At 39.0% G+C, this 286,871-nt stretch overlaps 2 protein-coding genes across 3 annotated transcripts; both read left to right on the forward strand.

Annotated features, from left to right (window-relative positions):
- The first annotated feature begins 43,381 nt into the window (after positions 1-43,381).
- On the forward strand, positions 43,382-161,507 carry LOC137298937 (homeobox protein HOX3-like). Of its 2 annotated transcripts, none has more exons than XM_067831323.1 (4): positions 43,382-43,563; positions 117,329-117,495; positions 151,492-151,988; positions 158,047-161,507. In XM_067831323.1, exons 3-4 carry the CDS (start codon positions 151,595-151,597, stop codon positions 158,796-158,798), a joined length of 1,146 nt encoding a protein of 381 aa, XP_067687424.1. In that variant the 5' UTR covers positions 43,382-43,563; positions 117,329-117,495; positions 151,492-151,594; the 3' UTR covers positions 158,799-161,507. The 2 variants fall into 2 exon arrangements, with proteins under 2 accessions (XP_067687424.1, XP_067687423.1); XM_067831322.1 differs by lacking the exon at positions 43,382-43,563 and adding an exon at positions 81,753-81,886.
- A 77,429-nt stretch (positions 161,508-238,936) lies between these two features.
- Positions 238,937-257,127, forward strand: LOC137298295 (homeotic protein proboscipedia-like). Its single transcript, XM_067830488.1, has 2 exons — positions 238,937-239,274; positions 254,168-257,127. The coding sequence occupies exons 1-2, from the start codon at positions 238,983-238,985 to the stop codon at positions 255,955-255,957; spliced, it is 2,082 nt and encodes a 693-aa protein (XP_067686589.1). The 5' UTR covers positions 238,937-238,982; the 3' UTR covers positions 255,958-257,127.
- The last annotated feature ends 29,744 nt before the right edge of the window (positions 257,128-286,871 follow it).

Below are 286,871 nucleotides of genomic sequence, written 5' to 3' on the forward strand. Positions count from 1 at the left end.
GATCGAATGGAAACCGTCAACTGAAAAATCAGTCACGGTTAATTAGATTCCATTGAAATATCGAAACTCGAAATGTCGGCAACATTATGACTGATCACCCTCAGCTGGGATGGCACAATGTGTTTGCACAACGGATTACACGTTCAGCAGCTGCCTATCCAGTACCACCTGTCAGTCAGACTTATAAAAAGTAAATGTATATAGCGTGATAACGGATTCGTTCTTGCTGTTGGTGTCGTTGTTTGTTGTCGCAGTCAGTAGTAATCCAGCTATATGGGGGCGAGTTTGGGCCCCAGAATCAAGTGATCAACATCATGAGCATCGATCTACACAATTGTGATGAGATGAAATGTGTCAACCAAGTCAGCGAGCCTGATCCTGTTAGTCGCCCCTTACAAGCAAGGGTTGCAGTCAAAGACCAATTCTAGCCCGGATCTTCTTGGAAAAGGGAAACTGACACCATGTGATACAACAAACGTTTTCTATCAGTTAGCTCAAGGATATCGGACTATTATAATCATCCAGATAGAGTGACACATACCACAAATGTCATGTATTCAGAAACGGTGAATATCACTCAGAAACTGGCGATAATGCCGATCGCTTTGGGAGCTGGCTGCATAATTTTGGATCCAATTGTTTCAGTCAGTATTTTTTTCCATACACACGAGAGACGAAACATTTTGGTTTTATGGACAATTATTCCTATTGGTGCCAGCAGCTTCCATGCATGATATGTTGTTTAATTCATGACTTGAAATCAGCTGTGAAATATACAACACATCAAAGGAAATGATGGAAGAAAGAACAAGATCGAACGGAATTATATTATCCATAAGGGTTGAGAGGCCGTTATTTGCGAAAGAACGTGTTCCAACGTTTCCCAAAATGTTTCGGTCGTTTAAAGTAATTTTGCGACGTCGTGGCGTTGTGGAGAACGCCATGTAGGGTCAGGCATAGTTCATGACGTCACGATCATATTACGTCATCGGAGCAAAAAACTAATGTAAGTGAAAAGTTTTACATTTATGAGTAATAACACTTTCTTATTTATTCCCGACAGAATCTTTTGATGGCATACATTGTGTATATAACACACTATGAATTCAGGTTTACTTGTCTCTTATCTGAATTTTGTCTTTGGCTCGGGATGCCCATTAATTCATAACATACAAATCGCACGTGGATGAACAACTATGATAACAACACTGATAACAGTTATCACAATAACATAATATTCAGGGCCTTCATCTTGCTAACACTCCTACAGAATACCGTTTACAATGTTAACTCCCTTGAGCGTATTCAGAAAGTCTGCATTCACATGACAAATGTCGCCTAACATCACCATGCAATTACACTCCGCCGCCAGCGTTTTAGACACTGATCGAAGATACCCGGTTAGGAAGAGAGCCCTGTGATACAACCGTCAGGAAACATACACCTATGTGTCTTACAATCCGAACGGGGTCGTCCAATCGACAAATTTTATTATAATGAAACTTTTGTATCTATTTAACCATATATATTTGGAAAACTGTTTTTTGGAAGTCTCACTGACGTCAATTTTCATGTTCTCTTTCTGTGATTCTAGACTTCGATTGTTTGACAGTTTGATTTGATTTCAAAGATTGGGTCCACAATGTAGCACACGCGCAATGGTCTTCAAACAATAGTTCGATTGTGCACATGACTCCTTTGGGTATAATTTAGTTCCTACAGCCTATCTTTAAGATAACGTGGATATCACTAATTGCTGAGGCAAGTTCATTGTAAATATCATAATTCGATCAAACGCATGTCCGTATGTTACCATGTTATTTGGCTATTCCTGATATAATTTCTTTTCTTGCATCGACAATGTTAGTATTTACCTCTCCAACAAGAAATGTATTTTACCCTAGTTAATTGTGAAAAGAACAAAGGATGCTTAACCACCTCAGATGTGTGACGTTCTCGGGTCAAAACACTGAAATATTGGCAATATGTATAATAACATGAACTGATTTATTATCAAACCAAAGCACAGAGACGTGTCATTGCAACACCAATCCTCAAGAGCATTTATTCGAAGTTGCCATGACAACGAATTCTTTTTTCCGGAGAATTGTCTAACACATTTTATGGTTTTATTGATCTTGCAGTATACACCTGCTGTTGTCAAATATCCGGGTTATAATTAATCTAAGTTAATTGTACACCAACAATATAGCCACAAGCCGATGTTCAACGGTCGACCTAGCGTCGAGCTGCCTTGCTAATTAAATCTCGATATCGACTGATTTCCCAGGATTTATAGCTTTGAAACATATCATGAATTACCTTCGACTCGAAATAGGTGAAAAGAAGATTATGTTATTGAATGAATGCTGCCCTCTGATGTTGATAGTTTGATAACAAAGACAAGAATAATTATCGAAGTGTCTATAGATGTATATATACTGTTTGTCTACACAAACAATCATTAGATTGTGGGGGACATCATTGTGAACCGTTAATCTCAAACAGTGTCCTCTTTACCACGAAATATGGATGTATCGTCATTTAACATGAACACTAATAGGAAATAATTTCATAAAACGAAACAATTCGATTTTGACAACGAATAGCTTTTTCTCCACGATATAACAATTATTTCTACGTAATTTAATTTGAAAAGCTAAAAAAGATAATGCTGCATTTGCCATGGATAAAATAAATATTTCGTTAAAAGATACAATCAGCCTTATGTAGATGGAAGAGTGTAACGTTAGGCTGTGTCAGTTAGGACTGACACCGTTTTTCGATTTTAACACGTTTACAATTCCGCGAAACATGACATTTCGCTAAATTAAAACATAATCTATACATGCCACGATCGCAGACTAAATTGTCCTCCCATGTTTATTTAGGGTGTGTGTCAAATATTCATTTCAAACAAAGAGTAAGCATGTATACATGTCAGAACGTCACCTTGTTTAGAGACGGGTAGTGGCATGCTCAACGATAAGACTCGTACGGATGCAACGTAAGTAGGGCTGTCACGAACACATTAACGATTTAACCACCGACAAGACTTGCACAGGTCTCTAAGACAATAACTATCAGTTAAATAAACTTTCGAGATTACAAGAAATAATAAAAACAAATTGTTTTAAACGGAATTGTTATCCTGTTATGTTCGCCCACGTAGACGCGCCTATATAAGCATAGAATTTTACTACTTATGCACAGGCGTGTCTTGCAGTGGGGAAAGGCTAGGTAGAGACGTCGAGAGTGTCTCTGTAGACAGATCTAAACAAAATTGAAATAACTGGTGAAGGAAAGTATTTGAAATAGCTGACATGTTTCATTTCTTTTTTTTATTCGCGTTGAGTCGTGTCGAACGCCAAACAGTCGTGTACCCCTGTCAACTGATAAGGTTCATTACTAATATGATAGAATGCGATCGATCCTTTTCCTCAAATTATATACGTTGTATTTTCATTTTTCGCCCCCGAGGCGTCAAATTGTTTTTGTCAAAAGTTCTAGCTGTAGATAACTTTGTTGCATTAGGGGTTTAATTATTGTGTTTGAAATCTCTGAATGTGATAGTACGAGATGGTACATTTCAGATAACGAACACGCTGGACTGATGTATCTTACGAACGGACTGACATTTACTGCATTTTGCAGTCGACATGTTTATCCCGAACCACTGTTCTAACGAACAAATAATATTAATGTCTTCGAGTTCCTCGCACCGTATACGCAGTCACTCTAGTGTCTAACTCTATTGTCTAAACGATGTTAAACCTATTCTTTTACGACGTAGTGCTCACGGAATGACATTTTACAGTGTTTCGTTTTACACGTTTTCAACATAAGTTGAGAAATCGCAAACAGAACGGATGAAATCTAGCTTTGTCACTACAATTCTTTGAATGTCATTTAGAAGTGAAAATACATAAGAATGAAGATTTTTATGGATATCAACTTCTTTATGTGAGAACACAACGTTTCGGAGTTAATGCTTACTCCGTCATCAGGTGACAAAAGTTGTAAATGACAAATGCATCCACCTCAAAAGACCAATTCAATAACAATTGTCTCAACAATTCCTTCAAAAGAAACAACGTGTTCCCTGCTTCTTTATCTGTACAATTCAATATATCAGAAAAGAATCCCTTTGGCAAGTACGTTTCATAATGAGAACCTATTAGCTGCAGGGAAAAGAGAGGAAAACGTGAACCAGTAGTAAGAGAGTTACAATTACATTTGTTCCAAACAAAATGAACGTCTCCGCAAATCGTTCATTGCAACAGACACAATCTGCAACCCAGTATTGATGTGAGCCAAATTAAAAGAAAGAATACAAACACTTTAGATATGATCCAGACAAAGGTCAAATTCAAGCTGTTTACTATATCTCATTGTTTTACATACAAAGTCGGACCGACGGTCATTGTCCACTTAAATATGTGACACCGCCAAATAGTCAGAGCTAGAAATATTATTTAGAGTACTGCTCGTAGCATCCTCGAGGTTTTTACTACCAAATTCTCGAGAAAATGAACTTCACAATAGCTAATTACCACTGACCAAATGAGAATATGATAAATGTCACTTAGGAAGAACAATTGTATATACAACATATTTCATAAACAAATAATTACATTTTATACAAACACCACCAGTATGATAACGTGAAAAATGGTCCGTAAGGAAATAGAGGAGGCCATGACTTTATTGATTCCTCTGTCCAAATCAATGTCCACTTTGTACGTTGACACATTTGTATAAAATGATTAATAGAGGAAAGTGTAGTCAATGAGATCTAAACACAATTAATTAAAAAATGTAACTTTTCCTCCACGCCGATCCACGTTAACGAGAAAACAATACGCGGAAATAAAACGGAGACAAATATGAGAGAAATTAATCAAGAGTCTGGTCAAGCCACGAGACAGGTGATTTATCTCACCTGAGTTCAAAGAAACGCAGGTGGACTGGATCGGCCCGGAGGGTAGTACGGCTTGGGGGAAGGGGATCAAACGTTAAACGCTTTAGAGCTGTTGTATCGACACAAAGAGCAATATTCGGTAAAGACCCACCGTCAATTTGTGTAAAGAGAAAACAAGATCATTTTCGATAGCAGCAAGTCATCCCTGTCCTTTGAACTACAGTCCATTGTCCATCGCCAACGCCCAATAAATTACACTGTCATTAAAGCCCAATACAGATGTTAAGAAATGCTGACAGTGTTCGATAACCCCGTAAAAATTCGTCGAGGATCCTGAGACGAATTTCGATGCACCTGGCTATGTGGACAGCTCGCGAGGGACTGGGATTACAAACAGAGGAAATATTTTCAAGGCTTCCTCCTCAACCCCCTTGTTCAGCCATATGATTTATGACTTTCTACTTCCCCATATGCGCCGAGTGTCAGGCCGCTAGTAAGCGTGGCTAACCTCTGACAATATCACTCCGACCACGGCCATCGTAAAGATTTATGTTCCCGCTGTCCGGGATTCAAGTCGTGGTCAAATCCTTTCAGTGTCTACAACTCGCGTCAAAGCTTATTTTGAAAGCTGCATTTCCCAACAATGAAATCCTGACTGACTTTACCAATGTCAGATGGCTGACCTACATTGAGTGTTAGAGTCTTTGCCGTGAATCAATGTTACACAGTTGGCTCGGACAAAGGTCGAGGAAACACGAATGGTCCTGATCAAGAGTGTCTGGTCATCTCTAGGTCATTGAAACATTCAAATCGTGTGTGAATATGACCTTTGGTTTAATTAATGATAGGTTTCATTCGAAAGGTCATTGGAATCAATTAATATAGTTTGCATATTATTAAAACCGCTGTGGCAAATGACAATCGTAATTTAGCTTCATTAATGGGAAAGGTTAACATTAAGTGCATGAGTGAGTATAGTTTAACTTAAGCTTGGACAGGGCTTCGGTAAAATTAACACACGATCAGCCAGCACTCAAGGGCCCCACTTAGGGTTACCGAGGGATGGACATAGGTCCTAGCATGGGTGACCATCAGGGATAACGTTCTGAGTTTTAATGTAGTCCTAAGAGGGATTACATGTACAAGTCTGTATAATGGTACCCCGATGGAATGAATAAAGGATCATTTGCAGTGCTGGATTATTTTTTCATATATTTACATGTACTTAGATAACGTATTTATTCTATATTTAATATTTTCTCATAGAAACAGATATGTGAACGCACGGACGTATAAGTGTTCCTTTATGTATTTGCAGAAACTCACGTGCAATGCTGACCTCGTAAAGAGACGTGGAGAAGAACATAGAAGGAACATATGTACTTTCAAGTGTTCCCGTATTTGTTTCCATGAGTATATTTACTTTGTTGAAACCATTCAGTGAAAACCTAGATGTTCACTTTCCAAATACATGTAATTCCAAATATAAACTCGAGAATATGTTAAGGTTAATAGGTTAAACATTACCCAAAATGTGTATTGCATCAAAATGACCTAGTTTATAAGATGAACAATATTGTTGTGCATAAGATCAAAAAGTAACCTTTGCGGTACAATAAAAATTAGTTGATTTAAAAAGTAATACTTCGGTGCAAATAATGACAGAGACACTTCATTATTTTGCTTTCATTCGTGTATGTAAAGCTGTTGTATCAACAGCTGTTGTATCAGACAACTGTTTCCATTGTTTGTTTTTTCATTATTTCTTTCATGAACAGCATTCGTGCACATGCTGACCCTTTTTTTCACTGTCTGATATCTTAACCCAATTCTTTGTCCATAATGTTGGACGTGAGCAGGTATGAGTTGATTACGAAAGCAATTCTTATGTTGGAAAAAAATCCCCATAAAGAAAAACAGACAGACAGATGAACGTACACATGCAGTCACACAAACAAGATCAATACATACAAAAAATACACAATACATTATTATCATAGTCAAATAATCACGAATAATCGGTACGAAATTTGGGGCCTAGATAATGCGTTTTGCAGGTGAAGAAGACTTTATGAAAGGACTGTGAGTGTATCAGTTCCTACACCTGTGATTATAGATCCTATTTCAAAGTTTACTTAATTTAGTGGGACACTGTTTCTGATGAAGTCGTTTGTGCTCATTACTTGTGCTCAGAATGCATCCGAAATAGAAATCTCGTATGGTACTGCATTCATTGCTCGTTCTGTATGACTGCATTGTGGCGAAATCTGGTTATATTAGTACATACATGAAGACAAAATTATAAATAAAGGTATGACAAGCTGACTGGAAAAGAAAATCAGAACAAGTGACCGGCTGAACAAGCTTAGGTACTTATCAAATTTGAGTAGCTTCCCTTTGACAAAGGGCAATAACTCTAATCTGCAGTCCTACTGAGTATGTGTCCATCTTCTTTCTTGGATTTTACCAATGACAGTACTAACTTTGGACAGTGATTTGGTGATACCCACGCTAGGTTCTACCTGCACACTTGTAGATCTGTTTTTGGACAGGCAGCGACGGTTTTAAGCAAATGGACATGTCATCAGGTTTTTCTGTATTTTCTAAAATCGAATGTACTGATGCGTGCCTTGGTTTAAAGTAAATTCAAAACGTCAGCATCTGAAAATATACAGAATAATCTTTCGAAATTATTGAATGATTAAATGATTAAATGATTACATTTAACGCAAAAACAAACAAGTAATGAAGATTACATGAATGGAATTGAAATTGAATATGTACACTCTAACACACACCCACCACTAGCAAAATGTACTTTAAAAAGTAGGGGTTTTTATTTTTGCCAACGTTGCATCTAGGAAGCTTCGCCCTGTATACAATCGAGTCTGGACCAGACAAAATAGGTCACTTAAAGTACAATCTATTGAACTCAGATTGCAAGTACTCTGAAACAGACATTCTTTGAATATTGTAACACAAACCCATTCACTGTGCGTATAATCACAGAATAACAAATCTCGAAATAACCAACACACAGACTGCAGATCTCTTTAAACAATAACTGTATCACCATTCAAGCTGGGAGAAACGTAGCCCGTATAACTAAATTAGGTAGTTTTTATTTCCACATTTTTCAACATTTTCCTTCCCCAGTTGTAAACTGTCTTGCTGACATTCAACAACCCTAGACAAAAGGGGTGGTATTTATCTTTGAGTATTCATGTAATCATTTCGTCGCCTTGTCGACCAACCATCCTTTCAACAGCAAAGCGAGACTATCGCTTTCAGCTGAAATAGATCCTCGTGGCTGCCAAGCAATGGACGTCAATGACTTCATTGAGGCACAGATGCTGAAGCTATAGATACATTTTGAAGCCGTCATCGGTCATTTAAGCCCCATACACTGGTATAGATAGAGAGGCTCTCATCTCACAGTGCTTTCTAAACAGACCGAGAATTGAACAGCTTTAGCTGAGGGTATATTTACAGCAACACGCAACAAAATATATCCCTTTTCAACACTTCAACAAAAACAGATAAAGTATACGCTTGCCGACAAGATGAGTGTCAGGGATAAAAAGTGATGAAATTGGACGAAATCGTTGATTTGGAAAAAAAGGAAAGGAAAATTATCACGCGAAAATGGATTCAAAACGAGCTCGGGTTTCAAGATTGATGTGTTGTAGCGGTTAGGAAGCTCACTTCGCCTAGACCAGTGTGGGCCATTTCTTGTGGAATCCACCAGAGCTTCTCCAAGAGAAATTGTCCATGTTGGTCGAGGCACTTTAAAGTCGCTCAGAGGAAAGCTATCCCCACCGTGAAATTGCTTGTTTGTGTAATGATATTAAGTGGTAATGTGACTCTACCGAGTGGAAAACTCATGGTGGAGAGGCTTAAGAAGGACCATTTCAGAGGCGGTGACGGAAGGGATAAGCTGTCAATTTGCGGAAATGCAATTAGCTGGTAACATAGGTCCACGAGCTTGAAATTGTCGTTTTTTGGTTGATGTAGATATCCCTTTCACGGCTTTATCCTTTGGTGGTATGTGTTTTTGCCCGTTTGGGAGCTGTTTGAGCTTACTTCGTTGCTAGTCCAAGTTACATCTAGGTATTGGAAATCACATATATGCCGTAGGTTGTCCAACTGCCTCCATGCTGTACTAGGTCGACTGGTGGTTTAATCCAGACCGCATCATATTCAAAGATAGTAATTGATACCCCACCAGTCGCTCGGCGTTAGTTACAGTTAGTTTGCTCACAGACTGTCCTACTTTACTTACATGAGCCATCATATATCGCATGTCTATATGTTTATATCACCATCATACATCCCAAATTGCCCTATATATCTGTACCGATCATCATGCGTGACAAGTTGCCTTTTTATGTTTGTATGGATAACCGTACATCAAAAGTTGTCTTAGGTTTGGATGGACCACCATATGTCACATGCTGACCCACATGTTAGTATGGACCATACTTTATTACAAGTTGCCGTAAAATGTTTGTGTGGGTCATCATGTATCACAAGTTTACTTTACTGTACTTTATTACAAGTTGTCTCATGTATCATCACATGTTTGCATGGACTGTACTTTATTAAAAGTTGCCTTAAACGTCTCTGTGGATCATATGTATCACAAGTTGCAGAACATGTTTGTTTCGACCATCATGTATCAAACGTTGCCCTGTATATTTGTCTGGACCATCGTATAGCCCCATGGTCCTATATGTTTGTTTGGACCATCGGGTATCACAGTTTGGCGTTTATATCTGTATGGATCAAAATGTTTCACACGCAACTCAAAAGGTCTGTCGGAACCTTTATTTCGGCGGTCATGCATCACAAGCTGTCTCATATGTTTGTGTGGACCACAACGAGTTATCCTTTTTGTTTGTGATCATATTGTTCACACGCCTGAAAATCTCTATTTGGACCATCCCGCGACACCAGTTATGTTTTTACTAATACTCGATCCGGTGGTCAGGTCCGCTGACATGGTTGACACGTGCCATCGGTTCCCAGTTGCGCAGATCGATGTTCATGCTGTTGATCACTGGATTGTCTGGTCCAGACTCGATTATTTACAGACTTCCGCCATGTGGCTGGAATAATGCCGAGTGCGGCGCAAAAACTAATCTCACCCACGCATTCTAATAAGTGCTTGTGATGTAATTAGATATTGATAAATATCTTTGGAGAGGGGTTTTATAAGTTGCAAGAACTTGTCCCCGATCCTTTTCACTTTGTGAATAAATTATGTTTAAATTAGACGAAACACCAGTTATGACTCTATGGCTCATCACAGCGCGTCTTACAACACAGCCTAAAAACAAGTTTACGAATCTATATCACCAGTCACAGAACAATCATTAAACTCGGAAAGTCAGTTATTCCCACGCATTTTTGTTATCACTTAACAGCATGATAACGTCAAACCTAAAGGCATAGGATAACATGCACATTTCGTATACCTGAATTAAAATATGTATTGCAAACCCTTTAATGTATCCACAGCCTTTCATTCGAATGCTGATACCACACATTCCCTCATGATACGGATAGTGGTGTACCTCGCTTCACTGAGACATATATCATTCTTGTTTGTTGTGTTTGTATCCTAGGACACACGATGATGACTGAGTTATGTCATCACGACGGACAGGTATGACGCTGGATTTAAAACTGGAGACCATAAATGTCATCATGTCAAAGCAAGGCAATAACTTTTATGGGCGCTTCTCGATTTTTAACTCTTTACCACCAAATACATGCACGTTTGAGAGATATGGCTTGTAGGACGATTTCGTTTTGGTAACGACATATATGCATATGGCTATTGTCCACACTCTGTTTTATGTTAGACCACTGAGTTATCATACCGTGCAACTGACCGCATCACCACCGCGCCCAGATATCCTACCCGACCCGTCCAATTTTATCAATGACAATCACAAGGCAATAATATTTTGTTTTTGCTACCCGGCTTGTAACTCCAGGCGGGAGCAGCTTGTACAACACATGATGAAGCCAAGATGAAGATGTTTTGTTGTTTCAATGGGTATGAGTGAGGGTTGTGTATGTAGGTGGTGCTCATCCAAATTCAAGTGTCATTTATGACCTATAAGCAACAAAATATAATCATCATAATAATCAAAAGGTAACTGATTTGACGATTGGTCTCATCACGCTGATCATTCAAACAAACCCAACAAAAACTCTTTCCATATGGAAGACCTCAGGCTTTAATGTGACACCGTAAATGTTTATGTATAGACGCAGCGTGGAAGAATAGACCAGCATGAATATACGGAATTGGCATGAAGAGTAAAATTGGGTAAAAAAAGATTTGAACAATTATCTGAAAATCGGTGATGGCACCGGATGTTCACAAAAAAGTGAGTCTAATGGTGTCCAGTAGATGACAGAAAGATTTTATGTGATGAAATCGCCTTGGGAACGGCAACAGTTATCGGATGAAGTCAAACTAAAAGATGGCAGTGAAAGCGAATGACACAAGAACTGCTCGGGTAGGAGTAATTCTGCTTTCACCGAGTCGTACTTATTTCACACGGCGTCTATGGTATCCCAGCGGAGTAGCACCGGACATGGTCACAGATTCATGCACACACGTGCATGTGCATGGGGAATCCGCTGAAGACAACGTTATTGCATCTCCCTCATCTGCAAACTTATGATTCCAGATATGCATATTTTCGTGCAATAATGACCTCTGCCATGAATAAATTAAACATATTATCCTACCTTTCTGTTGGTGGGTTGATCCGCGTTATCAGAACGGTTCGTTAAATGAACTGTTGAACTTTTCGGTCAACCGTCTCAGGATGGGGTGGTTTGTCCTTTAAGTTTCTAACTCCAAGACCCGCTGTAAAGGTATTTGGTTTATGTTCCATTTGAAACCCAGTTAGCACTAATCAACAGAGTTTTTATGTCTTTTGTGGGCTAGGAAATTACATAAACGCCGTACGTGAGACTTCAATTTGCGTGTGCAATATAAATGATATACTGTTTCCGTCACAAGGAAAACAGCTGGTATGGATGTCAGAGGAAGAAAGTGTCACGAAAAAAATATCCACGTATCCGTTTTTTATCACTCTTTTGTAAAGGGGTTTGTAGTCCTATGATGATTTGGATTTTACTTCAGTTACAACCGTGATAAACAACAGGGTAATGCGAACGTTTTGTTCAACTGAATTAATACATCTTCTCAAACGTATCAACTTTATTTTCATTCAAACATACCTCTTCCAATTCCCTTCGAATAATGTAATACAAAAGTTGGGGAATTTTTCATATTTCTGTAGCTAATCTATCAAGACTTGACATATTAACTGTAATCGCAACAAGAGTCGAGAGTTCTTTACTTTCTTTCGTCCTATCTAGCACAGTACCTGTCAGCCTAAGACATGGAACTTCAACTATCAAAGATGAACGGTTTTGTACAGTAGATACGGAGGACGAACGTTAAATGTCACGTGAAACATTGAACTTGGCGGCAGTGAAAACTATCGAACAAAACCAAACCACTTTGAAATCAATTTTGAAACTGTCACAATATGTCTGTGCTGCGTGTGCACGTTGCCCGTCACTGAGTATCTTGATATTTCGAGCTTTACTGTTTTTGTTTTGTCATGTAGCGATTGTTAATAAACTAAAGTTATGGTAAACACATGGACACGTCAGTATAATACAATACAGAACAACTTTCCGTACTCGGTCTTTTCTGTAGGGATTACATTGTCAGCTTGCCAGTCTTGAAAAAGTTATCCACTTCCCAAAATATTGACTCGCTTGCGAGAACGGACACCTTTGTTTCGAGGTCGATGAAGACTCTCGTCTGGAAGAATATTCCAGTCAGGCCACAAGCAGTTCCTATGACTCGTATATTAGTAAGATGTCCCAGCTTGCAAAATGACCAGATGCTCTTTCATTTTTTACTCAGCTTTACATGTTGATTCATTCTATTCAGCAAAATCGATTGAAAAACGCCCAACACCTGGTAAAACAATTTCCAAGACACTCCGATACTTCGGAGGAAAATATACATCGTTGAGGTCTATGGTCTACCGTAACATTCCTAAAATCAGTTAATTCGGAGATATCCAATAAAGATGGGATTACACAGAGTCTTGTACATGTTAAAATATCTTTAATTAATGCGCGATGTCGTTCGTAATAATGAAAGTACATGTCGGTTTCTGTGGCAATGAAGATTGCTGCGAAGAAATTATCTGTGATCGTTGTATATATGGTAACCTTAGCGACACAGGAGAAAAGCTCGATGTCTGTTTACTACCGCGTTTGACGAACTAGACTTTCATTGAGTCTACGTTTATGAAAAAGGCATGTTGCTGTATCTTCAGTTTCCAAAGAAGAACTTTCATCACTGGAGAGAGTGAGTGAGTTTAGTTTTACGCCGCTTTTAGCAATATGCCAGCAATATCACGACGGAGGACACCAGAAAATAGGCTTCACACATTGTACCCATGTGGGGAATCGAACGCGGGTCTTCGGCGTGACGAGCGAACGCTTTAACCACTAGGCTACCCCACCGCCCCATCACAGGAAGAGGGAGAGGAAGACTTTCTTAAGGATAGACATGTTCTTTATTGCAACAGATGCGACGTTTGGACGTAGATCCTAGCACAGTTAGGATAGCTGATAGCGGTGTTAGGACCTCCACCAAAACGTCCCATCTACTGCACTAAAGACGCTGCCTATCCATAGCTTCGAAATGCCACTTAAAGAAGTTATCATCATCACCGTCCTCATTATCATCATCGTTGTCGTCAGCCGTGTTATAAAATGTTATGATAGCTGTGAAAGTCGTTGCAGTAGCATCATAGTAGTCATAGTAATAGTAGTAGTAGTAGTAGTAGTACTAAGAGTAGTAATGGTAGGAGTAGTTGAAATAGTAGTAGTAGTTGAAATAGTAGTAGCAGTAGAAGTAGTGATAGCAGTAGAAGCATCAGTAATAGTAGTAGTAGTAGTAGCAGCAATAATAGAAGTTGTAGTAGCAGTAATAATAATAGTAATGGTATAGTAGCAAACAAATAGTAGTAGTAGGAGGAGGATCAGTGGCAGTTATATTAGTAGCAGCAGCAGCAGCAGTAGTAGTAGTAGTGGTACAAGTAGCAGTAGGATCAGTAGTAGTAGGAGGAGGATCAGTGGCAGTTATATTAGTAGCAGCAGCAGTAGTAGTAGTAGTAGTAGTGGTACAAGTAGCAGTAGGATCAGTAGTAGTAGGAGGAGGATCAGTGGCAGTTATATTAGTAGCAGCAGCAGCAGTAGTAGTAGTAGTAGTAGTGGTACAAGTAGCAGTAGGATCAGTAGTAGTAGGAGGAGGATCAGTGGCAGTTATATTAGTAGCAGCAGCAGTAGTAGTAGTAGTAGTAGTAGTGGTACAAGTAGCAGTAGGATCAGTAGTAGTAGGAGGAGGATCAGTGGCAGTTATATTAGTAGCAGCAGCAGTAGTAGTAGGATCGGTAGTAGTAGGAGGAGGATCAGCAGCAGTAGTAGAAGTAGCAGTAGTAGTAGTGGTAGTTGTGGTAGCAGTAGTAGTAGTTGCAGTATCAGCAGTAGTAGTAGCAGTAGCAGTAGTAGTGGTGGTGGTAGCAGTAGTAGCAGGAGGAAGAGGATCAGTAGCAGTAGTAGTAGTAGTAACAGTAGGAGTAGTAGTAGTAGCAGCAGCAGAAGCAGCAATAGTAGTAGTAGTAGCAGTAGCAGGATTAGTAGTAGTAGTAGCAGCAGCAGTAGTAGTAGTAGAAGCGGTAGCAGTAGTAGTAGTAGTAGCAGCAGTAGTAGTAGTAGTAGCAGCAACAGTAGTAGTAGTAGCAGTAACAGTAGTGGTAGTAGCAGCAACAGTAGTAGCAGCAACAGTAGTAGCAGCAACAGTAGTAGTAGCAGCAACAGTAGTAGTAGCAGCAGCAGCAGCAGTAGTAGTAGTAGCAGCAACAGTAGTAGCAGCAACAGTAGTAGTAGTAGAAGCGGTAGCAGCAGTAGTAGTAGTAGTAGTAGCAGCAACAGTAGTAGTAGTAGCAGCAACAGTAGTAGTAGTAGCAGCAACAGTAGTAGCAGCAACAGTAGTAGTAGCAGCAACAGTAGTAGTAGCAGCAGCAGCAGCAGTAGTAGCAGTAGCAGCAGCAGTAGTAGTGGTAGCAGGAGCAGTACCAGTACCAGTGGTAGAAACCAGTCTGCATGTGGAGCCACTTTTGTGTAAGCTATTCTGCCAATCCTCTACGGAATCCACATTGAGTAGGACTATCTTTACGTTATACACATTTAATGTCCCTTTGACAGGAACAGCAATGACGTTATCAGCAGAGTAACTGGCACCACCGCTGCCATGATCAGAATGACCTCAGTACACAACACGTGACCTCGAGGGTGCCTGTGTCGTTCAACGTGGTTCAATTATAAACCAATTATTCAAGCAGAGTTTTTGTGTGATATAAATCACTTAGTTTATATAAAGGTTCGGGATGAATACACAAACTGTACTTGTCCGGTTTCCGTTGAAAGAACGTACATATTATGTTTCAGGTAATGCCGTAACTGGTTTGAGAATGCGTTGCATTAGTAGAAATTTAGTAGTTTGAAATACAGTTTTCAATTATATACTCCTAAATATAAAGAACACGCGAAAGATTCACATGACCACAGTAAAAGCCATTGTTTAAGATACAACCTTCCTATTTGGAGTGAATGAGCTTAGGTTTGCGCCACACCCAACCATATTCCACCTGTATGAAGGCGGTCTGTAAATAGTCGAGTCTGCACCAGACAATCCAGTGATCAACAGCATGAGCATCGATCTACGCAATGGGAACCGATGACGTATCAAATCAAGTCACAAGCCTGACCACCCGACCCCGTTAGTCGCCTCTTACGACAAGCATGGGTTACTGAAGATCAATTCTAAGCCGGGTCTTCACGGGTTCCTATTTGGAGTGTTCCTTAGCACGTGTTGAGTAGTATGTACTGAGTTCCTTGCGCATTCATACAGATTAAATAAACTTGTAAATAGTTTGGAACAATCATTAACAACTGAAATAAATTCATTCTGTGAAAATATAAAATGATGATAAAAAGCTTGCAATAAATACAAATGTACACACTTTCTTAAACCAAATCAGTATTGAATTTCTCAAAATATGCTTTTTTTCTTGGTCACTACCATCTTATTTAAGCCTGATGTTAATTCTGCTGTCACTTAAAAACAGACAATGAAACTTTAACACTCTTCACAACCATCCATCCAGCTTCACCATCTAATTCCATACAGCTACATCGCAGCCTCTTCTGGGCTGAAAAAATCTGAATCTGAATTCGTTTTATGCTTCCGTTTAGTTTCCAATAAATTCGTCATGACAAAAGCCAGACACCGAAAGGGAACATCCCTAGAATTTTTATTTTCCCTCGCACAGCTAGTTATAGCGACTTTAATTATGACCACGTGTGCCTAGACTCCCTAGAACATATTCCCTGGCCCGACGGGACTGTGGTTCTTTGAAAAATCGAGGAAAACGGGAGCAAGCGGGAGGCAAATCATAATTTACTACCCTACTGAGCTAGTATGTCACCGTCCTTCGGCCAGGAAGAATGGGAAGCATGCCCACAATGTTTTTGCTAAGGTTCTGTTCAGTAAAGGAACAGCTAAAAGTATGCTCGGGCCTTCGAGACAAAAACGGAAAATGCTAACAAGGCCGTGTCATTACGACAAGGAATGCTGGCGAAGACTTGCTAACGGTTGATGCTGGTCTGTTGCTGGGATTTGCGTGAGAACTTCTGTGTTGGGTTAACATTGCTAGGGTAATTGGTCGTTAAAGTGGTCCTGGGATTCTTGTTGGTTGGGTTGGATGCGGAGAGGAGTCATGGAGAACCTGTCTCAGTTGTCTGTGTCCAAATGTAACCTGTCATGATTGTTATGATGCGTCTTGTCATCTTGGGATCTGTCAGGGAAATTGGGCTAGGTGTGTGCGTGCGTGAGTGCGTGCGTGTAGGGGGTACTCGCGTCCTAAGCCGTTATTATACACATTATATCATATGTCTTATCTTAACTCACACATAAATATGTCTCTGTCTGATTGGCTCAACTCTCGTCTACTATCTACAATGCACCCCGTGTACAAGCGAGGTGCGCTGCAATACACCCCGCAACTAAAAGCAACTCATTCGGTATTTCGTGGTAGTAACATTTTTATATCGAATTAACTGACGCGTGATGCACGACAATTACCGATGTTTTACGAATGGAAATCGAGTTAATCACGTTGACAAGATGGTAGCCCACGATGTTAGGGGCTTGTGAGAAGGTGAGTAATTTATAATGAAGGTTTTCAAGAGCTCTTGAGAATCTCAGAATCACGAAAGAGAAAGTCAGAGATGGTCATCGAGACAGAGCGAGGGGAGGGGATGAGGCACTGGGAGTTGGGAGCAAATGAGATAGTATGTAACCTGTCTCCCAGACCCTTGAGTATAGATTAAACAACATTCCTACTCAACAATTAATTGAATTGGCAAATCTAGTTTACTTCATAAGTATAACAGTGAAGTCTGGGGAATTGACTTTGCTCTGCTGAGACATGTTGATACTTTTTCTCCTGAAAATCTACAAAGTTCTGCATACGTACTCTGGGTGTTTCTCCGCAAACACACAACTGGCATGCAGAGCAGACCTTGGTTTGTACCTCCTACTATTCAAAGTAATTAAATCCATTGTTCAATTTTATAGACATATTTTACAATCTCCAAATACCATTTTGAAACATGCTTTCAATGAGTCAATAAAAATTGCCAAACACAAAATTGGATGGTACTATAAACTTAGTTGCCTACTAGATAAGTTTAACAGCGAAACTAACCTAACCTCTTCCTCTGTCCTCAAGGACCTCCAACTCAAATTTACTGACATGTTCCATTCCTCTGTTCAAGATAACCCAAATTCAAGGAACAAGCTTAGGACATACAGAAAATTTAAATAAAAAATCAAATTTGAACCATATCCTGAACATTGCAAAATAATAAAAACCCACCGTGTCCACTTTACAAAGTTAAGACTGAGTGATCATAGGCTACAAATGAAATTGAACTAGGTAGGAGAACAAGACCACCAACACCTCTGGAAGACCGTCTCTGTAGTCAATGCTCAGTTCTTGAGATGAAGAGCACCACTTCATGTATTGCTCGAAATATTCGGATGTAAGGTGCCACTTTCGAATCAAAATAATAAATTTCAAAGTCTTTCTACAACAGAAAAATTTAACCTCATGTTCAGAAATGACCAACCTAATAGTATAGAAATAATTTGTTTCTATGTATATAATTTCAAACAAATATAGAACACTTCTTGATCGCCCTAGGCCATTGTTATATACACTGTATCGTATTTGTTTTTTTGTGTCTCACTATGTACCCGACATATGTAGCAATAGCATATAGCCTCTAACTGGTATGATAAGGATCATCTATGTATATTTATATAACATTGTATCTTTATGTTTATATTTGTAGTGTATAGAATATTGCCACTGATCCTTAATGGAACGTCAGGCAATAAAATATGTTATCTTATCTTATCTTATCTTATCTAAGTTTTGTTTTGATGATAAATATTTTGCCTTCATATTTTAAACAGGATACTTTATTTCAGGCACCACGGTTTTTAAGGGGTTTTGACCGGTGAGGGTGCGGGGTAGAATAGGCCTTCAGCAACCCACGCTTGCCATAAAAGGCACTTGTTGTAAGAGGGGACTAACGGGATCTGGCGGTCAGGCTCGCTGACTTGGTTTACACGTCATCGGTTCCCAGTAACAGGATTGTCTAGTCCAGACTCGACCGCCATACTGCTGGAGTATTGCTGAGTGCGGGGTAAAACTAAACTGACTCACTCCCTTTAAGGGGTATTTTTGTTTGTTTGTTTTTTGGGTTTTTTTTTTGTTTGTTTGTTTGTTTTGTTTTTCATTTTTAATTTTCTTTTTTTTTCTAGTTGTATTTATTTATTTATTTACACACATCTTGTGGCACGTAACTCGACGGTTTTAACGCACGTAACTCGACGGTTATAACGGTTTTCATACGAATTATATGTGTTAAAACTTATCAGTCAGGGAACTGTCCACCGAAAAAGATTTAACTGGATTTAATAGCGATTTGTGTTCAAAATGGATCAATATCTGGCGATGACACCAGGTGTTCGGCAATGGGGAACGCATCGTCGACGGTGTGATGAGACATCTTTCGTCACACCGAAGAGCCGAGTTCGAGTAACACAAGGGTACATACATCATAAGAAGCTCAATTCTGTATGATATTAATATTGATAACAACGGCATAAAACCATACTCACATATACACGTTTGGTAGTTTTACAAGTGCTGGTTACTTTAAAGCATAATATATTCCTGTAATTATTGAATAAGATTATTCAGTCATGCTGAAGAGCAAGAAACCTTGTGTGTTTGACATACTGCATGGCCTCGGAAAACTATATATTTTTTGTTCGGTTCCAACTTGCAGAGAAGAAAATATCTTCGGTGGCTTAAAATACACTCCGCGTCCCACAAAAATCCTATAATGATGCCACCTGTGTAATGTAATGCAGACCTCTCCTTTAGTGTTACACTGAGATGATGTGTGTCTTGTGGTGCTGGTGTGATTAGTGATTAGAAATTGGTGCATTTCTATTAAGAAAACGTGTTGTTATAATCGCGGACTCACATGTCAAGTCATTGGAATCGTAGACGAATAAACATAATGTATATTTTCTTTATGTCTCATTCCCTCCGGGTTCAGTTCCCAACATAGGCCCAATGCGTTAAGCCCATTTCTGTTGTCACCTGCCGTGATATTGCTGGAATATTGCTAACAGGGGCGTAGAAACAAACTCAGTCGTTATCCAACCCCTAACTTTCAAAATCATAGCATGAGGCGATGTGGGTGAGAGATAGCGAGAGAGAGACTGAGTGAGTGAGTTGCGTTTACCTCAACATTTAGTAATGCACCAATAATGTAACAAAATATGACCATCAGGAATGGGCATCACACACTGTACCCCTGAGAGGAATCGAACCCGGGCCTTCGGTGTGGCGAGCGAACGCATACACCACACGGGACCACCCTATCAGAGAGATTTGTTTCTTTATCTTCTCTTTAGAGCCACACTCCGCAATATCCAGCTTCATGGAGAGGGTCTGTAAATAATCGAGTCTCAACCATATAATCCAGTGATCAACATCATGAGCATCGACCAACTCAGTTGGGATACAATCACTCGTGTCAACCAAGTCATCCTGACCATCCGATCCCGTTAGTTGCCTCTTACAAGCATAGGTTACTGAAGGCCCGTTCTAAACCGGATCTTCCCAGACTGGGAGTGTGAATGCGTGGGTGAATGGAGTGAGTTAAAAAAGATGTTAGCCCGCCGACTTCAACCACATCAGTATGTGAAAGAGTGAGTTTTTCACAGAACCTTCAACATTCAAGCTGCATCACGAGGTGGCAGCTAAATGTGATGGTCATATGTCAGAATGCTGAAAACTTATCTAATGTATCCAAACTTATATACAGTCGTTGCTATCTATCCATTAATAAGGGTCGACGTGAACGCACGCATTCTCTCGCCCACTCCTAAATTAGATAGGTTCCTACACAGATGTTGTCGTGTTTCGGGAACGAAATAGAGCGTCTAGCTCGACATTTGCTTATTAACACCTACAAGTGTCAGCTTTTTAGTCGGAGTAAAGCTTCCCGAAAGTGACAGGGACGTTGTAAGCCAGAGCACAACAAATTCCTCCGCAGAAAGTGTGATAAGTTGCTGCCTGCAAAGATGGCGGTCTGACACGTGACATGAAAACCCGGATGTAGCCCACGTGCTTTTGCTGTCAAAACGGCATCAATGTCAATGCCTGGCAGAAATGTACACCATGAGTTGTCTACCCTTATCAGATCTTCCGCCAGAAACAACGTGAGCCGAAGTGGCGAGAGAATACGCGAAAGTGGCATATATAGGGTCTGTGTCTCTTTATAGCGTAATACGCAGTCTGAACTGGTTTAGATCGTTAGATGTTCGCTGTAATGTAACTATCCGTTGATTAAACTTGTTGACACGATGTCAACATACGTTTAGCCATATGTAACGTTAATTGACCTGATTTATCGAATCTACCATCGTTCTCGCTGGGTCATTAAACCCGTTTCATTTTTAATAATGATGCTGCAAGTAATTTTTATAGCATGTGTCAAAGTTTGTTGCTATGAGGTTAGAGGGACGGATTCCGACTGATCACACATTGCATTAATTACTGAAACTTTTTAAAACATTACATATACTTATTTACTGCTTAAATACGGCACATATTATCATTCTTCTGCGCTAGTTTGTTTTCTTCATTCTTCTATCATTTTTAGTTAGTTTATTTTTTATTTGACTTATATATATATGGATGGGTGGAGTGGTGTAAGCGGTGGTGTTTTTTTCATCCTTAATTATAACTATTGTGTCTTGTGTTTGTGTCTACATCTACATCAGTAATGTTGATAATTTTTTTATGGACATTTATCGCACGTAAGATTCTGCACCACAAAGAGGAATGTTGAAAGCGCCAACATGAGAAAAGAATTCGAACATCCAGGTGTAACACAGAAATAGGTTTTCATTTTCAGATTTAAAGGCTGGCGATGAAAGGGGTAAATTTGATGTATATATATATATATATATATATATATATATATATATATATATATATATATATAGATGCTAGCGTCTCTGCAGAATCAAGTCTAGACCAGACAATCCACTCACTGCCATCAGCTGAGTTCCGATCACTTGCATCAAACACATTACCGAGTCTAACCACCCGACCAACCTACCTCAGTCACAATGGTTTGAGATGTTTCATTTCTATCTAACCATTGAAGCAAGATTTCTCAAAATCAAGATGAAATTTACATGAAAAACAAAACAAGACTATATATTTAATGTGTATGGAAACACTTTTTACGGGTTAAACGTAGATTTTCGGTGTTAAAGGAAAATGCAAATATCATCAGACAGTGAAATCATTATGTTATAATGAGTATACAGTTAATTTTGTCATTAATTGTAATAGTGATAGAGAAGGCCTGTCTGAAAGTCGTGTTACAACAATAACAACAAACATAACCAAAACAATAGCAGACAGTAACTCCTACATTTTGACACGTGTTATGTTTCACAATAAGGTCAGCGATGTCTATTGCGGGGCACGGTAACACATAGCAGTGAAAGATGTACATTTCAGATACGCGTGCTCTTTTGACATTTTGGCTTTAAAATATATTCTCGTTGAAAGACCGCGCTTTATCGCGGGAAAGCATTGGATATCTGGCCCCGCACGTGCTGATTGGCCTTGTCGACGCTTCCGTAACCTGTCAGTTTCAAATATAAGAATTGATAACCCAGGATGCCTTTCTCTTCTGGGTCTTCCTGTTCACGTGATTAATGTATCTGGTCAGTCCGTGTTTCACGGGGATGGGTTGAATAGAAATGGATTGCGGACCGCTGTGCATTAAATCTACAATAACACAGCATGTGGCATGTTGAAAACGTTGAAATACATTTCAGATGTTAAATTAATGACGTGTTATGATGATGCTTTCAGCTTCAACTTTCAACTTCCCTGTTTGTGAAGATCCGGGTTAGAATTGATCTTCAGTAACCCATGCTTGTCGTAAGAGGCGACTAACGGGGTCATAGCTGGAATAGTGCTAACCAACCATATGTACGGCATTTGTTTGTTTCGTACAAAGACGTGATGCACGATTGGTCGAGACTGGGTTTAGGCCTCTTTATACGGCTGTTCAGGTATCATCGATCACGAGTCTCGCGTATAACTGGGGAAGAACTTACAGAATGATGCTTGTACCCATGGTATGTGGAACGCACAGTCATCCGTACACCTTTGTGTAATCCACCATCACAGATACACCTCGCTGAAATGTACTGGACTTGAGTACACCTAGCTGAAACATAGGAAAATGTGTACACTTAGGTCAAACCCACCAGTACTGGTATATTTTGGTGAAACACACCAGCACCGGCACATATTGGTGAAACCCAGCAGTGCTGATACATTTCAGTGAAAAACACAAGCACCGGTATATTTGGGTGAAACCCACCCGCACCGAGAGAGAGTAAGGATAACAACTTCTTTATTGCATATGATGTGACGTTTCGGTATGGACCCTTATACCGTTGTCACTCTTGCTTTATCCATAAAGAATCTTAATCTCGTATTACGCTTCAACTTCTGATAATGTCAATCAAACAAACAAACCAACAGCACCGGTACAACTGAGTGAAACCCGCCAACACCGGTACATACTCGAAGGTGAGTATTGCCTGAAGTCAAAGCTTGCAATATATAGATTGAAACTTGCATGGGCTTTCTTGGATATATTTGCTTCAGGGTGTGTAAGACAGACCAGTCAGCCACCCACATACAGCGTTATCCAGTTGATAGCGATTGTCATGTTATAACAACTGTACATACTACTCAAAATATTTTTTATTCAAGATCTCACCATACCTTCATATTGCAAACGTTAATATATCAAGAAAGAACACCAAAACAGGTCTGGCTGATTGTAAACAGGAATGTGAAAAAATATGCGATATTATGATACGTGCAGCTTTTGATAAGATGTCCGGTTTCTCATTCTTCGATCCTCGTAATTACAGAATGGCGCTAGGCACAAATCATACCAGTTTGGACTACTGTCAATAAACGCAAGGTTTGACAGCCCGAAGAAAGCGCCGAAGAAAGCGCCGAAGAAACCTGCGAAATTGCATTACTGATTCCCGGTAAAGCGATGTGAAAACCAGTACCACTCACTCGTTAAATACCCGTAAATATCCGGGTTAGAAATGGTCTTCGGTAACCAATGCTTGTCGAAGATGTTATTAACATGATCGGGCGGTCAGACTCGCTAACTTGGTTCACATAAGTCATCGTACCCCAACTGCGTAGATCGACGCTCATGCTTTTGATCACTAGATTGTCGGGTCCGGAATCGATTATTTATATCCGCCGGTATACAGCTGAAATGTTGCTGAGTGCGGCTTTAAACAGAAAAAACACCCTCTCACTAAAATCACGCCGCATGCAATGGAATACACTCCTGCAATTCATCCTCTGTTATTGCCGCTCTAAACACACATTGCTTAACTGCCAGTGTCGACTAAATGGTTGAGCAAATACTGAGACACGATAGTGTATTTCGCACGATTTATACATCAGACTCGTGTTATAAATCATATCAGCAAATCAATAGCATGGTGTCAATTTCATCAGGGAATGCAATTCCTATAACGACGAGGGCGAACACAATAGGTCAAGTTGCCTCGTATACGTCAATGATGGGATTGAAATAGACACTTGTTAATTTCATCTAGTAGATGTTGAATTGGGTGTAGTCACGTGAGCTATCATTGCTTGATATGTTCTTAAAATGTTCGCACGTATTCGACACAACGTACATTGTGTTCCTAATTACCGATCGCTGTTAGAGGCTTGTTAGTCAGTCCAATGCATAAATGAAAGATGTGATTGAAATATACATTTGTCAATTTCATCTTGTTTGCATCATCAAGTGTTTCAGTTGACAAGTAATATGCTGTAGAAACTACAGACTGAAACATACATTTGTCAGTTTTATCCTGTTTGCATCAGAAAGTGTTTGAGTCGGCAAAGTTACAGGCTTCCGTGGAAGTAGACTGAAATATACATTTGTCATTTTCATCTTGTTTCCTTCATGAAGTATTTCAGTCGGATGGCAAGGCTTCAGTTAGTCGGCAATGTGATACGCTGCCGTAGAAACTGTAGACTGAAATATAAAGTTCATTTTAAGCTTGATTGCATCAGAAAGTGTTTCGGTCGGCAGAGTAATAAGCTGTCGTGGGAACTGTAGGCTGAAATATACATTTGTCAATTTTATCTTGTTTGCTTCAGGAAGTATCAGAGTGGGTAAAGTGATATGCAGCCATGGAAACCGTCGTCTTAGTCCCAGTCCCAGGAACATATTAATTTTCATTGCTGCAATGCCAAAGCCTTATGAATGCTATATCCGCTCCTCACATATCGACAGGCATGTACACGTGAAGACATTTTCAAAGTAATGACACAACACGAATTTCCTCGTGAAAAAAAACCATCCAAACCATCCAAACCATCCAAACACCCCTCTATACGAACAACCATCATTGTGTCTAAACTGATTGATTTTTGTAATCAGTTCGAGTTACACGATAATCGACACATCTGCAAGGGCATGTGTGTGTGGACAATACTTCCAAAGATCATGTACAAACTATATTTTTTTGTATATATAACAGAGTGTGAAAAAAATCTGAACATCAGAATATGCATGCCTACATTTCGTAACAGTCAGATGGAGGTATCGTGTCTTTAAGTCAGATATTTCTTCCGGCAAACCCTCTACATGTAATAACAATATTCGTAAAACATAATACCTACACATCCATTAAAAACTTTTAAACAGGATGTACGACTCATGGACCCATAATTACATACGTCAAAGTTAACAATATTGTTAAAGAATAATGCTTCTTCCTTTCGGTCTACATTCAAAGTACAATCATTACTCTGTAAAGGATTAACAAAGCCATATCAAACATCTCAGAGGTTGGAAATAATTTTCTGCAGGAGAATTGCAGTGACAAAAACCAGAAAACATCGTTGAATCGGTGAGAGAGCGGCTATCTTTGCCTTAGCGATCTGACCCATAACCAAGAAGTCAGACTTAAGTTTCGAGCAAATCGCACTCACACCCCTGGCATGCTAATTGTGTTTGACATGACATTAATCAAGACTTGTGCCCTGAGATTTACTATATTTCCCCCAAACTCTTGCTTTGTTTCGCTCTCCTATAGAAAACAGACAGCTCGCCTTATCTTTACGCGTGCCTATATCAAGTTTCGCATTTCAACAACGATATCGTTCTTCATTAACAATGCTTGAAAATTATGATAATTTTAACTCTTTCTGAAATCGACAACGCCGAACGTATAATAGACAACATCCGCCGCACTTCAAAGGCTTCGGTGGGAACAATATGTCAGAGGGGTGTATTATTAAAACGTTTAGTAATTGAAATGAATGAATGACAAACTCTAAATGTATACGTTCTATAAAGGTAGATTACTGAGGCTTCGAGGAGCTATTTCCCACAAAAGTAAAGACCTGGGTTCAAATGAATCTTGGTGCGCACCTGTGAAATGTATTTGTGATGATGGAGAAGAGCTCAAGAGAGTCTTCGCTCCACCGCTTAAAAGCTCGGCTGCAAATGTCAGAATTGAGCGAGAAGGATTTGGGAGGTTTTAGATTTGGTGATAGAGCACCCAGCCACGTCCATGTGTTATTCGAAGTCACAAACGAATATATTCATCTGTCCAGTATGTACACATATTCAAATAAATCAAGAATGATGATACGGTCTGATTACATTCTTCGCTTCAGCAACAGAGGATACGTCTCTTCAAATAAACGCATTCGGGATCAAGATCGCAGGTACCAGGACACACGGTGTATGTATTTACATTTTCTAAATTGCTATCAACAGCAATGAAAACATCACCTGTTTTCGATGACAGATGAAGGCGCAAATTGGAAAATGTATTTCGGTCGTAAGCAAAAGCTAGTACGTACGACAAAGGTGTAGAAATATACACTTTCCGTGAAGGAATTAACGTTAAATAGGGCCCAATTGATGTACGTAAGTGAAATTTTACACCGAACATCTACAAATGTCTTGTGTGTAACCGATCGATAGGGGCACGCAGCCGGACCTCCGTACAGATAAATCAAGTAGTTGTCCACGTCCCAAGCGGTAAAGGTGTAAAAATCATCAGTAAGGATCTCTAAAACAATGACCAACTCTAAATAAATCCCATATCACAAGGAAGGACGTTCAGCGCGTACGGGTAACCGTGAGAAAGGAAAGACGTGTCTGAACACTCGCTTCGTGAAATCGAGCAATTGCCATGCAGGTGTAGCATAGATAGACGAAGATACATACAGAATTGTGTGAAACATAGTGTATTCCCAAAATAGATAATTTTTATTCGAGCTCGTGTCACAAACGCGTAAGGGGCAAAACAACATTGAGGTAAAGAAATAGCTTGATGTGAGGAATCTATTACGAACAGCATTAAAAACACTAAATTTTAAGTTCTAAACATAGAAAAAGTATATACACAGCCAAAGGCAATCAGTAATACCCGCTATTCCAACGTCATCTTAAGAACAGAGGAGATTTTGGGGAAGTATATCTCTCTGAAAGGCTTGAGCAGGGTTCTCATAAATTTAAAGCATCGCCGTGATTAAAAAAATAAATACCTGCACTGGCGCACAAACGGCAGGACCTCCGCGCGTCTCTAAGGTGCTAATCAATAGTTTTACATGTAATTTGTAAAAATCAATCATCGACATGCTTTGTTGGTATCGTACCTTATGATTTCACATTGATTTATATTGTAATCTCCACTAGAGGCAATGTCGCGTATTCTTTTATGCCCTTTCTACGTTTTTATTGGTACCGTGCAACGTAACAAATAGCAGTATTATATATTCATCAAAAATACACGTCTCCTCATAACAAAATTCACTAAAATTTGGATAATGGCTTTCAATGTTCCATATTTCGAAGTAAAAATTAAAAGATTTAAAGTTAAAAAATGTGAAAACAATCATACGTTTTTGAAAATACATGTACTCATGTGAAGATAAATAAATTGAAGGCATCTATGTTTTTAGTGTGTGACCTCCCCCCCCCCCCCCCCCCCCCCCCATCAAATATGAAAAGAACTGCATAGTTATTTCCAGCTTATATAGATCGCACAAATATTGAAATAAAAGACAAAATGTGAAATGTCTGTTTTCCTTCTTAGCAGAACATGAAAATATTGAAATCAGACATTGCTAAACACCTCTACAATTGGTATGGATGTGGCCAAGTATAAATACGGAAAAAAACTACAGACCCAGTCCCGTTTCGGGAAAAAACCCAAACAAAACAGAAACAACCATAGGCATTCGCAACTTATGCTTCGGTAACTTAATCGACGAAATCAGTCGTAGGTTGGAGAGATTCATCCCCGGAGTCCTGCATGCATACAGTCCAGTACAAACTGCTGTGACGCCTACTGCGTGATATATACCGTCTCTGTTTGATTAATGCACCTTGTCAGCAGCGCTGATAATTTACACATGTTCTATTAAACCCCTAGTCAGTCTCAAATTAGTACAAGGAATATTAGAACAATATGTTCTGCAAGACATGTAGTACAAAGTAGTTGTGTCAAGAATGCACTCGTTCAAACACTTAATTTTCTAACAATAGCACGTGTTGTGGGAGGGAGTAAGGTTTCAGACATTTGTATAGAATAACGCTTAGTCTCTGAATATAAAAACATTGAACTGTAACATATAAATCAAATTAAATTGAAAAGGGTCCCAGGGAGACAAAAACCTGAGGAAATCTACACTTGCTTCAGTTAAAGACTATTAAAAATTCTTTAATACTACTGTTTTAATTCAGCAGAATGTTTGATCAGTGTGCAATTCGTTACAACATGGCGCTCAAGGATATCATACAACCTTGACCTTTGCACTGTTACACAAGGGTACGGGAAAAACGCTTTAAGTGACGTTGGTATGGGAATATTTCAGTCGTGTTATAGTGTGGCAGATATATGTAGGAAAAATAGCTATTGTTCCCAGATACTCAACGCTTTGTGGAATACACATGTGTGAGTATGATGAGAGAGTACTTGCATATGACCTTGCTAAGGTTTAAAAGAAGAGGACATATTTCTCGTGCGTCAGAGTCACGTCACTTTAAATCATCGACGTCAGTCACTTTTACTGGCAAAACAACGTATTTTCAACGTCTCTACGTCATAGAGAGCAGACACAGTTATCCAAAAAATAGAATAACTGACAGCTGTCATTGTATTAAGGTGCTGTGTATAATTTATGCTCAGTTGTTTTCCTGTACACTACATTTGTTGTTACTAATGTAACTAGTTTTGTTAATTTCCTATTTTGAGAAACTTCTACTGCAGAAATACTTCTGTTTATTATGCAGAAGTAGTCTGTGTTAGAAACATGATACAAGAGCATTTTTGAAATGATGCAGGTTCTTACATACAGCGTATGTAAACATTGTTGTGATATATACCACTGAAAAAGCTGATATATACTCGAATCTTTGATATTACTACAGTTATTCTCTCTTGTATACGTAGTGACTCCCGTCAAGATCTGGGTTGGAATTGATCACCACTCCCCGTTTGTCGTAAGAGGAACTAGCAGGATCGGGGTGGTCAGGTTTGCTGACTTGGTTGACACGAGATCTGGGTTGGGATTGATCACTACTCCCCGTTTGTCGTAAGAGGAACTAGCAGGATCGGGGTGGTCAGGTTTGCTGACTCGGTTGACACGAGATCTGGGTTGGGATTGATCACTACTCCCCGTTTGTCGTAAGAGGATCTAACAGGATCGGGTGGTCAGGTTTGTTGACTTGGTTGACACGAGATCTGGGTTGGGATTGATCACTACTCCCCGTTTGTCGTAAGAGGAACTAACAGGATCGGGTGGTCAGGTTTGTTGACTTGGTTGACACGAGATCTGGGTTGGAATTGACCACTACTCCCCGTTTGTCGTAAGAGGAACTAACTGGATCAGGTGGTCAGGTTTGTTGACTTGGTTGACACTAGATCTGGGTTGGGATTGATCACTACTCCCCGTTTGTCGTAAGAGGAGCTAACAGGATCGGGTGGTCAGGTTTGCTGACTTGGTTGACACGTCATCGTATCCCGACTGGCTAAAGTCGATGCTCATGCTGTTGATCACAGGGTTGTCGGGTCCATACTCGATTATTTCTAGACCACCACCATATATATGGCGCTCACAAACCACCATTCACCTTCCTTGTTGAACAGGGACTCGAACACACTATCACTGAAATCCCGCACATACAATTCTTCACGTTCCCTCCGGCGCCTAAAGGCTGACGGTCAGCCCGTGTTGGCAACGTGTGTAAGAAGTTGCAATCCTTTGATCAATATTATGAGCAGCGATCAACGTTGTCGGGGTGCCATGGCGCGCTTTCAGTCAAGCCAATGAGTCTGACCGTCGATCTCGACTTTCACAACCAGCATTGGTTTTCTGGGTAAATGGACTGGGTTCGACTTAGAGAAATATTTACATTCGTTTCACGCGTGGGGTATCGAACCCGCAAAATCCGAAGCTTGACAAAACCTACATCCTTAAAACTGTACGATCACCTTGACCTTCTACGCACATGCCCCAAAATTCTTCAATTCTTCAATATCTTTCAAAGTAGCTTTAAAAATTCATAAAAATTAATTGACTTAATCTGCATTTCCTAAACTGCCCTGGGATTCATGTCTAACAGCCATATAAAAGCAAGCCACATTCCTAACTAATCCTAGCACATTATGGGATATCCAGTCAGCCCCAGCCTACGTGTATCCATGCACGTGTTCCATCCTTTCTTCTCCAACATCAAAGTCGAGAAACCGCTGTACATCATTCCGTAACCATGTCGGGAGTGCGCCGGGGTAAGTATTGGCGATACCTGCGTCTGCTCATGCTACTGTATACATCTTCATCGTCCTTTCACTTGCGGGGGGTCCCGGGGCTTATTTATTTGGTTGTCCCACACCGCCATCCCCTCAAAGATGTGCCAACAAAATATAGAAGAGGGATAAACAAATTACGATCTTGAATTCTATGAGATCCGACTCGCCGCCGTGAAGCGTTGTCGGCTACCTTTGAAAAGTCCTCCACTTGCGAATACTATTAATCATCCGAAGAGTACCTTTCGTCTTGCTGCGAGTCTTGCAGACTAAACTCTTGCTACCTACTTCAGCCTCTTACTGAAATGTTTCATTTGATGTGGAGTTTATACCAGAAGTGATTTACAACAGCTGGTAATATTCGAGTATGTGTTTATTTTGAAATTGTCAACGTAACGTAGCGCAAAGCGCTGTGTTAATGGGTGCGAATAGCATTCATCGAGTGGACAGTCTTTGAATCATGACTGCTGAGCTTTGGTTTACGCTGAATATTCCAGCAACATCACTACGGGGAACACCAGATTTAGTAAATGAAATAAACGCGAACGGTTTGGAACACAACATACTGAAAACGATCTATACGATTGAAAAAAGCAGCGGAATGTTTTGGTTTTTTTTGGTTTTTTACGATTTAATACATTTAGGAGATTAATCGGAGTCAATCAGTGTTCGTATGACAATATTGAATATTTTGAGAGTGCATCACCATTTGCACTACCTTACAACCATAGCTAATTGGAACGAAGTCGCTTTTGAAAGATGATTGGTGAGTGGCATGTAATTTGCACATGTACGATTTTCATTTAAAAACAAGCGACTAGAAACAAACACTAACAAATTCGTGATGCAAAATGATTGACAAAATTAAGATTCTAAATGTTTTATCGACCTTCTTGAAAAAACGTCAAAATCAAGAATGGGACCACATGCACGTGTATTGGGCTACTGCGTTATGCACCTGCTTATCATGCGTTGTGTTCAGGGGTGGTAATAGAGATAAGTGGTGGTGCGTGTCTGTCTGATGTCTGTCCTTGAAACGTTTATCAACGTTTAAACTTCCTATTCAAACTGAAAGTTCAAGTTCCCCCACTTTTTTAAGAGTATATTTCTCTCTGTACGTATAACGTCTATTACATGTAAACGGATTCATTCGGATTATATAAACATGAATGATGAATGATGAATGATGAATGCGAGCACGGATGCATTGGTGTATTATAATGTTAAACACGATGACACACATGCGGATCCAGGTGTTTTTCAAGAGGGAAGACCTCCCCTCGGCCCCGCACCCACCACACCCACCACACCCTAACCCGCCACGATCCGCGAACGAGGCATACCGGTATTTCTCTGATGAAATAAATCTACACTGTATCAGTTTTAAAATATGCACTGTTAAGTCACATAAATATACAAATATTTACATATATACAACAGACACATCAAGAATAAAAAGAAACAGTTTGAGCTGCTCCTAGGTCGGGTATTTATCTTTTAAAATGCATGCATATCCCAGTAAACGTTATAAATATGGCATCTTGTGACATAATATAGTGGCACAATCTGTAAGGAAATCAATAAATTTTAAATAAAAGATCACAAACAAGGGATACCGATCGCACGATGACACGTCGTCCGCCATACAGACCCTGAAGCAAATATATCCAAGAAGTCCCACTCAAGTCTATAAAATGGGTAAGTCTAGATTTTCAGTTTCATTTTCACAGAAAACGAAGAACGTCTCCACGCTCAATTTTCATTTTCTTTTAATATCTCTTTTTTCGCTATGAATTATGTTTCCAGAAATGTAATCATTTCAAAGACTAATTGTTAATCTACATGCTTCGTATTCCTAGACGATGTGAATCGGTTCAAAACGTCTTGTGACAATTCAATATTTATGTGGTTTATAACCTCAATGCCACGGTTGTGGTGGGTTGTTTACATCATTATAACGAAAAGTCACAATTTGGGGTAAACCTATCCTCCCACACCGAGTAAAGTTCAGATACTTCCTGTAGTTTGCTACCAGTTGGCACTATGAACCTGACAGCCCGCACGTACAGATTCGGCATATGAGGTTCTTTCATAACACACTCTCAAGATTATTGATAGACTGAGTCGGGTTGACTTTGGATATATGCTGATGGAGAGAAGTAACGCAACGCCTTTGTGGAGCGCTATTTTACATTGCGTCCGTAAACGATTACCAAGATTATCATACACTGTGGTAAGTACGCAAGATTCTAACATCAATTTTATCATGGATTCTTGGAGGTATTAAATTAATTCGTCGGTGTTCCCTTATTTCTTTCCGTCAGTATATGTAACAGCGACCGGTGTACACAATTAATGTACGAATGATGTTTCATAGAAGTGATGTGCAGGGTGAGTGAATGAATATCATTTTACACCCCAATCAGATTGTATGATAAGAAGAAATGTAATATAGCTGAATGTATTTCTCGTGTATTTCGACCCATCAAAAAAGTATTACGCAATTGGTAAAGGTTTTCAGACGCTGTGTTGTTTTTGTTTTTGTTTTTTGTTGTTTTTTTTTGTAAATAACACTTTATTTTAAAAGAAATGCAAAACAATGTAATACAATGTAAGGTCACTGGGTATCGGTTGTGTTTAAAACACACTATAGTTTCATGGCAATATACAAAGAATCCAGAATATGTGATTCGAGGTGGCCATCGAGTTCTCATTCCATCCACTGTTTATCTCTCACATCTATGCTTACTTTCTTGCCTTATCTAAAAGTCATAATTTGTCCAGTCTCATGTTAACACTTGAACAGTTATATCAACTCTTAGGCTCTGAATATATGTACTTTCGATAGAAATAAATGATCCGATCTCAAATAAAAAGGAGCCCCAGTGAGATGGGGAATTCAGACAGGAAATTTAGACTTGCTTCATCTGTCTCTATCGTTGTAGTAAGGGTTTGCGGCAGGGGGAACAACGCGGTTCAAGGACTGTGATAGAGACTATTGAACAGTGTGCTGAAAGGGAATTTAACTGTGAAATCATGTGTTGCGTAAACCCTTCTCTTTGGGATTCGTTCAAAGGCTACCTTTAGGATATTCGAGGACTCTACTCGGTTATGCGTTCACGTTGTTTTACAATGCTCCAAGACAAGCCACTTGTTGACTGTGCGTCAGTTTACGTAACCTCAGACGTAAATACACTAATGACAGAGATCATATTCTGTGCGGGACAACCCGAAGGATCTGGGGTTCGGGTTCGTGATCGTCATTAACGACATCCTGTCTGAGATGTCGTAAATGCCAGCTGTAGGAAATGAAAGACATCTGCCGTGCACCGATAACTTGCGGCTTTCGTGACGACTCGTGTCGTTCCGAGACTTCCCGAATGTCACGAAAAGGGACGAGTGAAAGCGAAAGAAATTCGATAATCAAAAACACACAAGTGTGAATAAAGGAAGGTATTTCGAGACAACTGATTTGATGGATTTGACTGCCTTGTATCAAGTTGGAGAATTGCAGTATTTGGTATTTATTTTGAGTGGGTTATAATGGATGGAGCTTGATTTAGTGTTTGGGGTTTGTGTACTTATTAATCATTTACCATTTTACGTCCATGGTATAGGAAAAGACTCGAATGACGCATGCGAGCCTAGGGTGCGGAGGGAATATTAATATTTAATCCTACTCTTTTAAGATCAAGGATGTGCGGAAACAATAGCGGACAATCTCCTAGGGGCACTAAATCACAAATTCTATTGTCCAAAAACATCTGGTCGGGTCTCTAAAATAGGAAGGTCGAAGAGGGATCAATATTCGATTTCTAGAGTGATTAATTGTCAGATCGATATTCGACTGGCTTATTCGATATATTATAAGGATACTTGTATTGCGCTGATGTTCACGCCGCAAAAAACGGCCATTATTAAGGCAAGACTGTGTAACGCAAAAAGGCCAACAGTCAAATGATCCACCGGGTACGCATTCACCGACTGCCGAACAGACACACTTGCCTATGGTGAGACCACCTGTGTCACGTATGCTTTGTTGTGGGAAGGGATTAAGTCATAGGAGTCAAGGTGCCAAACACGGTCACCCATTCTAGTGCTCTCAGGGATCAACGTTGCTGAACTTCACCTGATTTGTGACCTGGGCTTTACCCACAACACAAACTAACATAACAATTTACCGATTGATTGACTGATAAACAATTGAGCATGTACCACACACAACTGACCACTGACCAATATATTCGTGGCATCGGGAGTACAATGATACAGACGAATGTCGCGAACATTTAAAACAATACTTCCTTCAACCTTCTAAATAATGTTGACGACAAAGGTTGTCTGCTAGTAATTTTTCCCTACACCCATAAACCCTTTAACGGTAACCCAGCACTCAGCTATGACAAAAGGGTTTGTTTACTACATTAAAGTGTTGCCAAGCAAAGCCTCCAACACGCTAATGACCCAAATACCAGCAAATATATAAATGGAAAATGGCCAGGCAATTCCCATTTTAAGAATTTGAGTGAATGAGTTTAGTTTTACGCCGCACTCAGCAATATTCCAGCTATATGGCGGCGGTCTGTACAGACAAGACAATCCAGTGATCAACACTGAGCATCGATCTGCGCAATTGGGACCCGACGACATGTGTCAACCAAGTCAGCGAACCTGACCACCCGATCTCGTTAGTCGCCTCTTACGACAAGCATAGTCGCCTTTTATGGCAAGCATGGGTTGGTGAAGGCCTATTCTACCTTCACGGGTATTCATCATTTGAACAGGACTGTCAAATCAAACGCGAAATATCTTAATATATGGAATTTCATCCATCAGTACAATTTACGAATTGTTTCTCAAAGCTTCTCATGACGTGGTCAAGCGTACAAAGCGTTCAGTTGCCTGACGATACGTCTGATTCTCACAACGTCTCGTGTACATGTCTTCACATGATAGTTTTGAAATGTTAAAATACATTCAACGTACGCTACATCTTAAAGGTCATATATACTCTAACTGGGTACAAATGCAAAATCACTTGCTGACATCGTTATAAATGAAACCCCGTCATTAAAACTGCTAATTTCGATCTTGAATTACCTTAAATCGACCTTTTGGTCAACAGTGCACCATTCTCAGCCGCAAACGAAATGTCAACCAATCAGAGCGGCGCCTCTCCGTGACGTAATAGTAGGTATAGAAATGAGAGTCTGTGCAGTATTCATCTACATTTCAGGGGTTGAACTATTTCGTTTACAGGTTCGTACAAACCTGAAATCGCGAAAGCTGTTGAGAAAAATGAAAGCTATATGTTCTCACAATCTACCATCATTTAGGTTTGTCTCCTGCTTTGCCTAGTTTTCGAGTTACAACCCTTGTTTTCATAGACGATTCTGTCAAAATCACTTGGTGTCGCTAGGTTGTAATCCGTGTTAGGTGGTATAAACCTACACGTTATTTGTCATCATTCACTTGATGCTTAGTTAATGAATATATAACGGGTATAATTAGTGGTAACGCCACCCGACAAAGGCCCCCATTTGGCATTCTTTTGTCTGGATCGATCAAAGGATTAACCGATAACACGCTGATTAAATAATTAGTTTTATGGGGATTTAAACGGGGGATTTCTCAAAAGATAGTGTTTATGTATGTACATTCACTAATCTATACTGAATACACTCTGTCGTGTCTGTGTCTATGTAAAACAACACCCTTCTTTCAAAGGATTAACCGCCAATACATTGATTGATTGCTCATTATTGGCTAACTGAATAACTTTTTTAAAAGAATGACGCACATTATGCAATTAGTTGCCAGGTGTGCTATCTTGGGTAACCAATGAGACTATACAGCAATGTGGAAAACCTGAAACGATACATCACGTTTTCGTATATTAGACTGTTAAAAGACACATCATTTGGGAAATCTGCAGATGAATTATATATCACTTGTTTTTGTGGATATTGATGGATACATTCCGCGAAGCAGATAATAGCCTGACATTGCTCCTATAACTTTAATTTTAATATTTGCATTTTTGTTTTTAATAAGTTGTCGTAGCTTTCAACAGAATCATTGTTTTCGTCGTGAAGTGTAATGATGCAGACGACATACACTAGGGCGTGCGTGCGAATTATGATTCATATAGGCAAACTATGAAATGTCTACTTATTACATTCCTGTTATACATTCGCAGACCGCTTCTTGTTAAGTTTCAAAATGCATACAAGTATGATTAAAGTAATTAGGATTATGAGACCAAGTATACAGACGTATATTGACAAGTGTCTACATACTAGTGAGTGAACGTTACAAACCAAGTAAATTTAGCAATATTTTCACTTCGAACCCGGCCCCGCTTAGGTTATGTTACAGGTTGTGTCATGCAAACTCCTTTTGGTAATGATTCAAATACATATTTATGTAGTTTTGATTTTCTTACTTGATGAGAAGAAACCATAATCTCATTAATTCAAATGGATTTGACTTCACGATTTTCAAAAATGGCGGCGCCCTGTCTTGGGATGAATGCTGTTTAAGTTTTTCACCGGCTTACAAAAGCAAAATTACTTTCTACTGGTAGTAAAATATGTATTTTATTGATGGACAATAGGATTTTGCATGACATTGCTTATAACATAACAATTTCACTCTTGGAAGCGGTCAATATAAGGGGTCAATATAATATTACTTACGATAATATTGTCACTTCGACCACAACCTCGTTTCCGAGGAAGAAAGCGTTATATCCATGCAAAATCCTTTTGGTCAGCAGTGTGTAGTAAGCAGTCTTGATTTTATAAACTCGATGAAACTTGAACTCAATTTTCTATCCTGGAAGCGTGGTAGGGGGCGAACCATCCGATTTAGTATATACCACAGGCTTCCACAACGCTCACTTCGCACACACTAACGACCAATTTAAGCACAAACTACGGAGTCTGGTGGAAATCTGTGCATAGTGACACCATCACCCGACCCCAAGGAACAATTGACGGCAACACAACAATTCGGCATGTCTTTGGTGACGTCGAGAAATCAGCAAAATGACGAGCTTCCTACACATTTTCTATACATTTAACTCGAAATCGTTCCTTCTATGACGTCACTGCAGGGCTCTGGCGACAGAATTACGTAACCTGTCTGCGGTTTCGTTTGCGGGCGAGAGAGAAGCAGACGGCTTTTTAGCAACTTTTAAGCGCTTGGTATTAATTAACCACAAGTTTGTTTTTTGGGTTTTTTAAAAAAAAAAAAAAAAAAAAGAAATGGTGTTTCGTTTATGACTAACCAGAAGTCTTTCATATGCAGTGATAAAAAGAGTACCAAAAAATTGAGTTTAGTAGTCCTTTAAGAACAAAGAACATCACTGCTAACCTCAAACCACACTCTATGAACCAATATATATTAAAAGGTCATCTAGAAAACTCGCCTGGCAAAGACACTGCCGGACAGACAACGCTAAGAACACTTTCCACTCAAACCACGGCAGCTACTTGACCCAAATAAAGCCGTAAAATTGGCATCGTTTTGTGTTTTGTGGGCCATTCATCATCAGTGGATGAAGACACCCCAACCCTATCCCGGCCGTCGTTTATAACAGAATTACAAGAAAACAACCAGAAAATCGGTTGTAATTCCCTTGTCTGGGTCAGGCGTACCAAATCAGATTAATTCCCTAATTTACGGACAAATTATCGACGATATATGATAATTTGTGGCCAAAAGGTGTCTGGCACCCACTGATCTGGTTTGGGATGCAGGAAAGAAATGGGGGATTAGGATGCTGGTTCCAAAATCATCGACCAGCTTCCTCAGAATACGGTATATCCGAATGAATTGAGCTTTACCGCTTTGAAACAACACGTAAAAGTGGTAGGAATGCTGTTATCGAAACAGCAATTCCACATTCCAGCAAATGGAGACATAACCGTATATTTTTTCAACATTTTGAGGGTGAATATGTGTCTTTAAGCGACTTAACAATGACTTAACCAAGAGAGGTTAACATTTATATGGCTTGAAATCTCCAGTCAGACGAATACAATGTAGAACAATTTAGAATATATTTGCTGTCATAAGTGTCCATGATCCATGGCTGGGTTCGAGTCTGGAAATAATTAGTGACTGACATTATGAGCAACGATCTTTCCGTCCGGATACGATGATACGCAATTACCTAAATCCATACGATCGGTTACATCATCACCACCCGTCAAGATCCTGACTAGACCTGGTCTTCAGTAACCATGTTTGTCGTAAGAGGGCATCGGATGGACAGGTTTGCTGACTTGGTTGCAACATTCCACCGTATCCCAATATCTGGAGATCGGTGCTCATGCTGTTGATCACAGGACAGTTTGGTCCACTCTCGATTATTTACAGACATATATCTGGAATGTTGCAGCGTTAATTTTAACAATCAAATGACGTCATCTCAAATAGTAAGTCATGTCCAATTCTTATCCGGAATCCCAAGAGTTTAGATCCATATCTCGTTTATAATAATTTTCATCCATTCAGCTAGTCGGTCATACTGGCCCTGAAGCAAATATGTACGTCCAAGAACGCCCACGGAAGTCTATATTTTGTGGCAAGTCTAGATTTCCACAGCATCAGGAAATGAAGAACGTGTCATGGCTCCTTTTCATTACATTTCTTTCTTTTTTTTTTTACCACGAACTGTTTTCTACAAAATATGTTCATTTCAAACTGCTAGTTGTTCATTTCAGAGATTAGTTGTTAGTCTAATATTCAGCCATTACAAGAGGATAATTTAGTGTTGGACATGATTATAAGTCTTATATCTAAGAGTAGGGTTTCGACCGTGTGGTAAAGTGATTCGTCAAAGTCTGAATATACGGTATTTGACACAATTAATGGCGAGGGGAATATGCTTGGCTGAACAGCGAGGAGTAAGTGGAATATCACTGAATATCATTAATGACATGGAGGAGAAAAAGACAGCCCTGTCTCATCCCTGTTGCAGTAACTCAAACATCAGGACGAACATAATGAAGTGGTCACTTGATGAAGCCACAAACATCGCTTATGCCTTTGGCTCCCGTGAAGATCCCAATTTGATCTGGTCATCATCCGAGGATACTTGTGAGGGGTTACAGGACGCCACAGTCACTGGATTACCCTGCAGATATCGATGTGCGTAATGACAGTCACTATGCACTGTTTGATACAGCCTGGGATATTAATTGTCAGACACTGAGAATATGTCCGAGTGCCACAACAGATAGCAAACCAACAAACGACCCTATAATGTACAAACATGATCTTCAGTGGTGGTGATGTATGCCTTCAGACCCGTGAAGACCCAGGTAAAAATTGGTCTCCAGCAACTTATGACTGTCGTAAAAGGTGACAAACGGAATCAGGTAGTCATGCTTGCTTACATGATTAACACAAGTCATCGTATCCCAACTATGCGGATCGATGTTCGCTATGCCCACCACAAGATTATCCGGTCTAGGCAAGACTATTTACTGACCGCCACTGGAATATTGCCCTGTATGACGTTACTCAACGATCAAACAAGTCCATACTGTCAACTCATTCTACGTTTCCATATCGGATCAACTTCACATTGTTAACAACGGAATGTATTTCAAATTTAACCAGCATTTCGAAAACACAAGCATTTCCAAGCAAAACACTGAGTGGTATTGAGACGGCATATTTTTATCCTGTTGTGACATATAGGGGAATTAACAAGGACGGTTCGGCTCGGAGTGAGCAGCGTGCCAAATTAACGTCGATCCTTTGGCCCGAAGACGACTAACCACTCGGACCCACAACTTTTGCTTTCTGCAGACGCTTATTCAACCCCAATAGTTAAGAGCATTATTTCCATGTTAAAATACAGGGCCTACATGTTCTTATCAGGGCCCATAACATTTACGGTTCTGGGACCTTTGGACCTGCAGCTTTTCAGAGTTGTGGGAAACACTGCGAGTAAGCATACTGTGCTAGAGTAGGGTATACATGTTGAAGTGCGGGGTAGCACTACATTACTCCTCTCACACAAGGCAACCCCCTACCTCTACCCGAACCCAGCTCCCTGTTTGTTAATGTCGTTATGGTACGTTATGGTACCATCCTGAGTGTTGAAACCCAAGTTCCGTTAAAAAAAACAGAAACGGGTGACCAACCTTTTTATACTGCATTAAGTGAACCAATGCGTTGTTTATAACTACCACGCCAGCAGCTATTATCCGTGACAATCTTATAGCGAGCAAGCATGATTTAACCACGCCACAAACAACATGTCCAAGAGACCATAAGATCAATGTTGATGGAGAGCGGAACTCATCCTAGGTGAAACACACAAGCTGGACTATGGCTTTGTCAGACCAATGACTACAGTCCTTGAATCTTGAAAGAAAACATGACTGCCTCGAGGACAAAAGAATTCTACACTGACTATTCGTTATTCCTGAAAGTTATTAAAGAGCCCCTTTTCCTTGTGATGACACAGATTTCTCCGAGAACATTGTTGCCAGAGACTTCACAAAGAGATGTATATCGTTTTACTTCTACATTATCACTGGATGAACTTAAATCCATTCCAAAAATACTTTTAAAACACACAATGACATATTTTGGTAATCATACTAAATGTCCTTATAGTCTCTCATAGAGACCCTGAAACAAACATATATAAGGGAGCCAATGAAAGTCTAGATTATGTCGCAAGTCAAGATGACAACTGCTTCAGGGAATGAAAACGGTTTCTCGGCTCAATTTCATTGCAGTTTATGCTTATAAAATTATGAACCGTTTTGTCCGTAAATAAGTTCTGTTTGGGGATATTAGTCTGAAGATGCCGTACATTTTCGACGAGAAAGTCGGCACATCAGTATAATCATCGGGCCTCATATATACTCCTGATTCATAAAGCCCATCTTTAACCAGACTCTGTAGCGCCTTGGATGCTGAATCCCGAAAGAGTCAATCAGTTAACAGGGGAACAGTGTACACCTGAATGAGGTGAGCTACAAGTGGAATCGGGCGCTCTTGTTCGACAAAGACATCGCATCTCTGCAAAATCTGCAAGCACACTGCAGGTAATTGAATAACTTACAGAGCCATGTATCAGATTCAACCAGTATTCAATTCGTTGGCGCATATATTATTCAAATCCACCATTCCCGTGCATATATAGATCAATATAAAGTCATTTATTCGTTGCCGACTAGCCTTCAACCTTGGACAGCGATAGGATATCTGAAACAATCAAACAGCGTCTGCCTCACGAGAGACACCTGTTTTCATTGTTCCCTTTAATGCATTATCGCCAACCACTGCGTTGTGGATAAATATTTGATTTCTATAAAACAGGTTCAATGACTGATTAACAAAAGAAATATGAGATAGACATTGACGGGGCTGTGACATCCACACCTTTGTGCTCTGCGAGTGATACGTTGTGTGGATTTCGATGGAAATCGTTTTCATTTCAGCTGATGTGTTTTAGGTTCTTTTGCTTGAGGTGAACAATGAAGAACAGCTTATTCACAATGATACTGGGGCATTTCTCGACAATTTTTGAAGCTCTGATGCACAAAGGTGACGCGAAAAAACATTTTTTGAAACACATTCATTTTGTTAATTGTCGGTGTTTAACATTATTAGCTTGTAACATACAGGGTTAAATCTCTAAATGCAAATTGTATGAGTACCTGAATATTCATTTTGCTGCTATAAACTTCATAACAGAAACAGTGTAAAGAAAATATTAAGTAATAAACTGTTTGCCTACGCGCATGATTTATAGGTCAAGGGAGGTTATTCTAATAGTTGTCTGACTAAAGGGGGGTAACTCATTCGTGTCGGCAACGTTACAGCAAACAGCGCTTTATCATTTGTCAGTTCTAATGGATGAGACATTGGAGATGCTGGCAAATACCGTTATCACACATTGAATCAGCTAAATCAGTTTACACCCATTCAGTAAAAATATACACTTGATTTAACTCGCTTTCAATTAAAACTATCCTTGTAATAGAAACAAATGTTCCAATCACATATCAGACACTGACAGTTGTCTCATGTGATAGCTAAATGTACATGTGCGGATGTACACAAAAAACATTTTTACCATGCCAATGTAAGTGCGATTTACAAATGTAATTTTACAAATTAGCATCGACTTTTTGCCAGAGAGCCACAACTCGACAAAGGAATTGGCGGTCTACAAAACGGAACAAACTCAATTTGGAGCTTTAGATTAATGTGTATTTAATCTCCCTGGCAGTTGTGTTTTGATGACTTCATGGCATTTTAATGATAATTTACTGCTATACGTACCTCCTTGAAATCTCTTGAGTGTCCGTTGATCGTTTGGTATTGAAGGATCGGCCATTTGTGACTAATGACACAATAATAGGGCGATGTTTCACTAAATTTTTCAACTGTCGTCTCGGAGTTAGGAAGGTCGTAAAAGTCACAAGGAAGTGTCAGAAAAACAATTTTTCAAACAAGCTTTTGCGGTGATCGATTTAGCTACCGAAATAAATGGAAGAATGATAAACGATGGAGGAGCAAGTAAAACTGCTCACACTGTCTCGTTTACAGTGGAAAATAATTCTCGTTTTTTGAGCTCACCATGTGGTGGGGCGCATCGCTCGCAATCAACTATTAGCCATTTAAATGTGAGGGCTTTCCGCGCCATTGTAATATTGCAGGAAAGGGGACATTCGAAACCCATTAAAATAAGACGGTTAGCCTAGTGTGATTTATGTGCAATGCTTTTATTCTCACATAACGGCTATTTCCTTGCCTTACCTCCCAGCCGGCAGCCATTACAGTCTCAAAGCTGGTAAAGTGAGGCTGAGGTGGTTTTCTCCAAAAGTTGGAATGGGATACGAAAAGATAGATCAAAACTACGGAATGTACCTCATGAAGATTCGGCAATTTTTCATACACAGGTTTCCACCGTGACAAGGTTAGTGTCAAACGAATTATCACTATCTTATTTTCTTCCTCTTGGCAGGGGATAGCAGCACCCCTGGGGTACTTTGAAAGGCCTTTTCCATCAACTTGTTAAAACAGTTTGGCATCTGTAGGAACGGAGTGGCCTACCCTGTTTAACTTACCCCTGGGCCCAAGGTCTAATTACGGGCTCAAGACATACATATTCTGCGCTTGCTGGCATCTTTTATGAGCTGGTTTCTTGCTATTTCTCAAATTACTGTCCGTTTTGTTTGCTAGGGAGCAGAATGTTATACTAATCTTAGTTGTGGCACAGTCGATGTCAGTGTCGAAGTGTCATCGCCATTTCTCTTGTATGAGAGATATAATTACGAGAAGGTAAATAGCGAAGCTTGCCGTGAATAACTGGATTAGCGCCAGAGATTGTCAGGCAGCGAACCAGAAATTCAAGCTGGGTTATTAATCACAATAGCAGTCTAACTGTCATGGTTATCTTTCCAAATGCAACTTGCATTTTTTTCGGAATTTAGCTTTTTAGCCGTCATACAACTGATACTGTTTGTATCCTTTTCGAGTGTCTCAACGGCCGAGAGTATGTAAACATTCAACAACACTCAGGCTCTTCATTTATGTACAGCTGATATTTTTTAACATGGCATGTTACATGTCGAATACATCTAGTAAACTGTATCTGCTGTACTTAAATTGTTGTTCGTGTAATTTCCTTTGGTTAAAAGCACTTATGTCTGTGTTCCTTTTTGTTGTAAACATCTTTTTACATTACCAAGTAAACATTATTTTAGCTTAAAAATCTGTCTACACATACACATAACCTTGAACAAATATTATTTCACTGTCATTTATGCCGTTCTGTAAGATAAAACAAATCGATAAATGTTCTTTTTGTACAAACATTCACGTACTACAAGACACTTAATCTGTAATTAAATCTTGAGAAAAGATAATTCGGTTCCATTTGTATCGATGACCTGTGAAGGAAACAAAAAGATGGAAATCGGTTTTGTACAGAATGTGTAGTTTTTTAAAGGAAACTTGAGTATTCATATCTCGATTACTACATCTTCGTGTCACTCAAAATATTCCCTTCGCACATTCGTCAGTTTCATGTGAAACACACACCCTTGGATTGTTCGCCCTGCCCATTTTCAGAGACCAGTTACTTTTTATAAGGCACCAACTAAAATGCGGTACTATAGCAATCAAATGATCTACGTGTATTCAAGATAGCATAACGATTCTGCAAATGATTCTGAACTACAACGTTGTTATATTAGCTGATTATAGCTAATATATTCGACATCGTATTATATCCAGAACTGGCATTTGTTCCCAAGCTTAATAAGCCATATATTTATGACCCTTCGCCTACAAAATGCAAGCAGTGACTGTGTCTCATAAAACAGCTCCACAAAGTCATTCGCATACATTCACATATACAGCCCGCAACTGGCGGATACAGGTTGAGCAAGCACTGAAAGACTTTATGTCTTTCGGTTTCTAAAAAGTATTTGTGACTTCGGAAAATGTTCAAGAACCACGAGAAACCAATAATGTTTGACAAAGCGAGACCATAAGTTTATTTTCCGCTAAGTTAAATTGCCAACATTTGTCGTGCGTGTGATAGTGTGAGTTTAAAGTATTCATTCAATTATAAGTTCGAACATTGCTCATACGGGTCGGACAGATGTTTTTTCTCTCTCTCTCTCTCTCTCTCTCTCTTACTCTCTCTCTCCCTCCCTATTTATTTATTTATTTATTTATTTATTTATTTATTTGCGAACTTCCTCGTTTGATAACATGACCATCTGAACACATTTTTATATGACAGCATTGCAACCGACCCATTTTAATATTTTGACAAAAACGAAATCGAAATCCTAAGTCACGTAAAAAATCCTTTTCTCACAAGGCAATAAAAATGCTATTAATTGTACTCAAATTCTACATCGTTTCGAAATGCATATCCACCGACACAAAAGATATACCTTTTACATCGAGACAAACAAGCCCGTAAATCCGAATTCTTCCTGGATATATATGGGAAAGATACATTACTACAGGAATGTCAGATTCTGTCGTATATCTTCGTGTTATATGACTCGAGTCTGACGCAGTCACAACCCCTTTAAGCGGGTCAGTGGTTTCCAGGAGTTACCGGGGGCTTGACACAAATACTCCGTCCCTTTGGTTACAGCATCGGCTTAGTGTCTGTCATTTATAAAACTATTTCTAAATTTTTATATAAGATGCAACACATCCGGAGATTAGAAGCGGGTTTGCGGTGAAAATAAATCATTTTATATGGGCAAACGGTTCTCCTATATATGCATTTTTATGGAATATAACTGAATATTATGCAGAGAATAGATGAAAACAAACAACAAAGTTAGTCTTTTTTCATGCATCATTTTGTATCATATAACGTTCCTTGCACGGGCCACGCGTTTCATCATTTCAAAGTTTTTAACTTAATTACAGCACTGTTATGATGCATGAACACAATAGTGATGAATAATTGTGTTGGCGATATAACACACTGGCTTCTCGATTCCCCTTGGCAAAGTTAAATTGACAAAATTATGCTAAAGTACGACGGGTGTATCCGAATCGAGGCGTGCGTATTGGCACAAGAAACAATTGGCAAAATAACCAATTCATGTGTCAACTTATAAGTAAATATGTCTACTTATTATAAATAATGTGAACCAGTTCTACGTGTAATCATTTAAAACACATTTCTGAAGGATTTTACAAATAAACACCATTTGAATATTAATTTCAAAAGTTTTGGATATATTTCCTTGACAAAACAAAAACATATGAAGTATTTCTCAAATCATTTTCCACACTTAAGAACAGCAAGTATGCGTTTAACACGCTAACCGCTTCCCCATACAAATGAACCCAAGCCCTTAATCGCTCAGTTCGAACAAATATTGTCAGTATAAAGAGAACTGTCACTCATTTCACAAGACACCGCGGCTATAGAAGGAAGAGGCGCATCAACGAGTTGTCAATTGCGATGTCAGTTTCACTTCTCTTCATGCATGTAGCAAGGCGTCTTCTTTCAAATGGGCCGTGGTCAGATGAGAAATACACACGAGCTCGGGACATGTTTTATCCAGATGACCATTAATCAACGTGAAATATTACTCATTGTGAGAGTAACACATTGCTTTTAAATAAGATGTCTCTGTTTTCCTTAAGTTGGATGATGTAGTGAGATTTAGAAGGATAATTGTATCGGTAAGTATATGCTTATAAGATAAATAGACGCTCGCATTTACACATATGTATCAAGCATACACTATGTAAAAATATTTTTTGTCCATGAGCATGTTAGACAACTATTCAGTATACACGATTATTATTTTCAGTCTCACTGGACGAGAAATAGAAAAAAAAGGAAAACAGAAAAGCTAGTGATTGCACAAACGAATCGGAAAAAGCAGACAAGAAGCTGCTTGTCTGCTTTTCGAAATGTGCATGCTTTAATTCACATTTAATTGATAAGAATGTAATAAAATTGTTTGGTCCACATTTTTGTCAAATATCATTTATATGAAACGCGTATTTTGGTTCATATTCCTAAGATTTTTAGAGAAAGTGGTTGGACATGTTGGTTTATCGTAACAAAGATACATTTCTATTTTTCAACAAAACCAAATTAAATTCACACTGCCCTGTGTTTTAGATAGTAATAGTTGTTTTTTAATATGCATGATAGCTGGACAGTAGCTGTGTTCATCGAAAAATAATGTACAAATAAATAGTTGTGACAAAATCAAATTATTCAAAAGCAAACTTTTGAATAATTGCTCTTTCTATTACTGATGTTTGCTTTGACAAAAAATGATAGATGACAGTTCTTTTTTTTAAATAAAACAAAATATGAGATTATTCTGTCTGAAATATTCGTATCGCTCTCTCATTTTTGTTTCGGATCACAATTTCGTCTCCCTGGGGATATTACCGCACTCCAGTAAATATTCAATAATTCCTGTTTGAATGATTAATTTTTCTTTAAAAATCGACTGTTATCCCCAATCGTGGTTCGCAAAACCAATTATGCGTGTTTTTGACGCCACCAATTAACGCTTTCTCCAGCTTGGGGCGCTTTGAATGCGCGCGCAATTGCACGTACAAACGTTAACTGAACAATGTGAAGATGTTGGGTTAGATATTAAATATTTGATTCATATATTGTTAAATGTCATATTCAGACATGATGTACATTGAGGCGGAATTAGACCGTCCTTCAATGGAGGATAAATATTTAAGTATTAGTCACATAAAATGGGTAAACACGTGATAAAAAACTAAAACTCATCAACAAAATGAAGACGAAACAGAATGAGATTATGAAAAATAATCACTTACCTGAGAATGTTACATGAAAGTGAATGACGATTATAATCATTCGATTTGAGTGTACAAATAATAATAATGGCAATATCTACATCACTGGATTGAGCACAATCAAATCAAGTCAGCAAATGCATAATTATCCGTAATGTATGCACAAGTCATAGGTGACAGTGTGCGTGCTGTGTTGAGCAAGATATATGTGTATAATTTATTCATCAGGCATTGTAAAGAAAACATACGTTTCATAAAATGACAATATTCTACAAACTACAGAATATATGCGTGGTATATACAAATCATGTACATATATGAACCTATGTTACAGTAAATATACATAATCACTGAGGAAATCAGTAAATATACATATTTTCTGATTATATATATTTACTGTACCATATACATAAGTATATATATATGTATGAATTTTACAGGTTGGTAAATACATAAATAAATAACAGACTCTGGAGATAAATTTTCATCATAATAATACGTATACTGTGAATATTCATTATGTATGTACATATGTAAATGAAGGTACCTAAATGAACATGAACTATGTCTTTCTCATAATATGCATGACGTGTATGTAATAAACTCCATTTTAACGGTTTAAGAGGGCGGGGTTATTTAATTGAAACAAATTGTTTATATTACACTGAGAAGTGTAAAAATGTAGATACCACTTTGCAAATTCATGAAAATCAACAATTTGCTATCCGTGTTCTTATTTGCTAAAAGAAGGAATCTGAATAGTAATATATGTATGATATATATGTATGTATGATATATATGATCAACACCCACTACGACACGCCAACAGTTGATCATGATATTCAGGCAGCAATCTTGAACAAACAAATCAATATCTACCGAACGGTTCATGATTATGCACTACTGTAACACAGCAAAACCAGTGCATTCCTAGTAAAGGGCATATGAAAAGAAAATTCATGCACAGTACCTTGCAGTCGTTGAGTACAGTACTGGGTAGGTATATCCACAACGACCAAATGACTGTCTTCAAATCAAAGTTTGAAATTATGTCTCGGAAACTTGTTGTTTTTATTCAAAGAATGTGTATAAGGGGGTGTTTTTAACAGCAAAAGCCAAATGATTCATGAGCCGTATATGCGGAAAATGGATCCTAAGCTTTGTGCGGGTCATTTGTCTAAAATAGAACACAAATTTGGGCTCAAATGAAATTTCGGTCTTTGTTATTTTGCTACAAACGCTTCGAAAATCGTTTCTATTTTCGCTATATCAAGGCGATAGAACACTGGACATTTGTTTGTGTGTCACGTGGTTCTGATTGATGGACCAGTACACAAAAATTAGCATTTTTTATTTGAAACTGCGTAACTTTTAACTGTTTACTTCTCCGCCAGTATTTTCCATAGGCAAACATAGAAAATAATTCTCAAATTCTAAATTGCATTTAAACAAGAAATTATCGTGCACACTGTCAAGCTTAACCAAGATATGTATGCGGGTGCACACTTGCAAGAAAACGTTTATTGCCATGGCTTATTAAAAAAGAATTTTCTCCAATTTCTAATGTCTGATGTTTATTTGCTCAGTATTTGCACAAGTTAGCTGTGAGAATTATATTTAGGCGCGAGTCGTTTTAGAGACTTGGCTAACTTTTAACTATTGTTGTCCGACTTTGACTCTGACAACCTTTGAAAGGAGTTCCCATGTCAAATGCATTGTGACGCATGGTATTGATTTGAGGGGCGTTTGCGATTCGATTGAAACATTGTGTGAATTTGTGTGAACTAATTGTTACGCCTTTCCACGTAGCAGCAATATGAAAGCACGGCACTCCACATGCAATTTTATTGAGGCAGAACACCGTGAGGGAGGTCATTCACAACTGCATATAATTTCGAGTTATATTTATGGTTTAATCACACATTAAAAACTTATAATTTCCCAAACTGTTACAACCAATGGAAAAGATGGCTTGTGAAGAGGTAGTTACGATATTTCGGCAAAAAATGAAATAAGGCGTTCAATGCCACGGTGTTTCTGATTATTTTGATGTTATTTTTTCTAAATATGTCCACACTTTAATAATTTCTTTCAGCCCCTGTTACTTCAAGAGTTGTCTGATACAAAGTTTGTTTTAAATGTTGAAAATATAAACTCACTGTTACAGTGCAGTACTTAGCTGACCTACATTGAATATATTTCTTGTGCAATTCTCTTTGTCGGTGACACGAAAAACTCCATCGCTGAAGAAACCGACATACTTCACCCCAGCGGAGTAACAAATCTCTAATAATTACCGAGGCATTTTTATCAGATTGGCACAGCGCGATGCCGCGAATATCTTTTTCTCGTTCGTGTGATCGAGGGGTCCGAGTACATTAGTCAGTTTAGATTTCAATAAATCACAGACAATAAATTTTCACCTAAAATGTGTGGGTGTACGTTATTCTAAATTCCATATACTAGTATTATGCCATGTCCTTTAAACCTGTACAGTGATATTAGATATTTTAATGCTTCTTGCTGTGTTATGCATTCTAATATATTTAAATGCTGAATGGAAAAGTGCGGTTCTTAGACCGTAGCAAAATTCAAAGAATTCAAAAGATAAAATTACTTGCAACATACTTAATTTTATCTGGCTAAGGATGTACACTGTGTCACAGCGATAGTCCATATATTGTATCAATGATATTTTTGTGTATATGTTTTCTGTCTACAGATTTCGATATACAGAATACCCTTTCTGCCGCTATGGAAAAATTCATCTTAGTATAATGTATTCAGTCCTTTGTGTGCCCTCTTTTGAGCCATGTTAATACTGGAAGCTGGTAAAATATATTTTCGAAATCATAACGCATTTGAAAGATATCCTGTTGACAAATTAACGACTTCCCGTGAAAAAATTCTTTGATGGCTGAAGGTCATGACCCACGGTCAAATATAAACGCCCGTCGTCGGCGCTCCTGTTCAAAGACGCTGCGAGAGGCTACTTAAGAGTGATTTATGACTGACCAACAGCTAAACAAGTGACCCTTTTCTAGAATTACCAACTGTCCAGATTCTGAGGACATCTGGTCACTATTTCGGACATGTCAATTGCGTTGACCTCGGTTTCCAGACATTCAACACCGGATACCCACGTTCTCTGTGCCATGTTTACAATATGTACTGGTCTCTTCCCCTGTCAAATAGTCAGTCAGGTTTATAATGAAAACGTGAATATAAATATATGACAATTAATCATTTGATATCGACAATGAAACTAGACTTCATATGTCACCTTTTCCCGTTATGTAGATTACAACAAGTGAGATACATACATTTTGGTGGTTATGGAAAATATACGTATCGGAAGGCCAAATGAAGCACCAAGCATTATTGAGTGCGTTATACGTTGCCTAATTGTTGAACAATCCTGAAAATGTACTGCCACATCAATGCCATAAAATCACTCCCTCATCTGTATAGAATATTTTTGACGTCTTTGGAAACGTCTTTAAAGAAACAAACAACGAATGTACAGTAGAGTTTCTATCAGGCTCCACGCCTTTATTCTAATGCTATTCTTTCACAATACAAACATCCAATCTCATCTAATTGTAGACTCATTCTCCCCATCGATTTACGAACTACTCAATTCATGAGAGAGAGGGATACTCACAAAGGCGTTAAATGTTTTCATTATTAAGAAAGAAAATCTTTAAACATTGAAACTGTTTAGAACACCAGTCAGGCGTAAGGCCAATTCTTGGACACAATCTCCAATCTTGCCTCCCCGCTGAATCGATAACTATGACCAGTCATATGGGTATTTATTTTCATTTCGTGTCGCGTGTGTTCGCTTTGGTTATTGTTAATAAAGACAAATTTCCCTCCTCCTAAACCAGTGTTTGGCAATTCATTATCTCATGTCTGAGAACGGGGATTACACTAATACCTCACTGTGGCGTGTTCGCTTTGAGATTTGACAGCAGCCCAGAATAAGCCCACCCTTGATCCTGCAAGCGTGATTGTGACCACACTTATGTATGTTTTAAGTGGCATGAAAAGCACTGCGCATGCGCTGGCCATTTTTCAATGTTGTGAGTGGCAGCAATGGTGGTTCTACTTTGTAGGCCTTTATCTCCACTTCCACTGACAATACGTGGGTCTTTGAATATATTTCTTTTTCTTTTTATAGGCGTCAAGTAACGCATGCTTGGTGCCTTGAATAACCTTTTTCTTAATCACGGGAGGCTTGTGTTGTGGGATTTGTTTGACATTTACAGTTAACCGGCCAATCAGAATGTAGACGCATCAGTTTCAATCTGTTTCATAGAGAGTCAAAACATATAGAATTCTGAAGAAACACATTTGAGGGCATGTGGGACTATTCGTAGATTACCATCAGAATTCATATTTTAATAAATTCTATGTTTTTATGTAAACTTAGACATTGCTGTAACCCCTTATCGCTAGAGTGGTCGCTTTTCTATGTATTTCTTTTCCCACGGGTATGATTTTTAAGAGATATTTGAGAGAGATACTTGAGAATAGGGATGGTTGTATTTGTAAACTTAAACCCAGCGAATATTAGATTCACGATATTAATGGTCAAACATAAAGGTATATTTTATCATTCTTCTTTGGATATTCTATTCAGCGTTCAGTCACCATAAACAACAATTCCGTAGCTTGGAGTAAACATAATAGTATGTGTCTGGGGACACGCTTTAACTTAAGCAACGACGTCTTAACATTTCATACGTTTTGTGCGATTGGATTCAGCTGGACTATTCATAGGTATAGCACAGGTATAATTTAAATAATCATCACCACTGACAAATACCAAGTGTTGGCAGACCAAGTGTTTATTTCTCTACTCTTATATGTAATACAGTGAACATATTCGCGATGCATACGTAAATGAGCTTTAAAACATTCATATTTTGCTTCAATTCAACAAGTGTCATATTCTGAAACGCCGTATGGTTCAGCTGATTCAACAAATTATATTCAAATCCAAGGGCAAGTGGACTATACAGGCGCAATGGTGAGGAGCAGTGTGCCGATCAAACCTCGAAGCAAATATATCCAAGAAAACTCATGGAAAAGTCTAGAAAATGTGGCAAGTTTCGATTCCCTCAGCTCCAGGCCTCCTTTCCTCAACTATGAACTTTTTTCAGCAAAATATGTTCATTTCAGAGACTAGTTTTAGTCTATGGTGAGGCGATGCCTGCATTGATCTCGTTGGACTCTCAGAACCTTGGCCCTGTTTCACAAAGGTCTCATAAATCTAAGATCTCGTATCTTTTCTCGTAGCATTTTTACCTCCTATACTGTAACATAGGATGTACGTATGTTACGAGAAAGTTGCGAGTTACGAGGGATACGAGAACCAGGACCCTGTTTCACAAAGCGTTTGTAGCGTGTAAGTCCCATACTTCAATATGGACTCACGGCAGTCGTAGGTAGCCCTGTGAATCGGGCCCTGGATGGTTGATGGTGATGCGCAGTTTGCTCAACCTTTTACACCAGAACCAACTACATCATAAGTTTTTCTTTTTGAAAACTGAGTTAATGCTTCTTCCGTAATTTGTTTGCGTAAAGAAACAGAATCTTTGTGTGATAATCCCTTATTTTCTTAAGTAATACATAAAGCGATAGAGATTTCGTTATAATCTGAGTTTGGCTAACACGCGGTGTTTGTGTACAGCCTGTTATGCTGGTTCTTGCAGCAGCGAACGTAACAATATGACGTTGCCGATGTAGCTGTTCTTTCAATGCTAACTGGCAAAAACGGCGTAAAGCTACACTCACTCAATCAATCAATGTGGCCACAATACTCGTGCATACTGGTTTTTCACTGGGCTCCATTCTTCCTTTAGCTAGTGATATACTTACGTACTCTGTGATGTCAGTAAAATTTTGTTCAAGGGGACCCGTGAAGGTCCCGGGGTAGAATAGGCAACCATGCTTGCCATAAAAGGCTACTATGCTTGTTGTAAGAGGCGACAAACGGGATCGGATGGCCAGGCTTGCTGACTTGGTTGACACATGTCATCGGTTCCCAGTTTCGCAGATCGATGCTCATGTTGTTGATCACTGGATTGTCTGGTCCAGACTCGATTATTTGCAGACCGACATAGCTGGAATATTGCTGAGTGCTGCGTAAAACTAAACAAACTCACTCATTTTTCAAGGGACATCCAAACCCATTCGGTTGTCATTATAACATTTCTATTTTCGGAAATTACTCAACCGTCGTGACTCGATATTCGACTTCGAGGTAGCCATTGACTTTACACTTGCTGCTCGATACCGAAAACAGATTTGTCTTATTTGCTGCAGCTAACACCACTGGGTTCCTGTGATCTTGTATGCTTGTGTTTGTGGCGTAATACGGACTCCCACTTAGGTCACGTGTAACTGTAGATCGTACAACCATCTTGTAACGCTCGATGACGACCTTTTTCACATTCAGAACAGAAACGACAAAACTCTTTTAACCTTCAGAAGAAATCTCTGCTAAAAGGGTCGATTGTATTATTGTGACAAAACCATGAGTATATATTTGTTTGAGTAGCTATAGTGTTACAGCTGTTCGATGTTGTTTCCAAACAAACCGAGTCTTTGATATTCAAAACACAACCCACACGATTTATGGGAACAGCGCGCAAACACATTCGAATGCATGCATTTATTTATGTATATTGTGTACAGGATCTAGTGGTCAGGTCATATGATGGGTGAGGTATGATCTGTTAGCAGCATCTTAGTGTGAACATAAGAGAAACATTCCTTTAGGTTTTGTTTCGGGTTTCCTCACTATTTTTCAGTCTCACATGCATTTCATTTAGCTCGTCGACAGAAAAGTGGCGAGTGAGTTTAGTTTTACGCCGCAGTCAGCACTATTCCAGCTATATGGCGGCGATCTGTAAATAATCGAGTCTGGACCAGACAGTCCAGTGATTAGCAGCATGAGCATCGATCTGCTCAAGTGGGAACCGATGACATGTGTCAGCCAAGTCATCGGGCCTGACCACCCGATCCCAACAAGAATAGTCGCCTTTTATGGCCAGCATGGGTTTGCTGAAGGCCTCTTCTACCCTGGACCTTCACGGGTCGATAGGGAGGCAATATTTTGTAATTTGCAACTCTTGTAAGTTTATACAGACATTTTGCATAAATCTCAAACAAACGTATAGCTTTTATAAGGGGCCTTCCCTGTACATTAAGAGATAAAAGAGGGTTAGACGAGCATTATACTAATAAAAAGCGATTTCTAAAACATTTTAACAAACGTTGTCGAACGTGTAACTGTCGAACTGAAAAGAAATCGTAGAAGCGCTACAAAGTTAGAGCGCGTAGCTACAATTCCGGTCTCAGAAACCTCATTATTGAAAAACTATTTATGTCTATGTACATTTTAACCCACCACAGGTCACATGTGTAGCTTTTTTACTCGACAGCTAATTTTCTATTTTATGACATAGAAGATTTATGTACAAGAAAATCATATGTCGCCGACTAAAACTAACCAGATGCCTCAGTGATCAAATTCTCCTTATTAAGTCATGCGATTTAACTTTCATATCAGCTCGTGTTATCATCATTGACCTCCATGTTGTGATCTCCAGAGTTTTGCAACCACGAAACCTCCACGCGACGTTCAACATTAAACAGAGGAACACTAATCGCGACTTACAATCTTACACATCATAAAGAAAAGCGGATTAAACGGACACTAATCCAATTTAATGCTCTATTGAGAATCTAACAGCGGAGACGCTTATCTTCATCAGAAGTTGTAAATCAAGGGCAAAAAAATGGTAAAACGCTTTCCTCCAACGGCAGTAGCTTAATTTCCGACAGCCATAAATCTTGGCGTCATTAGCTGACCACTGTCGGCCATTTTGGTTGGTATCATTCGTTGCCTGTTGAGCTCGCCTCCCACAAACTCTGATGTATGTCGGATAAGCTCGGACACTGGGAATCGATTTGTACCCTATTGCGGGCTACAAATGACCAGATGATAGCCTGGATGCTGACCCCATGGATGAAGACGAGGAGAGTTTTGATCAACTGGGACGAGGAAGACCCATTGAACATAGTTTCCGGAAAAGCTGAAAAATGGGGTTAAAGAATGGCGAAATAATAAATCATTTTAATTAACAGTGCCCTATCTTTGCGTGTCCCCGAATATTCTTGAAACATTGCGCCGCTAAGAGTGAGTGAGTGTGTATGGCTTTTCCCTGCCTTCAGTAATATTTCAGCAATATCACGACGGATGACACCCGAAATGGGCTTCGCATATTGTACCCATGTGGGGAATCGAACTCAGATCCACCGCGGGACGAGAAACTCTTTAACCACAGGGCTATGCTGTTGATGAAAGATGACCAGAAATCAACTGATATTTCAGAACAGGTTCAAAATGATTCATCAAAACTTATGTAGATGTGTCAATCATTTTGTAACTGTAATTTATATCTTTGATATGACTAGGATATTAATTATGAAATGATTGCCATAGCACTGAAAAATGAATATGGGATACAGTTTGTAAGATTAATTTTAGGATTATGTATGAGAAATCATACATCAACTAATAAAGTGAACAATTTCAATCACAAACGAAGCCCTCTTTTCCTAGTACTAAGATGCCTCCATCTGTATCAGTTTGTACCTGATATCTGCTATACATTTAATGAGTCATGCATGTATATGAATATATAGAAAATCCCGCCCAGCTGCATGTCAGCTCATATCAATGAAATAAACAAGAATTGATAAAGTAAATAATAACAAAATCTTTACATCTATTAACGAGTTTTGGTGTATTGATATCAGAAGACCCGAGGGTGAGATTCTGTTGTCAACCAAAATCATCTTCCATACTATTTTTCAATTAAGAATGTACATCTCTGAACACAGTACTGCCATTAGATTTGCAGTGCAGCGATATCATAGCATTGTGACGTCGTCGAGTTTGGGACGTCATAACATTGTCAGGTCATTGTGCAAAATCCACTGTTCCATACTTCGATAGAATGCTCAAGAATCAGTGACTGTATATATAAAGAATGGGTGTTGTGTTGATCACACACAAGGGCTTACACTCGAAGTTATACTTTAGTTGTGTCATGCTTGGACCTACCTACATATCTGTCTTCGTCAAGTCTGATCTTGGTGAGTTGATATCATATTTGTGACCCATTACTTTTAGATTTGACTCATGATAATTTGCATTGTACGAGACATCTCTGTAGTGAATCGTTGTATTTTGCTATTTGTCTGTTCACTACATACTGAATATTTTAGACACGTCTGTGTTATATTTTGCTGGTTCACATGGGATTTCTTACACCTTTTGTCACCCGAAATTATTAACCGCAACAACAGCAAAAGAAACGCAAGTCTGGCTTTTTCTGAAGTTTGTTTGTTTTTGGGTTTTTTTTTAAAATAGAAAACATAAACATTTAAACGCTTACTTTATGAGATTTCATGTTTTCGAAACTTGCGTTTCTTTCGCTGATCATTATATGAATTTTTATCCGTATGCATCACGGTTTTCTAAATTTGTCATCTTTGGAAACAAAAAAAAAACAAAATAAAACGTTGAGACGTTGTATACGTAATACGCAACAAACATTACAACTTCGTGGACAATTGCAACAACATATTGTTTAAACAAACATAGAGCGACAATCGCTACTTTTTTGTAAACAAAAGTATCGTTGTTTTCGTACCTTGTAGGTCTGGTTCAAAGATGTTTGTGTTTGCCGATATAAGACTAGGTATATTTTATGGAAAATAAAACAAAACATCGAATGATGGTAAAAGGCACATTCTTAGACATAAATGGAAACATACAAGCATCCCTATTCCCAGACTGTATATAATTGCTGAGCCCATGGGTGTATAGTAATTCTACCCTTCGAAGCAGCAGGTCAGAATTTGCGGACAGGCCTAGGGCCGAGACTGTTATTATTTTTAAAAATTATTTTAAAAAATTAATTAATTCCTCTGTGCAAGACTAACATGGTGGTAACATTTAAACTTTTGCTATAAAAGTTAGCTTGTAAAACAGCGTGGACACGTGTCGCAAGGCACGTGTCATCTTGTCAGTATCACCCAGCTGAGAGTACCACCATATGATATATCATTCAGTAAATGGGTGTGTTTTCGTGAACATTGACAAATGATGCTATTTCTCTGTTTTGAAAGGCTATACGGGGAACCCGTTTGATAGTAATTGACATTGTCATTGAAATGTATTAACGTCAAGCGTTGAGAATGAAATAGGAAACGGCCCCTCGCGCATAAATCTTTCGGTATTTTGTATAATACACTTTCAGACGTCTGTGAAACATGTTTAGATGCTCAGAACCGCCTCCAAGCTAAAAACTGTGGATCTGGTTATATATAGATACACGTCAATAGCGCTTAGCGGGAATAAGCTTTACGCCTTTCAAGCGCCGTATAATTGTCTTCCAATTGCATTTGGAAACACAACACAATATTACTGAGCATTATCTGAATAGATCACTAATATTATCCCCCAAAGCGTATTGTGACTTAAGGGCAATATCCTTTTTCAAAGGTTTGTGACCTTACTGAAAAGGGCCATTACAACCGGATCATGAAGCTCGGGGTCAGTCTGGGACGATTACCTCCCCTTACTCAGACGGCATTCTACACAGGCACCAATTGTCTCCCTTTGGTGAAAATATCAATCAAATCGATTGAAGACATTGACAACCTTTATACAGTAAATTTAGTTTTACGCCGTTTTTAGCTATATTCCAAAATTATCACGCCTGGGGGACGCCAGAAGCGGGTTTCTCACATTGTACCCATGCATGTGGGAAATCGAACCTGGGTTGTCGGCTCGACGACTGTCTACCTCACTGCCCCACTGTGCTTGAAACTAAGGAATGGTGTATTCTTAAAATGCGTACCCGCTGAAGCGGCATAAAACGTTTTTCACCCCGCGAATCCCTGATTTCATTTATGACTTGCATATCTTCTTCACCAATTAGCTGAGAGGAAGATTATTTTATCGCAGATCGCTAGGAAATATCAAACGTATGTGAATGGTAACTGAATCACATCTAAGCCTTATTTTTACACCACGGTCATTGGAATCACGAAAGAAAATTACGCAGAAACGATATAAATTTTCCTAAAGGTCCGAAACGCAACGATAGTTCCTGGTTTTTACGCTTATAGCGCTACTCCATCAGTGTAGCGTCGGGAGACACCGGAAGCGGGTCTCACCTATGTAGAGAATCGAACCTGGATCTCCAGCGTGGAGGGCAAACGCTTTAACCACTAGGCTATCCCACGGACCCCGGATCACTCACAATGGCAGACACTCAAAATTAAGGCAACAGCTAAATATGACACCTGTATCAAATATGCATCACTATCAAATGAACATTTCGTCTCTGATTCAGTCTTAGCAAACTAACATAGATCTACATTTTTTTCAATACGGCAGTTTTTAAAAGATTTCTCCTAACAATTTACACATTTCCTAATAAGGATCATTCATTGGTGCTTGGCAGTATGGTCAAACAAAGGATCTACAATATAACTATTTGATTCCTAAAAGTTCAATTTGTGGGCAAAAATGCCCCATATGAGCATTCCAGGTTAGAGTGAGTGAGTGAGTTAATATTTAACGTCACATCGGCAATATCCAGGTTAGAACAGCTCACTATTTAGTCCTAAAGGCGATGTTAAGTGTTGGATTGTCCCTTTGGTTTACTAAGGTGCTTGTGTGCCACGGAACCAAAACGTGAATTGTCGATCTCAGCTAACCACTGGGTACGTATTTAAATGCTCTTCTAATATAACTGAAATAAAGCTTTGTGTTGTTGAACAAAACTATTGGGAAGCTTGATGTGTTAAAAATTTTATGATCATTTCAATACGTTCTCTAAATTCTAGTACAAGTTCATGAGTGAGTTTAGTTTTACGTGACCTATATCAGTATTCCTGTAATACCACGATGGGGACACCAGAAATGGGGTTCACACATTGTACACATATATGGAATCGAACTCAGATCCTCGGCGTGACGGGCGAACGTTTTAACCACTAGACTACGACACCGCTCTTCTAATGGAGTATAAATGTATAAAAGAGGCAATGATAGTCATGGCAACAGGAAACGAAAATTAAACCAACATAACCTCTATAGCACACGCCCTCATAAACTTGGTTGCTTGAACAGAGTTGAGAAAACACATTTATTTTATAATCATGTTCCTCGGATTAAGTAAATTCATGGATATCTTTAAAAAATCATCCCTGAAAACATGAACAAAAAACGTCTTGAGGCTGTGTATCTGATGTCATTGTGAAGTCGACAAATTATTCATGTTATTCTTATTTTTTGTCTTTTGCGACTGTCCTCTTGCCATTATCAGTGCACTGGTCCTCAAATGTTGAGCGGACACGACCTCTGCGAAAATGCCCCGCCTTTTCTCATGTCCGTGAATATCTTTAAACAGTGGTTTTATCGTACCGATGTTGTTTCTCATGCAAACTATGCTGACAGATATTATTAAACGTTGTGAATGCACCCTCGGTCATCGGAAAGGATTTAATTGTTGACTATAGAAGTATTGATAATTTTATGCTACAACAAAAGAAGTAGGTAGGCACTGTGTAGGATGTAAAAGGTATTTTCCTCACATCAAAAGTGGCCCCGTACCCTCATCGTGTATGCTACTATACTGATAATCAAAAGCAGAAGAATATCTCGGAAACGAATATTTTCAACAGGATTTCGTTCCATATTTCTCGCCCTTTTGCATACAAGAAATAAACTTGAAATATTACATTTAAAACAATTTTTTAATCTAGAGAGAATTTTTTATGCGAAACCGTTTTAGCAATACTGATAATCTCTAAAATGCATGAATTGTTTTTTAAGTAGTTTGGATGAGAATATGTTGACTGTGACAGAGAACTCAATTGTTGCATTGTTTACAAACAAACTTCATGCGGGGGAGCAGAGGCAAAACGGAGTTGCTTCCCTTAGAACAGAGATCGTTCATCATCGAATCACAGTGAACATACGCTACTGTGCCATAGAGATTACTAATGCCGTAGATCTGTTTTGAAGATTATTTTGATACAGTTATAAACATCCATAGCTACTCATTACCATATCAAAATCTAATATTAAGTCAAACATGTGTTGACGTAGATTTCGAAACCACATGTGGGGGAGTACATTGAAGCAATTTATTATTAGTCTAACACAGCCTTAATTGTGTTTTCAGAATATGTAAACATATTATTTCCTTTTCATGATTTCAGAAATATTTTCACTAGCATAGATAAGTAATATTCAATAATATGAAAACAAGATCATTCTCACATTCTTTCCGGCTCGTTTCTCATCAAAGAGGTCGTCAGCATATTCTCATCACTATCAAAGCCTTAAAGACATTCTCCTGTCTGAATATAGCCATGTATCAGAGGTTAAGCGATCTGTTCACGGTGATGGTTGTAAGTTGTGAGGGGGGCAATATCTCATATCCCCATTTTCAGACTGCGAGTCGCTTTATGAATTAACCCCCTCCGTGGATCCGGTGCCCCCTTCTGTTCTAAATTATCACTTCCCGTATATTTTGGATGAAGACATGCATCGTCGGCCGTACATGTTTTATTTTGGATTTGCATCAATGAATCCTTATGTGTTGATGAGAAACCTAGGTAGATTTTTTGTTTTGAGTTACTTCTGTTTTAAATATAGCCCATGTCCTTCAAAACGAACAGTAAACAAATTTGGTAATTCCATTGTCGTGTTCAGAATTCACCAACGGAAGAATTCCTCCTGCTGTTTAAATAATACCCACACAAAAATTATTTTTGTTTCTACACAATGAACCTATTATTTAGAAGAAACCATTTTATTTACAAGAAGATTGCATTACATTAAGAGTATATGTCTTTGCATGGTGGAGATATTGTGAACATTTGAGAGTATGCTTTTATCGAATAAGGTTCACACCTTAAACAGTAACTGTTCATGTGATTTGTTTCAATGGACGTTTCCGTGTGTTAGTTACAAACATCTTAACTGAAATGCTCGGTATGTTGAGTAGGACAATCAGTCTGTTCGGAGAGGTTTTGTGATAAATTGGTTTCGGAAAATCACACCGTTGCCTGTGTTAAAACACATGTGCACTGAGATCTGTCTGCTAGATAGCGGTTGTCTATTGCATGAAAAATGTAAGGTGATGGTCAAGTTCGTATTGTGTGACTAAAGGTCGTCTAGCAATTCATTTTGATCCGCGAAGAAACGTGAAATGCATACAAATACCAAAAATATAGAAAAATGTATGATGCGAAATATAACCACAAAAACATAAAAACACGAAGTTAAGCTCCTTAAATGTTTCGAAAATGTCAGCTCTGCATATGATGAATATTTTCATATTTCCTCGAGAGAGAACTGTGATATACGATAGTATTGTTTTCATGTTGAGACGCAAATCTGCAATGTGAGTCGAAATATCTTAATTTCGAGAAATTCAACATTAATATTGATCACCATTGTAAATTGCTTGACGTAAATGTTCAGTGGCTCAGCGGAAACCAACGGTGATAGTCCTCTAAGCTGGGAAATATACATGCGTTGTGATTGATACCGACAGGGAAACCTCGTGCAGCATACATCATAGTTAGCCACGACTCAGCAGCGCGGCTTGCAATCAACACATGTCGGAGTGAAATTGATGCGGTGTGATGCTCAAATCAAAGTAAATAGAACTCATTTCAAACGCCTGTCCGACCGTAAATTGACCGGGAGGATGCGAAATAGACAACTGTATGATATATTGTTGGGAGACAATGACAAGACTGGTTCGTAAATACGCTGTGCTCGCGTTTCAGAAAATGACAGCAGTGCAATGTACATCACAAAACACACACGTGTGCCTCAGTGTGGCTCTAAATGCTCCTGTTATTATCGCGATAGTAATTTCGTGTTCAATCTAGTGTTTGGCATGTGCGACTGTCATTGGTAAATAGATGTGTGAGGTTGTTATACATGTACTTGCTGCTTATGAGCTGATTATTACCAAAAAGAAACTGGACGAAACATGTTTTAGTTAGTTAGTTAGTTAGTTAGTTAGTTAGTACATTCGTTATTTTCTCTGATGTTTATCTCTCAAGATGTTAAGGTGTTTGCTTTACAACCACAATAGTAATCTATATTTTTTTCTCATTACAAAACTGCAGCCATGTTTGTGGTTTTGTCCTTTGTGCTTTAGAAATAGTCTTGTGTAATCGAAAATATCATTTTTATATTATGTCAATTTCTGTGTAATCATTGATGCGATTACGCTACTCGAAGCTGAAAGAAATTGCCTCGCGATGATGTCAGGTTATTTGACACCTAAATTTTGATTTCATCCGAAATTCGTCATAAAAGCGTGATTTTTGCATTGATCAAGGGAGTGTAGTCTTGGCCTTTTTTCCTCCCAAAACCATGCAAACTGATAATCTATCTTTCGCAAATGATTGATCACATTTTGAGAAATTCTGTCTGATAGGAGCAGGATGTAATTACACAGAGACTGAATAAGATCTTAAATTCGATGTTCACTTTGGAATAAAGATTAGGCCAAAGTTTAATAACAGTCGGCATTAGAAGATCAAAAATTCGATGTTCGCTCGGCGAAAATCAAAACAAAACGTCAGTCAGGATTCAACCCAATCGCAACAGGGATTTCTTTCGCTTGGTTTAGCTGTCACTGTGTCGATTTCACCGCATGCGCAGTCACGACGGGTCTGGATTAAGGAGGGACCCCATCCCTCAAGCGAAGCTGACACTAGCCACGTTACGCACGTGCAGACGTCGACTTAAACACGAAATCGATCACTGCACGCACTTGCTGATGTAGATTTCACAACTCTGAAATCAGCGACTGTTTTCGTGAAATTCACACTTGAGAGGAAGCAAGTGAAATGAACAATGATTGTTATTTTCAGGAGGGGCGTGTCCTCCACGAGTTGTCCGCGTGTCGCAGATAGGAAGAAATTGAACTACATTGAGTTAGCAGAATAGGCGAATATCAAGAATTCTTTGATTTAATATTATGACGTGAAATTTGACAAGATTTAATGAACACCTCTTTGTAATTGATGAAGGAGAATAGAGGAAAACCTGAAATTAAAAGGTTTTCAATCATAATTTTCTATTGATTAGTTGAGGGCACGTACATTGACAGTTTGAGTGAGAAATGTGCTTTTAAATCCCAAGCATTGTCGGCAAATGTTCAACAACACTTGACTCATATCTTTGTGAGATACGTTCAACGTTTTGAGTATTATAAGATATATCCTGTGATTGGACATGGAAACATTCTAAACGGTACATAAACGTTTTTTAGTTGGATTATGTTCATTTCATATCTCGAAAGTATTTTAGTAAGTTGTTCAAGTCAGTGATATTATTTGAAAGTGACGGAACGCAAAGGGCATTTTCTTACAAAGTTTTCAAGGTATCCGCGTTTTACTCATCGATTTCGCACTGATATACGTATGTGTTCCGGAACGTTTTTTCGCAATGACGAACTGTACCATATCACTTGCACTTTATCATTACCGAGTCTTTATCTTTTGTTTTTTAATAAATGCTTAGCTTGTATACTGGGAAATACCAACAGTACTTTAAATGCTTTCACGACCCAAATATGCTTACACTGTATACTTATATTTCTTTACATGAGATTTTAAATTTGTAGCTGGATGTTATGATATGTGCACCCTAAATAGAATACACAAGTGTAAAAGGGTGTCACAGATTTACTTCCAATGGCTATGATTATTGTGACACGTGAAGTAATACTGAATCTATTAATCTGCGCAATGATTCATCGTGAGGTAATGTGTTCATTCGTCTATGTAGCTGAAGCGCACCAATACACTGTTACGTCACTAACACATATTGTTAACAGGGAGACCTTTAATCATTGACGTGTTGTAATATATTTGCCTTCATATCCATTTTGTACAACTGTAATAATTCCACTCACAAATACCGTTAATACCAATATGAAAATGTACTGACTAAAATATTAGTGATCACGAGGGATGTGTTTCGCAGTGAAGATTGTGCACATAAAATATGCCCTTCAATAGTCATATTACCTTTGCTCAGCAAAGATATATCTATATATCTGGTTTTCTTTTTACATCTTTTATTGAACAATATGATCAATAGGACAGAGAATTTTCAAACGGCACTATTGACCCTTTGCATAAAGCAACATCACACCTTTGTTATTTTCCGATATCTCATATGGATCTCCCCGTTAATTGTTCGGATCGTTGTTCAAATTTTAACGTGTTCAAGCACTATGAAACGGCAGTAACACGCACGCATATTCTGCGATTGATTTTCACAGTTTATGTTCACTGGTAAGATTCAAGCAGTACATTTCACTTATCAATTTTCAAAAGTAACATTTTTATGTAAAATAAAAAAAGTAAAATAAACGTTTGTGTAGAGCGTTGTTATTTATCAAAGCAAGTCCTGTTTATTTGGAATATTAGACACGGTAGTTTTCGCACTGAAAACGCGTAGTGTGCAAGCGAACATGAACTGAAATGTAACTTGATAAATGAGATTTCTTCTAGTCTATTTCACCACTGTTACACCACACTACGTCAAGTAGAAGAGCTTTATTTTCGCCAATTAAACGTTGAAATCAACACACAACGACTGGGAATGAAATACATTAAGCTAATCAATCTTTACTTCATCACACTATTTTGGGTTTCGTTAATTAAGTCGCTTCGAGTTTTGCAATCGAATTTTTCCATGCGATCTCAAAAATGAGTATTTATGCATTGCATGATATTTATAGCACATTAACTGATTTTTAGCAATGGATATCGATAACTACGAAGTGATGACGTGGTAAAGATTGTAAGTTATAACTTAGAAAACAAGTTACAAATGTATGCTGTATTATTAGAAATGTATTGAGTGCACTTTTAAAGTTGCACGTTTCCAGGGTTATATGGCATGAATGAAATACAAACTTTAACTTTTTTCGCAACCCTTCTGTTAGTTTAGAGTAACCTATATTCCGCCTGTTGGACAATTATCACCTGAGCATTATGAATTTTTTTTTCGCGATGAACTTGTTTATGTACAAAGTTAAAACGTTTCTTTTATTTAAAAAAACCCCAAAACATTATGCATAAAGATGTTTCTAAACGCATTTTCCATGATTATTTTCTCCGGTAGACAAGAACATACTTTGTCGTTGTGAAGCGTATAAGCCAGGCCGGGGTGCTAGAATGCAGGATTTTAGGATTACAAAAAGCTTCGTAGATAAATTGTATTTCATCCTGCACCTGTGATGCACCCTTACTTTTCCAAAGCAGACCATTTTTTCTTTTTTCTTTTGGCTTGATCCTACGATTAAGAGACTTTAAATGAAAGCTTATTTACGAAATTACTGCATACACAAATGTCGCAACGCCTTTGACTGAAACTTTGATGTGAGGCCCCTCGTCAATCTTAAAACTTAGTTCCCTTCTGAGTCAGAGCATTGATTTAAATTGATCAATGTCTAAACGCAGTCACACTTAGCAAGCGATGTCATTGGGATAATTTAGACAGGTGCCGATCTTTAATACTTTCAAGCCCGTGTTTATATTATTTTGTTTGATCTCCAAGACGCCTTGTCGTCACTTTGCAAGTAAGCATAGGGACAAAACAATAACAACCATTGTCTAATGGGTCAGAAATAACTAACATGTTGTCTATTGCAACTTGTACATTTCACTTCACAGACTGTACATTTCAAGCTCGCTGATGGAAGGCCACTTTGATAAATGCGGGTTTCCTTTCATGTGAAACCGTTTTCTTTGATGTTGTCACGTAATTCTTTCAAATCGCACGTACGATAAAAAAGTCCCTTTCCTTGCAGTCGCCCGTTACGAAAACCGTCTTCAAACGCGAAAATAGTACATGCTATTCACGTGTCGGTGATCATTTGGAAATGAATGACGTTCAATTTCATTTGTTAATGTGTGTCTGTAACCGCATTATTCATCCGAGTACCTACAAGATCGCCGAAATGTCCTCAAGTCAAATGTTCTGTCAATGTTTATTTTCTCCAGTCCTCTTCGCAAAGGAACTGATGCCATTAAGCTTCCCAAGCCTTCAATATCTGGTGGAACATGATTTGTGCATTTGGGGAGGTCGCGTCTATAGCAGGCCCATCTATCATTCTGGGAGGCTTTTGTTTGAAACTTGGAAGATCCAAGATGAAACCGGCATGGGATAATTCTCCCCATCTTCTTAGTTCAAAAGAGGTCGACATTTCGGAATTCGGCAAGCTCGCTAACACGTGAACGAGATAGTGGTACTATCATTCTCGTCCGTTCGTGACTCCCCCTTGCCCCCTCCACTGTCTCATCCCGTCCCCCTCCATCTGCCGGGAACACCACCCACCTTCTGGACCTGACGTGACAACAGTAATGTTAATAAGCATCATAGCATGTCACTTGGTCTAAAACGTGGACACACTTTTGTTCATAGCACTCACATAACACACTATGAAATAGACAGTGTTATGTCTATGATAGACCCCTCTATGCGCATATTGCAACTCAATATCACGGTAGTCAACTTCAAAAGGAAATATATGATAAGATATATATTGTAGTTTACAAACAACATCATACAGATGTAACAAAATTAAAACTTACATTCGATGTAGTTGCGATTGTACAAGATGAACTCTATTTACAGAGATTGCTAATGGATGTGGAAGGGTTTTGACGCTTCTGTTTAAATACAAATGTGCCTATTTATCCATTTATCCCAGATCAGTAAAATTATCAATTGCAACATTACAACACACAGACAAAGGGGTGCCAGTTTATCTTAGTAATTCCCAAACTGAAAATTGAAGCAAGCACTATACGCTGGCTTGTTAATTACTTCATAAGCTATCAACATTTAACTCTAATTTTATTGCGTTAAGTCAAGATTTCCCCCAATCAACGTGTCAAATATGATATATATCTGAAGAAGATAACAGTATGTGTTTTCAAAATTAAAACATAGCAATATCAGCAAATATCATTATCATATTCACGGTAACATCAGTGTTATGGATGGAACCATATATGTTAAGAATGCATTTGATTTGATTAGACAACTTGAAACAAACTGCATTAAAAACATTTCCTTATCCGAAACTAAACTAACCTGTCTTAATTCGCCAACGTACAGAAACATGTTATCTAATGCAAAGTATATATCACAACACCATCGAGATTACGAATCATATCTATATGTATATTTACAAACACTGACACAAGTCCTTCATCATAATAATAAACATCACCTCTTAGAAAACAGGATTCTTTTATGTCTCTATATTCGTGCTTTGAAGTTTCAAGATTTCGGCTGCAAAAATACTCCCTAATCTTCGTCCGAAAAATCCAGCCATTTTCTCCATTTTTCACGAACGCTAATGGGTGTATTGTGAATGATTGATGACTTTGATTAAAAGGAAAATTGAGTAATCAGATTTGTTACTTGGCTCTGGAATTAATTGAGTTCCCGCCAAGGACATCATTAACTTAATTAGTCACAGGGTGCGATGTATCTCTGTATGAGGAGGACCAGAGGATTGGGGAACGAAATATGTAACTCTTTTATTATTCTGTTTTTAAAACAATGATTCCTAGGAGATTCCTCTTTCACTTTCATGTTTCAAATGACGAGAGATGTAGAAATTAAATGTATTTTTTTCAACGTTAAATTTGGATTTTATAAATGTGTTTTTTTATTTTGATTACGAGGAGGATAGTAATATATTTATGTTTGGAGGCAATATTGTTGATATATTATCTACAGGTTTCGGCAAGCGGGGTTAAGGATCAGAGCATGGTCACTGCATACAATGCTTGTCTTAAAAAGAACTTTATGGTCATGTTCGGTTGGTTGTGTAGTATCATTGTATCCCATTCAGGTTGGTGTGTGCTCATGATGTCGATCACCAGATATCCACAATCGATTGCTTAGCTTATGGCATAATGGAGCACCATCAAACACAAAGGAAATAAATAAAGATAAAAAGAACTAGGTAAATAGATAAGGCCGTGTTTTAGGAAATCAAACTGTTGGCTCTCCGGAAATTTGATTTGGATATTGCACATTGCATACAACAATATTACCAACATTATTAAACAAATGTCTGACAACAACAGCAGAAATCTTTGGAATTGTTTGCATAACCCAAATTCAGGTTAGTTGCCGTTCTGTAGAAGAGCTGTAAGATTTCAGCCTTTCCAGTTCACGAAATACCCGCCTTAAAGCAGCAGAACTGATGTCAGCATTGCAGCGCAGTTGTTAGACTATATTAACTCACATATAGACTGACAGAAGACAGATGAATCCCAGAACAGAATTATAACGTTGTCAGAATATTGCCGGATGACAATCAGTTACTAGTTTATACTGTTCAAACTCTGATATCCAGATTAATTACATTACCATCGAATGAACATTTCGTGCTTCTGTCAATACACAGGTTCAGTCGTGTGTGCTTCGTTTTTACAGTGGGTTGACTGAGTGAGTGGGTTCAGTTTTACACGCTTTTAGTAATATTTCATGAATATCTCGGCGAGGGATACCAGGAATGGGTTTCATATCTTGTAACCGTGCTGGGAGTCGAACCTGGTTCTTCGGCGACTGCTGTAAGCACCGGGCTACCCCACCGCCTCTCTGAGGTTGAGACATTCTGACTAAATATGTAACCGATTTCATAACACTCTACAAATGTGTTGGCAGACCACAGTTGACCGATGGGATGGCCCAGTGGTTACAGCATTCGATCGTTACGCCGAAGACCCGGGTTCCATTCCTCACATGGGTACAGTGTGCAAACCGCCGTAAAGCCATACTCTCTGAGACACACGAGACAATACGTTCATAACAGAATTCAATTCATTTGTCAACTTGAATGAATATAGCTTCATGTTGCTTTCAGAAATATTCCAGTAATATCGCAACGCGGGACACAAGCAATGGACTTGTGCTGGAAGGAATCGAACCGAGACATTCTGTGTAACAAGCGAATGCTAGACCATAAGACTTCCTTGCCATGCTCAAGTTTGTAGCGGACAGTGGGCTAACCTAATGGTTAAATCGTTCGATATAACCACCGGGTTCGACCCAGGTTCGATTCCCCTTATAGTTAATGTGTGAGGCCAATTTCCGGCGTCCCATGCAGTCATATTGCTGGAATATTGCTAAGATCGGCGTGAAACCCAACTCACTCACTCACACACTCAACTCAAATATTCTTAAACAAAGGAATGGACACGTCATATCAAACCATCCCAACTTTCATGCTATTTAACCCGCGTGTGTTCAGTGATCCGTGTTGAAAAGATCGATAGTCCATTGTGTAGAAGTGAAAAGAAATGTTGTTTAGTAAATGTCGTCAGTGAACCGACTCTCCGACCTCTTTACAGGCGTCACAAATTTAAATGAAAAGAGCACTTAACTGTCATTTTGCCAATGTGGATTGACGTCGTGACCAAGATTATTGAAATTCATCTATGCACGTGTTTGCGTTCTTGTGTGTGTGCGTGTGTGGCTGTGGCTGTGGCTGTTTGTATCACTCCGGACTACTACCGGGTTCATAGTCCTCATCCACTGGAAGACCCGTGAAGATCCAGATTAGAATTGACCTTCAGTAACCTATACTTGTAAGAGGCGACTAACGGGTCGGGTGGTCAGGTTCGCTGACTTGATTGACACACGTGTCATCGTATCCCAGTTACGCAGATCAATGTTCATGCTGTTGATCACTGGATTGTCTAATCCAGACTCGATTATTTACAGACCGCCACCACATATCTGGAATATTGTTGACTGCGGGGTAAACCTAAACTCACTCACTCATCCACTGCGGTGCCATGCCGTTATTTATCTAAACACAACCCCAACACGTCCCAACACCGAGTGAAACGCCCTGTTGTATACAGCTACAACCAGGATAGCGACAAGTACCATTCATTTCTATTTTTATGATGTCAGTCTCAGAGAACCAGAGAACACATAAAGAAATGGTCCAAGTCAGGTCCAGAATGTTTGGTCAAGCTAGACTACCTAGCCCGATGTTAAAATTAAGCATGTTTCTCGGTTCCACTTGCAACAGAAGTAATTTCGTTAGTTTATATTTTCAAATACGAGACATTTCCGAGTACAAAATGTCAGTATATACGGAATGGACATACCAAGAAGTGGCTCTCCGGACAGAAGCCCCATCCACTAGACAACGGAAGAAACTATATACGACTCGAAGGTCACCGGTAGCCGTTTACATTACACATTAAAGTGTAAGTCTGCACAGGAACTCGTGTAAAAAGAAAAGCTTTACTCAACTGTGAATTGCAGTCACGAATACTACCGCTTTAAAGCCAATCATTCTAGCCTTGACTTTTTCTGATAATACACAGAAGAGGAGGCTTTCGTTGTTTGGCCCAATTCATCTTCCGTAGCAAAAATGAGAAGCATGCAATCAATGTGTTTACTTTCGCTGTTAGCGTGTTTACAGATGTTAAAACAACCTTGTCAAATATGAGGCGTTCTCTAACGTTACATAATGACCGTGACTAATGGTACATCTTCAGCAGTTTTGTTAATTTTTGCAGTGCATGCTAATATGTAAATGAACAATGAATGATGCATCAATTGTCTGTTGTGTGTGTTGTGTATAATTAATTTTTCCTGATGGTACTAACGGGTATACATACTCAACATCTTTTGTATCCTGTCTCGTGTTTTATTCCAAAAGGATTTTAGCGTGAAGATATTTTGCGAATGTCATTTATACTCAATATCATATGCGATACCAGAACGTCTCATTTTTTCAATATTTTACGTTTTCACGCATTGCAAATGTTGACCTCGGTGGCCATCGTGGTAGTTGTAACCATCTGGTATTGAGAGATAATGTAACAGATGTCCATTTCAATCAATCACAGAAATCACTGTCAGAGTCACATCCTACGTGAAAGCGAAAGGATCGCATGGTTTCATCCAAAGACGTGGCATCTTCGGACAACTTCAGACAGGAAACGTTTGTTTTACACGTTTATTCCACGCAAAGGGGATGATGTTTCGTAAATCTTTATGAAAACCACAAAGTGCGCATTTCTCGTCTATTTAAATTCCGGTGTCGATTTCTTCATTTTGAAATCAACATTAACATGTGTGACAATCAGACCTCCGAGTTACTAGATTCATCGCCACGCATTCAACTATTGCGCGGCGACTGCCGTCTTTGTGCCATGGATTAAACTTTAAGAGGACGAACAAAAGCTACAAAGGATTTTAAAGTTCAATTGAGATGACCTTTTCAAGTCGTATGTTCTGAGCGTTTCCCAAGGCACCAGTAAACAACATGATGAAAATCGAACGAAATTATTCGCATCAGCCGCAAACTCCGTGAAATATGCGGTGACTGATCCGTATTAATTGAATCCAAACCCTAGGTCTCTGTTTTACAATTCTAAGTAAGAAGTCCCGTCGCCGAGCGCATGGCCTACGACGGATCACGCCGTTGGCTGTGTTCAACTGAGAAATCAAAAGATAGGTTGAAGTTGCAGATCACGAATTAATCTTATAAAATCGCTTTGACATTCAAATTAGAGCTATGGTTGGTCGATAAAAGAGGTACAGTTGAGATGAAAGGGATGGCAGTGAGTAGAGGCAGGCTGTCCAACAAAATGGGTTATGTTGCCAAAAAGAAAAAAAGAACTAAAGACTTGTAGGATTAGATTGAAACTGTAGCCTCTAGGTTGGGGGATTGGTAGGGATGCAGTTTTCTTAACAGATGTAGCACAGTAGATTCAGCGTTTTAACTGGTTCACAGATGGCCAGTGCATGTATGGAGTCAATTGCAAGCTGGGTCTTGCTAGCAGTGTTAGATTGTGGAAATTCCAAATTAAGTGGATTCAGTTTTAAATTCAATAGCATGATGGATATTGTGTGGCAAATGCTATCGGCTTGGAAAGACAGGCTAACCTTTGACATGAACACCTGGTGTCATCGCAGATTTATAGTGTTCCGGTTATCATTTTCGCTGCTTTTTGCCCCTCAACTTCGGACGAAATCTGTTAACGTTGAAGTTTATTTTGTTAAATTGTAATAGTAATAAAGTATACTGAAACTTCTCCATGTGTGCGCTTACTTTGAAATGTTGTGAAAATCAAATCCATGCATCTTCAGAGAAAACTTCTTTTCTTGAAAACAATTGGCCAGATTGTCACTCTCTGCTGTGAGACTAAATTCCAACGTTATTTACCCGTGAACAGGTTTAATAGGCTTTCTGTTTCCATGGCAACAATATGAATAATGATGCCGTACTGGCTGGTACGTCTATTTGTAATTATTCTTGCAGTTTACCTCAGGTTCATTCCCACTAATGATGGATGTAAAATAGATTAGAGGTAGATAAAATACTTAGTGCGTAAAAGCACAGTGGTTTCAACGAATCAGATATACGCTGAAACGGAGGAAAATGGCAACTTGAAAGGGTGAAGACATTCCAGTTTGATTTGCAAAGTTTGTGTGTCTCTTTGTGAATATGCATATGATATTCCCCGTCTATTTACCACATTAGAGTAACGGTTGTAACATCAGTTTAGAATTATGTTTTCGAAAGGGTAACGACGATGGAGGTATACTGAAAAGCAAAAGAAATGCAACTTTCGAAAAAATGAAATCTCATGAAAGTAAGCGTTCAGGTTTATGTTATCTGTTTAAATACTTGACAAAAATCCAGATTTGCGTTTCTTTTGATTTTCAGTATATGACACATCACTGATAGATCATCCCCTGCACAAATATCGAAGACGTTTATATCGAACCTGGTGGATATATCGAAATGTTTATTTGGTCCTGGTCACTTACTGGGTATATTTGTCGAAATCCGTACGAGTATGGACCTGTGAAGGTCCGGGATAGAATAGGCCTTCAGCAAACCCATGCTTGCCATGAAAGGTGACTATGCTTGTCGTAAGAGGCGACTAGCGGGATCGGGTGGTCAGGTTCGCTGACTTGGTTGACAGACGTCATCGGTTCCCAATTGCGCAGATCGATGCTCATGTTGTTGATCACTGGATTGTCTGGTCCAGACTCGATTATTTACAGACCGCCGCCATATAGCTGGAATATTGCTGAGTGCTGCGTAAAACTAAAGTCACTCACTCACTCCCATACGAGTATGTATGGTAACTGTGGTCACGTGTGAGTTGTTATTACTCTAGGTTACTACACGTAAACACTAAATTATAAATGTACTAGAGATGATCAAACCCGTGAACGTTTGAGTTAGAATTTGTCTTCAACAACCCAGTCTGTCGTAACAGGCGTCTAAAGGGATCGTGAGTTAAGGCAGACTTGGTTGATACATGTCATCGTATCACAATTCGCAGATAGATGCTCATGCTGTTGATCACTGGGTCCAGATCCAGACTCGATTATTTCGTGCTACCGCCATATAGCTGCAATATGAGTGCTGCATTGCACAGTAAAGACACAAACAAACAAGCAAACCCATATGAACAGAACTAAAAAACCTTTGCTTGTAGAACTGCCAGTTGTGCGAGTTATACGTGCTAAACTGAAATTTCACTGACCACGCTAGTTGATTACCTCGCCGTTCTAGTAAGTGGTATTTGGGTGTCCAAAGTTAGGAGACAGCTCACCTGAGTTGGTCTGTCGGTGTCATGTGACTGCAAAATTTAGTTTGATTGCAGTTTAATTTAGTAAGATTTCATGTTGGTGACCAATTCATCCGTCTCAGATGAAATCAAACGGTCTTGTAGCATGCACTAGTATACGGCTTGACGAATTATTGCCCATTTATATGGTATGTGCTTCTATAGCATGAGATGACTTTCAATATCAAGTGAAACTTTCAAACGTGTTTTCCCTTTTCCCTTTTTGTATTTTTGTTTTGTTTTGTTTTGGATATTTGGCATGACATGTAGGAGAAATTATCGAATCGTAAGAACACAATGTCCACTTCATTTCGCTTATTCAAATTTTATCATATTTCCCTGTTTGCCGTTGTGTCCATTCGGATAATTGATTTGCCCTTGCGTGTGTTTTTGGCGCTTGGGGCAGGTTGTCTTGACCACCTGGAATCAATCCTTTTTGACAGTGATCCATAAACGCATAGTTCTAAGACAGTCAGAATCTAACTCTTCAAATATTCTATGATATTGACTGAATTTTATGGCCTTATTTTACAATACGATATCGGATAACGGGGTGACTTTACTAAAGAGGTGTTTAGTTTGGAATGACCTGTCTCTGAAATACCAGCAGTCGCTTGAGAAACCTTCCAGATTTTTATTAAACCTGAAGAATAATAGATCATAGAAAACAAACAGGAAAACATGTTAGCAAATCCGAACGTAATAAACATCGGTGACGGTGGCGTATTTGTCCTGTAAAAGTGCCAAGTGGGTCTGAATAAATCTCAGTTTTATGTCAGTCATAAGACGCTGAAAATGAATTATCTGACATGTAAGATGTCAAGGAATCTTTTGGAGACTTCTCGAGAAATTACGTTTTTGAGAGTTTCCGCTGAAGACATAAAACGTGTGAATGATGTACTATCCCTTCGCGTATTGTATCCATTTCACATCACACCTACACAAACTCTTAAATCTATAAATATATTTCAAAACCATGTCTACAAAACAAACTTATGTGTACATAATGTGTGTTACTTTTAAACATAAAGAGGATAATATATGCCATATAGAAACTGAGCTTGACTAAAATTTCTTGTTGTTTTAAATTGTGTTTATCCTGACTTACGTTTCAACGGGTAGTTCTTTTCCACCGTATGTTTGTTCTGTGATGTTGTACTAGATTAACATTTAATCTCCAAAATAAACATATCTTAGAGAATAAATGGTTCATAAATAGTAATCATAAAGTATACCATTAAAAGGGGTAGGGGATATTGGATTTGCAAGACTGATAAAGTGCAAATGATGAAGCCAAGGATATAACATGATAAAGAGAAAATAGGGGAAAATGTGACAATTTATACCATTCCTTTGGAAATGTTTCATCTGTATGGATATGCATTTCTTTCCTTATATGCATTGGCATTGGTTTTTAGCAAAATTGAATATCCTTCACTTTCTTAATGGCAAATACGGAAAAGGTGGTCAGAGGCTTTGTTCATTTTCCGAAACTATGGAAATCTAGACTTGCCACAATTTGTAGCCTTGTCTGGGCTTTCAAGGATATATATCTGTCAGGTTCTGTATGACACGCTATCGTGTACTTCGAATTTAACACCGAGACTCTGAATATGTAATAAATGTTGACAGAAAGAAATAATTCTTATTTTTTTTAAATAAAAATGAAAAGGGGATACAGTAAGATTGGAGATTCAGAACCCAAGTAAATCTGGACTTGTTTCATTTGGAGTTTTAGCATTGCAAGGATGGCTGGGTGATTCAGTGACTGGGACAGAGACTTAGTACTTCACTTAGTATCTTCTATTTACTGTTATTCGTCAACTTTTAAGATGACACTGAAAAGATTATGTGATCCAGTTCGGTGTATAGCAACTGAATTAAAACCTTGGTCATGATTTAATCATATCTGCATATCGAATGGTTGTGTGTGAAATGTCGCCTTCGACAGCTATAAACCTATTTTCGTCTTTATATACTCATAGAGACGAAAAAGCTAACACATGAAAGTACAACCGTTCCTTTATATTGTCCAGAATTTCACTTTCAATACATACCTTGCGAAGAAACCTGAAATAACCTGAAACCTGAATAAAGATACACTTGCACTTCCATGTTTGTCGTATTCGTTTCCATGATTATAAAGAGCATTGAGGAAATATAACGGACGGGTAGAGAACGCCTGGTGTTATGTTCGGATAGAAGGGTGTCCAGACTGACGAGGTAACGGTTATAAAACACATGTTTATGTCATAGGAAGAATCAAATAACGGCCCCTGATTTTAGTAGCGATTATTTTTTATTATGGTAATGTTTCCTGTAAATGTTTGTTTTGCTGAGAACAGTTGTTTTAATTTAACTGCCTGAAAGAAAACCCTCATTGTTAAACTTTCCAAATCAGACAAAGGTGAAATTGAGAATTTGTTGGATCCGGAAATTGAAGGTAGCTCTCCGAAACCAGTTATTGTTTCAGTACCAGCCCGTACATAGTTGCTTGTTTTAAACAAGTGCCTCGCACTGGGGAAATATGTTGTTTTTTAATTCAATTTCAGAAAGCTGAAATAAAACTGAATTAAATGCAAATTGTGATGTTCGTTATGGATCGCCAAACCATTAGCTCAAATGTTTTTCGACTTTCCTTTGTGAAAATCGATAACATTATCAGTTAAGCACACACGAAGTGAACACATTGAATAACAAAATCTCATAACCCAGGATATTCTTGCTCAGATAGACCCATCGAGGGGATTGGATTTAAATTGTACATGACTTCCATTTCGTTTTCATTTCCTAACGATTCCCATTTTAGATACATTGTTTTAACGATCCTATTAGCATGTGTTGACCGATGTGTTTTTAATCGTTTGTCTGCAAGATATTTTAGGTCTTGGATATGCGTTTAATTTTTATCACTACACGTATTATTATGATATGTTTTATTATTTTCATGAATATAACATGTAATATTTCATATTTCGCCCTTCCTCAAACCACAAACACAGAAACAACCGAGACGATAAAAGCTTATTCGTTTAAATGTATTTACATTAGAATTCGCTGTTTGTATTAAGGTTCTTTCTGTTTGAACTTTAACACTTGGTTGATATTATCCAGACAAAGCTTTGGGATTGCTGTCTCCATCGAACTGCGTCCTCTAAAATCCAATACTTTTCTCGTCTTCATCGCGATTTGTGGCCGAAAATAGCTATAAATTATTTTCATGCCGCCCTAAGTGGCACCAAAATAGCAATTTTTCAATTGTTGTATCGAACACGTCTTTCACATTCACATTATGAGATGAACGAGTTTTGTGTGCCTTCTTTGATATGCGTTTTGTTCTTGCCATTATCAGGCTTGTTACTTTCGTTGACGCGGTCATATTGATTAATAGGAGATGATGTTTATGCTGTAAAAGATGCCGCAAATTTACACAATATGATGCAATCAAGAACAACAAAAGAAATAAAAAACAAACGAGCGTCGCTATACAAAGCGTTAAACATCAAACTATTATTTATCAAACCCATTTCAGAATTTATTGAATCGATTTCAGTTAATTGTATTTGCATTGTCGTAAATTGAGTGTATTGTGTTTGAAGGAATTTGTCTCTTCCATCATGAAATATGCAAGTCAAGGCAAGGAAAACTTTCGTTAGAAACATACCTAAGAGAAAGTTTCAAGACTAATATCAACTTTCAAGGACATGTGTCATATTTTTATTGTCTTTTTCTAAACGAATAATTTTTCATTATATACATAATATAAAAAATGTGTATATATGGACTGTAAATACAATGCACAATACGACATATGTACCATGTGCATGCATAACAGCATTTATCATAAATTATATACTTTGTACATGCACAACACCATATGCCTTGCACCTGAATTATACAACCCATCGTATATATAGCCTATATACAATACAACGGTACATGCCTATCATGTGTCAATTTTAGTGCTTAATAAAAACAAATGTTGACGTGCATTATTCTGTTCTAAACTTGCCCACTAATAAAAGTGTAGCACACATTTATGCCTATGTACTTCGTACATTCCTATTTACTATTTGGGTTTATTCTCGGTTTATGTAATACATTATCGTATTATAATTATGGCAGCGATTCATCAACGCAATCATGTGCTTAATAAAAACAAATGTTGTCGTGCAAATGTAAACTTGCCCACTAATAAAAGTGTAGCATACATTTATGCCTATGTACTTCGTACATTCCTATTTACTATTTTGGTTTATTCTCGGTGTTTGTAATATATTATAGTATTATAATTATTGTAGCGATTCATCAACGCAATCATGTCTATTATATGGAAATGATCTGATTCTTAATAGGTCTGATGAGTGTGATACAACGATGTATATGTATACATATTTGTTCAGTCTTAATCATAATCATTCTTTTAAACGAAATCCACGTTCGTGTTAGATATGGAAAGCAAATAACTTTCACTTTTTATAATGTTTTGTCAACATGTGGATTAAGAGAAACAAATAGACCTGTCGTACTGGATGCTGTATTGAGATGAATCTTCTTTTTCCAAGTTACTCTAAGTAAGTTGTTTATTTATAGAGAGAATAACAAACGGCACTGACCTCTGTACCATTACAAAGCGTGGTGAAATAGAACCGAGTGATAGGAATGGTACGGTTTTCGCTTAGGTTTATCTCGAATGTAGTACTATAAGATTCTGCCAGTTTGCAAAGCTGCGTTTTGGAATGTTCCAAATTTCAAACTCCTGTTGAATGCCAATTAACATTTACATCTTGAAGCTGTAAATAACGTCTGATACCAATCTCAAACATTGGCGCGTTTTTAGCAAGCCATCTTGTATTACGTCACCGCACGTGCTACAAAGCACGTGATTGATTGGTCGGTTGTAAATCTCGTCTTGACTTGAGAGCCAGTTGGTCAATGTGGTTTGTTACGTCACAGCACGCGCTGGAAACCATGGTGATTGATTGGTCGGTGGTAAATCTTTCTCCGGATTTTGGCACTTAGTGGTCAAAGGGGAAACACAAGAGGGCGAAGACAAATGCCTCTAAAACGGAAAGGACCCACTCGAAACTCGGGGGTCTGAATTAGCCGGCTCAAGTGTCAGCGATAACGTACCGATAAGAGGCCTCAGCCAATCAAAACCTAGGACACAAAAACACAGCCAGCGTCACAGACTCTGGTATTTGTTTCGCTTGACACAATCAGCGAACTGTGATGCAACAAAAGCCGGGGAAATTCAAATTGCGGATCTTATCTCAGTATCACAAAAGTCGGAATTCGTGATTCCGAACAAAGATTAAAAAGAACTCTACACCTGTTCAACTGGTGTACAAAGTTGATGACACTGAAAGATCACGTGATACTATCAGCCAATAGGGTCCACCATGTAAGGTTGAGAAGCACCGGCAGAAGTGACAATAATTTCGTATATCTGTCTTACTTTATTACATCGTTAAAAACAAAAACGAACTGGCATCTAAAAATGGCAGTTCTTGGGTTAAACTTGGTGCAAGCCAGCTCTGAACAAGCACAAACCCTCCAGCCCGCCATGACATAAGCTCACGGGGAGTCGCTGAACATATATTTGAACGCCAAATGTATTTTTGAAACCAGTAATGTCGTTTCCCCCATTAAAGTAAAAACTTTGATTTTTCCAAACTGTTTTATTGTCACATCTGTAAGGAATTCGGGAAAATATTTTCTCAAACGAACCAATTTTTAAACGATCTCGTGCAAATTTTGAAACAAGGGTCATCGTTTTCTACTCCGCACGTTAAACGCCTGCAAACTATCGCTTAACGACAATGGAAAGTTAAACATTTAAACGCAGCGTCACAGGGACAATTTGTTCACGTACCTCCCAAATGATAGGAACATACTTCCTTTGAAAAATACCAGACGCGATGAAAACAGATACATTTTTCTTTTAAAAAGTTAAAAGGAAAAACAATCAAGCTTCTCAATGTAGCTGTCAATTCTGACATTTTACACCTTTTCTCCATTTCCTTTTTTGTTCTCTCTATTTTCCTTACTCGACAATAAGCATTTGTTAAAATCGTTAAGTTTGTATGGTCCAGTTTGTGCGGACACGCGTGAGCATTTGTCAAGAACGCGGAAAATGATTAATCCTGATGTGGGATCGAAAAACTCCTTCTTTCCGTCTGAACCTCCTCTGGAGTGGAATTGTTCATTGTTTGTTGAAAGTGTCAGTCTACTTTCTTCTCTCTATCACGGATCAGTTTCATCATTGATATTCCAGGGACTTGGATGTTTTTCTTGTTATAGCCAAAGATATGGAGGAACCGGCTTGGCGGAGCATTTCTGAAATCAACAAAAGTCTTTGTTAACCGTATGTGGCAATGTCTGTGATTCCGGCAGTCCCCGGATGTATGTATATTTAGTAGATATCAATGTAGGATAAACAATCGTGCTGATCCAATTTACCAGTTTCAATATTTCGTCTAAATCGTTGTCACATTCAACTCATGTCTTTCCCTTCAACAGTTGAAAAATTGCTGATGTGACAGAACTGTTTAGCTCGTTTACATTTACACTTCTAAACTGTTAGTTTTTTATTTGATATTAATTATATTTCATTTCCCCCATGGTTCCAAGTCTGAACAAAAACTCTTTTATTGGCTGAATTACCATGACACACTGTACTGGATACATGGAAACAAATGAATATAATTTTATGCTGAGAGCATTCAAACAAAAAGAATCCATTTCCATTTAGACATTTTCACTGTCATTACAACACAAAGTGTTTCATCTTGACACAAATAATCCCGTAAATGAAACTATGAGAGCGTTTTAACCAACTGCACGTGATTTTATTAGAAATCAGCCCAATATTATCTCAAACAGATCGATTGAACAAAAAAATAGCTTTTGTAAATCCCGAATGTTTAACACGGTGATGAAATCGACACGATATGGCCATTATCTTCGGACATATTCACACATGAGTGATCTCACTCAAACAAAATTCAATATATCGCCTGTCAGAAAACCCATGCGCTCACAAACAGAAGAAGCCTGTTACTGAGCGTCACGTGACTGCATGAAATCCACAACCCACGAGTCTTTTCCCTCGTGTGTTTTATAGCATTTCGACGTATCTAGGAGAAAACGACAATCCATCTTCCTTTTAAAAGGTACAGTATTGTTGCTCTCTACATAAAATACTCGTAACTAACTGTACAAGAAGGGTGATTGATATTAATTCTAATCGGGTCGTTTATTCAAGGGCGCTGTCCTTGCTCTTAAATAGACAGTCACGGGACGTGGGTTTATGACTTGAAACATTGTTTTGATTACACTTTCGTCAAGATAAGGGGTTTTTAGTAGATGATTATTGTGGTTTAAAGGTCTTTATAGTGTGTAACGAGAAATTAAGGGCTGTAAATATTCCTAAATGGCCGCATGTCACCTTGGCCAGTTAAAAGGATAGTCAGTCTGATTTTCCTACCAGTCCCGTCACAGAGGCAGAAAGTCAACATGGTGTTAGGACTTACCTACATGTGGATATCATCGGAATATATGTGGATATATTGTACTGGATTGCGACTCCTTGTCATATTTCCCTATGTGTCTTTGGTGTCGATGTCATGGAAGGGTGTATATTACGTGTACATTTCACGGTGGGATGTTTTAACTGAAATGTACAAGCACGGAATTAGCATGAGAGGACACGTATGCTACTTTTCGCGTTCGGTTTGTTCCAAGTGCAGTTTTCTTTTACGTGTTTGTGTGAAATTTATTGAAACAGATCCTTTCTTCAAGACTTAACAGAACGTATCAGCTTTCGGCAAGGCGTTCAACAAGCATAAATCTGTTTTATATAATGCGTAAAACGCTCTTCTTTCCGCAAGAAAATAGTTCCTCCGGAGACAGAGTTACTGATTAATGTATGTTTGTATGTGGGTGTCCTGAGTTTGCATTTTCAGGAGCTGTGAATATGTACGTGATTTAAATATACAGTGTTCTCATTTTTATAATTTCAACGGGGGAAATGCCATTTTCAATTAAATATTTGACATTTATAATTCATGAAGCTGCAACAGAAGTGTGATTTTTGTATTTGTGTTCAAACGTATTGATATCGTGCATATTAATATATCTGTGTATAACAGTACACGGGCATACTGTTCTGATAAAAAAATAGCAATTTTGATGTAAATTTTTAAATCACGATATTTATGCATAACGTTCTAGTCAGAGAATAGAGAGCAAATGATTGATTTACTCATTCGCTGTACTAACCCCTAGAATTGATTTGTTAAACTTCACGTGAATCCGTCTGTGTCGTTTCGAATTTATGACTAATTCAAAATAGTTCAAATATTTACGGAATACCCGTCCTTGCTTTATGTCTGTAATCGATGTTTTGAGGTGTTACATATATAGTGATGTTTCTACATATATAGTGATATTTGAGAGTAATTAACACTGATTTACTTTACATTTATAATGCAACTGACAAAATATAACGTGCATTTATAACTGACATAAAATCATGTTACATCTAGTTTCCGAAATTCATTTATCAAACACATATACATGGAGCTGTTATTTCTGCAGAAATTGTTCATTCATATTTCATACTTTTGTCTAGAGAAAACCTCACAATGATTCCCATAAATATTTTCTGTTTATATATTTTTATTTCTCTTAAATGTATGTGAAAGACTAAACTGCGGAAACTCTCACATTTTGGAAATTGTCATATAAAACATTTTACCTCATCTAACAGGTACATAACCATATTTCTGAAACAGGGAAGGTTTTTACTAAAAGTAGGAGTAAAATATGTGTGAAAACGAAAATCAAAACATTTAAGTTGCCGCTAGCAGTGAAATGAATATTTAAGTCAATTGCTTTCGAATGACTTCGACAAAACGATATTTTGTTTCGTGAAAATGTTCCGTTTGCAATATACGATCATCAATAACGCATTTAAAACGTTGATGTTTCGATAGCTTGCTCTTTCATAAATATGTTCGGCACAATAGCTACTGTTTTAATGTCTCTCGTGGGAAAACGAAATATTCGCATACATGACTTAAATGTGTGGCATCGAATAGAAAATTATTGAATTATTTTCTCGTTTTACAAAGAGTTAACGGAATATAGGAAATTCGCGGCAACACTGAACACGGCACGAGTGATCAATTTGGAGCAATTTTCCTTCAGGAAATAAACTTTAAACGACAACTGCCCGTCATTGAACATTACAGGTGGGAACTAGAATGATATTGACATCTCCCCTCCTTTTAATATTAGAGAAATTAAACCATTTAGAATTACAAATAACATGACGTAACATTGAGATAGATTTTGTTTAATTTTGCTTGTCACAAAAATCACAAAAAGCATAAACTTTGTTAAAGAAAGAGAAGCATCCTTTATATCTATTTTTCAGTGGTACAATCATCACGAAAGTGACAGATTTCTAAATTTTGAAAGAAAATATGCAATGTACAATTCGTTTATCTCAAATATATTTCAGTGAGCTATATAGTTTCCATGTATGTTTTTATTCATTTGTATTTGTGGTGTTTTATTGTGTTCGTGGGTTATTAAGTTCTGACATGAGAGTTGCCAAGCCTCTTTTAGGATAGGCCTTTGTGCGCCTGATAAAATGTAATTTAAGACTATAACTGTATTTCCAACATCTGTTTTTCATGTGTCCCTTTTCCTATATTTTTTAGACATACAAAATTAAGACTTGTAAACAGATGTTCTGTGTCTTTGACTCCGTGAAAGAACAATCACTATGAAATTTTCATTTTAAAGTAGGGAATTAGTAAATATGTATATATGTCAGTTAAAATAAAGTGGGTAAATTACAAATACATTTTGCTAGTAAATATATAGATATGAAAACCTACACACATAGCCGTTAGTAACACTGATGCCATTAATCTATTTACCCTACAAAAACATATTATCATCCACTGTTTATGCTATTTTAATAACTAGACTAATAAATTTGCCTTTGTGAGTTGACTTACCACTAATCGATCAGTTCACGCGCAGGTGTGCTGTAAGTGTCGATCATCGAGTTTAGGATGGGTAATTCAAAGCAAATCCGTGTTTCAAACTTGTTTTGTGATCTTGACTCTGACTTTGGGTCTAAAGTAATACCAATTCTCAAAGCTGTCTTCAGTGCTCTTTGATCACTGTTATCATAGCCGTAGGTAGGGTGTTTTTGTTGTCTAAGTCATGTTGATGAATCGTAGCCTTGGCTTAGGGGTCCATGGATTTCGATATCAAAGATGGTATCGACAATAGCTCTTAATATTTCAAAAGACTCAATTTTCACAGTTAACAGGATTTGGGATTGTAAACACGTTCATCCTGAGAATACACGGCTCGAAATTACCAAAACACGTTTAGCTTCACAGCAATGCCCCATGTTGTGTCGCAAAAGCACATATGGTCTGAATCGGGCCGATTCGGCCCATTAACCTTGCCCCACACTGGCCGGTCAGGTCAGCGCAAGAACAGGTTGACATATAAAATTGTTCCATTTTAGTCCAATTCTGTGTCACTTGTTGAGATGTGTCGACAATCGACCATCCCGCTGGTCAGTGAAAGGCTTGCCACGCTTCAATCCCATCTTTGAACACCCCGTCGAGAGTAGGAATTTTGTTCTCTCGTGACAAGCTTTATGCAACATTTAGGAGTCCTTACTTTCCTGCGAGGCTCTCTATGGTAGAGACCCGTGTCTCGTGGTTTGGTGAATAATCGTCTCTTCGGACGGGGCATATATCACTTAGTCGGCCTTGGGCCTGAATGCAGGCTTGACAAGTTATACCAGAGTGTCTCTATTGAAGACGAGTCAGCCTGTCACAGAGGCAATAATTTAAAGCACTCTGTTCTATGCTGGCCGCAACACAAACTAGAAATAAAACCAGAAGCATTGTCGAGGAGTTGGACAGTTGAAATTTATGGCCATGTTCTGAGTAGAGACACAGTAGGCGAGATCCCACAGGGGTGACTACCCCCGACCCCCCCAATTCATCCACCCGGGGGTCTAGACTCTCCCCTGTACGTGGGTGGGATGGGTACGATATGTAATGGCTTATAAGGAGCTATTCCCAAAGCACAATGACTTGTGCCATAAACGGTCAATGCGTTTCAATAGTAACTCCAAACATTAAAAACTCCTATATTTTGATGGTTGCACACGCGTGAAGTAATAACGCCGTATGTTGCTTTCCGATTTATTAAGATCACATCGCTATGTCTTGAACATAGGACCTATAACCTTCTTAATAAAAGGTCCAATTTTGTTCTCCTCAACACGAGCTTTACGGATTATAAACCACACAGATGCAAACACTGTAAAAAGCTATTTTGTTGTAAAGTAATATCAAGTATACGCATTCATCAGCGTCCATTATGGTTCTTGAATTGTTAGAATTGTATTCAGTTGTTTCACTATTGTTATACTAACATATGAACCTGATATATGCATAAAATCAATTGCATCAGGACCAGTTTCAATGTATACAGGTTTTGTTTAATGTACGTACAATATCAACGGCTTGGTTGTTATCTAAAGACTTTTACTAGTTTTATACATTACTACTTAACATTGTGCAGCGAAAAAATATGTAAAGAGATACTTTTTCTACAGATTTAATGAAGCGGGCTCTTTTTTCAAGATGTCCATAAATGGGAACTGATGCAGATATCATTAATTTTCAAATCAGAAGTGAAGTTCATTTAAAATTGTTTTGAAGTAATTTTGAATAACAAGGCGGTAACGCTCTTCACGATCCCATGTAGGTGGGCTTGGATATGGAAAGAGTACCTGATGATGGTAGACGTTTGAGTTTTGGTTTATCAACAATTTTACAGCTATTTGCTGTGGGTCCTAATCTGTCATTTAGTTTCAATGTGATGAAAAATTTGTAAGCGACTTCATCTAGTGTATCAGACGTGATAACGACATTTTGAACGTGTTTCAAATAAAACAAACAAATAATTGCCAAAATAATAACGATATGCCTGTATATGCTGAGATGCATCCGATAACTACAATACAGCTGCAGCTGGTACTACACATACAAATAATAATCTCTGAGTTTTAAATGCTGCAGATATATATCAGACACAAAAGAAAGGTACTGCATACACAAATTATAATCTCTGAGTTTTAAATGCTACGGATATGTATCAGACAAAACGAAAGGTACTACACACACAAATTATAAACTCAGAGTTTTAAATGCTACGGATATGTATCAAACGAAAAGATAGGTACTACACACACAAATTATAATCTCTGAGTTTTAAATGCTACGGATATGTATTAAACGAAAAGATAGGTACTACACACACAAATTATAATCTCTGAGTTTTAAATGCTGCAGATATATATCAGACAAAAAGAAAGGTACTACACACACAAATAATAATCTCTGAGTTTTAAATACTGCAGATATATATCAGACAAAAAGAAAGGTACTACACACACAAATTATAATCTCTGAGTTTTAAATGCTACGGATATGTATCAGACAAAAAGAAAGGTACTACACACACAAATTATAATCTCTGAGTTTTAAATGTTACGGATATGTATCAAACGAAAAGAAAGGTACTACACACACAAATTATAATCTCTGAGTTTTAAATGCTGCGGATATATATCAGGGAAAAAGAAAGGTACTACACACAAAAATTATAATCTCTGAGTTTTAAATGCTGCGGATATATATCAGGGAAAAAGAAAGGTACTACACACACTTATTATAATCTCAGAGTTTTAAATGCTGTGGATATATATAAGACACAAAAGAAAGGTACTACATACACAAATTATAATCTCTGAGTTTTAAATGCTGCGGATATGTATATATCAGACACAAAGTACTACACACACAAATTCTACACATATTGATAACAATAAACACTGAGGTGCGTATGCTGAGGAAACTATGAATACCCTTTGACATAAATATCGTTAATAATTACATTTCTTCTTAACCGTGGTCATCGTCCTTGAGCCGTAAAGTAAATATATTGGCTTAATTCATAAACTCTTGCAGCCTCAATGAAACATGATCTGGACTGGGCAACAAAGGTTTAGGATGAGAGCCTGGTACTTCAAAACGGCGACAATCGTCTTCCCAGTACAATGGTGAAGAAAGTAATCAAGAACGAATTTGATTTTTCATTTTCTCGAATTTTTCCAAGCTCTCAAGAAAAGCTGGCGGGCTACTAAAGGTTCACGGCCGAGGTCCCAGAAGAGCGCTGTAGTCATCCATCTTATCCCGGGGCGCGTCGTTGTGACAAAGTCTGATAAATGGGATATTTTCTTTGACTTCTTACGCCGACTCCTTGTCCCCTTAACCCCAACCCCCACCCTCCCCCTGGACCCCACCCCTCCAAGTACCTGTCTGGCCAGAATATTGTCGCCGCTGAACAAGTCTAAGACAATGTCTGCCGTTTAATTTTATTTCGCTTGATCACTGACAATTCCGACTTGAAAACAAACTCGAGGTGATTAGACCTTGCTGGTTTTGTGGTCCCCACAGACCTCCGTCCCCATCTGGTGTGTGAGAAGCCAGGGGGGAGCGTGATGCCGAGGCACCCACAAGGGATATCGTGGCTTATGCCTGACTGACCCGGAAGTGGGGTGAGAAGGGTGGTTTGACGTCATGATGGCCCATTGAACCAGAATACCATAATTGTGCCAGTGGTTTTTAATTGAATATGAAACGAAATAACCCCCTCTGCTTCCGTATACACACTGTCATCAATCACCTAGGAGTTCAACAATCTTTTCGATCTGATTTTATCCATTTTACAAATAAATATCAAATGTCAACGACAGAGAATAATCAGTCTCCATTATCTCCAGAAACAGATTCCATTAGTGCGTAAAGGGCAAAAGTGTTTTAAAGGGCAAAAGCAATAGTGTGAACGAATCATTGAAAATCAGTGATGACACCAGGTGTTTTCGAAAATGGAAAGCAAATTCTTCTCTTCCGGTTGCACCAGAACTCATATAATTTGATAAGGAACAATTAATTCTGAATATCTGTTCATATGGTTTAAAGTTAATGAGCGCACTCTGTCGATTCCTTATCAACGTTTCTTTTGTATACATTGTTATTTACAATGCAATAATGCCAGGATTGTATACAGGATACAGTGAGCCTTAGAGGGAGTGTGTTAAGGTTTATAGTCACATCGGCAATATTTCAGCCATATCGTAACGTGAACCTTTGAAATTTTATGACATAAATGACTTGTCGTAGTATACGTTCAACCAGTTGAAGTGTGAAAGCAGTTGAAGTAGGACAAACCCACATATAACATTAAAAAACAAAGAAAATATGTGCAGATATTAAAGACACGTGTATTGTAATATCTTTCATGAAATAGCTGGACTATTAATCTATTACGTTATATAACGGTATTGTTTATTAATCCATGCTTTCGAAATCCGAAAATTCTTACATTTATTTATGCACACTTTTCACTTTATTGCTTTGCTATGGTTTTGAATATCAGGACATGTATCAGGCAGCGCTATATTTTCCAGAGTAGAAACCAAGACATTATGTAAAAAGAATCTGTTTGAACAGTCTGTTTATAGGGATCAGACAGGGCAAACTGCTTAGTCCTATTCGTTTTTCACCCGCTCACGTATATCATTTTTCATTTGTGCTATGAATCTCAAAAACATATTTGATGCCGTGACGGCCACGTCAAAATAATGACAGCGAAAATGTGCACAAATATAAAGTCTACAAAGAAACAGTTGCAGTGTCTGTCACAACGACGGTGATGTTCGAGTAGGTATTGTCGATGATGTTAATATGATGATGACGCACAGCAGAAACACTTTCCATCATAATGTTTTTCATTCGTCTCATTTGGGAAGAAAGGAAGAAATAAGGAATACGAATGGCTGGGATATGTATAACAAAAGTGTTGAATATGGGAATAATTGAACGTGATGTAGTATATAGATGGTGGTTGAAGAGTATAGATATAAAATTACGATATAGCTGCAGAAACTTAAACAGAAACTGCAAATACTTCCTTCGTTCCCGTAGGATATTCTGAGAAAAGGGTACCATTGTAGAGTTACGGATATATACAGTCAACAGACCACCGGTTACCCAGGTGGACCTCACACAATTGACCCAGGTGGACCTCACACAATTGACACGTTAGCGAATGTGGTCGGGTACCCATTTGGAGTTGACTCAACAATCATTATCACTTCTTTGCAACGGGCACCCATATACGGCAGAAATAACAGCTGGCTCCACTGACTGGCACATTATCAAACCTGACTGAAGGAATCGATAATACATGAGAGATTCGAACACTGACATAAAGTGCACAGATGATGGATACTCTACCGACTAACCACACTAGACCCCACAGCGTAAATCTTCAGAAATAACAATTGTAGATAACACAGCTGAAATGCACACTTGAAATATACACATCTGTAAAAACACATTCGTTTTATGCCTTTGAAATACACAACAGAGGATTCCGTCTTGTCAAAATATTCAAGTGCTAAACTTCTTGTCTAAAGGGCCGCTTAGTTCTGTATACGCGAAACATTAAACTGTTTAGAAACACCAAAGAGTGTTTGATGGCAGAGAGGGTATCAAGTCTCTTCACGTCTACGGGCCACCACAATTACCATCATGATTCTAATAAATAAACCGATACCTACACCTTATTATAAAACGTACATTGTCTGTCGCTGTCAGGAATGTCTTCGTTTCCCTGGTTAAGTAACACCCGGGTGTAATCGGAGACCCAGGCACCGTGGTTTTATTGTTCCGTTTTATTGCTCTTCTACTGACACGGTATCCGCTATGATTTTTTTATTTATTTTATTTTATTTTTTTTATTTTTTTATATATTTGTGTGTGTGTGTGTGTGTGTGTGTGTGTGTTATTTTAATAACATCAAATCCATACGTTGCCAAACAGAAAGTATTACTTTACTTTAGTTAGTGTCTCCACATGCATCTGACATAGACTTGTGATCATTTATAAAATAAACTTAAAAGACAAAATACACACACACCTCAACAAGACTTTCACGTAAAAACTAGAAACAGAACAGTTAAACGAACAGACCATACTTCAAAGTGAAGAAGATTTGTAATAAAAATGAATTATAAAACAACTGAAATGACCTACAGATTATCGTCACGTTGCGGTTATTAAAATTCGCAATGAGCCCTAGCCACTGCCGTTCATATAATTTGCATATACATATTTATGCATATTGCCTTATAATTATCACGTGACACAACTGTATATTCTTCAAGAGAGTTTGAAAAATGGTTCTCTCAGATGTTCAATCATCAATTATTAAAAAGAACACTTTAGTGGAACACTGGAGGAATAATCCCGTACTCGATAATCTGCAATTATCCATTTCACACAATGCCACACATTCAGAATGTAAAATGTAATTGTCTGCTAAGGGAACTATATTTTGTGCCTGACGGTAGTAGGAAACATGCATGTTCTGCGTACGCGGATGCAGTTATGTTTCATTAAGACGTAATGAAGACGCATGGAATCATGTGAAGCATTCTGCTAATGATAACCCGTGTAACAGAGAGTGACTGTTATGGTGTGGGACAATTGGTAGTTGTACATTACTGTAGTGAAAGCATACTGCTGTGCTCTCATCTAATGATGCTATATACAGATGCGTCTTTGCTAAATGCATGACTTCACGTTTGTGTGTAACGGTACGTGTTTGCTTGTACCGAGATATGCATTGCCGTGTCATTGCTGACCTTCCTGGTTGTCATTTCCGGCATAATTTTGTCTGTGCTCAAAGTATTTTTTCTGCGCTGATTTTGCTGCGGAAATCTTAGACTGACATCTTCTCTGAATGTATAATGGACAAAAATAGTTAGGGATATTTGTAAATTTTGAGTGAGTGAGTGAGTTTAGTTTTATGCCGCACACAGTAATATTCCAGCTATATTGCAGCGGTCTGTAAATAATCGAGTCTGGACCAGACAATCCAGTGATCAACAACATGAGCATCGATCTGCGCAATTGGGAATCGATGACATGTGTCAACCAAGTCAGCGAGCCTGACCACCCGATCCCGTTAGTCGCCTCTTACGACAAGCTGAGTCACCTTTCATGGCAAGCATGGGTTTGCTGAAGGCGTATTCTACCCCGGGACCTTCACGGGTCTGTACATTTTGAAATTATGAATAATGATGTATTGATACAGTTACATACTGATAAAATAACAGTCATAAAAATACCAATATCCCTTACTCATTACAATATATATAATTTTGAAAGTAACAAATCATCCTATCTAAATTTAATAAGAGGACACGTGCACTTGCCTGTGTTTGACCTTCAGCATTGCTGTCATACAGACCCTGGAGGAAATATATCCAAGAAACCCCCGCAGGTCTATATTATGTGGCAAGTGTAGATTTCCACAACCTCTGAAAATGAAGAAAATTCAGGGCGCTCGCGTTCATGATATTACGTTTGTTTTTACTTTGACCTACTTTTCTGCAAAATATGTTCATTTCAGAGGCTAGTTTTAATGGACGTTGCAGGCAGTGCTATCCTCATGGGAAAATGAGGCTCGTGGACTGTGAGACATACTTCTGAAATACATGTATGTTACAAATACTTCAAACAAATCATTACATGAGCTAATGTGTAACTTGTATCAACCGTCCAAGACTCGATTTGCTGGTTTGTTTACAGACCGCCGTCACATGACATCAGTGCTGATGTGCGGTGTCACACCACACACTTATAATTATCCATTAAAGACAACTTGTGTGAGAGGCAGGTGTTACGGTTAGGTTAGGACATACCCATCCCATTTGAGAACACCTGGTGTCATCACTAAATAGTCAATGATTAACCCATATAGTTTTCACTATTATTTTGCCTTTAACAGATTTTACGAATTTGTCTGATAATCGTGACTAGTTATTGTCAAGCTTTGACCTTTCATATCCAAATCAATTTAGCTTGTTTGGGACAACAGGTAGCCTTGCTCCAAAGCGGTACCGAATGCTAAGCCATGGATGTACTGTAATTTTATCCTTTAAAGGGGCACATCTAGATAAGCGGACAGTACCCCAGTCCGTTAGAGGAAAATTTATATTTTACAGCAGTAATAATTTCAACTATTTATCTTTACGTTAGAGATTTAGTCAAGAGTGAAGAGGCTAAAGCAAGAATCTTGCATGGTTTGAGAATCTTTTACTGGATGTCTCCTTCCAAACACAGACCGCAATTTGGATTTTCACAACCTCTAGGGGATGGCAGGTACGAATAAAGGCCCATTACAAGTTCCGGTTGTATACGGCGACCAAAGGTAAATCTTGTATAGTTGCTCATTTTATCGACCATCCGTTTGCCTGATCCTGGTGAAAAATTAATGATTAGATATCTTCACCATAACACCACCCCCTCGTCTGTAAGCTGGAATGTCTGCTGTGGACTATAGGATCGGTGATTTGAGGTCCGACTCGTCACACCAGAAAGCAGTAAAAATGGCACTTGTTTCCCCGCATTGTATCTGGCATCACGAGAATAACGCAACGTTCCCATTTCCTGCTTCATTTACCTAAGGTGAGACGTGGGGTAGCCTAGTGGTTAAAGCGTTCGGTGGTCACGCTGAATACAAGGGTTCGATTCCCCAACAAGTTCACTTTGTGTGAACCCTATTTCTAGTGTCCCCCATCGTGATATTTCTAAAAGCAACGTAAAACCCACTTACTCACGCTAGCCGGCTTTCTATATACTGTGTCTGATGGGGAAATCCGTCTAAATTAATGCATGGTATTTCGGTGGTTTAGACAAATTTAACTGACATAAGTTCAGGCCAGTACAAGCACGTAATGAACCGACTGCAAGTGAGTTACACCTAGACATGTAGACAATAATTCCCATCACGCAAGAATATAATTCCTCATTAATGTCACAGTAGAATACACAGAGCTAATAAGAGAAAACAGAATGGAAATGAACCCATTGTCACACAATTCACTGCTTGAATACTTTGTAATTAGGCCTCAAATAACAAATCGCTGTGTCAAAAAGTAAACTGTTAATTAAAGCCAGAGATTTCTTCCATCCTTGTTGATATTTGTAACAGTTGAAGTAACATCATATGAATTTTCGAAAGCCAGTCTCAGAAAAGAACTGATTTTAAAAATGATATTACAGCATTCTAAAACTTCAACATCGGACCTGACAGCCTTACGTTATTCCGACCACACACTCGAGCTCGACACGGTTGAGAACATACCTGCTTATATCAAAACGATTAGCTGAACTACACAACGACCTTACTCCACAAAAAGCTGGGAAATTGCTGTTTCCCTTGTTTGTAGATCCAATTGTGTTTACCTACAGATAGAGAACTTGGTTTGGTATTACTCGTGTTGCAGTTGTGTTTCAACACAGGCAAACTGTAGCGCAAATGGGTTGTGCAGCATAGAGAAAATGACCAGTTTTCTTGTATGAGAGCAAAGGGAGCAAAGGTTGGCAACGAACTTTCCTACCTTCGGTTCGAAAAATATTTTTCATGTCAAAATACAATATCGCCACCATCAAAGGTATACACCCATTTCTTCACTGGGTTGTACTCTCACATTTCCAAACCCATGTTGAACAATTACTCACGTGAAATATTTTTTATTCAACAGTTTATGCGCAACTCGTGGTACATCAGGCCGTTCTTCACCTCCATTCCCCCTTCCAGCTTCCTGTTCAACGGAGTGAAGGAACAGGGGGATATTATTCTAAACGGTATACTTACAGTTACCTCCCCTGCCTCATTCGCTCACTACGCCAGAAGTGTTTTTATGTAGAAGTCAAGTTACGAAAATTCTACCGATAGCGACGACAGATAAGACAAATAAACTCTAACAGGTTAATGAGAACATTAAGCAATGAGGTATTTCTTTCTAATTTCTGCTTATTCTTGATCCGTCATTCCGTTCAACCGGAAGCTTGATGGGTAATGGAGGCGAAGAACGATCAGAATACCACGGGTGACGCTTAAAATGTTGAACAAGACATATTTCATGTGAGTAATTACTAAACGTGGGGTAAGAAATGTGAAAGCACAGCCAAGTGAGGAGATGGAAGTGTACCTTTGATGGTGGCAATATTTTATTTTGACATGGAAAATAATTTTCGATCTGAAGCGAGGATAATATGTTGCCAGCCTTCGCTCGCTTCGCTCGCATATAAAAAGACATGTCATATTCTCTATGCTGCGCAACTCCATTTGCGCTACAGTTTGCCTGTGGTTTCAAAAACCATACCTAAAATGAATGTCGTTTCTTTATGGTTTGGTTGATCGAAGTAGCAGGTCCAAAACATATCTCGTAAAGTACGTCTACGGGCAATAAGTTAGTCCCCAAGTTAGGGTGTTCACTAGTCACACGGAAAACCCGGGTTCGAATCCCCGGATGGATACAAAGTATGAAGACCGTGTGAAGCCCGCCTTGATATTGTTGGAGATAATTATGTAAAAGCAGTGTAAAACTCATTCACTTAGTCGCAGACCTGTTCGTGGTAACTGTCTTGACAGTGTACTTTCCTAAGTGTAGAGGGACGGCAGGGTAGCCTAGTGGTTAATGCGCCCGTTCGTCACGCCGAAGTCCCCGGTTCGATGCCCAACATGGGTTCAATTTGTGGTTTCCGTGATACTGCTGTAATATTGCTAAAAGCGGCGTAAAAATGTAACCACTCAAGTAACTGGAAGGCATGTATCGTTGCTTTATGTCGATCCCTGAATTGCATGGCTCAGTTTCCAAACCTGAAATATTTCTCAGTTGCACGTTTAGCGCACAACCTCTCAAAGTAGTGCAAACGATAAGGTAATGACATTGTCGCACTAAACTAAGACTGATTATTACTTCAATCACGACAGTTCTCTCAGGTTGTACAACGGCAGTTAACTCAGGTTTTTGCAACTCTTACGGGAGTGTCGAATGTTTCAAAGGTTTTAAACACTGTTTATCGTAACGTCAGTGTCGACTGTTTCACTCATTTTGTGTTACGAGACTTTCCAAGTCTGTAAAAACGTCTGGGTGATCTCTAGTGATTGACATAATGAGCATCGATCAACTCAGTGGAGATCACTAAGTATAGACTCACACTTATTATTGTTACGACTTAAATTGTAATAAAAACTCCCAATATTTGGTCGTATTGCAACTTCTTTCACTTCCTGCAGCCACTGCGGATTTATAGACTGTTGCACCCACTATGCACTGACTGTCTGATTATTGCAAGAACAGCACTTTTCTGTATTGTTGCAGTTACTGTTTTTCAGCTACACGTAGGCTTATTTTTGCAACAAGTATGGTAGTACACAATGTTGCACGTTCTCTTGATTCATTCTTTGATTTTTTGTAACCACTACGGTAGAGTAAATGGTTTCTGAAAGTCATATATATTGCTTTTGTCGCGGTGTATCAACACTATGATTATTGCAGCCTTTAAAGTTGTGTAGATTTTCCACACAGTGTATATTGCATCAGTCGTTATACAATAACGGTCTAATAGTTGTAAAAACTAAGGTAGAGTTTATTGTTTTTCCTTTTGGAAACTAAACCTGATTATTACAGCCACTGCGGTAGTACATACAGTTCCACTATCTGTACACTAACCAGCGTCGCTGCGGGACTCGGTCCATGGTAGGAAATAGGTCGAAAATTAACTTAACAGTTTGATACAACACGCAAGCATCAGGTGTTTAATTAAGAAAATCACGTCTTAAATTTCTCTTGAACATTTTTGCGAGTTTGTTACAGGAACCCAAACGTTCAGTTACAGCTGCAACGGCCCAAAACAACTTGCGGTGCAACCTGCTATAGACGTGTGAGCGTCCAGCCAGAGATTTAATATTGTTGCCACGTTGAGGTCATTAGAACTCTTATATAATAGCCTGGTATGTAACAGTAATGACAGATGATCTTACTTTTTCCCCCTGCTCGTCACACACTATTCACGATTCCATAAGGATTCGTGTGACATTCACCTGTTTCAAATAGATTTTTCTGCTTACGTCAATGAGTTCTGTTACTTTGATTGTGTTCGCGACATATTATGCTGAGCTACTGCAGAATAAACTTTGAAGAGTGCAGGGCAGGGCAGGGCAGGGCAGGGCAGGGCAGGGCAGGGCAGGGCAGGGCAGGGCAGGGCAGGGCAGGGCAGGGCAGGGTACGGTCACGATCCACAAAGCGTTCGTAACTTTACGAACTGTCGTAACTGTTTTGTTTATCATTGCCTTAGAAAGACCACGCAGAATAAACCGTTAAGAATCCAGGATCCCGATCCACAAAGCCTTCTTAACGCTTCGACCTGTCGTAACTCTATACGTTTTCATGGACTTACGAATGTCGTAGCGCTACGAAGGCTTTGTGAATTAGGACGCAGACCCCGTTACACCTGACACGATCGAATATTGTCCGTGCCCTGGCTCGCTTATACAGATATATGTTCCGATGTTGTTTACTGTTGTTTAAGGCCGCACAAAGCAATATTCCAGTTATGCAATCTAGTCCTCAAAGGATTGATATAATAAGCACGTCTATTACATAGCTGAAGTACGGTAGCGAATCTACAATATATGTATATGTCCCTTGTCCTAATCTACTAAGATAACCACCAACCAACAACAAATTCAGCAACAAGACACCACAGTTATTAGAACAACTACGGTAGGACTGTTGGGTTTCTCGCTGTAGGACGCTCTTTGCCTGAGTCACTAATCATTCTTGGCAGTTTGTCATAATATACCGGTTTAAAGCCTCGATCCATGGTTCTGTTTTAGTTTTGCTTTTAACAGCGTTTGTCAGCTGAATCGCCAGAGACAATTACGACCATGTCTCTTTGGGCTTTGCTCCATGTTGTTTAGATTTAGCAAATTCCTTTGGTAGAGCTTTTCGTTTGAAGTTCTTCTCTTACACGAAGGGAAACCTTATAATCTTACCTCCACGAGCTATTTTGAAATGAATCTGTTTAATTCAATAATCACTTTCTGAGGCGATGTTGGGCAATTACCGTATAGGTTGTACAACATGTTTATCGTCAAAACTGTATCTTGTCTTTCGAGGTACTATCAAAAATGGGGAACATGTACTTAATCATTAAAAAATGTAGATTGCAAGAACATGTGCCTGACAAGTATCAGAGCTTATCCAAGATGGTAAAATACAGTTGATATTACGTCACTGCCAGGTTTACAGATCGTACATAAGTATGATCAAAAGTTTTAAAAACGTATGTCAAATAAGGCGAAAAACTTGCACAAATATCATCAATATTTATTCATATAGTTTATACGGAATAGTTTTTAAGAAGGGTGTATATAAATAGGGGAAATAACTCATTCTTTTGTTTTTCGGATGTTCCAGATTTGATTATTTCAATGCATGGACAGTTAATACGTCTTAATCTGTAATATCTCCCCCATCCCATGGACGTTTTGCGAGGATACAGACACGGGTCAAGCCAACCGTCCGTCCGTCTGTCGCGTCTCTTGGTCATTTATTATTCATAAATCGTTCAGTAGTTTTTCTTGAAACTCTCACGAGTCCCACATTGAACTGGTGTCTGTTGCTACTGAGGATTTTAAGAAAGATGTATTTGCGTGTCCATGACAACAAACTGAATTCCTCTCTACGTCACAGCCACTTAATGGTTGAACAGTTCTTCATGAAGCTGGGTACAAACATCAAGAACTGTCGCGTTTGAGGATTCAGAGAAATTCAAGTTTGTTAGTTTCCAAAGATTACAAAATTAGGTAGAAAAGACTGTAATGGTAGTTTTCAGATTTGTAAGTCATTACTTTAAAAGGTTTATATATTATACGATTTTTTATTAGATCTTGCGTGTGTCTGCAATAACAGATTGGACTTTGGTGCACATGATGGTATTTCTTGATGAACATCGGATATCAGATATCAGATATCATATATCATATATCATATATCATATATCATATATCATATATCATATATCACATATCACATATCACATATCATATATCATATATCATATATCATATATCATACAGCACTGTTCGACTTCCGGGTTTGGTCCTTTCCATCCTGTGCTTGTTCTAACAGACAGTGTATTGGATCGGTTGGACAGGTTTATTCTGCTTGTTGGTTGTATTTGTGGTTGTATACCGACAGACCGGATTTGTTGTATACATCTTGTATTGAAAAGTAAGCAAGCATGCGCCATACACGAATTCCTGGATGTTGGATTGTTTTGGGTTTTTGAAATAGCTTTTAATATACTGAGAGAACTAGTTGTGCGATACAAAGCTTTGGAAGAAACCTGGGAAAAAATAAAGGAAACTTGTGTTTTTACGTGATCCCTTATTCCGTATTCCCAGTATATTTATTACAGAAGATGTTACATGTAACGGCCGCTCACTAAAGTCTACAGTAGCAAATGTACAGGGGCACATCTACGTGCTTGGAAGGAAAAGAAATGATTTTACTGGTTTAAAGGAGTTTTAAGTGAACGAGTTTAGTTTTACGCCACTTTAAGATATATTCCAGAAACATCATCGCTTGGAACACCAGAGATGGGCATCACACACCTATGTGGGGAATCGAACCCAGGTCTTCAGCGTGTCGAGCGAATGCATTAATCACTAGGCTACCCAATTTAAATAAAACAAAACGCCACAAACACCTTTTCACATCACTAAGAAATCTTCGAGGCGATTGTACAGCTCCGGTTACTGCAATGAGCATTTTGTATTGTATCTCTAACGCCACACCCAGCAACATTAAATCTGCATGACGGTTATATGTAAATAATCGAGTTGGGACCAGACAATCCATTGACTGACATCATGAGATACGGTGACAGAGCATGTGTTTATGGCACACTGATTATACCAGGTGTTCGCGAAATGGGGAGAGTACCCTGCCCCACCCATCGGACATGATTTTGGAACCTATGCATCAGTTTTTCAACCGCCCAACATATGCACACCAAAAAGTTTTTTGAAAGCTGAGGTCATCAATGAGGTAACATTGATTGGACGTCGTACGGATGTATGACTTTGTATGACATCTTGGTAAAATAGAATTTTACCTCAAAATTGTTCACCTCTCTTCATGACAGTTATTCTCACAAGATTATGATAAAACACTTAAGTTAAATCTTTCTCATTTTGCTTCAGTTTACTTTCTTGGAAGGACTTTGTGCTTTGAGAAAGAACTCGTTTGAGGGCGGCGAGGTAGCGTTCTAGATAGATGATATGCAATGTACTTGTAACACTGGAGATCAGAATTCTAAGTGTCCTGAGCCATAGTTTTGTTCCAACACTGCAAGAGGCAATGAGGTATTCTGGTGGCCTCGCTGAAGATGCGGGTTCGATTCCCGACATGGGTACAATGCGAGAAGCCCATTTCTGGTGTCGCCCGCCGTTACATTCCTGGAATATTTGTAAAAGTGGCGTAAAACCCAACTCACTCACTCCAACAGTGCAACCAACAATAGATATTTGCTCACAGTGAAATGCTGTTTTGAATGTAGCGGCTACCTGTATGTGTGCTTTTATCTTGCTGTGTACAATGATCAACGATAGGATGACGCTATCAGAGACTTACACCCATGTAAGCACACGTACGTTCGTTCACGGTGAATCCAATTTCGGTCTGCCAGACATAGAGGAGTTGTGTCATAAAATGTTATCAAATCGAGACTGGCTCCATTCTTAATGCAAGGAATTCCGTAATCCAAACGAAGGCAAATTATACGATCCCTTTGAAATAACTTAATTTCAGCCAAATTTATTTTTGTGACGCCATATCTGAAATTATTACATTTTAATCTAGTCGGCATCGTAAATGTCTAAGAAATATGCTCAACCAAGTGAAATATTCATCCATTCGCTTTAAATGCGCTTAAATATAGCTGGGTAATTTTTTACGACCCTTTACTTTTTTAATAATCTCTTTAAGTAGAAGTGCATGACCACGAGAAAACACTTAATGTCCCGAAACTTCATAATAAAGCTCTGAGATGTTTCAAAGACTTTTTCCCGACCGAGACCGCCCAGGAGATCGAAGAAAAAGATCTTCAAAGCAGTAGCTGAGATAGACTTGGATAACGTCAAATTTCAACGTCGTAACGTCTTTTTGAGATGGTAAGTTGTTGCAACGTATGATTGCGAATTTATCTCCCTCCCAAACACACGATTAAAGTTCATGGTTAATGTTGAAAAACGAGACTTGTGGAAGTAAAACGGGGATAAAAATTAAAATTTTATGATCTTCAATCTGACAAAGTTTCGCCTCCCTGGTAGTATTTTCGCCGTACTGCTTAATTGGATGTTCTGACGCTTAGAGCCCCGGCTGGAATTATTGCTTGACGCTACTCAACGTGCTCATGAGCAGCTAGCAGCGAAGGGGTTAAAGACGAAAGATATTTGCACGCACTTGAAACTAATTGATTTATTGTTTTATGCCACTGGTTAGATTCACAGGGGGTCGCATAAACCTGCTATGGCTCAGATAGGGTTGGCGTAAAAAGATTTGCTACTTTTTTCGATTTTGTAACTACACAAAGTTGTCAGGAAATGTTGGCTACTTTAATACTTGTGTCTCCGGAAATGCTTGAAGATCACATGAATGCTTTAAAGTTGTTTAGATGATGTTTTGTTTGATCGGTTTTGTGTTTTGTCAATAAAAGCCAACTTGCTTAAGTGCACATGGAGCCGGATAACAAGGCACCGGGTTGTCATATATACTTTTTGCGAACTCTTTTGGATTTGTAGACACCGGCTGTTGTCACCTGAATAAACGTTTTCGCTTTTTAATATTTTCTTGTTTGGGGCATTTGATGATAGGTGGGTCTTCATTGATATTAAAGCATGGGGCTGTGTTAATGAGCTATGTCTTGTAGTCCTTGAAGCACATTATACGCCACTGGAACAGTCTAGTGGGTGTAATCTGTCTGGAGAGTGATTGGAGCCTTACTTTGTCTTTCCAAAACGGGGTGGTTGGGTAGTCTAGAGGTTAAAGCGTTCGCTCGTTACACCTCAGACCTGGGCTCGATTCCCTACACAAGCCCATTTCTGGTGTCCCCAGCAGTGATATTGCTGGACTATTGCTAAACGCGGCGTACAACTAAAGCCACTCACTCTTACCAAATGACTCTCAAGGTTGTACTTGTTGTTACCTTGCCTGACACCCGGCATCATCAAGGTTCAAAACAACGGTGTACTTAAAGTATAAGATGTCTGAGTACATAGTTAATATATAGTATATATAGTTAAGTTATATAGCTATATAGTTAAGTATGATGGGTTGTTATTGATTACATATGCATTTTCATGAAAAATGCTGTTCAAGAATGTGGCACCCTCACAGTAACCTTTATGTCTCTGTGAGCATATATATCCCTCTCTCATTGTTTCTAATTGTGAACATTCGTGATGCATTTTTAAAACGTGTGATTTACATTAATATCTATAAATAATACATTTGCACCGATCAATGAAGCTCTATTGAGACTCTTAAACTCCTGAGCCACAAAACCGCTTTCTCCCTCTTTCCCTAGGACCAACTGTTGCTCTAGTTTCAGTTTCTTTCCCTTAACAAACAACAGCACATGTGGTGTAAAATTACTCTCTGTTTCAACCAAACCCCATTTTGAAAACATTCGAAAGAAAAGGCTAAGCTCTGTCTTACTTCCTCGTGTTTCAATCGTTTTTGCACCAGTCGAGATATATATCGATTTGAAAGAGTATCTGAGGAATACGACGCCATGTAACGGCACCAGCATCACGCCGTCTACAGCCTCAACCAATCTCACGTCGACAGTCTCCAGCCTCCGAGGCTATTTTCGCTGGGAAAACTTGAATGATTATTCTCTGGTTACCGCCGACGTAAGCTAATAACATACGTATATTTACTTGTCAAATTCATCTCTTGAAGCGATAAAGATAAATGGAGATGATTCGTCCTCAATTTCAAAGTTACCCTTCAAACGCTTATCTGGGTCTCAAGGCTTGCCAAGAAGCGGGCTTTCACTTTTACCGATTCCATATTCCGGGTTCGGCTCACCAGCAATTACACCGTCTCAGCAATGCTTCTGAGCGGAAACTCGGAGTGGTTTGAACTTACGCGATACCGTGCTGCGAAGCGACTAGACTGGGCTTTTTCTCGTATTATGCTGATGGTTTGATTATTAGCCCATCCAAACGCGCCAGGGGCCCGGATTTTATGGTTTTGAGCCGGCAGCTTTGATTGGCTAACCAGCTGGGGGTCAAGTGCTTCCATACGCGAGCTTTCACAACAAAGATAGCATAAAAGCTTACCAGCTACCCGATCCGTGTTGCCGTGGTACTGGTGTGAAATTGTACTTCTTACCACTATGTGACATACCGCAGCTACATAAACATGTGTGGCTTCTGAATCAGTAGTGGTCAAAGTTGTTTTTTTGTATTCATGAATTCGTTGGTATAGCTGGCTCGTGAACATCCGGGGTCTTCAGCTGCCCATGTTTGCCACAAAATCGGCTAAACGTGTCGTAACAAGCGACTGTTGACAATTGCTCAGATCGATGCTCATACAGTTGACCACTGGAGTGTTTGGACTCGATTATTTACAGACCGCCGCCATATAGCCAGAATATGCTGAGTGCGTAAAACTAAACTCATTTACTCGTTGGTATAGCTATATTGGTGCACTATCTTGTGACCAACTGTTGGGTAAATATTTTATTGAATATTTGTGTGTTTTTGTTAGTTGAATGCTGTCTGGCTTTTTAGAGTGTATTGAAAGGGACCGCTCCTTGCGGCGTGTCCTCGTCTCTGGGAGTGCTACGTCCTTCGCATTCCACGACATACCACACATTTCATTAGTAAACGAGTTCCTCATGTATTTTGAATATTGTAACTTATTAATATCATGTTTTCATAAAATTAATGCGAAAATGTGGGTGAACTTTGCTCGCATTGATTAAGTGTCAAATATATATTTAAAACAAAACTATGCAACAGGTACGGATCTCTCTGGTTACCGACTACTTTCGAATTCTTCCTGAGACACTAAGTGTATGTATAGCATCTACTCAAAATATATTCTCGAAAACTTTACAATTTTTTTTTCAAACATAATATTTATAGAAATACCGTGTTGTTAATACTCAGCTATGTTATTTGTATATGTAACCGCGCTGAATTAATTGTGGAACCAAATGGTAAGGCAACTCCTTAGTTCTCCCCTTGTCCTTCAACATTAAATGGAGTTATTCTGTTGATTTCTATCATTATCTGACCAAATTGGACTGCCACACTTTGAAAGTTTAAGCTATTTGAAGCTTAAAAACATAAGCGCTTATATGACTACTTCAAAATACACACAGACAACGACACATGTTTTTTTTTTATTTTCTGTGAGTATTTGGTTGCACTGTGGCGCGGTTTCAAATGTTGTAATGATTTGATACCTCTGAATGAGCAATCGAATAATTAGTGGTGGAATTCTAGATTTACATTAGAACTTAAGCAAATCATATAGTAATGAAGTAAATAGTGATTGTCAAAAATCTGCCCCAGTCATCGTAGTTGCAGTGCTGATGCGGCCTAAAGCAACATACACTCAAACTCATACGTCAATTATCAAGCGACTTACTAGGGTACAATAAATCTGTAGATATCCTGAACTCGCCAACAGCCAGATTATCTCCAGACATCCAGACTATTGTTTCAGGGTAAAGTACCGAATCTCAATATATTCTTCTCTTGTCAGGAAGCAATGCCACACAATGGCTAACTTAAGGATAGATATGAGAAGTTTACACTCTATGTTAGACAGATACCATCGTCAACGACATACAACGATACAAGACGATATGATACTCTCATCCACCGAGACAGTTTATGGGCGTTATTTATATCTCAACACTTTCACAATACTATCTGATAATATGGCACACTACAGGACGAGTCTACGAAATCAAATATAGCGGGCTACGGTTGTAAGTAATTTAATCGGAACACTCCTTTTTGGTCGACTTATATATTCGACTTGAACATACATCGTGTGATTCGGACAGTTCGTAATATCGTTATAATCGATTCGTTGAATGTATCTGTTTACTGTAATATTAACATGTTCATATTGATAAAAGTAAGGCGTTTTAATGGTGTTTTATGGCACTGAGATGCATCAGCTTTGTTTTCAATGTCAACATTGTTTCCAAATTTAGTAGGGGTGGTGGCTTAGCCTAATGGTTAAAGCCGAAGACCTGGGTTCGATTCCCCACATGGGTACATTGTGTCAACCCCATTTCTGGTGTCCCCCGCCGATATATTTCTGAAATATTGCTAAAGCGACGTAAAACAAAGCCTCACTGTAAAATGTAATCGAATGGATCTCTTAACGAGGCAACGTGACATTATTTCCTGGTGTGGTCGATCGGTGTTCATTTCATCGACCACTAGTAATTTTTAGTTTTTTTCAGTGGCTGAAGTCTGTACAGCCGAAATCTTCTATGTGTCCCATTTAAAAACAAATCAGAATAATAACCATAGACATTTCTCATCGTGATATACACATCGACCCTCTGTTTATCAAAGTCGAACATGAGAAATATAATTTGCAAATTTGTTTATTACAAAGTGGCACAGATTTTGTTAAGTGCATACATCTGCGATGGATAGTCCTATATAAATGATAATCATAAACTGTCTCTAATTATAACATGCATGAGTAGAGACCATAATAAATGAAGTAAACATAAAATTATGAAATTAAAAATAAAGTTATGAAAAACAACACTTCCACAATAATAAGAAAGAAGGACCCGCATGAATCACTATCAAATCGTAATGACACCGGGTGGTCGAGAGGTGTGCATATGGTAAGGCATTGGCAACGGGCCCTTCTTTCTTATTACATGTATATATATTGTGGAAATGTTGTTTTCATAACTTTATTTTTAATTTCATATTTTTTGTCAACTTCATTTATTATGGACTTTACTCATACATATTATATTTACAGACAGTTGATGATATCATTTATCTAGGAAAATGGAAAATACACCTGAGACTGCTTTTGAATAAAAACAACCTTCGTTCGACACGAAATAGAAATGAATTCGTACAAACAAACCTCAAAGAAATCGTAATATATACATCTAGGTATATAAATATTTCCATATTCATAACAAATCTCTGTTTAAACCAGAATCGATTTACCATTCGGACCATGTCACGAGCAACGCTTATTAATCACGCCCAAATAGTATTTTACCAGGTGTTTGCGAAAAGCTGAGCGTATCCTGCCCCTGGCATGACTCCTGTCACAAACACAAGCACATGCAAATCAATTATTCACCAGGAAAACATGGTAACACATGGTGCAGTCGAAACAATGAATTGCATCGGAAATGATCTGTGTCACTGATGTGTCATAGTTGTAAATATCATACTTGTATTCATCACAAAATATCATACTTGTTTTCATCACAAAATATCATACTTGTTTTCATCACAAAACCTTTGAAACCTTTCTTGATGCCTCGGCTTAAACTTGATCGAAAAACGTACGAGTCGTATAAAGTTCTTTCAAATCAAGATAACCATATAACGATTATAAACTGCTGATATTCTTAACATGATATCATGTTGGTTGTATCATCGGTGTATGACGATATTACAAAGTACTGAGAACATTGGGACTGTGTAACGTGTGTAAGATATCCATGATTGAAGATGAATTTAATTTTGTTGTGATATGCCCCGCTTATGAAGCTAAAGAACTAAATCCCTACCATTTGTCTGTACATCCTGTAATATAAAAAAAACTAGTTTCATGACCTAATGACATCTAATGGCACAAAGGTTATTATTAAGCTACAGCTTTGTGCTCACTATGCACTACGGCTGAGACGTCAAAGTTTGTAGCATGCAAATTCCAACCTGATGGTTGTATACGGGCTGAACGCTACACATGCTGAATAAACAAACAATGAAACTGAATTGAAAACTGACAGAATTACTGTATCATAAAAGTGAGTCAGTGTCGTATTTTTCTCGAACTGATCACAGAACGTATTGTTGCTGATCAGATCTTTTTAGTCTACAGTTATTTAATTTGCTTATTTCAAATTGTAGCCATTTACAAGGGACACATTTTTCAAAATTGTCACCAGTATGAGTGTAACAAACTGCAGGAAGCTAAGTTTCTAGCGAAAACGTTTATAATGAATTCACTTATAACGAACTACGGTTATAGCGAATATTCGTTGTATCTGTAGTTTACGTAATCGACTGTGGCAATAGTATTTGTTGAGGTGCAACTGACTTGACTTGTGATATAGGGTGTTTCAAATATTTATCCAGAAACTTTTTTCTTATGTCTAGGTAGGCTTTACAATAAAGTAAAACATGTATTTCATCTTCAATTACATACAAATTCTTTTGATAGCAAAAGTGACAGAATCTTGAATCATAAGGGATATTGTTGTATCTGCCAGTCTCAGAACAAAGTTTATATTTGCCGCATCTAAATTTTGTTAAAGAATTTCTCAAATATGGGGCAATATCTATAGAGAGATAAGATTCGACATTCAAGGTGGACTTAAAGAGTATATAATTAGAACACTTGGTTGTATTATGTAGCGATGAGAACCAGTCTTGTGAAAGATTATCAGATAGTCTTTGTTTAAAAACAGACATGAATACATCAATATTACCAATATCCTGTGCAATCCAGACAAAGCCAAACCCAAGTCTGTATAATATATTCTTGATATGAGATGCCCAAGTCGTTCGTCCAGATTCATCTAGTGACTTTAGCATTAAATAACACTGGTGGGGCAACCTACAACTTGGGAGAGTTAAAAGTCTACACCAATATTTAACTGCCTTTGACATATAAGTAAGCTGAAGAGGGAATCTGCCACATTCACCTAGTGCCATGTTGTTGCAAGTATTTTTACCAACTTTTAAGAAATATTTACATGTTTTTATCTGTATTTGTTCGATGATTTTACAGTGGGTAACACCCCAAATTTCTGAACCGTAGCAGAGAATCGGTTTTACCATAGCATCAAATATTCTAAAAAGATCTGCACATGACAGAAAACCTACACGTTTTTGGAATCTAAAGATAGCCATAACGGCTTTATTGGCTTGTGATGCAAGAGTAGTGTGAGCTTTAGTCCACACTAACCTAGGAGTAAACACGATACCCAAATACCTGTAGTATGAAACAACTTCCAGCTTTTGCCCTAAAAGAAACCACTTTTCATACTGTCTAAGGGGCCCACTATTTCTGAACACAATAACCTTAGTCTTATCAATATTGACCTTCATACCAGTGACTCGACAAAAATTCTCAAGGCCATGAATCTTCTTCTGTAGCTGGAATGCTGTATCTGAGACTGAGGAAACATCATCCGCAAACATTAGAGCATATAGGTTATTAACGTTAGGCGAAATAAATACTCCACGGCCGCCAAATTGCTCCATACTTTGCATGAGCTGATTAATGAAGATAATAAACAGTTGGGGACTGAGGATGCAGCCCTGCCTAGTACCTATACTACAATCAAAATAGCTTGACAGACCTTTAGATGTTCTAACACAGGCTGACAACCTATCATACATTGATACCAAGATGTTATAGAATTTACCACCCACACCAACTCTTTTCAGACTTGACAGAAGAATTTTGTGATTAACTGTATCAAAGGCCTTAGAGAAATCAATAAACAGACAGTAGAACCTTCCTTTTCCTTGACTTTGCGTGTGTTTAATATGGTTGCCACAGATGTAGCAGGATGCTGTGTCACAAAAGTATCACAATTACTAGATATTGACTCACTACAGGTGTTAGGCATGTAGTATCAATCGCAGAGTGGTATCTTTAGGTGGTGATTTGTAATGATTATGGAAATGGTTTCATCGCATTTATTCATAAATAATGATTTCTGTCAAATAATTTTATATTATTTAATATTTATAGGTTTGAAGTTATTCATTTCGGTTATTGCTTTGCTTGTTTATGCCGTTTATGTTTATGTTTGTCGAATCTTACAGTTGTTTGTTCAGTCATTGTCCCAATTATTATTTTTGTTGAAATCGATTGTTATTGTTTTAAATTCCGATTATTGTTGCAGTATTGATTAGTTTTGTTGAAATCGTTACTTTTGACCACTTGTCTTGAAAAGTTGGTTTTTTTTAAAAAAAAAAAAAAAATTCTTGTGAAAGCTGTTGTAATACGTCTCATTGTGTATCTGATTATATTAACACATAATCCGCTTTTCCCCTGTCCGATCTAACCAAGGGTATATCGTCAGCAACAGATAATCCAACTGTTTATCCTTAGGTGAATCATAAACACGTTTATCGATAGCTTTGATTGCAAAAGTACATACAATGTTATGTGTACGACATCTTTCTCGTGAATTTATGAACGATGTTCTAATGGAAATTTTACAGGATATGAAAATGATTTTAAAATAAGACTAAATCTCCGTAACAAATAGCGAAATTTCATACAGACACTAAATGGATTCTAACTACGACCACGCGAACCTTGTCCACTTGCAACCTCATGGCGAAGCATGATAAATCGGGGGACATATTTCGAATGATTTATTACAAAAGAATTACCACAAAACTCCGAGACACGATGCCCTGGAAATACGATTTTTTAACATTTCTACAAATATTTGCTTATTATTTTCCTATTTTCGATTCATTTTTCACCCCACTCTTCAAGACAATGATAAATTATGGCTGACGTCACTCGATTTGCTTAAAGCAGCGATCGAGCCTGCACGTTTGTTAGAAGGGGATATTGAAGTTGTTTAACACAGACTCGACCCCTAGTGTCAACAGAACCTCTGCGTATTTTTGTGGTCTGATTGGCAAGAAGAAACCAGAGCAATATGATCTGTGGTCAGTGCAAGGAGTACTCACAACCATTAATCATTGCCTCTGTTTTGTTTAGGTACCAAGTGATCAATTAGGTTGCTCTGCGTTTCATATTATTTCGCCGTATTTGTCTTAGGTGATTTGCTAAGCCTACCCTTTTCATAATCTTTACAATCTAAACAGACGTTTCAATGAAATTGACAACCCTGCTAGCCAGGCCCCTTGCTCCCATCAATTGCAATTTCGACACGCTGGCCTAACCGTTTTGTTTCCAACCCTTCTGCGAGTGGAGCTTGAGTAGGCTCCTATTTCGGACCACATTTACTGAGGATTAGGAGCCAATATCTTTTCTGGTTCATTTACTAGACGAGGAACAAGAGACTTAAGCCATTTCCCCAGAGAAATCCACCACTATCAGGTCGATTCTTGGGCTATGATATTGACATGACACCTAACTTCACAGTTCACCCGGGTGTATGGAGATATTGGCATATTGCAGATAACATTAGTCGATTTCAAATAAGCTTCATTGTAGTATTATATATTCCACAAATAAAATAATTCGTCATGCCTCATGTGATGTTAGCATAAGAATATCGGAACCGGGATAAAATACTAACAAAGAAAATTGTGCCCGGAATATAATAAATCTGTGGATTTAGATTTGAGTAATGAAGTATAACACCGCATGCCAGACTGCATTTTTTATATAAAAAAGATCAATTCTTTATTGTTAATTCGGTAATTCCCTCGGGTGACTTTCAAACTAACCATCGCGTATTCAGATTCAGTTAAATGTTTCGTGTTCGTATTGAAGTGTAGAACCAATAAGGGTTCTGATCTATGGCCAGAAATATATAGTTTGGTTCAAACATATGTCAGCATCACACTGATTTCGTAAAACCTGAGAGTTCTGAAAATCATAATATATTGGTAGTTAGGGATCGTACGCGATGGAATAAATTGGGTGATATTACGCTTGAAGTAACTATTGTGCTTGCGCCAAAGCTGGAATCAAATGACAACGACTGGGACAGCCTCCTTAAAATCCCCGCATAACCTTCATATATTCACAAAATCACACATTATTGATTTTGAGGTAGGTTTCTGGGCATCGCTCAGAAAGCCTTCTGTTTCACTTTTCAGGCTATCGGCCTTCACCTTCATGAGTTGTTGGTTCTTTCAAAACTTTGAATATGAGCTAGTTGTTCTGGAATCCTATCCTAGAAATATCCGAGTCTGTGCTGATCCGATATGACACTTTGCTTGGCTGACAGTCATTCTGGAATACAGTAGTACACCATATAGGCAATATAACATTGGTATTTTCACCCTCTCCATCATCATCATCATCATCATCATCATTAGCAGCAGCAGCACCACCACCACCATCAGCAGCAGCAGCAGCACCACCACCACCACCATCATCATCATCATCACCTTTTTGAAACGTTGTACCATAAAGCTACAAGTATTTTGGGTTTCGTTATTTTTTGCATTATCTACCGTAACACAATTAGCATGATTTCCAGAACATCCTTCTCAGCAATCAATGTTCATGAATGCCAGAATGGGTATGGAAGGCACCCATTGAAACAATGTAGCCGATGCATATGATTGAATCAGGACTTAACAGTTCACACCTAAACAAAAGAAATCGCGCCGAAACCGAGAATCCAATAATTCAACATCGCTGACTCACATTGGGAGACGTTTTTCACAACATTTAGATTCCAGATGAAATTCACTAGAAATTGTATTTTTTCTTTCGTGCGAATCAACTCTCATGGTCCCTAAAATAGACGTATGTGATGACACATTTTGCGCTTTTGTTCCCAACTTCGAAATTTTGTTTCAAATTGCAGCTCGGCCGCAGAATTCGACAACTTTGTATTTCTGGAGATGCGATGCGAACAGTGTTTAAAGCGAATTAGTTCGCTGTGACGGAAGAGAAAGTAATTTTATTTGATTTCGCTGCCATGACGCGTTTTAAAAAGGAAAATTGGGGATTTTTGAATAATTACGAGCGAGAACAAAACAGCTGGCATAGTTACGAAAACGTGATGAATTACTAGAGATAAAAAATAGCTGTTCGAATCTGGGAACAGAATAGACCGTTAATTGCAACGAAGGATACGAAAGGCGAGAACCGTATAACTAAATTTCATCCGGAGTAATTGTTCATTCGTCGTTTGACGCTGAATCAGTATAATATTAAACTCACTCGCAACGGACCGGCCCTTTAAGAAACGCACATGCGTAGTATATACGCCAAAAATTACGGTGTATTCCTTCGTAAGCCTGGATCATTAAATGTGCGTAGCGTAAGGGGTATTTAAACCGGGCATACTGCCTCCGTTGTTGGTGGAGTCAGGCAAGGGGTTCTATTTAACAACCGACTATTGACCATGACACTAATTTTATGTGAAAGACGAATAGCTTTTGAACGGCAAGACTTGACGCGCAGTGTTTGCGCAGGTACAAATGATAGGGGGTAGTGTTGAAGGCAGCGCCTCCTCTCCGAAACCGTCGAAGTCACCTTGGACTATTGTGTATGAAGTCTCGGCCGTACTGTAACACACCGCCGACTCTCAGTTTAGTTTGAAATTTACACCTTCTAAATCCTTAATCTGTGGAAGTCCTTTGATTGCGAATGAATAGGGCCCCTCCCATATTATATGCATGTAAGATTTATCAGTCTTAGGTCATAGGGTTATGATCCCCTATCAAACAGCGAAAAAATCGAGACCCCGTACGATGAGGAGGGTACAGGGCTAAATGGGGCTGAGAGAAGGAAATCGACATAGTCTCAAAACGCAGGCTGAATAAAAAAACCCGAGGCGGAGACTGTGAATAGCGCTTTCGAGAACACCTTTATTACCACTGGCAGGTGTGAGGTTTACCCCGACGCTGTGAATACACCTTTCAAACTACTCGCTGAATATTTTAATGTGAATATTTTGAAAATTGTTGCAAATTTGAACTCGTTTTTTATGAGAAGTATCGCCGTCGAAATCAGTTGTTTAGCGTGGATTTCATTTACACTTTCATTCTCCCTCAGTGAGATATGATTCATGATAACGGATCGAATGAATTATAATTAAAATCATTCATTTTTTTAACTATAGTAATATTTGTAATACAACTTTAGCAAAACCTTTTAAATTGAAGCGAAAAATCAATTATTAATTTCATGTAACAAAAGAACACAAATACACGTCCTCAATATGTTTTATAATGTATACTTTCGCACTTCTATGGATGAACTGGTTAGGAAAGGTATCAGTTTTGCATTGACCTTATATTGAATTTAATTCAATGGGAACATAGGCACGTGTTAATATGATTATGAAAGTCTGTGCATTACCCAGTAAATACAATCTGGACGGGAGTATCAGATCATGTGGGAAACGGAGGGAAATATCACAATGGAAAAATATCCTTTACCAATTACACTGTCGACTAGTTACTACAATGCTGATTTAAATCAACCTAACCTCTATGAAAAAGGGCTTACGAATGAATTCACCCGACTATAATGTTACTTAATATAGTTTAAATTGAAACATAATAAATATTCATTGCCTGTATATCTGACATTCAAGAATAATTTGAAATGTGATCTTGTCAATTTCAGTATGGTATCCCAGTGATGTTTTATGTGTCTACCGTGTATGTACACTGCTAGACAATGTGAAAACTGCTGTAAACAGTAATCCCTGACAAAAATGTAATTATTCAATAATGAATTATATTATACATGCTTATTACCCATAATAACATAAACAGAATGTCAACGAATCAGCAATCGACACTATTAGATTTCGTGTTGTCAATTGCAGTATCACAGTGATCGTAATAAGATTGAAACATACAACAAAGTCACTGGGGACATGTCCATCCAGTAACCTGTATAGCGATCCTAATAAACAACCCTCTCGAGAACTTAGTGAATATTCAGTTTTGAGGTCCTACTAACAACTGCTAAATCTGAAACGAGGTTGTTGATTTCACAAACGCGCGGAGCACAGGGTTTATGGCCAAATTGGATCTTCGTAGCACGTGCATAGAAATCAATGATATTTTATATCGAACTAATATGATTTACCATAAACAAATAACACCCTCAAAAGAGGTTTTGTGCAGTCTCGTTCATCATTCCACGAGGGGAATATTTGTTATTGAGGTGGCATTGAGTGGGAAAGTGTGCTGCTTGCCGGACGTCCATAGTGATGCTTATTGTAATATTCAGGACCCGAAGCCTTTGTAGGTTTTATCTCAGTAACAACGCTGACGGAAAACGTGCCTAAAGCTGACTCCAACAGGTTTGGAAATAACATTAATTGTTGAATTGACCATCAACAGATGCTGCTGCATATTAACTATTAACTTACATAGGAAACAGGACTATGTAAAATCGAAAGCGTTGCATGTGATTGCGATGACGTAATGTACAAAACATTTGCTTCCATTACTTGACAATAATATTTTTAAAATGATTATATTGTAGAAGAGAATGTATTTTTATACACTCTTGAGATCGATTAAAAATAAGTCATGAACTAAATATAACCAACCCGTACATTCTGCAAAAAGTATTATTAAAATGTTCATATATGACAATAAAGGAAATTAAAAAATACACCACATAGACACAGTACATGGCAATAATGCTATTACAAGCTTGTTTAGGTAACGAAAATCTATCTTACAATTCACCATTATGACAAGATAGAAACATGACCGACGAAACGGTTAATTTCAGAGAAACCTAGGTGTGTACGCTATATACAAGGTGTTCACGACAAGTGAATATGCCAGGACTGGATATATATCTGTCTCTCAAATATTTTAGGTATGTCTGTTCTTTGTTTACAGCTATAAATGTTGACTTTTTGACAGGGAGTAAGAACGGTGTCACATAGCATCGTCTCGCTATTGTGCTTCCCCACGTGAAATCCGGACAAGCATTAATACTGTCCCGTCCCCTATTCGGATGTGTCACTTAAAAGGAATTTAGAATATAATATGAGTTACACTGTTAGATATATCACTTCACACAATACAAGCTCCTTTTTCAAATCTATTTTGATAAATATAATGTATCACGCGCAACGGACAAAACAAAATTAGAAATCTGCAACCGAAAACGAAACAAAAACAAACATCGGAGTAAACATTTTTTAAACACGTTTACATTTCCTGGATTATTGTGATACAAGATTTGTTAGGAGATTTTTTTTATTTTACAAATTTTGACAACTCTATTTCATACATTTTATGTTTTCTATCTGAAAAAAATACACAAAGTTACAAATTTAGAAAAACAGATCATCTTTATCATCATATAAATTACTGTCATTTTATCAAATTTTATCAGATGACAGTCATACACACACACATGCATGTTGAAACAGATGAATGTTTATATTAAATTTGTTTTCCGAGATCCCAGGCTCCAGATACAAACAAATCACAAGTCTTGCTTTGCATGAGTGGGCCTTGAATTTCTGGCTGGTTTTCATCTTCGTCGTCTACCGCCGTTTGCTTCTAAATATGATTCAATTGAATATACGACAGGCCTCTTGCTAAGCGGAGATAGAAAACCGTTGAATGCGACTTCACGCTTCGTGTGAAGTTAGAGTAAGGTTTTAAAACGTTTATTATTCGAAAGATCCAGTCGTTTTCACGTTACCGTCGAGCAACACAGAGAGCGTTTGATAGTTGACAGGATTATTTTGTAGTCTGTATTCTATGAATCTGGCTTATTCGTGAAATCTGCCCCGCGATGCATGCCCAGCAAGCGGCAAGCGTATATTTATAGTGCGCTCTCTTTTGAAACTGAGGGAATTGTTCAAACTATCAGCCAAAAATACACCCATGTTTATTTCAAAATGACAAAAGATTTCTAATTTTAATATAGTTTTTATATCGTGCATTTTTATATGGTTGCTGAAATGTCTCTTTATACGAAACATATATATATCATATAATGAGGCAGTTTATATATTCTTACACAAGGAAACATGAATTTCAACATCAATATAGTTTCCGAATGAAATAGACCTACACATGATAAAATGTCTAAATTCAGTTCTCGTTATAAACGTCTCGTCTTATATAAATATGTTACAGTCAGATTCTGAAATCAGTCATTTCATGAACTGACTAAAATTTCCAGCCATTTCGTGTAACAACAATCAATATATTTCAGTCATTTCATGAATTTTCAGTTAATAACATAATCTACAAAAGCGGATCACAATTTCAGCATCACGTATAGTCGCTAACTGTTAAAACTGTCGTGACACCGACTGTTGCACTTCAGCTCGGCTTTGAAGCATTTACACCGGTTTGTTTGGTGCTTGCTGAGTCCAGTGCAGCCATACCTCATAAAACCCTGCCTATCACATATATATGAAATGACATTTCATGAAAAGATTGAAGTATGTTGATTGTTTTTCCTCAAAATAGCCGATTCTCTTAACCAGTTCACGCAATGACTGCTTTCACAAACTGACTGAAACATATATATATATATATTTGTAGAGGTGTGCTGCTGCAAGTTTCAAGATAGTTTGATACGTGATTAAAATATGCTGATTATTAAAGCTGTTTTAGAATAACATTTGAAATTAGTTGTAAGCGATGTCAAACATTACACTCACCTGAAGACTACTGGTAGTTAGTTTTACAGTTGTATGGTATACAGGGTGTACCTACTTGAATACTGAGAACAGATGGGTGATACTTCTCTAAAGACAAGTCTAGTTCCCACGCATGCACGAATAAACGCGGGATTTCAAAGAGTATATCACCTACATCCATAGAAAGGAACGTATAATGTGTTATTTATCGATGCTAAAATATTCAACAATCTAAACTTGTACAATAACCAACTAATTTTCCACACCGACATTCGTTGTAACTTCAGCATCAAACACGAAAAACATATTTTGATTTGAAATTATATATTAATGGAGATAAAAAATGACTAAAAATTTAACGAATTTGGATTTGTCATGTTAATCCATGCAAGATGGTGACAAAAACACGAGTAAAGTTGTGTATGTCTTACACAAGGAACGAGAGATACACGTTTTAATTTAGGATAAAAAATTCCAATTTACGTGGAAAAGATTAATATTACCGCAATTCGTTCCGACAAGAAAAATCCTGTTACCAATCACGAAGCTTTATCGGTAAACACGGTTATCAAATGAACAAACCACAGGAGGCCAGAGAGCTCCTCGTCGGCAAATACACATAATATCGTGCTTCCTTCAGATCTGAAACACCTAATTTACCAAATACTGTGTCGAAGGCTTCCAGAAAAGATTCTTTAAACTGTAGACCCGAGAGTTTTTCTGAGGAATTCATATCAAAGAAACAATCTTGGCTTGCAGGTTCCAATGTGCACGCTGTGCGCTGAAACGGGTATTCCTTTTCCTGTATCCTTCTCCAACGTACATGGCGACCGCTAAGAGAAATTCCACACTTCTGCTTGTCGACATGATGTCGGCGAAATCTTGACTTTGAAATTTGGCAGATACCCTGCAGAATGGAACATCCTGCTAGAGCATCGTGTCCTAAATATTTCGCTTCTTGGTGGTGTTTCTGTAAAAGTTGAATATATCCTCTGTCCACAGGTCACTGAGAAGGTATTCCCGATTCGTTAGATGACGTCACGCTGAGCATAGGCAAGCTATAGGTGACTTACGTGGAAGTCTATATACAGCGGACTACATGTAGCTTTCACCCTTCCCTCGAAGCGACTGTGGCTGAGACTAAAGCACGACTGAATACCACCGGCCAGGTAATAAGAATGCCTTTTCCTTCTAGTTTAAAGCGTAATACATTCTCAGAGTAATTACCGTCCCTTGTGTGACAACGGGCAATTTATTATATTAATTCATCATATATGCCTGCTTAAAGACAGATAGTTATAGATGGGGCTTCGGGGACCTTCATTCTTCTCTGACATAAACAAAGCGTCTTTACTGGCCTAAACAATTAGACAGCATTACGGTTATTTAAACCTCCCCCTATTATTTGTCGATTTGGGAAATCGTACACTACTGAGAAATAACGTCCCGCCGAAACCAGTCAAGACTATTTATCATGCGCTTCGTTTTAAGCCAGCTGGTTTTAAAGTAGCCATTGCTCGTAAAGGCCATGTCAATTATTTTGGCAATTTGGTTATTCGTCGCGGGCGATACATGTTGTTCGGAGGATCGTCATAATTTACGATGGCTAGCCAAGACTCTAACGATTCCCATAACACAAGCGATTTGCCCATTTTGACATATGAGAACGACATAAATTTCGGCCTGGCCCCGTGAGTGTTTTATGTCCGTTTGTATCACGCCGGTCTCTCCGTACAGGCATTTAGGAGAACGTATGATAAATTATCAGTCTAGGGCCATATTACAGAATTGTAAAGGTTTAACTCGGTCATTTTATCGTTGGCTACAACCCTTCGAACTCACAGATGAGCCGGTGCTATGAGATTTGTTCCGGCTTGGTCCAAACATAGGCAGTTTTTCTCTCAAAGCCTGTTGCATTTGCGAAAAGAGGTTACGTCCAGGTCGGATTTTGAGCCCTGAACAATTGAATATCCGTCAAGATTTCTTGGATTGAGGTCAGACGAGGATATATTGTGTTTTAAAAGATTTTTGGCATCTGACGTCGGCGCAGAGTGGAATAATGTATTCTCAATGAAAGACGGGCGGTCTCACCTATTAAGACACTGCCTGGCGCGTCTCTTCTCACGGACGTTCCTATAAGCCGTATGTGAAGGACTTGTTTCAAGAAAAAATGGTTGATAAAGTCGCTGTAATGTCTGTCTGTGTCAGGACTCGCCGTATGCAGGTAGGCATTTGTATATATGCTAATTTTTAACTAAGAGGTCATTAATTGCGGAGTATTTCTTTTTTTCTCGTTTCATGAATTTTACTACAGTTTCTAGAAAATCAAACATCTCTTGACTTTAGGCCTATTCTACGTAATATATCGTTTTCCTGGGATATGTCAACCGGAAATGAATAATTCATGTAACGAAATCTTATCACCAAAAGATAAAGACCATATGATTCTCTATGTCAACAACTGGATTGAGAGGTCACAAAAGCACTTGACAACATAATTTTGTTCCCGTGAGCAGTTAAATGTTTACTTTGAAAATCGTTTCTAATTATGCAAATTTATTCATGATATGACACGCTTCCATATCTTGTCATCACAGAAGGGACATGAAAAGGTCATGAGAAGCAAAATGATATTTTGCCTATCGCCGTAGGGTCCGATCATATATTCCCCATTCATCTTCCCAAACTTTCTTCCTGTTCACCTCAATGCCCCATCCCCTCGCACCGTTCAACCCCTCCCTACACAACTTCTCACACACCGTAAAGTCAAGACAAAAGGCAAACCATGTCAAAGTTCCGAGTACACCGAAAACGTCGAATGACCCCCCGGTTCTGGGGCGGCGCCAATTCGCAGGGATCTGCCGTTTTCGTTTCAGAACCAGGTTTACTTTTCATGCCAACTCTAGCCTCGATTTCGTTGACATCCAGTCCGGTCGAGCCTGTTCACAATTTTGTAATTAGTTTACAGTTGACCTCTACATGTAGTGTATCTGGCAATTACAGAACATTTAAACTGGCAGGCTTTGTGTCCCGATGATCCACATTGTTTGAGAGGAGGGTACAAGCTGTTTGTTATTAATTTATTAATTTCCATTAACCAATAATGGTTTTTGATGATTTGATAAAAGTGATTTCGTGAGAGAAATTGGTAAGGCGAACAAATGAATGTGTTCACAATAGTCTCAGCTCATGAAGAAATTGATTTCACTTAAAAAAAAACTTAAAGAACATCCAATTTTCATGTGACTGTTTCTTTGTACTAAATTCTTCCACATTCACCGCAATGCGGTTAATAATAACTCAACAGTTATGTGACTCTTTCTTTGTACTAAATCCTTCCACATTCACCGCAATGCGGTTAATAATAACTCAACAGTTATGTGACTCTTTCTTTGTACTAAATCCTTCCACATTCACCGCAATGCGGTTAATAATAACTCAACAGTTATGTGACTGTTTCTTTGTACTAAATCCTTCCACATTCACCGCAATGCGGTTAATAATAACAGTTATTTTCTAATAGTTAATAACGTAAACAAAGGGCGCCTTTTTCCGTCGTATTTTGCATAATAAATCTGGCATTTTTACCTTTCTAAATGACGTTTTATATGTGTTATACGCGGAACTGAATTAATGAGGTTGATTTGACACGGTGTTGAAAAGTATTAGCGTTACATGGCGGTGTGCCTGTTTAATGTGGATGGAAATCCTGGAGTGATGAACGTTCAAGAGATGTCCCGCTTCTCACACGCGTCGAAACATTAGGACGAAACGGGAGTCAATCTCACTATCGTATGTATCAGCCACGACACGTAACTCCGTCATCCATACTCCAATGTGGGGAAATATTGCTCATCGCGGGGTAAAACTAAACTCACTCACTCACCTATCTGTGGACGTATTACTTGAGCACATTCTTGATAATGAAAGTAAGGCCCGAACAGAAAACGAAAGTACTCCATATATCTTTATCTGACAATAATCACCAGCAAACTATTAGCATCGTCTATACGCCGCAGCTGATCTCTGAAGATCAGGTGACATAAGTTGTTCGTTTGCGAAAAGGTTGAGTGTAATTTATCTGTTTAGACTCAGATCATCAGACGATGCTGTCAATATTAGGGTCATGAAACAAGTGGCATTCGTCTCACGAAACAAGTGTTACTCTCATGAAACAAGTGGCATTCGTCTCATGAAACAATTGTTACTCCCCATGAAACATGTGACACTCATCTAATGAAACAAGTGTTACTCCTCGTGAAAGAAGTGACACTCGTCTCATGAAACAAGTGTTACTCCTCGTGAAAGAAGTGACACTCGTCTAATGAAACATGTGTTACTCCTCGTGAAAGAAGTGACACTCGTCTCATGAAACAAGTGACATTCGTTTCATGAAACAAGTCACGCCCATCTCATGGAAAAACTTCATACTATGCATACATCATACTAGAAGTGTTGTCCAGGGGGAAAAACATGGATGAAAATTGTATAGTGCCTTACATTCTCCAGCAGAAGTGAGTAATCCATATATGGTCATACGAATGCTTCATATGAAAACTGAATGATACGTTTGGTATCCCCCTACAAGTACCCCAGGACAAGTAATTAAAAATTACATGCATAAAAATGGTACAGAGGATATCTGTTTTCTCTCAGTGTCGAGCATGGGTGACAATTCCCGTTCCTTGCGTTTCTTTCCCTTTCTCATCCAATCATTCTGGGAGCAATTTCAAGGAAACACATATTTATCACCAGCTACGATAACACACATCAGCGTTTAATTACAGAAGCCTAGCTGGTCAATCTTCACGAAGGCCAGATCAGGAACTTTCTTATTATGTAACTGTTATTCATCTGTCAGTGAAAATTTAAGTTTCAGCTGATGTTCATTTCAAGGCCGCGGATGAGTTTATTTACTTTCAGTGTTCTTCCTGCAGTGCGTGATATGTGTTAGTTGCATGGCCCATGCTCCTGGTTTCTTTGCATATATGAGTGTTACAAGAAAACAAACAATATACCATGGTATATTCAATGACACCACTATGGCAGATAGTTCATTGTTTGTTTATGTCTCATTCCATTACAATGTGTAAAAAGCATGCAGGCACAACATTGTTTTCATTTTGTAAACTACCTATTACATATTTACATATACTGATACAAACAAAAAGAATGATTCACCTGAAAGTACAAGTGTTTTATTGTTTTCCAAACTTTCACACACAGAGCAGTGAAAAGCGTTTGAAGAAACATGGAAAATAATCAGGTGTTGCACTCACTGTCTGTAAGTAACTTTCACACCCACTAAAAGTTACTGACAGACAGTGAGTGCAAAAATGATGAAGTGAGCAGATATAGAGGGATACTAACACGTACATATGGAGACAGTGTTCGAAAATATAACACAAGATGGACACATTGCGTGTCCCAAAAGTTCTAGAAAACAGACAATGACTGGATTGGACACTTACGTAGGGACAGACAGTGGTTGAATGGACATTTCCTGGGGAAAGACAGTGGGTGAATTTTACATTTTTGGACAGGCAATATATGAAATGGACAGTTGCTTAGGGCACAGAGTGAATGACATGGACACTTACTCAAGGGCAGACGATGGTTGAAATGGACCGTTAGTGACACACAGTAGATAAAATGAACATGCACTTAAGAACAGACAGTGGATGGAAATGACATTTACACAGAGACAGACAGTGAATGAAATATACATGCACTCAGGAACACGGAGGGTGAATTGTACATTTACACAGAGACATGCACTCAGGAACACAGAGGGTGAATTGTATATTTACACAGGGACAGACAGTTGGTGAAATATGCATGCACTCAGGAACACATAGGGTGAATTGTACATTTACACAGGGACAGACAGTGGAAGAAATATACATGCACTCAGGAACACAGAGGGTGAATTGTACATTTACACAGGGACAGACAGTGGAAGAAACATACATGCACTCAGGAACACAGAGGGTGAATTGTACATTTACAGAGAGAAAGTGAGTGAGATTAAGATGAATAGAGAGACAGTGGTTTGGTTACAGATAAACAGAGAGACAGCGAGTCAGGTACAGATGAAAAGATAGACAATGGGTTTGAGAAAGATGAACAGAAAGGCAGTGGGTGATGTTAAGATGAATAGACAATGAGTTTAGGAAAGATGAACAGAGCGACAGTGAGTAAATGTAAAATGAATAGATAGACAATGGATTAGTAAAGATAAAGACAGTGGGTAAGAAATATAACAACACGTAGACAGCCAGTGGTCGAAATGTAAAGAAAATAAATAAAATACTAACAGCTTTACTGTAAACGAATGAGAAAGACACTGAGACACATACTGACATATATCTAGACAATGACCGAGAAAGTTACTGAAAATGAGACAGTGAACGAGAAGGATATCTTCTCAATGGGTTTAGGAAAGATAAACAGTTCGACAGTGAGTAAATGTAAGAGAAATAAATAGACAGTGGATTAGGTAAAGGTGAACAGAGGGACAGTGGGTGAGGTAAAAATAGACAACGTGTTGGTTAAGATGAATTGAATGACTGTGAGTGAAGATAAGATGAACAGATAGACAATAGGGTTGGTAAAGATGAGCAGAGAGACAGTAACTGAGGTTAAGATGAGTAGATAGAAAATGTGTTGGGTAAAGATGAACAGAGAGACGGTGAGTGCGGTAAATATGAAAACTCAGACAATGGATTAGGTAAAGATGAAGAGATGGACAGTGCGTGAGGTAAGGGTGAATAGATAGACAACTGTTTGGTAACGAGAGACACTGATCTGATGCTGAGATGTATTGATAAACAAAGGGAAACGTTGTGATAACCAGATAGAGAGACAATGGGTGTGATAGGAATGAATAGATGGGCACTTGATGGGGTCACGATGAGGTGGAGATGATCAGATTGGCAAACACTTGTTGAATCAGCAGAATAGATGGTGAGTTCATACCGAATAGATAAACCTAGATTTGGGTAAAGATGAATGGGCAGGCAAACGTCCAATCGATGAGATAAGATGTAACAGATAGACAGATAGTATTCGAGGCGAAGGTAATAGATGGTTGGGTGAGGAAGTGATGATCAGAAAGGTAGACAGTGACTATGATTAGAAGGAACAGCGAGACATAGAGGATGTGGGGTGAAGGTGATGGACAAATGGTTGGGTGAGAAAGTGATGGTCAAATGGATAGGCAGACAGTTGGTGATATAACAAGAAATAGATAAACAGAGAAGGGGTGAGGTGTAGGTGATAGACAAATGGTTGGTTAGGACGTGATGATCAGATAGGTAGACAGTAGGTGAGATAACAAATAATAGATAGACAGAGAGGAGGTGAGGTGTAAGTGATAGACAAATGGTTGGGTGAGAAAGTGATGGTCAATCATATACAGTTGATGATATAACAAGAAATATATAGACAGAGAATGTGTGAGGTGCAGGTGATAGACAAACGGTTGGTAAGGAAGTGATGATCAGATAGACAGACAGTAGGTGAGATAAGAACGAATAGACAGAGAGGAGGTGAGGTGAAGGTAATAAACAGAGGCAGATAGTGGGTAAGGTCGTTAGTATGAAATTGATGACTAGACAGACGGAGGATTATGATATTAGGACACGCACAACTAGGGATGCAGAGATACACAGATGGACAGGACAGTTATGGAAGAAGAGATTAACAGACAGACACTGTATGCATGCTACTAAAAGTAGTCATACTTTCAGTAAAGTGGTGATGAAGAGATGGAAAGCTGCGACGAATATATGAGAAAAAATACTGAGGTGAAATAACGAACAATTAAGGATTATGAAGTGAACCGTTAGATTAACAACGTAGGATTAATACATGAACGTCGATAAAAAGGGGAATTAGTATCTGAATAGATAGATGTATTGGGAGATTATAAGATTAACAGATAGACGAAAGGGATTATTAGATTATCAGATAGAGGGACGATGTTCGGTTAATAGATCAACAGAAGGATTAAGGATTATTAGATTAACAGGCAGATAAACAAGGGGCTTGTTAGATTAACAGATATAGGAACTACAAGAGATTAATAGATCAACACAGAGATGAAGAATGAAGGATGAATAGATTGACAGACAGATGAACAGGGAGGATGAATAGATCAACACAGAGATGAAGGGGGATTAAGAAATGAACGGATAGATGAACAAGTACGGAATAATAAATAAACATGCATGGACAAGGACGAATTCATAGATTAACGGATAGATACACGATGACATACAAACAATGGACATACAGAATTGCATGGTGGAACGAGTGTTAAAGATAAGCAAATAGCTTGCGAAGGAGAAGATGTAAAGAAAGAGAAGAAAGAAAGAAGAGATAAGTATGGATGGTCAAGAAGGGCAACGTAAAAGTAGGATAGTATGACAGAAATGGATGGACATATAGACTGATAGTGACGTGCATCGCAGTTTGAACTCAGATCTAGTCGCAAGTAGTTCCCAGGATCAGTCAAGTCCATTTTCGTATCAGTTTCGTAAATTATACCTAAGTGTGACGTGAGGCCACTAAACCGCGCTCAAATCATCAAAGAACAGTCGATTGGCCGCAAGTGACATTTCCAGGATATTATTATGCCAAATCCGATACTCGAAAACTAACGTCATCTGTAGGCCCGCTGTTTTGTTTTAACTCTGTCTCGTTCATAGAACACATTTAACACCCAACTGAACAGTTTGCGGGCTTCATCAAAATCATTTGTATTAATTTTGTGATTAATTTGATTTCTATCTTTCGTGTTTAGATGTACCCGTTCGGTTAATTAATTATTTCCGAGCAATGTAACAACGGGGCTTGACCACCTTACACCCTTTGACGAAATAAGTCGTAAATCAAAATTTTCAGTCTCAAATTGGTTTCATTCGGTTATATAATAATTAATTTTAATCACGCTAATGGACGTCTGACGTTCCATCTCCTGGTGTGATTATGTAACGTTTGGGAGGGTCTGTCTTTGTCGTCCAAGGAGGGGAGACGGTTGGGGTGAAACCTGTTAAAGTTTATTTGATTCTAAAACTTTTATCAGTCAGGAAACTTTCAATTTTCTGTTCCAGTGACAATGATGAGAACTTTGTTCGTCAACAGAGCGGTTATAACAGAAAACTTTGAAACCTTGCTAATACTTCCCTTACGAAGGGGATCTTCTTCCTCTCCATCTTTTAAGGAGCGGTTGAGGTAGCCCAAGAGTTAAAATGTCAGCCTGTCATGCCGAAGTCCTGGGCTCGAGTCCCAACATGGGTACAATGGGAGAAGCCTTTTTCTGGTGTCTCCCCGCTTTGATATTGCTGGAATATTTCTAAAAGCGGCGTAAACCTAAAGTCACTGACCTTTGAATGTCTGAATTGTTCACATTACTACTGAACAGTCTTTCAATATGTTCCTTTCAACCCCAAGGGCAGCATATCGGCTAACATCACTGTGTTCAAATGGCGGGTGGCCCTACCAATAGGGCGGGAATTCTACACTTACGCAAACACCTGGTGTCATCACTGATTGTCACCATTTGTTGGTTGATTGGGTGGCTATTTAACGCCACATTCAATAAATGTATTATTCCAGCTATATGTTGGCGGTCTGTAAATAATCAAATCTGTACCAGACAATCCAGTGGTCAACAGCATGACCATCGACCAACGCAACTGTGATACGATGACGTGTGTCAGCGAGCCTGACCACCCGATCCCCCTAATCCCATCTTACAACATGCATGGGTTGCTGGAAACCAGTTCTAACCCATGGGTTGGGATCCATTGATATCATGATATCATGTCTGTCCTTCTGGCCAATGCTTTCTTCCTCCGACTGGATAATAAAATTTTAGCTCTTCCTCCTGCATTGTATGTTCTTATATTTCTTCCTCCAACATCAGTTATCATTTAATCGCTTTCTCCTGGTATGTTTCTTCTCATATCTCTTCCTCCTGGGCCCCGATTCACAAAGCTTTTTCACGCCTGAGACAGGAAGTATGAATGCTACGAGAAACGTTAAGACATCCTAGACTAACGAGGGCTTTGTTCAACCGGGCTCAACAATATATGTTCTTTCATTTCATGTTCTAACATAGTTATCATTTCGTCTCTTCTTTCTGCATTCTATGTTCTTTCTTTTCTTCTCCAACATAAAGTATCATTTAATCTATTCCCTGATCTGTGTGTTCTTTTATTCCTCCCTCCAAGACTGTGTCTTTTCACGTCTCTTTAAAAGATTGTGTGTTCTTTCACACCTTCCTCCGAGAACCTACGTATTTTCAAACTCCTCCTTCGACACTGCATGTCCATCCATCTCTTCCTCCAACACTGCATATATGTCCGTTTATTCCTCTAATTCTCGAACACGTGTCTTAGTCTTCCTCTGCACCTCTTCCCCTGTACGTGCGTTATTCTAAATTTCCACCAACACCACCTATGTTCACCTCTATGACACTCAACATACACGGGTGGTGAAGTACCCTAATAGACAAAGCTCATATCGAAGGACCGGGTTCGAATCCCAACACGGGAGTAACGTTGGCAAACCATTCCTGGTAACACTGCACTCTCCTTCTTCCATAATCTCATCAAAATACCAATGAGTGGTCCTCGGCAACCCTTGAAGATCCTGGTTATAGTTAATTTTCAGTAAATAATACTGGATCTACCCCCAACTAGACCTGTTTTCCCAATGAAGTGACAAGGCCTTGTCTTCTGCAACCCACGTTTGTCTTCTCAATAAGGATCCAGGTGAGGATTGGTTTTATACACCCATGCCTCTAATCCCATGTCCGTCATACCTAGAATTCACCCGAATCATAAGAGACAGCTGACGGGATCTGACGGTCGGGTTTGGATGATTTCTGCCATGTCATCCTATCCCAAATACGTAAATAAATGCTCATGATATTAATCATTGGATTTCTGCTCCAGATCCGACCGTTGACCAACCGTCGGTATATAGGTGGAATATTATTAGTAACAGAATACCACGTTATTTTAAAAACGTTATATTGGTCCACAGTGTACTTGCCACAGCTCAGAGGAATGTCCGTGGGTTTTCACTCCTTTAGTATCCACATTAATGAGTGAGTGAGTTTGGTTTTACGCCGCTTTTAGCAATATTCCAGCGACATCACGGCGGGGGACACCAGAAAATGGGCCTCACACATTGTACCCATGTGGGGAATCGAACCCGGGTCTTCGGCGTGACGAGCGAACAACATTAGTCCCTATGTTGTATCAGCCACGGAAAAAGGCAAAATATGAATGAACTGAGGTCCTGCAATCTCCACAAAATGGAAACGTGGGCAGACAATTTATTTCCAATATATTCTTATTAATTGTGTGGTTGGTGCAATTGATCTAAAAGAACATACTTACCAATTTCGCGAACACCTGGTATCATCGCTGTTTAATAGTGATTCATAGACATATATTCATAATATAGCCTCAAGTCTATATGAATAAGAAAGGGTTTTGTCCTCTTGTACGTTTCTTATGGTCATTGATATCTATTCTGATAACCTTGTCTGTGGATCTTTAGAACATACTGAAGTTTTCCCTATTATCCAAAATGTATACAGGTGATAACATTAAATATGTATTTACACCGAATGTCTAAGTCTTTGACCAGATAGGAAACTCAAATGGTATGATATTTTTGTATGGACGCATTGAATTTATAGATATATCGAATCATAAATACATGCCGGTGGATATATTCTCAATCTCACAATAAATTCTGCCTGCTGGGATTTCTAACAGAAATGGTACAGTTGATTTTATGTACATCGGTAGTTCCAGTGTTAACTATCATATGGATACACATATCAATAATTCTTTGAATTTGAATGAATTTGAGTTGTACCCTTATCATTCAGGCGGTGCGTACATAAAGGTCGCTTTTAAGTAGCGCACAATTGCATTTGTGTGACGTAATGACTCATGCACAGTGGTTAGATCAAATGCATGGGTGAAGTGTAAGAATACATGAATCAGTGGTTTGCAAAGATATTTACATGTCCTGTCCTTAAAAAGTGTTTCCAAAAATACTGTGTGGTGTTAGTACTTATTCATCATTTTTTTCTTTTGCGACCAATCGAATTTGTGTTAGACACTGTTTATTCTCTGGTATTGATCTAATTACATTTGATCAGTAAAATGCATGAATGCATTTTGCGATTGTGTGATAGTTATGTCATGCATAACGTCTACAAATACGTTTTTTGGTATACAGAAAATGTTAATATCGTTGTTATATCATTGACTTCATTTATATTCGTTCATATTCTTTTATATGGTTTAATATGTCAAGGATACCATCCGCATGTCTAGTGTATCTGGACTAGACAAGACATACCCCTCAAGGCAAACATCCTAACACAAACACATACACACACACACACACACATACACACACACACACACACACACACACACACACACACCATTCTCTCTCTCTCTCACACACACACACACACACATACACACACACATACACACACACACACACACACATACACTCACACACACACACACACAAAAACACATACACACACACACACATACACACACACACACTCACACACACACACACAAACACATACACACACACACACACACACACACACACACACACACACACACATACAAATACCGACAATAATCAAATAACAAATGCAATATAATACATCATTAACTAAACAGTCAGTTATAACCCGTATTAATATGTCACCCTGGAAGAAAAAAACGGCGTTTCCCTTTTGACATAGTTCTCTAATATCATGCTGTTTCGGGAGCCTGAAAGATCTCTTTCGTTTGGCTGGCTGTGAAACCTGAAAGCATTATACCGAAAATGGGCAAGATGGTTCCATTTTGTCCACATGTAACTATAGTTTTAGTCATGTAGATTTCTAAGGTGATGGCACTTGCTTTCTTCCAACCCCTTTAGCACTCCTATGTGGTACTAATTCATACAAGAATGCAAAATGTTCGTTAACATCAATATTACACCAAACGTACCTGAAAAAACACATCCGGAAGAATTTTAATTTCTTTTGCAAAGGGGAGTTAAATTCACACATGCGTGATTTTTTTGTTTTCTCCTCTATACATTCTAACTCTTGCGTGGAAGTTAAAAATCTATTTTGGTCATAAAAAATCTACAAAAAGTTATAATACCGTATGTTACTTTCAAGCTGCCTGCTTTCAATGCGTTATGGATATTTTGCCCAGCGTCGAAAAGTACACATACAATAGACATACAAAATTGTTCAAAGGCAATTAAATAAATCCGTGGACAGGTTTGACGTTTACAATAACTTATTGCCTTGTTGCGATCGTTCAAGACATCTGCTAATGCGATAACTGTAAAAGCAGCACGAGACTCTAGACTGAACACTGAATGAGCTTTCAGGAGAGAACAATTTAGACACCTTGAGCAAATCGTAATATTTGGTATCCCTTTGATGCTGTCAGTAACACCTGTTTTCAAGAAAAATCGTGTACATTTCACACTTGTATGCCTCCGCCTGATTTGAAGAGATTTAAATCAAAATGGGTATAAATATGAGAGAATGGTCAGATTGATTCATAGCATTGTAGTCTCACCACATCAAGGGACTTGGCATTAGGGAAGAAATCAATTGACCTGTCGCAGAGTCCTTCAATCCCGCTTGTAGCAGGTTAGTACTACCTTCAGTTTGTACAAATTAGATTAGATTTGTTGCCTCGTGTTATTTTCGAGGGAGTCAGTGACTATTTTGGCAATATATAGCGGCAGGGGACACCAGAAACATTCTTTTCATGGGTGAGTGAGTTTAGTTTTACGCCGCACTCAGCAAAATTCCAGCTATATGGCGGTGGCCTGTAAATAATCGAGTCTGAACCAGGCAATCCAGTGGTCAACGGCATGAGCATTTGGGAACCAATGACGTGTATCATTTCCGTTAGTCTCCTCTTACGACAAGCATAGTCGCCTCATGTGGCAAGCAGGGGTTGCTGAATGCCTTTTCTACCCCACACCTTCATGGGTCTATTCTTTTCAGTTTATACCCATAAGAGGAATCGAACCCGGGTCTTTGTTTGACGAGTCTTGCTGTAACCACGTCACTTCACCCACTATACCGTACCGAACTGGAAAAGTTTAACCCGTCATATATGACATTTGGTAATGGGTCTGCAGTGAATATGAAAGGCTGTTCGCTTGTTCGCTTGTTTGTTTGTTTGTTTGTTTGTTTGTTTTACATAGCACTCGACTGTATTTTAACTGTATAACGGGTCAGTAAGTTATCGAGTCTGGCGAGTCGAACCAGAGGTTGATATTGTGACAACGATCCACGCCGTCGTGTACTTGACAAAGGTTGCCAGAGCAAATACTGAGTTGAGGTTCCAAAACAGACATTCTGCTGAGGAACGACAGGTCATAGTCTGAGACAGAAACCTACATCTCTGGTTGTCAGCTAGTATGGTCCTATGTCACTCAGAAATACTCCAACAATACTGCCGCGGGGGACACCACACAAGGGCTTTGACCATTCTACTCATTTACGGAATCGAACCAGGGTGTGTAAATGTTGTTTTACTAAATAATCTATCAAATAATGTCTGATTAGTTTCGCATCAATTATCATTAAAAATGAGTATTCACAAGTGGTACTGGTGTATTGGAGGTTGTCCAGTACGACAGTAAACTATTTTTTGGTAATTCACAAACACGTGATCATTTTATAGTCGGAATTATAAAGTAATCGTGGAAAACGGCTTTGTTACTTACTTTTGTTACTTACTTTTGTTACTAACTTTTGTTACTAACTTTTGTTACTAACTTTTGTTACTTACTTTTGTTACTAACTTTTGTTACTAACTTTTGTTACTTGTTGCTATTCCATGTAAAGAGATTGGTTTAATAGCCAACAGGCTACAATTATACCTGAAGGGATGCAACTTACAATTCAAGATTCGCTGGCCCTAAGTACAAAAATAATCCGGTAACGTGCCAGTCTGGATTAACAAGGTGACATAGTATTTCCACCAGAGGGGCTTTTCCTTGTATGCAACAGTTTATTCTGTATGTAATTGATTTCCCAATCTCATATTTATGGCAAAATTTATAGATTCTTTAACGATGCCATTCACATTCCGCATTAACAAACTATAGGTTTCCTGACTCATGTACCAGTTTTAATGTTGACCTAAGTCGTATATTATACAATAGTTCATCCTTACTCCTATCACAGATGCATCGATCGGAAAGAATTTACTCCAATAGACCATCGATAATTAGAACCTTAGCACAAGGGACACTGCCAAGTTCATTGCATTCGCACGTCTACAAGACATCGCGTAGGATGAAATGTAAGCCTGAATTAGATTCTTTCCAACGCCAAGGTTCCCAAACAGGGTATTCTTTGAATACAACTACGCCGACTGCGCGCACCGGTGTATAAGGCCACGTTCCCGCTTTGTGGAAGCCTCCGAGCTCTGCTGAAAGTCGGTCTCGCACTTGCCATTGATTCCGCTTCCCTGCTTTTCATCGTCTTCTCTTGGTAACATTCTTACACGTAGGGTACCGATGAAAGGCAGCTTTATTCGTTTAGACATGTGCACACGAGCGATTTTTTCTTCAAGACTTATTCGCCTCTTGATGAGAACATCAGCTGTGTCTAGTACACAAGCATAGAAACAGACAACCGTTTGGACTGCAGCATTTTGACTCCTTAAAGTAATGGAAGCTACTCGCCATTCTGTCCAATAAATACGCTTTAACAGTCCCTTGAAAACGGTTTCAATGATGCAGTTAAGTCTTTATTTCTGTTCATATAAATTACGACGTGGGTTGAGGCTTTTAAAACTTACTTGAATCGTGTTCTGTGGCTGCAACAACGTGTCTATTCACTCCGTTAATGTACTTTGAAATGTGATGAACAGAGGGTACAAGTGATGCGTTATTGGCCGGTGCTTTGATTTATATTTCGTTTTGATTTTTTGCTGAACGATACGTGAGGCATTTCGTGTAATATTGGTTGATCGTGTAATATCGGTTGATCCGTGGCTTGGACGAAGCCAAAGCGTACCCATTCCCCCCGCGTGGGAAGTCTTCCTAAAGTGTCTACATGTGATAATGAACATGCATATGCATACCTGAGTGCATGAGATAAAAGTGAAACACATTATTTGAAATATGCTTTTTGTTTTGAACTGATAAGTGTTCTCATTTACACTTATCGCTTCTACAAACTCATGAGCGTATTTTTTAAAATGTTACCTAAGTGGAAATTTGAAAGTAAACTTATAATTGTTTACTTGGATTTTATACAAACTTTTAATGCCATTACGAGCCAAATAGCCAGTCTAAGTATTTTGCCACGTTTAGAGTTCTATATCCTGTGCAGCTAACATGTTTCTAAAAAATGTTTGAAGGATGCACACATGCATTCAGGAGTTATGAGTTTTACTCTCTGTGCAATCGCCCTACTCAACAGAGCGATTTGAATGGCTCGAATTAGCACCAGTAGTTTCATGCTAAAATTATTCACGGTATATTTTATGGAAAATAAACATGTGCCTTGTCCTATCTCAGGGGTTTTGTTTCGTAAATCTCATGCTGTGCCCATGTGCGAATCCGATTTCGGCGTTGCGATGTAAGGAGTTTCACATGTAACTATGAAACTGCTTATTTTATATACCATGAAATATCGCGCTCTTCCAAGAGGTATTCTCCTTAAGCGAACCCTATGTTTACTTGTGTCAATTGGCATATGTTAGGGTTGAATACAAAGAGTTATTGGATGTTAGTGATGGTCTTTCGGGCTGTCGTGGAGGCCATTTTGACTGCGGGACTGTCGCTGAAGGTCAGGGGTCAAGGGAGTAATCATTTAGCACATCTGAGAGTGTTTTGTGTTCTTCAAGACTCTAATGGAAGAGCGTGCCGTGCATGCATGCAAGGAACAAAGTGGGTTGGAATGGTTACATTGGCTTTGCAGATCATGGTCCAATTAAGTCTTTATAGATTCAGTATGAGCTTACAAAACAAGGTACCGAAGTCACGAGGATTTGAACCAGGGATGTGAAATGTTCCCTTCAGCGATGGTAGTCGCATCTATACCACGATGGGGTAGCTTGGAATTCCTACCAACGTGGAGATGTGATGTATTATGCGTAGCAGAGTTTAGAATGGGTATACGATTTATGTGAGGAACATAATGATTTACTGCAAGGCTGGATGCAATTATGAGTTTTTGACATTTTGCCATTAAAAGGTTCATTCATATGGCATTTCATTTTTTACCGTTAGACCTTGTCAATTTCACATGAAGACGCCAAATTAGGCGCAAAAGTACAGGACCGACACGAATGATGAGTCTCCTTTGAGTAAAGAAGCGGTAAGGGGAGCATTTACATCCCTCAATTGCGTTCTGTTACCATGGCAAGGAATGAAACCATGAAACCATGAGACTATAAAGCCATGAAAATTAAGTGAGATCGATTTCTCAGATCACGTATTTCCCGGAGACGAAAGTAAATGTGAATGCGGTGCATCCGAACAGTACGACGGTGTCTTGCAAAATATCAGTACACCTTTGCCCATTTTGACAAGGTTGACGTACACTACCGGACAAAGGACAGTGTACATCCATGTTAGATGTTAGCAACGCACGTGTAGCATACGAGTGTCTTAGTTGCATGCAGGACCTTATGGTTAGGTGTTTCGTAGACTGCACAACTTTTGATTTCTTGTAATATGTTTTTGTCAGATGTTTTTTTTTATGTTTTTCCTTGGTTAGTAGTTCATGTTAATTTCAACAAGTTGCCATTGACAGACAGATGTATTTTGCTGATTTTTTTAAACTTTTGAGGCACAGTGCAATATGTAGAATAGGATATACGTGACATACTATACAAAGCGACGTCAACACCCAACTCCCTCACCCTTCTGTATTTGACTCCGAGACCAACTACCTCCACAGGATAAAGACTTAACCGCATGAAGGTCCGTTAGTCGTTGGTGTATCGATTATTTAGTCCTTTAAGTACCCTCTTTGTGTTAGAATTCTAGCAATTACCCAATCACGCTATTGCAGCTATAAGCCGAGATCGATACCATACCGTTCTCGAACCATCACAATGAAACGAATTCAACAAAACAGGTTTAAAATTTAAGAAACGAATTCTGTAACGCGAAAGATAAATTTACGCGCAAAATGATTTCTTTGAATTGTGTCATCGGGTTAAGTTCCATTTAAAATTAAATCCGACCCTTTCCATATAAATTAAAATGTTTGGCGAGTAACACAGTTAGCTTGAAAGCCGTTATGTTTGGCGCCTGTGTGTTATATATGAAACCAAATCCGTCTCAACTCCGTATCCCGCGTCGACCAGGGAAAGAATCGCACATTGTTTTACATATATTCAGTTTCTAGATCGTTTTATCAGACGCTATGCATTACAGGAGCTATGGACGCTTGCATATTTCACTAGAAGATAACAACAGTTTTAAACAGCATCAGATTTGCCCTTGTGTCAAAGGCTGTATTTGTCTGAGGTAGCGTACAAGAGACGTATCTCCTATCTGATTGTAGCGTAAGCAATATACTGATAAAATTATTCTCCCCGACACCAACAGTTTGGCTCTAGTCTACGGGGCCCGAATCAAGTCGCCGCGATGCTGTTCTGCCCGTTGGTAATAGTGTGCCGTGGAAGTTAGACGGACAGTATCACTCGTTAATCTGGTTCATCTTTTCCGAATGATGAGGCTGCTTTTTACTGGCGCTGGTTCCGACAGTTCACGAGCTTTAAGGTCTGTGTATCATTTCGTCTGTATATTAACCGGGAGAGAAAATGCATGATGTTTGCGTATTTTCTGAATGCAGAAATACATTACTGAACATTGGACCGTTGTAACACGGAGCTAATGGAATGAATGTTTTGGAGGAAGGAGAACCATTTGTTTGGAGATTGATCAAATTACGAGGTGATTTCAGGGATATTTGTTTTCAAGGCTACAACGTTTTTGTCTTTGACGTGAACATCGAGAACAGTCGGGGTCACCATCCGTTGCTTCTTTTTGATCGTTTTATTTGCTAAAACGTTTGACACCAATACATGAATTTATCATCCAATGTATGGCCCACAGGAGATCGCTTGTGTGAGACCATACGTATGATATATCCTAAGAAGTATCGTTTTAACAACAGATCTTGTACTATGACCTGACAACGTTTTGACGTCATGAACCTGATGACGTCACAAAGTTATGGCACTGCACTGCAATTCTAATGACAGTACAGTGTTGAGATATGTACATGTTTCACAGAAAACTGATGAAGAATGACTTTTGATGATAAATAGAACCTCAGCCTCGTGTCTACTGAAATTAATAATATCAACACATGTTGATAAACGTTTAAATGTCCTAAAGCGTTGGATGTTTGTATCTTTATCAACTGATAATATAGCTGATGTGAGTAGACACTTGGATGAGATACTCTGTACATAATTCCGGAACTGCACAATTTGAGAAGTAACTGTATCTTGCATTAGGTGCAGTATTGCTGATGCGGTTTAAAACAACATCAACCTACTCACTTCTGTGTGATAAAGGTAGTATGCAGAGGTACATGAACAGGGACCGTGGGGTAGCCTAGTGGTTAAAGTGTTCGCTCGTCACGACTAAGGCCTGGTTTGGTTCCCCACATGGTTAGAGTGTTTGAAGCCCATTTCTGGTGTCCCCCGTCGCGATAATGGTGGACTATTCCTAAAAGCGACATGAAGCTAACGTTACTCACCCACTCGTGGATAGCAACATCAATTTTCGTGAGTGTTATGAAGTGAGTCCAACTTCAAAAATGCCACTAAAAGAAATGTAGGAGGTTGTGTTATTTCACATCGATTCAGTACGACGTGAGGAGTATAAGGAAGGGTCGTGATTTTAAGGGCCGTTCCAAACTTAGTTCCACAATCTTCTTGATCTGTCCACCGCACGGTGATTTGTAAGTGACATTTTCAATGACATATTTGTCTGTTCCTTTTAACGATCTATATAGTAATATCCTGCTAGATTGCAAAGCCGGGAAATAATCTCGCCTGCAGCAAATAAACCATTCTCCTGTATTTGGAGCCCCAATCGGGTACCATGGCACACAGGCAACAACGTCATCGGCCCTGTCCATCCAATCCTCCTACCGACCTTAACGACCAGCATAATTTCCACGTGACCTTGACCTGTCACTTTGACCTTTGACCCCAAGCCTCCACGTTGTCGTATAGCAATGATACTATTATAAGCACTGAACAAACTCACTCCCCATTCTGACGAAAAATAGTTGCTTTTGTACAAAATTCACATTCTCCTTTCCAGATAGAGAAATGAAACCGGCCATAGTCTGTTGTATTTTAGTTTGTTTGTTTGCTTGTTTCCGTTTCTTTACATCTTATGATGAGGCCACGAAGTTCCAATGACGGCGAGGAATGAATATATATTGTTCTTTCGCTGATCCTTCAACGAGTATGGATAGTGTCTCTGACTAATACAAAGGTAAACTCATTGACACGTTTTGAAAAAATACAAGATCTGAGAGTAAGGAACCCTGTGACCTCAGTGACCCCTGCTGGACATATAAGAGGAGAATTGGATGGTCTTGGCTAAGTTGATTGTGTGTCAGTGCCTCAGCATGCATCGTTGCTCATCATGTCTATCAATAGATTATGTGGTCCAGATTCTATTATTACTTGCCTTCGTGGTGTTCCTGGAGCATTACTGAATAGACAATATCAGACTATAGAACTAACGGACAGATCGAGAGGGGACGGTGGGGTAGCCCAGTGGTCAACGGTCCTCGTCACGTCGAAGGTCCAAGGGTACAATGTGTGAGGTCCATTTCGGGTGTCTCCCACTTTGATATTGCGGCGTAAAACTAAAATCATTTGCAGATCGGAAACGAAGAAAACACCAAATGAATTATGATGATATTTGTAAAGCTTCGTAGTGTATATATGTTAACAATGTATTCTTTTAACTTGAAGGATAATTATGTTATGGACGCAAGGTGTTTTTGGCCTTCGTGAAGAGACTGATGAAGGAACAGCACGTCCATGTCCGCGCCAAACTGAGCGCTACAGCATAACGTTACACATCAAAGCCAGAAAAAATAGACTCATTAATCCAACAAAGCGAATCCCATTGAGCAGAAAAGACAAATTAGGACCGAAAATTAAGTGAAAGGATCACTGAACATCAAGATGACACCAGGTATTCAGATGCTGTCAAAGTTTAGTATTGTTCTTCATCTTCTACTTCGTTTTGGTAGCAGCTGTTCCGGATTCGTACTCTCAGGATACAGTTATGAAATGTGAAACCGATAAACAAAACACAAGGCTCCGGTACTAAGGTCTTAATGGTCTTAATATGAAGATTCCGTTTGAAGAACTGTCTATACAGAATCGGTATATTGTTCGTGGAACTGGTAAATGAGAACCTATTTCGAACAACTTTAACACATCTAAAGGTTTGGTGAGCCAGGCATAAATTGAAACTTGTTTAAACAGTACAATGCTATTGCAATAGTTAAATGCTCCAAATAGTCACCTCTGTCGACAATGTCGGTGTCATCGTGTCGAACAGGTCGTATTATCATTTCTCAGTAGCAGTATAATTAGCGAATAATGGTCGCTACCACCTCGGAACCTATTTCGTGACCCCAGACTCCTCTAAGCCAGTCGAACAACTGCCCTGTCGCATGGAGGACAAACAATTGATGAGGTGACGGCAAAAAGGTGTCAAACCCACTTTAGGGTGTGTCGTAAGTGGAAAATAATGACAGTCCTACGATGAACGGAACAGGAAATCCGACATAAAGAAATCTACTTTCATGTTGACGGGTCAGATATAAGAAAGGATAGCGATCGATGTTGGGCCATGCTTGAAGGCATGGCTGCGAGCGTTTTACCTATATAACTGCAAATTTAAAGCGTTTGCAGGAGATCGATGTTTCGTCGTAATCATACTTTCATACGGCATATTTATTGTTCATGACCATGTCCTTGTATCAAACACACGAACGCTGGGTAGCCTGGTGGTTAAGGCGTTCTCTCATCACACCGAAGGACTGGTTTCGATTCACTATATGGTCTCTCTCTCTCTCTCATCTCTCTCTCTCTCTCTCTCTCTCTCTCTCTCTCTCTCTCTCTCTCTCTCTCTTCTCTCTCTCTCTCTCTCTCTCTCTCTCTCTCTCTCTCTCTCTCTCTCTCTCTCTCTCTCTCTCTCTCATATAACTCCCGGCTCGAGGTCAGTAAACTATGTGTGAGTGGAGTGTGTACATTAATCAGCGGTATGGTGTCCCGGGATTAGGATGGACAACTGCAAGAAACAAAATAACTTGTGCAGACATGTGTCTATGTCAGTGCAATGATCTAGACTGCGACATTAAACACACACACGCACACATACACACAAAACATGTATGAATGTAATCACACTCAACACCACATTTTTGTGCATATACCAACGTTTAAAGGCTTTAGCTGTATCAGGAAGATGCTACAAAGAGTGTTATTTGAAGTAGTTACCAATCTGTTTTTGTCAGATATGAAAAAACTTAAAATGTCAAACTCGGAAACATTTTCCATCAAATTTCCGATATATCCTGAAATGTGCACTATTTAGTGATAACTTCCCAAGTAGGGGGCGAATTCAAGACCATCCCCTGCCGCGCAGTGTCTCTGATATTTCAACAAAAAATACGAAAACACGTATCAGCTAGATTTCTCTAATACCAGACCATGGAGTAGAATGATTTTATCATTGTCACAATCTACTCGCGTCGAGTCGCTGAAATGACAACATGTCAATCAAATTGCTGGTTTTGAAAGATCAAACCAGCGCGGTGTTATTCGCTGAAGTGTGGCGCGAAACTATCAGATAAATACACACTCGCTTCGCTATATCGCGTTCAGTGTATACATTTAATATACCCTGTAACATGAACATAATTTCACTGCTTAAAAAGATAAGTGATCGTTAGACGCTTTAACGTATCTGGTCACACGAATGATTGTTTTCGGGTTAGTCAATGGTGTGAAATTGACATCGCGTTAAATCGGGGCGGTAAAGTGTGTATATTTCAAACAGATTGATAGGAACATTCTGAATTGCTTGTTTGCAATTCCTTGTCGTTTTTATATGAATGGGGTAAGGTGTGAATCTCCGGACAACAGGTATTTAGAGACTTGGTAGAGATTTAGGCTAGTGTACCTCGACAAGACTTTTAAACATGCCTCACCAAAGCTCTCAACGAAATGCGACCATTCGCATGAAAGGTTTTCTTTGACATGGCAATGCTTTCACATCCGGTATAGCTGACAAAAAAGCTTCTCATTGCCGCGTTGACATTACATTTGAGGGAATTTACAGAAGTTAGTCAATCCAACTTTTTTGTTTGTTACAACATGCGAAAGTACATTAACTGCACTAACTGCGTATGTAAGTTGTTTTTTTATATTTCATAACATCCAACCATCCATCGTTCATTTCTTCATTACACACACACACGTCATGCATACATACATACATACATACATACATACATACATACATACATACATACATACATACATACATACATACATACATACATACATACATACATACACAATGACCCTTTAAATACTTTGCATTGAATCGGGATAATTTAAGAAAATGTAACGTTTGCTAAATATAGAAACATTTCAAAAGTCACACAACGATCGCCATAAATGTTATCAATTACAAGTCATTGTGTTGTGTTTAATTGAGTGTCATACCCTACACTCAGTAAAAATGAATTTGATGTCGATTAAACAAATTTTAAGTGAATTAGATGCGGGCCATTATGTGGTATATCATGTTTGGACCCGACAACATGATTCGTTCATATCACCCCCTTCTCAAGTCGAAGTGCAATTTACAACTCGAAAATGTCAACTAGTCTTTGTACAGACGTTGTGAATAGCAGTGGCCTTTTCGCAGTCCGTCAGACACTGTTAGGCTTTCAGACGCAATCAGAGAGTCAGCGGGGCGCACACACGTCTATCTCTGCCGGTGCCACATCATTGCTCCGAACGCTGGTATTCACATTGGCATTCATACATAATATATCATATTCATATATTACAAAGTAGCTTTTTAGACATATGATTATTGGTTGTTATATATAAACAAAGGGATAAACATTCTTTAGTCACAAGAAACCTCTACTAAAATTCGAGTCAACTGTGACAATAACTTTAGACTTGCATAAGTCTCTAAAGTGAAAATTAATAGTTTAAATGGCAAATTCTACAAGCTGTCAATAAACAGATCACAATGTCTCTTTGACAGCCTGGCGTTTTAGCTGTACTCTCCGCTTATCTAAACTAGCTTCTTGATAGGACAGAAAAAATTATACATGAATGGACTGAGAATTCAGTACTCATTTGGAGTAGGGTTACAATAGAGATTGAGGATGGTTTTACGCTACTTTCAACAATATTCATGATATATCACAGCGGGAAACACCACAAGTGGGCTTCACACATTGTGAAAATGTGGGAAGTCGAACCCGGGTCTTCGGTGTGACACGCCAAAGGGCTATTTCCATCGCCCACGGTAACTATAACCTATTCGTGTGTTCCATTCTTTTGATAAAGGAAAAAAGGGTCCTTCTTGAGAACACCTGATGCCATCACTATTTGGCAGTAGTCGGGAAGTGAATCATTGTACAGTGGAAGCTGTCTAATCCGGCATGCATTGGGACTGAGGAAATAATCCGTTTTAGAGAATGTGCCAGATTCCAGAGCTGATGATAAATGTACAAGCCACGGAAGGGACTTTGATTTTATGTCGGTGTTGACAACTTGCCGGTTTAGACAGATGCCGGTTTTGACAGCTTCCACTGTAGTAATATCACAATTTTCCCATGCACTCTTTACAATTTTTGAAGACATTTGTTATGATGACTGAACAACTGTTTCGTGTTTTCTTATGAATGGTTATCACAATAAATCCTATTATTTCGTTACACTGCGTACTAACATATAGGGAGCGGTTTGATTGGTGAAAGAGTCGTGATATTGCATGAAACGGCGTTTAACTTAACTCGTTCATTTACTGACCTATCACACGCCAACAGTTACCTTAGGCCTTCCTACAGCATTGACCTCATACCTTGTGTTATCACTGAACCCAAAGCTGGTTAGGTTCAACTTACATTACATTACACGTTGGCTGGTTTGTTGTTTAAAATCGCTCTTAGCAACAGTCCAGCTATATGGCGACGGTATGTAAATAATCGAGCCGAGACCAGACAATCCAGTGATCGGCAGCATGAGCATCAAACAACGCAGTTGGGATTCGATGACATGTGTCAAACGTGCTTGAGCACCCAGTCCCCTTCGTGGCCTTTTACGACAAGCATGGGTTGGTGAAGGCCATTTCTAAACCCCGGATCCTCTCGGGTCACGTTACAGGTAAATTCAACGACTTTTAAAGGAACTGAAAGACACGTAATTTTATAACTCAGTTTGTTATAAAGGTTTCTGTTATAAACGTAGTAACTATATGTCCTTGCAGAACGATAATTTCAGCACGGTGTCAATGTTTATGGATTTCACCATGCTATATAGGTACTTATAGGTACCTGAGGCTCCAGCCAATCAGTATAACTTTCCTTAGATGAAGATGACTCGCTGTGATTTGACTGAAATAGTGAGGCGTTAGTCCAACTCACAGGTTTCATATCCACGCTGTTAAAAGTTAAAATGCAATTAAAATCAAATTTCCGAAAATCTACTAACCATTGTTACTGTAACAGATGACGGTGACCATAAAATTTAAAACTAATTGAAGATTTGGAATATTGCTGTGTACAGATTTTGTTATACCGGTACCAAGTATCAGAGGGATGTTCGTCAAAAACCATTTGATGTTACACCCACCGCTTCGTCTTTTGAACGAAAACAGAACGTTCATTTATGATGTTTAAATTATGTAAAACTGCAGACATTGTATGCATTTATGGTGCTTTGCACAGACATAAAACCGTGTTTTCTTTAGCCCGTCTCGTTCCCCATTAAAGTGGAGACAAAAATGCATGTTTTCCTTTGAAGAAGCTAATTAGATATGCGCGTTGCACGAAGGTTTTGCTTTTAGTCCTGTGTATCAGCCTGACTGACATCTACAAGATATGTGGGCGACACGTCACTGTCTGACAGATGTAAATTTCATACATAACCTTTGAACCGAATTCACATCAATTTCATTTAGACAGTACTAGCGTCATATGAATTATTTATTTTTATTTTCTTATAAAATGATATACGTTCTTTGCGTATTCGGAACTTATCATGTGCAAATATTTTACTGTTCTAAAAGATCTTTGCTACTAATCAAGGAAGCAGTCATACCGAGTGAAACAAGTTACCATCAACATCTCCACTTTCGTTGCGAAAATTGTCAATATGACAACGACTGACGCTTCACAACCCCTCGTAAATCTTACTCTTTCATGAACCCAGAATGAGAAGTGGTTCTTTAAATACGCTTCGTGATTATGTTTTTCCTTCATTTGCAAGCTAAACGAACAATGGGCAAATACCCCTGCTAAGATAATATACACGCACAACCCGATAGTGATAAACAAACAGAGATTCTCAGTCGGTATGACGGTATATTTGTAAAAGAAAGAAATGTGATTACCCCCGGTCGTTTATCATATAGCGCGACACGTCCCTGGCGTTGATCGCCTAATGAGGGGTGTTAACGCGCTTGTGATGGACATTGCGAATTAAGCCCCCGACCAATACTATTATTTGTTTATAATAATCTGTTTACTCGGCTCAGTGACGTCATATGTCCATATTTGGGTCACAGGTCTCCCACTCTTAAGAATCGGAAACAAGGAATTAGCAGAGTTGTGACTTACGTCCACAGAATAAAGAGATTAATATTACTTTTGATGTGTATTGTGAATTCAACCCTCGATCAATACTGTTTATAATAATAATATTTAACACGGTTCAGTGACATTATTTGTGGTAGGTCACCACTTATAAATATCCGAAACACGACACGAATTAAGTTGTACTCTGTGCCACTAAAATGAAGAGAATACGTCGTAATTTATTTTGTGTATGACAGTCATTGCCCTCGACCTTGTCTATTCCTGTTTGATAACAATCCATTAACTCGGCTGAATTACGTCATATTGCCATATTAGCTCATAGGTTACCAGGGTTTCAGCGTCTACATACCTGCTATAAAGAGAGACAATTGCGACATATAAGTATCATAATAAAATACTTATGTTATTATGTGGTAAGATAATGTCGTTGAAATATCACATGCTGCTATTTTTATACCATCGGGATACATGAAGGCCATATTAAATGCATGTTTGTTTTGATTTTGTTCAACGCTGAATTCCGGAATATCCAACTCCGATCTGTTAATAATCGTGTCTGGACTAGACAATCTGTTTTTTTTATTTTATGGGTTAACTTTGGTCTCTCGCAATAATTGTGTAAGAAAACACTAGAGTTTGAAGAAGGTGGGGATTCTGAGAGTAATGTATTCCAAAACTCGAACTTTTAATTCCTCTCAACACATACTGTGTGACAATAACCTATACTGATCAGTCTTATGCCTTGACTGGTACAACCCTGTTGCACCGTGTGTGTATATATAGCTCCTATACGAATACGTATCTAATTTTATGGGTCAGATTTACTATGTTAATATAAACAGCATTTCAACCCGCCTCCATTACTTTATCTATTACCACATACTGGTTAAGTCTGCTATGTTCATTAAGGAAGTATTGCATGTTGAGAGCGGCGTCGCTTAAGTCAATACAAAAAACGCCCTGATAAAAGCGAGAAGCCACAAAGACGGGTTGTTTTGGAATCAAAATTCCGAATTTGAAAATTTATGAAGAAAATGAGGAGTCCAGATAATAATATTTGAGTCCAAATGTTGACTTTTTTATAATAAATTCCACAGTGTTTGTGGGAAGAAGCTATTGAATGGGCCCCCTGTCAGGCAGTGTTTCAAGGATTCAATTTATTGGGAAATCGTCCACTCCTTTCAATCTGTTGTTTACACAACGAAAAGCCGAAAGGAATATGTCAGTTTGGCCTGTCAAATTAAATCTCAACTATTTTAACGAACGTCTGTCGGTTTGGCTTTAAAGCACTGTTATTTCTTTATAAACGCTTGGATAAATTCTCATATATGATATATTTCGTCCATTCAACGCCCACTGATCAAAGGTTTCCTGAACGTTAAAGTTCGGTTTAAAAACTAGAAAGCAATGATTCGACAAATTGAAACCGCTTGTCCAAACTACGGTGCTATACTGGTAATGATGACAAAATCTCCTTTAAAAGGTTCAGTTCTCTTAAATACCACTTAAGTGTAAAGTCGGCATGTTAAAGCAATACCGACCATTTAACACAAAGTGACTATTATTAAGTTATACAGAACAAAACCATACCACAGCAAGTCTAGGTGGGAAAGTCCCACCTGTCGGCAAGGATCAAAACCAACTTGCCTTTTCACCTTTTTGTCTGAGAAATCTTCGCATTGTCCTCTGTCTTATAATACAAAACATAGCTAACAAAGAACCTGAGTGCGGACAGGACGGGAAACTTTAGACATATTTGGTCCTAGGCTGCAGCATTTTCCTCAGAGGATGACCACTGGTGGACAGTGGTCATTACGAACGATCAATCATACAGGCTGTCAGTCTCGTGTTGAAGTTGGTGTAACTGCTGGACAGTAATGAGATAATTGGCAAGCCAAGCTAGGCTTCTAGCTGAGAATTCCGAGATGAAACAGGGACCGCGCGTTACTTGCACAATGATTTAATTGGCTCGAGGCAGACCGGGTCGGATTCAATTTGGGTGCGGAATTTCACCGGTTGGGGCGATCAATTGTCTTAGGTGATAACATGCTTGTTTTCTCAAATTAAAGATTTCACTTGCGAATATGAAACCTCGAGTTGCGTCACTGATAGTTACCTCAGACCCTTCCCGTCGTCCCCACCCACCCCCGAGAGCCCGACCCTTCTCCACTAATCCCCCACCCCCGTGTGTGTCTAGCCCTACCCTGCAATCATACCCCTACGCACACCAAGTGACAGGGTGTTATTCTCCGACATCCCCCTCAGTGCGGGTAACTTGTGTCGCTGTCATGGTAGCATGTGACAGATACGGAGAGAAGCCCGTCCCACTCGAGGTGTTATCCCACCATGTTACTTTCTAACAGTTCACAGTTCGCGCCCTTTGCCATTATCCATATGATGGGTTGATAAAATGTGTGTTTTTCATGAAAAAAGCTTGTCAAGAACGGTGAAACATTTCCAGTAACCTTTACGTATTTGTAAAGAAGAACATTTCTCTCTCGCTGTTTATATGTATTTATTTGTGCTGTATATGTATTTAGTACAAATATAAAGATACATTATAGATATATTGATATCTATAAGTGAATAAATGGACCGAGGAAGTTGTATTCAGACTCGTAAACTACCAAGCAACAAAACTTCACTCTAACTTCCCCCTGTCCTTCCTCTTTCTCTCTTTCTCCGTCCCTATTTCTCTCTCCTTTGTCGCCCCCACCCCCCACCCCCCCCTCTCTCTCGCACTTGTAATGTTGAGCATGCTTTCGCTTTCGCTCGCTTTGTGTTCAGTATTCAATATGAGCCTTCAATATATTCAATATGCCTTTCACTCGGACACTGTTGTGTACTTTCTAAGACTATGCCTACTGAGTACTTTAGATCATCGTTAGGACGGTAAACCCTTACGAACTGTACTCCCTCAATATTTACACTTATATTTACATAATACTAACACTGTGCAGTTTTGTCGTATCTTGTAAAATAATAAAATCCAGAGTCCAAAAAACGTTTTAATGCTTTACCACTTCGCCTCCAACACATGCATCATCAAAACAGTGAGAGGGCACCATTGCTTCAGCACTGACTATGAACACGAACAATTCTAAAACAAGGAAAATATACCAGCGTCACAACGAAGTTAGTGTCACAAATGACGACCAGCCTTTGTCTAAGGAATGTCGCACCCTCCCACCCACCTCAGCCGCCCCTCCCGTCAAGTCCCGTCCCTTACGATATGCGATGACATGCTTGCAAGCGACAATGCTGTGATTTATGGTCTAACATTAGCCCCCAATGACGGATAGATCGTAAGGCCGTGAGTGAGATCCTCCGACGTTCGGACTCGCTTAATCTTCACTTTGTTCTTCGAAAATTTCAGGGTACTAGACAGAAGATTAAGACAAAGTGCGTTTTAATTAGAAAACAAGGTATCTGTAATATTAGATTTATCGTTTTTGTTTCCCTAATATAATTTTCTACCCTTTCGTCTGTCAAAATAGATACTTCTCTTCCTGGCTTCATCTGGGCCAAATTAATCCGTTTGTTCCATTCCATTTGGTCTACCCATGTTAGAGCGGCCATTAAGGTTTATTATTTTGTCAAACGCGCTCTTTTTGTGTTCGCGCGTGTGTATGATACGGCGCGATTTGATCGTCTCCACGTTTGTACTGGAACGTACAATCACGCGCGATTTCCATACATGAAGCCGTCGAAAATATACACTTAGGAAAATACAAGTCGAGATCATTAAATACTTAGGTGACGATTTCCAATCTCCAATAATTCCTCGCTTTTAAAAAACGAATTATCGTAAACATACCTGCATAATATCCATTACAGATATTTAAAAAAGTTTGATTGTTCAAGTGTTAGAATGATTTATTAGTTGTTTCAAAAAGCAGAGAAAATTACACAGCATTCGTTTTGAGTTTAACAGTTTGAGATATTGTAAATGCTAACGCTCAAAGTGTTGAATTTCACGGGTTTGAATAATGCAACGGCTTCTGTGACTTTAAACAAAGGTTGGCCTTCGTTGTTAAAAGTTCATATCTGCGTATTTTAAAAACTAAAACCTTATCTTAGTATATCAATTTTTCTTATCAAGTAAATATTTTATGTTTAGGGGTTCGTTCGAATGTCTCTGTAATTGTAAATATTGGTATGGTCAATGAATAACTCGTGCTTTATTGCATACGAATACATGTAATACCTATATGTTTATTCAAACAGTTCCTTTAAAAATGACACCTGAAAGGAAGCCTTTGAAACCCGGTTTGACATAATGTGCAGTCTTCCACCTTGCTAACACTAAGTTACGTCAACCCAATCCTTTTTCAATGATCTTTGTAAATAAACTAGCTTCAATGCATATTCATCGAAGCAGCTAAAGTAAACTATTGTATGAATATTCATTAACTTGAATCCGAAACCAAATATCGACAGTCGTCTTTACAAGTGTACAATAAAAAATTATCGATTTCTTTGAAATTGATTGTTTGTATTCTTTCATTCGTGAATTATTGTTTATGTTTATGTTTTGTTACCTCTTAAGCCGAAGAAGCAATCACTTTATTTAAGCAGAATTCGAGTCAACAGTTGTAAGTTTTGTGGACACAAAAGCAGATGTTGCCACAGCTCCTAGCGATGCCTACCGAACCCCCGACGCTCTCTCCCCTTTGCCCCGCCCCCCTGCCTGCGTCTTCGGCCTTCTGGACACTGTCCACTCTGCAGTGACCAAGGCGTGGCCATCCATCACCGATTCGTTTCGCTCCGTGTCAGCAGTCAAGAGGCCATCTTTGTTTAAGATTTCAATGACAGATTATAATTTGATGCACCGCCTGGGACTAGACTGTCGACACATATGTCTATTTAAAGTCTGTCCATCTGGAATAAAGTTAATATCAGTGGGATATGTGTTTTCAAAACTATTCAAGATGAATAGTATGTATTTATAGTTTGTGAAACGTAAAACCCTTTTCCTCAAGAACACCCATATCTGAAAATCAGCGAATTGGAGTGCAGTCGATAAATAATGGTTTTACCGAATTAACAGTGCCTTGTATTTGTCAAGATATTACAGTTGACGAAAGTGTAAATGGCTGAATGCAATAAAGAAAAGATATAGATGTTTATTATCACTAAACTGTGTAATGTGTGGTAATATTGAATATGGAGGAAACATGCCTGCTTGCAAGATAGTTACGCTTTTTAATGTGCTCTTTTTCTCTCGAAAATCATATTTTGGGAAGAAATTACCTCATGTCTTTGTTATAATGTCAATAGTCATTATGTTTCCACGAGCTGATAAAATACTTACAGGTATCAACTGGTGATGACAGTTACCTAGTATATTCCCAACAGTAGATATTATTGACAGCAACCTTGTGTACATCCTCTTAGCTGTTTAATAATTTGTGCATTTAAAAATCAATACTTCTATTATGTTATATATTTCACGGGCTATTAAAGAAAAATATATCATTAAGATTTAAGCGCATTTTTCTGATGCAGAATAATGACATCTTCATTTGGCGTGGATTAATACTGTAGTATATATATTTACATCCCTGTGCGGTTCTCACCTATGTAAATGGGGATTTATTAAAAATACCGTATTTACGTAGTGTGAAACGAAAACGAATCAGAACTCAGCTAATGGAATAATTCGACTCGTATTTCTAACACGTAACTTCATAATAATGCTAAAGTGACATTTATGTGCGCTGATGCTTATGTCACGTAAAAAGCGTCACAAAATATATGTCACCTTCAGCTGAAATGTACACGTGTTGATTTCAGGAAAGGCAAGTGCTTACATTAACAGATATAAATCAGTGTATCTTCCTGGAATAAGGAAAACACAAGCTGTTCTTTCCCTCACAATGAATGTAGATGTTTCCCTTTCTTATATCGACAAACAATAGGAAAACTCTGTCACCAACTGTTTTATTGCCCATGGCTATATTGAGAGACAGTTTATCGGATTAATATGCCATACTTTAATCCAAAATGACAAAGGCTACTTTGTCTGAACATGTTCAAAGAAAACACCACCGTTTCCCCAGGCATATGTTTTTCGTATCAAGTCCGTAGGGATGGTGTTTTTTATGCTCAAAGTTTCGTGTTTCGGAAATGATTTTTTCGTGAACGTATGTATTTTGCATTAAGGTCCTGGATATAACAGGTTCGCGGAAGAAAAGGTTTAGTGGTTTTCAAGAAGGCAAAAACTGCCTCAAATTACAGGCAAATGAAGTTATTTTACAAAATATTGTGTTAGTAGAGGCTGAGTGAATAAACCGGTGTCCCTTTGTTAGATCGTATTTGCCAGCATTTTGGTGGACGTAAAATAGTATTTATTGCTCCTAGCTTGAACAAAGTGACAGAAACATCGTTCCTTGTGTGTATTTTACAAGTTTAGAACAACAATACTCGTGTTTGTGTTTAATGCTTACGAGAGATAAACGCCCCTGTGAATATAAAAACCCAGTAAATAAAATTCAACAATAAATTCAAGGAATGAAGTATTCTTTAGTTAAGTGAATTTACTTATCAACGACTGAAATGTCATGTTTTGCAAGTCTAGCAAGTTTAAGTGATGATGTGTGTTTACACATAATGTTTGTACTATACATAAATCAGTATTATTTAAAGTAATTGTTTTGTTGACAGAATTAGCGTTCAATAAATGTCAGTTGTAAACGAATTTACATTCATGATGGATTTTGTCAGTCAAAATAACCACAGTTTCTTATATGAACTGTTTACTAAAATTGAAATCAGGGACAAAATGCATGCAATAAAGGTCCTACTGGCATTTTAGTTGTGATTTTGTTTATGAAAATAAATTAGTCTAGCCTGTTTATTCGATAAAATAGTACGTCATAAAACTAGGAAGGTTAGAAACATTACCTGTTCAAAACATTTTTCTATAATATTTGAAGTGTTCTGTGAAAATAAATTGAACGTGATTACAATCAGAGGACGTAATTCGGGAGATTTTAGTGACATTTGCAAATTTCGCCAGTTTCATATAGCGCAAAGAGCACATATTCCCATATCGTATTTCTTCCAAAGTTGACAAAACACGATCATAATTGCCGATCAAAATTCGGCGCATGTTAAATACAATCGGTGATTTGCAGCGACGACGTGGCTTTTAGCATGAAAGCAATTTTAATCAAGTTTTAAATTGTGTAATTAAACAGATATGGCAAAAATTCAAATTTTATCGCCCGTAAGCTAAGTTTTATGCGAAACTTCCGAAACACTGAAAGTCACTCAAAAATTATAATTTTATCAATCCTTCTTTTGTTTGCATATTTTTCAAATTCATAAGGATGTCTGCTCCGCGAGTTGACACTGCAGCCTTAGGCTGTCGAAACATTCAACATGCATTGTATAATACAAGCAGATGCAAGGATAGCGAGGAGCAATGACGTTAGACTATTGTGCATATGGTAATTTAAATGTACCACACAACAACTGCAACGAAAGAGTTCGGCTGAAAACTCAGTGTCTCAATCATATAATTATCAATTCTCTCTTCTACTGCCATAACATTCATTATACACAATACAGTAAAATAATAATAATAATATTTTTTCCCGTGATTTATAATGGTACATTTTTTTTATTAAAAACCTTCACGTAGTAGCTCCGCTGCAGAATTTCATATCAGATTTGTCTTCAGTTTGATATATAATTTTGAAAGAAATATACAATTTTGCCTATGAAAAGTTGTCTGTTTCAATACAGAGGGTAAATCAAAGCAGCCTTATATGTGTAACTGGAAAGGCGGATTTATGGGCTTGACATAAGCAGTGTTATGTCAATACCCTCGTTTTAATTGAGACATTCTTACCTCACACACTTTAGCACTTGTCCAGTTAAAGAATGCGTAGTTTGAACACACTGAACAACACACAATGACCACTGGACTGGTCAAGTTGCCTTTTTCTGCCACAATAGACTTGTAATGCTCACCCCCACTGAGCTCAAATGTGTCGCAAATTCACACAATACACTTTTAAAACTCTTTTCAAAATCCTAACCAGAAGCTTACGCAAAGACTGACTGTGAATTTGTCCTACGTTTCTTGAGGGTAAGGTATTTAAAGGCAAGTTTTGTCAGGCTGGGCAATTTCGCTGATTTATATGGTCTTAGAATAATTGATGTCGATTTCATAGCACTGAAATGTCTCTCTCCACGTGTTCCTTTGCAGATCACTGTAAACAGAGCGAGAGGCGAGACGGCGCTGATTGGTCGACGCCGAGTCACGTGACAGTGTTGAGTCGTAACATGCAGCGATAAGTTGGGGCTTTACTATGTCTGCCGGCTCTCAGAATGAAATAAAGTTTGGAATTCGAAAGATGCAGAAGGGTTATTGTGAACAAATGCCGACTTACCAAGGTTTCTACCCGTCCGAAAGCGGATATAAGTATGACAATTCTTTCAACTACAACTCATGTGGTCCCGACTCCGCAAGTTTCTACGGTTCTACCAGTTGTGCAGTACAGAATCATGCCACTCCGAATAACGGAGAAGCATGCATGCAAGATTATGGCGATTCACAGTATAATAATTCCTGTATGCAAAACCCGTCCATGCAGTGCGGACCGGGGGTGAACAATCTACACGCGAATCCGTCTATCAAACAGGAGATATATCCATGGATGAAAGAGTCAAGGCAGAACTCCAAACAGCGACAAAGCGTAGCAGGTAAGTTCTTAACTGTATGATGTATTAGGCCCGTGTCCTGTGTTGGCAATAAACGCGCAACTAGAAGTATCTAATGGGAGTCGGCGATCGCCAGTGCTATTAGATGAATGACGCAGAGACTGACAGAATGATGCGTCACCCGCGCAAGAAGGTTTAAACACTTAGAGAGGGTTTTTTTTACAGTGTAAATGATTAATGAGATTTAGATTGTGCCGCTTGCATTTGTTTTGGTTTCGACTGGCTAAATGTCGGACAGAATGACGAACGATGTGCTAAAAATCTAGACTGGGAAATTCCCTATTCTGGATAATTTCCTCCAGTTAAATGAATATCATTGCATCACAATATGGGCTATACTGAAATGTACATGGTAATGCCAATCAAATGGCTTGTCAATTTCAAAAGGTTTCCAGCGTAGGTCTGTGATAAGAGGTTTTAGTGTTGTTGTTTCATGCGTTTTATGTATATTTTAGACTGTTATTGATTTCTCATCGTGTGTTGATTGTGTAATTTAGAGAAGGCGGAATTTACCAGTTAACATGATAATCAACACGTGGCTTAGCAGTATACGCCAAAGCCTCTTTTGTTAAAGAAATGTCGTTACATGGAGATTCAAATATCTATTTAAATTCATGATAGATAATTTCTAATGTCACTATTTTAAATATATTCCTAAGTGTGTGAGTGTAAATTTATCAATCCTACAGATGAATTAAAATGCAGGAATTTATAAACCCCATGTATAAACACACCAGTCCCACAAATAAATTAAAAATCATAGTAATTTATCAATATGTAGCTTCTATGATATCCTTTTTAAAATCATAACAAAATAGAAATTCTGTTGTTTACCCTTACATGAGTATTTTAAACACACTTTGGTGTCAACAATAAACAGTATTTCTGTGATCTGTATTTGAGCAAATAATGCATATGTTATCATAATATTTTTATTATTGATCAGAAGTATCTCACCTTAATATATCATAATCAAAATATAAACCACAGAAGCAGAATGGCATTCGTTTGTAACGTCATACCCCGAGATCCTATAAATCACCCTTTATCTCATATTTATATATGTATGGCTCTTTTATCGAAGCAAATTTGCTCCGGCAAATTTACCTTAAAACCATACTGATCGCCGTCTTATAACACTATGAGGATTGGTCTGAGATTTATGTTCCGTCCTAATTTAGAGATCGTAAATGGTAGTCTCTTAAACGATAGTGAGACCCATTTTCTCTAAATGCCTTAAAACTCCCTGCTATCGCGGCTCTTGGGGGATTTTCTCCCCATAACATTTAACTCACTCGAATGCAGTCGAGCAGATAAACCTGAACGCTGGTCACATAAATTTTTCATCGCGTGAATATAAAAATGTCAAAGATGTAATTAGAAGCGCGATTCCTCGTCTACGTGATCGCTCCATTTGGGTGGGGTATATTTCGCTGAGTGAAGTTATACGGTTCATCATTGACAATTACCTGGCTTTAATTCAAAATACTTGTCAAAATAAATCTTTAGGCCAGATTTAATTTGTGTTGTCATTGTTATGGTTTTGCTGGGATGGTGAAGGGATGTGGCTTTTTATGGAAATGTGAGTTAAACAAATATTGTGTTCAGGTAACATAGCTTGTGTATTTTGTATCATGCTGAGGTTACTTAATATTCTTGTTTATATAATTCAATGTGCTATATATCAGATTTGTGCTGTTTCCTTCAGAATGGTTTAGTAATATCACAATGATTTAAATGTACCAGCTTGTCATTAAATGGTGTATTCCTTACATAAACTCAGACTGAAAAGGTAAACACTCTAGTTAGTTACATTCAAGTGGTGTGGTATGTCACGGTGTTGTGTGCAGCAATACATTTCAATCAATTTCACAGAATGGTATACCGTTTCAGTTAATCGTACTGTTTTTGTCTTCACTGAGAAACTGTTTAGAGCATGTTCCTGGCAATTTAAGATCCCCTCAGGCTTTCTTTTCTTTACAGCAATATCTTATTTGTGTAATGAATGACAGTTGTGTCAATATGCATGCTGGTAGACAAAAACTGTCAATAATAGAACCAGATGTCAATTTCGTGTCAATATCACTTTCTCTCACCACGTCTTAAGTATACAACCAAGAACGAGCTGCAAAACATATGTGGTTACATGTAGATAGCAAGCAATGCGTTAACATAAAGCATTATCCTTCGCTGGAGAATACATCTTGACTGGGCATTATCTGAATTTCAAGTATTAGACAAAGGCTATTGATAAATATTTATTCAAACACGCTGTAGGTAAAAAAAGCATGTTTTGATACTGAATACGTTCGAAGCTAAAATGAAAACGCAAATGTTTCTCCGCTGTTGTTATTTATAAGGTCTAATCTGAAAGGGCTGTATTATATTTGTGTCTCGTGAATAACATTCTACCAAACTGCTAGTAAACCGTTACGTAGTGTCCCGATATATCACAAGGTTTGAAAGCTTTATGCATGAAAAGGAGTGGCCGTTTTTTGCATATGAATATCGAAATATTGCATATTAAATATCAAAATCTCTTTACTGTTCAAAACATCCACCATGCATGTACCGCAATGATACATAATGATATTGTGTTTTTGATACTTATATTTTGCCTATGTTACTCGCGTCACTCGCTACTAAACGCTGATAGCCCATCGTGCAACATTCTTGCTTTTGAGAGGCGGTATTTTCGCTTGTACTGACAGGACTTATAAATAACCTCTTGGGTCTGGGCAAGACTGATAGGACAGGACTTGTAACTCTGCAAACACGCTGTTTCAATTAAAGAACCCGCTTCGTCAAAAACAGCCTTAAAACAGCAGATTCAGATAAACGTGTTGCACTTCTTGTTATGTGATTCCGCGAGATAAAATAGTTCTTGTCTCCAATCCCGCTGTCAGTGAGTCGGCGGAGCGATCTACGAGCCGATAGTGCCTATACTGTCAGATAAGATTCTCTGAAGGCCCCTTGACAACCAGTATTAGATTTGGGAACTTTCTACTTTCCTTGACTGTAGCAATAGTCTTGGTACTGTACATGCCAAAAATATCATCTGATAACTCAGTTCCAGACATGACAGGAACGTGCCACTAAAAACACTGGTAGCTCTTTCCATGTATGAAGGAACGATAAAAACATAAGTTATAATCTTTTAACACTGGATATCTGTAGGATATATGAGAAATGAAAAATTAGTAATTAATAATTAATCCGACACAGTGAGCGTGTATATATACCGCTTCATGAATAGGAGTACAAACTGATCATAACACTGTAAAGATATCTATCTACAAGCTGAAGTTAGTATGAAATATGTATATGTGTTTTTATCAGTTAGGCAAATTGCGTAATTTATTTTTGGATGTTGTATAAATCCTAAAGTAATATATCTTGTGTTGTCCTGTAAAACCATGCAATACTTTATCGTGTGTTAAGAACGATACACAGAAAACCAAACGTGTTTTCATGTCTATTCTTATTGCTAAAATATTCTTTTGACCGACTGTGTTTACATTTTGTCCTGTTTACATGTTATAATAATATGTAAACGCCATACCAAGTGTAGGCCATGTAACTACAAACAAATACTTTCAAAAATCACACATGACCTCTAACACACAAAAAAGTTATTGAAATAAACATTTAAGCACCAGTATCTCGCTGTACGTCGGTTGTTCGTTATCAAAGTAATTATAAGGGGCCAATACAATATCAGTCCGTCTAAAGATTGATAACGAAGCCTGCTATCTTTTATCCGTGTCAGTAGTTCTAAATACAATAGTGTGGAATGAATATTAATGAACCTTATATAAGGGTAAATTCATCAGACACTGACTGGAGCGGAGAGAAGTATTCTTCTGGTTTTGATGTACTGAGCGCAAACTAACCACAAAGTACACGAGTCATCCCACATGACAAAATATCAAAGTCTGTTATAGTAGTGAATAATGCATTATTTTCCACGAAAAAAGAGGAAAATTCGTTATTATTCAAAGCCGCCATATTTTGCATCTCACCTCGGGTTATCCAGACGAAAAGAATCTATAGGAGAGTTTGATTATGCAAATATATGACTGTTGCAGATATGAAATGGGCGTCCACCATGTGTTGAAATCCATACCAATCTATAGCTGTCATTGTTTAGTAAACTATTGAATCACAGATCAATCAATGGAGGCTGGCAGATTTCAGCAATAAATTCGCGAAAAGGATGTTTCTCCTTTCTCCTTGATACGTTCTGCATGGGAGACAGGTACTGTGATTTTATGTACTTTAATCATAAATACATCATTGACAATGCAGCCCAGATGGAGACTACCACGTCTTGACAATTGTCAATAAACAATGTCAATTTCAATATTGACCATATCCCGAAATGCCTGTGAAATTAATAAAATGTCATGTATGTTGTCAGTTGGAAAATGTTGCATATGTAACAATAGGTTACATATACAGCGCTCGGGGGAGGGGGGAGGGTGGGGGTGGGGGGGTGGGGGGAGAGTGGTTGTTGGAATAAAATAATCAATTCAGCGCTACTGGGATTGCGATCCTTTGAAGCGATATTCGCAGGTGGAAAGATTTAATTTGTAAGTAAGTTCAAATTTAAAGTCACATCGGCAATATTTTACCCAAAACATGACCATAAGATTTAAATAACTTATCACGGCATATTAAAATATTTGCTTTTATTACAATCATAATACTGATATTTGGTTAAACTGCTGAAATTATTTGCTACTTTATAAATGTAACTACAACGACGACGACGACGACGACGACGACGATGATGATGATGATGATGATGATGATGAGCCTAACAAGGACAACAGAAACCATTGTGCTGCATATACATATATTAGTCGGTATAACAATATATTTATAAGTAAAATGAGACTGGTCAATGCATGTCTGTGCGAATCGAAGACAAGCGTTTTCAAATTTATCGGAGAACCAAATTCATCTGTACTAGTTTTTTTTGCTTTCTGACCTAAACGAGCTGACTTGCACAAAAACGATTCATCTGTTACTCAAGTCAATGCTCCCTGTACCCTACTCTGTCTAGGGCGAACGTGCTACTGGGAGCTTCGCTTGACTGGAGATACAGAAAGACCACGCGGCAAAATAGGTTAAGGTGTTCATTTCACTCACCAGCTGGCCAAGAATGAAATATACATACACTGACCTTAATCTATTTCACTATTGTACTGGCCTCAGTATTAGTAATCGTTCACGAGTAAAGTTTGACATCTTGTTTTGACATCGTGTTCCTTATTGACGTACGTTGTCAATATACAACCGATTAACCAAAGAATGAAATCTACATGCGATAGCTACACTCTGTGGACGATACATATATGGGGCAAAGAAACAGATTCGTGTGATAGACAAGCAATGTCAAGTTGGTTTCAGTCTCTGCAGGTGGAAATAATACATATCTTTATCACAGACACGCACATGAAACGGCAACACCAGAGCCTTGTCACTGTACAGAAAGTGTATCTTGTTAAGATTTAAATAACAATTGACAACCTAAGAATAGGGTGATTGTTGATGGTATATAGATTAAGGTCTATTCTAGTTGTCTTTCAAAACCCTAGTCATGTTACTCAAAATAGGAAAAACGGTCAATCGCAGGTTGATATAGAGAATCTTCAATGTAGGTATTTGCTCGGCTGTAAGGCTGGATTGAGTAGTTGTTACGAAAAAACAAACAGGAGTAATGAAATATGCTTGCAGGTCATGTTTCGTTTAAAGGTGAATTTATACAGTATGTGCTCAATTAACGTAGTTGAAAATGTTGGCATTTATAAAATATGATAACGGGAGTTGTACCTATAGCACTAGACAATCCTCAACATAAGGTGATGCTGTCTAGCTTCCCCGGTGTAACACTATGTTCAGGTCATATTGTCCGGTGCCATTTCTGATGTAAATGCGAAACGAAAGAACAATAGCGATTACCAAGATAGGGTTATCTGTTTTAGACGAATGTCTGTTCATGTGAAATTCACCGGCGAACCCCTTTCCCTTTCAGAGCCCACGAAGCGAGCCCGAACAGCCTATACCAGCGCTCAACTTGTCGAACTGGAAAAGGAGTTTCATTTCAATCGGTATCTCTGTCGGCCTCGTAGGATAGAAATGGCGGCGTTACTAAACCTGACAGAGAGACAGATAAAGATATGGTTCCAGAACCGGCGCATGAAGCACAAGAAGGAGTCAAGGGGGAAAGGATCGGACAAAATGGCGTCCAAATCCGAGGGTAGTTTTTCAGGAAGTGATTCAGAAAACCATGACTTGTCCGGGGACGGGATGAAACCCCCGACACCCACCGGGTCTCATCGTCTCATCCCCACCCCCGATCATCAACCCCCGTGTGACCAAACACTCGGTCTGCACCCTCAGCAGCGACCGGGTAGTCAAGGCAGCATGGCTAACGCACCTCAGGTTAGCCCCATATCCCAGAGAGACAGCCCTTCTTTAAGTATGAAACATTCAGGGGGGCAGCCGAATCTCAGCCCTTACCCACAGAACAGTCAAGTGCCGTACCCCCCGAACGGACAGTACATGCAGCATTCTATGCCCCCAACGAACAGGGGTTATCATGGTAACGGGATGATGATGACGGGTGGTATGTACCCAGATATACAACACATGGACAATGGTAACCAGGGACACTGTATGACATCATCACTTCCCATGATGACGTCACAGATGAGTTGCTCAATAGCTTCAAATGGGTACAATCAGGGGTCATATGATTATATCCCCAAACTGACTCACTTGTAGACGGAAAATTAATTTATTGCCATCTATTTTTGAATGACTGAAAAAACTTGTTTTATGTGTGTATGTTGCATGTTTTAGATAGAGATTAGTGAAATCCACAGATATTGACAAGGAAGATCCTGAAATATATTCGTTTTGAAACCTATCCCGTGGCCAAATTCAGACTATTATTTATCCAGAGGCAACCTGATTATATGCATTATATATATATCTTTGTTGATCGTAGTCACTTAGTCTAGATACAGTACTTACGTCAATAGTTTGATTGTTCTGAAATGGACATGACAGTTCCATGACAATGTGTTGTAGATTTCATGCCAAAATACTCATTCACGTTTCTGCTCAACGATGAAAGCGATTAGTGAGTCTGGTTTAAGCCGCTTTGAGCAGTATGTGAGTTATACCACGTCTTAGTTAAGGTGACAAGATATGCCAGAAATTATGTACGTCTTGGATGTTTACCATTTCGGTGGAGTACCAGCATTTCATGATGCTGAACAACAAGGAAAAAACAATCAAACAAAAATCGGGACACTTGCCATGATGATTCGGTAACAAGCGTTGCATGATGCCGAATAACCCGGCAAAAAACAATCAAACAAAACTCGGGGCACCTGCCATGAAGATTGGGTCCTGGTACGTCCAAGGGACGCTACTCTGTTCAGAGAATTGATGCTTGTTATGTTGTGCTGCAATACCAGTGTAAGAAATGATATCTCTGTTAAGGATATCATAGTAAATTCATGAAACATATCACAAAATAGGAGTAACACAATCTTTCCGATAAGCAAGATTCAACAAGTTTTGTGTTCATGCAGTAAACACTGATGCCATGTTCTGTAACAGATTTAACAACAAGCATCGTTTTATCATATACCAAGAACCCATAACCGGGTTACATTCATTTTCCCATGTATTCATTAAATGCAAATTTATTCCAAAGACTTGTCAAGATGATACTGGAATGTTTTTTATGAATATCTAAGAGAAATGCTCTATGAAAACGTATGACTGTTCAGACAGTCTAGACGCGTTTGAGCTGTCTTTATAAGCTCAACAGAGGTGACAAGACTTTGATGGTCAATGCATTGTCATCTCTTTTGTTAGCGTCACAATTGAAAACTGGCTCCACAGTTTTGGTGGTGTTGTCGAATCTAGGTATGTAGGTAAGGAAAACGCTGCCGGCTCATTTACACCTGTGCGAACTAACTCCCTCGGATGCGCCCATGTGTGATGCCAATCGTTCACTTTGATCTTCAGGGAAAATTGCAGGACAATGAAATCGAGGTCTAATCCTGTAATATCACTCTTATAAACGAATTAGCTATGTGACCTTTTGTCGTCTATTTGATTGTTTTGATCGTAGTAAGACCGGTAGGGTGATAAGGGCTTTTGAGCAGCGGACTAATTCGCGCGCCCAGTCGTCCATATCTTTATTGAAAGCACGCGCGACATTTGGGACCGTTGTTGGACGAGGGCAGACAATTGGGTAAAATTGGTTGGGGAATTTCGAACTCAGGAGTCCATTCATCGATGACGTAATCAAACGCCACCCGACATATTGGACAAACAGTCGGGTGGACTGAACATGCGCGTTACAGCTGCTTTCTGTCCTCGGGACAATGAAAAGTCAAACTTTGATCACCCAGGCGAAAGAAGAAACGAAACGTGATTCAATTAAAGGTATACCCCGTTATAGAAATTTTCAAAGGTTAGATCCTTTTGTTGAAATCCATGATCCTTTCCTCTTAATTTGAGAAGTATTGAAACTCGAAATTCGACACACCCTTCCTGTGATCTTGATCGTTTACCTATTAAGTCTAACGGGTTCCATTAATGAATAGAGGGTATATTGTGATCGTTCTTAGCAGGAGGCCAAAGAGGTGCTTAGTGACGTAACGAATGTGATCTAAATGAACCGGGAAAAATTGACTAGGTAAGGTCATTCAGGTTTATTCACAGGGCGAACCCTGTTGCAGCAGAGGGATAGAACGTCATCGGGAGAATATGTCACATGTGGCCCTACTTGTGTCATGTGTTGCAGTGATGTCAATTACCGCATTTATAATGGATAATTTGAAATCCATTAACGTTTATCATCATGACATACATGACGTTCATGACACTGTTTCATGACAGAATATCTCTATTCGGGGTCGTGGCAAATTTTATTTTGATACACAGATATTCTTTTAACATTGCTCCGTATCGTTTGATATTTTTCTCAGTTACATATTCAGTGCAGTTCAATGCAAAACAAACAACACGATAATTCGAATATAAACCTATTATCTACAAACCAGCATTATATTGAGTGTTATTCGTAAAACATTAACTGACATTTTCATGTTTTCTTTTATTTCGTCTCCACTAATAAAACATATTTCTATGCTGTATTCCCATATTACTGAATTTGGGATTCTTATTTCGTTAAATGGCAACAAAAACAAATAGCGTCGGTAAATCAGGGTACTGTTTAGGTTATGAATAAACGCTGTTATGATACGTTTGTCAGCTTTATTAGATACATCCTGTGCCTACATCCCACACCCACCCTCCACAATTAGCGTAGTGTGTCAAGGTTTGCATTGTAAAAGTAGCGGCATCGAATTATTAGACTGATTTTTTTGTGTTTCATTATTTGTATACGAAATATGGAAAGAAATTGTGATATTTTTGAGTTTTTAAGTAAAAATATGATCAAGAATATACCTTTGTTTGTTTTGTCTCATAAAGAACTGCAAGGCAGATCGCAAAATCAGCAACATCGAGTGAGAATATGAATTAGGTGCAAATAATTTATGACGTATCATTTGATTGATATTATGGTGCACAAGTGGAATGTGCAGCGTGGTCTGGTGTGAAATGTATGCTACGCAGCGATTGCTAAGGTCTGAAAAAGGGCGAAATGGCAAACCTGAGTCTCTTTATCGGATGTCAGATGGTGCAATGTTAGTAGTGTCATGACGTTAGCTGTCAGAGAAATTTGATGACGTCAGTGGCCACTGGGGCATTCAGTGTGGACATACCAATGTTGACCCCAGACATTCTACACCATGAGAGTGTTAACTTTCTTCGTAAATTCGTTAGGAGAGTGACGAATGTCTGCCCAGAAAATATTGATTGGTCTGCCATGTAGACAGACGCGTAGATACAGTCAATATCACCTGTCAACACGCAGAGACTCCTTTACGACATCGCCGACAAGTGTAAGTACATAATACGCACTAAAGAATAACGAATCACTCAGAATTTCATTTGATGCATTGAATTCAACACATCATTTAAAGTGTCCGTTAGTCTGCGATCAGACTAACGCAATGGTACCATGACCTGAGTTGCCGACAACAGCGAACAGAGGTATCATAACGGAGGTATCATCTAACAGAGGTATCAATACACATTCTTCGTTACCTTCCTGGTTATACGAAGTGGGATCACATCCGACAATTGAGACTGGTTGTTTTCCATCTTTGACATTTGCTGTACTTTATTAATCGCATTAGGCATGCATCGCGTTTATGTGTACATACCAAAGTACCTCATTGTGCTGTGAGCAAGTTCTTTTTCGTTTTGTAAAAAATTACATCGAGCTATCCAAAATCGAGTTACCGAAATTCGTGTTCATAAAAGTCGTGTTCAAACATTTCAGCTTAAAAACTCCTCGTTCACGAAGATCAAGTCAACAAGTTCGAGTGAAAGAACATCGAGTTATGGACTCCGAGTTACTAAAGCTACCATTATTCGAGTTAATGCAGTTCGAGTATTCAAGAATATTTCACTGTATTACCATCCCAGTAGCGAAATGCACAGTGTTAGATTTATTTAAAACATTTTCAACATAACTCACCCAGCCACGAATTGCAAACTCTTTCAGACTCAATCCTGCAAGTATAGAATGTATTTTATTGATCTATTCAAAACACAACTTCTATTCACAAAATTCCAATAGTCACCCACCAACAGATCACATAATGGGGGAGATTCATCCCAAGTTTCGCCCGTATCCTCCCCATATCGACCTAAAAGTGAATCGTTCAGATACCCATCCGTGCGTAATGCTAATATCGCCTTCGTCATTCATACACCAGACTGACAAATCTTTTGTCTGAAAGTTACCTTTATGCGTTTTCACGCTCTCAGACTTCATATTGTAACGCCTTTTCCACGCTTATTTTATAACTGTATCTGCCCGACTCAATACGGACAGAGTACCTGAATACAGAGCATAATATTTCCAGCGTGGCGACACCTTGTATTGATGACCTATTTCAAATATAGCACGTGCCTGTGCTAAACGAAATTTCAGAAAATGTAAAATGTGTTTGAAATTTGAGTATTTTGTAAGACGATATTAAAGAAAATATTCATAAAAGCAGTGTATTGTAGTACGAACATCATCATCATCAACAACAACAAAAAAAAAACAACCAACAACAACGTTCACTGACACATCGTTAAGTCGAAGTTTTACGACCATCAAATATATCAAATATCAGGTTATCCGGAATTGTATGCAAGGGTGATTCGATATTTGAGATGGTAAAATACGCATTCATTGAGATATGCCAGTATAATGCAGTCAGGGAATTAATGCCAGTTCGTTCCATACGTAATATTTCTTTAAACAGAGTTAAAAAACACTTTGTCGACACAGGCTTGGATGTTGGATATTATAATACCTCTTTCGATACACATTGCGCAAATTTCATCGAGATAAACATATTATGTTGCCATGCACAAACAAACAGCCCAAATACTTATCAACAATCGAAATGTCTGTCATTTCATGAAATTTCACTTGATAACGTAGTCTTTAAAAATGGATCGCAATTTCAACATCACCTATTGTCCTGACAGTTAAACTATTGTGGCAGCGACTGATGCACTTCAGTTTGGCTTTGAAGCATTTACAGCTGTTTGTTTGACACTTGCTGTGTGCCGAGCAGCTACACCTCACAAATCCCTGTCTAACACATACAGATGAAATGAAATTTCACGAAAAGGCTGATTTCACAATCTGAGAGTCTGGTAAACGTTGATCAGTTCTTTTGAAATACACCGTATTGTTTAAAAAACAGTTGTCCGTGAAAAAGTGATTGGTCGGGATTGATAGAAATCTCTATACTGAATCGAATTTAGCAGTATACCAATGCAATATGAAAATGTTATAACGAAATATGTTTTAGTGCATTCAACGCAAAGTTGTTTTGTTTTGTTTTTGTTTTGTTTTTTGTTTTTTTGTTTGTTAGTTTGTTGTATATATATTTTTTTTTCTTCTTTTCAAAGTATAGCTTCATTTGGTGAGGTTTCCAATGACGGTTGTTATGGAAGAACAGACGGTCGACGTACTCTGTTCATTCAGACAAAGCTCGGGCATGTGCAGAACCAATAAAGTTGCTTTTGTAGTGAATTTAATATCCGTTAAAACTGTAGTTTTATATCATTGCCTCCACTGACCCATGGACGATGAAATGTCACGGGCGCTAACCTTTTGCTAAATGTCATACATTGTTATATTTTTTCATCTCTAAGGAAATTAGCACTTTGATGAGACTCCAAGCCTTTGATCGAACATGAATGAGATGCTGTTATCAACACGATATCGACTGTCAATAATGAAACGAGTAACAAGGGAGTGTGTCAATTTGCGGTCAGATTCTTTGTTAAGGGGATGTAAGTGCATCTGACCATTTGAATGTTATCGTTGATGTTTTCTGCAACGTAAAATTCGGAAGCATTTCTTTCTGAATTTTAGTACGATTTCAAATTCGCTGTATATTAATTTTTAATTTTTGATTTTAATTTTTAATTTTATAGACAAATTTTAATTTTCTGATGATGGATGTTGTTTTACACAAGCAACAGTACATATTGTACAACAAAAGCACGAATATCGCTTGTCCTGATCAGAATTTTCTTTTTGCGGCAAATAACGTCAGTGTTTAAAAGGATAGAGATGTTATTCTTTAAGTCATAATTGAAGACATGCTATTTGTTAAATGATTCATGAGAATAAAATTATTTAGCTGCAATGTACAGCATATCAGAATTACAGGAAAACAAATCGATTAGTCTTAACGAGATCAAGTCGAACGGTTCAGTGACGTATGAATGTCGCGCGACGTGTGCAGCATCGGGTCTATCTTTTGATATCAACGGAAAATATCTCACAATTCTTTGGATAACGTATCAACAAATGGTTAATAAGTTAAAAATATAAATTAACTTGTCGTTTAAAAATAAAGAGAGCAATTGCAAAATTATTTACACTCTATATAGATCGTTCGAAGTTTTACTTCGTTGATCTGATCCTCCAAAATATTGTTATCTTCGATGGCATTCGTTCGGTATATCTGTTCAGTTCTAGTTGGATATACTAGATAAAATTCTAAACTTCCAAACTGTCGGTATTTTAAAAGTATAAATGACTAAAATTATTATGTGGGTATCAGTACCTAATCGCACGGACGAGTGGGGTGAATTTCCATGCATACATAATACATACACACATTTTGGTGTAACGGTTATTCTACGAATGCGCAACAACAATTCAGGTAGTTTTATCCTATTTGAAGCCAGTAACCAAGCTCTTTATTTTAACTATCCTAATAAGAGTCAGTCTGCTAAACCATAATCGTTTAATAAAAAGGTTGCATCTCATATGATTAAAACCACTTTTTCAAACAAAGGAGACCCATTCTAATGCATGTCTTCAAAGATCTACAACCAGCGATTTAATGAAATGTGCATATTTTATTGATAAATAACACCTTTACTTTCTGCTAATGACAGCGATCTAAGCGCCTTTCATCACCATCGAGTGATCTTAGAACCAAATGACACCGGCATGATTTCCATGGAAGGGTATTTCGCGGGTAAACGACAGTTTTAAGTCTGTACTAATCTACCAGTTCTTGTTCACAAGAGATCCCAGGAAGTGCGGCGTTGAATTCTCTATCCCCTTTTTAATTCTGGCAATTTTCTATCAATTCCTTAGTAATATCACATCAGAGATGAAATCTAAATTGCACGCGGGACAAAGTGAAAACGAGGTTACCGGAAGCTGGGGGTTAAATGTCAAAAACCGAAGTGTGTATCTTTAAATCCCTAGCTATCGAGTTGCCGTTTCGCCGACTTTGAGTGACGTCTTCGATCGTAATCTCACGATTTCTCGCGAGAGAAGTCGAGATGGTGTGACTGGTCATTTGCAGGGCGTTGCTCTGTGGCAAATATTGTTACAAGGAAAACCTGGTCTTTCTGCCTAAATCACAATTGACATTCCCAGATTCCCCGCGCGCACTGAAAACGATCTGAAATGCGTTTTTCGTTTGTGAATCTTTCTCAAGCGTTTTACCATCACAATAAATTGTTCATTTTAAGCTCAATGTTAGTTGCCGATTAGGGTTTTGAGAGTATCTTGGTTTTGTTGTTTTGATTTGCTTGTTGTGATAGCTTTACTACTTTGTCGGTATGTTCAGAATCGACAACGTTCAAGAAACGAACCAGAGAAATTTGCGTTTCTCGACTGTTTACATTCAAATGAAAACTAAAAAAATTACTTCATCCCAGCGATTATTCATCAAAAAGCAACTCACAATTTTCAAGGGACAATTTATTCATTAAAATTGGAGATCACAGAGCTCTTTTTGTCGTTTATAATCCGATATTCGTATAGAAAAATAATCAAGTAATTTTGGGGAAACAAACACATACATCCGGGTCTCCTGTTCGTGAGATTAGAATGAAAAAAGTATCAATAAAAAACCTGAAACTTAAATGCATTCTCTATTCATTATTCACGACATTAATCTGTAAACCCCCTCGGAGCGGCCCTGAGTCAGATAGTGCAAACGGCAACGTGTGTTCCTTAATAACATGCATATCAGTGTTGGAAAGAGACATGTTAAACTATCTGGTTAAACGTCACGCTTGCATGTGACATATGTACCGAAATATCATCTTGCATTTAATGGAAAAAACACTTCCCAAGAGAACTGTGGTACATTCTGCTACAAGCTTAATACACGGAACCATAAATGTAAGTGGCAAAAAGGTTCTGCACCTCGCCACTCTTATCTGAGACAATTCGAAGACAACCACTTGGAAAAAACAAGGAACCTGTCATTTAACATCGGTTCAAGATGGAACTGAACACAATCTGAAAGCTGGTTATCCCCCAGCGACCTGGCGTGATTAGAAATATACCAGAATCTTTATTGAAACCGACAGCGTCCCTATTTTCAGCAAAGCCTTAAAACGTACCTTGAAGCCAGTGGAATTTTAATTGACTCAGTGTGAGAAACGGATTTTTCAAAGGACGATGGGGGAAAGACCATTCTTCAGTGAACCGCGTAAGTTTGAAAATAGTTAATTCAGTTGAGATAAAGTTATAGAACAGGGGCCCGTTTCACAAAACTCTCGTAAACCTAAGATCTCGTAACTTTTCTCGTAGCATCCGTAGCTCCTGTGTTACAGTATAGGAGGTACATTGGCTACGAGAAAACTTACGAGATCTTAGGCTACGAGAGTTTTGTGAAACGGGCCCCAGGTCGGTTACTCGTTAGACAAACTGAAAAGATGGTGGCTATAGCGATAGAGATAATTTCCTCATGATTATGTAGGGTTAATCGAGTGTTTTAGATTATTTTTCGAGTTGCCAAGTATAATGCTTTGCCTTACTGTTAAACAACAACATATGCAATGTTGGAATACTTGTAATGTGTGACCTTTGCGAGTCAAATTATAACACATTATCCGTTTGTTTAAAGCGGCAATTTGAAACACTGTCTCATATGATACAGCAATTCATTACATATTAAATAGACTAAAAATAATATTATTTGATTATTGCGGCCTAATATTAACGATATAGAAATGACGAGGGCTTTATATATCAGTTCGTCTATAATCACGATAAATCGCTTGACATGGGTCAGTTTTCTGATATTCTGAACTTATAGCCCCAAACTATCCCCCTCCCCGAGCTCTTTCCGCTGTTGTGAGAAGGTCGAACCCAGAAAAGATGTTGCTTACGACGTAGGATAAAAATAAATCGGGCCTGGGTCAGATAATCCAGTGATCCTGTAACATTTAGAAGGGGCAGTGGGGTAGCTCAGTGGTTAAAGTGTCCGCTCCGAAAACTCGGGTTTGATTCCCGGCATGGGTGCATTATGTATTTCTGGTGTCCCATGTCGTGATATATTGCTAAATGCGACATAAAACTATATACATTCACTGACATCCAGAAGGGGCCGTTAAGATAACTAAAAAGCAAGACAACATCAGCATAAAATACACTTTATTCAGTAAAACTAGCCTTATCATACAAGATATGCGATAGTTGATGATCACCACTGCAACACGTTGTGTTTTTTCTCCCTTATCTACAAGTGTGTAAGTGATATCTGCTTGTTCATTGAGGAATAGGTTTCTGTGCAGCTAGAATCCTTGCTGACAATCCAGCAGTGAGACATGAATATATTACGACTTTTTCCGCAGGAAAATATCCCTCAACAAATGGTTAGGATTTCTCAACGCTCTCATAAAGCACAAAAAGTGTTATCAACATGCCGAAATACGGAATGTTTTCTCATTCGTCGACAAACAAAAAACACGAACTGCTTTGCAAAAACGGAAAAGGGGAGGGTTGTTTTTGCCACAGCGCAGCGGGGAGGTTGACGTCGCAACCCCTCCAGTTGCTGAGCTACGTTGTTAGATCTATCAATGCTGCTTCGACCACGAGGATAAACAATCAGGAAACGCCACGAAACCTAACCCTGGCTTAGACGGAAAATTATTATGTTTACAGACTTGTCGCCTTATTATACTATTCACTGCACGACAAGCTGATAGTCCGAGCCACGGAGTAGACAAGAAGGTGCGAGTATACTGGCGCTCGCTTGTCAGTCCTTTGACGAATTTGGGGAAGGGGAGGGAGTTTTCATACTCTGGGCATCAAGAGATTCACTCTTGTAACGCGAGACGATAGAGGTAGTGTAATTATCTTTCACATTTTGACAAACAGGGCGACGTTTTTGGCATAATTCACAGTAATAAGTGATTATCAACCTGACTTGGGCTCACTGCGATATACGATCCTCGGGTGTGTGTTGCGGGTAGATGTCGCCAAACACCAGCCAGGGAGCCGAAAGGTGTCGGGGGGTCACGAATAATAACGCGACCCCTACGCCGTGGCTCTTTGAACAGATACGCTTGAACGACTTTGGAATTTCATGGACAAATGGCCGCCATTGTTCCAAGATGGCGGTGATTATTGTCAGGCAGACGAGACAGGGAAATACAGCGCCAGAACAAAGTCGGCACCCTTTTTCTACCCTGTTTGAAGCTAACTCCAAGTCACTGGCATTGAGGCACACTTAACCCCGTTACCCTTCGCCACGCCTCTCGCATTTTGGAACAAACCTCTTGTCAGACAGGAGAGAGAAGTCTCCTTACACGGTTTGCCGATACCTTCTATTGAAAGCGGAAGTTCGCCGGTGCCGTTTGGAGGAATTTGCGTATTATATTGCCATCTTAGATCAAAGCAGAACCTTTCAGTAATTGTCTTAATCTGGTATTTAAAATATTGTCCCGACAATACCAAAACTCCTCTGAAATGTCGAGGTCACGTTTCGGGTCTCTGTCGGACATTCTTCAAATGAACACGTCTGATTTTCAGAAACGATTTGATTTATTTCCCCTTTCTAAAACTGTGAAAAGAAAGGCATTTGAAGCTGAAATCGTCTTTTCAATCACATTATCTCTCAGGTATTATTTCAAACGCACAGTCAGTAAAGATGCTTGAATGCCTTGTTCAAGACGATTTTTGCACGTTTTGAAAACTAAATAAAAGCACAGACAGCTATTGTGAAGACCACTTTTTCATTATGGGCAGATATGATAATGATTAGGAGGATGCCTATCAAGAGTAGCATCGTCTAACTAATCGACTAGAATGTTGGTATGATGCTCTATCTTTCATACTTCAATACGAAAGCCTACATGGGTCAACACTGAAAAGCCGAAACAAACTTTCGTTATTAATTGCTTAACAACACATGAAGAACAACGACCTTGTTTAAGTATTGAACCATCTTTTCAGCATGACACAGACGGGCTTTCGTACTTTCAGAGCGTTGGGCTTTCGACGTTTATAGTGGGCTTTGCGACCAACCTGACATTTTCCCCTGTTGTAAAGTTCATCTTTTCTGTGTTAATGCAAAGCAATCTGACATCAGATATGCCTGAAGTCGTTGTTAACAGCCATTGAGGCTGATGCTGCAACATGACAACGATTGCAGCGGGGGTTCCTAGAACTGACGCATGCGTAAAAAGGAGAACAGTGTCCACACAAATGACGCTTACCTATGATAAATCTTTGATCATGTTTTTTGATTTTTGTACTTTCACGATAGGTGTTCGATTGAATATTTAATTTTGAAGACAAATAAATGAGTGAGGGTGTTTAACACCACATGCATGAAGGTTCAATCTATCATATGTCAAGATATAAATATGCAGATCATTACGCATAGTGATTTGATCCACAGAGAAATATGCAGATCATTATGCATAATGATTTGATCCACAGAAAAATATGCAGATCATTACGCATAGTGCGTTGAATTACAGACAAATATGCAGATCATTATGCACTATCTACAGATAGATATACATATCATGATGTATATGTGTTATTAAATCGCTAGATATGAAGATCACCATGTATAGCTGTTTTCAACAAAAACAAGCACAAGTCGCTTTGTCTTTGTGTGAATAAACCCATTAATGGGCAGAGGGAAATAGATATGTGTTTTTCAAAAGATATCGGAAGGTTATCGCATGTGTTTGGATCACAGGTACAATGTGCAGATCATAAATCATTTGTGTGAACAAACACGTGTTTTACGCGTCTTCTGAAACGGATTACAGTGAAGATCATGATTCAAAAGTGAATAACAGGTAGATGTGTAGACTAGTATCTTACGCTGGTCTGTGTGAAAAGATGGGAATGGGAAGACAGAAATTAATATGTATAACTCGATAAACAGTCACTGTACACATGAATCACATGACAACTAAACAGATCGTAATACATATGCATGAATCACCAGACGACTGGGAAGATCATAATACACATACGTAAATGACTTGACAAATGGGCAGACCATAATGCACAGACGCGAATTGCCCGACAGCTGGGCAGATCATTATACACATGCATGAATCACCCGACATCTGCGAAGATCATAATACACAGACGTGAATCACCTGACAGCTGGGCAGATCATAATACACGTAAATCACATGAAAGTTGAAGAGATCAAAATGCACAGGCGAGAATCACCTGGAGCCTAGGCAGATCGTAATACACAGACGTGAATAACCTGACAACAGAGCAGATCACAATACGTATATATGAATCATCCAACAAATGGGCAGATCATAATGTACATGCGTGAATAACCCGATAACTGGGAAGATCATAATACGCATACGTAAATCACCTGACAAATGGGCAGATCGTAATACACATACGCGAACACTTGACAACTGGGCAAATCATAATACAGAGACGTGAATCACCCGACAAAAGAGCAGATCATAATACACATACGTAAATCATTTGACAACTGTCAGATCATAATACAGATACGGGAATAGACAGACAAAGGGGCAGATCATGCTGCATCTCAGAGCTAAATCGACAGATCATCATGAGGTAAATGAAATGTTGATCTATAACTCTATGGATATACTTATGTGGCATAATTTATCTCATCTGCATTAATTCAAAGATCACGAGATTTATGTACAAACCAACAAGTATATTTTCCAGTTGAGTGAATGGCATTTTCACATATTATATATAGCGAGTCAGATTCTACGCAGCACTTATCAATGGTGTACAATTATCACGACCAACAGCATCCAACCTAAGCTTCACAGATGATGTACAAAAGGTCGAACCAAGCCTTGGGTAATCAGACCTACACAGCTTTCACAGAACAACCGATTTTCACACCTTCTTAACTATGCCTACAGACAAAATATGCTTGACCGAAGACGTGCTAACTGAAATTTTTGTTTTTTGCTGGATGACTTTCCTCGTTTTTTCTTTCTTTTTTTCTTGTCTTTTGTTTGTTTGTTTGTTTGTTTATTTTTGCATGTTGGCTGTTTAACGCCATAGTCAGCAATATTCCATTTATTCAGCGAGCGGCTACATATCCTCTCGTTGACATCACGAGATGGATCTATGTTACTGTCACACGATCATATTCATTACTCACGTTAGTGAGTCTGACCAACTGATCCCGTTAGTTACTGATGACCAGTTCTTAACCATACATCGGACATAAACCCGTGAAGACTCGGATTAGGATTGGTCTTTGTGAGTGAATGAGTGAGTGAGTTTAGTTTTACGCCTCACTCAGCAATATTCCAGCTATATGGCGGCGGTCTGTAAATAATCGAGTCTGAACCAGACAATCCAGTGATCAAAAACATGAGCATCGATTGATATTGGGAACCGATGACATGTGTCAACCAAGTCAGCGAGCCTGACCACCCGATCCCGTTAGTCGCCTCCGACGACAAGCACAGTCACCTTTTATGGCAAGCATGGGTTGCTGAAGGCCTATTCTATCCCGGGACCTTCACGGGTCTGGTCTTTGTAACCCATGCTTGCCGCAAGAGGCGATTAACGGGATTAGATAGTCTCGCTGACATGGTTGTCACATGTCATGGTATCCCAGAAGCGTAGATCGACGCACATGCTGTTGATCACTAGATTGTCTGTTCAAGACTATATTAATTACAGATCGCTGCCATGTGACTGGAATATTGCTGAGTGGGGCGTAAAACTAAACTCACTCAACCACAGGTTATACAAACTAGATTCAATGAAACTTCAGTTACCCGGACGATGACATTTTCTGTTTATCGAGAAAAGCTGGATGTGTTTGTGCATCTCGATCGTAATGGAAGCGCTACTTATATTTTAACCGAATGTAAAAAATCACAGAAACCGTCCTTTGTCTTCGTGACTCTGAGGACAAAGACTGATATTTTCATCATGCTTTCTTAGTTTCTGAAAAACATCTAAGTCGAATTTTAGAAATTTTGAAAAGATATTTTGGCACGGCACTAAATACAAGAAATACACGTGAGCAATACTGAATCAGTGGAGGTATTCAAGAATAATTATTCTGCCTGAAGTTGGACATTTTTTGGAAAAGCCATTCAGAAGAAAATCTTTGGCTCCACAAAGTTTGTTATTCTAAGGAACTGTTTTATTTGTCGTCACAATTCAACTAATGGAGCGCACGTGCAACTGTATTTACACGGCTCATTTAGTTTATGATTCTTATAAAAACATGTCGCGTTTTACGTGTCCATGTGCGTAAATACTCACATGTTTATATTCACACACCACGTCTGTAACGAAACTGTGAGTCAAGACATTTAAAAGTCACAAATACAGGGTTCAGTTGTTTGGCATCCTTGCAATTAACATGTACAGGAATCAAATAAATGCATAATAACAGGTATGTTTTGAACTGCAAAAAATCACTATACTGTATATTGTAAATTCCATAAACTATATATGCTATATCTGGTTATAGCCCTGAAGGGACGGGTTAAAATTTGTCTTCTGCAACCCATGTTTGTCGTAAGATGCGACTAACGGGATCGGGTGGTCAGGCTCGCTTGGTTGACACATATCATGGGTTCCCAGTTGCGCACATCGATGTTCATGCTGTTGATCAGTGGGTTGTCTGGTCCTGGCTCAATTATTTACGGACCGCCCCCATATGGCTGGAATTTTGCTGAGAGTGGCGTAAAACTAAACTCACTCACTCACATGTCATTGTATCCCAGATCGGTTCTCATGCTGTTGATCACTGGGTTGTCTTGTCAAGGTTATTTACAGACCGTAGTCACATAGCTTGAGTGTGGCGTTAAACAACAAACATCTGGCATTTCGCTATATTTGTAGTGACACCTTTTTGTATCGCTATTTGTATCGTTTTATAGAAAGAATATCTATTTTAAAGCAAGTAGAAAACTCTCTTATGTAACTTCCTGATGTTTCTTCATCTGTTTAGAATATGTTCGGTAATTCATTTAATGAACATATGATCGACGCGGTTATAATTTATAATCAAATTTTTTATGCTAATACATAGGCAAAGTATTACCTTTATTTATTTTTTGTTGATAATTACAAATAATCAACATTAATAAGTTTGTTCACCAACTTATTAAACTTAGTGATATTTCTAAATCAAGTTTACAACGATATATTCATGCTTCCTCTCATACAACGAGCATATATTTTTGGACATTTTTTCGTGTAATACAGCTGTTTGATGAACATATTTTCGTATTTGACAATCTTCCAAATTTTTGACAAGAAGATCTCAAACATGTAGCAAAAAGGAATTTTTTAGACTATGAACCGGGGAATGCGTGTCTCCTCTGTACTATCTATAGCTGGTTGTCCATTAGAACGCAGTTGTCTCCCTTAGACTATACATTCGCTCAGAGTGAGCCATCTTTGTAAAGTAATTGTTTTTTCGCAATTGCCTATAACTGATACCAAGAGTTCTTTGGTCGATGATATATCGCATTGCAAAAGATCTTATGTATAATATGATGCAATAACTGAAATGATCATATGTGTTAAAAGCGAGTCATTGATCACTTGCTTTATGTGTCATTTAAACCATAATTTAATTTAATGGTTAATATTTCACAGAATCTCTATTCACTTAAGCTTATTTTTTATATTTGTAGTTAGAACATTCAACGACGACTGCAATTATCAATTATTTAATGTTCTATCACAAGAAAACACAACTATTTCCAGACAATTCCTGTTTCTTTTTATTCGAAAAATAATACATGTTTATGGATTAACTATTACTGGATATTCACATATGTAATGACTGAAAACGAAATGACAAGCAATAGCATCAAACAATATTCTTAAATGTCTCTATTTGCAACAAATGCTTCCTTTTCAGGCACGTTAAATAATCATTCCTGAAGTTTGATACTGTCAATCAACTTAACATTTTTTTCGTCTCCCTCCACTTAAAACAAGTACAACGTTAACTGAGGTTTTACTGTCACTGACCACTGTTGCCCTTTTCAATACCTAAACAGTCAGCCTGAAATAACTGAGAAGTGCTTAGATAATATTTGAAACAATCGGTGGTTGCCTGGCTTAATACCTGAAATAACTGAGAAATGCTTAGATAATATTTGAAACAATCCGTGGTTGCCTTGCTTAATACCCTAAATAGCTGAGAAATGCTTAGATAATATTTGGAACAATCGGTGGTTGCCTTGCTTAATACCTGAAACAACTAATGGCTGCCTTACGAAATATTTAAAACAATCGGCAGTTGTCTCACTTCCTGTCGCAAACATTTGGTGGCTGTCTGACTTTATTGCCTATAACAGGCAAATTATGTACGTAAATTGTACGTTCGTGTTTCCATATTAAACAACATTTCGAAAGATATTTGCAGAACAGGTGGATTTTTCAAAGAGTACAGTTATCGTGTGGATAATTACTGCATGTCTGTTCATCAGTTCTATTTGAAAGTAAACTTACCTCTTGACTAATTTGAGTATATACGAAAAATATTTCAAGTTTAGATTTTCGAAAATATGCCCGCAAAAATACTAACAAAACAAGGTTTATTAAATCCGGTCACTCGAGTGAGTGATTGAGTATGTCTTTTATGCCGCTTTTAGCGATAGTCCAACAATATCACTGTAGGGGACACCAGAAATGAATCGAACCTGGGTTTTCAGCGTTACGGGCGAACGCTTTGACTGCAAGGCTATCTCAAAGTCCCCCGATAGCCGATTTTTGATAACGTTTGACAGTCATTTACTGTTATCCTTCTGACAATCATTTACTGCTATATTCCTGACAGTCATTTACTGTTATATTTCTGACAATCATTTACTGCTATATTTCTGACAGTCATTTACTGTTATACTTCTGACAATCATTTACTGCTATATTTCTGACAGTCATTTACTGCTATATTTCTGACAGTCATTTACTGTTATATTTCTTACATATTACGTCACCTATATTACCATTACTTTCGTTGAATCCAAATTCATGAATCTGAAATGGACATTTTGTTTGACAAGAACCACAAAGACTACAAGAAACTTAATTCAGGTTCAAATAAATCCTTCAAATTCTACTTAACAGTATGTCTATAAGATGCGTCTAAAACAGGTTCCTTGAGCTCAACCCTTACTGTAATAATGTTGGCCAACGTGAGGGAAGTCTAGGTTTCTCCAAGGTCGAAACTCAAACCTCACTGGCCCGCCTTTTCAATTTAACTGGCGTTTGTTATTATAAAAGTGCATATTTTCAGAGACAGTGTGTTCGTCTAAAGGTAATAGTTACCTGCAATATAAAAAAGGATCAAAACTTAAAAATCGTACCAAAACGAAGTTCAAACTTGATGAAGAGCTGCACTAATATGGTTTGACGTTTGGGGTCATGAAACCGTTTACGCTATTCTCATATGTAATCAGATTTGAGAATATTATCGGGATCGCGACCGTACATTACACTTGTGAGGGCATTAAGTTTTGCCTTGTGACAATTAAAGGCGTCATCGATGTATCAATGTCAGAGCGCTTTCAAGACGTCTAGCTCTCAGTGTCCCTAAGTGAGGGAGACCCCAATTGGCCTTAATTACACGACGTGTCCAATGTCAATTAAACTAACACTCTCGAATGAACAATGTTATAAAGTAATTAAATTAGATAGGAAAAAGTTGTCCTCTCCCATAAACGTTATAAACTCGATCACGTTGGTGTTGGTAGTGTTTCAAGCCGTCGATATATGAACTTTCAATTCAGTGCCTTGGGGTTCAGTGTGTTGGTGTGCGCTTTTGAATATACCGCGGATTACTTCCTCCCTCTCTCTCTCTCTCTCTCTCTCTCTCTCTCTCTCTCTCTCAGCCTAGAGGTGTGACGATATAGACATTTTACAATACTATACGTATCGCGATATCTTGGAACTATACGATTCGATTCGATGCCCTTCACGATATGCTATTTTAAGTTATTTTCTTTAAAACGTATATTTTTATATCAAGTAACAATGTAAGTTTTCACTTAACCATCAACTTCTAGTGCAAATTAATAATTTTAAGGTCAACGATACGTATCACGATACGAAAAAAGTATCGATAAAAATATCGTCTGATAAAATATCACGATCATCGATACTACGATATATCGTCACAGCTCTAGTGGTTACAGCGATCGCTCGTCACGCCGAAGACCAGACTTCGATTCTTCACACGGATACATTGGGTGAAGATCATTTCTGGTGTCTCTCGCTGTGATTTTGATGGAATACAGAAGTAATATGAGTTCTTAAGTTGAATCAATGTTATGTAGTGAAAAGCAACCAAGATACTTGCTTCATTTTCATTGGATCAGTCGGGTGGCCCAGTGATTAAAGCGTCCGCCAAAGACCTTGTTCTGTTCCCCACAATGTACTACACTACAGCTGTGCTGGATTAACTTCATTACTTCAGTAAAACTGGGGCAGGGTTGTCGTCCTTGACGTGTTTATAGATACGGGACAAAATAGTTTGGGATATTAGTATATTTTGAAGTTATGAATAATGATGTATTTATTGATTGACAAACTGATAAAATATCAGTCATGAAAATATCAATATCCCTAACTTATTTTGTCCAGTATATATTTGCATATAATTAACATTGTTTCGCTGTGCGCTGCTTCGATTTAAGCAACACATTTAGGTACACATTATGTTTTGCAAAACAAGATACATTTTTATGAAACACGATGTGGGCCTGTGTCAGTGTTAGATAGAATGATATTTCACTTCACGCTGGTTGTTTACAAATGATTGAAGAGATGGCCAGAGAGCATAACAGCTTTCGCACACAAAAAAAACCACCGTCCTTTGAAATTTCTCTCAAGAAAAATCATCGTCAACGTTCAAACGTTCACATGTCGAATAAAAAGTGAAAGAATATATTTTAGTTTACTTTTTAGCCGCATTTTATATCTACATTCTTCGTTTAAATAATCAAGATCAGGAATAGCTCCTCGAAGCAAAAGACTTGCTTGAAATTATGGCAACAGTTGTTCTTCAGTCCCCTGCCAAAGATAATGCTGCAATGTTTGGTATATGATTTCAAGACACAGCGGGGAACGATCTAACATTTGCTGCGATAAAGTCAGTTGCCATTGCAAATTAACCCCTCGTCGTTCGATAAACAGTAGGGTCAACATTATGCCAATAACAAACCGGAGACGGTATCGCTAGCTGGATTCAGAGAAACTATATGAAGGAAGTGTTGCAAGCTTGGAGTTATATTTCGGGGACTAAATACCGGCTCCCCCTAGAGACGTCGACAATAAGTGACATTTTCGAGTAGAAAAAAATGTCAACTTGACGACAAACGGTTGTCGTTATCTGCGAGGCTATATTCACTGCAGGATACCGGAAGTTGTCTCGGGGAGTCGTTCTGTTGAACTTCAGTCTGTAATATCGCTTGGGTCCCGCGCGATCTGCGTGCCATTTCCCGCCAGAATGTTTACGGAAAAACACGAAACAGTAACGGATCAGAGATTGGAAATTGGACGGCTGGCAAGCAATGGGTAGGGATATGATTGATGACCACCGCCATTTTTATAGAAAATCGAAAACAGGGAACGGGACTGCGGAACCTATCATTGACCTTACGGTTGATTGTGTTTGGAGCGATTCGGTATGGTGAAACATAAACACAATATTTGTGTTGCCAGTAATATATTTTCAAACTTTCTGTTTAAATAGCTTATCGTGTCATAAATGTCATGGCTTTATTGCTGCTAAACATCTGGACAAATATGGTAGGCCTATGTTAAAACCATTTATGAAAATGTCCAGCGTTACAATCAAAGGAAGATATGGCTTGGTCGATTATGCCACGAGTGTTTCGAAGTATTTTTGCTCGAAGAAGAGGCGTTACTTCGTAAAATAGTTACCGCTTAATGTAGTTTCCCTAGTCTAGGACATAAGATGAATTATCTGAGAGGGTAATTTAACGGATCACGATTTTTGTGTAAAGTCTGCTTATTTCTGAGAGGGAGTGTGGGCGTGCGTGTTGGTAATACACATGGAGAAGGGTGATGGGTTGTGGGTGGTGGGGTGTCTGGCTGATTGTATTAGTCATTACATGAATCCAAAGTGTACAAGGCCTAAGCCGATCAGTTCGAGTTCTACCAGTGCTCTTGAGTCCATGCACCAGGAAGGGTAACAGGAAGTAATTTTAGTGAATAAGTCAGTGAGATTAGCCCTGAGCCGCCCTCAGCAATATTCCAGCTATGTGGCAGCGGTCTGTACATCATCCAGCCCAGACCAGACCAACCAGTGATCAACGTCATGAGCATAGACCTACGCAGCTGGGATAGGATGAAGTGTCAGAAGTCAGCGAGTCTGACAACCTAACCCAGTTTGTTCTTGTACGACAAACTTGGGTTGCTAAAGATTAATTGTAACCTCGATCTTCACGGGTAGAAGTATTTTTAGTTTCATTAGGAGAGCGAAAACCTGAAGGGGACACAGTTTCTGGTGTCCCATGTTGGAATATTGCTAAGAGCGTCGTAAAACCACACTCACTTATGAAATAGAACACCAAGTTCCCAAATGCATCATGCCTCATCAGACTTGATGCTCGCTTCATCAGTCTGTGCGAAACAAGATCAGTAGGTGACGCTTAATGGATAATTGTGAATTAAACTTCAGCGGACTACTCAAATCAGGTGTGTCCACTTCCATGTTCTGCACGTGTGCCGGTAGCCTTGCCCTTCATGCGAACACCTGGGGTAATCCCATTCTTTGTGATCCATTCATATAATTTTCACCTCTGTTTTGTTTGTCACGCTCTATGGGATCTCTTTTATAAGGTGATCAAGACTAATGATTCTCTAGCTTTGACGTTCTATGTTCAAACAAAATGCGCGTGAGTTATTGAGTGAATTTAGTTATCCGCCGCTGTTAGCAATATTCCCCCAATATCACCAGTGATAAGCGTCACACGCCATGTCCCTGTAGGGAGTCAAGCACGCGACCGCCTTAGCCCCCACAAAGAAAAATATTTTAAAAATTACGAAATAAAAACAAAATAGAGAAAGCGACAACTGTGACAAAGTACAACAGTAAAACATACTTCTCGCTTTGTTTTCAGCGGTGGAACCTGTATGCCCCGAGACCGTTTAATCTATTGCTTTAACACCCAACGTACGATGCTTTAGCTGCGAGTACATGTGCGGGGTATTGGATTTACTCATTTGATATGGCAGTTCGAGCCCCGTAGGCTTATATAACAATGGGACACGCTAATCATCTTTGTCCTCACTGTGATATATGTGTAAGTATTGTAACGCACGCATATATTATGTTCTAAGTACTTACTCGAATTTCTTTTTACCTCTTTTCCGTCTAGTACGCAATGAGTCGTAAATAACAATCTAAATGTTCATTTTCCACACAAGATCCATATTTCCTGAGTCGATTTACGTCATCATAATCGCCTAACTAGTCGTCATTAACACCAACACCACAATCATCATCATCATCATCATCATCACATCACAATCATCACTATCATCACCATCATCGTCGTCGTCGTCATCATCATCATCGTCAACGCTGTTCTCATCACCATCATCGAGATCTTCGTCGTCATCATCATCATCATCATCATCATCACCAACATCATCATCACCATCGTCGTCGTCATCACCATCGTCAACGCTGTTCTCATCACCATCATCGAGATCGTCATCGTCGTCATCATCATCCTCCTCCTCCTCATCATCATCATCAGTATTAACTACTTACAAACACGGCAGGGGCAGCAGGGTAGCCTAGTGGTTAAACCGATCGAAGACCCAGGTTCAATTCCCCACATGGGTACAGTTTGTGACGTCCATTCTGTTGCTTGAGTATTGTTAAAAGTAGCGTAAAAGTAACCAGACCTATTCACAACAAACACTGTAAAACATGTGCAACGATGTTTGTATTTGACTATCCTCAACTTGCAAAGGGTAAACAAAACATCAGTGGTTTTATCTTACAAAAATAATCCACCTGTCAACAGAATCGTCAATAAATAATAAAACAATGTGTTAAATGTAGACATTTGTTCCGCTCAATAAAAAACAAAATCATTAGATTGCGTGCAAAGTTTCCACCACTGAAAACCTAACCTGAAATACACATATCACCAAAGCGGATCACATCAAACATTATAACCCACTGAGCCAAATGTTATCCACCTTTTTCCTGTTTTCTTTTTAACTGTTGTTATCTTTCTTCAATCTATTCAAATTCCCATTTTTTAAAAATACATACCGTCCTATCATTTTTTTCTAAACCCATTAGACTGTACACCTGTTCACTACAATACTACAAATGTCACGTTGGGAAATTTCAGTAAAACAATTAAGACAGAGGTCACGACACAATGTCAAAGATATCCAAGTAACTCAGTGCTAAAATGTCTCCTCTTTCGATCTGGACACGACCGGGGAACATTACTTTTCGCTCTGGAAGGCACACACAACGGATACAAATCCTCGGAGGGAGGAAATGACAGTTTAACACTACTGTGGCAAGCTGCGTTTCAATATGGATCAAGAGCTATACCATCAACCGATGTTATCAGTGACGCAGGCAACGGGCTAGAACTCCACATACCGTAATGTTTCCTGCAATTTCCAAATATGCCGGTTGGATTAATATACGAGGAGTACACTTCCCGATGCATACCATTTTGTTCACACTTCCTGTCAAAGTTTATTTGGTATGTTTAAACAATCGGGTACATTTCCAATGCGTACCATTTTGTTCACACCGCCTGTCAAAGTTTATTCAGTGTGTTTAAATAATCAGGTTCGTTTCCGATGGGTATCAGGCTGCTCACACTACCTGTCAAAGTGTATTTGGTGTGTTTTAAATAACAAGGGACATTTCATCAAGATTATGTGCAATAGATTTGAACAATGTGAATATACCGATGGATTCTTGAACAGGCAGGGTTAACATGATCTAATTTTCCTGGCTTTTTGAAGCGCGGAAATTTAAACATTTGAATCTAAATCCTCTGTCGTTCGAAATGAAATTTCCGGTCCTTGAATACCAAGTAACACCCGAAAATCTCAAAACCCATTATGCTAAATCGACATTGCGAAATACAACAATTATCGGTACTTTTCTGGCGTAATGTATACGTGAAAACTCACATATTTGGGACAGACTTTGACACAAAAGATGACGCCATACGGTCACGTGATTGCTGAAAACACATAGCGCGGAAATGATTGGTTGTTTGTTTCGTGTTTACACTGCACTCAGCAATATTCCGGCTATATGGCATCGGTCTGTAAATAATCGAGTCTGGACCAGACAATCCTGTGATCAACAACATGAACATGGATCTACGTATTTGGGATACGATGACATGTGTCAAGCAAGTCAGTGAGACGGAGCCCGTTAGTCGCCTCTTACGACCAGTATGGGGCACTGAAGACCAATTCTAGTCCAGGATCTTCACGGATTAAGCAGGAATGTGAAAACAAGAACTAAATCGAAGCTGTTCTGACATGTATCATTTATTCGACGCATACAATAAGTAGTATCCATCTGAATGAAGATTATTTACGACTGATTCGTTCAAGGGCTGGAAACGGATCATTCATGTAGGACCGCTAAAGAGACGGTGGTGACAGGTATGTGGTTGACTGCGTTTGGCGACAAAACACGTGTACGCGTATCAGGAGGCTGACCTGAAACGTTTCTTTTCAAAAGACAATTCATAGCTGTTATCATCAGACCTATGAAGTTCTTGGTTAGAATTGGTCCTCAGCAACCCATGCTTTAAAAGGTGACTAACGGGATGGTGTTGTCAGGCTCGCTGATTTGGTTGACACATGTCATCGGTTCCCAGTTGCGTTGATAGTTGCTCACGATGCTGATCACTGGATTGCCTGATCCAGGCTCGATTATTTACAGGCCACCCCCGTATTGACGGAATATTGCTCAGTCTTCCTTATATAAAAATAAGTTGGGTTCACACAATGATGCAATATCACTTTAACCGGACCACTGATAGATGTCTTGAACTCCCAATTGACAGTGGCTCGAAGTCACAATGACACAACCACGTTTTAAGGGTCACCTGAAACCACAACACGTGGTCGACACCATTGACGTTTGTTGGCAATATGAGCTGTGTCAGGGACAGCATAACACGTGACCGATACACTCAATATTGACAATATCTACCACCTGAGTTTGCTCTTCGGTAGCCCGTTGTCAGACTTCATCGCTTTGATTAGTCGCTTGAGCCCGATTTTGAACTTGCTTTTGGATCACTCCAACATGTAGTCTTTTTGTGGAACGCCCTAAACAGGATCGAGCTTCAATAATCTGGGCGTGTTGGTGCCTATTGGATAGTGGGCTTTTTTTTTTTTTCTTTTTTTTTTTTATCACAAACTGTGGAACATTGATCACATCGTCCATCGAACGCTTATTCCTGACAGTTTCCCACATGTCAATCGCCCGTAGAAGCTCCGAGAACTGCAGAAGCACAACACATTGTTTATACGCAAAGAGTGAATGTAAAGAATGAGTGAGTGAGTGTGGTTTTACGCCGCTTCCTGCAGTGTTCCAGCAGTATCACTGCGGGGTTCACCAGAAAAGTGTTTCACACCTTTTACGCTTTGAATGTACGTAAATCGGTCACATCTGTATTATACGTAGAACTAATAAGGCTTATGGTTCTACCAATAAAGTTCTCAGGTGCTCAACTGAACTTCCTTGAAGACATCATTTCAGAAATAACACCCGATAGGCGTGCGCGGCGCAACTGCGCGTAGCACGTGCAACACGTGCAAACTGTTGGATGTGTTTGGGTGTGAAGGTTTACAGACGTGAACTTTGTTGGAATATTTGGTGTTGTAAATATCATAATTCCAATTTTATGTGAAGAAAATTATATGCCTTATGCGACTTATGCAATTAAGGCTTATCAATATGTATTTTAATAAACGTCCTTCAAAATGATAAACCTTAAATGTTCAATGAGAGACGCAGCAAAGTTGGTGTTGCTGCCTGTTTCTTAAATTCAAAATGTGTCTCTGTTCAGTCAGTGATGGGTACCCGGTAGGGTGAGATAGAAATATGTCTGATAACCTTCTGGTGCTTCACAGATTGTTTTGGTATAAAATCTCTAGTGAGCGAGAATATTGTTTGTGTCAGTATTAGCAATATTCCAGCATTATCAGGGCTGGGGACACCAGAAATGGGCTTCACATACTGTATCCATAAGGGAATCGAACCCAGGCATTCTACTTGACGAGCGAACGTTTCAGTCACTAGGCTACCCCACTGTCTGTTACTGTCAAGGTTTACCGCAAATCTTACTTCACGAAAACAACATGGTGCTGACAAAGAGAACCATAGTCTGGAATGGGAATCCACGATCATAGGTTCCTGCAACAACTAAGGAGACGACTGTGCACAAAGAATTACTTTTAGGTCAGCATGTCTTTGCGTTGGCACGAAAGAGGTATACAGCTGTTTGGACAAAGTTGAACATCTGAATCATATATTCCATACACATGTGCATCAAGTCTTTACATGGCAAACAGGTTAACCGCATCGTACAGTGGTTAGTAAGTCAAGCTAACGATCGTGTTGTCACGCTGAAGACCGGGTTCCATTCTCTACACAGGCACGGCCAATCTCACTGGCAAAATTGGAATCCATGATAAAATTGAGCTTACGGGTCAGCCAGTGTGATTTTACGTCGATATTAGCAATATACTAGCAACATCACGGCGGGGAGCACCAGAATTGCTTCACAAGTTGAATTCATGTGGGGAATCGAACCCGAGTCACGCCGAAGATCTGGGTTCGATTCCCCATGTGGGTACAATGAATGTGTGGAGCCCATTTTCTGGTGTCTCCCGCCGTTATATTGTTGAAATAATGCTAAAGCGACGTAAAACCATACTCACTCACTCGAACCCGGGTCTTCGACTTGACGAGCAAACGCTTTAACCACTAGGCCATCCCGCCGCCCTTGTAAAAGTCTTGTTTGGTGTTATTTGGTATTATTTACGGTAGCTGTACGAGCTGACTTATTGTGATACCAATCTCTGTGTCAAAGACCTGTGAGACGTGAAGTCGATCCACGAGTAATTGTTGTGAGGACAAATGTATATATCCCCGATATAGATCAAGTGGCGAAGCTTCCCGAAACACAGATAAATGTTTTCGGGATCATATTTTGAAAGAGGAAGATTTTCTCTGAAACGTGTTTTGTGTGGACTGTCTGACTTTTCGTCTTGGTTCAAGCCCGACGGTACAATACGTTTGTTTGAAGGCGACAGGCCCAATGAAATACTATGCAAATACGAAATATTTTTTTCACAAATGTGACATAAAAATGAATGTTAAATGAACTCTGTGAGGTCGTGTTTGCTCTCGAATCAGAGTAAATATCGGGCAATGGTTTGAGATCGCAGTGTAATTATACAAACAATCTGATTCCCACCAACTCATACACATGAAGTCATGAACATTTCGATAATGACGAATATAGTGGACTCGGGATGTTTTAATCAATTTCCACTTTACGTCATCGAACGCTATTTTAATATTTCTCAATATGTTTATCATTTCGTCAGTAAGCTCTCTTACGACTAATCTGAGGGCTTCACTTCAAATGGGCTAAACACAGTATACAGTATGTGGGGAATCGAACCCGGGTCTTCTGCGTGACGAGTGAAGCTTAAAGTTCAAGGTTACCTCACCGCCCTGCAGTTTATCAAATGAAAGTTAAATTTCATAAATGACCCCATAGTAGTTTGTCCCGATTAGCTGCATTTTAACATTCCTCAGCATAACCTATCAATCAATCATGAGTGAGTGAGTGAATGACTTTAGTTTTACACCGCACTCAGCAATATAGTGGCGGTCTGTAAATAATCGACTCTGAACCAGACAATCCAGTGATCAACAACATGAGCATGGGTCTGTGCAATTGGGAACCGATGACATGTGTCATCCAAGTCAGCGAGCCTGACCACCCGATCCTCTTACGACAAGCATAGTCGCCTTTTATGGCAAAAATGGGTTGCTGAAGGCCTATTCTACCCCGGGACCTTCACGGGTCATATCAATCGTGCATGTGTTATTTGTATGTATGTCCGTGCTCTTCAGTTCGAGCGTCAAGTGCAAACATATGGAAAACTACTGACGACATCAGAGGACCACGAATGTGACTTCGTTGTAACCATAGATGGTTATGTGCCTTTCGACTGATAATGAGGTAGTTGCTGCGACCAAACTTGGTTCGTTACATCCGTCAGTTCGTTATAAGAGTGTTCCTTACAAACGTCGATTACTGTGTACGTTTTCAGGTGTATTTCTTGTATTTAACATTAAAAGTCAGTCAATTAATACTGTAATGAGAGTGTTTCTATATGTTTGTGTTAATTAAGATGTTTCATTGATCAACATTTCATTATTATCTTCACAAAAGTTTAAAGCGTTTGATTTAGCCCTTGCATAGGCCTGTACTTCCGCCTGTTGAGAGTTCGGGAGTTATCTCCTCCTCGCTCTGTTTCCGGTTTGCTGCTTCCGGTATAAGACTGACATTCACCCGAGTGATTTCTGCATGATCAGAGTGTCATCTTAGCGGCCCCAGTGTGGAGTAGCTACTGGTAAATTTCTCTATAACTGTATGATAGCTATATGAGGATTGGTTGATGTCATATGCAACTACCACTAACGCTCATCTGTCTGCTAACTCACAAATCGTTTGTCACGGTAATCGTAACAAAATACAAGTCCTGGCGATTATCTTTCACATCTTACCTGCGAAAATGAGAGTGAGTGAGTGAGTGAGTTTAATTTTACGTCGCTTTTTAGCAATATTGCAGCACTATCACCGCAGGGGACATCACAAACGTGTTTCACACCTTGAACCCTTGGGGGAGTCGAACCCGGGTCTTCGAACACTTTAACCACTAGGCTCCCTCACCACCCTCCAGTTTGTTTAATGCCAAGTTAAATCTTTTTTGGAACAATGACCCTAGTAGCTTATCCCAGAAAGCTGTACTCGATGACAAGTATACATCAAACTTGTCAGTCATGTGTCTTTATTTGTATATATTGCCGGTATTGTTCATTTGGAACGCAGGGTTCAGATGTGAGAACTTTGTTGTCTGAATTCACCTGGAGTTACGTCCCTTTGGCGTGACAATTCTTTGAGTGCAGTCGGGTTGCCGTGTGCGCGCAGTGGGTTGAGATTTCTAAGGGATTTTCCCAATGTCACGCGTTTTTCATTGCATGCACAAGAAAGAAAGACTTCACCGCATAAAGCACACATGTAACTGGACACTACGCAGTAGACAATACGTACACAGTGGAAGCTGTCAAAATCGGCATCTGTGCAATCCGGCAAGTTGCCAACACCGGCATTAAATCACAGTCCCATCCGTGACTTGTACATTTATCATCAGCTCTACAATCCGGTACATTATCTAAATTGGATTATTTACTCAGTCCCATTGCGTGAGGGTTTTGAAAGCTTTTACTATATTTGGAAACCTGGCTTAAGTGCTAAGTATCTAAACTGATTTACTGCTGATCAGCCAAACATGCTAAGAGATATAATGTAAAAGGCGGTAGGAGAGCAATAAATGTTGATGGTTATAGTTTGTTAGGCTAAATATATCGAAAACAAAGATGTATTCTTTTGGAAACGACTAAAACACTATCCTCCGGTTGTCACGAACTCTGGATACCCCGACTGTACCTCGATGGTTTCGAAAAAGTGAGTGTACATAGAAGACATTATTTACATAAGAACTTCTTTGAAATACAGTTAAAGCGACATTTCTGTGTAAATCCATGTGTCGTCCACACACGCCCGCACACATACACGCACGCACACGCGAGAATACAAAATGGACTACTCAAAGATACCTTATGCACGTTTTGAAAAGATGAATCGCAAAAGTTGTTTGATGTAAGGAGATCTCAACATTTAAGTTTTCGCGAATTGAAGAATAGTTAGTGTGTAAAGTATGCAATAACTGATAAATTACTTAAAAATCGCAAACATTGGAATTAAAAACAATAATCACAATGCAATATCTTCAGAAGTGGTGCAGATACAGGGTGAGAAGTTTTGGATGTCACGTTCTGGAGTATGACAAACGTGTAGTCGGAAACATCGTGTCTCTCATAATCGCTATACATTTGGAAACGATCATCAGATTTAAAGGCATTGGTGTTGAATATGCCATCCGTACAGTTACAGTATTTGTTTCATATTTTCACTATGAATTTTATTTTGTAATTGCATACGATGTGTTGAATGTATTTGGAAATAACACTGTACCTTGGAACAGTTTTATGCATAAGGAGTATAATTTATGGCAGCATAAATCTCTGACCTACAGATTAACACAAGCTCATAAATTACCAGCAATAAACAGAATTTAGACAACAAAACTGATATATTTGCGATGATTTATAGTTACCTCCCTTTCAGATATATCCTTGAGCTCAGCGGCCATGTTGAAAAATCTTCACTTCTTCGAGTTTGTTATAAACCGGGCACTGATCGTCCTAACAAAAAGAAATCACTTGTCCAAATTCAGAGTTATCGAAGCGTATCTTGAATCCAACACCTTACTGGCCCTCGTACAGATTTGCATGTGTCCTTGCCAAGTCGCGCGGACATTGGACTCGCTCAAGCGTGGGTTAGATGGGCGCGAACATCAAAGCCTATGGCTTGGTGTTGGAGATGTAATTATGATCGCGAAGTGATTTAAGTGATAGGGTGTTGTCGGGTGTGAAAAACAGCGTTAGCTTTTAGGATGACCAGTTGACAGTAAACAGCAGGCGTTTAAATCCCGGAAAATTACAGTGCGCTTTCTCAAACGACGCAAACAACGAACGAAGGGAGATAACCGCGATAAGAAAGACAGCGACCGATGTTGCCCCGTCGCGAGGTAATCTCCCGTCATTGAGCTGACGTTGTTGATATCGCGCTATTGTTGTATATCAATTATATCAATGTCTGTTTTAGATGTAGATACACGATCGCATAAATGAGGTGATATACATCCATTAACGGAGGGAAACCTGTTGGCTTTGATATATATTTTTTCTTCTACATTTCGCCGTTTGAATATTTACCAAGCGGTACATTTGAATGCTATACATGTCGCTTGGTGCAAGGTATCAATTTAATGTGAAAGTAAAATGTCGTTCACTTTAATGAAAATATTTGGCATTTTCAAATTTGCAACAGAAACGGTCTATTTTAAATGCAAGATCAATTTTGGGGCGTTATTATTATGTTTCATTTGTGTGTGTGAATTCAAGATAGTTTTAATGAAAATGAGAGAGTGCTTGAGTGAGTGAGGGATTTACTGCCTAAATTGAAGATAGTGTTAAAATATGAGTGAGGGGGTGACTTATTTGAAGGCCGTGTTAATAAAAATGAATGAGTGACTGAATTGAATGCTTTTACAAAACGAGTAGGTTTGTGATTGATTTGAAGGTCGTGTTTGAGTTAATGAAAGTCAGTGAGTGAGGGAGTAACCAGCTACTTACAAATATTTGTTTGTTTACAGTTTCATGCGCGTTAGGAGGCTACTTTTACTTTGAAGAAATCCCAAACTAGCATCTACCCAACTATGTTCATATTAACCTTCCATCACACACCACCCCTACCTTTAAAACAACAACAATATTATGCTCTACTACCACTCCCACCATGATCCAACCCACCAACCACCCCCACCCCCACCCCTACCCCATTCCACCCTAACACACCCCATTCCACCCTAACACACCACATTCCACCCTAACACACCACATTCCACCCTAACACACCACATTCAACTTCAGTAACGCTCTAACATAAACGTTGCTGTCTCCACCTTCAGCTCCACCATCCACCTTCTCCACTCCATCCGCGTTCTCTCTTCTCGTTCGTTCGGGCGGTGGGGTAGCCTAGTGGTTAAAGAGTTCGCTCGTCACGCCGAAGACCCGGGTTCGGTTCCCCACATGGGCACAATGTGTTAAGCGTATTATCTGGTGTCCCCCGGCGTGATATTCCTGGAATATTGCTAAAAGCGGCGTAAAACTAAAACTCACTCACTCACTCACTCTCTTCTCGTTCCATTCTTATATTTTTCGCCCCCTTTTTTTCTCTGTCTCTCGTAATTTCATTTCCCTTGAGAACCCATGAAGATCCGGGGTAGAATTAATCTTCAGCAAGCCATGCTTGTAAGAGGCGAGTAACGGGATCGGGTGATCAGGCTTGACTTGGTAGACACATGTTCAATTGTGCACGCGTTTTTACTTCCCTTTAACAACCATCAAATGTGTGTACGTCCCCTGTTTCCATGAAATCTGAACACGCTCAAGTGTGTATACCTGTTTCCAGTTCCCTTACATTCATCAAATACAGTCGACTGTGACTGAATAAACAATCCAGTTTAGACAATGTGCCGGAATGTAGAGCTGATGATAAATGTACAAGTCACGGATGCCGGTGTTCGCAACTTGCCGGATTGCACAGATGCCGATTTTGACAGCTTCCATTGTATATGTATGTTCTCTGTTTCTATATAACCATGCAATCGAAATCTGTTCACATTCAAGTGTGTACGCGTTTTCACCGTTTTCACTGTCCATCAAAGTTCTCTGTCCTTTTGTATTCATTAAGTGCCAATACATCAAGCGTTGACTGGTCACCGCCTACTAACAATACTTTCCCTTTACCCTGTAATCACCACGTTCCCTCTAATCATCAAATGTTTACACTTTCTCCGCTGCCCGTTCCCTGTAATCAGCATTTGTGTTTCATCAACATGAGACAATCCTTTCCAGATCACTTGATTGTCTGGTTCAGACCGCTCTTGAATGCTGAGTGTTATTATAAACCTTCACATATTCATTTGCAGCTTTTCTCATCTCAATACTTCTCTTATATATTATTCCGTCATATTTTCTTCTATCCCAACTTTAATGATATACGACATGCTAAACTGTCCATTTGTAGAAATTCCAGGTACGTTCCAAACGTTCATCAGCCATTGCATTGAATTGGTTGACACATGTCATCGGTTCCTAATTGCGTAGATCGATGCTCATGCTCTTGATCACTGGATTGTCTTGTCCAGACTAAATTATCTACAGACCACCGCCGTATAGATGGAATATTACTGAGTGCTGCGTAAAACTAAACTCACTCACTCATCAGCCATTGGGGTGTCTCTTTCTGTCAGTGGAGGCTACTCCGAGACCGATTCCACATCCCCAACCATCCCAACATCCCCGATCACTCATACCCCTCGATTAGGGCAGCCACACAAATTCTTAAATCATCTCGTGTATATGTCACTCTGATTTGACATTTGATAGCGCATATTAACGGCATCAGGTGGAATAAAATCTCGCTTTTATCAAAGTCCGTAACCCCAAACGGCTAATGATCAGGCGATGAAAATGAAAAAGAAATTGTGTAAATGTTACGAGAAAGACGTTTCTTTGTACGTAGATTGTCTTGGGTGATCGTTTCATGTAAAAAAGCAGCTTTGTCCTTTTCGTACAGAGATGAATATTTTTGCACGTGGAGACCGTGCTCCCTTGTGGCAATAAAGGGAGATAACTGGGGACGCGACCTTTGTCGCGGGCGACTGGACGACGCCGGGCCGAGTCACGGTTGTGGGTAAAAACATTATCAGTGATTGTGAACGGAAATCGCCAATATCGGAAGATGGATATGTTTAAGATGAACAGAGGATATCGCTCTATACCTTAATAGCATGAACCGCTCAATCTGGTGGTCATTTGTCAAAGACAACACTCAGTGCCTTTCATGTTCCTGTGCACTAGAGAACCCACCAGGGATTGTATCGGAGCAAATTAGTCATTTCTGTTTTCATAAGAAAATTATTTTTCATTTTAAAAAAACGTTAAATAATTTATGGAAAAAACACGTGGATATATGCAAGTCTTATACATTACGTAGCACCAGAGAACGAGAGTGCATAATTATAGTATATTTATGTAAATATTATGAATGAGTGAGTGTGTTTAGGTTTACACCATTTTTAGCGATATTCCAGCAAAACCGCCTGCAATGAGCTTCACTCTTTGTATCTGCGTGTCGAATCGACGACCCGTGTCGTGAGCATGAGGAGTGAACGCGTTAACCACAAAGCTAATTCTCCGCCCCTTAAAGTCCACTGACAACTGTGAGTACATGTGTATGTTGAAGAATAGGTTTGGTCTGACCCTGAACACTAACACAGTCTTGGTCAGTATTTCTTAATACATATAAGCATTACGGTGGTTTTGACTACTTTCCATCATGATTTGTGTGAGTGAGTTTTGTTTTACGAGACTATTAGAAATATTCCAGCAATATCAGGATGGGGACACTGGACTGGGCTTTACATATTGTACGCTTGTGGGGAATCGAAACGGGTCTTTTGCGTGACGAGCGACTGCTTTCACCTTTAGACTACCCCACTGCCTCTTTTCCTAATGACTTCAGATGCACTGAATGCAGCTTGTACAGCGAATATATCCTACTGGTACATGATACATGATCTTCATCAGTAATACTGGTGATTCAAATGTCCGTATATACTCGGCAGTATGATTGTGTTTCATAAGCTCCAGCAATACTCGTCACTAAGACTAGCGTTTCGAGTATTTCGTCCATCTTCTTCCGTAATACTTGTGTTTCATATGTTACACCCGTCTGTAAGGCTCGAACGTGTTTCATATGTTCCGGGTATACTCGTCAACAAGAGTGTTTCTTATGTTCCTGGTATACTCGTCAATGAGAGTGGTGTTTCTTATGTTCAGGGTATACTCGTCAATGAGAGTGGTGTTTCTTCTGTTTCGGGTATACTCGTCAATAAGAGTGGTGTTTCTTCCGTTTCGGGTATACTCGTCAATAAGAGTGGTGTTTCTTCTGTTCCGAGTATACGCGTCAATAAGAGTGGTGTTTCTTCTCTTACGGGTATACTCGTCAATAAGGGTGGTGTTTTTATGTCTCACCACCTATGTTCATCAGTAAGACGGTGTTTATTTTGAGTCAAACACATTTTACATGTAAGGTGTACGTATACAGTGCACATTGAGATGTGTTTGTAAAAAGAAAGAAGAAAGATTAATATATTTCACCCTACCCTGTAATCAAAACCTCTTCTATAGTCTTCTATATAACAGTCTCCTACATCTTCAAATATAAACGCGATGGTTCGCTTTCTACACGCCACCCTGTTCCCTTGTTACCATTGAATCTACACAAGTTCCTTGTTTACCTATAACCATGAAAACACGTGAAGGTCCCGGGTAGATTAGGCCTTCAGCAACCCATGCTTGCCATAAAAGTCGACGGTGCTTGTCGGAAGAGGCGACTAACGGGATCGGGTGGTCAGGCGAACTGACTTGGTTGACACATATCCTCGGCTCCCAGTTGCGCAGATCGATTCTCATGTTGTTGATCACTGGATTGTCTGGTCCAGACTCGATTGTTTACAGACCACCGCCATATGGGGGGGATATGGCTGAGTGCGACGTAAAACTAAACTCACTCACTATAGCAATGACATTTGTATAGGTTTCTTGTTCCCCTGTAACCATGAGGTTTGTACACTTTACCCTTTCTCTTGCAATGATAAACTTTGCGCAGGTTCCATATTCTCCTGTAACCTTGTAATATGTAATCGTTCTCCGGTCCTTTGTAATCGTGAAATTTGTACACGTTCCCTGTTACCCTGAAATCTGTATACGATCAGCATATGTGTTCGTTTGTAACCATCAGCTGTACACCTTACCTTTTCCGTTAAGATGATCACATGTGTATATGTTCCCTGTTACCCTGTAACCAGGAATTTTGTACACATTCCTATTATCCTGTAACCAGGAAATCTGTACGCGTTCCCTGTTCCTCTGTTACCATCAAGTGCGTACACGCCTGCCTTACCCTTGTAATGATCAAATATGTATACGTTCCCTGTTTCTCTGTTACCACCAAGTGCATACACGCTTGCATTACTCTTGTAATGATCAAATATGTATACGTTCCCTGTTTCTCTGTTACCACCAAGTGCATACACGCTTCCATTACCCTTGTAATGATCAAATATGTATACGTTCCCTGTTTCTCTGTTACCACCAAGTGCATACACGCTTGCATTACTCTTGTAATTATCAAATATGTATACGTTCCCTGTTTCTCTGTTACCACCAAGTGCATACACGCTTGCATTACCCTTGTAATGATCAAATATGTATACGTTCCCTGTTTCTCTGTTACCACCAAGTGCATACACGCTTCCATTACCCTTGTAATGATCAAATATGTATACGTTCCCTGTTTCTCTGTTACCACCAAGTGCATACACGCTTGCATTACCCTTGTAATTATCAAATATGTATACGTTCCCTGTTTCTCTGTTACCATCAAGTGCGTACACGCTTGCATTACTCTTGTAATGATCAAATATGTATACGTTCCCTGTTTCTCTGTTACCATCAAGTGCGCACACGCTTCCATTACCCTTGTAATGATCAAATATGTATACGTTCCCTGTTTCTCTGTTACCACCAAGTGCGCACACGCTTGCGTTACTCTTGTAATGATCAAATATGTATACGTTCCCTGTTTCTCTGTTACCATCAAGTGCGTACACGCTTGCGTTACTCTTGTAATGATCAAATATGTATACGTTCCCTGTTTCTCTGTTACCATCAAGTGCGTACACGCTTGCATTACTCTTGTAATGATCAAATATGTATACGTTCCCTGTTTCTCTGTTACCATCAACTGAAACATGAAATTCTGTACACGTTCAAGTGTGTACGCATTTTTCTTCCCTCTCAATCATCAAACGTGTGTACTTTCTCTCTCTCTCTTTGTATTGATTATGTGCAAGTGCATCGGGCGTTCCCCAGTAATCGTCAAATAATAACATGTTATCTTTGCCTTGGCATCATCAAATATGCGATGGTCCCCTTATAGTCATCCAATGCTTACACGTTCTCTGTTCCCCGTTCCCCTTCCCAGCAGTCAGCATTTGTGTTTCATCACCAACATAAAAGAACCCTTTCGTCCATCATCCATCCAAAGTTGCAAACATCCTACAAGGAACTTGTACTTGAAGTTATTTTTTCTAACGGTTCAGGAAATTTATTTTTCAAGATGTGTGTTTAAGGAAGTAGAAAGATTGTTCAGTGGTTCCAATCACGATCTTTAAGTGGGAGTTAACCATCGGAACGAGACATAGATCCATATCGGCCCGAATGGCCCTGATCAAACGAACGCTGGGGAATGCCATGCTCCGGTGTGCTGACCTTTGATTACTACAAGTTGTTCTGACAGAATGTATAGATATGTCACATTGATTTACGGCTGGTCGTGACGTCAGATCTATAAGTTGTAATGCCGTCGGTGCGGATGGTATTCGACTTACTAGAACTGTATCTACAAATCAACAAATCCAAAGCGAATTAGGAATATTAGTGATGTAATTTACGAATCAGTTTCCATTTACGTCAGTTTCCATGGAAACGTATTTCGGATGATGATTTTGCAGGGAAATGAATAAATAAATGGAGGATAAACAGGGTCTGTTTTGAACTTTAGAGATCAATACATTCTTGAAATTTGGTCCAATTGTAACTATATTTTAGCTTTATCTGAAGAAGGTCCGTTTATATCCAGGCTACCCTTGCTTGTTAGCTTTATCTGAAGAAGGTCCGTTTATATCCAGGCTACCCTTGCTTTTTAGCTTTATCTGAAGAAGGTCCGTTTATATCCAGGCTACCCTTGCTTGTTAACTTTATCTGAAGAAGGTCCGTTTATATCCAGGCTACCCTTGCTTGTTAACTTTATCTGAAGAAGGTCCGTTTATATCCAGGCTACCCTTGCTTGTTAGCTTTATCTGAAGAAGGTCCGTTTATATCCAGGCTACCCTTGCTTGTTAGCTGTATCTGAAGAAGGTCCGTTTATATCCAGGCTATCCTTGCTTGTTAACTTTATCTGAAGAAGGTCCGTTTATATCCAGGCTACCCTTGGTCCTTGTACTATACGGCATTTGGGGTATGGGTGATGAGGGTCCTGGTCTGGTAAATGATATTGTATATTACTTGTGTAGATTGATGCTCATGACGTCAGTCACTGGACTGCCCATATGACGAAATAGGACATGCTAGCATTACACGCTATATATGTGCCGGGAATCGAATCTCTCTGATCTGACGAGCCATGGCAGTATCTGCTGTGCTACTTAACAGACCACGAACACAAAACTGTTTGCAATATAGATGAGTATGACATTATAAACAGCAAACAATGAAGGCACGCCATCGAGAGATATCTGAAGGCTTCTTGATCTGCCATTTATTTATTTATTTATTTATTTATTTATTTATTTATTTATTTATTTATTTATTTATTTATTTATTTATTTATTCTATTTATCTTTATTATTATTTCTTATTTTGAGAGGGGCTTTGACCCTAAATGTCCACGTTTAAACCTTTTGGCTACCTAACCTAATCAATGGCTTCCTGAGAGTTGTTTTATTGAGGCATACTTTCAGATTTACAAAACAAACAGGTTAAGGAGTACCTGGCCCAATACTTTTCTATTATGACCACGTTATGGTCATAAAACTATAAAAAATGGTATTTCTCTTGAAATATTTCAAACGAAATGAAGCTAATACAACAGATAAAAAAAGTATGTAGGTTGTCTCGAAAATTTATTTTAGCTGTCAAAATAATCACTTTCATCTCGTTAAGTTAACATTAAGCATCTCAAAAATTAGAGGGTCAAATCAGAACGATAAAATAGAGACATTTTTGAAATAAACAAGTGCGTATTTCATCACTAGATAATGTTTGTCAAAGGTTTATGACATATCTTGACTTACGTCTCGACAACAAAGAGCGGCTCTTGTGATCTTTTTTACGCTTACATAACGGTACTGGAAGCACGTGTCAGACCAGTCGGCGTGTAATGAGACGTGAAATTGACTACATGTATGATGGTGCAGTAAGTGGCATATGAGCATTGTTAAATGATGGATGTTTTTGCAGGGCTCTTCGTTTATATATTAAACGCTGAACAGTAAAGTGTTAAGCAGTGATTGTAGAACAATACATGCCCGTGGGCTATTATCGGATTTAATGGAGGCTACAGTGACATCACTTCCTTGTTTATAATTAATTGGTGGACGGTTGTAAATCAAAGTTAGGACATTAGGTTTGTACATGCAAACTGTAGGACAAAATGTAATATATGGCCATGTTATAAGGACTAAAGTGAAAGAAACAAGGGATATTTTATGGTGGTGTATTTAATACGCATAATATAGCAATGGACTTTATTGCAGTGTTCGGGGACTGTTATCAAACCTGGTAATGTTTGCCAAGTTTTGAATCATATTCATTTTACAAGTGTAGATTTCGCTTAACCCCCGTGATTTCAATTGCTATCGACAATTTTGTTACCACTTCGTACCTGCGGCCTTGCAAAGAAGACCACTCACGTAACTTCCAATATATATTTAAAAAATATGGTGCTGGTCATGTCATACTCTCAAATGGATACGGTGGTGTAGTATTTAAATATTTGTTTTGGTAGATGCAAAACCAGATACTGTTTTAGTTAACTTTAAACCAAAATATTTTTAAAAGGCGCATTGAAAATAAATTTCGTGACAGGTCTTTCTGTTTTTCATCTGACTTGAGCATGCTCATTCATCTCAAGCATGTTCTGAGATATCTTCAGTTGGTTTTCTTCACCCACCTAATGCAGCAGGGGGGGGTCCATGTGATCCTGACACAGTCAGGCCGGTAAAGCTCATCATCAACTCAGGGCCCTCTAGATCTACACGCATCCCAGATAGTCAATGGGACTTCTTCCAAGAAACACTGCCTAGTCGAACCCACCAAGAACTTTCCGGAGAATATGGAGGCTCCTTTTCTTCAGATCATTATATTTAGTTGCAACCTCTGTATCGGGGCAATAGAATGACCAAAGGTGCAATGAGAAACAAGTCTCTATTTTCGCCCAACTAGTTAAGTATGAAGTTATACTCTCTGCCATATTTGTAAACACCAGTTTGATCGAACGCGCAAACATCCGTAGAAAGTTTAATGTCAAGTTGAACTTGCATACAAACATATTATAATGAAAAAGGCGGCACTTGGCTTACTCAGGTCAAAAAATAGATCGAGGTAGACATAAACACGATTAGATCGTATACCTTGCAGGGCGTTCCTTGTGAGATATATTGCGCTTAAAGGTTCGTAAACTTTCCGTCATCCATATCAAGTCGAATATTAAGCTTAACCTGTATACAAGCATGATGAATAATAAAAAAGGTTATACTTGGCTCACTGAGGTCAAATATAGATCGAGAGATATAAACACGAGTAAACCTTATACCTTTCAGGGCGTTTCTTGTGAGATATGTTACTTTTAAATGTTGGTAGCTGCTATTAAATGTTTAATGTTTCTAACACATACATCCTTCCACAGGATGCGAGTAGCACTCAAGGGACTACAACCCGTATGTAATAGATTTTGTATGGCGATGACATCTTCAATGCTCCGTAGTAGATACCATAACCCATTAGTTAAGGAGACATCGGACTGGAAGTAATGTCTTCACAATGTTGCGTGTGGCGATCGGTTCCGCAAGGTTGGGAACATCAATAGTGTGTTTTTGTGTTCTCTCACACTAAATGCGACGTGTAGAGATTTATGGAGTTTTGGGCGAGGCTGGTGGCTGACAGTTTTATTTGGGCAGTTTTCTAAGGAGGTTTCTGATTAAAGTCTGTCATGCGTCTTTCGTGAATTTGATTTTTGTTTGTCTTTGCAGGGGAGATTGGTATTTCGGTTTATGTTCATCCGAATAATGAAATTTGTCACCTGGAATTTTGTACTTGTGAGATAGAGAAAAATGGTAAATAGCAAGCGAGGGGAAGAGAGAGAGAGTTGAGTTTGTGTGAGAACTAGCGTTTGCCAGGAGCGAGGTGGGGAGGGTGACAGGTAAATAGAAGTGTCGAAGGTTATACATTTACTGCTTTAACTAGAGGGTGTTTGCAAGAACAAAAAAAAAGAGAGAGAGAGAGAGAGAAAGATAGAGAGAGAGAAAGATAGAGAGAGAGAAAGAGAGAGAAAAACAAACTCACCATGAACACGGTTGTACGTTAGATCAGAGACCATATTATATGGTCTCTGGTTAGATTCACAAGAAAATTATTTCCTGAAACTAAACCAAATCTAATGAGCCATGCCTCGTCGATATCTCAATTCCAAATAGATGCATTCGGAGGTCGATTATAAAATTGAAATGTAACGAAGAGTTTCTCTTGGCACAAAACAAGTCATACATTTGAGGTATTCTTGACCCAACGCTGTGTCTCCAACATTTACGATCAGACCCTTGTTGGTGTGAAGTCAATTGTATCTAACAAATTCACGTGTTCAATATCATTCTTATTTACATGCAAATATTGCTACTACTACTGAGCGCTACCACGTGTTAAATGATAGAAAACCTCGCGGGAATCAAACGTGCGTGTTTTAGACAACAGGCTTCGGTATTAATGTTTTCCTTCATGTGGCTAATGTTCCTCGCCTTTATTAGCATAAATGAATAATGACAGATATTAAAGAAACTGTATACACGATTCCTCTTCTCGTCACAAGAAAAAATTATACGAAACAGTGAATTATTTTAAACCAGTCGGTACGGTATCACTCCCCAAATCATTTTTCATTATTATAATCACCGCTTTACCCTAAAAACAGACCATAGTTGGAAGATATTCACCTGCGTAGCTGGAAATGCGCTCATTATTTGCGCAAAACTTATCCCATCTGGCCGTTCCCGGATCCCTTAATTTCTAGATTCTTTCAGAAAAAGACGCTATCAGTACATCGCCTGTACGTTATCGTAACTTTTCCAAATGTCGAGTCGTACACACACGCAATCGAATGGAGCAGGCCGCGCGTTAGAACTTGTACAGTAGTCAAAGGCTGCGCTGTAAAGAGATCGATCCGGCCAATTAAAGTATTAAACCAAGCGCCACCGACAGCGGGTGATGAATGAGAGCTCGCAGAGAAGTGGGTCTTGTTTCGAGCGGAAAGTGATATAAGTTTAGGCAGAAGAGAGGAGGTCAGATGGCTGACCTGGGCGATTTTCTGGGATAGCTTGGATGGGAGATTTAATCTGTGGGATTTGGCGGGTTCTTGTAAAGTCGCTTGGGGACGAAACGCCAATCTTTGGGTGATTTTGAAGTTGGCCAAACCCGTCACTAACGTGATCGATGGGGCCCGCTGAATGGAAGACAATTCCCCATGCGCGGTCGCTAGCGTACGCAATTTTCGGAGCGATTTCTCCTCGATTCTAGCTTTCTATCACTCTTGCTTGAAAGATATGTAACTTTTATCGACAGGAGAATAGGGTTATTAAAAGCTACGATGACTGCGGTAGGAACGTGGACATGATTGGACGTGATGTCGCTTGGTCCTTCCACACGTGATGCACGTGCGATAGATTCCCAACGTTTGGAATTTTTGTCAAAGGACGATGCACTGCAACCATCCGTCATATGTCATCTGTCATTTGACAAGGAAAGCTCTGGATTTTTTTTCGCTTTAGAATCTTTTTCTAGTGATCTTGTGCAATTTCCTTCAGAAGCCTTCGAAAAATAATCTTGATGTTTTCTGAAATCGATCCTGTTGCACGCTGTCCTTTTTTTTGCCTTTTTCAAGAAAAGTTTATACAAAATACAGCGATAATCAGAACGGCTGAAGCAGCTTTATGATTTTCCTTTGAGCGTTGGAATAACATTTTGAGTCTAAGGTATCTAATTCCAATCACATACCTACTAGGATTTTCATGTAAGTGGGAAGGTCATTATCATTATATTATTGTTATCGCGATAGCATTTCTCAGTCACAGGTATCAGTATAAGTTGTTTTCTAGTCACGAGAGTGAGGGCTTGGGTTGAAGTGCCCTCGACCCATGCCCGTCGGACTCTGGGAACATGAAGAAACATCGAGGGTACCTCAACCCGTGGTCCACGAGAGACCAGTGAACAACGTATTTATCTTACCGAACAACCCAATGTTAATTTTGAACTGTTTGAAGCATGGGTATCGGATCGTGCTCTCAGTCACCTGTATCAAATGTGTATAGCATACCTCTGAATTAAAAACCGAGTTTATCATTAAGTCAATATGTAATGCACCGATCTCCACCCAGTGAATGCATTGGCACTAGTTAAGAAACTCCGGAATTTTCAAATGACTATAGTTAATCTGCAAGATTAACTATTATCATATGAAAACAAATCTTCATCTTACACAGTGAAAGCTGTCTACACCGGCCTCTGTCCAATCCGGCAAGTTGTCAACATTGGCGTGAAATCTCAGTCCCGTTGGTGGCTTGTACATTTATCAGCAGCTCTACTGTCCGGCACATTGTTTAAAGCGTATTATTTCTTCAGTCCCAAAGAGTGTCAGCTTAGACAGCTTCCACTGTACTTCTTTTACGCAGGATTGTTAATTCCATACAGCATCGTTTCCATCAGATCGTCTCTTGTTTTATTTTTTCTGGCTAAACATATTCGCTTTGTCCACAAAATGTACCCGGTTACATCGTATCACAATTTCGTAGTTCAATTTCATTATGGTAGTCATTGGATTGTCTGACCCAGCATCGATTATTTCAGACAGCCGTAATATAGTTGGAATATTACCGAGGCTTAAAACAGCAGCAAACAAATTGATTGTCAAAACGGAGACCTGACGTCAGTTCTCTGGTTTAGAGCAGTATCTCTGTGTCTGTCTCTTTCTTAACCATCTACCAAACCCTCTGCTGTGATATTGCGGGGATATTGCTGTAACTGATGTGTAGATGTTCATGATATCAATCACTGGATGGTCATTTCAATGTTCGTATTTTCAAAGAACACAACACATAGCTGGCATATGAACAAAGAAATCACATGTTGCGTGGAAGAACCAATCCTACATTTGTAAAAAATAAACATCATTATTTGAACATTTCTACCTAGCCAGGAATCGCTAACTTTGTGCCCAAACTAAAAACTCTCCCCAAAAATGTTTTCTACCTCTCTAGTTATCAGGGGCGGTGGGGTAGCCTAGTGGTTAAAGCGTTCGCTCGTCACGCCGAAGACCCGCGTTCGATTCCCCACATGGGTACAATGTGTGAAGCCCATTTTCTGGTGTCCCCCGCCGTGATATTGCTGGAATATTGCTAAAAGCGGCCTAAAATTGAACTCACTCACTCACTCACTCTCTAGTTATCACATTCTCAGGTGTAACGATCGCACCATAATACGCCCACTAATATTTTATGTAATATTTTCACCTCAAATAATATATGTGTAATTCATATATCATTTTCGTTATATATCCATAGTCTCTTTGAAACATTACTGAAAATGACCCTTTCGCGAGGTTGCAGATGCTATTAACCTAACAGCAACTAAAAACCATTCTTTCCTACTAAGAAATTCGATATCCATAACTTGTTCACAATAATTTACCACAGTTTGATACAATGTATTGAAGTTCGGTTCCAAGAGATAATATTCTTTAAATCCGCGTTCTCATGGCTCCTGTCATATATATTTGGGAAACTGGAAAGGTGGTTTAATTCTAAAGGGAATACGCCGTTTCACAACTGTAGAATTCTGGCACCAAATGTGATCACAATTGGACTCGTTTCCCAGATTGGCAATCGCATGGGCTTTGGTTAATCTTGTTTAATTGCTGGCCCATTTATCACCTTGTCATCTAACCGCCGCAGTTTTTTGTATTAATGAAATCTTCGCTTCTGTGTCGTGTCTTCGTCCACAGTGACGACGCGAAGAAACACTACAAACCGTAGGTGAAAATTTGTAAATTTAATGGAAAGCGCATTTGTCATTCCTTGTCCCTGGTCGTTATCTAATTTCAGTTGAAGTTTGCAAATAAAATGTTTTTGAGTATCTACGTGTACAAGAGGATGGGCGTTATTTCATTTGAACTTATGCATCGAAAAATAAATTCTTTAAGTGTTTGCACAATCTTTCGTAAAGCGGATTTAGATTTAGCATATACGTCAGTCTGATAAACAAAAAGCAGATTTTACACGTCTCATATTTAGATATTCTTCCATGTGAATTCTTTAGTTTCTAAAAAGACTGTCCTTTTTTAAATCAGAATTAAGTCGTATGTTCTTTTTAGTGTTACTTTTACAAAAAAGAACTATAAATGTCGTTGTAACCAGATCCAAAGTATTTATTTCGCGTGCGCGTGGTTTTCACCTGACGAGAATTAACGTTTGTATTTGAATGTGAAATATTCAGATGTTTGAATGACAAATATCATTAAGAATCAAATCATTGTTCTTTTTTGCGTTTAGTCCATTGTGCATGTGCTGTAATGTAGCCAAATAATTTTCTTTCACGTTTCATCTTTCGTTCAATTATGTTAACATTATATTTTTGTTTTGCTAAAACGATACGTAAATAGAGCGGAAGATATTAAATAACATGTAATCACATCATTTAGCAATATCTTCCTGATATAGGATTTAAATAACATCATTTTCTCCTCAAAAGTAACCTGTGAACTTTTATAAAGGTCACATTTTTCACGATTAAATTATCGCACGTTTATAGTTGTAAATAGACCAAATGCTTTTTATTCATTGCTCTATCTGTTGTTGTACCATACGACAGAAGCTTGGCGATAATATTTTATTTAACATTAGGCTGTCATAAGTGAGGTATTTGACTTACGCCAGGCTTATTGGACTCACGTCAGGCTAAACCATATAGTTAATCTAGCTTCCTTGAAACTATATGATAATTTTAACATTTAATATAATCATAATTTGCTTGCGGTTGTCTATGTACCACGTAGGCATTATAGTGAACGTGATTTACTGATCGACCCGCTCGGCAGCCTGTCAAATACGCTGTGGGGAAATTGTTTGGGTATTACCCCTAAGTCTGTTACTAAGGAGAAGTGTGTTTGTCGCTGTGATATAGGTTCTGAATGAAAAGCACTATAAAGTCATTGAAGGCTTATCGCCGTCAGAGGCGACGAAGGCCAATTATTCGAGGATGAGACCTTTAAAATTTATTAGATTATTTTTGAAATACGAGGTCGTAAAGATTAAGGGGAAAATTCATTCTGGGTGGTATGCATACATTTGAAATTCAGCGTTGGCAATGCATGGATTTGGGAGATTTAAAAAATAACATATTTAGAGGACGTCACTGTGCATGGGGGTATGCTACTCAAAACTGAAGCAAACACGCAATTCTTTGAAATCACTAAAGGTAGTCTGTTAAGGCCTGGATATTTATCTAGTAATATGAAAATATCAGATGTTTTTAAACATTAGTGATAGTATGTACAGGTATATATATTCATGTAAAGGTTCGATGCTGACATTATTGACTTTAGATGCTCCAGATCGGACATGATAAGCAAAATGTTTTAAGTTACTACCGTGTCTTTTATCATTTATCCTTCTGCGAAATCAGGTTGGATTAAAATAACAGATTTGACCCCAAAAAACCCCCCAAAAAACACACAAAAAAGGTGTGTTGGTGGGGGTGGGGGGAGGCTTCTGTCGGGAGTTCCTCGATCCTTATAGTCAGATCCAAGAGCGTCCAGTGTACAGTTGCTTGTGTTGAAAATTATTTTGACGTCCGCGCTATTCCGGACATTCGGTAAACCGAATATCATTGACAATAGTTCAGATTAACCATAGTCACCGAATAACGTAGATTCTTGAATCGTTCGAGATCATTTAAAAAAACACACACACACCTACTACATTCTCTCTCTCTCTCTCTCTCTCTCTCTCTCTCTCTTGGCAAGTGTAGAAATCGGCATTCTAAATTGAAGAAAGGGTCCTTGCTTACTTTTATTTCACTGTATTAATATAATCCTTTTGATCTGTAAAATATTCTTTGAGAAGACTAGATCTGTCTTACCCAGCTCTGCTTAATCCTTTAACATTGCAGGATTCCTCTCCATTAGAATCACATAGACCTTTTAGCATGGATTCCAAATAGGACATGCCACAGCAACTTCGCAAAACCGTTAGAGTCTGTCACGTAAAAAATCACCCTCTATGTACCAGTTAAAAAACTTCATTGCATCGCTAAAACTCATCACCAACAAACTGTATTAAGTGCAGAGAAGTCCTCACACAAAGCTGTGAAACAGGAAATTTTAGTATAATGAAGTGCATTTGAATATGACATTTAATTCAAATTAAAACTGAAATTGCTAGGGGAGACAAAATTGGAAAATTATTGAAATCTCAAATCAACAATAGTATTCAGCCTCAATCACTATTCCTCTTCAGAAATGTGGGCCGGGTATTGTAATGTAGATATCGACCAGACATCGAAGTGAAATTTGCTATCCATAGCCACCCATTTATTTCCCCGCCCGTCAATTATCCGGTATTGTCTATTTCAGTTCACACATTTTGACCGTGCAATCTGCAAGTGGTTGGAAAACAAGTGAAATCTATAAATTACAGCCGACCGGAAGTTCGCATCCTGCCTTGTGACAGTAATTGACAACACTACGTCAATCAGTCGAAGTGTTACTGTTTATACAAGATATTCATCAGAGGCCCAAACAGAACGTGTCAATATCATGAAATAGACCGGCTTAAATCTCGCATAATCAATTTCTATAATTCGATGGGTTGCCTTTGAAACCGAACTCCAATCGATGTTGTGTTTGTGTATATATCTTCAATATGGAACCTCGATTTTATGCGTTTCCTGAAATTGTAGATGGCTTTTGGTTGATAGATGGAAATATTCGCCGGATCACGTTTTCAACGCCCCACGTTGACAGGAGAGAAAGATCCCATTTTAGTCTGAAGTGCAGTGTTTACTGTCGAAATACTGTGTACATGATAATTCAATAGTCCTACTCGGAATCATACGAAGACGTTGCATTGACTTGCTCGAATGATAGAATGGGAAATGCTCATTTAAAATAATAAAAATATATCATTTATAGATTTTTATATAATATTATCAAGGAAGTCCCAAATGCCACTCAAAGATGTTACACACTCGTTTGTTAATCGCGGATTGCTCTAGATAACAAAATAGACACCATTTGTTACAAAACACTGAATGTTGTACAGCAACACGAGTTATATCTACCAGCGATATTGGTTTCTAACAAAATAATAAGTCAGTGACGATTTGTCATCGATCATGTCTTTGTGAAAGCAGGAATGGCAGTGATGGTTGCGACTGCAGTGGTCGTCGCCGCAAGAGCGGCAACAGTAACAGCACCGGCAGTAGTTACAGCAGTAGTAGTAGTTAAGCTGCTTAGACTCGTCCAGATCTACCCTGGGTTCGGAATGGTGTTTCAGGAACGTACCTTGTCTGTCTCACAGTCCCCGAACCACATTATTGCAACCACTGCCCTACCCTCGCCGCAGTGCCAAGGCCCTAAATGAAGCAAATCTAGGTTTCACCGGGTACTGAATCTCCAGTCTCACCGGGGCTCTTTTGTCAATTTAAATGGGTTTATTTGTTACAGTCAAAATTATATTTTCAGAGACCAGAGACTGTAGTAGCAAAGCCGAAACGCTATTAGTTTTAACTTTGTACCAGTTTTATAAGTAGAAATGAGGTTTTTTTTTATTTTCTTATTTTTTATATTTTTAATTATTTTGTTTATTTTATTTTATTTTTTTTAGATTTTTGTAGTAGTAGTAGTAGTAGTAGTAGTAGTAGTAGTAGTAGTAGTAGTAGTAGTAGTAGTAGTAGTAGTAGTAGTAGAAGCTAAGCTTTAGTAGTAGTACATGTGGTGGTGGTGGGAGTGGTAGTGCTAATAATAGCGGTCGGAGTAGATGACAGAAGTAACAACAGAAGTAGTAGTAGTAGTAGTAGTAGTAGTAGTAGTAGTAGTAGTAGTAGTAGTAGTAGTAGTAGTAGTAGTAGTAGTAGTAGTAGTAGTGAGTTCAGTTTTACGCCGCACACAGGAACATTCCAGCTATATGGTGACGGTCTGGAGCAAACAATCCAGTGATGATTAACAGCATGAGCATCGATCTGTGCAACTGGGAACCGATGACGTGTCAACCAAGTCAGCGGGCCTGACCACCCGATCCCGTTAGTCGCATCTTACGACAAGCATAGCCGCCTTTTATGGCAAGCATGGGTTGCTGAAGGCCTATTCTACCCCGGTACCTTCACGACTCAGTAGCAGTAGTAGTAGTAGTAGCAGCAGCAGCAGCAGTAGCGGGAGCAGCAGCAGCAGCAGCAGCAGTAGTAGTAGAAGTAGTAGTAGTAGTAGTAGTAGAAGCTAAGCTTTAGTAGTAGTACATGTGGTGGTGGTGGGAGTGGTAGTGCTAATAATAGCGGTCGGAGTAGATGACAGAAGTAACAACAGAAGTAACAACAGTAGTAGTAGTAGTAGTAGTAGGAGGAGGAGGAGGAGGAGGAGGAGAGGAGGAGGAGTAGGAGGAGGAGGAGGAGGAGGAGGAGCAGCAGCAACAGCAGCAGAAACAGTAGCACTGGCATAGACACGAATAGTAACATCAACTCCAGGTAGTAGTAGCAGAGAGAAGTAGTAGAAAGAAGCAGTAGTAGTAGTAGTAGCAGCAGCAGCAGCAGTAGTAGTAACAGCAGCAGCAGTAGTAACAGCAGCAGCAGCAGCAGCAGCAGCAGCAGTAGTAGTAGTAGTCGATGATATAACGTCATTGCCCCTTTCACCGATATGTCCCACAAATAAGCAGTCCAAACTGCCAGTAACACGACGTAACATACTAAATATATGTACCCAAGTTTCTAAGTATCTGCAATAAAGAAATAATAATAATGTGCACATTTTTTTCGAACAAGCCTCTGAATACAGCAATTGCGTTGAATTGCTGCATTTTCGTGTGCGTTTTCTAACGGTAACAGCACAGGCCTTCATCTTGCTTCGTTATTGTCAACAACTGCAACATGCTCAAGTAATACAAGTCTCCATTTCGCGTCAACAGAAAAGCGTTCGTTCGAATGTTCAATATGTAATGTAATGTCTTCCATTAAACTTTTTTCGTTAAATACTTTTTCAACCACTTACTTATCTCGAGAACCTATTCGTCACAAGGGACAATCGATCTTTGTTTTAGAGTTTCATGTTTTTTTTTCCAGGGAGATTAACAAATCTTTCACAAAGAAATTCTAAAAAGCTACTTTTTCTTTACAAATAGCAAAACTATTCCAACAGAGACACTTTGGCACCAAAATAGGATTTAGATATCTATTGCCTCGAGCAAAATACTTTTTTGAACTCTTCGAACTCTTCGAAAATCCAGCAACTTGCTCCTATATCTACATTCAAAATAACATATACAAGTAACTCCTGTCATAAATGTATTATTGAAAAATATGATGCAATAATTTTCTGTTAACTTTTAAGATACACTGATGCGAAAACACGTATTTATTTGTAAGCTGTAAAAAATACTTTTTTGTTTAACATATGTAAACTACGGACAAAAGGTATACCTTGAAAATTACATTTGACCAACAAACACACGTTAATAATATACGGAACAACAAAAGAAACGCAACTGCTTTTTGTCACGTTTTTAAGTAGAAGACATTTTTTTCGAAATTTGCGCTTCTTTTGCCGGTCAGTATATGTCGTTAAAAGAACAGTTGCTGCCAATACCGTATGAATTAAGGACCAAACCACAAACACGAGATACGCATCGAATACATCACCATCAATGAATTATGCCTGTATTAGCTCTATGTCAGCCACCTGGATGTGTACCAGTGGTGTGTGGTCCTGTGCACAGATCTCAGGCCACAAGTCAGTTTTAGTTAAGCAGCGTTGGGCACGGTGAGTCCTTGGATGGGTGATCGTGTTTGTCAGTTTGACTCCTTAAGGTTTATGTAACTTCAGACCTGCCTCACAACGAAGCACATATGATACACGTGGTCTCGCCTTAGGCAAGTGGGTTAGTTCAAACCTGCCTCTGTTCATCCAGCAGAAAAACGGTACCGGTATGGATGCCATGTGAATATTAGTCTTCTAGCGTCTCACAGACAGCTTGGTATAACAGGGGTTTAATGTTGTGTGCTTTTATTGTTAGCTGTATGAGCATTTACCATGTGAATGGAGTTTAGCACATTATAAATGCTCTTATTGCTATCGTCATTTACTGTTATACATTTCATAACCCGACTGTTCAGATGGTCATTAGTTACGAACAAAACCAAACAGTAAAATGTTTAATCGGCGTGCACATGCTCGCCCCAAACTGACCAAAGCAATCTTAAGAAAGGATTAAGTCAAGTCCGTCTAAACGCCACTTCGACAAGATGGTATCTTCGGGAGATCAGATCTAAGTATTGCTATAAAATCACACAACGAAAGAATCAATATTGAAACATGTCGATGCCAAAGGTAATTAAGATTCCGTCTCACGGGTTCTGTATCCGTTTCACAGTGGTTTTCGCGGTTTAACCCAGGATTACTAGCAGTCCGTAGTTGAAGCGGCAACCAATTCCCGTCTTCCTGAACTTAATTCCCCGCGGTCAGTGCACGTGAGATGGAAGTGGTCAGTGTGGAACCATCTCTGCGCATGACAAATTCAGCGAAGCGCGTATAAAATTATCACACCTGTTCAGTCATGCGGCGATTCAGGGATCGATAATATCTATACCACAAAGCGTATTGATTTTTCGCCTGAGTTCGATTCAGTGGGTATGGGAACATTAAGTGATGTATTCATACTGAAATGGGCGGTTTTTGTGAAGGACCTTAACTCCCATTTTCACGGTCGAAAGTAACCGGATCGAAGAGCACGACTTCCTTTTAACCCCGCCCCCAGCGAGTGCATGCTGTTTTACGCTGTCCTAGGTTTATAACCTAAGCGGTTTCAAAACTCGAAGATGGGATATTAAACCACGAGTAAATATCAGTGGAATTGTGTGTGTAGTCACATGATCAGCTTTGGTGGTACGTTGTGACCATTCTAAGATTGTGTACATATCAAGAACGTATTGTCCCGATAAACGATGGCGGTCGTTGAGGCTGCAAGTCTTCTGAGGTAAACTAGATTTTAGAGAAAGAACTGCTGTGCATCCATGGACATATGATCCAGTATAGATTTGGAGAAAGAGCAGGACATTGGTTAGTCTGTCATATAGACCCTGAAGTATATATATCCAAGAAAGCCCACGCAAGTCTTGAAAATGTGGATTTCCATAGCTTCAGGAAAATGCTTCTTCTGAAAATGAAGAGTCTCAGGGCTCCATTTCATTATAATATTTTTCACCATGAACGTTTTTTTTCAGTAAAATATGTTAATTTCAGAAACTAGCTGTTAGTCTAGACATTGGTAGGTAGGTAGTTGTAGTAGCAGCGATAGTGCCATTGCCAGCAGACGTAGATAAAGTGGCAACAGAAGACGCAGCAGCAGAAGCTGTCGTTGACGTTGTAATAGCAATAGCAAAATAGTAGTTGTTGTCGTTTTCGCAGTCGGTAATGCAATAATAGAACCAGTAGTTGCATAACAGTGGTCATTAAAAGTAGTCGCCGTCGTCGTCGTCGTCGTCGTAGTAGTAGTAGTAGTAGTAGTAGTAGTAGCAGCAGCAGCAGCAGCAGCAACAGTAGTATTAGTGGTAATGGTAGTAGTAGTAGTGGTGGTAGAAGTAGTAGTAGTAGTAGTAGCAGTAGCAGCAGCAGCAGCAGCAGTAGTAGTAGTAGTAGTAAATGTGGTGGCTGTGGTAGTGGTAGCGCTAATAGTAGCGGCCGGAGTAGATAAACAGCAACAACAGAAGTAACAGTAGTAGTAGCAGTTGAAGCAGCAACAGTAGCTGTAGTAAAAGCAGTAGCTGTAGTAAAAGCAGTTGTAGTAGAATCTGCAAGCAGGGGAGTTAGTGCACCAAGAGACTCCCTCGGCGTGGAGCCAAGGACAGCCACAGTATAGTTGAATCTAGGATGGAGCTAAACGCCGTTTGGTAACGATCGCTTCAGCAGCAGCAGCGACGACAGGGAAATGGGCTGTATTAGAGGATCGAGGGATAGTCTCAATTAATGCCAAGATGTCTGCTCCTGTTATTACAAGGAACAGCTGTTGGTTATCAGACAACGCTGTCATCACGGCTGAGTCTTGATGTTGCTTGTCGGAGACAGAATTCATTTGTATTCCAAATATCCGGTTAAAGGAAACAAAACCATGCATTGCGCCAGATCCTTCGTCCATATATTTATTTTTTAATAATTTACCTGTTTATAGAGTAGAGATTAAATACTCAAAAGATATTAAATACAATTTTGAGTTTGCTTCTGTGATCTGTTGAACTTACACGAGATAGCTAAAACATTTTACTGATCGTAGATCTTCAAATACATACAGATGTATTTTAGAACGCTAAACACAGTTAGGTTACACAAATTCTGCATTCTTGGCTTTCCATATGTCAGCCCGAAAACCTAAAACCTAATGTAAACTATTAAACAAACGATATACCGTGTTCCACAAAATACTGTCACATTTTAAGTCGATCTGCCCAAGATCTCAATACGAGCACTCAGCCATAAAATCAAGCAAGTGTGTTCAGCGAGGAAACGGCCATTTTTATGGCAATGGAAACCTAATCTGTTGTTGATGCCAGTCATTGAGTATTATGTGAAAACGGCTTATTGTTGCATGGGCAAGTTTCACATATTTAAGCGGCGACACGCGATACTGTTATCACCTTTGCCTCAGACTCCGCCAGTGGGTAGTTGACCGGCTTAATGAAGCGTACATAAAAGCGTGTCCCATTAAATCTTATTATTAAATTATGCAAATGTCTCGAATTTAAATTAAACTATTAAACTTTTAACACGAAGGTTGTTTCATGATTTATTGGCAGAGTTCTTTTTGTTAGTAGAAAGATGTGTTTTGTTATGATTTTGACAGGAAATACACCCGATACTTGTGTCGTAAATAGATAAATTACTTCTGTTAAGCGTCGAAAATGAATTTTGTAAAGTATTTCAGTCAAGTCATGAGATGCATCTCAACCCCCGAAAGCTCTGATGAATATCACAAAGTTGACATGAAATAAACAATTGATTACAAACAAATTAATATCAAAATGATTTGCGAATCATGTCTGAATGAGTGAGTGAGGTTGAGTTTACGCGGCCTTTAGTAATATTCCAGCAATATTCCAGCAATATCACTACGGGGTCGCCAGAAGTGGCCTTCACACATTGTACCCATGTGTGGAATCGAATCCGTGTCTTAGACGTTACGACGTTACGACTAGGCTACATCACAGCCTCGAATCAGGTCTGAACTGCCGCGTAAAACTTTAATATTGGACCAAACAATCACAAACATTTTATTTATGTTGCAAGGTTTAAAGCATTTGCACGGTGATTTGCGTATAAAACATAATGGTGATACCCATACCAACATGGAATAACCATGTTTTGTTCTAGTTTTAGTTCTAGCTAATTTCTCGGTGTATTAGTTCTTTTTATGCGACACTATAAGCCTACACTAGTCTGTACTTTTATTGTCTAAACATGCGGGTTTATTTTATTTTATTTTTTTTTCATGTTTGGTAACGATTTTCTAAGGAACCAACGCGTTCCTGCCTCCCAGCCACCCTGATAAAGGTTACTATGGTGACCGTCACATGTGGGCACCAATCAAGACATGCCCTGCTTTGAAGTTAGACGTCACAGCACTTGGTAGGTGCTATCAAATGCGAGAGAAATGTTGGCAAGCCAACTCAAGAATTTCCTCAAAGTCGCGCTGGGATCTCGTATGTGTGACACTGTCTCGATCACTTAACACATAGCGAGTGCTCAGCATCCGAAACGAGAATCTCGTACACGATTACTTGTGTAGCTCCCAACGCCCATCTCTTAAACAGGTGTCGAGATGAAGGCACTTGACCCTGCAGCACAACAGAAGCAACGAACTGCAAACTACGTGTGGTTGAACAATCAAACCTCAATTTGAGGTTAACGTCGCGCACAGGACTGTTTCACTTGCATGTGCTTGTATCGCAATGTGTGTGGCCGTTTTTACTGGTCAGGACAGATGCCGTTTTACAGTGGAGTCAGTCAATACTCCGAGATGACCATTCGCGTACTCTTCAAATCCTAAGGCGAGAATGGGTAGCAGGGACCATGCTCTTTTCATATGCTCATGGGGGCGGTTTTGTAGATTAGTGTTTGAAGCGTTCGTTCGTCACGCCGAAGACCCAGGTTCGATTCCCCACGTGGGTACTGTGAGGAAAACCCATGTCTGGATCCCAGCCATGATACTGCTGGAATATTGCTAAAAGCGGCATAAAACTAAACTCACTCATATGTTTATGCTGTGGCGTGTGATCGAGGGGTTTGGAAACGCAATGGACCGAACGATCATTGTTTCCTGACTCGTCAAAGGGAGGTAACTGGAGTTAACGTGTTGTTAGTTATTTATTCTTTGACGGTCAGATCATCTATCGACTGACATTGTGATCACCAAAATACCTAAATGAGATACGATATTTGTATCAACTAGGATGGGTTTACCTCTTACGGATTCGACCCGTGAAGATCCGTGTTAGAAATGGTCTGTAGTAACCCAATGATCTTCATCTTGTAACTTGTTACCCATCTTGTAACAGGTGACAATCCGTCATATTTTCTTCTATCCCAGCTTTAATGATATACGACACACTAAACTGTCCATTTGTAGTAATTCCAGGTACCAGACGTTCTACAGTCATTGCACACGTGAAGATCAGGGTTGGAACATATCTTCAGTAACCCATGCTTGTCGTTTGGGGCGACTAACGGAATCCGGCGGCAAGGCTCGCCGACTTTGTTGACGCATGTCATCTTTCCCAATTGCGTAGATCGATGCTCATGTTGTTGATCACTGGATGCCATGCACAGACTTGATTATTTACATAACGTGGTGATATAGCTGGAATATACAGGAAACAAACCAACTTGAGTAACTGGAATCCGTATCCGATCGATGAAAACAATCTAAACAATAATCAAATTATATATTAGAGTAATTTGTTGGGAAAAACAGAAATGATGCAACGGTCAGATTTCCACCACTGTGATCAAACACACGAGCACATGTATGGTTCTGGCAACCAAAAATATCATTCGGGGCGAATCTTGACTCGAACACTCGAGCTCATATATGTGGCGTCCCCAACTCCGCACAGAAGATTGAGACTCTGTAGATGTCCACAACATATTAAATGATTTTACGAGCAGAGCGCCAAATTCAGATCTAAAAGGACAAGATGCTAGTGAAGTCCAATTTAACTTCACATTCAAAATTTCAAAGATTAACAAACGTGTGATTCGGAAATAATTGGAAGGAATAAGCACACCTCAGGTTATGAACAAAATTAGGAAAAAATATAAATGGTAGAATTAAATGTATGTCTTGAAGCATTGGTTTAGGAATCCATCGACCCTGAAAAATTGATCGATATCAACGTCAATCCTTAAATTTTATATCATCTAGGTAAACGGATTAAGCTGTAGAGATAGGATCTGACCCTTATATGGATCCTGACTGTAAATATCATGTTATCAGTAACAAAATCTTTAACGTTCAAAGCAGCGGTGACGAATTCCATCACGAACACAAACAGCGAAATAAAATAGATTTCTCAAGGCAGTGCAAGCTAAAAGCAATGAGATTAATCTGTTTAATGTCTCGAAGAGCATTTAGGTCGGCGGCACTTGTTTTCATACTTAGATAGTACAAATAAAAAAACCCGATCTATTTATTGAATCGTGTATACTGCATCTGTAGTACACAAACCATGTCTCGTGATGTATGTCCTACACAAGCCATGTCTCTTGATGTACATCCTACACAAGCCATGTTTCTTGGTTTCTGCTCTACACACTCCATGTCTACTAACATCTGTTCTACACAAGCCATATCTACTGTCATCTATTCTACACAAAACATGTCTACTGAATTCTGTTTTATACAAGCCATGCCTACTGTCATCTGTTCTACACAAACCATGTCTACTGAAACCTGCTCTACACAAGCCATGTCAACTGAAACCTGCTCTACACAAGCCACGTCTACTGAAACCTGCTCTACACAAGCCATGTCTACTGAAACCTGCTCTACACAAGCCATGTCCACTGTCATCTGTTCTACTCAAACCACGTCTACTAACATCTGTTATACACAAGTCATGTCTACTGAAACCTGCTCTACACAGGCCATGTCTACTGTCATGCATTCTACACACGTCATGTCTACTGGCATCTATTCTACATGTCTACTGGCAACTGTTCTACACAGGCCATGTCTACTGTCATGCATTCTACACAAGCCATGTCTACTGGCATCTATTCTACATGTCTACTGGCAACTGTTCTACACAGGCCATGTCTACTGTCATGCATTCTACACAAGCCACTTCTACTGGCATCTATTCTACATGTCTACTGGCAACTGTTCTACACAGGCCATATCTACTATCATCTGTTCTACACAAGCCACTTCTACCTGCATCTAGTGTACACAAACCATGTCTAGTGAATTCTGTTCTATACAAGCCATATCTGCTGAATTCTGTTCTACAAAAGCCATATCTACAGCCATCTGTTCTACACAAGCAATGTCTACCAGCATCTATTCTACACAAGCCATGTCCGTTGAATTCTGTTCTACAAATGTCTCTTGACATCTGCTCTGCACAAGCCATGTCTACTGGTGTCTCGTATACACATACCATGTCTCTTAGTCCTTGGTTTACACCAACCATGCTTCTTGATGTCTGTTCTTCACAAGCCAAACATTTTGGCCATATCTGTTAGTGTCTTGCATAAAAGCCATATATGCTGGCATCTGTTCTGCACAAGTTATGTCTCTTGATGTCTGTTCTACACAAGCGATGTCTCTTAATTTCTTTTCTCACATTTCTCTCTGCTGATGCCTGGTTTTACACCTGATGGTGGATGTGCTCTGCTACTGGTCCTTATTGCTAATAGTGGTTACTACCGCGAACTGGTTATGTCTGCTCCCATAATCTGTCACCTGCCATGTAAATTTATCTGTTACCTGTCTTAATATGTTCAAGTATTCTGTTACCTGCCGTAATCTGTCCACGTCTTCTGTTCAATTCATATCAGTTCCATACTGTATTCAGACAGTTCACCATTTGTGGCACAAGAACAACACCAATACAGTTGTAGCATAAATGATGAATTTTAATGATCACTTGGTAACATTTGGAATATCTTCTAAGCTAAACAATAGTTTTGATTTTGCAAGATTCTGTTACATGCCATAATTTGATCAAGACCTTTGTTACCTGCCATAATATGTCCAAGTCTTCTGTTACCTGCCATAATATGTCCAAGTCTTCTGTTATCTGCCGTAATTTGTTCAGGTAAGATGGTAGATACAGGAAAGCATTACGTCCCCTACAGTGTCAGTGCCATGTATAATATTTATTGATAATCTCGACTACCAGCGAAACACATCTGGAGTATGGTATCTGATAAAATCAGTTTTGGTCATTCTCTGCTGCAGAAAAGGGAAGGTGAGAATCGGTAACTTCATACGCCCCGGCAGAATATCGATCTGGGCAGGGATATCGATCTGAACAGAAATAAACGGCGATGTGGCTCTCGATCCCCCGAGTTTCTCATACCCTTTTAACTGGTGGATTCTTCGTCTAGCAATTTTCACTCTGCCTTTGTAACGTGTCTCAGCGCAATTCAGGAATAAGAACCGTTGTTACTATAGTGTCAATTCTTGCTGTACAAGATCCATATCGTAAACCAACCCGAGCTAAATGTTCGAATCTTGTGTAAATTCCAAAATAAATCGAGAAAATACTGAAAATCTTTTGAAAATTACCTGTATTATCGCCGAATTTAACATTTCACCGCTTTGTTCAAATTTCGTTTAATTTGAGGATCCTGTTAATTATGGCAACCCTTTATGAGTCAGAGAATCTAATTTCCAACTCTTGATTTAAACTCCGATGCATTTCATTAGCACTTTGAGACACCTGGACGATGAGACTGACAATAGCTACAGCCAAGATTGACGTTACGCAATTGCCGTGTGGTCCGAATTAGCATCACGTGACGTAATCTGGACTTTTGATTGGATGATTCGAATGAATATATGCCAGCTGTCGTGTCGTGACATTGTCCCCGATTGGTTGTGAGTTGTATTACAAAATAAATGTGTTAGCTATCATAAGGGATTTGTGAATAGAATGCCTTGAAATGTAATCTCTTCCACAACAGAAATCAATGGAGTGATTGACAGATTTGAGTTATGTTAATTTCCTAGGCGTGAATTACAAACAGGCTTTGAAGGAATTATTTCCCTTGAATTATCAAAGCGGTTTGGTGTTTACCTTACCTTTAAAAATACATTGTTTTCTTAATTTTTATATTTTAATATCAGACTGTGCAGCAGATAGATGCAGCTTGTTGACGTCGGAAACTTTGTTCAAACATCAAAACATACAAACACAGCAAAGACTGTCCGGGATTCGAACCCATTTGCAAAGCTATTATGAACACACGTCTTTAAACTACTCTATGAATCAGCTGTCCCCAGTGACATGTGTGAGTATGGTTTTACGCCTCCTTTAGCAATATTCTATCAACACCAAGACGGGGGACACTAGAAATGGGTTTCACACATTGTACCCATGTAGGAACTGAACCCTGGTCTTCCTCGTAAGGGGCGAGCGCTTTATCCACTGGACTACTCTGAGATGTTGGTCATATGTCGAGTTGATTGAATACATAGTGTACCCCGGGTTAGACATAGTCCTTTCAGCGGACGAATATGGGGATCGAGTGATCTGCATGTGGCTAGTATCCCAAAAGATTAATGATGCCAATCACCAGGCGTACGAGTCTCAGAGCTGGAATGTCGATGGGTTATGCTGAACAAAAGAAAGTATTTGAAAAATTGAAACCATGCGAACTTTACAAACGGTATCAAAACGTTGTTCGACTGAACGCAATGGACATGAAAGAACAAAACACAACTCCGATGACCATATAAAAGGTCACTTTTCCATTATTATGCTCTTTAAAAAAGTAGGGGATAATGAACTTTCAATTTAGATAGGAAGTGTAAACGTTAACAAACGTTTCAAGGACAGACATCTTATGAACTTACGACCATTTCCCTCTATTACCACCCCTAAACACAGCGCATGGTATGCACGAGCACAACGCAGTAGTCCTATACAGTAGCATAGGGTCCCATGGGGTCAAACAGGTCGAGAAATCCCCTGCTTTTTTTGAAGAGTATATTACTGTTTGTTAATTTTTTAAACCATCACCATCCAACATTTTAATGTTACTATTTAGATATCACTTTGTTCAGCAGGACTTTCAGACATTGAAGCGACCCATGGATCGATGAATAGAACTTGATTCTACAACGCTTATAAATAACTATACATGATATATAATATATTACAAATATACATAACTGAAATGTTTATCGACATTGTTGTCATTATTTCAGTCTACGTGTCTTGAGATACGACAAGCTCGATATATATCAATCAGTATATACATCAATGATATTATAACTGAAAACCCATGAGGTATTTTTATCTGCACAATCGTCGTTATTCACCTCAACATATCTCGAACTAAGACATGAACGAAATATATACATCATACATTTGGCAACAAGAATCCGATCAATATGTAACCTGGTAGTAAAATTTGTTTAAACTAAATTCGACAAATTATTGATTCTACAGGGACTTAACGCCAACAGAGCATGAACCTAACTGTATGTTGTGATCGCTCGCCTAGTTCGCTCTATAAATACACATACAATTTCAGCAAGAACGGAAAACCATAAACAGAGACACGAATTTAAACGCAGAATCAGCATTCATACCTAAACGCAATGTTTCCGCTTCGTTGTACATTGTGAGGCGATTGCCGCGACACATAATGTAGGATCATGTCCTTCTAACATCTGGTGTATGTTTTCCCAGCACACATGACTGACTTGCTTCTCAACACGTCTGAATTACAGGAACCAGGCTCTCAGCTCCCGCTGCTGGCTTTCGTTTAGGAAGTTCACACCCCAGAAAAGCGTTCCTGCCACGCATGAACGATTAGCAATGCTTCTGTAACTCTCTCCATTCAGTGAGCCTGGTCTGTGTATGACCCGTTTGCCCCTTTCTTCATTCAGGCGTGGGTGAACCTGTCTATTTTCTATGCTTTCGTGAGTTTGATCCCTATAGCCTGGCAAGAAATACTGCCCAGCATCGGCTCAGCTGTATGGCAGACCTCGTTCTAGCAAGCAGCCCACTTTATAAAACAGCTTCAAATTTTCCTGTTTCTTTCAACTTCGTTGACAGACCTTTGAGTTGGTTGTAAGCCTATCCCAATCCAAGACTGTTTGCGCCGCGCGAGACCTTGAAAGAAACTGAACCGCATTTACGTTTTCTCGTATGGTACACGGAGCCTAGTTTTGCTTTGTGCGGTTTCCTTGGGATTAGCACAAACCACGCCTTGAACGATTCGAGAGGTTCTTCAATAACTGTGCAATTCTTCCATAATGAAAAGAAAAGTTCTATTGGTCTGACACAAGGTTGATCTTTTGCTCCTTTTGTATTATGACAATCTGCAGGATTTAGCGTAATGTGGTAGAAGTAAGTGGATCAATCGGTAAGTAGTAGCATCATAAGGGTAGTTTGAGGACAAAACACTGAAACGTGTGTTGTCCGCCGGACATTTTATGAAAATCTGATGATTCGTCTCACCTTCAATCCAGGAATGTGTCGAAGAAAGTTATGAAGAAATTCAGCGAATAGTTGTGCTTTACGTAAATCGTGAGCAACAGGATGGTGGCTTCTTAGACTTACACAAGTCTCTAAAGTAAACATTAATATTCTAAATGATAATTTCTGAAAAAATAATACATAACAGACTGTGGTCCGTCAGCTTATCCAGAGCTATTATATGGTCTCTGGCTTATCTAAGCTTGCCTCTTCGAAAGATACTATACTAGAAGACTTACTATACATCCATGGACTCAGCTTTCAGTACAGCACTGGAGCAAGGCTAATGGTATCTGTGAGACTGTTGATATGCTAAAGATTGCTACAAGATGATCCTTGTACTTGTTTCCCAGGTGTCGTTCAAATTCAAATGGCCAAGCATGCACACGTCGGCTCTATGTAATAGTCATTACCAAACAGCGACATGGTACGTCTTTGGATCAGCATTGCGAAACCTGGATAGGTCTGGACGAAACCCCATCGGACATATATGAAGCAAACTACGTTTGTACACAACAAACACGCTTAAACTGAGTGAGTGAGTATAGTTTTGCGCCGCTTTTGGCACCAGAAATGGGCTTCATGCATTGTATTCATGTGGAGGATACGCTAATGACGAATTGGCGGATATAAATTCTTTTGAGAGTCCGAAATTCTTATACTGAACGATCTAAATTGACGATTCCATAGCGTTTATAATCTTGAACGAGTTAAACCCGTTATCCGCTGTCAAATTGGTAAATGTCGATATATTCATCACCCTGGTTCTTCCGCACATTACAATGATACGATCAAGACTATTGTATTACAGTTCAAAACAGATCCGTCACTTAATAAAAACAAGCAACAGAAGTGGGGAGGTTTTGAATTTACAATTTTCAGCAGCTTTCCAGTAATATCACGATTGGGGACACCAAATGTGAGGAATAGAACCCAGGTCTTCAGATTGACGAGCGAACCCTTTCACCGCTACGCTACCACCATCGCCACTCTCTAAAAAATATAAGCACATTCTTTCAGTCACTAGAGGACAGTGAGGGTGTTTGACGGTTCGGACAAATAAACTCCATTATTGACATTCACACACTTTCATAAACGGTGTTGCAGAAGTTTTGCGTCATCGCTTCTATTTTGTTTCAAGACTACCCCAGTTTCCAAGTAAATAATCAGATAAAAAACTAAGTAAATCGTGAACAAATGTACGAAAGAAAATGACACAACTGACTTTTGCTATCGTGGTTAAATGTGCTAGAAACAAATGATTACAGTTTCGGGGCAGTTCGTTTATTGCTATCCTCTTAGTTGTGGTTGACTTCGCAGATAATTGCCCGTTGGCAGTTCGTGTCCAACTGGTCTCCAAAACATATGCTTGGTAGTACATATAGGTTGGTGACATTTGGTTTTAGGTCGCGGGTCAATATCTTTTCACAGATATGGAACTTACAGTTCTGTTGCAAACCCACCAGCGTCTGAACAAAGACCTTATCTGGTCTCTGATCTGAAGCACCAGTCTTATATGGGAAACCCAGTCAAAAACATTATACATACTTCAAGCTAACTAGTGATAGTTAAAAGCAGAGCGCAAGGAACGGTAACAACAAGTACCGTCTTTGGTATGATGTGCCCAGGGGAACGTTCCCCTCGCTTTCTGCTGTAACTTCAGTTGCTAAGATAATATTTAAATATAAACATGGGTGTGTCTACCATCTACACTGAGTCGCCGGTGATTTTGCGCATCCCGATAATTTGGGTCTTTCGGGCACCCGTAATCCACATTTGTGTAAGTCCACATTTTATGTGCAGGAGTAAAAACTCGCTGATTTCATGAAATGCTTCACCCACCACATATCAGTGATGATTTGGAGAATCCTCAGACTGGACACCTGAGCGCTGACGTAACAACGCTGGACTGGCGGGATACAGGAGACACCAAGTTCAAACATATTATTAGACACTCTAGAAGTATCCCTCCTTATGACATCCTCATAACCAAATGTCACTTGAATTTAAGGAAACTATGCAAAGGCTCTAAAATATTTTATGATGCCTAGATTTCTAATGAAGAGTTTCCTGAAGTGTATTTTAAATGGCAAGAATCTTTTGTTAATGATGCTCTTGATTGGAATAGGAGGTTTTTGGCTTACAGCTATGGCTTAGAAAATGACAAACTACTTGATTACCAATACAGATTTGTATGTGATATTATCTACACTAAAAAGGAATTATTCAAAATTAAACTTCTTCTTAGTTCACGTTTATGGAGTGATGTGAATGAGAGCATTTATCATGTTTATTGGTAATGAAGAAACACAACATTGTGGAATGAACTTGATGTTTGGAGAGTCATATAGAAAAAATCACTTGAAATAACAAAATTCAGTGTTTAGTTTGGAATATCATACATTAATAAATTATCGAATCATATTATTTTAACTGCCAAAACATAATAATCCATTTATGTGGAACTGAACAAAAAAGTCAAAACTTCAAAGATATTTTTTTAGAGAAATGTTCAGTGTAGAAAGGTTCATTGCCAATAAAAATAATAGTCTTCGGTATCATAACAAACGAATTTGATATCTCTATCCCCTACTCAGCAATAAGCCTAGACTAGACACACTGTTGGTATGTACTGTTGAATTCTGTGTGCCAAATTCAGTCCATTCACGTCCTGTGACTAGTTCCAATATTGATAGCAGCAGTGTTTGGACACAAAGGGCAGACTCTCTTAAACGGCAGCAGCAGCAACAACAACAACAACAAAAATAATTTCAGTTTTACTGGTAATAAAAATATTTCTAAAACAACGTTACACTCACATTTTAAAACATACATACATTAACTTTCTATCATAAAATGCACAGCGTTATCGATGCGTTAAATCAATCGGATACACTTGGTATCGCGATCAAAAAATTATGCAAATGAACCAGTTCCAAGCTCCGGACATCGATGCAATATATCCGTTTTCAACTAGCTGCTGAGTTACGTGCCTAATATCCCAGGATGAGGGTCCCCAACGAATTCTGTAGACAAACATATCTACACGAACTGAGTGATTGAGTAGCACTTTATGCCGCTTTTAGCAATATTCCAGCAGTATCACGGCGGGGGGGGGGGGGGGGGGGCACTAGAAATGGGTCTACTCGGTTTGAGCAATAGGACTGCCCACTCATTACCATATCCATACGCAGTTACTTAACTGAACGAAATTACGTCTTAACCTTTCAATAGTTCAAGAATGTAATCCCACAATGAAGATGCTATTGTCCTAGTATGTGTGCGTATTGCAAATACATGTCATTATTAACAAATAAACTGACTACAAAAAGTAGTACATTTTCGTTAGTTTGGTATTACAACGGATAACAATGTCTCCGTTTCTTTCTCTTGAACACACCATAGAAATAGGCGTGTACATTCTGCTAACACGATGAACATGACCTCCTGTTAATAGACTAACACTAGCAGTACAGCGTTCTTATGAATTACTACCAATCTTGTTTGAAGCTGTTTCAAATTCTCCCAATGTATGGATAGGGATGTTCCACAATAGGCGGAAATGGCTCCATGTCCACTTTAGTCTGAAAAAAATGAAATTACACATTTCATTATAAAAAGGAAACAACACTGAAGGCCCTGAATACAGGATGCCAGGACAATACTCCATGGGAAGAAAGATCTTGAAACGGATTGACGTAAAACGACAGGTGAGACTAAGACTACATACAGGGATACGGATAGGTACTGTACGTAAGTCCCATGGCATTACGGACATGTGAGTGAGTGAGTGAGTGAGTGAGTGAGTGAGTGAGCGAACGAGCGAGTTGAAGTTTTAGAATTTATGGAAATGTAACGCAGTCACAGGAAACAGTCTTCTAATAGACAAATGTCTGAAACTTGATTATGATGACATTTTTGTATACAAACACTGATTACTTGAAATAAGGTAATGTCTCATACATAACCAGGGTTAGAACTGGTCTTCAGTAACCCATGCTTCTCATGAAAGGCGACTTAAGAATCCAGTGGTCAGGCCCGCTGACTTGATGGACACATCTCATCGTATTCCAGTTATGAGAATAGATGCTCAAACTGTTGATCACTGGGTTGTCTGGTCCAGATTTCAGTATCAACAGAACACCACCATATAGCTGAGTGCAACGTTAGGCAACAACCGGCTCTTTGATTTCATGCACGGTCGTAATACGAACACAAATGCGTAAAACAGAGTATGTTCAGATATATACAAACAATGAACTGCTTACGAAGGCAAAAATCTTACCTCATTAAGACCGTAACGTCTTATAATACAATATTCGCCCAATTTCATGTTAGGTATTTTAGGCAGTAATAAGTCTTTCTTATGTGGACAACTAGACTAACAGCTAGTCTTTGAAATGAACATATTTTACTGCAAAAACGTTCATAGTGAAAAAAAATAATATAATGAAATGGAGCCCTGAAGCTATGGAAATCTAGACTTGCCACATTTTCTAGACTTGCGTGAGCTTTCCTGGATATACGACAGACTAGTGGACAACCAAAACACACTGTTAGTGACAGAACAGTATCACGGTAGGGGTGGGGATTTGGGGTGTCACAGCCTTTTGAAATGATCCTGGTTGCGGGCGGACCCCAGGAAGGCATCAGTCAACAAACATTATGAATTTAAAACGGAGGTAAAGAACAAATGTAATAATCTACCGATAAACCAATATATCTTGAATAAAGGTATGGACATGAATATCTATAACAAATCTTCAACAGTCAAGGACTCGGAAAAACTGCCAAAAGGTTCGGTGGCATTTTGGGACATTTTCAAATTAGTCGAATCTGTGATTAAAAATTGAGTCATTCCATGTTTTGACTGACCTTTGTACTTGCGCGTTATTGTGTACTGCTTTCGTCATTGCTTTGCGTTAATGTGTATTATCTTGTAAACATGTAAATGTTATTATACGAGTATAAACTTGATATACTGGCTTCACAATGGCGTTTCTGGCGTGTAGATATCAGGGTTAACTTTTTGAATTTGGAATTAGATTCGTGACAGAATATAGGTACATGTTGATCATCCATGACTATCCGGATCATTCCAAAGCAAGTCTACAATAGCATAACAAGTATATTCCTTTAGTTTCAGTGGCTAGCACAAGTCATCAGACATCATTGCTTGACTAACTACATTTACAAATCTGCTTCTCGTAGAACTCGTTCTCACTCTAGCATTTCTAGAGAAAGCGTTCTTCTGAATTTTATGGTATTCTAAAGTTACAAATAATTTCTGTAATTTCCCCGATAACATGTTACTTTGGCACGTTAGTGTCCTATGGGAAAATCATAAAAAAGATGGCGAGAAAAGTTAAACGAATCACGTATGTTTTTTTAGTTTTTTTTTATTTAGAGTTTGTGCTTGGAAAAATGTATGCTTTGAAATCACATCCACCTTATTATCTAAATGAAACATGAATTTTGAATATTAACCCTTGCATGTAATCGCGCGCGTTCATATGCTCACATATGGGTTGATGTCATTCGGTGCGAGCCCACAGTCGGAACTCTCTGCATGCGCTGATCGATGGAGGAGACGATGGAACTATTTCTTGTTGTTTCATTGAAGTCAGAGGGTAAAGCTATCCACACATGTGGCAGTTAATTACCTTTTCCTCGGAAAAAAATAACTTTATAAGAGAATTCTCAGGGAAAACATGTGCTATCGGTTAACTCGAAAGTGCACCTAAATCTACCTCTAACACTTTGAAAGTCTCAAAGGTGTAATATATTCTACAAATTCATCTAATTTTATGAATATTCTGTCTCTGGGTGCAGATATACAAACGCGGCCATGGCAAAGGGGACAGCATATCGTGGGATTGATGCATTTGAAATAACGCAGTTCGTCTATATGCAGAATTTTTATGAACAGCAACAAGTACAATTTTGAAATAAGACGAATTTAGATTACATTTAGTTGAAAATCTCACAGAAAGAGAGACAGAAAAAAATGCACTGCTTCAGTGAGGAATCCTGAATGTAGGAAGGAATAAAGAAGGAGTGAGTGTGCGAGTACAGGGAGAGAGAGAGAAGGAGGGAGAGAGGCAGAGAGACACAACAAAACCCATTGTTGTATTTTTTCACTTTTCACTGAGATGTGTTCCTTTCATCTAATGTTACAGATGCAAGGAAAACACTTAGCACAGTGGTAGAGTTGTGTCCGGTAGACCCACTGACATGTCACGTGACACAATCACCCACGAGGACCTCAGAATTAGGTGTGACCAAAGTAAGCTCTTATAACAACGCTTCATCCCCTCTTCAGAAACTGAAAAAAAAGAAACAACGGGTGGATTCTCGGCTGTGGAAATCACCTTCCTACTTCCTATGTTGTGGAAGTGCCCGGTGCGTATGTTGACGTTGACTCACACGTCTGCCGAAAAACCCAGAGATATGGAGAACCATGCCAACCGAATTAAGAACACCCGTAACAAGAGCTGTATGTGTCACGTTGAAACAACTCCTTCTGTCGGTTGCTAACAAATGACGTTAAATATTTTGGTCGATACCTATTTGCCGTTATATTTGCCTGAACTAACACCGCAGCAAGTTTAGATCTTACTCAACCGGACACTGGCAGGACATACCATGATACTTCAGACATCGAATGTGTCGACCTGTCGAAAGCGGCCGGTTTTGACGTCGGATCCAAACGTTCGTTTTGACGTCGGTAGATAGAGGGGCGTTAGAGAAGGCACCAAAATCCTTCCAGCCGTTGTGGTGCTGCTTCGTAACATACATGTAAAGATCTCAAAGGAGGGAAAAATATCAGTTTTCTGGAATTTGATTCCCACCTCTTGTAAACGGTTTCTGATTTGTGGTTCCGACACAGGCCTCGGTGATATATCTTGCTGTCTTGGCTGAAGACGTTCACGAAAGAACCAAACCAGGTAGTGACCTCTGATCTACCACTGCTTAGACGGGTATGGCGACACCATTAACGTTAGATGGTTCGCTACAGGCTCGGAGTCTCCAGTTTCAAGACCTCGTGTGGCGATGCTGTGATGGGCAGCAATCATTCTAGACACTTTTCCAACCTGACCATCAAAGGTATGACAAAGTGTCGACTGCCGTTTAACCCTGTGTTGCCACTGTCACGGAACCGAATGGTCAAATTATTCAGTTTTAATTTCCATTTCTATTAAAGTCTGTTTCAAACGGCTGCATAAATAATAAAACTGAGCGCTTGTGCTTTACACCGGTGAGGGAGTATAATTTTACGCCGCTTTTAGCAATATTCCAGCACTATCAGTGGGCTTCCCACATTGAGCCCATGCGGGGAATCGAACCCCGGGCGAACCCCTAACCACTAGGCTACCATACCGCCCGACAATCTGTATAAAAAGTGTGGAGAAATTGGCTTCGATAACAAAGCTTTGCGGAGGACATTTGGCCAACTTCAGTTTTAAGACAGACCAAACTGTGATAAATGTCATCAGGAAGAGGCTAACTACATGCACAGTAGATAGATAGGATATCTATATAGCGCACATATCCACGCACTAGTGCATGTTGAAGGCGCTGGTATTTTTCCCTCGATCACCGCATGTCAATCTCAACAGCACATCGTATTTCAATCTCAACTCCCTGGGGAGTATACAACTCTTGCTGCCACTAGGCGCACCGAGTTTATTGTGGCTCTCTCATCCTCACGAGGTACCCAATTGACAGCTGGGTGGACTGGGACACATAGTCACATAGTCCAAGTTTACTGCACGTTACTGTACCCGCAACTAGGTGTATGCACGTGTTCATGTGGCCACCATCTGGTCATATACCAACGGATTCGTGGGTTCTTTTAAGTGCACAGGGTTGTGTACTGTACACTGGGGGTTGTGAGACACACAAAGCTGACACTTTTACACCCGGTCACAGGTGGGCTCGATCCCGAAACCGAAACCTCGCTGGATCACTAACCTGGCGCCTTAGCCAGCTCGCCAACCATGCTGTTCAAAACAAAGCGCCTCTTCTTTGACCAAAGGACGTTCCTTGATTCTTTGCCACTGCAACGCTTTCGTGTGGTAGGGTCGTCATTCGCTTGTAACGCCGAAGAATCGAATCGAAACCGGGTCTTAGGCACTACCCACGAATCTACCCCCATCACCCCTAAAGCCGACATATCGCAGGACGTTCACTACCAGTGAAGATGCGGGTAAGAAATGGTCTTCAGCAACACATGCTTGTCGTAAGAGGCGGCTAATGGATCGGGTGGTCAGCCTGGCTGACCTGGAGGTCACATGTTGTCGTATCTAAATTGCGCAGATTGATACTCATGTTGTTGATCACTGGATTGTCTGGTTCGGACTCGATTATTTACAGACAGCCGCCACATAACTGGAATATTGCTGGGTGCTGCGTAAAACTAAACTCACTCACTCACTCACTCACTCGGGACGTTTGAAAACCTACAACACACAAGCATATCGATGACGCTGCAGGACCTGAAAACGCAGTCTCGGTCACCTACGAGAACACCTCATGGAATGAAAGACGGAGGGACTAGATTACCAGAATTAGTCATCATTAAAAGAGCCCGACCACAAAATCTGTTAGTCGACATGGACAAGTGGGTTTCGAACACGTAAGGTTTCACCAGCTACTCTGGTAAACCTCAACCTCCAATAACTTGGAAGTTCTGTCCCCACTTTTACGAAGGGCTGGTCCGGTACCTTAGTTTCGTTTTGGTTTGGAAATAACACAAACTTAACCATCCAAAACTAAACTCACTCACTCACTCACTCGGGACGTTTGAAAACCTACAACACACAAGCATATCGATGACGTTGCAGGACCTGAAAACGCAGTCTCGGTCACCTACATAACACAAAATTAACCATCCAATGAAATTGCCCAAATGAGCGACGAAAATGTTGTGCGTTGCTGCAAGAGGTCTGGAGACGGTGATGTCACTTCCTTTAACAAGCTAAGGCAGATAATGCGAGCAGAGCATGTATCGTAATGGCACAGAGATAATTTACACTAGATAAGGGAGGATGTACCCTCTTCGTGAACACCTGGTGCTGTCGCTGATTTGTATTGATTCACATATTTGGCTCTTATACCTAAGAATATCTGTTTCGTAAGATAATCGAGACTGGTTATTTTCTGGCTTTGACGTTATGTTTACAATGAGGCATAAACTCCCAGTAAATATTGTACAATATATATAACGAAGTGCCTTGTAGCCGAAAGATGACTATAATCAATCAAGTGTTCGAGAAATTTATAATTTATTGTCATATCGACATCTGATGTCCATGAAAACAAAACATATATATCTATATTCCAGTGAAAATGTCATTAGTAATTATTTCATAATTAAAAATATCTCGTATGAAACACAATAAACCCCCGTTAAATAGGACCATAAATCCAAGAGCAACCGCTGGCATTTACGATGGTACCACCAGACAACACTGGTGGTAATGTAATTGTAATTGAATGTGTTGATATTCCTCTAACGGTGGCCGTTGTTAAACTGGGGCTTCCACACTAACGAGGTTTAACTTTAATCAATATATATCATCAATGATTTTACACAGGTATGGTTTTATGACATTTTTGACAAAACCTTAACGGACTATCGACGGAAGTTGTTAAGCGTGAAAAGGGCATAGGCTGATGAACCTACAATTCGTATACATCTGAACCTACATATAAAAGCCTGTGTCGCCATAACACCGGTTCTTCTGAACGCATCATTAAAAGTCATTTATCGCTTCGACTTATTTGATAAATTATTACTGCGGTTAAAACTGAAAACATTTAATTGTTCTTCTCCGACCTTGCAGCAAAATTATAAGATCGGAAACCTGATCCGGATAATTAAAAGGTAATTCAGTATTCCTTGAGGGTAATTTCATACAGAATAATAGTAATAACACTTGATAGATTTAAATAATATTCCTGCTCTAAGTTCCTTTAAACAGTTATATGAAAGACCAGCACACAGACAAATCAAAACGAACCCCTTTCAATACAATTCGGGTTGAATTCAACTATCTGTTAATAAATTTATGAATTCGGTTAAAACCTTCAAAAATAATCTAAATATTGTATCGGACGTCTTCCTGTCGTGACAAAAGTATTCGAAATTTATTCAGAAATTGTTTAGTATTGTTCTATTGTGCACTGGGGTAATAAAAGTAGAATTATTATTTGATTTTGTATTGTAGTTTGTATTGTAGAAATTCGCAGTTGTTAATATTTTAAGACATAGGTACGCTTGTTTCTTGGATGGCGCACATGATCGAAAAGCCGGGGTGATGCTTAATGAATGATGAATTAAGGTGTGCTCTATCTATGGATCCATAAACACCACACAGAAGATCGCAGATTCCATAACAGTAAACAGATTACGAAACCCTTTCAGATCTACCTGAGCGTAAAACTACGGCTGTGATCTGAATGATAAGTTTCGAAATGCATAAATGTCACGACCCCTAATGTGCAGTTACAGCGACAAATATTATGACGATCGATAGCTATTGTCGACCCACAACTGAGGGTTTAGGGAAACTTCTAGTCTGTCATACGGACTCTGAAACAAATATACCCAATATAGCTCGTGCAAGACTATAGCATGTGTAGCAAGTCTAGATTAGGACAAAAAAGAAGAAAGTCTCTAGCCTTTTTATTGTATTTTATTTTGATTTAAATTGTTTTCTCTGTAAAATATGTTCATTTCAGAGTAGATGTTAGTATAGGAAAAATCTCCATATATTGTAAATGTATGTATAAGTAAACAAAGACACTATCAGTTTTTTTACCTTCACCCTTCATGTTACATCAGTTTCATTTTACCTGCATGTTACATCTGTTTCCTTTTACCTTCATGTTACAGAGAAACAATACCACCACCTTTAGACATTTGGTATCGAAAAGGAACACTTGGTATGGTCTTTTGTTTCATAAACGGAACATTCAAATAATTCAATTCGCCCCGACCCATCTGGACTTTAATACGGCCCCTATCGAATATCCCTTCCCCACCCCCCTCAAATGAGATAACGATAGGCTGTGTAAGAACATATGTTGATAGGCACTATACGCAGACAGGTGTGATACCTATAGGTGTGTGGTAATTATCTCGTAAAACTATCAGTTTCATGGTCGAGTCAACGGTAAGCATAAGAGTCGATTACAGCGCATTGTGGTCGGAGACAAAACAGTCTGTCTTACCGGAGACAGGTGCCCAGTTCTAGGTCACGATCCTTGCAGTAGCTCAAAGATTATTTGAAAACATGCACAAAGGCAATTGTTATGAGGTGGTTGGAAGGAGAGAGAATTTCTCACCTGTATAAATAAATGCACTGTATACTTACGTCTAATAGTGTATCGTCCACATGAACGGTTGGCTAAACCATTGAGATTTAATGTGGGGGTGGTTGGGTTTTGTTTGTAAATTTGGTGAAGGACGTTTAACGCTTTTTATTTAAGATTTGGTTTAAGAGAAGTATGTTTGTGGTCATGAGTTAGTCGAACATCGTTTATCTCGAATATGAAAGGGAGAATTAAACATCGAGAGTTTCTGAAACGATAAATGGGGCGCGTTAGTTATGATAATGAATTCACTCTGTAATGCAAAAGATGGTTGGGAGATGATGTTTCAGGGTCTATTTGCAGTTAGTTTGTTTTTCGGATGAGCTTGTGTTTGGACATAAACCAGAGCAACACACCCTGCGTTAGGGTGCCATAGATGAACCAAAGCTTTTGCTTCAGGTTGGAAACTAGATGCAACCAAGATGCAGTGAGACGCTAAATGGGTCACGTGATCAGGTTAGTTGTCGATTAAGGGCATTCTATAGTTCCGTGGACTGATACTCATGCTATCAATCACGACATTTTCTGGATTAGATAATATTAATTACAAATCGAGTATACTACCTATTAAAAGTTTAGACTTAAATCACTCACTATATTTTATAAAGTTACATCGAAGATAAATTTCTCCACTAAATTCGGGGAACCAACTGTAAACCTTTCACAGATGAATTGCACGAGGATCATACATCAAATTGGTGAAAAGCATGTGCAAATATCGTGCAAGATATCGTGCAAATATCGTTTGGTGTAAATGTTTGTTAAGAATTCGCCAACGTTCACTTAGTTTTATCGTTTATTGAACTCATGACAATAAACAACGTAACGGATTGTTTTACAATACATCAGTTCAAGTGTAAACAGTACCAACAGCCCGGGATATTTTGCGAAATCTAGTTTAGAACACTTGACTTAAGTAAGTAGTTACATTTACACTAGAAGACTAAACCTTGATGGGTAGGATAGATTGACTAGTGACGAGAGCGGTGTAAAACACCACACAAAGTAGGAAACAAGTTTGCGGACAGCGTTGTAGTGTAGATATGTGTATGATAAGCTAACCAGTGTTGCATGTCATAAAGTTTCAAGATAAACGACGGGGAGCAAACTGATGGTAATGTGGGAGTAGTAAGCAAATATCTATGTCCACTACTTCATCACAAAGGATGAAGCCGAGAGGAAAAGGATGAAGAAGAGAAATCAAGGGAAAATGTGACTGCTTATTCCATCCCTTTGGAAATCTTTCATCTGTATGGATATATATTACTTTTTCTCATATGCATTGTCATATGGAATATCCCAGTACTTTTTTAATGGTATATATGAGGATACAGTGGTTAAAACTCTTTCGGGTTTTATTGGACAGGGAACAATTACCGCACCACTGCAAACACAGATTTTATAACATTTCTGATTTCTGTATCATATACGTCAATTTGGATTAAATCAGATCTTGCTTGTTGCATTTAAAACTCAAAGGTGTTGGCTCTTTTTCCTCGCTTACATCACGTGTGTGTTTATGTCACATAAATGCATTATTGAAAATAAATAATAATTCAAGATAGAAATAATTACATAATCAACGCCTATGAAATTAGCAGTTTTGAAGAATAGTACTATCTTTTATCTTGAAATTGTGTAAAGTAACATGTTTTCAGTAAAGTTAAATTTACAGTTTAACAGGTAAAGTTCATTTGGTAAACATCACTGTTTGTGCTTCTCTTTCACGACCCCGTTTAACCTCTCCACTAATTTGAACCTGTTCTTTCTTAAAGGGGGATAACCCTTTGACCTGTCACGTGGTAGGGTTTTGCTCTTTTACACAACAACCTGTGGGCAACAGTGAGCGCCTACACCCTATAATAATAGGTGGATTTTAATAAACTTTGAAATATAAGTATTTCTTCGGTCAAAATTAAATGTTACTTCAGTCAAAATTTACCATTTCAGCATAATTATCATTTTGCTTCTTTTACGCGCTATGTTTATTATTCTTTTGGAAACATGACCTGATTTCAATACGAAAAGAATTATGAAACTGTAGTTTCTCGTATCTGATGTTTAACAACTGAAATATGAATATGCATGATTACAAAGCTCGTGTGTTGAAACTTCAGCTAAAGCTATGCTAAAAAGTCATATTCGCTCTTTTTTCCCTAGTCAAGTCGGCTGACACTCCCTAACCTGGCGGGTCGATTTTCTTTACATTGCTGTCATTATGGAGGGGACGCATAGAAACGCATGAGTCAGTTGAGACGATAAACAGCGCTAAACAAATTCCAGTGTTTACTTTCCAAACAGAAAACAGTAGATGTAACAATATCCAATCGGATCAGCAATTTTTAAGCAAATACAAACTAATCACCGTGAAAAAAGCGAGAGGGTATTTGGCGTTGGGCTAATTTGCCAAATCAAGATCGAGACAAATAATCAATATAGGGACGGCTCTGAAATTAATATTTTAATCAGGAAATTCTTTGTTGGTCAAACATCTGCGGAGAGTGAGATACCTCGCGCTTAGAGGAAGCGATATCTACGAAAATATTCCTCAGCTGACAAACACAACTCGACAGATGAAATGCGATCTAAGATGTGTCATTCAAACGCGATCAACGGCAGTAGTAGCGAGTGAAACTGACATCTCTTGGGCTGCAACTAGCATTCTGACAATACTACACATTCGGGCTTTCTCAGACGGGCTCGATGAAAGTAGCCCCGGTCTTGGGTCAATTATTTTTAATGAGAATTGGCAGGGGAACGCGGCTCGCAGTCCCAGCCAATCAGACGTGAGACTTGGGGGCATATAGAGCCACCGTCCTCGGTCCTGGACAGATCTTAGACTTCCACGTGGTATTGCAGGAATTTGGGGAAATGTGTTGGCTTTAGGTGGCTGGTATTTTGTAAACGAATCTCAGAGGTATTTTGGATATTGGACTGTAAACCAACGGTATCCGTGACGCTTGTAACATAGACACAAACCAATTTGAAGCGGTCGAGGCTGCATATCACATAACGGTTTTCTTCCTGAGAAGGGTTCGTTTCCACTTAAAAACGTTCTTTTCATATTCGCTTTATTTTGCCAAAACAAATGTAAATAGAAACATTCCTTGCATGCGTTTCACGTGCAGTTTTTTCAGACTATTGATAAATTTCGCTTCCTGGGAAATTATGCAAGCTCGATGCTTGAGAATTAGGTTAATAATGTTCTATGCCGATATTGCGGAGCGTACTTTGTGGGACAATCTGCACATGTGGCTGTAGCAACAGCTCCTGAATATGATGCCAAATGAAGACGCGTGTATTTTTTCTGCTTCCTATTGAAATGTCTTTAAAGTGTGTATATTCAGCCGTTACAACAATAAGAATCAATAATCTTAATAATAGCTCACAGTGACGCCCATGGACTATGTGAGCAATATACATGAAATAGACACCGTATCAAATGAAATACACACCGCTTCGTACCCTCCTGACAGGTCAAGTATATTAGCGATTTATTAATGTACGTATTCCATACATATTCTATTATTCAAGAGCCAAGTGTCTTATTATGGACTTTTTATGACTTCGGGTTAATAGCTCAGAAAATTAATTGCTATATATTATTATTCTTTTGTAAACAGGGAGGTCCTGATATTGACAAGCACCATAAACCGACACGATATACATTTGAAATACAACCACTACGGTTGTACACATGAATCAGTTAGTAGATCTCTTTGATCTTCTCATCCGTGCAATCTCATAATCCTTGTAAAAACATTCATAATTCATTGTTCTATCACCCTGGCGACAAAACCGCGAGTGATCATTTGAAATATTAATTGTTCTAAAGCCAATAATTCCATTAATTCCGTTCCCTATACAAATGAAAGACACGATTCGCTCAATTTGAGAGGCATTCGCTTGTACGTTGCAGTCGCGCTTGAAGGGCCCGGTTGCTCAGCTGAGAAAATATTCGTTAATTCAACGTCATCTGTAAATGAGATATCGCTAACAGAGAGAAAAATCAAAGAAAATCTTCTGCACAAAAATAATGTGAAATATGATTCTTTAACATTTTTCGCAATCTCTAATTTTTATGGAATATTTAAAGAGATGAAGAAAAAAAGAAATAAAATCATTACGATTTTAAAAAAACCACAAGTCATAAATCACAGTTCTCTTTGCTGATAACAAACTGGAGGATTTCAATATTAATTTATTTTTTCCATTCGTGTCTTATTATTACAAATTGGAGAAAAGGATTAGAAAGGAGATATATTAGTGTTATATCTTACACATAATGGAATATTTTTAATAATGTGTGATAATTTTTTTGCTTCATAAGACCGCAAATAACTCACAGAATTTAATACGTTTCTCCAGCTTCATGTTTGTAAAATGTCATAAAGAAAACAGCTCAAAGAATGAAATAATAAACGATACACTATAATCATATTATGTTAACTTAAAGCTACTTTAACTGACATAGTTTTTAAATGACACATTTCATGCACCTCGAAACAAGGTATAGAGAAAACGTGATCCTTTCGTCCTGCACAGTCTTGTGTTGAAATAGACAAATATGAGTGACGTAATGTCAATTTCAAATTTTTAAAATCTTGATAATTGCATGCTAGTGACAAGCGAAGTCAACACGTTGTCAATGGAAGCGACACGTTGTCAGCCCGGCTAGAACTGCAATCGACATGTCTACGTATCAAGTTGCCAGCACGGTTACCCAGGTTAGAGAATGGCAAAATCAGGTTGACCAAATCTGTTGAAATTGACACAACCCGACAGGAATGAGGCCTTCAAAATACGAATGATTGAACGACTCTGAAGAACACCACCAGATAATTTGGGCGAAGGTGATAATTAAACTAACCAACTCCGAGCCGTCTTCTTCTATAGAGGCCTCGATTAGTTGCAGGGCTCCACGCTGCACCCTTGTGCTAAGAGAAGTCGAATTAAGGATGGGGGCGACAGGTTGCTGGGACGGTCTAGGAAGAATGCTACCGCTGAGTGTCTCCGTTTGGTCAAATTGGACACCGCTTTGATGTGAACACCCTCCATATTTGAACACATTATTACACAATGATGACACTCTTCAACATATTGTTTTAATTATCCAGACGAACGTTATCAATAATTTGAGTTTTTAGAAAATATTATTAAAGTATACACCATATTTATGAATTATCACCACTGTGTAATTTTATGTTTTATTAATATTATGTTAGAAGGAATGAACACTGTGAAATTATCAGCTGATGCACAAATAAATTTACCGAATTCTGACTCCATTTCAAGAAATACGTAGAGCAAATTATATGTACATTATATGTAAATTTTATGCAAATAAGTATTAATATGAAATATACATGCTTCAGTGCTGAAGTGGTACTATCTCGTTTAGATATTGTCATCCTATGGTTATACTTTGTTCAAAATTTTGTTGTGAGGGGTCTCTTTGAAACAAAGGTGATTTCACGTCGGAAATTATCCATGATTTGATGTTGAAATATCAATTACTTTAGGTTTTCTACCATGAAATTACATTTTTGGAAGGGTATTGCGAAATTCAAACAAAATAAACACCTCGAAATATACATGCATAAATTAGATATAGCAAAGTTTTGACAGTATATAAGACCCATGCATTCTGTAGACCGAACCTAATTACATGTAATATTGCAATAGCTAAACACAAAACAATAAATGCACATTCAAAATATTTCAATAGACTTTTTACCTGCTAGTTATGTTATAAACAAAATTACGTGCTCTATTATGATATCATTAAAAATACTTCACAGATATTACTGATAATGTGTAAAACTTTTAATGTAATAAAAGTATTTTATACGGTTTACTTTAACTATACCTCACTCGTGATAAATTTACAATAATTAGTACAAACACCTTTAGCACACACTAATAATTTATGTGAAAGTTTAAGAAGATCATATCAAAACAATCGATTGTGACAACAACAACAGCTATAAGTGATTCTTTCGGCTATTGTTTCAACAGGTACAGTGTCTCATGCATCATTTGCCTGCGTTATCATGTCTGCAAAGGTGTTATTACAAGTGATTTAATCCACATGTTTAACTCAACAATTTATCCCACACCTGTTCCTAATGTGTTAGCAAATAATATAAGAAAATTGGTAAAAGAAATCAAAACCTGTCTATCTGTCGACAAAACACTTTACAAAAGATTAAGCATTTAAACAAAATGTTTTCGGATACTTCGCCAAAACCGGATAAACGTTTCAGCATGGCCCTGGGTTACTGGAAGATTCACGTTGAACAAAAATATTTTGGGAGATTAGCCTGTTAAGATTACAGCGATCAAGTGCAGCAGAATACCCTGTACAATCTGTTTTCATTATGAACAATAGAGCAATTGAAAAGTGAAAAGGCAAAGATGGTTTTAACAGGATATGGCGAGTGCGCCATAGGATTTTCATTACAACTTGTTCCCCATGTCCGTCGGCAACGTCTTGACGCATAAAGGCACCCGCGTTAAAAATTATCACCTCGAAGCGAAAAGACTGTTTCCCCCAGGGGTCCTTTTTGTTTCCGGCGGGGTAGGGTGGGGACAAATTTGGCTTTTTAGAAACGGGTGCATATTATGGCGGTTTGATGTAATTGTGTGCTTGGTATTTGTTGATAGTCAGCGTATAGAAAGAACAATAGACTATCTTCTGCTTGAAGGGGGATAGCAAAATGCTCACACCTGTGTTAGAGACGACGGACGTGGGCCCAGACGCCAGTATTGTCGGATGGGCTGGCTTGTTCACAGTCGGCTAAACTGGTCTTTGAGCAGGTAGCCCAAACAAAGACGATATTTCGCGAAAACCTCAACTCCCCCGCCCCCAAACAGACACAAATCTCCCCATATGACTAACATTTCATTGGGAGGATCAGGTCGGGTATTTCAAAGATCGATAACAAAATACCGTACGTGTTTGGGCAGGGCCAAGAACGTGCATTAATGAAAAATAGACACTGGTATGAAATATACTCACTTGTTTAAACCTCAAGCAATGGCTGAGTTATAATTCTACATCCTACAAGCAGACTGTGAGCTTTGTTCCGATGTTGTATTCCCGGCCTGTTTCATACGATGCCACCAGGCGCGGACTGAGTATACTAGACAAGCAGGACGATTTTATCTCACTTGAGATTCTGCTTAGCAGACTACTGAAAAACCAGCTCATTCAGCGAGCGCTTCAGACCTAAATGGCTGGTTAGAAAAAAAGAGATCGCGTGGTTGCTTTGGATATTTTTTATTACCGGTTGAAAGATATGGGGGTCGCGCAATTGAAGTGATGCTGTTAGCCAAGCTGACAAGGGATGAAAAATAACGAAATTATTGACTATAATTGCCGTGTGTTGATCTAATGAAGCGTGGGGCCCTAGCAGACGACACTATCCGCCATATTGCTATTCCGACTGGCATGTGCCGAAATAATATATTCGCGCAATCAATTCCTAGTTTTCAATGTAAATTTTTCTGTTGCTTGTAATCCCATGCCCTGGCGAGTCCGTTAGTGATCGAATACTACCTCTGTGCGTTCGGCCCCTTTTCGTCTGCTCGAAGGGAAGATTCGTTACCCTGACGCTGATTGGTGGACGGTGGTCACGTGGTGTCTCCAACGCTGGATATTGCTTCAAGGCTCGGCTAGAGTATAAGCTTAGTGTTAATGCATCCTCCGACTCATCAATGGCTGGATGTGGACATTTCTTAATAAGAAAACTGAAATCTTGAGTTGAGTTGACCAGTCTGTGTTTTGACATTCAACATGGAAACGGACCACGAGAGTGGATATTTATATAATCAACAAGGACTGGGGTTTATGACTGGAGTATCCCATATCAACGATTCCCTCTCGTCATCAATCATTTCCGAGGCAAACATGCGGTATTGTCAGTCCTACAACAATATGCACCCACTTCAAGAAGGGGTTGAGGGTCTTGGCAGCACCCATGGGCTACCAGACGGGCCTTGTATCGGGGGCAAAATACCAGAGTTCGCTTGGATGAAAGAGAAGAAGAATGTCCGCAAAACCACAGGGAACACACCGAACGATCCAGGTAGGTGTTGTGACAGTTGATTTGCTTTTTAAAACATAAACTGTTTGCAATAATGTCTTGTTATGAAAAAAACTGTATTGTCTATTTAGAATAGATTTTACACTTTTTGTTGTACATATGTTTAACTATGGCTGCAACGCATTCAATATGTCTATTCTGAATCATACATGAATTGTCCCGTGGTAGATATTTAGCTAGACACTAACATCTTTTGAATCCGTCATTCAAACACTTCTTACCTGTCTGATTTTGAAAGGGTCCAGTATTGACAAAATTGTAGCTATAACTATCAGTAAACACAAATGTATGTTTCAATCATTGAAGCTCGGAGCTTCTTGTTACATTGTTTAGCGAATGAGTAATGAATGTATTGGTTATTTCATTCAACATTTCTTTACAAGAATCTCCCAGCGAAATGACAACGTCATGTCTTGCATTCAATAAATATTTTCTAAAAGTCACCAGGACAGACATGTGGCAATCGTTGATAGTGTTGTTTCATTCACACACTTATGTGATGGCGATGATATATAAGCTGTGCCATGAGCAATCGCAGCTAATCGGGTGTCACAGGCTGAAATTGAAACCTGTTCTGCTAAGTACAGCTTGATTTGAGTATTTATTCAACTAAGTGAAGAATGACAAGGGATTTTCTAAACAAAATCTCTCAGGTTTCAACTGCTATTCATTGTTAAAATCCTCCCTCAAACATATAGAAGATTTGCCGAGACGTACTCAGTGCTCTCTAACATTCTAGAGGCGGAAGTGAAAAAATCTGCTTTACTGAACAGCGATCATTAATCATGTATTTTCATAAATCATAAAACATATTTTGACGTATATTTCAAGAGAGAGATATCTATCAAAGGAAGATTGGCGTTAGGTTAAAACGAAATTTGTAATCTACAGAGTATTTGACGGGTTGACTGAAAGCAGAAAGTTAAACATTATATAAATAATTTTTTATTGCCTCATTCACAGAGATACAGGTGTGTGATTTTTTTGTTAAATATATATAGATATATTATCGTAAACAGATTCCAAAAGGCTATGAGTCATCATAGATGAGATATGTATTTTAACAGGTGAATGATTAATAACATTATGTTATTATTCACTTCTGTGAAGATGAATTATGGTACAATGATGCAACTTGGGACAAGTGATTGAAAGAATGTTAATTTGCGTCCTAGTCAATAATCGATTGATTCATTTCTGGATTCTAAATATGAAACTAGCTTTGAAAAGTACATATATTTGAACAGTTCGATGATCTTAATTTCATCCAAACATATGAGTAAAAGTTAACAAACTCTGAGAATGCGTTTACGTGTTCACTTTCAGATAAAAGTAAATATTGATTTACATTTAAGACCTTTATGTATTTAAATTGCATCTACAAAGATGTCAGTCATATTAAAAAACAAACAAAAAAAACAAAACAAAACAAAAAAACCCAGCCCACTTAACTATGTTAACAATCTAATATTTTGATTAAAGCGATGTCTATTTCTTATGATCATAATCTAAAACCTCTCTGTCTGTCTCTCTGTCTACGAGGGATGATCAATTTACCGGTACTATTTGTTTCTGATACAACATCTACTGGTCATTAACCACAGAAGTCCTTATCCAAGAAAATATCATTTTGTGATGACTGTGAAGACATGTGTTTGTTGTTGGTCACATATTTCAATCTATCATATACACTATTTTACAAAAAAAAGTATAAATAAAGATAAAAGAGGTAGCAATTATTATGATGATAACACACTGGAGATATAAGTTACATGAAATATCATTTCATGTCACTGCACAGGATGTTTAAGTAAACGTAATCAATATCCATCAAAATCAATGCACACTGAAATGTGCATGAAATAGATGACACTTCTATCTGCATGTGATCTAAACAATTAACGTCATATGATAGGCATCTCATGATAATCAACAGATGCTATCAGCTGTCTCAATTGAAATATCGTGAACTGGTGGGGTGAACCACTCTTCTTCCTCTTCTGGACACTGGTCAAGCGGCTGGACAAGGAAATTTACAACCCTTCACGCGAAGATCGCCACGAGCAGTTTATGACAGCTTGCTTGCTCATTTCACTCTTAATGCCTTCCTAGTAGGCGCTTTGCTGAGTGATAGATGTTTTTGTTATCTCTTGAATTATATGATGATTATTTGTTTATGTATCGTTACACAACAGCAATAAATCTAGGCAGCAGTTGGAATGTGGCCGTGGTATGGCAGCTGACGAAAAAGGCCGGGTTCTGATAAGAATTTCAGCACTTTACGACCCTAATTAATTTGTACTTAGTAATCTTTACCTCATACTTAGTAATCTTTACCTCAAGCTAATAACCCTGTTTAACCCGGAATCATTTGTTGGGTCAGTTTTGTTAAGAATCACACACACATGGAAACATGACTGGTGTTACGACGAGCCACAAATATCTTCTTCGAAAAGGACTACATCTATGTTGTCTCTAAATGCATGGATAGCGTTGTCTAAAATTACTACAACGTCCCTTGACGGGATCTAAAATTTCCCTCAAATATTTTTAAGTCAAGTTTTACATAAAGTAGGTGAACAATATGTGAAGTTGTAGAATATTGATATAAAGATTAGTCATAGATACATGTGTTTTGAAGGTAAACAAGCAATACTTGAAAAAATATAACATTTTCATAACGTGGCTTTGTACGGTTGTTGACGCCACGTTCTCCCATCAGGACCAAGTCTCGTGTGAAATTGCGTGGACAATGCAAGTGGTAGGACGCTTGAAAGGCTCCAAACATCACTATGGCGACTGTTTAATACAAGCCTCAACAGCAAGAAATCACTGTGCTCAAATTGACAAGTCGAGTCACTATGGCGTTCGTTTTAAAGACAGCCAAGGGACTTAGCCTCCAATTCGGGAGGATTTGTGACAATTTTCTCGACGATCAATGGCCGACAATTTGTGCTTAATTGCTGTTAAGCAGTTTACACGGCAATAGACACTTTATCTCAGGCCTGTAGAATCGCTCCCTCTCTCCATGCTTTTCTTTATGCCGAAGACTGGGTGAAATAAGCCAAGCAAAGAGAGAAATTGCCCCATATTTATATTAGTTATTGAATCACACTTGAATGTCAGAGACTCGTAACGCGTATTCCAATATTTGGAAGCCAATCTGATGGTAATAGGTCTTCGTTGTTGATGTTGATGGTGCTGATTGCGCTGTACAACTGCTCCATCTTTTTTATAAAGTCAGGCGTGTAGTCTTTATATTCTCTCCTAAATGCTATGTTCTTAATGTCATTTTCTTAAAATAAAAATGTCAACAGAATTACCACCTTTTCTGCAATGGAATGTTTTGGGATTTTTTGGGCAGTGGGTATACCTTATCTTCGATGTTTCCTAATAATCGTTTTAATGTCAAGGTGATATCGTGCTACATAAAATTCCCGATTGGTGAATATAGGTTGAAGCATTATATACATGCACATGTCTCAGTTTAAGTTGAGGTTGTAATCCTTTAGAATATAGTATTTGGAAATAAATGTCGAGGGTAATCGTTTTAATGTCAAGGTGTTAGTTACCCTGCTACGTAAAATATCCCGATTGATGGCATTAGATTAAAGTGTTATACTTATGACCATGTCCTAGCTTAAGTTGCTAAGGTTGTAATCTTTTAGGATATATTATTTAGAAATAAATATATCAAGGGTATTCCATTTCAAAAACAACTTCCAGCTACAGAGAACCAAGTGCGTCAATTACTTGGATTGTCAATAAACACCTCCCAACCAATCCATCAATCACAATAGTGACAAATTAGAGGAAAGCTATTTACAAGCTTATTGAAATGCATTTCACACACCGATAATGCTTGATTGCTGGAAAGTGGAAGTGTAGTTTCACATGTCATGCTTATTTAAGCATATATAGTTGTCTATTTCATGTGTTGTCAAGTGAATTCATAATGCACAGTTGTCAATTTCAACGCATAGCAATATTTCCCGTTACAGCCTTTGGAATACCTTCATCTAACACTAATCATTTTTCTAGGATAGTATCTACATGTTATGTTAAGTGGGTGAGGAATATAACACTAAATTGGTTAGATCAATGTTAATTGAATAACAACAAGCAGTTACGCAAATATTACAATAGTTGCTACAATTTATGTGAGAAGTACTGCTAAATTAGCCTACATGATGTTCTGTGAATCGCATTTTCCTTGCACATCTGAAGTGGTGAAATTTTGAATAATCTTGAAGCGTAACTGAATACCACAACAGCTCGCCTTTGACACCAAAACATCTAAATATCATCACCAGTAAAAATTCATTTCTTAGATTTATGCATTGGGAGGATTCGATTGACCACAAAACTACGCTGAGATCCGAGAACGCGCTTGTTACAGTTGTGATTTACATGCCTGAAAAGTTCTAAGCTAATTGTGGCGGCAATAAGCGGTGTTGCAGGGTTGTAAAGGGCTTTGACGGTGAAATCAACGCATAAAGCTGTCATTTTTATGTTCCTGCTCTGTCGTTCATCATCATGAGAGATAGCACATCTCCGCCTGATAGCTTTTTAGCTTTCAGACAAATGTCTTTATTTAAGACGCGAGCTATATATATATATGTGTTTAAAAAAACGAACACAAACATATTTACCGCGCGTACATCAACCATAAGATTAACGGTGATGTATGAAGAAATAGAGAAAAAAAACTAGTCATACATCCTGAAATATAATAAGTCGTAAAATATATCTACAACTTTTATTGGTTGTAGTTTAATGATTCAACAGACTGGGAATTTAAGGGTGCAGTTATTTATTATTATATTTAGGACTGATAATGGAAACGTTGGTAGAATAAGATCTCTGAGTGAGAGGATTCCAACCCTGACGGGTCTGTCCGCGTTGGCTGTCGGGACAGGGACGAGAGCCACCACTGTAGCCGCTAAGCCGATTAAATGATCAATTAAGATAGGATTGGTATCGAGTGAGGCAGTCATACATTTTGCCGAGAACCGTTTGGGAATGTTTACATAGAAAACTACACCCCGGACTTTAAGATTTACAATGTTTACTCAGCAAAACTGTTCATTTATTTGCTATTGATTTGGGTAAATGGCTATCTGAAAACGTTTGTGAATTACAAATTTAGAAAATTTCGCATATCAACGATTTTTTAAAAATATTGGCATGCAGTACAGAAATTGACCTCGGTATATTGTTGCAGTTAGGATGCTTGATATATATGGTAATTGTTAACTTGTGGGCATCTTGTGGCAAAGATTACTTAACCATAACAAGCTAATAATCTTACAAGTGCGCGTATATAAATAAACCACCAAAACTATTTACCAAACCACAACCTTTTGCGATATGAAATAACAATTTTATAATCTTGATGAAATACAAACCACATTTCCACACCATTTCCCCAAGGCACTAATATTATCAAGAGCATATTAGGAATTCGGTTTATGAGAAATCATTCTGCTGGTGAAGGATTAAGCATTAAAAGTGCCTGACCTACATCCAATGCTTTCGTAGGCGTAATACTCGCGAGTTTAGTGACCCTTTGCCATAAACGTTGTATACAATCAATGGAATTTCATAAACCTGTTACACATTCAGACAGCTTTAAACGATGTTTTTATTCTCAAAATGATCTATAGACCTTCCTGGCAATAAACAGTGCCACATCTGCACGCGGGCTGGCAAAGGAAATGCAACCTGTTACTTGTTGTGTGGAATATGGTATCACGCAATAAACCCTATCACAACTGCTGAGTATTTATTGGTGGTCGCTACATTCAGGGGAGTCAGTTTACAACTGCCCTGAGTTGCATAACGCTATTACCGTAATCGTATATCACTTACACCAGATTGTTTACTATTGTAACTGCATGTAGATACAGAAAGGGCTTTGAAATCTAGCGCCAAACTGGTAGTTTTTATTATTATTTCCGTTAATTTGTTTACCGACATGAGCCGGTTACATATTCATTTGTTATATGAACAGTTGCAGATCAAGAATTACCAATGATATGATAGTACAAACAAATTTGCAATAATGCGGAAGCTGGTAAGGAGGGGTTTTATTGACGGCGCGGTGGGGGATTATTGTTATCACAAACAAGTAATTATATCACATACTGTGCAATGCAGATAATGCGAAATGTGTTATATGCGTCTCACCATTTGTACAGAGTATAGAAAACTTAAACAAGACTTGTTTGTGAGACAGGTGATGTGTGTGAGAGGTGATATACAAACGCCAAGAAAGTATAAGTTAACTGACAGAGATTGATATGTACAGTAAAACATGTAAACACGTTAAATCTTCATTCAGTTAAAAAAATCATGATACTAAAATATTATAATGCATACAGCATGCAAATGAGATGGGTGTGAGTGTGTTTTATTGATACAAAAAAATAATAATCCGCATCTAACCTCAGTGTACCACCACCCACAGTCTCCCACTCCCCCCCCACCATACATACATACATACATACATACATACATACATACATACATACATACATACATACATACATACATACATACATACATACATACATACATACATACATACATACATACATACATACATACATACATACATACATACATACACATTTCATGTAGCACCTGTATAACATTAAATATACATATGTAACAACAGACCTGTGACACAGCAGAGGGAAAAAGGTTTGATATCATAGTAACAAAAATGTCAAACCTCAAACTATATTGATACCAAAAGTCAGATATCAAAAGCATGTCCATATTCCCAGATATCAAAAGCATGTCCATATTCCCAGAAGCCACACTGGCTATAGGATTAACTCAGGGGTCATCAGCCGCACTATCCTATCCCTACTCCCCACCCGCACTACGTGCAAATATTGATAAACAGAGAGATAAATAAATAAAGAGACAATTATACAGCACTCTGTGTATTTCAGAGTGGAATGCCTGCTGAACGAGATTGTGAAATACACCACTCGAGGTATCATGTAAAACGACACACATTTCTTAGACAAACAACGTGTCATAGTTGATATCATCAGGCGAATGCACAACTGACAAGCAGTGTTTCCAACGTCTCTCAAACTTGGCAAAGCCAGACCAAAACACAGCCTGGCAATGTGATCCATATGTTATGTTTTTTTTATCTTTCACTTATGTCCTGACAGAGTCGATTGGAGATCCGATAAGCGGAAAAACATCCCTTTATATTTGAAGAGAAAACACAGTTCGGATGTGCCGGAAATATATTCTGCTTGTAATCTCTAGACCGTGACATCGTGTTGAATTACATGACATACGCATTCATGACTGCTGTACCTACTGTCGAAGCATCCATGTTAGAATTACATATGGAGAGAGTATGTGTGTTAAAAACATATGGGCTGGCTGGAGGCGAGAGATGCAGCCTTGCAATGTGGCGTGAGAGTGTTGTATGTGTGCAAGTTGTTGTAGATGTATTGGACTGTCGGTGCAACAGACTGTGCTTATAATACTAACGGGGAATCGATCGGAACTACTACTACTACTACTACTACTACTACTACTACTACTACTACTACTACTACTACTACTACTACTACTACTACTACTACTACTACTACTACTACTACTACTACTACTACTACTACTACTACTACTACTACTACTACTACTGCTACTGCTACTACTACTGCTACTACTACTGCTACTACTACTGCTACTACTACTGCTACTGCTACTGCTACTGCTACTACTGTTGTTGACACTACTACTGCTGTTTTTGCTACTACTACTACAACTACCTCCATTACTACTACGATTGCTACTACTGCTGCTGCTGTCGTTGAGGCGACTACTTCTACAAAGACAACAACTACTAGTACTACTACTACTACAACTGCCACCATTACTACTACTACTACTACTACTACTACTACTGTTGTTGACACTACTACTGCTGTTTTTGCTACTACTACTACAACTACCTCCATTACTACTACGATTGCTACTACTGCTGCTGCTGTCGTTGAGGCGACTACTTCTACAAAGACAACAACTACTAGTACTACTACTACTACAACTGCCACCATTACTACTACTACTACTACTACTACTACTACTGTTGTTGACACTACTACTGCTGTTTTTGCTACTACTACTACAACTACCTCCATTACTACTACGATTGCTACTACTGCTGCTGCTGTCGTTGAGGCGACTACTTCTACATAGACAACAACTACTAGTACTACTACTACTACAACTGCCACCATTACTACTACTACTACTACTACTACTACTACTATTACTACTACTTCTGCTTATGCTTCTACTTCTGCTCATACTATTACATCTTCTATTGCTCACACATTTAAACTTTTATATTGCGCTACTATTTACTATGGCCGCCACCAATACCTCCAACACCACCACGGTAACTACTACTACTGCTATTGCTACTATCACAACCTCTACACCTATCACAGGAACAACAACGACTACCAAAACTATTGGTACTATCACAACCACTACAAATATTAAATGACAAACACGACTACATTCAGAATTTTCTCAACCGATACTGACATTGATTATATACTAGTAGCATAAAGAACTAGGGGATGTTGGATTTACAAGATTGTTAAAATGCAAATGATAAAGCCAAGGAGGAAACAGATGACGAAGAGAAATTGAGAGACAATGTAACAATTTATTCCATTCCTTTGGAAATGTCTCATCTGTATGGATGTATATATCAGCCACTACTGTAGACGTACGCGTACATATACACTTAAAACTACAATATCAATTTCCACTACAACTACTACCATACCACTAACGTCCTTCTACACCGACCACAACTAGAGAACGATTAATTACAATTTATACAGGTCCACTATAGAGCTCACAAAAGCAAAATCACAGGCACGCCGACACCTACCACTTCAACTGCGCTGTTTACTACCACAACCACTACAACCACTACTACGGTGATACATCCCCGTCCCTCCCACACCCACCCACACCCACCCACACTGCTCCCAACCCCACTTCTATTTCTACCGCTGAATGATCTACTGCTTTAAAGATCACCTACTACATCAAACATTATTCAGTTAACAAACCACAGATCGCTTTTCCCCTGACACGTATGACAGGATCGACAATCTCCACTCTTCAATGGGCAAATATATACTAGTTGAATTAAATTTCCTTTAACACTCCAAAGACTCCTGGCATCTGAACACACAACAGACTACACAAGTTCAGATAGGAATGATCGTATGGTGTTAAACGGCTTTCCATCACACAAATAACCTTCATTTATATTATTCAGATTTAGAGATCACTACAATACAGATGATCACATTAATCTATGAAGTTCACGTATTGTACATTGAATGAGATAAAGAACGCCAGTTTGAACATATCTAATGTTCATATATTTCTCCATATGAGAGGCGACACCTTGTTTATAGGTATGGACTGGTATAGTACATCGGATAGCGAATATACAATAGACAATACGTGACGTGTGTGTATCTCCAAATAGGATGAGTGAGGTGTGTTTGTTTATTTTTGCGATGTATCAGTGAAATGAAGCATATCTTCAAATTTACAAATGAAAATACATAGTAATATTTGGACACTTGATAAGATATCAGAACAGAGTAGGAATTTATCATCATTAATCATACAAAATGATGTAAAGAACATAAATATATTTTGATTAAATAATATTTTGATGTCAGCAACTGGCAGTCGTTGGAACATGGTATCAGCTCGTCCATACGAACATGAAGGCAACTGAAAATATTTATAAGGAGTAATCATCATGATAAAATATATATATTCTTAATTTTAAAACCACGTGTAGCGTCTGTGTGCTCCGAGCTCTGAACGGCGGTCGATGTGGGTGAGACAATTTTCACATAAGTCGAAGGGGCAGTGATTAGCCTTCGGTCTGGGATACGGCATCGACTGGGAAAATACTTTCATTGTAAGGTTTATTTCTCTTTCGACAGATACCCAAAACAGCTCCCGGGCGATTCCCATTTCCTCACACACATCAACCGTTGTTTATTTGAAATCGACACGGAATCCTTGAAACTGAAATACAAATATCCTATCACATGACGAAATGAAAGGGTGTAAATTGCTTTACGTCTTCGCTGTAATCACTTTCGCAGACTGTGATACTGAGGAGTGTCAATATTAAAGTCCGCGTATATATAACATTTCTCATATGTATGCAAACGGTTGGGAGGATAGCCGCTAGTTTTTACTAACACCGTTGTATTAACGTCATAAATATATGAAAATATGTGTCAATATATTTATGAATTCATCAGAAAACACCAAGACATATTTGAGAATCGGAAATCGATGTCTTGTGTCGGGTAGGAACACCATGGACATATTGATACAGATATGTACTGAATATGTTAGCGAAAGTGTGCATACATTAGCAAATAACTTTCAATAATTCCCAATTTTGCGAAGTATTTCCGAAAGTATTGGTAATATATTTATATCATATCGAGGAAACCTGCACATAATTACAGCACAAAATAATAATTTCATCATTAATAAACATTTATTCAAGACAATTGTTGTGTTTCGAGTTATGAGAATATTATAATGTTTCGGTTATATGAGAAATAGCACCTTTCATTCAGCAAGAAAACACATACGAAATAGCCTATAAATTCGCAGAATCATCTTCTTTTCATACCGCGAATTCGTATTGTGTTCTTTGCTGAACAAAAGAAAGACGTGGTCTGCGAGTTGACATTGTAAGGGTAATCCCGGGGTATATATGATAGTATACAAACACGATGGCAGGTCTCGAGTTTCATTCCCTGCCGTCGAGACATTGTACCTCGATACATTCCTTTCTGGCAGCTTGGACCGATACGCAAACCACTTGACCACTCAAACTGTACAATGTCCGTTGTCATTCTAGAGTTCTGTCCGCGTTCTTTTTAATTTTTTTCACCTCTAAACCTTGTCTGTCCATCTAAATATGGATCGGTTTTAAAATGCCTTGTACCAACGGGAGATCAAAATGTATGTTGTTACCGTCAGTGTTAAACGTCTTGGGGTTTACCACGACTCAGTTCAATTTCATATTGGTTAATTGATTGACAGGCGCGTATTTCAGAGTAGACAGTTCGCGCTCGCAACAGAACATAACACACACGTTGTCCCGTTCATGATAAACATACGTTCACTACGTCGACTGTGAGGCAGCATGTTTGTCAATGTCGTTGACTGTGGACAGGGATTTATTACATCGTATGCTAAAAGTCTGACAATGTAACAATACGCAGTTTGTATGGACGAGAATACAGTTATCATGCTTGAATATTTACTTACAAATTGTACTATGTATTGAAATGGGTAAGGGATAATACACATTATTGTTGAAGACGATGTACCTGTGTTGTAGTCGTTCAAGTCGTAGTGGAGAGGTAGACATGGCTGTTGTTGGCAGTGGTAGTAGTTGAAGTAGTTGGATGGAGTGACAAATAGCAGTGACAAATAGCAGTGACAAATAGTAGCAGCAGTAATGATTATTGCTGATGTAGCGGCAGTAACATTAGTAACAGCAACAGCAATAGTTTTAGCCGCAACACCAGTAGTAGTAGTAGTAGTAGTAGTAGTAGAAGTAGTAGTAGAAGTAGTAGTAGAAGTAGTAGTAACAGCAGCAGCAGTAACAATAGTACTAGCATCAACAAAAGTAGTAGCATTAAAGATTGTACTATTTTCTGCGACAGTAACCGTAGAAGCAGCAGCAGCCGTAGCATTTGTCGCAGAGGTGTTAAAATAGTACCATTAGTGCCCACTACTTTACAAATTATTAGCACAAATTAACAAAATGTCACCCACACCACATTGTCACGACAACTTGTTAATCAAGTCAAATTGTCTCATACTCTACAAATCATATATAGTCTCGTATTTCTTCATAAACTGATCAATAAATATCTAAATTTACATTCTTATAACACACACATATATGACTTGAGAGATACACCGGTCTTCCTATCCACATAAACGCAGTCAAGCGTAAATCAACTTCAAGCGGATTATGTCCGCTGCATCTGCTAATTAGATTAATTCAAGTACAAACGTTCGGTAATAAAACACCCCTCAACACCAATTACCAAAGACAATTTTTACTCCACATTCTTCTCCTGACCAGATAAATGATTAAAACGAGTAGTCAAGCTTGAAAATTATTTCTGACAAGAAATTTCACTAAAAGCCTATTGATGAGCGAGTATCCCTGTAAATCCTCGCGGGAGTCAGTGCGATTCATAAGTGATTAAGCCAGGAACCTTAGAACTCAGATGGTTTCAATCGGCAAATCCCCACGTTCTGTCAAGAAATGCCCCTTGTCCCATCTCTATCACGGGCTATTCCCCTTTCCAATGGCCGGATCATTGAGACCATAATTTATTGTCAATTTAGGTGTTAGTTAGACGGTCTCCTTTACGAAATGTTACAGCGTTGCCGAAAAACAATGGGTAAGATTTGAAAATGAAACTTTTCGATCGCATCGAAATTTATTTGAATTATATAGCACAGTATATAACACGTTTGTGACATGTTTTGTTTAACGGCTCATTCAACGGTATTCGTCTTATATTTACGATATGGCAGATTAGTGTGGGAGAAAAGCTCGATGTGATGCAGTCTCGGGCGTTTAGTTCTACGGTGAAACACACAGAAACATGATTATAGGTTCCTGATGTGCCCAAGGGACGTAACTCTGAAAAGGGAGTTTCTGCGCCTTAGAGGAATGGGCCTTCCGTACGGCTTTAAATTGACTGGATGTCATGAACGTATGGATGTGTATTGAAACATCCTTAACTCGAAACCTTGAGGCCAATGGATATGTCATTATCCATTGTTCGAGAAGTAAAACGTAAAACATGATAACGATGACGTCGTAAACGATAGCATCGAGATGACAAAGTTCGACAATGCCAGAACAGGCTGTGTTTCAAAGAGAAGGGGTTGCACGTCGAAATAAGGTTCCAAGGAGCATGGAATATGTTTTGGTGTTTACTTTTGTATAATTACGTCGCTAATGACAAACCTGTGTTGTAGCTAGGCGCCATTTCAGCACTGGCATAGCAAAACTCATCGAAGTAGGGGACCCTTCCACGAAGTGATCGGATCTTTGCGACACTCGTAAAGTCTATTTTGAAGTATGGGCGTTTTGATCATCGTTGCACTACAATCGCTTAGTGGAATAAGAATTAGTCTTCGTATATACGGTGTGGTGCATGCTCATTGCATGTCCATTTCATGTCTATTGCATGTTCATTACATGCTTATTGCATGTCCATTGCATGTCCATTGCATGTTCATTGCATGCCCATTGCATGTCTATACCATCCCGAGCCTCGCTGATTTGACAGCTGCAACATAAAAGCCCATATTGTGAAGCGTGTTGCTAAATTATTGAAATCAACAACTGGCCTTTCTTCCCAAATACAATACCACACGTTAATGCATTATGTTAATACGGTTTAAATATTTATATTTCATAGCACCCGTTCTTTTTGCCACAATCAACTAGGTTCCCAACTTTGTCTGAAATTCCCATGTGGGTAAATGAAAATCTCGATACTGGATTAAAACTTGCTGTGATTTACAGGTAATCGAGATTAGTTATTTATCAGGTCGGTGTTTCATATTTGCAGTTATGGACGCCAAACCGGGTCTGAAAAACATAACTTGTGCAGTCCGCAGTATTTCGTAACAACCACTAAACTCAAAACAAGTTACAATTTCAATGCATTTCATCTGAAGGATGAAAAGCCTTGTTTTATTGCCCTAATTAGCATAATACAACGTACAAGTTATTATGTGAAATATATAAAAGACTCGCAATCGGACGCTGTAACACAATTAACATATTTGTGTTGGTGGTCACGTGAAGTAAAATTATACATTATATTTTTATGACATTCAGACATCGTGTCCCTAGGAAAGAAAAGGTTGCACAGCAGTGTAGATATTAAATCACGCCTGATATGTTAAAATCATAACTTTCACGCCGTGGTACAACACTTGTACATGTCTCGTAAAGTTGATGTTTGTCAGAGCGAGTGATTTTATGTGTATTGTGCGCATGATGTGTCCCTTTATGCCACATCTGGGAGTTACGACGTCAGGATATGCGTTTCTCTGTCACATTACTCACGATAAGGCGAGGGGAAACAAGTGTAACGCGATGTTCAAGGTTTTCAAAGCATGTATGCTATGACATGCATGCACATGTTTATCAGGACCAGCGTCACACGCATAGTCCCAGGATATTGGGACCCCATACCCACTAATACCCAGCTCAGAGTTTAGCTATAGGGTAGCTTAATGGTTAAAGTGTCCGCTTGTCACACTGAAGAGTCGGGTTCGATTCCCCACAATTGGCACAATGCACCCATTCTGGTGTGCCCGTCTTTATATTTTTGGAATATTGCCGCGTTGACGAATACATGTTCCATTTCCTTAATGTCAAGCGCTGTAATGGGTAACAGTTAAAATGATTCATCGAAGAATTGAACCCCGATCCTCCACTGTCCGTTTAGATGTTCATTTCACCTGAGTGTTCCTGCTCCAAATCGATATGAAATGATATATATGAAAGTAAATGGAGTTAAAATAGCAAGCCGGTGCCACATTTATTGATGCAAAGCGTCTAAGCAGTCTATGAGATACTGTAGAGGTGAACTTTTATGATACGTTGATTGGGCTGCTGACTCTATGCATAGAGATATTTTGTTACGAAGCTAATTTTCAATGATGTGAAATTTACATTGAAATAATACGGAGATATATATATTCATTTCAGGATTCAGCCCAAACTCCGTCGGCAGTAACGGCAACTCCAGCACGTCGAGGAGGTTGCGGACGGCTTACACGAACACCCAACTGCTGGAACTCGAGAAGGAATTTCACTTCAACAAGTATCTCTGCAGACCTCGAAGAATCGAGATAGCAGCTTCACTCGACCTTACAGAGCGACAAGTCAAGGTCTGGTTTCAGAACAGACGGATGAAGTACAAACGTCAGACTCAGTCTCAACGACAGAAAGCGGAGTATGATATCAAAAACATTGGCAGTCGTGTGGATCGGGAGATAGGCAGCCCAGGATCTCTGGGAGATAGCAACGATAGGCTGGATGATAAAGACGGCATGGAGTCAGATTCGGACCGCAGCGAGATAAAGGAAATTGCTGAAGCAGACGGCTTTAAACGAGAAGCCAGGAACGGCTTTCAAATAAAAGACAATGTCTTTGCTCACAATGAAAGCTCGTTGATGTGTAAAGATTCGTTTTTCAAAGAGACAATGCTGAATGAAAACTCGCACTCCCAAACGAAAACGGAGCCCGTTGAACCGGAAGTGAAAGAGAATGGCGATCGGCAGACGACAAGTCCGCAGACGACAAGAAGTCTGAGTTCATCGGCAGACTCTGGTCTCTGTTCACCAGACAGTCTGCGGAGCGCTACAAGTCCGGCTTTGTCCACTGGTAGTGTCCCACAGCAGATTCAAGCTTCAATCTCCCCAAACCAAACCCATCAACGCGTTCCCTCACAAGACGTCAAAGGGTCATCTCCAAGCCCCGGCGAACAAGCTGGATTGCATAATCCGTTTGCAGCCCACAAATCGGAGCAAGATGGATACCCTGCAGAAGTAGCTGTCTCTCACGGCACTGTCATGAACGACGCAGCCTCTCTGCAAGGAGACTACCCCACCACAAAGCCAAGATTTGAGGCCAGCAATCCCTTTGCTCAAGGTCAATCTCAGTGTTCGTCAGGGTATTCTGCAGTGAACGTCTGTACCCAAGACCCGCGGTATCAGGTATCGGATCAGATCGCATATCAGCGACAGGCTTCTAATTCGAAACAGTTTAGTCCTAACACCATGACCGGCTTTCCCGGTCAGCGATACCCCGGATTTGGTCACGGTGATTGTGGTAGCGCCGATACCCCCCGGGGGACGGAGGGAGGAGCGCCGGGGATGCCACCCCCTCCTCAGTACCCGATATCTCAAGGACAAGGTCAAACTTCAGACCGCCCTACTAGAGATGTCCAGCCCACATTCCCATACAGACCCCGAAACAACAGCGAAGCAGGCTTTGCCCAAAATGGCTTCAAAGATGACAATTTGAATTACCACTATCAATACGAGGTGAATTTTGCCGCACGGGGAAGTCTGAATAGACAGAGTCAAGCATCAAGCATGGGCTACAGTAATGGCTTCTATGCTAGAAGCGCGAGTAATAGAACTGGCAATCTGAATTATAATGCAGGCTATGGCGAGAAATCGACTGCATATCCCCAGCAGAATTCTTCAATAGACTCACATCCAGCGAATACGCTTTATGATAGTGATTACATGGCGAGCTACCCGTCAGCTGCCAATCAGCCGAGTGAGCAGAGGCCTCATCTGCAATCGACACAGATGTATGCCAATTTCACCCCAGCATGCAATGTACAAGAGTACCAAAGCAGCAGCTCCTGTACCGCACAGGCCCCGAACATGTGTAACGGATACATGGACAATTATAACTCCGAAATAAACAATCCCTTTAATGACTTTTACAACCAGGCCCAAGAATTCCATATGATAAACTTGTGAAACCGACGTTGTAATTGACACCATCGTCAATTTGACAGATGTGTGGTAAATCATCCAAGAACTGATGTCGAAGCTGATCTTTACAAGGGGTTGTGCATTTCAATGGTATATCGTTCATTTGCTTGTGAGTGATCTATTTTGTCTTGTAAAACGGGTAAAGTTGTGAAAGTCATGTCCTGGTAGTTCGGTATATATCATATTCATTTCGCAATTGATTACATTTCAACATGTTTATACCTATGTAACTTTCATCCCAGGATGTAGAGTGATTGACACATTGCTCCCCGCTGCGCTTCCAAGCGTTTGCACATGTCTTTTCTTTTCATAGATCAACATTGTTGATTGTCATTGTTTTCCCAACTCTTAGCAAAAGAGGTATTCCTTTCTGTGTCACGTTTTTTTTTAAATTCAAGTCAGCGTCGCAAACTGTTGCACAGCTGAATTGAACATTGACTTAATTCCATTGTTCACGTGTTGTAGTGGTAATAGAAGTATGAAAATTATGTAAAATACATTTTAATGCATATATATCAGAAATATTATTGAACATATTATGCACGAAGTGCGCATATAGTAAATAAGAACTATTTGTTAAAATATTCGATGAAATCGGCGAAGCGTTTTGGTTTGAAAAACCCTTGTATAGATGAGTTCAATTCTTTGTTATTTAAGCATTCATGTGAGGAGTTTTAATCTAGTGTTCTGAGAAATTCATGGACATAATTTTGATTGTATATAATTCGTTCAAACGAAAAAGCTTTGTTTATACAGGTTATGAACAAAACGCCCTTATGGACAAAGGTATATTTACTGTCATTTGATGACGTTATTTATAACTGTCAAGATACTCAACATTCATCAACACCAGAATCCTCACAACGAGATTTGTCATTTATCATATTTGAGCCACGAAACGATATTAGAATTTCGTTGCAATATTTTTGAAGTTTTGAATTTATTCAATTATTTGTTCGTGTACAGCACCACGTACCTTGGTATGCGTTGAAATAGGCACTTGTACATGTCTTCTGTTTCGTGTCAATGAATCTCATATGTACAAAAAGGCAGCAGATAATGAATGTCATGTCGGCGTCAATTTGCTATCAGAAACCCTAGTCATGTCATAGAATGTCTAAACTTTTCAACGGTTAAAATTATCGAAGATTTCAAAGTCTCCGTTTAACAAGAATATTTATAATCGTAAAATGTTACGATATATCTTGATGCTGATGAATGTGTAAACATTAGCATATATTAATAATAATAATAATAATAATAATAATTAATATTTTTACAGGTGAACAAAATTCATTTGGTTTGTATTTGGGGCTAAGCTGTTTTATCAGTAGAGGTTTGGATCGAAATGCATCTAAATATTTGCAATCAACCATTGAAAGGTTTATGACTTACTTCGCTGTTATATTCGCTCACCTGCACATGAAGTGTCTTTCATATGTCAAACTGTTGTTTAGTGGCAATTTCCCATTCCTTATTTATTGTCAAACAACGAGAAATAAAAAACATTTGTGATCTTAAAACAGTATATTTTTTGTTCTTACTTCGACTGGACCCGTGAAGGTCCTGGGGTAGAATAGGCCTTCAGCAACCCATGTTTGTCATAAAAGGCGACTGTACTTGTCGTAAGAGGCGACTAACGGGATCGGGTGGTCAGGCGAACTGACTTGGTTGACACGTGTCATCGGTTCCCAATTGCGCAGATCGATGCTCATGTTGTTGGTCACTGGATTGTCTGGTGTGCATGCGCGCTTTTTGCTGTTGTTTGTACAGATCAAGAATTATGTCGGTTTTGTAGTACTGGCGTTCTGCGATACCATTCTGCAAATTAATATTATTACCAACGCATACACTATTTACTGAGGACGGTGGGGGATAACCTTGAGGGTAAAGTATTGACTCATCACTCCGGGTTCGATTCCCCTCGTGGGTATAATGAGTGAAGCCCATTTCGGGTGTCCCACGTCGTGATCTCTGTGGTGTATTGCTAAAAGCGGAGAAAAGCCATATCTCGCTTGCTGTATATATATATACTCGCTCATTTGTCTCACATTGACTATATACTGACACCTCGTATAATAGTGCTTGATTCATACGCAAACTACATTTCGCAACTGGTCCTCAACCCATGCTTGTCGTAATATACAACTGACGAGACCCTGCCTACTCGTCTCGCCGGGGTGGCTGATACAAGTCATCCAGCCAGTAGCAGGATCAATGCTCAAGTTGTCTGGTACAGATTTGCTTATTTATAGACTGATGTCATATGGCTGGAATATAGACTAAGGCTTAGTCTCTGAATATATATATATATATAATGTTGATGGTAACAAACAAACCCATTATAATTGAAAAGGCTGAAATAGTGCGACTGAGGCCATAAGCAGCGAAAGAATCGAGTAGGAGGCAAGGTAACAACAAGTACCGTCTTTTGACACTTTCGCGACAGGTCGGGATTGAAAAATAGATCTCCCACTTTCTTTTGTTGCCAAAACACGTGTAGTCAGCAGTAGCATGTTTGTATTATCCTCGAAATCCCACTTTGTGTAAGTGCCAAATGGAAAATCCTATTATTGGTAGCAAAGGCAATGTCATGCCCTAAAGGCTCTAGTTGCACTGAACACGTCATAGTGCCCCTTTAAGGGCCGGTGTTAACGTGAGTGAGTGAGTTTAGTTTTGCGTCTCACTCAGCAATTTTAACATTCCAGCTATATGGTAGAGGTCTGTAAATAATCAAGTCTGGACCAAATAATCCTGTGATCAACAGCATGAGCATCGATCTGGTCAACTGGGAACCGATGACATGTGTCAACCAAGTCAGGACCCCACCCGACCCCGTTAGTCGCCTCTTACCACGAGCGTGGGTTTCTGAAGGCCAGTATGCTACTCCGGACCTTCATGGGTCAGCCGTTAACGATTACACAGTTCCCGTGTTACACAGATCAAGGTTTGTAGAGAAATACCAGGCGAATACAGCTGATTCGAGATAAAACGACTTTCAAGGGGGTGATCGGGTCCGTTTCATATCCGTTGGTTTCTTGTCATTCAAACAGTTACACGGTGTTGGAGGGTTACAACGACCTCCGTGTTTCCTGTGAAATAAAAGCAACAGGAAACATTTATAATCATAGAACATGTTTGCAATGTCCGTTGACCGATCCCCACAACATTTTCATATTTTTTAATGAATCGCTATGATGATTGCAGTAATCAGCTGTTCGTTTTCCGCTCAATTCACGAAACTGGATGTTCGGTTTTTAGCTAATATTAGCACCGATATTCGATTGTTGCCCATTAACTCCACAGTCAGCTGCAGCCCAGGTGCATAACAGGGTCGGGACTTGACAATCCAGTGACTGACATCATGAGCAACGGCAAACGCTCCTTAGTGTAAAATGCCATTCAAGTGCAAGTTACAGAACGTTTCCCACAGCCCTCTTAATACAACAATTGGTTGTTAGGAACTTACTCTAAACGTGTGGTTCCATAAATTCTATCAATCTACAAAAATAAAATACTACTGGTCCTCTGTGTATAATGTCATATTTCATTCACTATATATTCCCTTTGCCTTCATTGAATGAGCGAAACAATGTCTGCATGTGTTTGCTTGTGAGTGAGTGAGTGAGGTTGGTTTTACGCCGTTTTAGCAATAATCCAGCAAAATCACGACCGGCACATTAGAAATGGGCTTCACACATTTTATCAACGTGGGAAATAGAACCTGGGTCTTCGGCGTGACGAGCGAACGCTTTAACCACTAGGCTCTTCTATCGAACGTGTGTGAGTGCGTGTGACAAGCTAGATTTTAATCAAACATTTTCTGTCACCTACAATGAAATTTCGTAAACATCATGTACTCAAATCTTCGAATAAGTATGTTAACAGATAGCGATCGGATGATCCTCATCTTTTGAGTAACATGTCAGTGTTATATTTATCTCGAACTAGGGTTTTCTGTGGCTTATCTGTACCACAAGAGGGGAACCATTCCCACAAACCATATTGTAATAGCCAATCTTTAATTTCCTACACAATCCAAGGTGTACTCGCGTTGTTCATAAGTTGTAATCGGTTATGCAGTGCGCCGCCATATGTTTCGGTGTGGATTACATAACACAGAATTATCATTGTTTAAGGACAATCACACCGTTGTGCATATATACATTTACATATTTATAGCTGACTGGAGCGTAAAGCTTTACGTGAGTAAGTTTGGATGACAGCCAAGCCAAATCATTTTCTTCATGCATATTTCCATGCTTAGACCACAAGTAAAAGATTGGATTCCATCCATAACCGACACAGCGAATGATACCATTATGATCTGCATCTATTTACTGGGAGATATGGCGGTGCCTACATGTTCTGGTGGCTATAGTAACAAGACTCTTGGTCGATTACGCTGAGGGGAGTGCAATGTGATTCCGGTTCTTGTCAATAGCCCCCGTGACTTTCTGCGAATCGCGGCTCCCGCTTTGGGACAAGTGTGCGTTCTTCTTCTGCATGATTATGTTTCTGGTATTAGGTATATATGGTTGCAGGTGTATATTGATTGCTCATTTCAGTAGGCACTGTTTGCTTTGCTTGCTCATTTCAGAAGATGTCTAGTAGCATAACTTAAACGTTTGAGTCGATGGCTGTTTACTGTTTCAGTGAATGGCTGATCGCATTAATTGCACATTTCAAAAGACAGCTGATCACTCTACGCGTATATTTCAGTTGACGGCTACTTATATTACTTGTACATTTCAGAAGACACCTGATCACATAACGTGCACCTTACAGTAGACGACTGAATACATTATTTGTATATTTCAGTTGACGGCTACTTACCTTCCTTGTACATTTCAGAAGACACCTGATCACATAACGTGCACCTTACATAGGACGACTGAATATATTATTTGTATATTTCAGTAGAAGGCTATTTACATTATTTGTACATTTCAGTAACAGCTGATTACATTACTAATACTTGCACTAGTCAATGGACAGCTAATTTCATTGGATGTCAGTGAACGCCTGGTTACATTCCGTGCACCTAACATAGACACTTGAATTAATCATTTCACCTTACTGTACATAGTTAATTATATTGCGTGCACATTTCAGTGGTTGAGTGTACTTGCATATTTCAATACCTTCCTTGCATACCGCTGACTCCGTTGCACATGCTCATGAGTGGGTGTGCTGTTAAGATGCGGTAAGTCTTATGTGGTGACTTACACGTGACGTGCACACTTGTCGATCACGTAGACTGTATGTGTCATTAGATTGTGTATGCCATTTACATATGACATTTGATTGTTGTTTATATTGCCTGCCAGTCTCAGAATGTTAGTGTTTTTGTTTTATGCACGTTTAGCTTGTTGGCCGCCTACTTTGCTTGCACTTGTCATTACATTTCTCCTGACATTGCTTGTCAATTTCATCTGGAATTGTCGACGTTATTTGTACATATCACTGGATGGTTGTTTGTGTTCATTGCAGAGTAGTTGTACATTGCAGGAACATGTAAGTAGGCTATGTTTATACTGTTAGTGCTTTTCACCTGACTTATGTTTGTTTTGCATTCACATTTCAGTGGGGGTGTTTATTTTGATTTAGATTTAGAAGTGCCTGTTCCCACTTGGATGGGAGTACATAGCTTGTAGATTTCAGATGATGCACATTTAGGTATGAAGGATTTCAGTTGATTTTGATTTATAATGCGTGTACATTTCAGCATGATGGTGCCTTCATCACTTCGGTCAGTAACTGCGTAATATACTATCTGTACATTTCAATACATGCGCTTTTACGACCTGTACATTACAACATGGGTCTTGTACATTCAGTCGATGGATGAGTCAGTATCTCTTGTACGTTTCATTCGACGGATGTGTCTGTATCTCGTGTACATCACAGTCGATGGACGTGTCTGTATCTCTTGTACATCTCAGTCGATGGACGTGTCTGTATCTCTTGTACATTTCAGTCGATGGATGTGTCTGTATCTCTTGTACATTTCAGTCGAGGGTTGCGTCTGTATCTCTTGTACATTTCAGTCGAGGGTTGCGTCTGTATCTCTTGTATGTTTCAGTCGATGGTCGTGTCTGTATCTCTTGTATGTTTCTGTCGATGGTCGTGTCTGTATCTCTTGTACATCTCAGTCGATGGTTGTGTTTGCATATCTTGTACATCTCAGTCAATAGGCGTGCCTGTATCTCTTATACATTTCAGTCGACGGTTGTGTCTGAATCTCTTGTACATTTCCGTCGATGATTGTGCCTGCATATCTTGTACATCTCAGTCAATAGGCGTGCCTGTATCTCTTGCACATTTCAGTCGACGGTTGTGTGTGCATCTTTTGTACATTTCAGTCGATGGATGTGACTGTATCTCTTGTACATGTCTGTATCTCCTGTACATTTCAGTTGATGGTTGTGTCCGTATCTCTTGTACATTTCAGTCAACGCCTGTGTCTTTATCAGTTGTACATTTCAGTCGATGGATTTGGTTGTATCACGTTTCCATTTTAGTCGAGAGGTATATATGCTGCCTCTTAACTGTTTCACTATTTGGGTGTCATAATTGAATTTTCTTTCCAGTAGGTAAGTATGTAGAGTAAAGGAAATATAGTGTACATGCCATGCGTAGGTGTTCCACGAATGTACATTTCATGTATTTCATTTGTTGCTGACGTAATTACCACACGCCTTTCCTCATCTCTCTAACCCCGAAGGTTTAAGCTCTCAGTTTCATTCATTAAAAGGAAGGTGAAAAAGCTGGGTGAAACCCGCCAATCAGAAAGCTCACTCACTATCTCGTCATGAGGAAACGGAAAACTAAAACACCTCACAGCCTCACTCCCACCCTCACCCCAACACCAACTCAGCTGAGCTACCGTAATCGACTATAATTTCGTCAGATCAGTCCTACATCAAAAACAATTACAAGTCCTACACGTCGAATGAAGGTGGCAGGCAAGGTACGATCGAGCTAGGATACACGTGTCACAAAGCATTAACTGCTCAATGGGATAGACAAGTAGTGTTATAGACGATTATTCACCCACAGGCTTGCATGTATATATCTGTCAATCTGAAACCAGTACCGCCTGACCCGACGTGTATCTGCGTGGATAATATTTCGTTTGATGACTAAGGTGAATACACCGCTTCCAGGCGTATGTTATGATTGATTGGAGGCAGTTTTGACTTCTTTGCGCAGTGTGATTCGTTTAAAAGATATTTGAAGCTTACGATTTGAAAAAGTAAAGCAGTTGAGTTGAAGGTAATATTAATACCAAATTTTCAAGAAATGGTTTGATTTTTAATTTATACCACTGGATATTGAAACCTTGTATTGGAAGACAAATTGAATAGGTTTGTAAATAAGCGTGACGACTGAAAGGCAATGTTTTATGTCCTATTCTCAGAGGTCATATACAACGAGACGTTGTATCTAAACACAGACTAACGTTTAGTTTCTGAACATTTATAAATAATTGTGACAGAAACATATAAACCCAAGGCAGGTAAATCGGAAAGGAGTACAACGAATATAGGAGATCCTGAACCTGAGGAAATCTAGACTTGCATCATTTAAGGGTTGGGTATTGTATTGCAGGGAGGGCTAGGTAATAGGGGAAATGATGTGGTTCAGGGACTGTGAGAAACGAGACCTGATCCTCGCTTACGAAGGTCTGAGGGTATGATTGTTATTTTATGCCGTTGTGTTTACCCTTCATCCTAAATGTGCTTTCAGCAGCCGTTCTGACCACCCGGACCTGCCTTCTGGGCAGAGATCGAAAATCGATGGATCGATCACAGGGTAGAGTATTACAAAAGGCTTCATAAAATATTGCTGTGACGGGAAAGACCAGTAGCTCCTCACGGTGTAGTTTGTTTGTGCAGGTTAAAACTGTAATAAGTGAGGTTAGTTTTACACCGCATTCAGAAGTTTTTCGGCTATATGGCTGAGGTCTGAACCCGACAATCCAGTGATCAATGGCATGAGCACCGATCTGCTCAGTTGGGATACGATGACATGTGTCAACCAAGTCAGCGATCCCGTTAGTCGCTGATTGCTATAAGCATGGGTTAATGAAGATCAGTTGTAACCTGGATCTTCACAGCTGTTAAAAAGTAGCAGCATACATCGGTGAGCCGGCATTATTATTCTTGTATTGATTAGTATAGGTAGATACAGGCACTTTAGCTCTCACGCACAAGTATCCATGTTATGATGTCTCACTCGACGACCACTATGCAACTGTCACTTGACGTCCTAACCAGTGAAAGAGCATTATCATGAAACATAGCGAGCGAGCGAGCGAGTTTAGTTTTACGTCGCACTTAGCAATATGCCAGCTATATGGTGGCGGTCTGTAAATAATCGAGTCTAGACCAGACAATCCAGTGATCAACAACATGAGCATCGATCTGCGCAATTGGGAACCTATGACATGTGTCAACCAAGTCAGCTAGTCTGACCACCCGATCCCGTTAGTCGCCTCTTACGACAAGCATAGTCACCTTTTATGACAAGCATGGGTTGCTGAAGGCCTATTCTACCCCGGGACCTTCACGGGTTCATGAAACATAGCCCTTAGTCCACTTTCCAACAGGTTTCCAATATACCTGTCTACCATTCCGGTAAAAATCACCTACCCATCTGCCATTCGGAAAAAAATCCACGCCAACTTCTACCCATCTACAATGAACACATCCATCCAACCTTTGGAAGATATCGGCGAACCATTGTTTGAAAGGACATTTGACTTGGATGTCATGTTGACTAAATTCTGTATTTGATATGCCGTTCTCTCTCTCTCTCTCTCTCTCTCTCTCTTCCTCTCTCTCTTCCTCTCTCTGTCTCGCTGTCTCTCTCTGTACTCGCACACTCACCCTTCCTCACTCCTTCCCTCATTCAGGATTCCCCATTGTCTTCCATTATGTGCAATTTTCAAGTCAAATGTAAAAAATTAAATTCGAGTCAAATTTAAATCATATGTACACTATACTCGAGCCGAAAATAAATGGAACTCCATCCACAATTTCCACAAAAAACACACCCGTCAACGTTTGGCGATACTGCCTTCAATTCCCACGTCAGTGTTAAACTTATTACACATGCTATTTCGGGACAAACCATGTTTGACATCCATTGTTAATACACACAAAAAGTCATATTCAATTAAATGATTTGCATCCAATTTAAATATTTTCTAAACTTTGTTGACATGATCCGTTTGGGAATATTCAGGGGCTCTCTTATAGTACACCTGAAAAGGTGTTTGTTTAACACTGCCCCAGATTCAAACTCTTATAATTAATAAGGATATGTTGAGTTACATGTTGATAATTTTCAAAATTTTCAAAATATGAAGACCGGTCACCATGACAGTGGAACATGTGTTGTTCATTGATCGTTCTGCAATTTTCCGCTCTCTAGAAACACGCGTTGCATTGAATTGTGAAGATGAACGATGACCAGTATGCAAATATATGCATGTACAAAAGTCAGAGCATTTATGAATATATTTCAGAGACAGTTTTGTTAATTATTTCATATGATCGTTTCAAACACAGTGCGTGAATTCAGCAATGCAACGAAGATAGCATTACAGTACCAGTGTTACTGACTATTGTTCAAATTTGATTTTGTTTTAGATTTGAAATTTACAACAAGGTTTTTTTAGGTCCGAGCAATCAGAAAATGAAGAAGGACGAGAGCGGTAGATTTTATAGCTTCTGCATCTTTTTCAGGCTGAAGATATATAGATACACAATGTTAACTGGAGTTGCGTCCCTTTGGTCATAAATTCCCAAGCTGAGGCATGTGAAAATACTCTCTGGTTAACGCTGATGCGTTTATAAATGGGCTCACAAACGGTTCAATATGATGAATTTTCACCATTAAACATGAACAAAAGAAATTTTAAAAAAATTAAATTAAACTTTTCCAGCAGTCTTTGTCATGACACATTTATGACATGTAACAAAAGTAAATCGATATTGTATCTAAAACGTATTATAAGCCACTTCAGTGTTGCATTCTGCTGACAGACAGCAGGTGTGACAGAGCTAGTCTTTCTATTCACAAACAGTATTTATTATGTTGTGTAATTAATATTTGTAATGATTGGCAAAGATGAAAATACTTTATGTGCCAGCTCTTTGCGCTTTCTCCCGTCTCTCGAACACGCTAAAATCCAAAACCTGCATAACATTCGAGGCTCCGCCTATGTCACATACGAAAGCGATTTTTCCGTATTGTGAGTATTTTTGAGTATTTTGAGTAACTCATGGGTCTTTTCTGCACAAAGGCATCTGTGTCGACGAATGACCGAGAGAGATGACATATAATTAGTCTCTCGTGTTTTCCGTTGTATATTTATGGTTGTTTGTTTGTTTTGTTTAGTGTTCGTTTAACGCTGTAGTCGGCTATTTTACAGCTATCTGGCGGTCTGTAAATAATCGAGTCTGGACCAGACAATCCAGTGACTGACATCACGCAAAGCGTTCTACGCAGTTGGAATAGGATGACATGTGTTAACCAGTCTGCAAGCCTGACCACCCGGTCCCGTTAGTTGCTTCTTACGAGTATATCAGTTGTTGAAGACCAGTTCTAGCCCGGATCATCAAGGGTATATATTTATTTAACATGACAACATCATCTAGAAACCGAAAATGTCCTGGCGAAGAAAATGAAAAAAATATCGAGTGCATTTACCAGTTGGCAAATAATGTAGTTTGAACAGAGTTCTGAGCTAGATTTCAAAATTTAAAAAGTCTTGATATTACCCAATCGGACAGCACCTTCCGCTTTTAAACACATGTGGGGCCGCAGGGTAGTACAGTGGCTAAAGCGTTCGCCCGTCACCTCGTAGACCTGTGTTCGATTCCCCACACTGGGTACAAAATGTGAAGCCCATTTCTGGTGTCTTCCGTCGTGATATTGCTGGAATATTGTAAAGGCGGCGTAAAACTAAACTCACTCACTCTCATTCTCATTAGCATGTATCAGGCAGCTCTGTCACAGGGACATCTCACTGTTAATTCCAATATTTTTATATATTCTTCAAAACCATTAAGGGATCTCGACGTAATTAGATTCCATTTTACGGAATCACAAACATTTTGTGAGGACACCAGCTGTTAACGGAAAAAGGGTGTTTGCCGCCCCGGGGTGACACTCATCATAAATCATCGTATATTTGGGATTATAATTGATCGTTGAAAAAGCTTTAAACTGAAGAGACTTTTGGGACTGAAACGTTTTTTCAAGGCACAGCGCATTCATAATCGTAGTGATTGTAACAATATCCCTCAGCTCGAGATCCACGTGAGTCATTCATATCAATCCATATGCTGTCTATTCAGATATGACAGTGTTTTAAAAACAACCGATTATTTCTTGATTTTGGGGGATACCACGTGCATGTTTTTGTTGTTGTTGTTGTTTTGTTTTCTTTTTTGAACGTCGCATAACGATAGTGCTCTGAATCTGTCCGTGTCTCTTTTTCCCACCCCTTGAAGTTTCATGATAATGATAACATGTCTTTTTTTTTTAAATAATCCTGATATTTGGCCTTGTTATGATAATGTAAATTGATTTTCATAAAACACTATTCAGTTTGATCTTTCCATTTTTGTAACGCAATCAGAGGAGGAATGTTCCTAGCACAAATATGCTTCAACCCGACAGCAACTGCATAGAATATCGATTCATTTGCCGAGGAACGGAGAAACGAAAGCTATCTTTTAATTGATATGCATCGTCAAAATAAACCGACGCGCTGGCATTTAATACGGAATCTTCAGTAAATATCACCGCTTGTGCAGTTCAAGTATGAGCGGTATTATAAGCAGGATACACATAATAGAGAGTGATCTCCATTCACAAGGCCACAAATGACTGAAATCGTACTAATGTGATATGTAATTAGAGATATCCAAATTTTACTTAACTGTATGCAAATTCAAACTTGAAAAACTTTCTGTATTTTGCAATTTAACGTCTCAAACCTTTCTGGAATAGTTGTGATTTCTGGATGGTCACTCTAAAAAATATTCGTAATAGTGTATCTTCTTACAATGATACCGGTCATTTGTTAAACCATTCCATTAACTCGGACAGTGTACACACTTACACGTTTTCAAAAGGTGGTGTTACAGAAGCTAAATGAAGCCTCGTTAAAATCCGGATGTTATCGAAGACATGGAAATAAATAGTCTATACCATTTAAAAAGTTTTTTTATGTAACAAATGTTATAAGGGTCTACTCTTTCTCAGGGAAGTAAAGATGATAGTTCTTTTCTAGTTCTACCTTTGTTCCATCGAACCATCCACACTTTCAGTGTCGAACGTGGAGAGCGAACGTTGGCTACCCAAGCACTTACCAGTATGGTGCATATCGATCGGAGAGGTTAGGATCTTCTTATTCTTTCACACTGCCAGCTAGCTATATCACCTTGGCCAAGACAAGAGAGAACAACCACTGTTGTTTGTGTATTGTTTAACGCCGCAATGAGCGATGTTCACCGCTCGGACCAGACAATCCAGTGAGTGTACATCTTATACCCGAGATCACATTTTCTGAGTAAATTCCAGATTCTAGAACTTTGTGTAAGTTTGAGTCCATTCGGGATTCCATCCCACACTCTCAGAATGAGGCATCTTATCGACAGCACACAATGTCAGGAATCTTACCCAATCAGCCATAGCGGCTTTCACACTTAATGGAGTCTGACAACGGATCGTCTAGATCCCGTACTTTGCGTGCACCTTTGAAAAGTGTGAATTGGAACGGCTCCCTGGTCGAGAGATTCGTTACATTTGACCACTTTCTAAATGACATTATGTATTCATAGCTTTCAGCCGTGAGAACCGTGCCGGTATTTCTAGCCAGATATAGTCATATGGAAGGAATCGACCAAAAATGCCTATGTCGTATTCAGTTATATAATCGATGGTTGTTTCATAGGTTCGGTGCCCAGGTCCTGTGTGTTCATGCCGTCACTCACTGGTATGCCTTGCGAGATGCAGCTGTAATGTTTATTGTCTGTGGCGTTTAAGAACACAGCATCGACTCGAACGGTAAATACTACTTGTGCGACTGATGTCTAGCTTTGTGTTTGCGTATGATGCGAGCGTGCGTGTGTCCGTGCATGTGTGTGCGTGTTTGTTCAAGGTCCACTCAGCCAAGTAATCTACCCTGGACTGACATTCTTGGTGAAGGGCTACAACAAACCTTCATCCAAATCGTCGAGTGTAACAGCCCGATCCATTTTGACCAAGATATCTTACTTGGGACCCATTTTATTACGGAGTTCTCCAGGACTGTGTGAATGAATTTAGTTTTACGCCGCTTTTAGCAATATTCCAGCAACATCACGGTGGGGCGACATACGAAAGGGGCTACACACATTGTGCCTTTGTGGGGAATCAACCCAGGACCGTTAATATTTTCTTGGCTAAATAAATCGAGAGCTCGCCCTTGTGAATTCAATTTAAATATGGAATGGAATGGAATGAGGGTTATGCAATGTCATACATTATGATATGCTTTAACGATCATAACTATCTCAATGAGACTACCAAATTACGATCGCTATGCACATGCGGGAGTATGGTTCTATGCAGCTTTAACAATAATCCACCAAATATCACGACAGGGTACACCTGGGGAATCGAACCCGTAATGATTGGACGCTATAACCATTAGACTACCTGACCGCCCCTTATTCTTATGCGGCTATAATATACAGCAAATATTGGGACGAAAAACAGTTCGATATCTCTTTGTTCGTGATAAGCGTGACGGCTTTAAGCATAGTTTATTGTGTGAGTAAATGTAATGATGTAACGACAATTTATGACTTTAGAACTGTACATGTATTTTGAACGTGGGGTGGACTGCATATTAAAAGGAAGCCAGCCATCACCTCTATAGTACTTTGTTGTTAGAACTCTTGTTAAATGGAAAGCTGGTTATCGTGAATGCATCACTTGTTCTAATACCTCGTGATGATGGAAATATTCTTTAGTTTCGGCCGTTCTATTTATCTGTCGGAAGGAGAGAGGGTGAGTTTTGTTTTACCGCACTCAGCAATACTCCAACGTCGGCCTGTAAACAAACGACTCAAGACAATCCATTGATTAACAGCATGAACATCGATCTGTACAACTGGGTTACAATGACCTGTCAACCCAGTCAGCATTCTGACCGCATGATCCTATTAGTCGCCTCTTACGACAAACATGGCTTGCTGAAGACCAATGAGGACCAACACATGTTGCTGCGGAACTTGTATTCCCGGAGTTCTCCACGAGTGACTTTAGTTTCACGCCGCTTTTAGCAATATTCCAGCAATATCACGGAGGAGGACACCAGAAATGGACTTCACACGTTGTACCCATTTCGGGAATCGAACCCGGGCCTCGGTGTGACGAGCTGACGCTATAACCACTAGGCTACCACATCACTCCACTTAGATAGGAACCTACTGTAAAAACAAGTTGCTGACAAGCCCAAAGGGACTGAGAATTGAGACAAGGAAGACGACTGCTTTGTACATACCATCGATAAATGAAAAATATACAAATATATTTGCAGAAATTTGATGAAACATTCTATATAATTTTACGCTGAAGTTTGCAATTCCGGATGTTGGGTCAGAACCCGTGTCTACTGTGCCATAACACGGCTCCAGATCAATGGTTTATAGTACTTTTTTAAAATACAGCTGCATTCGAGTAACAAATAACTACAAACAGACTCCTAGACAGGCTCCAGTTATTATTTCTCCAATTAATAAAAATGTTCTTTCCGAAATCATTGATATAAACTCATTCGAAAACAACGAATGTGTTCGAAACAGAGGTTCGGGGCAACAACATGGCAGGATGCAATCGCTGCATCAAATATTTCCAGTACATAGTATCCTCTAAACCTACAAAGATCTGGGAAGCTATCATGTGATGTGTTATCACCCCGATGGCAATACACTCTGAAAGACTCCGATAGCGTGGCAGTGACTACAAACATAAATGTATGTTATATAATAAACAACAAACGCAAAGATATTCAATATTTTACTTCTCGAATCCGAATTCAGAAAGGCAATTTATTGCCCATTTAGGTGACACTGAACATGTCAGATTATTGTCTATGTGTTTGAAGTTATGAAATCACTTTATGTGTCAAGGTTGTGCACAGCTGGGTAGAAATCTACCAATCTACCTATTGGTAAAAAAACCAAAACATTTACCCACTCTGTCAATCACTAAAACACCATCCAACTGTCATTAAGTAACCATCCGTGCAACCACCTGTCTATCTGTCATTCAGTAATCAACACAACATCTACCTAACTGCTCTTCCGGAACAATCCATTGCCATCTGCTCATCTGTCATTCAGTAACAAGCAATACAATCATCTACCTATCTGCTCTCCAGTAACAATCCATACAACCATCTGTTCATCTGTCATTCAGTAACAAGCAATACAATCATCTACCTATCTGCTCTCCAGTAACAATCCATACAATCATCTGTTCATCTGTCATTCAGTAACAAGCAATGCAATCATCTACCTATCTGCTCTCCAGTAACAATCCATACAACCATCTGTTCATCTGTCATTCAGTAACAAGCAATACAATCATCTACCTATCTGCTCTCCAGTAACAATCCATACAACCATCTGTTCATCTGTCATTCAGTAACAAGCAATACAATCATCTACCTATCTGCTCTCCAGTAGGAATCCATACAACCATCTGTTCATCTGTCATTCAGTAACAAGCAATACAATCATCTACCTATCTGCTCTCCAGTAGCAATCCATACAACCATCTGTTCATCTGTTATTCAGTAACAAGCAATACAATCATCTACCTATCTGCTCTCCAGTAACAATCCATACAACCATCTGTTCATCTGTCATTCAGTAACAAGCAATACAATCATCTACCTGTCTGCTCTCCAGTAACAATCCAGACAACCATCTGTTCATCTGTCATTCAGTAACAAGCAATACAATCATCTACCTATCTGCTCTCCAGTAGCAATCCATACAACCATCTGTTCATCTGTCATTCAGTAACAAGCAATACAATCATCTACCTATCTGCTCTCCAGTAACAATCCAGACAACCATCTGTTCATCTGTCATTCAGTAACAAGCAATACAATCATCTACCTATCTGCTCTCCAGTAGGAATCCATACAACCATCTGTTCATCTGTCATTCAGTAACAAGCAATACAATCATCTACCTATCTGCTCTCCAGTAACAATCCATACAACCATCTGTGCATCTGTCATTCAGTAACAAGCAATACAATCATCTACCTGTCTGCTCTCCAGTAGCAATCCATACAACCATCTGTTCATCTGTCATTCAGTAACAAGCAATACAATCATCTACCTATCTGCTCTCCAGTAGGAATCCATACAACCATCTGTTCATCTGTCATTCAGTAACAAGCAATCATCTACCCGTCTGCTCTCCAGCAGGAATCCATACAACCATCTGTTCATCTGTCACAAGCAATACGGCCATCTTCCTATCTACTCTTCAGTAACAATCCATACAAGCATCTACCTATCTGTCATTCAATTATAATCCATACAACTATCTGCCCAACTGCACTTAAGTAATAATCGATGCAACCATCTACCTACCTACCATTCTTTCAAACAAAACACAACCATTTCTCCCTCTGTCAGTCGCTAATAAACCAAACAAACAGCTATCATTATGAAAAATAGCCCACAGACCTAGTTACCACTTTGACTGCTTTCCAACAGGCTTCGAATCTGCCTGTTTATCATATCGTAACATCTGCGATTCGGACGTCTACAACGAACGCATCCATCCAGCCAATCATTCTCTGGAAGATACGTGCCAACCATCCTTTGAAATGACATTTGACTTGGATGTAATGTAGACTAAATTTTCTGTATAAAGCCAGTATATGCCGTCACATTATTTCCACTCTCTACACTACTCTCTCTCTCTCTCTCTCTCTACACTACTCTCTCTCTCTCTCTCTTTCCACAGTTATGACAACCCCTGCTACTCCTATCACCATACTTACCGAACAATTAAGTTATTAAGTAACTGATCATTATGAAAACTCACTAGTCCCCTGTTCCATCACTTCACTCTTACCACAACTGAATTTTCAACTAAATCTCTTGCAGTTATTCTTCTGTCTTCCACCTCGCATTTTCTCTCACTTCCAGCCTTGACCCTCAAGTTGTTTGACAGTTTGACAAGTCATCGCAGCATCAAACCGCCAACGTAAAAAGCAAGACGAGAAAAAAAACGCAAAAACGTCAGTTGGTTTCGAAGCCTCATCACCGACAAACGTATTTCGAGGCCTGACGGCACCATCTGGAAATACAAGAGAAATAGATACCAGTAGTTGTCAATCAAAGCAAAAACCATCTGGAAAACAAATCCACATCAAGGGTAAAAAGGGAAGCCGTAAAATTACTCTTCTTGCTTTTGTTAAACTATAATGTCAGATTCCTTTCCGATGGAGAGAGAACGAGGAGAGTAAAGCCAATGGGCTCAGGGGTACATAACAGGCCCTTCGCCACGGACTGAAATTAGGCATAGAAAATAAAAATTAATTCGTTCCCGTTTGGTTAGCGCTTTTGGTGACGCTAGTTTGAGCTACTGAAGCGGAGATATTCCTTTCCGTGAAGAAATAACAATAAAGTCCTCAGACAAAGTTTTTTATCCTAAATGTCTTTTGTACAAGGACGATAGACATTGATGGGTGTAATGAGGCCGGAGAAGCGCACCGAAAAGACACATCTAACTATAAAATCGATTACACGAGCACTTACATTGTCAGGCTCATGGAGGCAAGAACGCCTGGAACAAGACTGACAATCGTTTCGGCAAATTTATCTTAGTTCATCATCTGTGCGGTAGAATAAACGAGATGGTAAAAAATATTCAGATTGAAAATGATTTTTTCTTCCTAAAGATTGCTCTAAGTATGTTAGCTTAACGCTTTTTTGCATGTTCCAGCTGTTACCTCGCGCGGTAAATCAAAAGTGGGATTTGGAAACTTTGCTACGAATACATTCGATTTAGTTTTAAGAAAATCCGAAATGTTTTGAAAACCGCTGTGAACAAAACTGAGTAAAACAAACAAACAGAGATCGGAACTATGTATCGTTCATACGGATGCTATCGTTTGGATTGGCGATGCATATTGTTTTATGTCGCACTTCACAAGTTCACATTATTTCGTTCATACAACGACATGCATACGTATATGTGGCTGTTTGTACCTGCCCTGGCTTAGCTGACTATATAGTGCTAGCTCAATGGGATACCATACCGCAGTTAAGAATGACTATCCCACTCAGACACATTATGCTGACTTCGAGCTGACCAGTTCCTGTTGTACCTATTAATGCGAGCGCCAGGCAGGGATGGATCAACGAGTGCCATATTTTACCTTCTGGTATGATGCGTCCGGGGATCGAACAAGCGATGTTCCGCTCTTCGGACGGACGCTCAAGCCATTACACCACGGAGGCAGACAGTGGAAGGGTGAAGGCTAGTGAGTGATAGTGAGTGAGTGAGTGAGATTAATTTTACGCCGCTTTTAGCAATATTCCAGCACTATCACGGCGGGGGACACCAGAAAATGGGCTTCACTCATTGTACCCAAGTGGCGAATCGAACCCGGGTCTTCGGCGTGACGAGCGAACGCTTTAACCACTAGGCTACCCCACCGCCCTAGTAGTGAGTGATAGAGTAAATGAGGTAAGTGAGTGCATGAGTGAATTTATTTTTACACCACACTCAGCAATATCCCAGCTATATGGCGGCGGTCTGTAAATATTCGAGTCTGGACCAGACAATCCAGTCATCAACAGCAACGGTATCGACCTGCACAATAGGGAACCAATTACATGTGTCGACTAAGTCAGCGAAACGGACCACCCGATCCCTTTAGTCACCTCTGACGACAAACATAGTCGCCATTTATGGCAAGCATGGATTGCTGAAAGCCTGTTCTACCCTGGCCCTTCTCGGGTGAGTATATGAGTAAGTTGGTGGATAAGTGACTGGGGTAAGCGGGTGAGATAGGAAAAAGGGGTGTGTGAATGAATTGATGGATAAGTAAGAGAGATAAGTAAGTAAGGTGGTTGATGAGTGAGTGAGTGAGTGAGTGAGTGAGTGAGTGAGTGAGTGAGTGAGTGAGTGAGTGAGTGAGTGAGTGAGTGAGTGAGTGAGTGAGTGAGTGAGTGGATAAGTGCGTGATACAACCGACTGAGATAGGTCAGTGAGTTGGTTTATGGGTGAGGTAATCGGGCAATATAGTTGATGGGACGTGAGGTGTTTGAGTGTTTCCGCGGGTGAATAAGTGAGGTAAACGAGAGAGAGGTTTGTGAGTTTGGTGGATGAGTGAATGAGTAACATGTTGGATGGAGAATGAGGTCAGGGCTGATTGGTGAGTGAGTGAGTGAGATAGTGGGGTAGAGATAAGCGAGGGTCGAACGCGGGTCTTCAGCGTGACGATCGAACACCTGACAGTTATTATAACAGTTATTATAACAGTTATTCAGCTGCTGCAGCGCACGTATCATAGCTGCGGGTCAGGATAAATCATGTGTTTTAACATTGAATACAATCACAGAATTATAAGTGAAATCAAATTAACAATTGAAACTGAACCATGTTTTCCCCTTCTGTCAATCCTTGCAACTATGCCACAGCTCTTACTGAAGTCTAAATGTTCCCCAAAATCTGAATCTCCCATCTCCCTGTTCAGTTAGTTTGTAACTATCAAAATGATATATATTCAGACACTAAGCGTTAGTCTAGTTGTCCTTTCAGTTAGAAGGGAATTATCACAATTTTAAGCGTTAGCCCAACACTCAAGTTTTAGTGGCCTGCCAGACTTCAGAAATCACAAAGCCATCTCCACAACATCACCCCATGCTCCAGCCTCATCCTCCACTCACGCACCCCCTAACGGTCTTGCCAGCTAGTAGCTGATCTGCAGTTAACGTTTCTTGGGATTGAAGCAAGACAAAGAAACCGTCTGAAACGAATATTGCATGCCGACACTATCTTCACGCGTTCTCGGCCGGAGATTCCAATTTCTTATCTGTCAAACGAAAAGACGAAGTAAGAGAGGTGGTTACGTTTGGTATGTCTTGTAAACAAGCGCCTGACAGACAGGGAGAAGATTAGAAATTAGCACGGGGTCAGTACTGGGTCAGAGGTCGCATGATGTAACAAAGACGGGCAGGTGACTGGGAGACGATGTAAGGTAGAGTTTGAGACTTCCGATGTACAAGAGTCATGTTCTCGTGGGTTTGAAGGTAACGCTTTCATCTTGAACATGGCGCTTTGGCAATAACAGAATCAACCATGACGAAATTTCGAAAGCTATCCCAGTCCAGTTTTAATATTCTTTGAAACTGACTTGATTTGCTTCTTCTTTTATGGGTGAGTGAAGTGTTCGCCGCTTTTAGCAGTATTCCAGCAATACTGCGGCGTGGGACACTCGAAATGGGCTTCACACATTGTACCCATGTGGGGAATGAAACCCTGCTGTTCAGTGCGACGAGGGAACGCTATAACCACTAAGCTACCCCGTCGGTCCTCGGAAAGTGATGATTCTAACTACTCAACCACAGGAACACAGCAAAACACACGCAAAGCCAGGTCATTTTTTCAAAAGACTGAAACACGTCAATGAGAAAACGTCAGAAACATGACCATGTCGGTTTTGGTGTTAGACAACATTTAAACAGTATTTCTTCGGTCTGCCCGTAAGTGTCTTTGGGCTAATCGGACGAGTGGTTGATATTATGAACAACACCACACGCTGCCTTGTCATGTGATATCCATTATCAAAGCTTATCACGACCATCCAATCCTCAAAGTCGCTTCCAACATCAGTTATCAGTAGCTTGAGATCTCCCCGCCAAACTGTAAACTACAGTTTTAGAGACACGTGAAGATCCGGGTTAGAACGCCTTCACCAACCCTTGCTTGTCGTAAGAAGTCGACTAACGGGAACGGATGGTCAGGCTCGCTTGTTTGGTTTACACAAGTCATATCCCTTAGGCAAGTGAGTTTGTTCACAATTGCCTCTGTTCACTCAGCAGAAAATGGGTACCCGATGGGATAAGACATGTGATTATAACCGTCTAGCGCCTGACAGGCAGCTTGGGTTATTCAGGGTAATAATATGCCTTGCTTTCACAGTTACCGCTGTGAGCATTCACCTTGTGATTGGAGTTAAGCGCAATATAAACGCACATATTATTATTACTATCTAAATTGCGTGAATCGATGCTCATGGCATTGATCATCTGGTCATCGGGTCCAGACAACATTATTTACAGACAAACGCCATGTAAGTGGGGTATTACTGAATGAGCCGTTAAGCTTACAGTATTCGCAGGCCTTGTGATACACCTTCCTAACACCGCCTACATACGGATGTGTCACTAATGTAGAAAATGCGCGATGAATTAAATCAACAAGGTCAATAATTGATCAATATTGGTATATAAATCAATAATGGGTGGTATTTAATCTGCAGAACCCCAACGTTCAATAGGTCAACCTTTCCGCTACGAACCTCAAACGTGTTTGTCTGGCATAGCGACAGGATATCATTCTGAAAGGTATGAGAAGAGAGTAAACTTCGCCTACTTGAGACACTGATACAACACCCTCAAAAACACCACACCCATTTCATCACTCGAAGGGCACCCCTAGTCCGATGACACGACTACCCAAGACCGTCAGTACCCTGCCCTCGGTAACCCTGTGTACAGAACATGGCCCCGGTAACGTCCAGGGCATTAGGAGGCTCTCGAAATATCAGGTCAATATCATCTCCCGTCAGAAGGAAGGTCAAGCTGTCATGTCAGTTGTCATCACATGACCTGACATAGATCACACAAGGCGAGGTGAGCGCTGGATTGTACATTTCACCCCGTGCGATGTACATTGCCTTCACCTGGACGTTATGTGACGGAACATGGTGCATATAACTTGACATTCATGCTGAATGCCACACGGTGTCTACAGCGATCAGTGTCACTTAGGTCTGTGTACATAAACTGTCAGCGTATTAATTTAGGTGGACGGTGTAACTGTCGTTGAAGATTTACGATGGTGTTGGTCAGCGTCGAATTAACACTGAATGAACAACAAAATTTAATTAGATTTCATATTTTACCGATCGTGAAAATTCAAGAAAACCGCGAGGTTTAATGTCGCATATATTTCGAAAGATCCGTAGATGACAAGGTAAAGATACTCGAGTTCGAGTATTTTGTAATTTGAAGGGACAACACTAAACAAAAATCTACGTTTATAACGAACACGCTTGTAACTAACTGACAGACATAACGAACAGATTCTGTGGTCCGTCACACTTCCTAAATATTTCAGTCGTAACACCAAAAACAAACTAAAATAGTTTAACTTAGAGTTCGTGACAAAAGTAGTTTACTGCACGCGCGCGCTCACACACACGCACACGCACACAGACACACACACACACACACACATATACACACATTTTGTCTCAGACATTAGGTTGCCTTACTTTACGATATGTACCTACAAAATAGAAAATAAAATTTGAAAAAAACACAATGTTCGGTGATGAGATAATCTAAACTGGACCAGTCGTTCTAGACAAGAGTCGGGCACGTTGTTTAACTCATTACCTAATCGTGGAAATCGTATAATAAATCGTATGTCGAGTTATATGAGTTTGGTTTAAGGAGATTTCGTTTATAATTGCTTAGAATTCAATTTTTGACCATCTACGATTCTTACTCAAACTATGCTGTTGATGAATCAGTATCAACTAGTGAAAACACAAGGTGTTCACCTGTAGGTGAACGTTGACTGACCCACAGGTGCAACGCATGCAGAAGAAAGGAAAGCTTCATCTTGGCAAACGTTGACCATGTGCTAAGGCTGTAGGCCAGCCGTGCCTCCCAGGTCAAGACACCAAAGTCGATATGGGATGGCGAACATGGGGTTGTCGTAGATTCCATGAAGATGTTGAGGCGGGTCTTAGTTAATTAAACCCCAGGAATATCGTGTTTGTGTGTGACTCATACCAGTTGTTTTTTTTTGACAGTCAACTCAATTTTGAAGAAAATACAAGGTTCGTACAACTATCACGTATTTGATATACAAAAGGACGTACGATATATGTAGATTGTGGTCAAAAGGAACAAGATGGTAAATAAACGCATGGGATTGAGAAATTGGCAGCAATCTTCCTTTCTGTATGTCGTTCTCACTCATCCAATATACAAGCGCTAAAATCGCAACTCTCTCTCTCTATCTATCTATCTCTCTCTTTCTCTGTCTTTCTCTCTCTCTCTCTTTCTCTCTCTTTCTCTCTCTCTTTCTCCCTCTCTTTCTCTCTCTCTTTCTCTCTTTCTCTTTCTCTCTCTCTTTCTCTCCCTCTCTCTTTCTCTCTCTCTTTCTTTCTCTCTCTTTCTCTCTCTCTCTTTCTCTCTCTCTCGCTCTCACTCTATCACGATTCACATGGACCATCTGCTACAGTGTCAAACCAGCTGATAAAACATCTTTTGTCTTTCTTGTTAAAGAATTACACACAGATCGCTTAGTACATGTGTCTACGCACTGATTTGATTGATCATTAAATACCAATTACTGACAGATAGTTGAGAAATATTTCCATCTGGTAGTAATCCACTGATCGCTTCATATCCTTAACATTTATCAAGATTGTACCATGAAAAACATCAGGTACAGAACTGGTTTTCCCCTAACCAGCTTCGGTATGCTCTGAGGAAAGTCAGCCGAAACATACAAAATGTCATTGGGGGGGGGGGGGGGGGGGGGGGGTACGCAGGAGAAATTTTCATATTACAAAACTACTTCGTCCAACACAATGGCTGTAATTTTGATTTCAAGATTAAAGAATAGAATATTAAATGTAGGAACTGTAATGATTTAAACATTTCAGAATGATATCTGTCATTCTTGGGAACAGAGGGTGTATTGAGTTGACTCCCTGCTGGCTCAGAGTGATGCTATCTGGCACGTTGGTCACTATCCACTTACATGCTCCTGCCCCTTGGGCCAGGGGGTGTCATTCCTGGGACCCACGGGCCGTGGAGAATCGGTCAACCCTGGCGACAGAGGCCTCCCTAATCACGAGATGAGAGACCAGAGTTGACGAAAGGGGATCAAAGGGGAGCACAGATTGGTGATAATCCCCAAGTCGAGATTCTCATGATTGATTTTGCTCAAATTGACTACGCCGAGATTTCCTACAACATTCCGTGTTCGTTTTTGCGGATCGGATGTACAGGAAACGAATCCGGAGTTGATTACACCTTTTTGTGCGACATATGAGAAGGTTGATATTCGGCGCGATCGCTCTCGGATATTTCCGATTATTTTGCTACCGTATTCTTTCTTTCAATTTTGAGTAAATCCTGTTATATCAACAGACAGAACTGGCCGGGTTTGATCGTAATCCACGACAGCAAAATTGGGCTAAAATGTCATGTTTAGATATCGCAGTCAATCAGATAAAGAAGCCGTATCATTAATCTTCACACTCAATGAAGTCCCAATGAAAGGGCGCAAACGTGTTAATGGATTTATAAATAGCTCTGTGTAATAATTAAAAGTACAATATTACAGGTATATATAAAGTATTTGTAGGTCATTACGTCATGGACACCTGTCTTTGAAGGAAGCATCACCAGTAGGATGTTTGTTATAAACAAAGCCTCATACTGAAAAACATCCCCGTCGGACATTTATGGACTGCTTTGGTTGAACCGAAAAGAGTGCGTGCCATGCGTTGGTATGTTTCCCGGAGAGTTGAGAAGGCAATTGATTGTACAATGATCCTTTGACAGGGATAATCATATTGGTATTCTCAATGCACAGTGGAGTCAACTTTGTACTTTGAAGGTGAGGGAGAGGTAGATATGACAGACAGTGAGTGAGGGGTAGAAGAATGCGTGCGTGCGCGTGCTTGCGTGTGCGTGCGTGCGTGCGCCTGTGTGTTTCTTTCACCGATTTGTAGAAAAAATTATCAGTGCAGTCTTTTCAGGCTAAGGGTTATTTCGAGTATCCCTCGAGATACTGGCAGCAATCTTACTTTCCCTATATCCCTCTCACTCAATGTGCAGTCGCTAACACCACATCTCTCTCTCTCTCTCTCTCTCTCTCTCTCACACACACACACACACACACAAACACACACACACACACACACACACACCGCACGCATAAACGCGAACGTGTGCATATCCTTATATCGTTACATGGGTTTAATATAATAATTTTGATGCTGAATATACCATTTGTGAAAACATCATTGACATTTCAATCATCGCTTTTACATAAGAGCTTCTTTCTAACACGATTCACATGGACCATCTGTTGTAGTATCAAATCAGCTGATATTACACCCATTGTTGCGTGAAACCTGCACATACAGCCTCGTTTATTTCACTTAGAAATTGTAATGTACATCGATTTGAAACAACTGGTGTTCAAATGTCCTTGCACACTGGATCAAAATTTGTTTTCATACTAAATGTGAACGATGACTTTCCCGCCCGAATTAGAATGAGTGTGGTGTGTTGGCCCAACAAAGCCAGCCCTCTGTGTAGATATACACCATACAACTGTCAATCACCTGTCAGTTTCATTGTCAAGTGAACACACATTGGCTGTCGGGACAGCTGCTCGAAACAGACGCGACAGTATTGGGAATATATTTCATTCATCGGCGACAATCTTCTCAATGAGAAACTTAGTTTCCATACCTGGTATCGCGTGTACAAGTCGAAGGCTTAGAGAAACTGACAGTTATGAAAAATCGTACATTGCTGTCAGTCAGAGCAATTGAGGTCGTGACGTTCAATCACCCGTTATATCGACAACAACTGAGATGAAATCTACATGAAAGAGAATCAACAACGAATGACACTGGGTGAAATGAACAGATATCGACCTGCATCGGGGACGTCATGGTAACAAGGGCTTCTTTCAAGAACACCTTGATGTTCTGTGCACACCTATGACAGATATATTGCACTAGCGTGCTTAATATACATAACCCATTGCAATATATTTCACATATTTCGACAGCGTACAAGAGGCGCATTTAGACATCGATATTGAAATTAACGCATGTTGGTGTCATAATGATTTGAAGTAAATATCCCATCATTGAAGATATATGTATTTTGCATACGTGTATATGTATTACAGTTAAACAGGGACAAACTGATGCCTCTTTTTTTAAATTCGATCTTTTATATATATTTTAAAAACAGATATTCCACTTGAAAATCCTGTATTTTCATCTTGAGCAGAAAGCTGGAAAATACAGAAATAGCTAATTCGACTAAAGACTCGTTTTCGCAGAATACATCGTATATAATGCGAGTTAGTTATTGTATTCGATACTTCTTTATTCTGTTGGTAAACACGAATATACGTAAAGGCCACATGAATATGTTTCTTCTTATAGAGCTGCATTGAATTGTTCACCAACACGAAAGCCAGATTATCAAAGTTTTGTTAAAAATGTATTAACGAAGTCGAATGACATCAACTACAGGCTGCCCAGATTTCCATTTCACAGGAACATATGTAAACATCTATCGGTTGTTCACCTTTTCAAATTATTCCATGCTAATAATACATTCAAAGGGAGGTAACCACGGCTGACCTACCATGGGATCTCTCCAACCTGAGAGAGTGAACTAGCCAGGTGTTAATGGCATGTACATAACAGGTGACGCATGTCAAACGAGGATTTAGATGTTATCAGCTGCGCTATTCTCTTAGGCCACTCTATTGTCAATATACATACACAAAGGTGTCAATTTCAGATGCGAGAACTGAGATGTTATCTGGCTATTTGATAACAAAAATCGTATTATCAATATAAACAATTAAACCTCAGTGCACTTTGCCAAAACGGCACATATTTATGTATTGTGATTATTGGAATTATTGAAATTAGGTCCTCTTTATTCGTAGATCTTTTCTCCCGCTTCGATACGTACAGATGTAGATAAAAACAGGAAACAACAATTAGAAACTAGACATGGGACTCAGAAATAATACAGCACGTTCAGCGTGATTCAAATAATATATGCTTTACAGATCCACATATATCCAGGATTACGTGTCATGTGTTCAACACAGATTATGTATTTTTACCATATGAACATGCTGTACATACCTAAGATTCTTAAAAGTATACCTGATGTAAGAGACAAATCTGTGTTCTATCACCTCGAATCTAGAGCGCTGGTTATAAAAGGAAAAAACATCTGGATTTGAACAAAACATCTATCGTTAAAAGAACGTTACTTCGTTGACAAAAACTCACCGACACCGCAAAGGTCCAAAAACTATTAATCCTCTATCGAATAAACATTTGCTGTTTATTTATTTCTTACCCGTCATAAAAATGGATATATCTCCTCTTTTGCCGGGCATGTAAAACTACAGACACAGATTACATGCTGTTGTATGTCTGTTGTGTATTTATTTCATCTTTAGAGCCTTATAGTCAATGTAATCAGTATGACTTTAAATATATCACAGAAGCACTTTACAGCTTACTGAATAGGCAAAACTTGCAGTTTTAGAAAAATGGTACAATAAACACAACAGGCATTACCAACTGGAAGTGTGTACATTTCATAACAGATGACAAACATGTCCAAACACTACCGGCTTGAATGACAGAATATTTGCGAGAATTAAACAAACTGTAGAAATTGACCATATGATATTGATTTATGGAAATTCACAGACTCAGTTAATGGTTCAACATTAGCTACTTTGTTAAAATCGTCCGCGAAAATCCATACGTCGAACTTGCATGGTTATGTTTTTTTTCACAGCTAAAACTGTCGTTTTTCTCTGAAATCTGTCACTTTGATTACACATACAACCGTTACTTCGATAGGAATTGCAGAATCTATAGAGACATTTTTTTTCGCATTCACTGATTCTAAAGCATCATTTATACTTGGTTTTTGATATGGCGAGACGCCTGTTGAAAATGGAGATTAACATCGTGAGCTTTGAATGTTGTGCGGCTTTGGGGATAAAGAAAATTTTGATATTTGTGCTTCAAACAGACTCAGTCGCCTGGGTGACAAAGACAGTTTGACTGTTGCGCGAAAAAGAAGGCAAACCTTACTATAGCGATGGTTTCTTGCCATGATTAAAGGTTCGATGCACAGTTAAGACATTTTTTATTTGGTGTGTGTTTTTTTTGGATCACAAATCGGATAACACGAATCTGTCAACACGTGTTATCCTGTCTGAAATAATTTTTCATCTTGTTTTTTATAATTCATGTTTTTGCGAACATCTGCGTTTTAGTGATGATGATGATGATGATGATGATGATGATGATGATGATGATGATGATGATGATGATGATGACGATGATGGAGGAATTAGGCAGGTCATGAGGTAGGTGAAGCCAAGGAATATTTACGAGATATGTTGAATGTATATTTCGAAACTACCTTTTCAGCCAAGTATTTAAAAATGCTGAGTATTCCCAAACTGCAATTAACAATGCTTCAATCAAACGTCAGTCCTGAAAAGCATATATATCACATATCAGTCACACACCATACCACCGATGTGTATATTTCTGTTGGTAATGCAAGTCGTCATATCGTATTCAACCCACACATTTTCCACTATCTTAAAAATAACTCTTTCTAACCTGACCAACAACGTTCGTCAAACTCCCTTCTTAACCTGAATGGAATTTCGAAGGAATGAAAACTACATCCTTTGTAGAAATCCCTATTCACCTGTCAATCATCTTCCACGAGGGACTTGCCTACCTGACGGGTGTGTGCCACGATATGACTCGAACCCAACTCGGAGTATTTTCATGGTAATCAACACGCCTATATGATATTGGCAACGTCTGTTTATACTCCATTTCAAAATCCGCTCCGTGACGCGTTGTGAGGATATATTGTAGGAGTAATCAATATCATTGCATCCTGAAATTGATGAGGCGTGCTCATTACCGCAAAGTGGTAATTGTGATAAGAATAACTATGCGTCAGTACCTTATTGTGTACACTGTTGTGGGGGCTAATTTATTTTAAAAAAGCATGCACCGTGGAAGTAAAGTGTCGAATGAAACCCAACTCAATCAAACTTCACCAACATAAAGACCACAATGAGACCAATGCTCATTATTTATGTACACCGTTGTCAACGCACCTGTCGTGATCTTTGACTGGTTTTTCGAGTCACTGTTCAACAGTAATGGTTCTTGTACTCCAGACGCTATCCAAATAGTGTCAAACCGTGTAATAGTTTTGCAATTTATGTAAGTCTATGACTTTATCCTGTCAACAGATATAATACATTTCAATGTTCATGAAATGTGTATTGCAAAAGTAGTTAATACATCACTGTATTATTAAAAGAATCACTATAAAAAACGTCTTATGGTAGAAATCACACTTTGATAATGTGCAATGGATTTCATTGTACAAATCGGTGACTCTTCTATACTGAACAAAATATGTCAGGGATCAGGAAATACTTTACATGTGAAACATGAACTTTTATGCCGTTATAAAAAATGTATTGAAAATAGTCAATAGTGTGAAGTGTCGGGTCTCACTATACAGAGTTGCTTCCCTTCGCCTAGTCAGGAGCTGTTGATTGCTTGATACTGATTGTGTGTGATTTAGGGATTTACTTCTTCCATGAGCTAGTTTGTCCTTGCGTGACTGCTATTCCAGAGGGCGTGAAACCAGTTCACTTATTAACTTTGTCAGTCTTATATCACAGTGACATTAATGTGTAATAAAGTTTAAACTTAGCAGTGCATTCTGCGTCATTGCTATTCAGATTATTGACACATGGGCTTTCCATAAACTGTTACTATTCCACATATCTAATGGACATTGATGGGACAGCACAGGCTCATAGCTATAGCATCCCATCACTGGTATCATGACCGTTTTAGTGTGATTGGTCAACTGCTGCCCATGGCTCCGCTGGTGTAGTACAACTGGTCCTGCTTTCAATTTTGCCGACATATATTATTCTCTACAAACATGCACATGCATGAACTCTCTCCCAATCTATGAGATCGGTTATGTAAAATTATCGTAACACAATAATGCGATATATAGCCATTCCTAATAGTTCCTTACGATTTATGTATTCATTTAAAATACATGTTCCTTTACATACGTATACGGATATATTCTTCTTTTTTTTCTCAATCTTAAAAACACATAAATTATAAAGAAGCTATGGAACGGGTTTTTCTGGGGGGTGGGGGTATATTTTTTTTTAATTTACCATGGATTGTATTGGTTTAAATCTAATCTACCGAATCACATTCCTTCCTGCCGAAGATGCCACGTTGTCATATCCGCAATTCCCTCTACGCTCAACTCCACTATACATGACCTGTTAACATAGTTTGAAATTTTTGAAATTTTGAAATGAGCCATAGTGAGCTTCAGAATGCAGCTTATGTAGTTGGTGGACCGACAGGACGCTGGGGATCGCTGTCTAGTGTCAAGATGGTGTGAGAGTAAGCTACCCTGTGGCGCAACCAACAAATACCTCCAAGTGAGAGCTTAATTTGTCCCTAGTAGACGTCTAAACGCTGGTTTGTGTAGCGGGATAAACAACTGACCTTAGGTGTCAACTTCATTCACAGTGATGTCAATTTCAAAACAGGCGTTGTTGATTTCAGTTATACATTCTGTGCATTTGGTCTAACTCCATGCCGTTTGAGTATAGAAACTCTGTTCATTTCGCAGTCGTGTCGTAAAACGTCCCTGTGGGTATTAATTT

Source organism: Haliotis asinina, chromosome 10 (genome assembly GCF_037392515.1).
Source record: "Haliotis asinina isolate JCU_RB_2024 chromosome 10, JCU_Hal_asi_v2, whole genome shotgun sequence".
In the NCBI taxonomy this organism is placed as follows: Eukaryota; Metazoa; Mollusca; class Gastropoda; order Lepetellida; family Haliotidae; genus Haliotis; species Haliotis asinina.

Excerpts from the sequence above, each read along its gene's own strand:
- LOC137298295 (XM_067830488.1), top strand. The coding sequence starts at position 238,983 with ATGGAAACGGACCACGAGAGTGGATATTTATATAATCAACAAGGACTG. Across the intron at positions 239,275-254,167 it reads GAACACACCGAACGATCCAG|GATTCAGCCCAAACTCCGTC; the intron begins GTAGGTGTTGTG and ends TATTCATTTCAG.
- LOC137298937 (XM_067831323.1), top strand. The coding sequence starts at position 151,595 with ATGTCTGCCGGCTCTCAGAATGAAATAAAGTTTGGAATTCGAAAGATG. Across the intron at positions 151,989-158,046 it reads ACAGCGACAAAGCGTAGCAG|AGCCCACGAAGCGAGCCCGA; the intron begins GTAAGTTCTTAA and ends TTTCCCTTTCAG.